This window comes from Filicampus tigris, chromosome 2, assembly GCF_054856515.1.
Source record: "Filicampus tigris isolate MCC_2025a chromosome 2, RoL_Ftig_1.0, whole genome shotgun sequence".
Classification (NCBI taxonomy): domain Eukaryota; kingdom Metazoa; phylum Chordata; class Actinopteri; order Syngnathiformes; family Syngnathidae; genus Filicampus; species Filicampus tigris.
The window spans coordinates 34504421-34792778 of record NC_141218.1 but is presented as its reverse complement, the minus strand read 5'-3'; the positions used below and the strand labels follow the sequence as shown (position 1 = coordinate 34792778).

Below are 288358 nucleotides of genomic sequence, written 5' to 3'. Positions count from 1 at the left end.
CGTGTGAAACTAAGAGACTCCTTTTAAATGATCGACCTCAAAGTGTTTACTGTAATGAATGGATCAAAAGAACTCCGCCTAAGTGATGCACAATTTGTTTCATATATCATTAACCTTTTCACTGGTTTCACAGCAAATGTCACAGTATGGAGATTCTTCATCGTGCAGGAAGTCTTCGCTCGATACATGTGAACACTGGCTGTAACCGAGCTATTGTTTTCAGAAGTTAATCCAAGCTTCTATGAAGTAATTTAAAAACACAAAGAAGATAAACATTTATATCTATAGTGCTCATCTCTGTCTACAAATTACTATATTGCTTCAGTCTATAGTCAGGTGACCTCCAGAAGTGCACCACCGATCGCAAGTTAGGTCATGATTAGAAAATGCCTCGGCTTGGTCTAGCCACATGCGTCCAACCGAAGCTCAGGTCATGCTTGACGCGTGGACACTCCAAGCGGAAATGAGACGTGCGGAATCCCTTTTGCTTTTGCAACAACTCTGTGCAGCTTGATACTGCAGTTAACTGACACTATAGGGGACAGTGAATAGGCGGCCCTGGACATAGTACTAGTAATGAGTTACAGAAACTATAATATCAGAGCTGGGCATCGTCTAACCATCACCGCGTTCCGAACTGCATATTTAATCAACCCACGTGGTCCCAGTCAATCGGAGTCAGCCAAACGGCGTCGAGAACAGAGTTTATCGGTACCACGTCACACGCAGGTGCCGCACTCCTGACACGTGGCCGAGAATAAAAAAAAAAGCAAAAATAAAACAGTGTTGTGTACCTTGTAGTCCGACAGACGCAATGACGTGCCCCATATTGTCTTGATTTCACTGATCACCACTCTGTGCATGTATGTGTCAGTTGTTTTTGTTTGATATTTTTCTTTGTTTGATATTTTTTTTTGTTTGATATGTCTGCTCGTGCCGCGCCTGCGTGTGACGCGAAAATTACGTTCATGACACCGATTGGCTGTCGCCGACGGGGGATGGACCAGGACCACGTGGGTCGATATGCAGGACGGAATGCGGTGGCAGTTAGACGATGTCCAGCTCGGTATAATATAACCATTTTCAAATAACCTGTCTTCCGCTGTCAGGAGTTCTGGAAAATTTCCAGAATGAAGTGGATTCTAAAAGCACAGTGACTTATTTTTTTGCAGTTTATTCGCTTCGTTTTACTTAGGTTTGTTCCTGCTTGTATTTTGTGTCTATGATTTGCATTTTATTTTATGAAACCGTGACAGTGATTATTGTCATGTCATGTCATGTCATCTTCCCAACCGCTTATCCTATATAGGGTCGCGGGGAGTTGCTGGAGCCTATCCCAGCCGTCAATGGGCGAAGGCAGACTACACCCCGAACTGGTCGCCAGCCAGTCGCAGGGCACACATAGACACTGTCACTGAGCGGGAATCGATCCCACGCTGCCCGCACACAACTCAGGCGTGTGTACCACTACACTATCAGCGGACAGTGATTATTGTCACAAACAATAACCTCTCAGCCCTTTTAGTTCTTGTCAATGGTGTAAAGACATTTGAATTGCTTGGAAGAGACTTGACTCGGGCACTTACGTTGCGTGAAGCTCCAAGTGCGACAAGAACTTGTTGTTTGAGTATAGCTAGAAGTAATAGCTTACAATCAAGTAATGTTATGTATTGCCCTACTTGCCAATGGATGTCAACATATTCATTATGGTCCTGAAAGTTGTAACGCGTTTCCAGTCTCAGTAACTGTAATAATATTACAATAAAAATCGGAGTAACAAGTTATATTACGTCGTTACTGCCTAAATGTAATGTATTGCTGTACTGCGTTACTATTGTAACGCATTACCCCCAACACTGATCATTACCATGGTGAAAAGGTTTCACTCAGCGAATTATGTGTGGTCACAAATATTACACTAACATTCTTGTACGCATGGTGCAAAGGCCACTTCACTGTTGATTTCCTGTGACCTAAACATGCTTCATCTGACCAAAACTGCCATAGGGGGTGGGGGTTAAAAATGTGTTTGTTTGCTTTTTAAGGAAGCAGTGATTGGTAATCCAAACCTAGCCACTGGGAGTTCTTGTTTTTCTGTTGTTGTTTTTTTTTTAATCCGTCTCGATTTCACTGTGACTTCTTCTTTTCTGCAGCCAGGAGATGCAATGTTCAGCACTTAGAGGAAGAAGCAAATTGAGATTGCATAACTGCTTAGAAGCTCAGAATAAGGTCTGTTTTATGTTATTTCTTGGCAGTTGTTGGCCCCACATATTCAGGAGAAACTTGTGAACCCAAATCCTTCAGGAAAAAAAGGTTATATTATTTATTTATTTTTGAAAAAGATTTTATGGCATGCTGCCTGTCAACTTGATGTGCTTTGCATTTAAATGTGCAGAGTTCACCTTAAATAAACATTTCACTGGCAGCATGTTGCAACCCAAGAACAAAGCACAATATTATGATGACCTCACTTTTACTACGAAAAATCAAAAGCTGTCGTGCTTGAAATTGATTTGAATTCAATCACTTACAAACAATCCACTCAACATGTTTCAATTTCTAATTTTGTGATACTCATGTTTCATTTAAATGAATGTAATGAAGTGAAATACTAACACTGCAAAAAGAAAAAACACATTCAAGGTAAAACGGAACACTATCGCTAACTACAATGAATACAAAATAAGATCCAATTCATAAAGCTACTGTACATTTTTAAAATATTAATCTTTTACAAAGTTATTGAAGCTCTTGATTGAAACTGGTAGTGCGGGAATCATTTTATCAGTGGCAACCAATTATTATTATTCATTCCGACAGCATTATGATCGCAATTCACGCAAATTCACCGGCGCGGAAATAGACAATCAACAAAATCAACAAATTTTTCCAAAATTCACAATGGCCAGCATGCCCCTATATGTGTGTGTGTGTGTGTGTGGGTGGGGGTGCGTGTGTGCGTGTATATATATACATATATACACGCATATATATATATATATATATATACATATATACACGCATATATATATATAATATATATATATGTATATATATACATATATACACGCATATATGTATATATATATATATATATATATATATATATATATATATATATATATATATATATACACGCATGCATATATCCGCCTCACAGTTCAGAGGTCGTGGGTTCGATCCCGGCCCCGGCCTCCCTGTGTGGAGTTTGCATGTTCTCCCTGTGTCTGCGTGGGTAGGTTAATTGGACACACTAAATTGCCCCTAAGTGTGATTGTGAGTGCGGATGTTTGTTTGTCTCTGTGTGCCCTGTGATTGGCTGGCAACCAATTCAGGGTGTCCCCCGCCTACTGCCCGAAAACTGCTGGGATAGACTCCAACACTCCCCGCGACCCTTATGAGGATAAGCGGTATAGATAATGGATTGATGGATATCTATATACAGTGGGTATGGAAAGTATTTAGACCCCTTTCACTTTTTGTGTCATTGCAGCCAAAATCAAAAAAGTTCATTTTATCTCTCATTATTTTAAATTCAGCACCCCATCTTGATAGAAAAAAAATCAGAAGTGTAGAAATTTTTTCAAATTTAATAAAAAAGAAAAACTGAAAAACTGACCGTCTCGGCGGTGGATTCTCAGTTTTGCTATTCAAAGTGTTTTGAAGAGGGCCAAAATGCACATTTTACCTTGCAAACTGCGATGTGAAACCCAGTTATTTTTATCATATTTCACCTATGGAAAATCACTGTAACATTTATATTTTTGTAAAAGCCAGAGTACCTGGAGAAAATTCACTCAAGCATGTAAAAAAATATCTCAAATGTCCAATAAGTCTTACATGTTATTCTGGATCAGATTCCTTCATGTTGTGTGTATTTGAAATTTTTTGTGTGTGTTCATACTTATGACTGTTTTTGTTGTTGTTTTTAAAGGGCTTTAGGTTATAAATGGTGGAAAATCTCTCTAGCAGCAAAAAGGCTAGGCGAAAGAATTGAGTATGCTACGTTTAAATTAACTGTTTGTGAATATTAACAGTGTCATCTGGAATACAACTTTAGCTCAGTACACAAGAAGATGTTTAAAACATGGATAATCCCACACAACCATGTATGTTTTTGTCTATTGTGTGGTGCACTCCAAATGATTAACACAGCATACCACACACTTAACTATCTGCCCACCAACAATCAAGAGTCTTGTCCCCCAACCACACGTCTCGCGCAATCACGCGTAGCCTCACTTAGTACACGGACTGACATGTGAGAGTCTGACATGTTCCGCAGGGCATCGAGACTGTCTGAAATACACAATCAAAATAGAGATAGAGACTATGGTTGACGTTAGTTTTATCTTGTAAGTCCATTGCAATAACGACTTCTTCAACTTCAACTACAGTATTCACATTGCCATTTCTATTGCAAATGACGTGGAGTTCATGTTATTGTATATAAACACTCAACTCAACAAGTTGTTCCTCCATTTCTGAGGTCAAGGAACAGACTACAGTCAGCCCTTATTTGGATATGCTTCCTTCCTGAATGGGTATCGTTGCTTCCGGTGTGACAATCAACGTTAGGTTAGTCATGACTCGAACATTGGTGTTGACCCCACACAACAGGACTGTCTTTAACAGTGGTGTTACCAGGATGCCAGATGTGGGTGGGCATTAGTCTTATCTGGGGGGGCAAAAACGTGCTACAATGCTCAAGTAGGTCGAAATCCAGCGTAGGGCTACTGCACCTTAATAATAAATCAGGATAATCAATAGAAACATCAGATAGCATGAGCCCTTTGCTGAATTTAGTTGGAAGCGGGGACTTGGACTCAAAATCGGACAGATTTTCTTCATGCTTGCACCAAGCTTTTCAGATAAAGCGTACACTGCAGTAAATGTCTAAGAGACCCAAAAGCAGACAGAAATTTCCTTAGTAGCTTTTCATCTACATCGAGTTTCTTATTCAGAGTAGCATCAGATTTATCATGATGTCAAGTGGGCAAACATTAGCCAAGAAAAGACAAACAAATTGGTCTGCCTACTGCTGCTTTAATGTTTCAGAATAAAAAAACATGGTCAATATAATACCGTCTCTTGCATGACTAGAATGATTTAAAAATAAATGATCCTTTCTAAAGGTAGAATTGTGTTAGCATTCTTGCAGCAGACCTAGGCTCTTGTAATCGGTGGTGAGTCCAAGTTATACAATTGCCCAAAGTCATCTGGAAAGACTTTCTTTCTTCAAGATACAGGAGTGTGTCCTTTCATCCATAAGAACATTGGTGAGGTCAAAGAAGGCCTGACTCACAAGCTGTTCAAGTACAACCCAAGAAATGACATCTTCCAGTCTAAATGTGTACCCCAAATAAGGTGAATAAACGGTTTCACAAGATTACTCATGTTTCTACCTAGCACAAATCCTTTACTCACTGTTTTGAGAGGGCCATGGTACAAACAGAGCCTTGTGCTCAACTGATAGTGTCGTCATGTGGCTGGAGGTGTTTTACAGCTGCTAGACGCCACTCGCTTGACGTTAGGAAGTGTCATGTTCCATGCTGGCTCGCCACCAACTTCCATGTGTTAGGGACAGTTAGCAAGGCCTCAAGCATAGTCTGCACTTTACCACAATGCCAGAGTGCAGTTCAAGGCTTTGGGATTTCATTCATGGGGAACCGTAACTATGAATGACTTTCACATAGTCAAGGCGTTTGATCATTTAATTCAGTTTAAATCCTTATTCATATATCACTGAAAATGATAGCGAGAGGACATAGGACAGAAAAAACAACAGCAATAACAGAGCAAAAATAAATGAAAACAGTTACAGTGCATTCAAAAGACAAATAGTATATATATATATATATATATATATATATAATTAGCGAGACCGTGGCTAATGGGTGGGCTTGGAAAAATCAGGGTGGTCCTGAATATTTCTCTCACCGAGCACAATCCTCCTATTCCGACACATCGTGTATTCAAATGAAATGACAAACTGAATAATATGAAGTTCAGATCCTCCTTAGAAAACCACAATTATGCCCTTCATAATATTCAATACAATAAAAAAACACAATAAAACACAAATTCAAAAATAATTTCATAATAGTTTACAAAACATTTTAAAGTATATTTTTTTCATGACTCTTACTGGGTGGGCAATCTGTCAATCTGGGTGGGCCTGTGCACACCCAGACCCACCCATAGCTCTGCCCTTGCAATAGGAGCTCACAATAAAGGCTGAAATTAGTCAGTCTCATCATATCTTGAGGGAGATGCACTTTAACAATAGTCACACACACAATAAAACCTTGTCAAATCTCAAGACAACATGTAGAGCATGAAGTGCAGTAACAATTTATTACAGTAACAAAGACAATCCAAACAAAGACAGGCTACTACAACTGCTGCAATTCAAATTATTTTCAAATTCAACAGCCACAGCATAAAACAAAAATAAAACAAGAAGTATATCAAAAATAGTCAGGAGATAACAATACTGTAACTATAATCAATTCAGTTGTAAACAAACGTGTCCACCATAGCAGCACTATGCACTTCCAGAAGCAAGGAAAGCACTGATGGAACACTTAAGGTTATGTCCATCACAACTCAAGTCTTTCACTTTTCTCCATAACAGCAACAGCAACCACAAAGTTCACAGAAAGCTTTATCTGACTCATCTTTCACTGGCTTCACCCACGGACAATGAGTTCCCAGATCTTGTTGTAACTGCGTTTCATTTTCTTTGCAGTCTTCTTACTTTCCTTCATTTTCCATTATTTGGTCTTATCTGTGCCAAGGACTCATTTTAATTTGAGTAGTGATTGTTGTAATGGCAGAGTTTGCGGCGTTGAAGGAGCAGTCCAGAACTGTATGGTCTGCTTAAATATAAAGGTTAGTCTGTTTTGGAGGATGTCAAGTTATTGATGGAGATCAGTGGTACTCAATAGCATTCGGCCCACCAGTTGCCTATTGGTAGCTCCCAAACTGTTTGTGCTACTGTGTGAAAACAGGCTAATTGCATTTTTTCAACCTCCGCTGTTGACACAAGATAAAAAATGACGCACATATAGAGAGGTACAGTAAACCGCAGTTGAGCTCTTGATGGATTGAAGTCTTGGGGTCATATAAGCTGGAATGAAAACAGTGACATGGCAGCAACATAGAAAGGTGATCCAGGGAACAATGCCCAGAGTGGCTAATCGACAGCACCGGGAGGATTCCCAATGGGCCAGGTGTCTTTATGTGCTATGAGAGCAGTTATTCCAGCCTGAGCAGTAATTTCCCACAGTCCGCTGGACTATTTTGAAATCAGCATGTATTTGGTCCACATACTGCATAGCAGGCATCAGTAATTGATACCTAGTGGTTCTCACACCTTCATGTTACAATTACACTTACATATTAGCCATTACAATATAATGCACTAACTTTGTTACTACGGTTGCCACCAAAAATAGCAATCATTTAATAGATGACTTGAACACCACTATATTACACTCTGTCTGTGCAAAATAACACACTAAAGAGTTATGATAACACAAGTGTTAATTACTTGCAACAAAGCATGCTGGGAAACGCCTCTTGGATTCTCTACTGGAGCGTTTTGAAGAGCTAATAACTCTTATAGCTAATAAAAATACTCTACCTGTAGAAAAGGCCAGAAAGTGAGAAATATGTCAATCTTTAATCAAATCAAATCAAATCAAATTTGATTTATATAGCACTTTTCACACACAAGATGCAACCCAAAGTGCTGTACATTAAAAACATCAAAATACAGCATCAAAAGAGAACTCGCCTCACCTTCCCTCTCTCCCTCGCAGTATACACATAGACAGACAACCACAAGCACACTTCCACTCACTCACTCACACACACATACACAAACGCACACGCATATAACCTTAAAAAGAGACATGGCAGGGCACAGAGAAACCACATGAGGAAAGAGTACCCAAGGGGAGCTTGTCAGCCACGGGTAGCACCACCACCTCAAAGACCACCGGGCCACGACAAACGGGGCAGCCACACCTCCCAGCGCGGCGGCCCCCCTTGAGGAAACACTGGAGGTAAAACCTACATAAAGCTAAAGGAAAATGACAACGAAGCTAAAAAGACAAAGCAATAAAAGAAGCTAAGAACTATAAAACAATAAGATTGGATAAATATAGTAAGAGACTAAGACCAATTATTTAAAGGCCAAACTAAAAAGGTATGTCTTGAGCTTCCCCTTAAAAATATCAACAGTCTCTGCAGACCTGACGTCCTCTGGCAGGCTATTCCAAAGTTGAGGACCAAAATGGCTGAATGCAGCCTCGCCATGCGTTTTGGTCCTCACCCTAGGAATAATTAAAAGGCCGGTGCAAGAGGACCTCAGGATTCGCAAGGGTTGGTATGGTAAAAGCAAGTCGGATAAATAAGATGGCCCAAGACCATTAAGACATTTATAAAATAATAAAAGTACCTTAAAATCTTAAGATCCTGAAACACACGGGGAGCCGATGCAGCGATTTAAAAACTGGTGAAATGTGCTCCCCGCCCTCTGGTGTAGGTGCATTTAAATGAGTAATTTGTATGCATTTGTGTAAAAATGTACTTGTGAGAGTACGGCACAGTACATCTAGTGAGACACAGTGAGACACAGTTAGACGTCTCAGGATAGCGAGCGCACGCTATTCTGAATTTGTTCGGCAGTGTGCATCAATACCCAGAAGGCAATTTTTTGTTCTGAATTTTTTATGTGACGTTCTTTAATGTAACTGTTGTTGCGTGTCAATCAGTGTGCGTGTGGGTGTGTGCGTGGGTGTATCTCACTCACTATCTCTCTCTCTCTCTGACAGTAGCCAATCAGTACGGTCGAGGTCGGGACGCGTACAAGTCCATCACCGACACAAAACAAAATATAACATGCAATCCATGGTCCAATATTTTATGCTTGGCTGACCTTTTTTTTTTCCTTAATTGTCGATTAAATATAAATTTTAAAAAAACAATAGGCATGAAATCCCTCATTCCTGTTCAAAATGCTAAAATATGGTGAGCTGACTGAAAATGAAATAGTAATTAAAGTATTTAAATAAATAAATAAATAAATACATTTTAAATGTGTTTATCATTGTACAATTTAATTATTTCTGTTCTCATACAATTTTGGATCAAATGCAATGCAAACATATATATATATATATATATATATATATATATATATATATATATATATATATATATATATATATATATATATATATATATATATATATATATATATATATATATATATATATATACAGTCATAATGGCCCTTCGAGGGACACCATCACTACGATGTGGCCCGCGACAAACAATGAGTTTGACACCCCTGGTTTAGACTGATGCACTAATGAGGGTAACAATATACATCTTCATAAAACGTTGTGAAATAAAGGGGGTTGCTCTGAGCAAATAATAAAACAGATGAAGCTCCAGGGCTGAAAATGAGTCTAACTCTAGCCCCGCAGAGAACATAACCGATTGTGGGGAGAGATTCTGAGAAACAAGATATTCCCCATCCATGACCTCATTTAAGAGACTTGATTGATGTATTGGCTTCGAGAATGTTAAGTGGCGAATGGGCTGTCGTGACTCTTATGCCAGCCCAATATCACCAGTTTCTGATGTTCAAAAATGTTCAATCTCCTCTGAAAAAAATCACATACAAGTCACATTTGTTGTTACAGACTTCTAAACGTTAGCGAATCTATGGGACAACATTGCAGTGATAGCATAAACGTTGAGCCAATGCTAGCTCTTAACAACATTTTAGTATACAGGTGTACACAGTGTTTCTTTGATTAACTGATTCTGTGTCTGGATGCTTTTTGTGTATACAGTATGTATGTGTTTGTGTTTCCTATTTTGCCAGTCAACTCTCTTTGTCTACTGTGTGAAATGGACATATATATTTTCCATGTTTGTGTGTTTGAGAGTTGCCACTCGGCACATACACAACACACTTTTACACAGGAAATGACCCATGTTGAACTATCAAACTAAAAGATCGTTGTCTTGCTTTCATCGACTGAAAGAGAGAGGAAGCAGCACCTTTTACTGGCAGAATCTAAATGATAAAAATGTTGACATGTTCAAACTGTTACCCCAGCTGCCTCTTGTTTCCTTTCTGTGCATGTTGAATATGACCAAATAATCAACTGAAATATCATACAAAGTCAGGATATCTCACTGTATCTCACTAGAATTAGTATCAATGAGAATTAACTCATTAATTCATCTCCCAATAGACCTGACGCACGCCGTGTGATGTGTTTGAACCCAATGTTTGTTTGACCAAGAAAATGAGGATAATTGGGAACAAATGAATCACTTGAATGTACCCAACGCGGTATGTACTGCTCGCTACATTCTGGCTTCTGGCTTTCATTATTTTACCCATAGGTACTTATGAAATTAATATGGTGAAGTATTGTTCTAAAACACAATCCAATACAGTATATAAAATGTGTGTATATACAGTATATCAATACACTTTTGTCCCGATCCGATACTGATCCCGATACTCGAGTTGCGATCCGATACTTATTGCGATACCAAAATATTATAAGAATATACATTCAAAAAATTCAAAACTAACTTAAATTAACTTAAATGCCATTTGACATTTCAAGTGTCACAGTTGAAAAATGCATAAACGGTTCCAGTAACTGTTGCTGACACACAGGGATGCAAGATAAAAATATAAATAAAACTCGAATCGCAAAACTCAACTTTAAGGACCTCAAATGTTCCAAAAGTACGTTATAGAACCTGCAAATCATATCATAACATAACATAAGTATTCTGCCCTCCCTGAGCAGACTGATTACATTTTGGCAGATAGCGAACAGTCCCTCAACAAAAGTCCAATGTTGCTGTTTATTACACTCGATGAGAGAGAGAGAGGACGCCACGCCCTCTCAGCCATTGGAGCAGGGAACCTGGGCACGTAACCCACTACTGCCCAGCGCTAGCACCACAAAGTCAATCTCCCTTAGCCGGATCAAAGCATGCTGGGAAATGAGCGGCTTCTCCATTGTTGCAATATACGTTATATACTGTATTTGCGTGGCTTGGCCGTGGGCAGCTACACATGCGATTGGATCTCACTCACTTAAAAGCTGGAAATATGATTTTAGCGTGTGTGAAAGCATGTGTGAATGGGTGACCTCATTTCACTGGGGTGCGTTCTCCGCTGCGTTCAAGTGTGCCCTGGAAAATCGCCAACTCTTCCACTTCCGGACAGACACAACTTACATGCACCCGCTTAGTTCTGACTTGGTTAGGGTAGGACTTAGCAAAGGCTGCCCTTTCGTCACCAATTCTGCTCATCATCTTTTTATGGACAGAGTTTCCTTGGCGCAGCCGATGTGTTGAGGATGTCCGTTTTTGTGGCCTCGGTATTGCATCCCTGCTTTTTGCAAACGATATGATTTTGCTGGCTTCATTAATCAACAATCATCTGTCACTGGAGCGGTTAAGTCGTCAGAAATTAGGGTGACCATATTATTTTCCAAAAAAAAGGACACTCAGCCCGGCCTTGAGATGCTGAAATGATACTCAAGGCTGTCATACACGATAACTTTAATATATTTAAAGTAGGGCTGAACAATATTGGAAAAACATGCAATATGCGATATGGGTGTTGCAATTGCGATATTATTGTGATATTTAATATGTAGATAAAGAAATGACATCTTTATTTTCTAATGAGAGAATTTTTTTTTCGTGTGGGAAAATGTGAATGTATTTAAGTTTTTTAGTGTGAGTAATGCCCCTAGATACTGCTCTCCTATTGGATGGCAATGCACATTTAAAGTTGCATCTGATTGGTCAAAGTTAGATTAAAGTGGAAATCAACCCAGACATATTTTTTTCAAGAATATGTTCCCAGCAGGCTCACTCGATGAAACACGGCATTCTGAATAATATTGCATTTGTGGAATATGAGTTAAGCAGCAAAATCCACCTGTTTTTAGACATCTCAGGGGGTGGCCATTTTGCCACTTCTGATTGACTGAAAATGACATCACAACTGCTCAGGGCTCAGGTAACGACCAATCACAAAGAAAATAGGTCAGTTGTGATTGGCCGTTACCTGAGCCCTGAGCAGATGTGATGTCATTTTCAGTTGACAGAAGTGACAAAATGCCCGCCCCCAGTGATGGCTAGAAAAGGTGGATTAACTCTTATTCCACAAACGCAATATTTATCAGAATGCCTTGTTTCAACAAGTGGTCTTGCATAGAATATATTTTTGAAAAAAATATGTTTGGGTTGACTTCCCTTTATAGCATACAATTCCATATGAATTAATTGCACGTCTTTTGCATTCTGCACTGCATGTGCAGCCCTCATTTAAGTTATGCCTCTCTGTATGGGTAGAAAATGAAAACAAAATGAAAATGAAAAAAAAAACATAGTAGCTCCCTGTTGAATTCCTACTTAAACATGACATTGTTTTAAAAATACTTCTTCTGTAGAAAATCCAAATTATAAACATTCGTTACTATCATTTCATTGTAATAATGTAAATAAAACAGAAGTCTCACAATGATATTGATTTAACAAATAAAAGATAAAAAATGTCACTTCAGTCTTTTATAGTTTTGTTCCTCCTAAATGTTTTCTTCTTCATCCTGTGTTCCCGGTTCTAACGATTAAGGAACTCAGTCAACTTTGCAGATTCTCTCCTCATACAGTTTTTTTTTTTTCTGTGACTTCATATAAGCTTTGAGATGTCCGACCAGCACCTTTATTAGTCACTGAAACGTGCCGTGCCGCTGCCTTCTGTTCCGGGTTCTAAACACGGACCTGTTACCCAAAATCAAAGAGGTTCGAGGGCTTTCTCAAGGGTATTACGACGAAGATACAGGCTAGCTACTGCCCATAAATAGCCATGAAAGAAATGTCGTGGGAGAGCTTCTTTTAAAAGTACACTAATTTCCAGTAAAAAGAAAGCACTGTTCAAAAGAAAAATGCCAAGAGTGATTGCAAAGGTTGAGCCACAGGTTCTAAGTTTAATGTGGTGACTGACTTTGGATGGTATTTTGTCCAAGTGTGTACAAAAGAAAGTCTCAGATGTAAAAACTTTCAAATGTGTATTTAGTGTACATTCTGTTCTTCTCTCTTTAAATTCAAGTACAGTTTTTCATTCTGTTCAACTTTGCTTCTTTGCCATCATTGGTACTCCTTTGTGGTGTTAATAAGGATCATAAAAATAAAATGTAAAAAAACTAAATAGAACAGAAATGCCAAAGAAAAACATTCTTGTTTAGATCTTGCGAGACGATGCTAGATGGATGCTCAATGTGATGACTGGGCTTTTGTATGACTAATATGATCTTAAAAAGTTTTTGAGGATGTACAGTATGATGTAATGATTTGGTGCAAAAGTTGGAACTTGTTTTAGATTTCACTATTAAATTGAAATAGAGTCAAAAATTATGTGTTCAAATATACTGTATACCTATAGGCCCACTTGTTAATGGATGTTTAACCAAATACTAGTTAAATGTTCTTTAACAAGTTTCATCTGACTAAGCACTTCATCAATCAACAAGCTTGGGGTATAAATCTAGTTGGCTATTTCACCACACTTCTTGGCAAAATTGGTAGCTTGTTTTAATTGGTTAGCTTCCCGGCACGGAGCAGCTTTTCAGCATAATCCTCTCATGATTCAATAGGGTTGAGATCATAGCTTTGGGAAGGCCAATCCAAAATCTTAATGTTGCTTTATTCATCCATCCATTATCCAAACCTGCTTTATCCTTAGGAGGGTCGCTGTCTTCGGGCAGCAGGTGGTGTCCACCCTAAACTGGTTACCAGCCAACCGCAGTTATCCATTCCAAAACCTCTTTTTGTACTGTATGCGGTTGCGATCTTTGTCCTGTTGGCACATCCAGTTATGTCCAAATTTCTGCCATCTAGACATAAATGTGAGGTGAATCTGAAGAATTTGGAGGCAGCAAAACAGCACCAGAGCATGATGCCATCAAAACCATGCTTGACAGTTGCTACAGTGTTCTTCCAGACTTTGGTAAAGTGGTGAAACATCTAAATAACTTTAACTCTTAATTAATGAGTTCAATTGTTTTAACCTGGCCTGGTTTGGGTAATCGGTATATTCTGGCGAATTCCCACTGGGCCAGACTGCCCATTGCTTCCTTCCGGCCCATGGATCCATTTTGATATCAGTAAATAAATCAGTAATAATAATTGACATTCACATTGTGGTACAAATTAATTATACACAAGCTAGGCATTGGCCATTATATATAGCACTGATTGCCTACCTTTGGAAAAAAGTGCATTTGTTTTTATGCGGCGAATGAACGAATGGGCGGATTTTCTGTGCTTCGTAGGGATGGGCGGATCGATCCAAATATCGATATTATCGATATTAAGCAAGTACTTGGATCGGATCGACACTATTGTCTTGGGATTGATACTTCGCTCCTCCACCAATTTCCTCAAAGCGCCGCTTTTCTGCGCAAATAGCGCACACTCCTCTCTAGCCCAGCGCCTCCTGCTACTCTCTGAGTCTCTCCCTGAGTGACTCAGGCACACTTTTCCCCTCCTCCCTGGCAGAGAAGACTTTTTTTTTACAACAACAGAAAATTACAGTGCCAAGTGTGATTTGTGTACTGTGGTAACACCACAAATTTACACAAACATATGAAAAAAAATCACCCTACAGAGAGCAACGAGCTGCTAGCGAAGTTGAGGGAGGAGGAGGAGGGGGGAGATCCCCAAGCCAGAACGCCCCCGCGGACACAGAGACAACGTACTCTGGCAGAGGCTTTTCTGCCATAAAAATCAACAATAGTTGTTGTAGTAGAAGTATTTTATTTTTTTTATAGTGTTAAAGGTTTTTACATTGTATTGTTTACTCTATTTGCACTTTCTGACTTTATTTTCAAAATATTGTGCAATGTAAGGTATTATAGTTGTCAACTTGACATTGTTATATTTGTATTTTCGTTACATTGCTGCTTTTTTTGGTTTGACTCTCTTGACTTTTGTTCTGAAACAGTTGTAGTGTAAGTATTTTTCTTTTCTACTGCTGATGGTTTTTACATTGTATTATTTACACTATTTGAACTACTGACTTTATTTTCAAAACATTTTGCAATGAGATGTATTTTAGTTGTCATGTTGACATTGTTATTTGTATTTTCGTTACATTGCTGCTTTTTTTGGTTTGACTCTTGACTTTTGTTCTGAAACAGATGTTGTAGAGGTATTTTATTTTTTCATACTGTTAAAGTTTGCATTGTAGTTATTTAATAAAAAATAAATACATTGGTGTGAATGCAGCATAAGGGTGTCACCAAGTCCCAATAATCTAATACCAAAAGTATCAAAAAATGTAATACTCAACGTCGAATAATAATACTGTAACTATATATCACACTCTGTGTGTACAAGACTAACACGTTAAAGAGGCATAACACAGTCACAAGTGTAACTTGTGACGGCAACAAAGCATGATGAGAAAGCTTCCTTGTTGGTGTCTTCAAGTTAGCGTCAGTCGGCTAAGGAGTGCACCAGAAGTGGTGTGAACAGGATTCAAAATTAGAGCAATAACAGCAAGTACCGTGTTAGCTGCCTTAATCTTGCTGTTTTAACAGCATTTTAGTGTAAAATGTCTTATGTATACTTGCCTGTTGATCCACTTTTATCCTTTTGCTCATTTTAACTATATATATTCTCATACTCGTGGCACGGTGGGCGACTGGTTAGCACGTCTGCCTCACATTGCAGAGGTCCTGGATTTGAATCCGGCCCCTGCCTTCCTGTGTGGAGTTTGCATGTTGTCCCCGTGCCTGCGTGGGTTTTCTCCGGGTACTCCGGTTTCCTCTCACATTGCAAAAACATGCATGGTTGGTTAATTGAACATTCTAAATTGCACCTAGGTGTGATTGTGAGTGTGAATGTTTGTTTATCTCTGTGTGCCCTGCGATTGGCTGGCAACCAGTTCAGGGTGTCCCCTGCTTACTGCCCATTGACAGCTGGGATAGGCTCCGGCACTCCTGCGACCCTTGTGAGGATAAGCAGTATATATAATGGATGGATGGATGGATATTCTCATACTTGTTCAAAGAAACACTGATCGCTGCCTAATTGGTAAACTCGAGTATGGTATGAATTACATATTCTACAGGCAACTCATGTAAACACCCATCCATCCATTATCGATACCGCTTATCCTCACAAGGGTCGCGGGGCGTGCTGGAGCCTATCCCAGCTGTCTTGGGGCAGTAGGGGGGGAAACCCTGAATTGGTTGCCAGCCAATCACAGGGCACACAGAGACAAACATCCGCACTCACAATCACACTAAGGGGCAATTTAGATTGTCCAATCAACTTACCATGCATGCTTTGGGAATATGGGAGGAAACCGGAGTACCCGGAGAAAACCCACGCTGGCACGGGGAGAACATGCAAACTCTACACCTAGCAGGCCGGAGTCGGGATCGAACCCACGACCTCTGAACTGTGAGGCAGACGTGCCAACCCGTCGACCACCGTGACGTCATTCATGTAAACACATTTGTCAAAACATGCTCTTATTTAGGATATGCTTATTTAATATTTTGTCCATGTAAGCGTGGCTAGTGATTGTTGGAACATGTTGTTGTAGTACTTTCTTTAATACTTAAATAAAATAAATAAATAAAATAAAATACTTTAATAAGTACTTTCTTTAATACCATGTTCAATAAAGGACACAAAAGAAATGGAAAGTCCATGATTCCATGCATATTTTTGGAAAAAATAAATAATAAGCGGACATAAAATCCATCTTGCTTTGTGTATTCTAACTTCCATTATTCAGTGCCAATAGTACTTTAACAGATTCTGACAGTTGAGGAGAAAAATTATGTGTTAACTTCAAAAAGCAACCAAAACTAATGCTGATACTCCAAATGGTTCAAGTACAGCTTCAAATGTATTTTGGGTGAAACTTTTTAGGCATTCAGGTAAAAATGACTGGTGGAATTATAAAAGTTTTGGATGCATATACCACCACACAGTCTTTTCAGTAAAGTTCCGAAGCCCCACACGCCCGCTCTGTCTTTCAGCACAGCATCCTGCCCTGACATTAACATTCTATCATAGTGCCTTAATCATCTGCAGGAAATTCCCTTCTAGGAAAATGGGAAATTGTTGCTGTGATTCTAATCTGCGTTGATGTATGAAACCGTCACCGGTTTGAAGACCACACGCTTCAAAAGCAAGTCTTTGCTGTGTGTGCTGTTGAAGCTACATTTCCAATTCAAGAAGGTGCTCTTGCTTTATTTGATCCGAATGGCAGACAGGGGTGTGAATCACTGGCTGCACTGAGTCATTGAAAAGACAAATGACAAGAGAGACATAATTCTAATGGCTGGCTGCTGATAAGACGGCACAGACGCTCTACTAAGTGGTTATATCAGTTTGGCTATACATTGTACTACTTTTTTTCTTATACATGACGCTCTTGCCTTCACAGCCAAGGTTTGCAGTGGTGATGCACACAGCAATAGATTTAAACGTATTCAGAAAACACATTCCTATGCTTGACTTACAACCACTAATATTATTGTGCATTGTTGATGCATGCACACTTATACTACTTATTCTTGAAGACATCCAATTAGTGGTCAGACTTTGTCATTATTCTGTCGCAGCGATACCTTTAATTTCAAAAGGGCCAAAGTTTTACAATTTGGAGTTCGGCCCAATGTAAAACTGTTGACGTTCAAACCATCATCAACGTGACATCTTAACACGCATGCCATCAGTGCACTATTACATAACAGTCTGTTTTTTCTAGAGGAAAGTAACCCATCAGTCATGTTAATCACAGGCACAGGAAATACATCAGAGCAGGAAGTAAAACAAGCATATACATAGAAAGAGAAGTGAAACAGCTAATGATACCGCAACAGGTCTGAAAGATTGTAGCACTGACACGATCAGGTTGGCTAAAATAACTGAGGAAAAAAACTTGGCTGAACTATGCTATTATATTTTTTAAGGATCTTCTCCAAGCTATGGACTCTGACACCTTATCAAAACTATTATTACTCGATCTTGGCGTTGTTTTTGACACCGTCCATCATAACATTCTATTAGAAACATGTTTGTATTTCAGGCTCAGCACTTTCTTGGTTAAGTTCTTACCTCTCAGAGTCCGCCCGGTGTAATTCATGGCAATGGGACTTTGGAGTTTTGTAATGTTCCATCTGGAGTCCCACAGGGATCGGTACTTGGCCCTCTATTGCTTAGCATCTACAAGCTTCCGCTAAGTGATATTATATGTAAATATAACATTAGCTTTCACTGTTATGCCGATGATACCCAATTATATATGCCATTAGAAATAACAAAGCCATGCAATTGCTGTAATCTAGAGGCATGCCTTGCTGAGATTAAACAATGGGTGTCTAAAACCGAGATGTTGATCATTGGCCCTGCTCGTTATCGGCACCTATTTAAGGACACCACTCTGAGTCTTAATAAAGGTAATATTACCCAAAGGAATTCCGCAAAAAAATTCAATGTCATATTTGACTCAACTCTCTCTTTTCAAATGTACATTAAGAATATTACTAGAACTATGTTTATTTCACCTAAGACCCATCCCATTCTATTTGCTAGTGATGCAGAAATCATAATTCATGCGCTTGTTAAGTCTCGCCTAGATTATTGTAAGGTATTGCTCTCTGGTCTTCCAATGCCTACTATTAAAAGTCTGCAGTAAATACAAAATGCCGCAGCTAGAGCCCTGATAAGGACGAGAAAGTTAGATCATACTACCCTGATACTAGCCAATTTGCATTTGCCCCGGGTACATTTCTATCCTGAACTCTTCATTCACTACACGCTGGTCTTTTTGTAGCAGGTTCTAGATCAGTCGTGGGCAATTCCAGTCCTCGAGGGGCGGTGTCCTGCCTGTTTTCCATCTCTCCCTGCTGCAACACACCTGATTCAAATAATCATATACTCAGCAAGGTCTGCAGAAGCTGGATAACGATCCCGATCATTGAAATCAGGCGGGTTGCAGAAGGGTGACATATAAAACATGCAGGCCCCTCGAGGACCAGAATTGCCCACCCCTGTTCTAGAGCATTTTCTATTCGGGCTCCAGTGCTCTGGAATGCCATACCCACAGAAATTACAGCTGCTACCTCAGTAGAAATATTTAAAATACGACTTAAGACATATTTGTGTACTCTTGCATTTAGTTGAACTGCATTTTGGCCTGAATAACTGCCTCTTCTTCTCTTTCTCCTGCCCCCTCCTCAGGGGCTTGGTGACAATGACCCAATTTGATGTCGCTGTATGGATTCTGCTCCAATTGACCTGGACAAGATTTTAGGTGGACCAACTCCTTGGTGGCGCTGCTATAGAGATTTCCTCATTGACCAACCGGGCTGAGTTTTGAGGAGGACCCACTTCTCTGAAGGCATCTTCCTGCAGCGCTTCATCTTATTAAAGACAAGACTCTTACATCATTCTATCTAACATTGTATTGCACCATTTTGTGCTAAATGTTGTCCTCTCGGCATCCATTGCGGAATGACTTTAGTATGTTGGAACAGAAGTTCAATGGAATTGCTGGGTTTTAAAAACGTTTCATTCTTTTTAATTCTTTGATGACTGAGGAAGTTATGTGTCAAGCGTGGGGTCCTTTTTATTGGTCATGCACATTATGTTAGGTTCTGGTATGACCAGTGAAAAGGGATTCCAAAAACGTAGACACAAATAAGGGAAACAACAAAGATTTATTACAGAAAAAGAGACTGACAAAGTACAGCAAAAGTCGCTGGCAACCAAGTCCCAGAATAAAACGAAACTAACAGAAAACGCTTGCAAACGGCAAGGGGAAGAAGTAAATAAAAAACGCTTGCAGTAAAACGCAAGGATACAAAATACAACAAACTAGAAAACAAAGTGACGTGAAGAGATACTACACGCGTGATGAAAAAACTATGACGAGAGAACTATGATTATGTGGCTACGAGCTATCAAAACACTTGGTACCAACACAGTGGAAAAAAAACTGTTAGCATTTGTAAAAGACATGCTGTAACTATGTAGTGGTTTGCAGGTGGCTTAGAACAAGTACATTTGAAAAGTATGTTTTTTCTCAATGTGAAGAATGTGCAACAGAAATAATACATCACTGACAGTGACAGTGTCTGGCTTTACTTATTGTTTGTGTTTGCTATGCACAAAAATGCATTGAATTCACCACCTCCATATAGCTGCATTAAGGCACGCTCATTTTTGTTCCTCGTTATTCTGATTCTATATTGATATCATGAATCAATCCACAATATGCCAGAAAAGGCAGAGAAAAACATGTCACCATCGAAGTAGCAATGTTGATGATAAATGTTCATAGAAAGCATTCACGCGAGCTGTTGCTTTTGTGATTCTGTGAGTTGCCCACTGCTCATGATGATTATACGTACAATGCATCTGACAAGGCATTACCTCTCATTTCAAAGAAATAATGGGATTTCCAGCAGTCTGTGGCCAATTTCATACTTCGTTGATGTAAGATATAAAGGCAACAGGGACACTTTTATTACAATGACAAGAAAAAGACACAGTATATTAAATTTTCCGATGATAAAATAATGAAAGGAAAAAAAAAATCATAGTGATGACCCATTTCATAATTTTTATGTTATTTAGGAATATCTAATGTTATTGTTGTATACCCCTGCAAATAATGATCCATCACAAGTTCTGTTGTCGAGGTTAAGTATAGTTTTCATCAACAAAGACACAGAGGCTCATTTTACATCACCGTTTTCAAGTCACGATGGTGTAATATAGTGTAGGGGAGACTGCGGGCAGTCTTAGCACTTGCAATTGCTCAAATCAGGAACAGGTGAGGATTCACCTGACTCACCTTGCTCATGTTTAATTTAGTCATGAGCCCACATGCGAAAAAGTAGTGTTACAAAGCAGACCCAGAAAAAAATTGTGTGTGGGGGGGGGGGGAACATAATTTTGAACAACGAAAGTTTGGGAATTTATTTTACTCAAAATATTTTTGTGATTACATGCTGCAATGCGTTCCCTCACGCAAAATGTGGCGCCCCACAGAGGATGAGGCCCCAGTGTGTGTTCTGCGCAGGGTAAGATGTGGCCATGAGTATGTATTAACATTTATAAATACAAAAATTACCACAAGTGAAATTTGACTTGAATGTGTCAATACAGATTTGATTTCTATTGGAAATAAAATTAGCCTTCCAATCCAACCACATTAGAGGAACTTGAGTTTGCGCCTTCACAAGTAACTGATCACCCAGTTTCAGCTGTGCCAACCAACCAAGCTTGTGCTCCAAACCTCTGCCCCAGCTAGCAAACAATCTTCTGCTCTAACTATCGACCGAACGTCTGCTACAGCAATGAATCTTCACTGAAGAAACACTGGCTTGGATGAACTTAAGCCCAACAGTTGCTCAACCCTTACCAAAAGCCAGAAAACAGAAACTACCTTTAACAAGAAGGAAGAGGGAAAAAACAGCAAGAACTGACATACTGTCAAACTGACACTGGAAGTAGAGCAGAAGATGGGCTGTCACTTGTATACCTTCGGTACTCAAAGCACTTCACAATGTAGCTACCCCATTCACTTACTGATGACATCAACATGGTCACAATGGATGGCAATTGAACCCACAACCTCTGGGTTGGGAGACGACCACACTCTACCACAGAACCATGCTGCCCCGAGATGAATTCTGAGAAAGTGAAACGGAAAATAAGATTGCGAAACAGAACCCCGCCTACTGCCCGAAGACAGCTGGGATAGGCTCCAGCACCCCCGTGACCCTCGTGAAGGTAAAGCGGTATAGATAATGAATGGATGGATAGTGTATTTTGAGTCATATCCTCTGCAGAACCACAAAAATTCAGTTGAAATGTTGAATTGAAAGGACGCATCTCCATTTTTCTGCCAGGGCAAGTCTTGTTTATCATGTTTGTGAATTTAGTAGACCACGCTCCGCGTTGCTAGATGTTCCGACTCGGCATTTCTATTATACTCCCGGCACGCCTGGCAATTTGGTGAGAAAACTGACATTTTAGACTACCTAAAAGCAGATCTAACTCGTGGCGCAGGTGGTGTAATTACATTTTAATGGATTTGATGCAGGTGCAGGCAGACATATTTGTCACTCCGCGGATGTGTGGTGTATGTTCTCATCTTTCATTTATAAATATGACAACAGCATGGGGCAATCCTTCTGAGGTTTTGGTGGGGTTCCCATAAGGACGCACGGTCGTAGGTGCAAGGCGGTCTCCAATTGTCAACATTACGTGTGGTCGACTACATCATCCATGAGGAGAGATCTTGCAGTTTACCTTTATAAATACACTTTGCGTGCACCAATGTGATGCACGAGCCCCAGCGAGAGTATTTCTGCAATGTCAAGCACTGTGCGCGCTTAGACTGCCCTGATTGTAATGCAAATGAAGGGATCCGCTACGTCCTCGAGGGCACTTGTCCTGCAGGTTTTCCGTTTTCCATCTCTCCCTGCTGTAAGACACCTGTTAAAATGATCAGGATCGTTATCAGGCTTCTCAAGAGCTTGCTGATGAGCTGGTCATTTTATCAGGTGTGTTACAGCAGGGAGAGATAGAAATCCTGCGGGACAGGTGCCCTCGAGGACCGGAGTTGGTGACATCTGGCCTAGATAGACCAAAACGACGTTGACAGACGCTTACTCCTGTGGCGTCCGGCCGGCTGTCGGCACGTCACGCTGGAGGAATACACTGCAAAGACAGTCAGCGACGCAGACCATTAAAGTACCTTCTGCGCATGCGTGAGATGTAATACCCTTCCATACCATCCGCGGCAGTAGTCACTATTTTTCATTGTTAGAAAAATCCAACCGGAAAACTGTTGGCCGGGGGCGGATTATAAAAATGTAAACAATGCACTCAGCTATATTCTTCGCTCATGAACTCCCATGCAAAGTAATCCCTCACGTTCTTGACATATTGTATTGTGAAATACTTAAATTGTCAACCCTCGCTCTTATACTTGTAAGAAGATTAAGGCAGCAAAGGCGTGCTCACTGTTTATTCGCATATGGGTCTCATCACTTGTCTTACAAGTAGACTACGCGCTGTATCTCCTGTTGAAAAATCTCCTGTGAAGTAACTGCAGTAACTGGTAACTAGTGGTGCGTTTGAAGTGTTTGGAGGCAATTTTTGTCGTTTGCCCATTTCGCAGAGTTGGTTGACATGACCTTTTGGCCGCCTCACGACCACGTCACATGGATTAGTGGGCCGGACTGAAATTCACCACAGCCCTTGCTTAGTCCGCCCTTTTTTTAAAACTTGTCTCCCCCCATCCTCCGTCCCAAAAATGGGCGTCCGTCTGGGATGGAGGGATGGACCGTTCCGCCCCCAGGAAGGACTGCCCAGCTCTGCTAAAAAAGTATTTGGACAGTTTATGTCTTTGCCATAGTAATTACAACATCTCCTTAATACTGCACTATAATGGACATCTTTACAGTCAATAAGTGCCTGAAGTCTGGAGCCCAATTGACAATACCAAATTTAGTTTTCTGGTGTTCCCCTGGAGATGCTTTTCAAGGCATTTGCTGTAGCCATCTTCACTTCTCCAGAAACAGCACTCAAAATAGCAATTTATTGGGACCAAGAATAATAACATGGTAAGAAATTAAGCAATTCCATTGGAGTCTTTGCACGGTGTGCTCGGGACCTAAATGCATTCTAATTTCTTAAGGTGTCTGGCTTGAAAAAACAATAAAAATAGTAATAATTTGGGCTTTATTCATCATCATGACTGTCTTATATTTGCATGTGTGCTTCCATCATGTTCGCTCTGACATTCTGTACCTGCATGAGTGATTATTGCTTGATAAGCTAAACAACGTCAGTGAACAGTCTCTCCAGAAGTATTATTGACTGACTCATAAAGATCTTATCTCCAGTGGCTGCTTAACCTTCTCACACTCTCTCACAGGAAAATAAAAAAATATCCTCTTCAGTATCTGATTTCCAGCTCATAGCTTCAGTGTACCAAAACAATTTTAGGACTGTAGCTATTTATACAAGGCACTTGACAATGTGTTGGTGACAAACAAAAGTGGTCCCCTGGTGGGCAATGAACAGGAAAGATCTGTATTTTAACTCAGTCACCGTGGCTGAGGTTCAAAGGTTGGCCAAGAACAGACGGGGAATTGTTTCCTTAACTGGTAAAGTCGAGCCAGCCTTGTTTACTCGTAAATCACCGCTGGGGGGGCTGCGAGGCAGTGACATTCCCACTTGTTTCAGCCATGCAGATTTGCTTGGCAATAGCGAGTCATAATAAACAATATCCAATCTTGTGGCAAGTGGAGGGAGACGCTCTAACTTTATTATCTAGAGGATCAAAGCAAAGTCTCTTGCAACAAGAATTTTGCCTCCTGTACTGATACACTGCAGTACATTGGGTGTAGCATGTATTACACTTTCAATTTTGATTAACAAGGTTATAAAATTATAATTGTGTAAACAAAAAGCTCGGTTTATTTTCTTTCCCCAAGGGTTCTTTCTTCTTTATATGGTCATCTGCTCAGGGTAGAGCTACCCTGCTAACACCAACCCGTATTATTGTTCACATAATGTTGAATAATCTTGACAACTCCAAATTTGGTCTGCAGATGCTGATATTTGCTGGGCCTATCTCTCTGTTTGCACACTAGAGAAAAGGAAGCTCTTCTTTTATTTATATTCCTATTTACTATCACCATCAGTTTGGCTGCCTATACTCATTAGGAATTTAAATGAAAATTCTAATAACTTTAAGACCCAAGAGCATAAACACTATTTCGTACTGGGGACATTTCTGGAACGATTTGAGTTAAGAGAATGTATTCAACTATATGATGATTTGGGATAAATCAATGAATCAACAGGGGTATTTTTTCTGTTTGGAATTTGAAGTTAATTCGGACTAAATTCGGCCTCAAATTCCCAGGATGAAGGACACATTTCCGTCAACCAACTTTGAGAGATCGCTACAGTGGGTGAATTACAGCATTCACCTTTCAACCTTCTCAAGTCCGATAAGTCAAACATGAGTGCAGATCAATAAAGGCCGCAGCGAATCCCATGAGACCAATCATTTGTCGGCCATAGCAAAGAAATAGGACAGCACATGTTCCTGTGCCCTGCTTTATGAACATTTCTTTCTGTAAAGTCATGTACTTTCGCAAAAAAATATTAGTTGGTGACTCACAATTCCGAGAACAGAGAGGAAAAATAAACAGAGTGCTAGATGACAAAGTGCCGTCAAACCCGTTCTTTTCACAGCAGTGCCACGCTGCCAGGAAGTGAAAGGATTCGAAAATGAAGGAAGGTCGCACGTGTGTGACCGAAACCCAAATTTTACCCAAGGCCTACATAAAGTAAAATTGGGTTTAATGTCTTTTCTTGCGATGGGACTTTCAAGCCTTAATTTGATTCATTGTTTGCAGAAATGTCTGTCTGTCTTTTTAAACACATAACGTAATCACACATACGTAGAACTTATTAGACATCTGTTTGCAGACGCACAAAATACAAACATTGGTCTGTTCAGTCACACATACCGGTACATACAGTATAATGTAAGTATCCTTGTCTGTCCTGTTACAGTTGTGCTCTTAAGTTTACACACCCTGGCAGAATTTGTGAAATATTGGAATTATTTTTTGGACGACTGATCATGCGGAACATGTTTCTTTTATTTAGGAAGAGTGATCAACTATTTGTTGTGCTTTACATACGATCAAACACTTAAAAGAAAATGATATAATATTGTTTTTAAAAACAAAAGATAGAAAGGTAGATAGAGGCGATATTCTAACAGCTCCTTTGACATTGGCGTAGAATAATTGTATTTCGTCGGTCACCATCATGTTTCCTGTGAGCACCAGGTAGCCCACAAGGACCACATGAGTAGCCCGTGGGGCTGAACTAGGAATAACACTGAGATTTTCTAGGAAGAAGTGATCATATGAAAGTATGAACACTGGCAGAGATTTATGAAGACAGTGTTGCCATTGATGTTTCCAGTGGTCGGAAGTCATTTCCATGACCAGTGTTTTCTCATATATTAGATTAATCAATTATGGTGGTCGAGTGGTTAGCACGTCCGCCTCACAGTTCAGAGGTCATGGGTTCGATCCCAGCTCCGGCCTCCCTGTGTGAATTTTGCATGTTCTCCCCGTGCCTGCGTGGGTTTTCTCCGGGTACTCCGGTTTCCTCCCACATTCCAAAAACATGCATGGTAAGTTCATTGGACACTTTAAATTGCCCCTTTGTGTGATTGTGAGTGCGGATGTATGTCTGCACATAACTCAGGCGTGTGCACCACTACACCATCAGTGCTGAAGAAGCAAAAGCGCTGACTTTTAAAAAGGTCGGTGACCCCTGGTGTCCATGTAGTGTGAAGTTGTACTGTATATGACAGAGACGAAAAAGGAGTCTCTCACATCCAATCTTGCCATAATGTCGGACCAAACCTTTTCCTTTGAACAGCACATAAAGCCCATCACTAAATCTACTTCCTTTCACCTCCGGAACATTGCCTGCCCCCATCTATCCTGCTGACCATCATCAACTGTTGAAAGCCTCTTTATCACCGCCTACCTGGACTACTGCAAACAGTCTCTTCTATGGGTTACCATCAATAAACGCCAGCATATCCCAAACTCTGCTGCCCACCGGCTAGGCGACTACCCGATCCGAGACCACATCAATCCTGCCCTCCATAAAATCTACTGGCTCCCCATCCCACAGAATAAACCTCAAACTCTTCCTCAAGACCTACAGTACACAGCCCTCCGTCATCTGGCCCTCCCCTACCTGACTGAACGCCTCCGCCGCCACAACACCACCCGCACCAGCCGTTCTGCTGACGCCAACCTCCTGTCTCCCCCTATCCGGACCAAATAGAAAATCTGGGGAGACAGGGCCTTTTACGTTGCCGCCCCTACACTCATGGAATGCACTTCCACAAGTCATCTGAGACGCCCCCTCACACACCACCTTCAAAAAAAAAAATTGCTGAGAACCCACCTTTTTAACACCGCTTTCACTCCCTTATAATTACCTCCCCTTATCCCCTCATGTATGCTTTCCTATCCCTTGTCAATCATTTATTTATTTTACTTTCTGGAAAGAAGGTTTGAGTATCATGTAAATACCATCGATTCTTATGATAATTATTATTATTATTATTTTTACTAACAGTATAAGGTCACAGGGATGCTCAAATTGTACTGTTTGGATGGCAGCATGCATTACGTGAATCGCATTGTTTGAATGTGAACAAACAGCTGCAGTTCCCTAACAGCTGTTATTTTGTCTGTTGGCGAGTGACACACATACAGAAGGAGTGAAAACTCCTGTTCCGTTTAGTTCTCTCTCTTGCTTCATTGACATTATTTTATTTTATCCCACTCCGTATCTCCTCCAGGATGCATTCCTCGCCGAGGGCTTGCCGACGTTAAGGCAAAGTTCCTTGTGGTTGCAGCACCGTATAAATGGCGGGCGGTTGGTGGCGGTGGGGTGGGGGTTTGTTAGCACCAATGTTCTTTTCCCCAAAAATATCAAGGCTGAAACGGTGTAATAGTGCAAACGGTTTAGCATGACGCAAAAATAATAAAGAGTGAAAAGTACAAAGAGAAAGTTAACAGAGCTGTTGTGATGGGCTCCCGATTCACAGAAGCACACAACAACACAATGCAACTAAACAATATTTTCTGCCCACAAAATTCACAACTAAACCTCTGCAAATAGTGCAGAACAGTTTCGCATCATGCAAAACAAACAGTAAATAGTAAAAAGGGTGGAAAAGTACAAGAAAAGCACCATTTTACTTAGCTAAGCGGCTGTAACAGCTTGCCAACTCACAGATGCCCCTTTATGTTCCCTCCCCCTTCCAGTCCAACTGGGATGTAGCTGTGTTGACATAATAATCATCTTATTCAAATTTATGTTAACTGGGAGTCAGCACACACCTGCTACCATTTAAAGAGCCTCTGATCAAGCTCAAATACATTTCAGGTGTTCTAGAAGGCTTTTCCTCACATTTGTTTTGCTTCCTGGAAGAAGCCTGTAGGTTTTGTGCTCACACTGACTGTTATTTCAAACTGATCGTAGCTCCTTGCACCTTGTCGAAGGCACGAGTTGCTGAAGAAAAACAAACAAACAAAAAACAGTGCCAAAGCATAAAATTGGCGCCAAAAAGTTCGACCTTTGTATCTTTGGACCATAAGACATTTTCACACATGCCTGGGAGATTTGTTTAGGTCCAACTGAAGCTGTATCTGAAATCTGATCAAATTGTAGTAATTAATTTTTGTATTTCTAATTATAACACTCTGAAGCCTGAAAATAACTATCTGCTATTCTTTGTGACTTGTAGTGAGCCATGTCTGAAATTATTGATTTGTGGTGTGTGTTTTCCTCTCTTTTATCTTCTTGGATATCTTCCAGACCATCTTCATGAGAAAACATGTCGCAATGACAACACACATGCCAAACTCTTTACTCAGATGCAACCAGAGTGCACACATTAAGCTCACAAGATTAGCACCGTGTGGCAGTTGAGCGATTCCCGCTCTATTTGAACAGAAGTTCTCATGTGAAGCCAAGCGTTTTACATTTCATTCCCTAACCATATGGTCCAGTGTGTAGGAACCAGCGACAAGACTACTGCTTGTGTTTTGTGTCCAACTGATTTTGCAGTTTGCAACTGTATTTCAACGAATACAATCATATTGATTTCCAGTCAAGAACCAATATATAATGTATTGTTTACAAAAATTAAGTTGGGGGTTATCTGCACCCAATTACTGTGGAAAAAATTGTAAATCAACCGATTTTGCATGAACAATATCTTTTTTCAACAAGGCCACTGTGTCCTCATAGCATTGCAAAGTGAATTTTGGGTCATTGGTAACTTGCCATACAGCAATTTTCATGGATCAGGACAACAGTCCCTCAGGAGCCTTGAAAATCAAATCAGTTCATTGTTTATGGTCTGGTTTAATCCCAAGACGAATGTTTTTGTCCTGACTAATTACATAAGAAACAGATTGGCGCAAAGATTGAATGGGCTGTGACTGATAGTCATTGGTAAATATTGGTAAATATTTTTGTGTGTTGGAGAATGCATGCACATGCTTTCAGCTCTTTTTTTTGCCTAAAATGATGACCTCTTTTGGAGGCAAAATAATGACCAATATTTGTCATTAATTGGAATAATGACAAATATTTGCAATACGTAGTTCCTTTGATTTATTTTAACCGGCTGGAAGTCCCCTGCTGATTTCAGCTCACCTTATTTTCATTTGATGGTCTTATGGTCACAAAATGCAAAATCAATAATATGCGTCAACGTGAGAACGAAAAGCGGGAGAGAGTTTTGGGGCCCTTGCATTTCCTTTCATTTCCCTGAAGAAATAACTGCTCCAGGTATTGTTCTTCAGGCATTACAGGAAAAATCTATATGGGGAGGTGGAAGGTAAAGGCTGGGTCATCAAAGCGACACCAACAACTACACAGGGACATGAAAACATTTTAACACATTCACTGCCAATTCACTCATTCTTTTCACAGTCCAGCCATTCAATCACAGGAATTTATTTATATTTTTTTCTGTTATTTTTTTTCAAACGTTAGGGTAAAAGAGGGTCTGGAAATGTCTGGCAGTGGATGAGTTTTAATAAAGAAATTGTACAGTGCAATGTAGAAGATGATAGAATGATGTTCAAATGAAACAATCTGTGTCCACCCACAGACAGACGCTGTCATCTTTTTTGCAAAAGTGATGTGATTCAGCCTGAAAATGACAGGATTTAGGAGTGTAAATGTATCACAGACGGAGGAAGCCAGTCATGATTAATCAAACATGCAGATCCTTTTGCAAAACACCAGGACGCACAACAAGCGGGACCTGCATTCGCTGGATTTTGTAAAGCCGGGGTGTCAAAGTCAAATGGACGGAGGGCCAAATAAAAACCTTTGCTACAAGCCGAGGGCTGGACTGATAGAGGGTTCATAGAATTTTTTTTAAATGGCCAGATTGGATCGGGTCTTTCGCGCCTGCTGAATATGTCACGCTTTATATTTCTGTAATATATTTCTTTGCGTCTATGTTTGTCACCCCACTGGCTGTTGTGTTTTTATGTTCGGAGTTACTAAACAAAAAATAAAATAAAGTACATTACTGCTACTTTTGCGAGGCAGCCCGTACGTCACTCCCGCTAATGACCCGAGAAGAAGCCGCTGCCCATCTTGTGAAATAAGATCAGCGAAACGTTTGCGTTTCTCCTGCCAAACTGGAAACAATTTTCTTGTTGACTCGGGCTGCGAGATTGTATGAACTGTGCATAATCTGAAGTAAAACGGAGAGGATCATATGATTGGTATAATGTCTCCAGCTGACTCTATTTTAGAGTGGCAAGTTATGGATGTGGGTGCGAACACAGGCCCGTATTCCACTTGACACGTCAATTTATTGTGGTCTGCAACAACACAGAATAATAAAAGAATAACCTAGCAACATCATCCATTGCGCAACCATTAGTTAACAATAGGCCTAAACGTTACAATTCACCGTAGTAAGCAATTAAACAGCCAAACAATACATACAATACACATTCACACGTTTCATCACTAGAATAGTAAGCATACTAGCCGAAATAACAAACTAGTGTTCAACGTGACATCACTCACGAGAACATATCTATGCTATTATGCACAGCAGTTACCGGACACAAATTTAAATGATTAAACTCACCTTTTAACATTTACACACAACAACAAACGTGGTTAAACACGGGCAATCTGCAATTACTGAGTTTGCTGGCACGAACAAACTACGAGTCGAAGGAGGAAAACGAAGAAAAAAAGTCACTCACTTAGCGCTCGAGGAGCGTTAAATGCCTGCTCACAGTGTGGGACATCTCAGTACTACATCGAAACTCAATGAATTTATCAAATGCCATCTGTCATGTCATGTCATCTTCCAAACCGCTTATCCTATATAGGGTCGCGGGGAGTTGCTGGAGCCTATCCCAGCCGTCAATGGGCGAAGGCAGACTACACCCCGAACTGGTCGCCAGCCAGTCGCAGGGCACACATAGACACTGTCACTGAGCGGGAATCGATCCCACGCTGCCCGCACACAACTCGGGCGTGTGTACCACTACACTATCAGCGGACTTTATCAAATGCCAACAATTACTAATAGTAAAACAACGTGAGCTTTCTAACATGAAGTATTTCTTAATAAAGCGTCTTTTACCCCGAATGACCTTTCACCTCAATCCGATTCTGAAAGCCACGAAACAGTGATGTCTTCATTCAGCACGTAGACAACCGAAGGACGATCCTTGCAAAAGTAGTGGTAATGTTCGTTATTTTATTTTATATTTAGCAAACACAACAGCCAGGGGCTGGCAAACATAGATGGAATGAAATATATTACAGAAATAGTGTAACGAATTGGGTTATCTGTGTTGTGGTCGAATTTGTGTTTTGCCTTGTTGTGTTTCCGAGGTTAGTGAATGCATCGCGCAGCTCGCTGGATGGGAGGGAATGGAAGCGAGAGGAGAGCCGTTGCACTTTTTGGACTGAACGGTTGTCGTATTGTATTGGCTGCGGCCCACAATAGCCGGTTGGACTAATAAAAACGTGATAATGAAACTACGTCTGTGTTCTTGGAAGACGCTACGATATATTTTAAAGCGTGACGTCATCGGCATTCGCGAAGGACCCAATCACATCTGCTACCCACACCGGCTTGCTGCGGTCTGCGGGTCGGATCTAATAATAAAGCAATATCATCTCGGGGGCCGTAGAAAACCTTCTCGCGGGCCGGATGTGGCCCGCGGGCCTTGACTTTGATATTTGTGTTGTAAAGGGAGCAAGAGAGAGTGTGTCAGGCCAGAAATGCTTGTGGAGAGTTCATACATCCACGTTCAATATGCACAAAAAAAAACCATTGTCTTTTGAGCAGTTACGACGCATTAGTACTTGATATCAAACTGTGTATGATAATCTACAACCATAACAATTGCAAATGGCTATAAGAGGTCAGTGATTAATAATTGATACTTTAATGGAGGGTACATTTAATGTACAGCACAAACCATTTCCTTATTCTATGTATATTTTGATTTAATATAGTCATTACCTTTCGATGTTAAGTGTGTAAATTATCTATCTATCTATCTATCTATCTATCTATCTATCTATCTATCTATCTATCTATCTATCTATCTATCTATGATTGGCTGATTAAAGGTGTCAGAGCGACTCTACGTGACTTGCCACATAAATGGGAAGAACAAGGTGGACTTGATTGGATCTCCTTCTGCGTCACGGGTCATATGGACCTCTCTAAGAGCTCATTGTGTGGCGCGGGGTGAAGAACAGCGCCTGTGGCACCAGCACATGGACCCCCATGAAGCATCATTGATTTCGAGTGAAGGACAAAATGTTGTTCACAGTCAAGAATATAAAAGGCTTCTTTGTTAATTAATCTTATGTAAATGCTGTGACTTAACCTCCTGAAAGTTCAGTGAGTATAAAATATGTTTTCCTCCAAATTAAATGTATGAAGGTGTTGCAGCAGGACATTTTTGGAGTGAGCACTGAAGCTCAGGCAGGCATTTGGAATAGTATGTGCCGCATTCAGTTACTCTAAGAACAACAATAGCATCCCTCTAAGTTCCCATTTGCAGACTTTTCAGCATGGCTGATGTATTCTGATCATCAAACTCTGAGGTGGATCGTTTGCTTACTTCCGAAACTAATTCTAGTTTCTAATCCTAAAATCCACACTTGAAAGCCAGTGCTTAATCAAGTGTATGCACAAAAGTTATAGATATGAAGACCTGCATCAAGAGCAAACTGCAAATATATAAACCCTTTTTTATGCCTTTGTAAATTGATAGTTAGTTACTTTTATTCTATGTTATTGCATATGCGTTTTTTTTTTATTATCTAACTTTTTTAACATTGAACAACTCCTGTATGTTGTTGTTTGTAAAAAAAATACTTTATTATTATTATTGTTATTATTATTATTATTATTATTATTATTATTATTATTATTATTATTATTATTATTATTATTATTATTATTATTATTATTATTATCATTATCTTCTAACTATAGCTGGTAGGCTGTGTTCTGTGTTATGCTGTCACAAGGTTCATGGCTGTTAAGACACTGAAATTAGTATCAATAGTGTGCATTTACAGCTTTTTAGAGTGTATTAGCTATAACTATTTCTTGGTTAAATTTGTGCGCAAATGTTTTTAATAGGTGGGTCACTGATGGTAGTGCAGTTTTGAGAAAATATTAAGCTTAGATTTCACATCTTCCATGTTTGGTTTTCCTTTGAAACAAAGAAGCATAGAAGAAAAGTGGCAGCAATGTGCGTCTGCGTGCTCTTGTGCGCCCCCTTCAGTGTGGCAGAGTACGGTCTGTCTCTCTCACACTATTTTTAGCTGCGGTTTTGTGTGGTCAGCCAGCTAAATATGTGACGCGCATATATTAAATACATTAGCCTGACATGGAGCCCATATTAACGGTGTCTGGAAACATTGTAATGAAGACGTGAAGACAGATGGAAAAAATTTAAGCGTTTCAGAAATGTGCACTTCCTTCCTTTGAGTGCACTAAAGGGCAGGGTCTGTGCCCATAAATTATTGAGTGGTGGTGCAGAGCCCTCAAATTGAACAAACAGCTGTCTTTATTGTATTTGTGTGTAAGGGCATTTCTTGTCTGAATGTGCAGTAGCACCTCAACGCAATGACTAAATGTGTTTTGCATGGAACATTGGCAGCGGTAATACTTAAATGAGGTCGAACTTACCAGTTTGACTGCATGTGTGTGCAATTTCTCCCCCGACTTAGAGCCAAAGTCTCAACTGTTAACACATTCATACTCCAAGCCCTCCAAATTCATTACTGAACACATTTTATGCATTGTGCAACGATGCAACAGAATGCGGTTGTGTATTGTAATTTGCCGGAATAATACAATTTAGTTTTCAGAATTCAAAGTAGTTATGTGTTGGCCGCTTTTGTCTTATGCAGTTACAGCTGCAGGGACAATGTATTCAAACTCTCTGGAGCTCTCAGCTCCCTCTGCTTTGTATGCTTCCTGATTGGCTGAGCCCCGGCCGTGATGTCATCAGCGCATGTTATAAGGGCGCTGACAAATAGCCTGGGAGACACATGAGAAGCAGCGCTGCTAAACTGAGGGGCAGCCTGAGTGAGACACCAGCAGCATAAGAGAAAGTGCGTAGAAAGAAAGACGTGGCGCTCAAGTTTGAACAAAAAGTCATCAACCAGAGACTTTTCTTCCAGTAAGAAGTGAAGGAAGGCAACCACCTGTTGAGGTCTGTACTTTTATTTTCTGGTCAACTTGTTAAATGGGCTTTAAAAACTGGCCTTGCTGAACCTTTGCAGGATCGGATAGAGGGGTTTTTTGGCAACATTTGGGGTGTAATTTAACCAACTGTCAACATGTGGGTGTGCATTTCTCAGTGCTTGCTTTTTTAAAACAGTTTCTCTTGCATGTATGTTTTCTATCTAAGTTATATTGCTCTCAACAGGGCACTGTTGAAATGGTACTTTTAATGGAATTGTGCCGCTTCTCTTCAGATGGGCAGTCCAAGTCCCCCACTGTACCTCAATGTGAGCCCAGAGATGATCAACTCTTCGTCAGACGTGACCAAAAGCGAGGAGGCTTTCAGTGAGGCTACAATGATTGTGCTGGGCATGATCATGTCGTTGCTCATCCTCTGTATTGTTTTCGGCAACATCCTGGTCATAACGGCCATCGGGCGCTTCCAGCGTCTGCAAAACGTCACCAACTGCTTCATCACCTCCCTGGCGTGCGCCGACCTGGTCATGGGTCTCGTCGTGGTCCCCTTTGGTGCCTGTTATATCATCTTCAAAACCTGGCACTTTGGTAGTTTCTGGTGCGAGTTCTGGACGGCGACCGATGTTCTCTGTGTGACCGCAAGCATCGAGACCTTGTGTGTCATCGCCATAGACCGTTACTTGGCCATCACCTCACCCTTCCGCTACCAGACCATGCTGACAAAGTGTAAGGCTCGCATCGTGGTGGTGCTGGTGTGGGTCATCGCCGCCCTGATATCGTTCCTGCCCATACACATGAAGTGGTGGATATCTGATGATAAACAAGCAAAGGAGTGCATCGATGATAGCAACTGCTGTGAGTTCTACACCAACATGGCTTACGCCATCACGTCCTCCATCATCTCCTTCTACATCCCGTTGGTCATCATGGTGTTTGTCTACAGCCGAGTTTTCCAGGAGGCCAAGCGCCAGCTCCGAAAGATTGATCAAAGCGTGGGGCGCTTTCACAACAGCGACAACCTCCAACCGATGGACGCCAACATCGGACGGGGGCAGAAGAAGGTGAAATTTTGTCTGCGGGAACACAAAGCCCTCAAGACGCTGGGCATCATCATGGGGATCTTCACTCTGTGCTGGTTGCCCTTCTTTCTGCTCAATGTGGTGGTTGCCATATGGAAGGTGGAAGACATCGACCTCACTTTTCGGATCCTCAACTGGATAGGCTACGCCAACTCGGCCTTCAACCCGCTCATCTACTGCCGGAGCCCAGAGTTTCGATACGCGTTTAAGGAAATCCTCTGCCTCAAAAGGAACCACAGCTCCAAAGCGGTACCTATGAATGGATACATCTACGATAGACACAGTTGGCAGAGTGAGCCGCAGGGGCGGAGTAAAGGCAACTCAGAAGAAAGCGATGCCAACGAGGGCTGTTTGGAGCAAGGAGCATGTGTTGACAGCGTTGAGGACAGAGCGGTGGACTCCAACGGGAACTGCAGCAAAGACCTCGCGATTGTAAAGGCTGTACTTTAAACTATGAGACTTTTGCCCAAAGGGCAACTTGAATGTTTACACTACTGTCATACACCCATTGACTTTGGCGGGTAAAGCCAGTCAAGCAGCACGGTGGAGGCACCGGAGACTGCTTTAAGGAAAAAACATATTTATCATGTTACAGAAATACTGTTGACAGATTTCACTCATTCATTCTGTTGATATTACATCTACCTCAGCACATTGGCTTGAATGTGCGCTTCGAACATTTGTACTAAAAAACGGAGGCGTTTCTGTCGATAAGGATGTATTGTAGATTCATCAGACTAGATTTTGGCTTTCATCATCGGTGGTGCTTATTTGTGAAACATTCCAAAACCATTCCAGCTTAATTTTGCCTTCATTGGCTTTCCTGTATTTCATGCCAGGCGATCGATGAACAACAGATATGGGATCAAGCTGCTTCAGCTGTTTTGAGAGGCCCCCGCTAAGCCTGATCTCCCTTTTACAGCCTGCTCCTTGGGAGGTTGTGTAGCAGATAGCGCCACTGATAAATAACAGTTATCTCCGTCTCGCCGGTACAAGCTGAGCAACGCCTGTGGCCATTCTCTGTTGGCTTTGTGATAAAAAGCTGCACATTTGTCGAGCAATCAGCAATTGCATTTTCAGCACTAACGTTTCCTAATACGCATACTGTTTTAAATGCTCTCGGTGGCACATGCTGAGCAAGCAATTAATTACCTTCAGTGCACTGGTTCATTTGAATGTAACGCCCACAAGTGTTTTGTTAAATGTTTTGTTTGAATGCGAGTACTGTGTTTACAACATGAACATTCGCACGCGCGTGGCTTTTTCGTGTGCCTGTGTGTGTGTGTGCGTGCGTGCGTGCGTGCGGGTGTGTCTGTGTGTCCGTGTGTATGCACATACCCCGCAGAGGGCGGGAATAGCCAAGACTTAGCAAGAGGCCAAGATGTGTTTTGTAGTAATCATCTTAATGACAAGTGACAAGCAGCGCACGTTTGTCACTTGAGGGACATTTTCCAGACTTCATCTCTAGTGCCATGAAAAAATCCAGAAGAGTCTTGGCACAGAGTTCTTCCCTTGGTGTGTCTGTCTCCAGGAAGTGCCGCAATCCAGCTGAGCCCAGCCCAATAAACAAAAGTAAATCCATTATCGCCACTGTCAAGCTACAGGATCTGATCTCCTCCCTTAGAACAACACGGCTGCACCAATTCCCTCTTTTGAATGCTGCCATCAAGCAAAGGACCAATTTGAAAATGAGTCTTACGAGGACAACTTTATAGGAAATACAGCTGACATTCTCAGCCCAAATTGCTTTGAGGGAGCGAGCTCTCTTGAGTCAGGTTGGGATAACTTGCTTTGATTGCAGCGACAGTTTGCTAAATGTCGCAACAGATGGCTGGAGGAGGGAACTCTGTCGGTGTTAGTAACCTTTGTTTTTGTGGATGTAGCCTTGCCCGTGGGTCCCCATGAACTTTGTATCTCCATGCACTGTAGTGCTCGGTTCAATTTAGCAGAGCAAATTGACGCAAGTACGCGGTCATCATACGTCAATGTGTGTGAAGTGAAAAAACAAAACAAGTTTTTACAGTGTTTTTCTTCTTCATGGATTTATTATAAAGTCAATTCAAGGGTTTAATGTCATAACACGTGCTCCCTAGATGTTTTTTCACTGAACTTTATCAAAAGTAAAATAAATAAATAAATAAATAAATAAAAAAAACAAGACAGGAATTAAATGTTCCCGACTACATTTATTTACACGCACCGTGAACAAAAACTTTGACTGTGGATTTCACTCTCACTTTTCAACTCTCGTTTTTCTGGGGGTTGGATTTTTAAAGGACTGCGTTTGGCATGGTGTATGTCTTTGTGCTGAGGTGCTGTTGCTATTTGTTTTCAGTGATCTGTTTAGTCCCATTAATGGTGGCTTTGAACTACACTCAGTCGTATAGCCACACTGCTCCCTCCTGGCAGTGCTCTTTCCTTGCACCTCGACTTTAACTCCTAAGTGGTGACTTTTCATGTGCACACAACACTTTTGATATATGCAGTTTGAATGATAGGAAAAGCAATCATGGCAACATTCCAACTCTGGATGGAAAAAAGTCAAATAAGAGAGTTAATTGTAGTTGGTTAAGCATCCTTATTACTGTGTGCAAGTGCAATGGCATGCAAAGGCAGAGGTTCAGTTTTATAGCCATTGGACTTCAATTAAAAGAAAAACATTGGAATATGTATGACGATAACTTTACAGTAGCACTGAAAAAAAAAATTGCAGGATTTTATGATTGGAAAAAAGAACACCAAGACTCACTCAATAGTTAGTCTGTTCACGTTACCTGAATATTACTGTGATTTTACACATGTCATTTTGCAAAATGATTGTCTGGTGAAGTGCTGTGGCTCATTGATGTGTCAATTATTAATATTAAATATGCTTCAGCCACTGTGTGAAAAGTGGCCGCTCTTGCCTCTCAATGTTTACTAGATGTTTTTCAACTCCTTCACGCACAAGTTTGTTGTGGGTATACGTCTGTTGCATCATGTGATGTCCTGTGATATTTATGAAAAGCTGCAGCTGTTGTGTTGAACTAAATTATTTATGTGGCATGTATTGTCCCCATTTTGTGATCAATAAATTGCCCAACGATAACAGGTCTACTTTTCTTGTGGTGTCCTTACATGCAAATTCATAGTATTATTATTATTATGCAAGGAAGTACAATTGAACAGAAGGACCCTTGAACATACAAAAAACTGGGTGAGGTTATGTTGTTTCTTTTTATTTCCCCCATTAAAAATGCCTCTGTTTTGATAAAAGAAGGGGGGGAAAAGTTATCTCATCATATTCATATACACTTACCAATCACAATATTAGATAAATCTGCACAATGTAATGAGGTCCAGTGACAGAACCATCTGTCTTTGCAAAGATGCTCAGATTGGACACAGACACTGTCAGTGGGGATTTATGGAACAAAGTATATTATTGTGGTTGTAATTTGCAGTGGTGCATACTTTTTCCTAATATTTCCTCTGTTCGAGGTTAAAATGTATAGTATGTATGACAGTGCTGGACAATGTCGGGTTCAGGGACTATGCAAACACAGTTCCTAAAATCTCACATTTTAAAGCTTGAAGGTCTCGTAAAACTGAAGTCTCTGTTAATATTAAATAAATCAAGTAACAACCAACTAGTAATAGTAATATTCAACAGTTGTTTGCTATGAGGTTGGGTAAATAATGAAGTGAACATTTAATTTTAACGTTCATTGTGTTTCGTACGACCCTCTAAAGCCAAGGCATCACTCGAAGTGGAGTTAATTTATGGAATGCTTTAGATTATGACTTAATAAGTGCTGCTAATATATACGCTTACTAAAAAACTATATGAGATACATATTTTTAATACATACTACAATAACAATAATAATAATAATAATGATGATGATGATAATAATAATGATAATAATAATGACAATAATAATAATAGTGATAATAATAATAATAATAATAATAGTGAGGCTAGGGTTTCCGCTCCTGGTCAAAATGTCTAAGCAATTTGTGTTATAGTTTGTGAGATTGAGCAGATGACATCTGTACTGCAGGGATGAATCTTATTTTTATTTGTATTTCTACTGCATGTGATATTTTTGTTTTTCATGTTAATATGCGGTTCTCGATGGAGAAAGTTTGGACACTACTGATATACTGTATTATGTGGGGTGGGGTAGGTATTTACAAGCTTCTGATTCCGCCCACTCCTTATGTACTGAATATTGTATGTAAATGCATTATCTGGCATGCACTGTGCTCGACTAAACTAGACGAAACTAAACGGAACTAAACTAAACAGTATAGTTTGGCACCACAACACACTACATCCTGAATTTAAAAAAAACTTTTAATTGAACCATTGACTTGGCCAGTGTCTGAGGCTGATTCTCTTTACCATAATTCGTTTTTAAAAGCTGACTTTATATCATGAGGTTTCATTCAGCTGTGCAGGAAGTGTCCAAAAAGTAACGCTATAATACACCTTACATTTTTATTTACCTGGATACTTGTGTCACGGTCACTGAGTATTTATTTGCATTTTGTGAGGCTTGAAATACAGAATGTTAATCCATCCATTTTTCTATGTAGGGTCACGAGTGAGCTGGAGCCTAGCCCGGCTGACTTTGGATGAGAGGCTGGAATGATGGCCGGCCAATTTAAAGCACATTTACGCTGAGGGACAAATGACAATCTTGAATGAACCTCACATTCTTGTTTTAGGGATGTGGGATGAAGCCTGAGTAACCCGAGAAAACCAACGCAAGCACGGGCAGAACTCACAAACTTCGCACATGGGTCTGAGCCCAGGTTTGAAAGCGCAGCCTCAGAACTGTGAGGCAGATGTGCTGACCACTGTCTCACAGAGCTGCAATACATAAACTACTGTAAATCATACCGACATGCTTAACAAAGTGAAGTTAAAACACACATGATTTCTATGTAACTAAGCTATATTTGATTGTACCCTTTATTTATTTTTCTTATGCTGTCATAGTGGCACTCTAAGTGACCTCCTGAGTTCAGAAAATTATTCATATAAGAATAATATATAATAATTGATCTTTACGCTGAACTTATATGAATGTGTTCAATACCTGCAAATGGAAGATTACTTTTGTTGATAACCGGCATTGTTGGGTGACACCCAAAAAAAAAAAGCCCATTATCTGCAACTGACGCTCCCTCATATGTCACTGAGAAGAATCCCTTGCTACGACAGGACACAAACTGCACACTGTTAAATGCTTTGTGTCGTTATCCTTTATCTTAAACGCTTGCGCTCACCCAAGTCACTGCACACAACTGACGGGGAGAGATGAACGACTCAGTGTCATGAAACCATCACTCCTCATTCAGTTATTTACAAAGCCGTGGAATGTGTTTTGCTTTTTATTGTCATTAGCATGACATCTGGAGTATTTATCTGTGGTATTAGGCCGCCAATAGGGTGAGCCTTTGCCTTTTGGATAAGGACAATTGGGTTAGGGGTCCAGCTTCCTGTGACCCTGCATAGGACCAGCAATTGAATGATTGATAAAAGAATGAATGGATGTCATCAATTGATTGATGTTACTACATTTTATTAATTGCTTCCTGCACCTACAGTCTTTTGCCTGAACATTATCAAACACATAATGGTTGTTGCTTTGACATTAAAAGCACAGTAGCATCAATCTTAAGAGAGTCACATCCTGAAGATCAAATTCAATGTTCTCATGTTCTGAACATGTGATATGAGGCCATACTAGATAGAAGTAGTTTGCTTTGATCCACAATATCTATTTTCCCGATTATGCTCGTGATTTACAGCAATTAGGGTAGGAGCGTGTGAAAAGTTTGTCTTCAAAAGATTGAAATGTCCCGTGACATTTTGGCGACTTGAGCAAACAAGGCACCACCATGTCTGCAGTCCCGTCGCTCCCATGGGCTTCCTTCGCCTACAAGCGTGCACACACAGTGGCATGTAAAATCTCACTCTAAAGTCTTGGTCCCGTTGTGAAAAACTAGCTTCACCTGACCTGAGGTTATAAAAGCAGGAAGGACTCCACGGATGAGATGATTCTGCCAAAAAAATGCCATAAAACATAACTGAGCGGTTTATACAGCTTGCTAGTGTAATGTTTGCTGCTACATATTTGAATAAAACACATCAAACTAATACATATATGCACTGTCAATCAGAGCTGGGCATTTTGCCGGTCCGTCTATCCGCCTATGACGGACGCCCATTTTGTAGGCAATAAACGAAAGACAGGAACCTTAAAAAAATAAACGGACTAAGCCTATTCGGAAGCCCATTTTTTTCATCTATGTAATCGTCTAATCGTCTATTTTCACGGTGAGGCTTCAATGGCCGCGGTGAGGTTTCTGTTTTCCCGTTGGCTGCGGCCGAGGCTTCCGGGTCCTAAAAGGAAGATTCGGGGGTGATCACTCCATTTTGTTGTGTATTGTGTCTCTGTTTAGTTGTTCCCCCTTGTAGTGTTGTGTGGTGTGTCCCTTTTGTGTTCATATGGCCAGACTTTTGTTAGAGCCTTTTTATTTTAATCCCAGCCAACTCTCACATCTATGCTAGACCCCTCCCACTTGCCATCTTGAGGAGGGGTCGTAACATAATTGGGGGATCATCCGGGATTAAAAAATATGAGCGGTGCATCTGACAGCAGCAGCCCGTTGCTCTCGGCCTCTAACCATTGATGCAGACTTCATTATCTCTTTAATGTTGGTGTTATAGGTACTTGTTTTGTATTAGCCAATTCAAGGTGTATCCTTAGTTTGCGTGTCAGGTTTTGCGGCCTTTTACTTTTGACCCATTTTTGTGGCTTTATTTTGCAATACAGCGTAAACAGTGACACATCTAAATACCTTTGTGTCTCTGGACGATTTTTGTTATAAAAAACATTGTACATTTACTCATCATTCCGTTTCGTATGCAACCCTTGGGGACCGAGAGTGATTCCCTTCACTTATGCTACGCACCTAACCCTAGGCGGGTGCGTAACATAATTTAGTCAGTCCTTGTTTTTGTGTTTAGTACCGCTGACTTCTGTTATAGCACCTTTTTCATTTACCCCTTCCAACTCTCACACCTATGTTAGATCCCTCCTCCTTGCCATCATGAAGAGGGGTCGTAACAGCTTGTCTGTGCCACTTGAAGATTTAGGATTAAAACTTGTGCAAAACCAACTGATTTCCCTTCTTGAAATTGGAAATGATCACAAATAAAGGAATAAATGCACAACAAAATGAAATGCATAGCATGCTTGAGTAAAGATAATGCTGCATTGCACTTTATGTGAACATGATACATGCATCCATACAATCCAGCCATCCATTTTCTATACTGCTTTTCCACATGATGGCCTAGGTGAATGCAATCCATACTCCAAAATGTTTTGATTTTAAGAATACGAGTAACAACATAAATATTACAATACTACAAGTATTTTGGGTGGCTGCATGTGCTTGTTAGTGCATTTTCCTCTTTGTAGAATTGAAAGATGACCAAATGAGGGTGGAAGAAGGGCTCTTTTCTTCCAACAAGAAGCATTCATTGTTATTGCAGTACTTCAAAGTACAGTGATGGCAGCCTACTCTGAGAAATCCAACCGAAAGTGACTGAAACTCTAGGATGTTTTTCACTCACTGTGCTAAAATGGGGCTTGACTGATACATAGGGGTCAGAGAAAATAATGTATGAATGTATTTTAAAAAAATATAATAAAATTCTGCTGCAATTGGCTGGCAACCAGTTCGGGGTGTACCCCGCCTACTGCCCGAAGACAGCTGGGATAGACTCCAGCACGCCCGCGACCCTTGTGAGGATAAGTGGATTGTATAATGGACGGATGGGTCAAATTCTGGAGCGCTTGCAGTTATTTCTAAATTCTTAAACTCTAACAGTGATTCTTGTATTTGCTTTTGCAAGAGAACTACGTTGTTTTACCAAAAATGTGAAAGTTTATTTATCTATTTATTTATTGACTTATTTATTTATTTATTTTAATGTGTGAAGAGTTTTGCAAAAATGGCCAATAGTTACAAAAAATGTGCTTAAGGCACTAGAAAAACCGTAACTGGGGCCCTTGTCCCTGTATGGTGCGGATCAAGAAAGAAGAGGGTTCGAGGATAGACGTGATTGGTTGGATGTTTAGAGCTGGGTTTCAGCTGCTTAGGAGTGGAAATGGTTTTCATGTTTTTGAAAAATATTGTGTCAGATTCACACCAAGCGAGACATTAGTAAACAATGCACACAATGAGGAGAGAAGACACTCGACAACAATATTGTCTTTTTACTTGCAAGGAGAGCGCAGGGAAGTGTACGATTACAGTTCCTAAACCCTCTGCCCGGCTACCGCGCCTCCTCTCTTTTTATTTTCTTTGCAGTCCCTGATAACAATGGTGTTCCAGCTCTAAATTGTCCCTGGGTGTGATTGCGAGTGTGAATTGTCGATCGTCTATATGTGCCCTGCGATTGACTGGCAACCAGTCCAGGCTGCAGCACACCTGCGACCTTCATGAGGATAAGCGGGTTCGGGTAGTGGATGGATGGATGTTTGTGTATTGCTTTTCTTGTTTTATTTACAAAACAGAATATTTGATCTTTGAGAGCAATTATATAAAATATAATACAAATTCAGTTATATTTTGTCGCGATGACCATGTCCATGATTTTGTTTAGGTTTGTATTTGGTTTTGTTTCATGTTATGTCTTGCTTTCTTGTCTTACTCGCTGGGGTTTTTGTTTCCCCCTGTGCTCGTCAACCCGGTCCCTTGTACCTTCCAATCAGCTCCCACAACCATTTGTGTCTTGTCCAGGTGTTGTTCCTCGTTGTCTCGTCAGTTGGTATTTCGTTTTCTTGATCCCTTTCGGTCCTTGTCGGTTCATTGTACTTGTCTCGCTATGTTACCTCTTGTGGTGAGTCTGTTGCCATTTTTGGTTTGACACTATGTGTCTTTCTTATTGGACTTCTGTTAATTTAATATTTCTGATTCCACATGTCTCGTTAGGAATTTCTTTGTTTTGTTTTGGTGAAAATAAATACCTTATTGTTTTTGAGTAAATTCTGCCTTATTTCCCTGCTTCCCTGCGTTGGGTCCTCAACCCTGCCATATCATGACATATTTGTATGGAAAGTGATATTTGAATATTTTTTGTTTTGTTTTGTTTTGTTTTGTTCAGTGGCACAAATAAAGGCTGCTGTTCCACAGAACTGGAATTTTGTGTCCGTTAAAGAGGAAATTAACCCAAACATATTTTTTTCAAGAATATGTTCTATGCAGGCCCACTAGTTGAAACACAGCATTCTGATTAATATTGCTTTTGTGGAATAAGACTTAAGCAGCAAAATCCACCCTTTTTTTAGCCATCTCAGGGGGCGGCCGTTTTGACACTTCTGTAGACTGAAAATGACATCACAAATGCTCAGGTAACGCCCAATCATGGCTCAGCTTCAGAAAACAGGTCAGCCGTATATATATATATATATATATATATATATATATATATATATATATATATATATATATATATATATATATATATATATATATATATATATATATATATATATATATATATATATATATATATGGATGGATGGATGGATGGATGGATGGATGGATGGATGGATGGATAGATAGATAGATAGATAGATAGATAGATAGATAGATAGATAGATAGATAGATAGATAGATAGATAGATAGATAGATAGATAGATAGATAGATAATACAATTTAAAATTAAAACATAATGATCATTAAAGACAACTGCAAATCCACACCAAAAAAATACACTTAATTTTGGACAACTTTCCTTTCAAAGATGGTATTAGAGGAAAGAAGCTAAGAAGCTGGCACTCACAAACATGGATGCATTTGCTTCAAATGTAACCTTGTCCTTTCTCCTAAATGGTTCCATTATCTGAGCAAAATAACAAGCAGACATAATTGGCTTCCAAGCAATCAATGTTTCTCTATTTAACTCCAAGCTGTGTCAGGGATATTGTATTCTTAATGATAAGTAATTGCATTTGTTATGGTCTCACTTTTGTCACTTTCAAAGCCTTATGCAATGCTGCAGTCGTTTGTCCCTTATATCAAGCTTGATGATAGCTGAAAGTTACACCTTTCTTTGTTGTGAAGTGCAGAAAACTTTTAATTTGCTTTTATTGCGGCGGCACAGTGGTCGACTGGTTAGCACATCCGCCTCACAGTTCAGAGGTCGTGGGTTCGATCTTGGCCCCTGCCTCCCTGTGTGGAGTTTGCATGTTCTCCCCGTGCCTGCGTGGGTTTTCTCCAGGTACTCCGGTTTCCTCCCACATTCCAGAAAACATGCATGGTGAGTTGATTGGACTCTCTAAATTGCCCCTAGGTGTGATTGTGAGTGCGGATGTTTGTCTCTGTGTGCCCTGCGATTGGCTGGCAACCAATTCAGGGTGTCCCCCGCCTACTGCCCGAAGACAGCTGGGATAGGCTCCAGCACGCCCCGCGACCCTTGTGAGGATTAGCGGTATCGATAATGGATGGATGTTTTTATTGCCTTTCCTGAAGCTCATGGTCACTTCCTTCCAGTACCACTGTGTGTGAATACATTTGATAAGCAGCAGCCGTCGTGTCGTAAGCTGCAGAGGTGTTGAAATGTTCACACTGCATAAGTCACGTGTCCCTTTTTAGTACAATTTAAGACTGCTCCACACGGAAGATTGACTGAGCCAGTTGGACTGCTTTGAGGTGTCCTGCAGACATTGTTACTGGAAACTACTGGAATAATCCAAAACAAACAATTATGAGACACACCTCTTAATCAATCAGGGGTTGGGCTAGGTTTACCTAAGTCTTAATAAACCCATTCCAACATTTTCAAAAAAACATCCAACTTTGTGGGAAGGGTTTGGGGATGACCTTTTTCTGTTTCAGTGCACAACGCATGTCTGAATCGGTTTGGTGGGGAAGAACTTGAGGGCCCTGATCTCAAACACGTGGGATGTCTCTGACAATGGTGTGTTTTTGACCTCACAAATGTTTTCTTCACATTTAAATTCTTTCCCAGAACAAGCACCTCTTGTATTATGTTATATATCGAGAAGGTGAATTTTCTGGCAACTAGTGTTCAAGCAACCCCTGTGCTTGCTCCACAATGGTGTGTGTGACCTTATTTGTGTTTCAGGAAGAAATATGACTTACTTTTCCCTGTCCATTATTATTATTGATTCAGTTAATCATTTTAGTTTGGTTTTATTTGATAGACATCTAATTGTAGTACGAGATCTCGTCCCATCCCTAATATATATATTAGTGCTGTCAAATTTATCGCGTTATTGGGCGGTAATTACATTTTGTAATTGATCGCCTCAAAAGGCAGCTTTAAATGTGAATAAATTGGTTGGCTTCAGCGACTGAGGATGAGTAGAGAAGAGGGCTGTCTTGTTTTGTGTTATTAAAGTCAGTTTAAAGGAGGAACACGACATGCTGATACCACCTACAGCATAGCACAGCATAACATATGAGCCAATCCCATTCCTGTGCACTTCAGTGACCACTTGAAAAACATAAACTCTAAGAATATTGCAAGGGCCACATATAAATGTGTACATTATGCAAACACACGCACACCCACACACACATTGTTTGCAGACATTTGAAATATTTCTGTCACTGTTTTGAGGCGTAATTTGTTTTTTTTAGTGAATAAAATTACTACTAGTCTACTACAGAATTTTTTAAAAATAATTTAAATTTTAAAATTTCAATTTTCATACCATGAGGATTTGTTGTTATAATAAAAAAATACATTAAATATTAACAGTATGTTGAATGTATATATCCGTCTTGTGTCTTTTGTCTTTCCATTCCAACAACAATTTACAGAAAAATATGGCATATTTTGGTGCTAGTTCGAATTGTGATTAATTACGATCAATTATTTTTTAAGCTGTGATTAACTCAATTAAAAAGATTGTAATCATTTGACAGCCTTTTATATATATATATATATATATATATATATATATATACCCTTGTGAGGAGAAGCGGTACAGATAATGGATGGATGGATGGATATATATATATTAGGGGTGTGGGGTGTAATGTACGCTAAATCTCATTTCAGTTCGATTCCTTGGAAACTTCGATTCGGTATATTTTCGGTACAAAAAAAAAACAGATTTTTAAAAAAAAATATGTTCACTTTGAAAAGATGACAAGTAAATGGTACAATTTATTTTATTTTTTTAATAAAAGCGAACCATTCGGGTGGCATTCTAAGAAATTACACCAGAATAAAAAAATACACTAACAATAAAGATCTCTTAATTTTGTCATGTCATCTTCCAAACCGCTTATCCTATACAGGGTCGCGGGGAGTTGCTGGAGCCTATCCCAGCCGTCAATGGGCGAAGGCAGACTACACCCTGAACTGGTCGCCAGCCAGTCGCAGGGCACACATAGACACTGTCACTGAGCGGGAATCGATCCCACGCTGCCCGCACACAACTCAGGCGTGTGTACCACTACACTATCAGTGGACACTCTCTTAATTTTGTAAATTATTATAACATTCAGCAGCAACAGCCTATGACACATCTAAGTATTCAATTTAAAGGCAAGTTGTCATTACAGTACATGTACACTTTTTTGATGAAAAAAAAATGCATACAATAACAGTTACAATTATTGCTAACTGTATTAAAACTCTTTTTATAATGAAATACAGTAACTTTAAAGTCTTCATAAAATTATTTACACTTTTTAGGCATTGAAATCTTTGAATGTTCAATAGCATATTGCAAGGAATTGGGTTATCTGTGTTGTGGTCGGATTTGTGTTTTGCTGAGTTGTGATGTTTCCGAGGTTCATGAACGCATCGTACAGCTAGCGAGAGAAGCAGCGGAGAACGAAGAACAGAGCTGTTGTACTTTGTTTTTGGCTAAGAATACTGCTTGCTTCCTCGTCTAAGAAACATTCGAAGTCGAATATTCGTTATTATGTTAGACGTGTTACCCGCAACATAGCCGCCAATCTCATGTAGCAATGTCGGCACACAACTTTGGGACTTATACACATACCTTTCCCCATCTACGATTTTAACAGGAAAGCTAGAATGTTCCCTAACAGGAGACCGCAGTGTAAGGGGGACCTTCGAGCTCTGGCTTGTTTGCGTATGCCGTTGTAATGCCATTTATCCACGCATTTATGATTCATCATGGCTCCTGGCGTCCTGGTTCCTCTTTAGTGCTGCCGCTCTCCTCCCACGTGCAACAGTCAATAGCGGCCGTGCGTAAGCTCGCGTTAATAAGTGGACCGAACCGAACATGCCATACCGAAATGTATTAATACACCCACGTGTACCGTACAATTATATCAATTTTTTTCATTTTCTTATGAGTCATGTTTCCGTGTTACAGACATCGCATTAAAGTGAAAACTAAAAAGGGTTCCAAAATTGGAGGTAAGTGTTTTTCACAGGACAGCGACAATATGCTGTTTGCTATCACAGAAATATTAGATCGACATTTGTGTGTTGACTCACTGTTTTAGCTGCAATTTAACTTGCCGTATACTTATCCAATTCTGACTTCGGGTCCGAATCTGCACCAGCTCTAAGTCAGGTGACAGGATGCGACGGTGGACAACGCACCTGTAGAGAGCCACATGAAAGGCCCAGCGCGTGTCCAGAGTCGCCACCGTGGCCCGTGCAGGAAGAGGACTAGTACTAGGGTTGGGCACTCTGAGCCGGGAACCGAGTGGAACCGAGACTAGCACTTCGGTTCTCCCGGAATTGTTCAGGTTTTAAAATGTTGGTGCCACATTTCGGTTCCTAATCCGTCTTGTGGAGGAAGCCGCCCAAAACAAACAAAGTACCAATAGTGTGCGCGCGGCACGGAGCAATCGACAGACGCGAGCGAAGTACAACCAATAGGATATGTGTGTGCGTCGCGCCGGCGAGCAGCAAGTGCTGACAACACACAGACAGCAACAAAGACTACAGGTCAATGCTCGCGGAGTGTGATAATTATGGATATTCGACACAGGTCAAAAGTGTGGCTGCACTTAATAAAAAAGAAAAGAAGCTGCTCAGTGCAACATATGAAAAATGTATCTCGTGCAAAGGAGGTTGCACGTCTAGTATGATTAAACATCTCCATTAACATGGGGTAGAATTGTTAGAGTGTTCGGTCTTTGACTCTTTGTGTTGACCTACCGGTGTTCTGAAATTCCTTCATACCCAATCGAGAATGGTCACCATTCTCCGTGCTGAAAGAGTTGGGCTTTTGTTGATGCAGGAATGCCTAATATGGTGCTAAATGCATGAATTGTGTGTGTCATATTGGAAAAGCAAAACGATAAGCATGTCAAGGAGTGTATGTGTGTACTTGAACATACTGCTCTCCTGGTTATTGTAATTCAGCACAGGACGTTCCAAGAGAGGCTGTAACTCAACAGATGAGCGCTTCGTGTAAAATGGAAGCTAGTATATACCATGAGGCTGCGTATTAAATCAATAGGGATGTAGTAGGGAGGTCAGGTATAGCAAGCATAACTGGATTGCTCTCATCATTGAAGGTATCATAATTCTTTTGAGCGTCTGCTGCAGTCCTGACTGTGCGTTTGTAATCCAAGCTGCAGAAAACATCACATACCTTCCTGATTGTATGTTGGTAACTGATTTGCCCTGCAGCAAATGACAAGGCACCAATCGATATCAACTGCTGCATTTACTCTGGATACAAGCATTTTCCTACAGAAGTGTATCCAGATCGTTTAATTTTCATGTTTTTGTTAATGTCTTAATGTGAGCTTCATTACCTATAATGGGATTTAAAGAAATATGTTCTGCCACTGAGAACTGTTTCAGGGTGCCTATCTTGTGTCTTGTTGCGTCACTCACACTCACTAAGATTCTCTGCTAAACTCACCTTAATAGGCAAAGGTTTTTCTTTGGTGTTTTATGTACAGAAGACAACACAGTCAAGAATGATGCCCGTTCAGACAGAAATGCCCAAAACAAGTGAAAATGATGCAACTAGCTATGGAGGTTACCTTGGAAAGAAAGTCTCATCATTGACTGTATGTGGTGTGCTTTGACAGAAAAAGTTGTAATACCATTCATGCAACAGGCTTGACTGGAGCTCGTAGCTTAAAGGAACACTTGGATTGGCTGAACAGTGGCACTTAGGCCTATATGATAGGTCTGTATGTAAAAATTACATCAGTCCGAAAATTCATCCCCCTAAAAGAACCCGGAGTGATTTAAAGGCTTTTTTGTGAAGATTTTTGCAGCAGATTTTCTTGCCCACTTTTGGTGCCTGACCTGTTTTTTATATCCAAGTTGTACACGTCATAGCAGGGAGGAAAGCATTGTAATATTGCTTAAAATCAAATCAACACCATATCCGTTCATTACCTTTAAACAATGTGGTCCCTCCCCCCGGTCATTGCTGTTATGTATCGTCCCCCCAAGTTCAACCCATCATTTCTCTCCGACTTCTCTGATTTTGTCGCACAGCTCTCACCCATCTCACTTTTCAGTCTGCTTCTTGGCAACTTCAACCTCCACATTGACAACACTGCAACAATGCCTCTGAATTCCTGGACCTACTGAACTGCCTCAACTTCACTTAACACGTCAACTTCCCCACCCACACCTATTGCCACACTCTGGACTTGATGTGCTTTACCAGTCTCACCATCCAAAATCTCTCCAGCACTAACCTCAACATTTCCAACCACCTGGCTATCACTATGGACCTCCACCTTGATTTTCCACCCCCTCTCCCCAAGGAAAAAGTGCACCATAATCATTCAGAAACCTCAAATCCATCTCCCCACTTGACTTCTCTATCGCCGTCTTCAACCACCTGTCCACCTCACCTCCTCCACTGTCCCATAGCCCAACTCTCCTTACCAACTACTACAACAGCACTCTCACCTCCTGTCTCAATCAACTCGCCCCCACCAAAACCAAATAGTGTACGTCTCCTTCACTCACTCAGCCTCCTGGTACACCCCGGAACTCCGCCAACTCAAAACCCGCAAACACCAGCTCGAAAGGCTCTATAAAAAAAAAAAATCGTGTTTAACTGTTAACCCCGTTCTTAAAAACCTCCACTGGCTCCCCGTTCCCCAGCGCATTCAATTTAAACTCCTCCTACTCACCAATAAAGCCCTTCACAATCAGGCCCCCTTCGACCTCTTCAACCTTCTCCACCCATGCACTCCTTCCCGCACCCTCTTCTCCTCGAATGCAAACCTGGTCGCCATCCCCATGACCAAGCACAAAACCTGGGGGGACCGAGCCTTCTCTGTTGCCGCCCCCACCCGCTGGAACTTTATACCACAACACATCCGCAACTGTACTGACCTCACATCCTTCAAATATCTCCTCAAAACTCACCTGTTCCACAATGTTTTTAACATGTTTTAATCTGTGTCAATATTTCTTGCTTTGTTTTTCTTTTCTTGACATTTGTGTGCTTTGGAATTTTTGTTTTTGTTTTTTGTTTTAAACTGTAGGCTTCATCCTGTATTTCTTATTTTTGTTGTAGTGTATTTTAGTGCTATTATTATTATTATTATTATTATTATTATTATTATTATTATTATTATACACTGGTCTTTCCTCCCTGCTACTAAGACAAATAACAAGGATGAAACAAGATTACGAATGCATTCTTGTGATCTAAATCGGATTGGTAGCAGATGTAGATTATAACATCCAGAAATTACATCATTACTAAACAACTCTGCCAGGAGTAAAACACACAGATTAAGTTCAATTGTATGAACGTTTGTGTGTGCCTGTGTGTTGAGGTTTGGACTGGGGGAAAAGGCATAATGGTGTTAATAATGTGCTGCTTAAACAAACGATTAAAAGACTGTAATTATCAGTGGGACACTGAACAACTCCAAATGCTCTGTCAAAGGGTCAACTCAATAACAACTTTGTTGCTTATGTGTTTTTTTTTCCTCACACATCTTTTCTGCCAAAATATTTATAATGAATAAAAAAAAACGACATATTTACAGCATTAGTTTAATATATAATGTCCACTGTGGCAAATTAAAACATGTTTGTAAATTGTACTAGTGGAAGAAAAAGGTCCATGACAAGGCCCTGACCTGCAAAGCTGATCTGGCAAAAGCAGTCCGAGGAAGTTGGAGCCAAATTGATGAAAAGTATTGTAGATCACTCATTAAGTCCATGCCTCTGAGACTGCCAGCTGTTAGAAAAGCCAGAGGAAATCCTAGTGGTGTGTTGAAGTGTTCTTTTGTTGTTGTTGTTTTTCACGATTATTACGATCCATTATTTTCCCCTCAGATTTGAGTGAGTCCATATTTTTCCCCCTGCTTGGTCTAAAACAAGTAATTGTTTCTGACTACCACTAGTTTGTCTTGATTTCTTTTAGTGCTTCTTAAAGCCAGAAAGTTGCCATTTGAAATGACTAGTAGAGTGTCATGTCTTTGACCTGTACATTTTTTTTCTACAAATTTAAAGACTTGTTTTTTTTTTGCCAGGGTTTGCACTAAAGTGTGGGGCAGCGAGCGTCCCCGAAATGAACATAAATGGCCTTGCCCAACGCTATTGAAACTAAACCAAATGTTAGATTTTGGGCCACTTGACCTATCTAACATTTACAAATTCACTTTTAAATCACCCAACAGAAATAATCTTATTGAACAACTAAAGCTAATGTCAATAACTGTATAGAATTTCAGATTTTGAAGGTAAAGGTGGCAATGATAAACTGCTTCTAGAATCCATAATCACCCCAAACTAAATAAACTAACCCAATAACGTGTAGATTTGTAAAGAAATTACAAATTTACAAGTTACAGTGCTGAAATATTTACACAATACATTGTTGCATGCTCATTTTTCATCCATCCATGTGTTTTCTATATCGCTTAACTTCATTAGAGTCATGGTGAAGCTGGAGCCAATCCCTGCTGACTTTGGATGAGGGGCGGGGCACATACAGTAATGATCATTTTAAAAATGCCTTTGTGTGTGTGTGGTTATTTTCAAATCTAGTCAAATCCAATGTTGGCTGTAGTTTGCATAGAAAATGTTGATTCTGAAAGGAAACTCAAGGATCTCTAACAAATCAGTTCGATTGTACTCATTTATGTTGAACACTGGCGCATACACGGTGAGTCAACATAATTTCCCTTGATATCAATAAAGTATCTAGCATGTTTATGCAGACATACTATTACTGAACATGCTATGCATCCCACACAATGTATATATCTGGACATTGTTGGGCAGCTTGGCGGACTGTTTCTGTTGTGTTTACAGTTGTAAATTTGATCCCCCACCTTCATTGAGTGTTACTGAATTATAGTTTGTGTGGGCGTATGTTTTTCCCAGTGTCTGTGAGCAAGTCGTTTCAGTATCAGGATCGGCCATCCTACACCTACCTGCTCATCTGTTCTGCTCATTTGTCTTTGGTTTCATGACTAGTAAGAGAGGGAGATTTACACTTCAGCTCTCATCAGTTCATTGCTGCAGCACTGCTCTTGCGGTCGTTGATGCCTTTGGTCTTGAAGGCAGAATGTTTTGGTATTTGAAAAATGTCTTCAAAAGGCATTATTTCTGCTAATAAATACTATTAAATTCTTGTGATAATCATGATGTATTAAAGGCTCCAATAGTGTCGGGCTTAGCCCAAATGTAGTCATCTGTGGAAAAGAAAAGTACATTCGGTATCTTGAAAGAATGGTTTGACCCATAATTCATATGAATTATATGAATGATTGTGAAGAGTGGTTAAATTCCTGATTACATAAGTAGCAGTAGCTCAAAGATTTGGCATGAAAGGATCCTCAACGTTGCAACATGGTGGTTCTATAGATAGAAGATGAATAAATTATAAATCATTAGATTAATAAATATTGGAGAAAAAAACACGAGCGATGGTTAGTTTGAATATATATTTGAATAAATAATACAGTATAGCCAGCCACTAACGATGTGGTGGTTCACTCACCTGATCATGCTTGCTTCATGTCTCATTCATTGATGGTGTGAATATAAAGGGGAAATAGTTTTCTCACTGTACGTGCCCGGCAAACGAGGGTGCCTGGCTGGCTGCCTATCGCCATCATCTGGGAGAGGCTCCAGCGCATCCGTGACCGAACAAAATAAGCAATACAGAAAGAGGAAGGATGGAAATACTGTCCTGCGTCTTGAATAGAGCTGAACAATTTTGAAAAATTGCAATTTTTTTTCCTCTCAATATTGCGATTTAATATGAAATTATTTTGTTCAAGGTCCTCTTTCCATGTATTGTTTAACAAACACAAGAAAAAAAATAATCTGTATTATAATCTACGTAAATGCTTTGGTTTTATACAGTTAGTTAGGCTTACACAATAAAAGGCAGATGAAACATCAATTAATATGAAAGACAGTTTCTATCTACTTTGTACTTCAGTTAGAGATGTTAACTTCTGAAATCTTTGACTTACAGCATTCACAATGACAACTTCACAAGTAATGTGTAAACATAAATCAGTAAGTCCTAAAACAGATTCCAACAATAATGCAAAAAAATGCATTAACATGAGAAGTTATTCATGTTTCAGAAAACAATTATAAGTAAATGTGAAATGCACTTCTTAACCACTGAACTTATCAAGAAACTATATAAATATCCATCCATCCATTAACGATACTGCTTATCCTCACAAGGGTCGCGGGGCGTGCTGGAGCCTATCCCAGCTGTCTTCGGGCAGTAGGCGGGGGACACCCTGAATTGTTTGCCAGCAGAGACAAACAAACATCCGCACTCACAATCACACCTAGGGGCCATTTGGAGAGTCCAATCAACTTCAGGGAGGCTGGAGCCGGGATCGAACCCACAACCTCTGAACTGTGAGGCGGACGTCCTAACCAGTCGACCACCGTGCACTATATAAATAAATTACTAGAATTATACATAAACCTATAAACCAACCGAATGAAATGTTTTGCTTTATAATGTGGTCGACACATTTAAAACGTTAGTTGTGCCAATGTTTTTTTTGTCTGTGTGTGTTAAATCACAGTGATTTGAAATATCGGCAAAATCAATAAGCCCTGAGTCACTAGCCGTGAGAATCGCTATGTAGCACTATGCAGCGTTAGTTTGGAATTCTGTCTAAAGGTAAGGTAGGCATTGATGAGAGGAGGACAATTTCTCATAGAGGAAAAAAAAAGAAGCTGCAGTCTGATGGTGCAGAAAGCTGAAAATCTCCCCTTAATTTAGTCAGTCTGTAAGTCAGTCAGCGTCGCTGCCACCGACAGGCATGGCCAAACTGGCAGCAGTAAATTCTCCAATGAATACAACAGTGTAGGTGTGCCCCGCGATTGGCTGGCGACCAGTTCGGGGTGTAGTCTGCCTTCGCCCATTGACGGCTGGGATAGGCTCCAGCAACTCCCTGCGACCCTATATAGGATAAGCGGTTTGGAAGATGACATGACATGACAACAGTGTAGGCATTTGTTTTTGAAAAAGGCGCAACATCAGTACATTTTCTTTTTAGGAGCTGAATGAGGTAGATGAGTGCAACACTAACTAATCATCTGATCAGTCACAATTATTATGCTATAAAACCACCAACGGTATTTCAGGGTGTCCCCCGCCTACTGCCCGAAGACAGCTGTGATAGGCTCCAGCATGCCCTGCGACCCTTGTGAGGATAAGCGGTATCGATAATGGATGGATATTTTTGGCTCAGTCTGTTAGAGGCTAGAGAGACCAGAGACAGATGAACACAGGTCAGCTGTAACACTTGCAATTGCTCCATAGTGCGCAGCGGCACCTTTTACACAGTTTCACTGTTAGAAATATGTAATATTAGGGATGTAACGATTCACTCAAGCCCCGATTCGATTCGATTTTTAGTTACCGATTTTCGATTTGATTCGATTTTTTTCAACATCTCTACCATGCTTGTCTCTGTGCCCTAGCGTGGTGCTGCAATACCCAATGATGTTTGGCGCAAGCGCATAAATTGATCGACACATTCTAAATGTGGTATGCATCTGGAATGGAAAAAAAAAATTGCAGACATCTTTTAGCACTCTAAATATGTATAGTGTAATGATCTAGGTTTGTTATGTTTTTTGTTAGGTGTTTCTGTATAGGCCTTGTGAGTGCTGGGATGCCAGAGTTCGATTCGCCTCGATTCGAATTCGAATATGTGATTAATTGTTGCACCCCTTTATAATATATCATCGCTGTCATGTGAAAAACACTTATCTCCATTTTTTTTTTTCATTTTCTCATTTTTACATGAATCATGTTTCCGTGTTACAGACGTCACATTCAAGTGAAAATTAAAAAAGTTTCCAAAATTGGAGATAAGTGTTTTTCACAGGACATCGAGATATATAGTTTTGTGTAAATCATGTACTCTGCAGAACCACAGCAATTTTGTTTAAATGTTTTGAACAAAAAGCTTTCAATGTCTTGATCATGGCGTTTATTTCACCCAAGGTATGTTGCATCTGAGCCAGACTGTGTGGGCATATTGTAACATTTCACGGAGATTGAGTCATGAAGTTTCTATTTGTGATGCACAGGAATTTCCCATGCCTTTTATTAGTAGACAGTGTTTGCATAGCAATGAACGTGCTGGGATCAAAAGCGGCCAAAGACGCACCGTCGTAATTGATGTGCATGTGAAGCTGTTAGAAATGAGTTAGCAAGTTTGACGATACGCCAAAAGAATATTGCCAGCCATGATGTCCGCTCACCAGAGGCTGAGCTGCTCTCTATTTACAGATTAGATGTGTGACTCAGCGAGTCAGACACACTCGCTGTCCCTTATCTACTATATTCCGTGTGAACTCTACAAGCCTATGTACTGTACTCAAAAATAATATGAAATGTTTATGTAGCTCTTTTGAACATGTATTCAATTTGGTTCTAAAAGATATAAAGACAATTTATTGTCATTGTACAAAACTGTACAACAGATAAGGTCACAAGTGATAATACAAAAAAAAAATAAGATAAAAATGTACATCACTCACACATCAGCATTATTCAATTTACCACACTGTGGTGTCGAAACTGTTCGAGAAACATGTAAGGCCATGTGCGTTTATGCGTCTGAATCTCTTTCCAGATGGCAAAGCTCAAAAAAGTTGCAGGCAGGGTGGAAAAGGTCTTTGAGGATGTTGAGTGACTTCTGCAGGCAGTGAGAGTTCAGCTTGCCGCTTCACTCTGTCGTGGGAGCTGGAAGTTGGTCATGTTTTGTGTGGTTTTATACTTCTCTGCAGTCTTTATTTCCTCCTATTGAGCTTCTCCCGTCCCACGTCAGGATGTCGTAAGTCAGAGAATCGTCAGTAGTGCAGTGGTAGTAGGACACATTCCGGCGGTGTGATCGATTAATCTTTGTTGTTTTAATTAGATGCGATTGGCTGGCAAACAGACCAGAATGGACCACGTACGGTGTCTGTACAAAGTCAGCCAGGAGAGGCTCCAAGTCAGCCATGCGCCTATTGAAGACAAGATAGAGAAAATGGATATATGGATGTTTTTACTGCTCTGTTCATAAAATGAAAGTAACCATAATCATTACAGTGTAGCTACAAATCAATCACGCCTCTGGGTCCTGTCCAGTTAGGAAGCAATAAAAATTGAGAATCAATGTCACTTGCTGAGTGGGGGACAGAAAACAGATGGAGAGGCAGATAGCAAGACATCGATATAGGAATGGTATTGAATTTCCCTCTTCCATCCTTTTCTGGATGACTCCTGGCTAGTTGCATTTTTTTCAGTACGCTTGCCACTTATAGGTGGCGTCTTTAACCATTTTTTTGTTTTGTTTGTGTGTTTTTCAGGTAGTGAGTGTCACGGTCAGGTGTCAGGAAGTGGCGTGGAGCAGTATTTTTTCAAACTGTGCCGTGGCTCACTGGTGCGCCGCGACATAGTCAGGTGTGCTGTGGGAAATGATCTCATTTGTGTGCCTGTGCGGTCTAGCGCCTGGCAGCATAATCATGTAGTACTCTTCCATACCAGCAGGTAGCAGCAGCAGCAGGTAGCTAATTGTCTTTGTTTAGAGACAAGCTAATTAGCGACGCGTGTTTATACAAACAGGCCCATGTTTCACACTAAGTATCAATATCAAACACTATAAAATACTTTTTTCTTTGTGTTTATTTAATTCCTACTCAAGACGTTATAATATAACGTCATTATTCGATGTTAAAAAAATGCTTATATAAACAATATAATACTTGTGTTGTTAAAATATGCTTTTTTTACAATTTCAGCTAGTGGTGTGCCACGGGATTTTTTCAATGAAATAAATGTGCCTTGACTCAAAAGAGTTTGGAAAAACACTTAAGAGCATCAACGAGAGACAGTAGGAGGATTCAGGTGAGTTTAATGTGCTGTAACCGAAGCGGCATGGTTCTAGCTGACTGGACTAGCGTGGCAGGACTTGACTGGAGTAGCGGAGAAGCAGGGCTCAGCATGAGTGGGGAAGTTAAGCTTGACGTGAACGAAACAACGAGACTTCACTTCACTAATGCACAGACAGACTTAGACAATGACCCGACAAGGCTTGAATAAAAACTGACGAGACAACAAGAAACACCTGGACAAGAAACACGCCGTAGGAGGGAGCTGATTGGCTAACACTGGAGTGGAATGCAGACAGGTGGACACAATAATCACTGACGAGACAGACAGAAAGACTGAAAAAAAAAAAAAACAACAACACAGTCCAAACGTACAGTGAGTTTGGCTCCTGTAGGATGGCACACGCATACACATGCACACACACGCACACGATAGGCATTAGTGTATCGACCAGCAAAATTCAAGCCCGTGGAAGAAATACAGTAGCAGGAGACATGCCGATACACCAGGAGAAGTGTAGGGGGGTGTAGGAGGACAACACACCAGCAGCAGGACCGCGAGTTGCTCCTGTGTGCAAAGAGGAACACGACAATTCTGCTGAAGTCAGGCAGGCCTCTCGAGTTCATGTTTCTGGTTTCCTTGAACTGTCAGCAACAGACTTGTCAAGAGCATTGACAGGATACCAGGAGACAGGCCATTCCACCGGGAGAGGAGGAGAGGGGCTGTAGAAGCATAGAATCTGCGCGACTGCTCCGTGCTCCTTTGTGCGCGGAGGAAAAAACGGAGCAAATTGATCTCCAGCAGGCCACTCATGTTGACCAGGAAAGGCGGAGGGCGGCCATAGCCTGGGAACAACCTAGTAGCGGGACTGCTATTTGCCCATTTATGTGAAGGAGCATAACAACAACCCAATCGGAAGTGAAATTGTAAACGGAAGTGAGAGAAAGAAGCAAACAACATACCAGAGACACTTGCACAATCACCAGCTAGCCTGAAATCCAGGAAAGGTTTCATCGCACTCAAATTGCTGGAAGATAGTCATCGCCAGAGCTGGGCACTTTTTGGACGGTCCGTCCTCCATCCGCGACCTGGATACCCTTCCGTCCTCGTCCTTCGTCCTTATGGATAGTTCCGAGCTTGCGACAAAATGACGTCACAAGCCAAGATGTCGGACAAGTCGGTGAAAACAAACTCTCCGCTCATTGAATTTGGGGTCGTTGTCATTTGATTTGTGAGGCTTATTTTGATTTCAAAATGTGATGAAATGTCATTTGACTACTATAACAATTTGCCTACAGAGGCAAAAGTGTGATTTTTTTTGCCTACGTGGCTATGCGGTAGCTTGAGAAATGAAGAGACACAAATAAAGACGTTGGAGTTGCTCTAAACGTGTCGCTTGAATCCCTGCGACAGTAATAAGGAATGCTCATTTAGTTTCCATCATGTTAAGGTTGGACGATCCAACCGCACAACAACTTCTAGGCATGATTTTCTGCGAGCTTCGTATGCTGTCACAGGCAATACGATGGGTTTTCACTGACTAAGACACAATGCATTGTGGGTATTACCAAAAATGCCAGGATATTTGCAATCGTCCATTGATAAAAAATTATCGTCCTCCGACCCCATCCGTCCTCGTCCTTTTAAAGCGCTTAGTTACGGTAGGTCCATCCACCAACCCCCCGACCCCCGTCACCCCCGCCAAAAACAAAAACAAAAAATCCGTGCTTGACATTCAAGCTCATGAGCTGGCTAATTTCCTCTGCACATCCACTTACCGGCTGGGATTATTATGAGTGGATTGAATTCTTTACTACTGTTTAACTAAGATAGCTTTTGGCTGCCAGCAACCACCGTCTTGATGTGATGATGATGATGATGATGATGATGATGATGATGATGCATAGTTGCGGACCAGATGGGGCCAGGGGACATCACGAGAATATTTAAGATTGCGTAATAACACAATACTATTGGGTTTTGTTGGACGTTTTCATATTTTTATTGCGTTATTTCCCGATAAAAAAGAATTATTGTCAAATAAGGCAATGTAATTTTAGGTCTTTACGTCTTCCATTTCCGGATCATAGCTTTCAGTGGGTTTTTTTTCCTCGTCAGTGAAATGGTCCACCAGAAGGCAGCCTATGCTTGTGAGAACAATACTGCAGGGAGGGAATGCACATGGAAAAAGAGCACTCCAGCGTTGTGCAGGCTTGCTTTTTAAAAGAACCCGACAACACGTCAGCTGATACTTGAACCGGTTACGGACGATTAGAGGGACGGATGAAAACCTACCCCCGTCCTTGCTTAGTCCATCCTTTTTAAAAGAGATCTCGTCCTTGGTCCGACCGTCCACAAAATGGGCTTCCGGACGGACGGACCGTTCCATCCCACCTGCCCACCTCTGGTAATTGCCCTCACAAATGCATAGAATTGTATCGTGGACCCAAATGGATGACGCACAAGCAAACCCAGCTGTCCTGCCATTATGCAAAGCCTTCCTAAATGGATCAGAGATGCCAAGAAAAATGCCACCCAAGCACATTTGTAAGGTTGGTAAGACCACATGTACAGATGGGGATATAATACACAATCACCAAACTAACAGGACAGTGTATGGAAAGAGTCAGAATTCACACATCTAGACAAAAACGGACATTCAAACCATATGCCGATGTACTCACAGGTAAACTAAAGCAAATGTCCTCCTGCAGCCTGGCGGAAGCAGTCTTTCTATCAGGTTTGGATTATCGCGGTGACATGTTCGATGAATATGCCTCTGTCTTGACACTAAAACCGCAGTTGACTGTTTTTCACTCTGCACTTTGTAGATTCATTACTGGCAAGAGCGACTCCACCCATCATTGCACTTTATATCAGAAGGTGGGATGGGCAACTTTATCTGTACAACGAGATATGCACTTGCTCATTTGCATTTACTAGGTCCTAAAAGGCAACATGCCGCCATACATCAACACATTATTAAATTGGTCTCATAACCAGTCAAGATGTGGAAGTGATGTGAAAATGACTGCTCAGCGTTACCCAAAATTGGACTAGTTAAAATGTTTTCTCCGTAGAACTACTCAATCACTAAAATTCAACACAAATGTTACCATGTACCTGCTCAATAACATGCTCCAGAACTATTTTGCTTTTGAATGTAAATGTTTTGAATAACTTTTGCTCTCTTGATTTTTTTGTCTCATGTTCCCTCAACATAATTGAACATTGCAATGACCCAGACCCCAGAGAAGTAAATCCCTCTCTTCTGAAGTGGCAAGGTTATTGCAGCGATATTCTGTCTAATGTGCACACTGTCAAAAACAGAGCCCATGGCTGGATTTCAAATGTGGACGAAAATGTGATTCCACCACAAACTGTACAAGACAGGGCCACGTTTGGAAGAAGACAACCCAGGTCTCCATCTGTTGCCTTATTCGGAGCCTTGCCAGACATTGTAGGCCATCATACACCCGCGTCAGCCAGCCACATTAGGAGTTGCCTTTAGGACATTTGCAAAAGTTGCATTCATTTTGTGTTTCCCTTCGCATGATACTTTATTGTGTTCTCAACTATTACGATCAATAAAGATTTACGACAACATTATTTCATTTATCAAAGTGTTGGACGTACGATTTTAGCATCCCTTTATTTTCTGAGGAGTGTGCATCATTTCATACTGACTGTTGTTTTTAATTGTTTCTTTTCATTCTCCCGAAACGGCTCCCATGGTGGTTCACCCATCCGTCATTTGCAAACTGCTTATCCAGTGCAGGCCTGCATGGAGTTGGATCCTCTCCCAGGTGACCACTCACTATCAGTCAAACTTGTTTGGGTCTATGAAGTTAAGCTAAAAAGTAGGAACTTGAGTAGTGCATGAGAAATCCCCGACACTCAGACGTCTGCAGCTCTGCCAAAACGTCTGCTTTCCATCTATTTTCCAAAACGTGCACACGGTTATGCTTAAACGCAGTTCCATCCAAGTCTTATTACCATACAAACAAATGTGTAAGCACGAGCTAAGGCCTTCTACTACAAAACTGGGATCCCACACTGTCCCTCTGCACAGAGAAAAACGATTTTGCAGCATGGAAATGTTTTGCTAACCTTTTTAACACCTGTTTGATGGATGAGATATTCATCCATCCATCCATCCATGATCTATACCGCTTATCCTCACGAGGGTTGCAGGGGTGCCGGAGCCCATCCCAGCTGTCTTCGGGCAGAAGGCGGGGGACACCCTGAACTGGTTGCCAGCCAATCGCAGGGCACACAGAGACAAACAAACATTCGCATTCACAATCACACCTAGGGAGTGACAATTTAGAGTGATCAATTAATCATCAATTAATTGCTTAATTAATCATCAATTAATTGGTCAATTATCTCTACCGCTTATCCTCACAAGGGTCCCGGGAGGTATTCACTGAATATCCAATAATTATTGATATCGTTTTTATAATCAAAACATTTGTTGAAGGGACAATGTGTAGAATGTTTGGATTTTTCAATGCTCATTCATAAAAATAAAAAGATTCATTTCAATAATAGGCAAAAAAAAAAAAAAAGTTCTATTACATCAATGTACATTTCTTTAATATAGTCGTAGGTAAAGTCATCTTTAATTGGATTACATAGGGCGGACTGTCTACAGGAGGCTGCCATGTCTCGCCGCCATCTTTGTCTTACAGATACCCGAAGGAGACAAACTTATCGAACGTTGTCCCTCCACATCATGACCACAGCATGTGAAACAAATGTCACTTGAGGAAATACTAGAAGTTGTGTGTGAAGGCATTTTGATTGTACCTCTGCCGAAGAAATTGGTCTCCCTGAGGCACCGTAGTGCGTGTGATTAAAAAAAATGCACGTACTTCGAGCTTAGGTCGTTGCATTCTATTACTGTAGCTTACTACCAGATGGCCTTAAATTCTACACGATGTGTCTTTAAACATTATTGAAAGCATCCTATACTATGATATGGTGTTTGGAAAGCAAGATTTACATTATATTAAATGTATATTTACAATTAACAATTACTGTAGGTGTAACATTCAATATTTGGATTTAAGTATTTAATATACAGCATACATGCTGTTAAATACTATTAGATACTGTTGCAAATTTGCCAAAAAAAAGTGACTCAAAAATTCACCAGCTTTTATAAACACTCGAGCTAAGTGTGACGCTTTTGTTATTTCAGCGTGAGCCAATTTCCAAGCAGCAGCCCGTACCGTGCTGCCAAGTGTGTTTTGTTTTCCTGTGGTTTTCCAAGCCCGCGTTTGCATTCAATGGAAGAATATTTTGGTAACTCTGGGAATACTTTAAAAAAAGGAAGAACAACGCTGTGCTTGTTTTGGCAGAGCTGAATAGAGGTTAAGATTTGTCATGCCTGTGGGGGAGGAAGAAACAGCAGGGCTGTTCAGTATGCAGGTCCTGTATGCAAACTCTTTATCCTGTTCAATTTCAATATGCTAATCATTCACCATTCAACTGTTTTCAGTGGTCTTTAACTGTTTGTAAAGTGCATACCATCATGCATTTTATTTTGCTAAACTTTTGGCTGTACCCTTCCTGACAATTTGACTTGATGCCACAGTTTTTTTCCCCTCCAAGTTGTTCTCACATTATGCAACACAAATATTGTACTGTACTTGCAAGCTGGACAACTGGGCAGGCTCGTTGGACTTCTGTGTCTTTCACCTGTTGCAAATGACTGGAGCAGCTGATGTGGCACTGGCCAGAAAAACATTTTAAATTTGACTGCCACCGTCCGGTTAATCTGGAGAATTACATCTAGCATTGCTTTTCTTTGGACAAGCATGATTCTTCTGGAAGTTATTCCTGTGTCTTCTGTGGGAAGAAACTCAATGGACAATATTTGAAATCGCCTCACACAAGTCACAAGAGCAACAAACTAAGGGAGTATGGGCGTGACACTCACAAAATAAGTGAGATATTGTTGAGATTTTGTTTCCCTCCACTGAAGAGTCACGTTTTTGATTTCTTGCAATTGTTGTCTTTTATTCTGTCCGAAGGATTTTATAATTCCCTATAGGAATAAAGTGAAGTTTCATCGGTGTTTGTAATTTTTTAAGTGTAACCCTAAAAAGCGTTCCCCCAGAACCATGTTAAGAATACATTATAGGTCATTTGGAGTCATTTGCCCGCAATTTGTGTATGTGCATGCTCAGCCACTCCTCGATCAGCGCTCTGTAGCCTAATCACCGGGCCAGTGTGCTAACCTTCTTGTCAAGATAAATACAATTTAGAAAAAATAATGACAACCTATTTTACCTTCTCTTTCTCCAACCAAACAACCACATTATTACTATAGGACTGTCAAATTAGTGCATTAATTGCGATCAATTAATTAAAGTCAGTTAAAGCATTTTTTTTTATCGTATTAATCCAATTTTTAATCTCTAATTTTACTGTTCCTATATGATGATGAGATCCATTTTGATGCGTGGAGCTTGTGCTTGAGTTGTTGGGGTGTAAAAAACAATGGTCAATGTCACACCCCGAAGTGGACACTGATTGGCTGTCATTGTGTTTAGCATAACCTGATAGGATCCTGGTGTAGGTTGGAGGACAAGTTCAGGAGCAGAGAGAAGACGTGAAAATAAAGCATCATGTGAGAGTTGTTGGTCCAATGAATGGTAAATTTTTTAAAAGGCCCTGACGGCACTATTGACATAGGCAGAAAGGTATGCCTTCTTTGTAAGGATTTTGCTTACCAAAAAAAGCAGTTCAAGCCTACCACATAAATGCAAAGTAACCAGCCCTGACTAAAGCCACAGCTATTGATAGCAACAAAGACACTAATGTAAAGAGCCATTGCAAAGCTCTTCGCCAAACTAAACTCAAGAACAGCCAGTGTATGAGCAAGTCTGTGGCCGACGGGCTGACAAATGATCTTGCCAAACGAATAGCGATGAACTGCAGGCTGATCAACATAGTTGAAGACAAGGGATTAATTGAGGTGTTTCAAACAGCGTCCAATGTCCCATCATACAAACCACGTGCAGGACTGCAGATAACTGAAATCAACAAGATGTATGACGGTGAAAAGAAAACCAAACGTGATGTTTTGGTGGTGATTTGGGACAAATGTATTGCTATAACCGCAGATCACTGAACCTCAACTCGCAACCACGGTTATCTGCGGGTGACTGGACACTTTATTTTTACTCGTTATTTTGCACTGATCGTCGTGAAAACAGAAACCAGGGACTCGTCTGATAAATGTGCCAAACAGTTCCTCAAGGTAGCAAATGACTGGGTAATTGAAAAAGATATCCACCATAAATACAGATCCATACATACAATGGGGGGGGGGGGGGGGGCTTTGGGGCTTTTCTCAGCAATTTTTAAGTGTGATTAAAAATAGATTAATTACCAGGGTAGATCAATTACATATGATAATTAAGATCTCATTTTTTAATATCTCGACAGCACTAGTTTTTGGTGAGGAATTGGCATTTTAACATGGCTAAAAGCTCAACAAAGTTGATTTAGCATGATATGGCCCCTTTAAGTTGGAAGTGACAGTTTTCTTGGTGGCTGATTTGAAAAATATCACAAAATGGGCAAAACGATCTCTTTTCCTTAAGATATAGACCTTAAAATCAGTCAAACTCAGTGTTACGAATGTATTGAGATTTTTTTTTTTACTTTACTGAAGGTGCTTAACTCATTCACTGCCAGACATTTTCAGATGCTCTTTTACCCTAATGTTTGAAAAAAATATAAATAAATTCCTGGGATTGAATGGCTGGACTATGAAAAGTAAATTCGTCAATGGCAGTAAATGACTCAAAAAGAAAATACATGTAGAAATCTCATAAATGATTTGGGATATTTTTCCAAAATTATTATTTGTGGCAACAATATAGATATAATGTGCACACAAAATGCTAATCTGTGGCCATGAAATAGATTTAATGAGCACCCAAAATACTAATTTGTGAGTTGAATTCTCTCATGAACAACTTTGACATCTGGATAAGCGAACAGTGTGCACCTTTGCTTGGAAGCTGCAATGACTAGTGACCTTATAGGCAAGTGTCATTTATATTCCGTTTTTGTCAATAGCCCGCAATGCAAAGTTTTGCAGAATTTCTTTCTATTTTGGGAAGAACTTACATCCATTTCCGTTAATGGTCTTTAGCCCTGGAGTCCCCCCCTACATTACCATTTCCTGCGAATTAACTTCTAGATGTGCTTACCCAACTGTCCAGCAAAAAAGTAAAAACCCTGCCAGTTTGCCTTTAGCCGCAGGTGCTTCTCTCGTTTACTTGCTAGTTGAGTAGAAGCAACTGTGGCTAAAGGCAAACTGTGACAGGGTTTTTACTGTCTAGACCTGGATTTGACACCTCTGTGAATAAGGGGTTACAAATCTGCAGAGATGGGCATCACCTATTTCCCGTCTGCATATTTAATCGACCCACGTGATGCGGGTCAGCTAAACGACGTCGAGAATTGACTTAACCTGTACCGCGTCACACGCAGGTGCTGCACTCCTGACACAGGCGAGTAAGGGGAAAAAAAGTGCTGTGTCCCTTGCGGTCCCACAGATGCAATGACATGTACTCCATATTGTTTTTATTTCATCGATCACCACGATGTGTGTCTCTATTGTTTTTGTTTTGATATTTTTTCTTTGTTTGGCGGCGTCTGCTTGTGCGGGGCCTGCTTGTGACGTTAAGATGACCTTCTCAATTTATTTGATTGAAAAAAATCCCACGGCACACCACCAGCTGAAATTGTCAAAAAATAAAAAATAAAGGAAGAAAAAAAGCTTATTTTAAAAATATAAATGTAATATTGTTATATAAGCATTTTTTAACATTGAAGAATGACGTTATATTATAACGTCTTGAATAGGAATTAAATAAACCCAAAGAAAAAAGTATTTTATAACGTTTCATATTGATACTTACTCAGTGTGAAACATGGGCCTGTTTGGATAAACATACGTCACTAATTAGCTTGTCTCTAAACAAAGACAATTAGCTACCTGCTGCTGCTGCTACCTGCTGGTATGGAAGAGTACTACATGATTACGCTTCCAGGCGCTAGGGCGCACAGGCGCACAAATTAAATAATTTCCCACGGTCACACCTGACAATATCTCGCGGCACACTGCACACAGTTTGAAAAACATTGAATTAAATAAACAGGACGGGACGTGGTGGCAGTGAGGCGATGCCCAGCTCTGCAAATCTGTATTGCGTGGCAACAAATAAGGAATGTGTGTACACTTTATATTGTTTCCATAATAATAATAATAATAAAATCATGTGCCCCCCTTTCACTTTGATCGCATGCCCCTCCAAAGGTCTTGTGCCTGGAACCAAGCAATAATTCAAAAAGGTATCCTAGGGAAATAAATACTAAATATTGCGTGAGTGTTCTCACAGTCAATATTAGCCAAAAATAATTTATTGATATTGTCACCTTTTGAAATGTATTCTTAGTCTAATTAACATCTTAGACATATGTGGCAGAGGTATAAAAGACCATAGAAAACCAACCTATATCATAGTGACAATGTTCTGATACGCTAACAATCATAAAAAGGCAGATCATTTAAAGCAAATAAGAAGCCTCATTTCATTCTATAAATAAGTGCCATTTTGTTGGAACATTGCAATCTGTTTACTGGCTCAGCCAAAGGAAAGGAGGAACATAAAGTGCCACAGGGTTTTTGGTGTGGATGCGCATGTGAATCCACTCAGGATGAAATGTTATCCCCACTGCCGCCCCTGTGAGTGGGATCTTCCTGATGAAGATGTGGCCCCATAAGCAGTTCCTTCTCGGGATGGAGACTGATGTTACTTGACAAATCATCGCCATTTATCTGTTTCGGAGAAGTTTGTACAGTGTCCGTGGAGCTGCAGGAGTCTGACATGTGCTCTCTGGCTGTGTCAAAGGACTCCGTCAAAATACTCTCACTGTAAGGCTGACTTGCATTAAGTGCATAGATGTCAACAACCTCTTTGTTCGTGTCAGGAGGAGTACTGTAGTCATCCTCTCTTCTGTTGTCAACTTCATTTAGATTGTCGGCGTCTCTGTGGCGTTGCAGCTGACAAGTTCTTGGGAATGGGTCACTGTCACAGTCTTCACTTGTATCCTTTCCAATTTCCTCGTTCACAGCGGAGTCCTCAGCCCCTGACAGAATTCTCTTCAGGCTATGGGCTTTCTCTCTGTACAGCTGGCATAGCTGAGCGTCAGGCATGTGGTTGCCATGGATCTCCGCTAACTTCATGTACACTATGTACAGAGCCTCGGGGTTTGCTCGATCCTCCAGGGCGGCTGCCAGAGCGAGGTGGAAATAACCCAAGGCATCAACAGAATCCTGGAGAGTTAGTGCAGGGCATTAGAATAGAAGTTATATTTGTTATATTATCTGAATTCAAGAAACAAACAAAAACAACAGAATAGCTTGTGAAGCCCATCTAGGAAGCACAAAGTCCTTCAAAATGGATTATTTTCGGGTAATGCTGTTTTGTTTTGTTTGCAGATGTCCTTAAAGTTTTATAAATGACTGGACAAACAATAATGTAATAAATGTAATTGTACACTAATAAGTCCCTGACACTTGCTAACGGCTGTTATATTGTGAACAATTGAAAATTAAGCTTGCATTGAGTGGAATATTTTTAAAATAAAATCCTTCATGGCAGACCTAAGTGGACACAGAGGTATTCTATTTTGGTGGAGTACAGTCAGCTGGGATTCACTAATATGCAGTTATGTTTTCTAACCTATCCTATGTTATTCGCTGAAAAATTCACACATTTGTGATTTTGTACTCAGGCCAAACCATTGTCCAATAGGAAAGTAGTAAATTTTAGGGTGGGTGTTGATTACTCGCAGATTTTCGGTATTTGTGACAGGGCTTGGTTCCTATCCTCTGCGAATGGCGGGGGAACACCGTACATTCAAATTTGGTTCCAATCAGAAAAACAAAGTCTGAAAGTTTGAATGACACCTGGTAAATGGCACAGATGACTAAGAAATGCCAGCTTCAAATTAAAATGCCAGGCTGACTTTTTTGACAGTTTTTGAGATGTTTGTTTGCATATTTTATCATTTTATGTGTTATGAATACATCTGGTTTGTAGCCGAAGGAAAGGAGACGTGCATCACAAACGGCTTGACTGCACTTCACTTAGAAGAAGAGGAAGTAAAGCTGCAGTACGGCACACAAAACAATTCCGTCCCGATCGCACACTGGAACTCTTTTTCCATGGGGGAAGTATGTCAACAAGCACCACATAAGATCTTTATCTATTTCGAATGTCTGGCATGCACTACCCACAACGTCATGACTATTACATCTAACAGCCTTTTATACTACACGAGAGACGGCTTCTCGCAGGGGGACTTTTTTAAATTTTTTTTGTTTTTTTTTTACCCCCCCCCCCGCTATGTCTGTGTGTCAGCCGAGCAAGACATCCTCAGATATTTTGAAGCAGATGTACGGCCTCCTCTACTCTATAAGATAATGGATCATGGTGACCAGCAGCATTTCTCAATGCAACCGCTAGTTACTATAGAAACCCGGCAGTGCCGTCCGTCCCAGTGCGACGTGCGTAACACTTAAGTAGAACCGTCAAATTGACTGGGACGGCGTAGTTATAGGAATAATGATAATGAATATTGAATGAATCATTTTATAGTGTTTAATACCAAAAAATTGCACCGCGGTAATGAAATATATACAGAATTAGAAAGTCAAGACGCCAGGAGCATCTTATGTCTACATACGCAGTTTGAAAACAGTCAAAATGACTGCTCTCGTACTCCTAGTGTTAACTCACCAAAATCCTATGTATTGAGGAGTTCCATGATGAAGTGTTCAGTGTTTGGATCTGCTCTACTCAAGTACTCAACCTCATCATGCTGAAAACACAACATAATGCCCGATGCAGCCTTTCAGTTGAAGGTAATTAACCTGGCCGTTGAAAAGACAACCGAGGCACTGCACAAGAGTTTGGGTTGAATCAAACGGATTTTCTTTTCTGTTGCGTTTGTGCAGCTTACGTGCATGTTACTTATATTTAATTCGCGGGTGCGACCCAAATGGTAGTGTGATCACCAGACTGAATTTTACGGTACTGTCAATGCTCGTTCATCTCTTAGCATTTTCACAAAGGAACCATTTGTGTGATTATCCCTTTATTACCTTGAGCTTGTGCAGAGTGAGATTTCCCAGCCTGCAGTAGACCCGAGTGTAGTAGCGAGCCTCCATTGGGTGCTGCATGACGGGCGGACAGAGAGACAGGGACTTGAGATAGTAGTTCTCGGCCATCTCATAGTACTGAAGGCTGTAGTAAACTGTCGCCAGTCGGTGGTAGGCCGTCCTCTCATTCATATGCACACCTGCAAAAACAAGAACGGAGCTGCTGCGCTGAAATTGTACACCGACCGTACAGTCAAACTCAGTGGCCTTGCTCATACCTGTTTTGTTAGCTATTTCAACAGATAGTGTAGCGTATTGCAGAGCCTCTTCCTGCTCTCCCTGGTTCATTAAAAGCTCTGTTAGTTTACTCAACAAGCGGAACTCCGAATGGGTGTCTCTGATACTTCGGGAAAATGGTAAACTGCCATCCTGAAACAAAAATGTAACCACCATGTCAGACATATTGGAATCTTAAAAGCCACTTTTAAACCAATTGTGTTTTCTACTTACCCTGTAGAAAGGTACTGAGGCCATCCTGTTCCTGTGTCCTTTAAAATAGACGTCCCCCGCTTCTTCGTAAATGCTCATCGAAAAACGAGGGTCGTTCATTCTCAGGGCTGTCTTCACTGCTGCCTGTCAATCAGTCACACTTGAGGTTCATACAACTGATTTCCATTATTAGAATGAGATATGAGCTACGCTGACCCTGACTATGAGCAACGGCATAGTAGCTTCTTCAAATTAAAAAGAAACCACACGTTTCAACAAATATGTATTTATATGTTGTTCTGTTTGTGCTTGCTGGCTGCGGCTGGAGTATCCAACAGGTTCTAAAGTCACTCCTGTGGGGAAAAAGGCTATTTATAGCAAAACATTCACACCAAGGCACAATTAGAGTGAGGGAATTAAACTAACGTGCATATTTTTGGGGACGTGGGAGGAAGCTGGAGTATGCTGGAAAATCTACGCAAGCATGGGGGAGAACATGCAAACTCCACATAGCAAGGTTGAAGCCACGACTGGAACCTGAACCTCAGAACTGTGAGGTAAAGTTGTTATCAGAGCTGGGAATTTTACGACTAATAGAGCATCTGTGATTCGTCTGCAGCGTGGGTAACCTTCCGTCGTCCGTCATTTGCCTTTTTTTCCGGGGGTAAAAAAAAATAGTACATAGTATAGGCCGGTCCGGTCTAATTTTAAACGGACATCCGTCTGCGATTCCAACTCAACTTTCACTGTACCCTAATGTTTAAAAAAATGTGAAAATAAATATAAATAAGGTCCGGTGGTCAACTGGTTAGCAAGTCCGCCTCACAGTTCAGAGGTCGTGGGTTCGATCCCGGCTCCGGCTTCCCCTGTGTGGAGTTTGCATCAATCAATCAATCACATTTTATTTATATAGCACTTTTCATACATAAAAATGCAACTCAAAGTGCTTTAAAACATTCAAAGCAAAACATAGAATTATCTTCAATCAAAAGAAAAGATAAATTATTTAAAAGTTGTTGAAAGCCAAACTAAAAAGGTGTGTCTTGAGCTTCCTCTTAAAAATATCAACAGTCTCTGCAGACCTGACATCCTCTGGCAGGCTATTCCAAAGGTGAGGACCAAAATGGCTGAATGCAGCCTCGCCATGCATTTTGGTCCTCACCCTTGGAATAAATAAAAGGCCGGCGCCAGAGGACCTCAGGATCCGCGAGGGCTGGTATGATAAAAGCAAATCAGATAAATAAGATGGCCCAAGACCATTAACACATTTATAAACTAATAAAAGTACTTTAAAATCGATCCTGAAACACACAGGGAGCCAATGCAGCAATTTCAAAACTGGCGTAATGTGCTCCCGCCCTCTGGTTCTCGTCAGCACCCGAGCGGCTGAATTCTGCAGTAGTTGCAGTGGTGAAATGCTCTTTTTCGGGAGGCCAGAGAGCAGGGCATTACAGTAATCTAAACGACAGGAAATAAAGGCATGCATCAGCACTTCCGTGTTAGCCTGAGAGAGAAACGGGCGGACTCTGGCGATATTCTTAAGGTGATAAAAACCAATCTTGGTTACATTTTTAATATGAGGAATAAAACTGAGCTCAGAGTCAAAAATGACGCCAAGGTTCTTCACACAGTGTGAGGGATTAAAAATGTGTAGTTTTGGTAAAAGCTTCTCTCTCTGACCTTCGGGACCGATAACTAAGACCTCAGTCTTGTCCTCATTGAGCTGTAGGAAATTATCTGCCATCCATGACTTGATATCTAAAATGCAATTTAAAAGGGTATCAATGGGTCCTGTGTCATCAGGAGACACGGCAATATACAGCTGCGTGTCATCAGCATAGCTGTGAAAGCTGATGCCGTGTCCCCTGATGACATCCCCGAGGGGAAGCATATAAAGATTAAAAAGTAAGGGGCCTAAAATCGAACCTTGAGGAACCCCACATTTAATTTCATGAGTTTTAGAGGAACAAGTATCCATACTTACAAAGAAATATCGGTCTGTGAGATAGGAATAAAACCAGTCAAAAACAGTACCAGAGATGCCCACTAGATTTTTAAGTCTATTTAATAAAATTTGGTGATCTACTGTATCAAAAGCAGCGCTTAGATCCAGTAGCACCAAGACTGTGAGTTTTCTCACGTCTGCAGTGCACCTAATATCATTTAAGATCCTTAAAAGAGCAGTCTCCGTACTGTGGTTCATCCTAAAACCAGATTGATATTTCTCCAAAATATTATTTGTATTTAAAAAATGATTCAACTGGATGAAAACCAGTTTTTCTAAAATCTTACTTAAAAACGGTAAGTTGGATACGGGTCTGTAGTTATTAAAAACGCTCGGGTCAGAACCGCTCTTCTTCAGAAGGGGCTTCACCACCGCCGTTTTAAAGGCAGCTGGGAAGACGCCTGTCTGAAGAGAGCAATTGACTATATTTAAAATTTGTTCTTCAAAAAATCCATAAAATGTCTTAAAAAGAAATGTGGGAATTGGATCCAAAAGGCAGGTTGTTGGGTTTACCTGGGAGAAAACTCGAACAAGTGTCCTTGCATCAACCAGGGCAAAACTTTCCAGTGTTTCCTCATGTAAATATGATTGTCCGGGTTTATTAAAACTTGTGTTTTGACGGGCTAAAAGACTGGATCTTATGTCATCGATTTTACTTCTGAAGTGGTCTGCAAAGTCCTCACAGAGAGCATGTCCTCCCCGTGCCTGCGTGGGTTTTCTCCGGGTACTTCGGTTTCCTCCCACATTCCAAAAACATTCTTGGTAGGTCGATTGGACACTCTAAATTGCCCCTAGGTGTGATTGTGAGTGTGAATGTTTGTTTTTCTCTGTGTGCCCTGCAATTGGCTGGCAACCAATTCGGGGTGTCCCCCGCCTACTGCCCGAAGACAGCTAGGATAGGCTCCTGCACTCCCCGTGACCCTTGTGAGGATAAGCGGTATAGATAATGGATAGATGGATGGGAGGTCCTGGGATTGAATGTCTGGACTGTGAAAAGACACAAATGTGTCCTTGGCAGTGAATTAACTCATTTGATACCTACATCATTTTAAATCGTTTTTTTATAATCTACTAGTACACCCCCAACATCGAGTTAACTTGTTTTTTGCTTTTTTGTGTGCATTTGATGCCCAAGGCTCTGTCGCAATTAATCACAAAGTTCCAGGCTTGGGAAACGTTGTAATGACGTGCAATCGCCAGCAGATGTCACTAGTGTCGTTTACCAGACCCACTGCCAGTATGTAGCGCAATCTTCATACATTTTTTGTTTTTTTTGGCATCAAAATTGCTTTTTTTAAGAATTGTTTTGGGGTTTTTTAATAAAAAAAAGTAAAAAATAAAAAAAAAGTACTGTTTATATATCTGAGGTGTCATAAAAGCTAAAATTTGGGGGTCAAAGTTGAAATTTCTAAGTTCATAGTTGATATATAAGCCTTTTCACAAAACACAATTTCCCACGGTTTTTTTTTCTAGAAACAGGCTATGTTCTACTGCAGATTACTCAAGAATGACAAATGCTAGAAATAAACATTTTTTTCTTATGAAAGAGGAGAGTCTAATCTTTCTTTTGGTACGTTACATGTTTATATAGTAAAAAAACACAATATTCTGTCGGCCTTCAAAGATGGGTCAAAATCCTCGAAAATGGCTGGCACTGATGAGCATAGATACGCTGCGAATGGCTGGCATTGAATGAGTTAAAGTCGTATGTGCGCATTTTTTGAGTGACATAATGTGAAGGCCCCGCCTAATCAGAAATGTTCTGAAACTGTCACTACCCCTAAACTTTTGATCCTAGTGATCATCATGCAGTTGTAATGCATCACTAGCAGCCCTCCTCACCTGCAGATACATGTCAGCCAACTCATCCTCCTGGATGAGATAATAGATCCTTCCCACCTGCAACCAGGTCTCAGATTCTTCTTCTCTCTTCCCCAAATCGATGGAAATCCTCAGGCTTTGCTTGGTGTAATCCAAAGATTTACGAGATGATCTGTCTCACACATTTGAAACTGGTTTGGTCTTTTATCACAACAAAAGTATGCTGTGGAAAGCTGAATGAGAATTAAAACTCACCTTTCAGTATTTAGTGAGAGGTAGAGGCTGCTTAAGATTTCAAGGTACTCTCCTTCAAGTCTCTTATCCTTTAGCTCTCTGGCTACTGACACACAGTGTTCATAATAGACGATGCTTTGACCGTAAAGCAGCAGGTCTGAATACAGCCGACTCAGCACCTTCGCCACCACTAACTGACCTACACAGTGAATACAGCACATTTTTAATGCAACACATGTGACCGTGAAGTGTTGTTACATCGTTTTTCCACCAGAGGATGTACAACGTACAATTAGGGTGACATTGATGTTCATTTAGTCTTCACACTTACTGGGCAAGTTTCTAGCATGCAGTGCAATCAGAAGTCCCATTTCATATGAGGCTCTGATGTTGTGACTCTTCCCCCTGTCTTTGTAGCTCCTCCCCAACCAAAGGAAGGCCTGCACATGCTCCTCATCTGTGGGGCTCTCCCAGAGTTCCAGAAAAAGTTGCAGAGATCTGGAATAACAACAAACGTATGAAAACACTACAACACGATTGCAGCGTACTACTTGGCTGTGAGGCAAGTCTGTTGAAAAAATTACAACTGGCAAAGTGCTGATCTTTCTCTGATATCATTTAAAAATCAACACGAGTTTTATTCTGCACCAGAAATACAATATACATTTCAGTATGTGACAGAATTTTTCTTGATTTGACCAAAAGGTGTGCAATACAGACAAAAACCCATATCGCGATGCAGGAAATTTCATATTCCCTATAATAATATACGCATACCAAACAAGGATGCCCATAACAAAACGTGCACGTTTTCGAATCACAACTAACCTACTTCATTGAACAAAATGGTTACAAGAGAATTTCAGTGGTGTGACACCTTTCAACGCCAAAGGCAATTACAGTTAACTCATTCACAGCCAGACATTTTCAGAACCTCTTTTACCATAACGTTTGAAAAAAAATTGAATAAGTTCCTGGGATTGAATGGACAAGAAAATTTGTCAATGACAGTAAATCAGTTAAATCACCTCCAGGTCATGGCACTTACTTTTCAGCCAAATTGATCACTCGCGCGTATTGTGCATGCAACGAAACTAATAGTTATCAATTAACAGAGCTGGGCATTCCGCATATGTGCCGGACCAGTCCGCCGAGCCGCCTATGACGGACGCCCAATTTGTAGGCGATAAAGTATAAATTAAATAAGATAAATAGGCTCAAACAGGTCAACCGTGATTCGTCGTTACCTGAGCCCTGAGCATTTGTGATGTCATTTACAGTCGACAGAAGTGACAAGATTGCCACCCCATGAGATGGCTAAAAACAGGTGGATTTCTCAATTGATTTTCACAAATGCAATATTAGTCAGAATGACTTGTTTCAACCAGTGGGCTTGCACAGAACATATTCTTGGTAAAAAATATGTTTGGCTTGACTTTACCTTTAAAAATGTTTTCGGGGTTACTTTTTTTCATGTCTCTTATAATTAAATATAGGTTGAATATGATTTGCAAATCATTGTTTTCTATTTCTATTTACATTTTACACAATGCCCCAACTTCAATGGAATCGGTGATGTAGATTGTCCAACTGGTTATCATGTTAATGTCGGGTGCATTTTACCTTTGACCGCATATACCTTTCTGAGTTCTAACAATATGACACTTGCCCTCCATGTACTTAAAGCACTGCGATCACTACACTGTCCCCGTCTCTAAATCATCATGAAGTAGTCTAAAATGGAAAGGTATCTGACCTGACCAAGAAATGTTCCGCCAGTGTAGGCGCCCCTGTATCCAGTGCCAGGCAGCCCAAGTTGGCCAGTGCCAAGGCCTGATTCCTCTGGTTTCCACTTTCCCGAGATATTACCAAGGCCGAGTGGAGTTGCCAGCCTGCCTCTGGTATGCGGCCCTTCTGCCTCAGACACAAAGCCAAGAGATTGTGGATGACGCCTCTTTGAGTGGAGCTATCTGATCCCTGCAGAGTGGTTGAACATGAAAACATAACAGACATTTTTCGAGGAACAAGCAAATGCGGCAACAGAAATGAATCGCGAGTGTTTTTGTACCTCAAGCGATACAAGCAGTGGTTGTAGGACACCCTGAGCCTTCTCAGCCTGGCCTGTTAAAACCAGCAGCCAGCCAAGCAGCACTGAGGCCTCAAAGCCTTCCTCCTCATTGATGAAGCCTCCTGTCTCCACTGCTCGTTGAGCACAGCACACGGCCTTATCAAGGGCACCATACTGCTGGTAAACTGAGGCCAAGCCCAGACACAGGTCCCTCTGCGTCTTTACGTCCCCCTCTTTCTCAGCTATAGCCAGCGCCTGCAGGAGGTAAACCACAATCTGGGCAGGGAGCAGCGAGGTTCCCTCCTTCCAAAATGGGTTCAGGCGAGCCGAGTTCCTAATGAACCTCTCAATCCGCTGGAAGGCGTCATGGAGCGAGTGGTCTTGTCTTGAGTCAAGGCTCAGAGAGGCCAGCACCAGGTAAGGCATGTATTTCCGATGATAGAGCACGCTCAAAAGCCAGTTGAGATCCAGAGGTGCTATAAGCTGCCCGTCGTTAGCTGAGAGAGTTGAGGAGAGGAACTGTAGGCGCTCAACAAAGGGAAGAGCATCATCCGGTTTCCTTAGAAGCAGGAAAAGGCTGGCGATAAGATAGCACACACGGGCTTCCAGATATTTATCCCCCGTTACTATTGACCTCCTCAGAAGCAGTTTCAGCAGCTCAATTTCGTCTGAGGATGTGTAGGTATGTTTGGGCAGACAGAGAAGCAAGGCGCTGGCCTTTTCCAGGGTGAGGGGCAGCTTGTCTGTCATGCGCTGCTTCAGGTAGAGGGCTGTGAGGTTGGTGAGGAGAGCGATCAACAGCGGTGTGTCGCTGAAACTGTCCACATGAACACTCAGAGCTTCCTCGTAGTATACGCGAGCCTGGAGTTAAGAGGGAGAATTTTTATCACATTTTTGGGGGGAATGAAAATGTTCTTAAAGCAATGTTTGCATTATACTGTAGTGATATAAAAGTAGAATAATTAGCTATCATTTAGATGACTTGCTAGAATTACTTTCACTCTAAAATCAGTTGGGTTGAAAATAACCCAATACTGGGTAAAAATGGACCGATCCACCAGTTGGAGGTCATAAACCCTACCCGAAACCAAGTTTCTGGGTTGTTTTTGCAGAAAACAACCCCAAACATGCATAGTTTTGTACAAAACAACCTAAAAAAATTGTACAAAACAATGCAAGAAAGTGGGTCAAATTGACCCAATTCGTGGATCGGTCCATTTTTGACCCAAAATTGTCTAATTTTTAACCCAACTCATTTTATAGTGTTTATTACTGCAATGCATCATACCAAGCAGTGTTTCTATTTTGGTTATGAGAGAACATCATACAGTACATTAAATACAGCCCTGTGCATAGTCGATTTTGGAAAGCTAATGTTAATAGTTATTATGTGCATTAATTTCATAGTATTATCAATCCAGGTTTTTAAAATTGTGTTAAAACGTGTGAATCAGAATGGCATAAATGTCAGGGGGAGAGGGATTTTTTGTTATGGAAAGCAATGCTTGCATCGAAATTGTGTTGTGTACATCGTAATGACAATGAACAACTCTCAGTATGATAAATTGCAGTTCTATGTCACAACATACTACACTAATAAACCCGCCTGATAGTGTCAATTACAATTTTAGATTTGATACATCTCCTGTATTGGACCTCATTAGATTTTGAAGTGGTAATTTTTGAAGGCAATTCTGACATATGATTGAGTAGGTTCTAATGTATGAGTGACAGTATGTACAACACCTTCATTGAAAACACACATGGATTATATGCTTATAATATAAATGACCTGGGATAGCTTGAGCTTCCTGGCACAGAGTCTTCCCAAGAGGAAGCATGCTCGCCTATGTGCCCAATGCATGCCCATCCTCTTTGCACACTCCCTTACACTCTCAAGCTGAGCTAAGAGTTCACTCTCTCCCTTCCCAATGAAGGTCACCCAAAGGAAGGAACACTGGAGGTCATACAAGGGCAGGAAGTCTTCCTAGGAAAAAAATAATCACATGAAAAAAGACTCTCCTGGCAGCTGTTGATCCATAAAAAAAAAAAGATTTATTGGGACCACATCAATTACAATTAGCATCATGCGGCTTTTGTATCTCAAGTCATGTGTTGGCAAATTTGAACTGGGAAAATATCATTGTACAAGTCCAAGCATTATAGATTAGCTGAATAAGACAGAAATGCATTGCCATGAACTGGAAGCTAACTAACAAATACCTTTTAGCATCTAACTTGTGGAACAAATTATAAGTGGCTGGATTGCAAATTTGTTTACCTGGAAGTGGTCATGGTTGAGCAGGATCAACGTCGGGTCACTAACTTCTGACTCGTCTCCCTCCCAAATGTTTTCCTCCAAATAGAGAGGCAGGTCCTCCTGGAATTCGCTGAGTTCTCTGAATGTGTCATCTAAAGTAAAAGACAGGCGCTCTTCCTCCTGGGCCAGAGGATTGTGGGATTGATAAAGTGACACACGAGGTGACGAGTGCGATAGCGATGGGCGGGGGGAGGAATGGTATGGAGGCGTTCCGCCGCTTCTGTCCGACAAGACACTCTGACGTGTGCTTGCGGGGACTTTGCGATCTGAGAAGGAAGATTTTAAGAACACAAAAGAAGGGATAGAACATGGTAGTTTAATCCAAGTGCCACAGAGACAGTCCATCCACTTTCACTACTGATCATTAGGGCCCGACTGATCAATCGGTCATTCAAACATCAGCCAGATTTGGCCAATGTTTGCCGATTGCTTTTACCCTAAACAATTTCAGCGGTTGTACACACGCAACACTGGTTTCATTATTTATTACATAAAAAACATATACCATTAACTTGATATATCCTTAAATAAATATAATAATATAATTCATTATTTAAATAAAGTTGTGATGTCATTTTTAGTCGCAGAAGACAAAATGGCCGCCCCCTGACATGGCTAAAAACGGGTGGATTTGGCTGCTTAACTCTTATTCCACAAACCCAAAATTAAACAGGATGCCGTGTTTCAACTAGTGGGCCTGCTGGGAACATATTCTTGGAAAAAAATATGTTTGGGTATATTTCCACTTTAATAATAATATAATTGTTGATAAGGTAATTCATAACAAAGCAAACCTCGATTTCTATAAGCAATGCTTAGGTGAGCAGTGCAAGGTGTGCTAGGAATTGATCTGGATCTCACAATTTTATACATAACCTAAAGTCATGGTTTGTTAAAAAAAAGAAATACAAATGTAGTATATCATAAATCAAACAAATGTGCTAAACACGACACACATTCAACTACTAGTACAACAAACACACAGCAAGGAGGAATGTCCTTATAACGTGTATTAATTAAATGCATTGTGCCACACGATACATTTGGGAACCAAAAAGGAAAGTCTTTGTTTTTAAACAATATATTTACAGTTTGCCCCAGCTATTCACATGGAAGAGGGACTAGGCCGGCCCGAGGATTCTGCATGTAACTGATGCCCATTGAAATGCATTATGGGATAAAAAATATTCTATGTATCATTTTAAATTTAATCGGGTCCATTAATCGATAATCTGCATTTTTTTTCTGCCCAAAAATCATCATTGGCCCCCAAAAAAATCCCTATCGGTCATGCCCTACTGATTATCCTGTTCAGTGCAACAGCATGCGCTGGAATGCATAGCAAGCAATGAACTGGTCATCTGTCAATCACAGAACCAATGTGAATGGGACCTTATGCAAAAAAGAACACAAAAGTCAGTTATGTAAACCACAATATTACCAATGCGTGCTACATTATTTGTGTGTCAAAAGCACACCAAGGAAACAGGTGTGCTTTAATTACAACAGGTGAGAGGTGGGGTACACCCTGGATTGGTTGCCAGCCAATCGCAAGGCACAATTCGAGAAACACAGACAAACAACCATTCACAACACCTCAAGACAATTAAGGCTTTTTGTAATGTGGTAACGATCCGGAGTATCTGGAGAAAAGCTAGGCAAGCACGGTGAGAAAATGCCAGCGCCACACAAGAAATCCGGATGTGCTACTAATGTGCCTCGCTGCCAATAGCAGCCAAAGAAAAAAACGTGATGACAAACAGAACAGAAAAGAGTACTTTTGCAAAGTACAAAACCATTACATACATTTTATTCCTTGATGCTCAGTACAATATGAAAATAAGACAGCAATGAGGCTGAGTCAACTTGATTATTTTGAAATGTTCAAATGTTAGTAAATACAGTCGATTTGATAAATGAGATTTGGCATAACAAATGTAAATGTGTACTATTAATGCATTTAAAGAAATGTATTCAACTGTAAAAGACAAATGTAACTGCGTACCGCGTTTGGGCCGATTCCTGATGTACATGAAGTCAGACTCATCCAGCCTGTCTGGAAACACACATGAAGATTTGGTGTAAGCCTTTCTGCTCAGAGCAAAGATTGACACCAATCTATATCAATTTAGTGACTACTTTACAAGCCGACATTAATGACGAGTCTTGAGAGCTTTACCCAGCCTGTACACAGAGCTGATGTCAGATGAGAAGAGCCTTTCCATTAGGTTGCTATCACACGGCTCGGCGCTGAACAGGCTCGTCCGAGCCAGCGTGATTCGCTCATCCTCGGTCAAAAAGACCAAATGTCGGTCTCTGTACACAAGAAACAAAGGCAGCATTCCCATTAGAGCTGTGGCCTGGGCGTTCTCATGCTTTCCACCCTGTCAAGCGTGCACTTATGCTACGTACATTCAGATAAGCAGGAAAACATGAGTTAACTAGTTAATGACTAAGCATGAAGCGCGTTAGGATGGAAATGACGCACATCAGCATCACAACATCAGCAAGTCTCAAGCAATACTGTGCAATTGGATTAAATCTATTTACAGGGCCACGGTGTCCAGAGGCTTGACGTGGGCCTTGTTGACAAAGCCAGTACGACCAGTGGAAGAGTGTTTTCCTATGAAGACGCCTAGGCCTCGCACAAGTAGACCTTGAATCTCTACAACGTCCCCTTGACTCAGCTGGAGCTCATCTTGAACCGCCGGACTGTAGTCGACCAAGGCTACACAGGAACCTGTCACTGTCATATTTGATAGGGAGATATAAAATAAAATAAAAGTTGGTATTAACAATTTGGTAAAAATGGGAGTTAGTGTGTTATTGGCTTTTTCCCCCCCTTAAACGTTCACCTCAACATAACGATGCCAAAGCAAAGAAGCAAAAATGAGAGAAGAGACTAATATCTAGAAAGGTTAACTCTAATCTGATTCACTGCCTAGCTAAGACATGAATAGGAATTTGAGTTTTTAAAACGCTCACATTAAGAGCCATTTTACAAACTCTAAAAAATGCTGATGCTGCGTACACAAGCAGCCATGAAGTAGATTTCTCTTTTAGTTAAATGTCGTGTCTTTTAACAGCCCTTACTTTCTCTGGGTTAAAAAAAAAAAAAAAAGACCTTGCTTAGGGTTTGGGTCTGTAACAATAGCCGAGTTTTTTGTGTCCTATGGTGTCACCTGTTTACATGTGACGTCATCTATTTCGATTGTTTACTTGCTCCACCCTGTTAATCAGATCAGCCGTGTGACACGCGAAGTTCGATGTAAACATAAGGAGATGTATCAAGATGGAATTCATTCATCTATCTGGTACAGTATTCGCAATTGTTTTCACAGCTGCACCTTGATTAAAAACAAGTTAGCAGTACCTGACAACAAGTTCTCGCGTCACAGACGAGCTCTGGTAAGACGCTGCCATTTTAAAGTGCGTATACAACGACGTCACGACGCATTTACGTCAAGACAGAGCATGTGCAGACCGGATGCAGCCTGGCCATTCCGACTGAACTGTTTCCATAACGGTTGTTCGGATTGGCAAAAGGAATATACCACCCCTGTGAATCCGAATGAAATTCCATTCGGCCTTTTTATTCCAATTGGGGTGTTTATATGGAGCATTTTCATTCCGATTGGTCATTCGGATCCTTTCTAATCGGAACACACCGGGCTACTGAACCTCAATCTGTTTAGGCGACTACTCGTCATATTTTGTGTGTGCAGGCAGTACACACACACTGGACCTCAGGAATCTTTATGTTCTAGGACCTTCAAGTACCAGGAACTGAAATATTATGAAACATTTCTTTGGAAATAGTAGGGGGAGCAGTGACTTATTTGTAAATTTGCATAGCAATTCAGACAGCCTAGCGGATATGGGCTCATTAGAATATAACGGTGTACCTAAAATTGACATGGTTCTTTTTGTTTGTGTGTGTGCGTGCGTGTTTCTACCAAGCGGATGTTCAAACGGTTCCTTTTCTGTTGACGAGCACCCTGCATAGCCCGGGTAATTCATCAGGAACCACCTGACCAATGAGAACAATGCTTTAACAAAGACATTCCACTTACTTGTGCACATAATCACTACAAGTAAAGATTAAGCAAGTATCTTATCTTGCATTATGAAGTAGCCAAATAAAAAGCAAGTAAGAGAAAATCTCACTGGTAGAAAGGGTAGGGAAGCGGCTGAGTGGCGGTGACTGGCACTAGGCCGTGATGTCCAGTGGTGAGCAGTGTACCCTCCCACATGTCCTCCTGTCCTGTGTCCTTCACCAGGAGAAGATCATTTTTTTGGAAAGACAGCTGATCTTCGTCATCCTCGTCATGTCTTGTGCACAGTGCCTTAGCAAAGAAAGATCCTGCAACAATTTTTATTCAATTTGCACTTTAGACAACTCAAAGATACAATGTGTTTAAATTTTGTTTTGTACTCAAGAGTCTCTTAGAAATTGAGGATAGGTGTTACTTGTTAAAATCAATCTTAGGAAATAGTTTTCTTTTAATGAGATCTGCATTAGTCTGCAGTACAAGAGGTAGGATAGTAATAGCTTTGCCGTGAAAGCAAACTTTTACAATCCTTATCGAGCAAGGAGCTTGCAATGCGGCCCGCTTCAAGAAAATATGAAAGCCAGGTCAGTGGAAATGGGACTGCTCAGCATTACAAAGGATTTATTTGGATGGGAATATGAGAAGGCTTTACTATAGAAGCTATACATTCTGCTACAGTAAATCGTGTATGCAAAGATTTGCTTGGCAGGAAACAACTTTGGTTTTACAATATTAATTAGGGTCAGGCAACTCCAGTGAAGAAATATGACTATAAGAATCAATGTTATTTGTAAATTGATGAAAATTACGAGTGAAGAAGGAAAAAGTTGTTTTTAGGGCAAATTTTCCAATAAGCAACATAATATGAATGGCAAGTATATTTACTGGACTTCATTCATTTACACCAGAGGTGTCCAAACATTTTGCAAAGAGATTTGGTGAGGTGAAAATGTGTGGGGCCCGACCATTCAGCTTCAAGTTGCTTGAATGTTTCACGGCATTTGTTTCTAGTCACTTTGTCGTAGTTTGCATGTTTCTTCTGGTAGTGAAGTGATGCTTGATATTGAATTTCTTGAAAAAGCCACACCCTGACACAGAACACCACTTTGAGATGGGGTAGTCGGAGAGGCAGAGCGCGCTTGGAGCCTAGTTCCGAAAGCACACGAGAGGTCTGCTGCCATCTGGTGATCAAATATAAGTTCGCTTTTTTACATGTGTATTTAGTACTGTGGTCAACACTATAGAGAGGCCACTCATTATTAATTTGATGCCAGAGGCTGCGGGCCCTGCGAAATTTGAACACGGGCCACATTTGGCCCCCGGGTCGGACTTTGGATTTGGCTGATTTACACTGATTGAACCGCATTGTTAATTATTACAAGTTTCAGGTCAATCGAATAAATTTGAAGTCATGAGCATAACATCTTTCAATTACCCAAGTAACCTCAACAATAAACTATGGAGGCGCGTGTGTCGGTGTATGTGCGCGTGCATTTCATACCTTCCTGGAGTAAAAGCTCTAGGTAGAGGGTGGCCAGATGATCCTCCTCGACTTTTACATTAATCTCCAAGTCGCTGAGCAGTTTTGGCTCCAGCCAGAAGGACTGATCACACAGGAAGTTCTCCAAGCACCGTGCTACGTAACCTGCAATTCAGTCAATAAAAACATTCAGTCATTAATACCAATCATAACAGGCACAATGGTAACAACACTAATTTATTGCTGAAAGTAACAATTATATACAAATTACCCTCAAAGAAAACCTACCTAATGCTAGGTAAGTCGAAAACTTCCAGAGTTCCTCTACAGTTTTAAATGTCAGGACAAAGCTGTCCTTCTCTGCATGGACAGAAACCAGACGTGCAGACAGGTCCTGCGCGAACAAAACCCAACGGAACATTTGAGCAATGCATTGCGCAGTGCATTGTATAACAGCACGCATATGATGGCTCACTGTAAAATTCAAAATGCAGAGATTCACATCCATGTTTCGTATCTATTGATGTCTATCATTTTCACCCACCTTAAAAAGCTGGATGACGTCTTTACTGTTGCTCTCCACCACTCGGAGGCGAGTGCGCAGAGCCTCCTGGAGAGCCTGGTCAGGATCCTCACTGGAGCGTCGGCGTCCAGTGAAAAGGAGCGTAACTTCTAGACAGGATAAATTATGTCCAATGAGATTTGAGAAAGATAGGTCAAAGCCAAAAAGCTTTTCTCAATTATTGTTTTCATAAAGCATACCAAATTTAAAAAGAGAATGTTTTTACTGCCTGCAAGCAAGAGGAAAACTTTCAGAAGTTCATTAAAGCTGTTCTCCGGCAGCTCTTATTACAGTAAGATGCTTTGTGAGAACCATCATAGTCCCTTGAGGAATAACAAAGCTATTAGATTGCTGACTAGACTCTCCGTGTGGACATTTAAATCCATTTGAAAAGCAGAAACTACAGGGTGTGATGGACCAGAGATGCTGAGTAGGTAAATGTGTCCTGTCAGGATGCATGACTAAAACCCCTTAATTGGTTAGAACAAAGTACAGGTCTGTCAATCCACTATGGTGTAAAGCAGGGGTACTAAAATACAAATCGTAAAGAGTCACAAACAATATTTTTCACTGGCATGGTAGACTGCTTACTTTGCTGTGCAAAGTGAAGTGGGGCTTTCTCCCACACTACCACTCTGAGAAACCTGATCGTGTCTGATCAGGAAAAGGGCCGTCACACTGCAGGGGCCACGCATAGACAGCCGACGGGTCGGATGCGATCACCTTTTGAGTACTCTTAATGAAAAGTGCAGCATCAGAAAATAATACCTGAGGAGCATTTCTTGCCCAGTGTCACACGACTTCCTTTAAGAAAGGCCTCTTTCCTCTTCCAGTAGTTGTCTGGCTCAGGCTCTACTTCACCTGACTCCACCAGGGGGCCATCCTCATCCTCACCTACACCTGATGGAAGACCACATTTTCTTTGAACACCACACCACATAAGAATGGGTCAAAGTTTGAAATTGCACGGTAACCCAGAATCTAAATTTTTTGAGTTGACCAAAACATTTACAAAAATGCTGTGCTTCCAAATTCCAACAAGAAAGGGCATCAGTTCCAGCAAGACTGTACCCTAATGTACAAATAAACAGACGTGGGCATTCCGTAAAACTGACGGACCGGTCCATCAGTCCGTCACTGACTGACGCCCATTCTGCTGACAATTGACGAATGACGGGACACTTTTTAAAAATGACGGACTAAGCACTGATGAAGTGGATTTTCATCCATCAGAGAGTCAAAGTAACGGACCAGTCTATCAGTCCGTCATTGATTGACGCCCATTCTGCTGACAATTGACGAATGACGGGACACATTTTAAAAATGACGGACTAAGCACTGATGAAGTGGATTTTCATCAGAGCTGGACAGTCCGGGCCAGACGGAAGTGGATTTTAGTCCGGCAGCCAAATTTCATCTTAGCCTACTCAGTGAAAGGCTTCTTTCTACTCCCGCGCCGGCGCGAGAGACAACTGCCACATTGATTCACATGACCGACGCATTGTGCTGTAGGCGACAGGCCTGCGACACATGCCATGCACACAACAGGAATTTTTGCTGCTCTGAATGTCAAATGTTGCGATGACATACAGTTTCCCACAGAGGAGAGGATGCACCACGCAGCTTGTTGCTGCTGCAAAGCAAACTAGTTTGGCAGCGGCGTGGGTGTTGTCACGTATGTGTGTGTGTAAAGAAGCTACTCACCCACGTTCCCCCTTCCAGATCGTTTTCGCAATACAATTAAATGCATCGTCTAGTCATCTCGGTCCCTTTATGGTTGTAGCAGGCATAATATCCATTGTTGTCGCTGTCTTTCTGAAGCGACACCCCCCGACTTGGAACGTAACTGTTTCAAAACAACTTGTCTCCACGAGTATAGTCAAGCTTCGCGCAGCACTCAAGTATGACGCTGGCACATCAAGGTGGAGTTCATGCACTTCTTCTGGCATCTTTCCTACTACAAGCAACACAGCAGGACTTTCTCACTGAAATTAACTAATCCCGCTCTAATTCACCTCTCATTCTCTCTCACTCCGGAAATACGCCGGAGCAAATCTGCTGTGTAATGGTTTGCTGGTATGCTTTTATTTTGAAGGCCGGGAAGTGTGAAGGAGTAACTTGTTGAATGCTTGCAGACTTGTCATCTGTTGGACCCAAATAATTATACAATATGACAAAACCAACCCCAGGGCTCGCAATGGAAGTAAGCACATGCAGCAGGGTAAGTACTAGTGGCACTTTGAAGCGTGTCCACAGCGGATTTGAATAGTAAATTAGCCAGCTAATGGTCTATAAATATAAATTCGCTTCGGCTTGAAAAATGATGGACTGACGAATGACGGACCAGCAAAATTTTGTGAAATGCCCAACTCTGCAAATTAAGGTTCATAAACACCTGCTCAGATGAATGTGTTGTGGAAGAACTCATGAGTCCTGACCTGAACCATATCAAACAACTCTGGGATGAACTTAAACAGAGAACCAAGCCCAAAGAGTTTAGTCAGACTCCTTATGGTTACAAAATGGGCGTCAAATGATTAACTCATTCACTGCCAGCTTTTTCCCCATTTTACCAGCCATTTTAGAGTACTTTGACTACTCAAGACCACCAGACCCACATACTATAATATTGTGTTCAGTGACAATAAAAGCACCGAACCTACCAAAAGAAAAAGTAGACTTGCTTATTTTTAACTAGAAAAAGTTATGTTTATAGCTTTTTCTATACTTTAGTCATCAGTAGTTTACCGCATACACCGGTTTCGGGCAAAAATGCAACAAAACAAGTTTTGGGGGAAAATAAGTAAATCATATACGGTATTTTCCAGACTATAAGCCGCTACTTTTTTCCTAGATTTTTTAACCATGCGACTTCTATAAAGGTGCGACTATACTGTGGATTTTTCTTCTACCGCTAGGGCTGCTCTAACCAGAATTACAAGGCAATTAAGGTGCCCAGCCTTAATTGCCATTAACAGGATGTGACTGCAAGTGGAGGAGTTCAACAGGCAAGGACGCTATGCACTCGGTTAAGAATTAGGTGGTATGCTGAAGTTAACAAACTGGAGTGGCAGCAGGCAGTGAAATGAAGGTAAGTACTTTATTTTCTCTTGGTTCTATTCCGTTTTAATCAGCAAAGCTGCTGCCGTGTTAAAAGGCACTGTTACGAAAGAATTTGCTCATGTACATACATATACAGTACATTTACAGTTCAAAATTGTTCTGTAAATGCAGTAAATATGTAATTTTTCAACATAGAGAGGTGTGGCTTGTATAGAGGTGCGGCTTATGTTTTGTTCAGTATTTTTTTTTTAAAATAAAGTGGATGCGGCTTGTAGTCCGACAAATCCGGTATATCAGTAGCGGAACCAGAGCGGGGGCAAGGGAGCGGTCGCCCCAGGGCCCAAAGCTCACAGGGCCCCTGATAGGTCCGTTTTGTAGGATGCGTTCATGTATAATCGTAAATTTATACAGTATGATCAAATGCGCCGTGTGTGCCCCCTACACCAGTGGCCCCCAACCTTTTTTCCACTTCATACAAGTCGATGTCCGGGGGGGGGGGGGGGGGGTTGCTAGTGGTGCCCAGTAACGTCTTTGTTTTACTCATTTGCTAGCGATATTAGGAATATTAGCGTTACACGACGGAGATGCTAGCTTATGCTGTTGCTTGTGTGTGTTGGTTGCCGCGGCCAGGTCCAAAGTGGCCCGCAGCCCGGTACTGTAGTGACCTTCATAAGGGCCCGTCGAGAATGCTCCGCCCCCTCTGTGTTGATACCAATGCTCCGCCTCAGCGGTATATCAATATCTTTTTGCTTTTGTGACACCTCAAGCTATAAACCAAAAATAAAGCATGAGAAAGGGCTTTTGACGGCAAAATCATAATTTATTTACAGATAACAAAAAACTACACCGTGAGCCACACTGACTCACCGCATGGCTTGAATTGAATGTTAATGGCTTGTTTTACATGGGATTCGTCATTCACCCCATGAACAGCATCAACTTTTCTCATGATTGTGGCACAGGCGGCAAGTCTTCTGTCACATATCATTAAAATCACCTACACCTACCCCGTGTCTCAAAGTCCTGTTCTTGGGTTCACCACACCACTCCTTGACACTGTTCCCTGGTCATGACACATACAGTACATACTCAGAGTGTGAGTTGCCTAAATTTGTCAAATTTTCAATTTTTCTCCCTCATAATCGCGAAAAGCATGAATCATAATTAGGGTTGGGCGTTGATTGAATTTGGACGATTCCTGTTCTTAATTATTCTTAAAAAACAAAAAAGAGGGAGCAAATGAGATACTTTTGGGATGAAATCATAACTTCTGTTCTTTACTTTCATGAACTTTTTACTGTGAGTTATTTTTAACCAGTATATTAATAACAACTTGAATTTTTCACAAGAGCTTTATTTTTTGATAACCTTAAGAAAATACAATAATCCAGCAGGTACGTACTTTAAAGCATGTTATTGACCACCCATTCATGGGTAAACCATAAAAATATGACAAATGACAGCTGCATTTGAGGGGCACGTAAGGAAAATGTAGGCTATATATGAGCAAAGCGGTCTATGTAAACTATATGTGTATATGCCTATACAGTATATGTACATGCTGTGTATGTTATCATCTAAATATTATCTGGGCATTTGCATTTGTACTGTTTGAGTTTCAGTTGAACTTGTTGCCTCAATGTTGGCATGAGACATACTTTTACCGACTGCGACAAAATCACAGTCGGTGTGGTGCCAATTTGAGCGTCGGAGCTGATCGTTAGAGGAAGTGGAGGCAGGATGTGTTTCATCATATTTGATGGGCAATCTCCTTTGATTAATGACACGTTTAACTAATAAGCAGACGACTGTTTTTTTTCCCCAAAGTTCAGTGAATTTCAGGCACGCTTAGCACACAGCCGAGGTGGCTCAGCTGACCCCGCGGAGGCCGACCGCTGCCACGGTGGGGTCCCGGCGAGCACCACAGCTGGGAAGACTCACGGGAGGGGCCCGGCACATGTCTAGAGTCAGCACCGTGGATGCCCGGCAGGACGGAAGAGGAGTGGCCTGCGGGACAGGCCCTGCAGACGCACAAGTCTGCTGACCGGCTTTGGCTGCCCGCCAGACCCCCCGCCGCGCCATGGCTCCAGTGACGGGGAGAGACTGTGCGCTGCAGGCAGACATTTCCTATTGGTCCTTCTTCACCCGTGCTTCTTCTTTGTGGCTATGTAGGAATCTAAATTTGGCAGCGCCATTTTCAAATCTCAACGATTCCGGGAGAACCGGAATGTTACTTCTGGTTCCACTCAATACTCCATTATCGGTGCCCAACGCTATTCATAATGTGACAAGCTGAGATTGACAGCCTAATTTTCATCTTCTACTCAAAAGAGGGGCTGATCTCAAATCCAACATGATGCAATGCCACCATCTACCGGGATCAGTATGTCAATTCAGTGCTTTACAAACTAATTTCACAAAAAAGCTGTGAAGAACTGAATTTTTGTAACTCCGTGTTGTTCCAACACTTTTGACCATCTAGAATATACAGTATGTGCTTTATATATCGTCGCTGTCCTGTGAAAAACACTTATCTCCAATTTTGGAAACTTTTTTAAATGTTCACTTTAATGCGAGGTCTGTAACGCGGAAACATGATTCATGTAAAAATAAGAAAATGGAAAAAAAATTGGAGATAAGTGTTTTTCATATGACAGCGACGATATTCTGATGCTGGTGCAGCCTCTGTTTCCTACACTGCATTTAAGATGTTTGTCTGCTAAAGGAAGGTGTGTCGTGAATGTTATCTAGAGGGCGGTCAAGAGTGCTGTTCAAGAGTTACATCACAAAGGTTACCCTGATCCTGTCATGCATGAGACCCCATCATATCTCACAGGATTTACCACTCCATTAGCTTCCATTAACTCTGAAAGTGTGTTTTGCTTTTTCTTTTAACTTTGTCATGTGCTCACAGAAGCACACGTATGCACAGTGCAGATGATCTGTATGTGACACACCTCCCGTATGGTCACAGTAATCTCCCTGTGCATTTTCATCACCTGTCAGAGTTATGAATGAGTACAAAAGAATTGTTCTACACTTGCAAGATAGGGAAGAAGATCTTAAAAGTGCAAAGCATGACTCACCTTCAGCCATCCTCCCTCTCTACTTATTCATAGACTACACAGCCATCATGAGTCAAAGGGTGAGTAGTTTTATTGTTATTCATTATTACTGTCAGTCAGAGACGCATATTATAGGGGGTCCTAATGAGGTCAAAGCCGCTTCCCGGGGCTTGTTCCATAGAGTAGAAAGAATGTGCACCAACACTTACGCAGTCACGTGTCTCTCGATGTTGATTTGTTTGTTATTTGGAAGATTGTTACACAAGTTTGCTGAAGAAAGATGCAATAAACAATCTGCTGCACCAAACACCCTACCTTCAGTCATGATGTAATTCCCTGAAAAGTGTTCGTGGGTTCCCCCGAGAGTATATGGTGGTTCCCTCCACAAGGCATCCAGCTCAGCAGGAGAGATGTCTGTGAAGAAGAACATATTACACATATCAGTGCTTTTCATACAATCTGTTGCTTCTCAACAGGAGGGTGGTGCGGGCTGGGACAGATGATACAAACAAACAAACAAAACGTTAGTACGGGGCTTTGGGTTTGGCTTGAGAGGATATGACAGCATTGAGAGCACACTTAAGGTGACGTCAGAGAATCCTCCGGACTCACACGGCCAACTTGCACCTGACTCCTGAGTGTGCACTCGTTTCGAGACATACAATGAACAAATTACAGTACCGACTGCAGTTTCCTTCTTTTTCAACATGCTGTGTCAGTGCTAAGGCTTCACAAAGAGACAATAGAGTACACAACTTGGCCACACAATGCAACATGACATGATGTTGGAGAGGACAAGAGCCCATTCTCTTCCATCCTACGACACAAAACAGCACAGCGCTGACAGAACCACTCGGCTCGCACTTGCACGCTCACATGCTTCTACAACACAAAAAAAAACACCATGCCCTTCAATGTTACCTTCTTGGCTTAGTGTGTTACCCATGTTGCACATAGAACTATACTCCACTACTAGTCATGACGGGGGGGGGGGACGAAGTGGGTTGGGACCGACCTGTGAAGGAGGAGAGGCAAATTTTGATGAGGGGTCCACAGCAAGAGGAGTTGAGCAGCGGTCTGCAGCAACAAGACGCCATCTGGCCCAAGAAGCGGCAGCTCCCAGGGATCAATGCCATCCCATCAGTTCCCTCCTGCCTCTGGAACAACAATTCACTCTCTTCCTCTCGGCTGGACAGGCCCGCTTCCCTTTCCTATTTCTGCACTCCCATTCTTATCCTGCTTAGTCTTTCTCTCTCCTCCTTAGTCAGCGTTGAGTGTCCCTTCTTTACAAGCTGCATCTCTTCTTCCGTCTCTAGTCTGGCTGCACTCTGCAGTCCCACCGTCTCTTTCTGTGTCCATCCACCTCCACCCACCAGCCTCTCTCTCCCCTGCCCAGCTGGCGTGTGCGTGCACAAAGCACTCCCTCCAATTCATGAGTGTGATTAGGGGGCGGCGGGGGGCAGACCTCACAGAGATTTCCCCTTATCGTGTGTGCGTGTGTGTGGGGGGGGGCTGTTAAAATATGCTCAGAATGTGCTTCACAATAGACAATGTGTGAGTCGTTTGTGTGAATAGCTGGGATAATTGCTGATCTGCAAAGTAAAGCTATGCTACGAAACGGCAGGCAGCAAGGTCACAGAAAAGGAGGGAGAGAGCAGCTTGGTGGTACAGATAAAGGATCAGTTTATCCACATCCCAAATTTCGCTGCCCTCTGATGAGTAAGACAGGTATGACATCAACACACAAGGGCACAGTCATCCTGCATCCATATATGAAGAGGGAGCATCATTGTTTGGGGCTCAGGATGGTATACAAATAGAGCTGTCGATTGACAGAATAATAGACTTTATGCGGCTACTTATCAATTAACTAATGAGATCTAATTTTGTCCAGCCTGGTTTAAGCAAATGGTCCCACTATTGCCCATACTGAACAGTATTTCCTCATCCGGATATGTCATAAAGTCATCGCTTAACTCTGTTCATGTTGAACAAGTTTATTGGAAGCAATGAAAGCCAAATGTTCCGCAACAGTAGAATGGATAAGTAGTTCCTCATTGGATAATTGATTGTATCAATGAGTGTGTCAGCAGGGGACAGAGCTATGGCCGCTCCTTGTCACTCTCTGGACACACTCACATCAAGGGGAAGATTTAGATACTTGTGACTTTTTTGCCATTTTCACACGTATACAGTATTCTTGATAGCCTGCCACAATTCATTTCGATACAACCGCTTCCTTAAAGCAGAAGTCAACCCAAATATTTTTTAAGAATATATTCCCAGCAGGCCCACTAGCTGAAACACGGCATTCTGATTAATTTTGCATTTGAGATATATAAGTTAAACAGCAAAATGCACTCGTTTTTATCCATCTCCGGGGGCGGCCATTTTGTCTTCTGTTGACTGAAAATGACATCACAACTGCTCACAACAACCAATCACGGCTGACCTGTTTTCTGACTATGAGCCGTGATTGGTCGTTGTGAGCAGTTGTGATGTCATTTTCAGTCGACAGAAGACAAAATGGCCGCTCCGAGAGATGGCTAAAAACGAGTGGATTAACACTTACTCCACAAACGCAATACTTATCAGAATGCCGTGTTTCAACTAGTGGGCCTGCTGGGAACATATTCTTGAAAAAAATATGTTTGGGTTGACTACCGTTTTAAAGAATAAACTTATGATTCATTTGAGCGCAAACTTTAAAAGAATCTGTTTTCATCAAAAGCCTTTCATTCCTAAAGCCAATGTCAAAAAAAAAAAAAAAAATGCCGAGAAGTCATTGTTTAACAAAACATCCAGTCACGGGTGTGATGAAATAACATGCACATATATCAATCTTGCACAACACAATTATAATACAAGCAGTAACAAACCTACGTAAAAAGCCATGCTTAGAATGATGATGACGATTTAAGAGTTTTTTTTTTTGTCATTGTGCTTTTTAGATATGACTTGAATGAATGAGCCATCGATCACGTTATACAAACCTCTGTGACAATTGATCACTCTGACCGACTGTTAGCAAGCGAATCAGTCAGTGCATGAGACATAGGTACACTATGAGATGGCACAAAAAAACAGAGCAACGGCAAAAAATAAAATAAAGACCTTAACTACTACATTACGATCATCAAAACGTTACTTTTCCCAAGAAAAGACTTGATCCTACTTATGTTATGAGAGTGTTGGTTAAGGTTCTGTATAAGTGTGCATTTTATTGAATGAAAACCTGACTGAGGATGGCATGATAAACAATGACGTCTCGGTTACAGAGGGTGTTTACAAGAATGCAAATGTTATCTGCGCACATGTATGGACGGACACCCCTCAGTTAGGTGTTACGTCAACCTGGCCACCCCACTGAAAAATCTCTGCCTATGCCCCTGTGTCACAGTAAAGACAATTAATAACAGTATAAACAGAAATGCTTTGACATGGTAACACAGAGACGGTTATTCAATACATAATACACAATACCTAATGAGTATAAACAGCTTTGAAAATGGATGGACATTACATATTTATACAATTTCTGTTCATTTCATAAAAACAATCAGATAACCTTTTTTGACTGGCTTTCCATATCATTGGGGAATGATAGCAGCGGTTTGCATGTCTGCCTTGCAGTCAAGCCATTTGTGTTCGAATTGCTTTTGGAAAATTTGTGTGGAGTTTGGTCTCCATGGACTTACATGGGTTTTCTCCCAGGTCAAAACTATGCATGTCAGGTTTTGTGAAGACTCCAAATTGCCCATAGTCGTGAATTTGAGTGTTAATGGGTGTTTGTCTAATCTTGTGCCCTGCAACTAACTGGCTACCCGTCAAGGGTGTACCTCACTTTTCATCCGAAATGGCTCCAGTTAACCACAACCCTAATGATAGAGAGTTGCACAGAAAATGGATGGAAGGCTTCACTTAACACCAGTTAATAAATGTCACCATCAGGCTACAAAACATTTTTTTTAAAGACTCATAATCTAGCTTCCTTCTAATCAGATTTAATAACATCACCCCTGTTACTCTCCATTAATGGCCTGGGAAGCATTATTTCATTCACATACACAAATAAAGCCGTTGGCGCCCTTCCATTAAAGATAGAAAAACTCAACAGTGGTCACTGAAATAACTTTAAAATAATTTCTACCAAAACACATTGTTTTTGCGACAAAACTGCTTTTTGGCAAATCACTTCAGCTCTATGCTGACAAATACAATATATAGCATTCAGTATAAATAAAAGAACACCGTGCCTACTATAAAATGACAACAAGGCTCATGTTCTAGGGCTGCTTTACTAAATCTGGCACAGGATATTTTGAATATGTGTAGGGTACAATGAAATCTCAAGGTGTCAAGGAATTCTGGCACACAACGTGCGTCCCAGGATCCACAACACAAGAATGTTGGACTGTTCTTAAGTGGCCTTAAAGTGAACCCAGCCTTAAATTAATTGAGCATTTGTGGAAGGAGCTGAAATGTGTCGTCTGTCGGTGGCCACCCTTCAAAGCTGACACACCTGGACTAGTTTACTCTGGAAGAGTGGGCCAACATACCTATCGACAGGCTGGCAAGTCTCATTGAGAGTTACACAAATTGTATAAATACAGCGATTGCCTCCAAATATTGCACAACTAAACATATATCAGGGGTACAGGCCACTTTCATTAATGTTTTTGAAAATGATCATGTTGGGCTACAAATTCCACTCATTTCAGTGACTGCTGTGACTTTTCCTTCTGGAATGGAAGGGTACCAACAATTTTGTCATGCGTGTCAAGCTGACACTTGACTGTGAATCTTGTTTGCTCAGAGCTGTAGAAGTTATCACTTTTACAGTCTGTTTTCCATTATTTAGGCTACATGAGTACATGTCTTACACCCTCTACAGTACTCTGATCACCGGGACCCGATTGTCTTTCCCTTTTTTGTGCACTGATTGTCAAAGACCGAGACCAGTGCCATCATCTGTTGACTGATGTGTGAACGCTCATGACTGAATTTGTGATTCTTGTGAGTGTGAAGACTGCAAACAGTTTTCAACTGTCAGAATATATCGTGACATTGGATGTTAAATTGCTTGTTCTCAGAGTGCAACCGATTCTGTCTAATCTAATAAAACCTCTGCTCCAGTGACAGCGTCACATGCTCGGTCATTGCTACAAAGCAAAGGCTGGATAGACGATAACAGTCGTTTACAGTACAAAAACCTGGCCAGTATGGCCACAAAACACAAGTAACGATAGGCAAAATCATAATGTGACTTGTCATTGTAATGTAGAAGTCATAATATCTTCTTAAGAGAAAAGCTGTGGATCGAGCCGCAGTTTCATGACAGATGGGACAGCAAACACATTCCTCTCAAAAATGGCAGCACACTCTGAACTATGTCAATAAAGTCTCATGTCACTGAAAACAAGATAAGGCACAGATAAAGCTTGTGTGGCCTTATAAGCATTCACATACTATGAATGAGTTAACTTCTCCTTCACACATTGAAGCCAGAAGTGCAATTGGGGCACTCTGGATGCAACATTCAATCTAATAAGAAACATATGTTATATATGGTTGTGTGAATTAATGGTCCTTGCAAAGTTGAAGGAGTTTTTTTTTTTTTTATCTTGATTTTCAAATTTGGAATACGTGGTTTGGTAATATGAGACGAAGGGTATATAATTTTAGACTTACCCCCTGTTAGCTCACTTGCATGCCTGTGGGTCTAGGACAGAGTTCCCTGCAGGGAGATTCCCACCGTTGCAGAGGCATTTGTACTACCAACAAACAAACGTAGTTGAATTGTTAAACGGAGTTGAATTGTTGCGTCTGTGGTGTTCAGGTTATACAGTATTTGACATTACACTGTTCATTGCAGAAAGACACAAGTAGAACATAAGAGTGCAGTTTTATTAGCGCCCCCAAAAACAATTTCCTGCATAACAATTACGTTTATGGTTAGTACAAGGTTCCGATTTGATAACAGGAACTTTTCTGATATAGAGGAAGAACAAGCCTTTAATGTTCAAAGCGAAGTTGTTTTTTGTTTAGTTTTGTTTTTACCTCTTTTCTGTTCCACTCTTCAAGCCATTTTTCTTCTGCTGACACGTGTGTATAGCTGTCTGTCTGCTTTTCGCCATGCATTTCCCGATTGCCGCGTTCACTTACTAACGTTGTCTCAAACCCGCAGAAAGAGTGAGAGAAAGTCCGAATTGCTAACTCACGCCAGCGTCTAATTGTATTTGCCTTTAAACGCCACAGAGGCTGTCGCACAACGCGTCAACTGACAGAGGACGTTAACTCCTCCCCTCATGTCTCTCCTCTCACTTCCCTTCAAGTATTACCATAAACTCTTCCTCTCCACCGACGTAAGCTGTCACTTCAACCCCACATTATAATGCCATTGCTCATTTGACTGCGGTTGTTTTTAATCGTTTAAAACCATTAGTGCCTCACGACAAGAACAAGGCACGCCTTGTATTTCCTCATTCTAAAACACCAGTCACACCAGTTTGTGGTGAAGATGTTGGCGGATTACAAAAAAAAAGAAAAAAAGAACGCATCCAATCAGGTTAGTTGAATTTTTGTCACCATACCTGAGGTATCCCTGATCTGCATTCCAAAGCTGTAGGGCCTTAATTAACCTGACCCTGCCCTTCAGTTCACGTACGCAGTGCCTGCAACGGTCTGATAATTCCATCCATCAGTTAGTTGTCCACAGCAGGGTCACCAACGTGGTGCCCGCAGGAACCAGGTGGCCCTCAAAGACCACATGAGTTGCCCGCGGCCTGAACTACAACTAGCTCACCAGGAATACCGTAAATGTGACCATTTGAAAATGTGAACACTGGCAGAGATTTATGTTAATAGTGTTGTCTATTAATGTTTGTTTCCAAATTATTGTGAGAAATCATGAACACAATCTTCACATAAATTAATATATCCATTATTAATAATAACATACAATAATAAAATTGATAAAACGAATTTTGAGCAAACCTATTTTAGAAGTGTATATCAAACTGATAGCTCTTCAATCAATCAGTACGCAAGAAGTAGCTCTCAATTTTTAAAGGGTTGGTGACCCCTGGTCTATAGTGTTTATGTTTTATCTTCATTAGGGTCATCGTGGGTGAGCTGGTGTCTACCCCCAGATGACTTTGAGCAAGAGGTTGGGTACACCCGACTGCTCTCTAGGGGATATGGGCAAAAAAAAAAATATCTCGATATTTTTTCAAAAGACACGATAACGATAATTTGACGTTATTCTACAAAAAATATTTAAAATCTGCACTTGTTTCACAGACCAATTGTGGACCGACAGCGTTTGTGAACAACATCTCTTTTAAATTGCTAAATACAGCTTCTGCAAAACATAATGATATTCTACGACAATATTTAACAATAAAGAGAAACAAAAATATTTATAGACTTACATTGGTTTTTGGGAATAATTATGTCATTTAACTGTCTCTGCCATTATTCCATAATGATGTGACATTTTGAGCTGCAGTAAGTACTGGTGTACCGCTGCCAACTACTCGAGGAATCAGAATGAGAAAAGGGTGTTAACTACAGCAATCAGAATGAGAAAAAATGTATTTGATATGTGACGTATGACGAAATGTTACCCAGCGAAAGAGAAAAAAAGACGTCATGACAACACCCATTCTGATAGATTGGCCACCGTATTCAGAATAAAGTTGAGTAACAAAATTGCAATTTACCAAAAAGTGCATTTTTCCACTCATTCATCGCCGTGACATTTAGACTTGTGACTTTATTCATGTTTGGGATTATCCTGGCGTCACATTAATAAACCGTCGTAGTTTGTGCAACAGGAATACAGGCTAGTTATGAATGATGCGGACTAAAAGCGCGTAAACTGAATGTTAACCGATCATCCAGGATGTCACGTTTGACTTGCTCGCTAAAGTACTGAGTGTGTGTGTGCGTGCGTTTATATTTGTTGGTTCAACTCTGCGACTGTTTTCTGAGTGTGTGTGTTTAAACTTTTGTTTAGCATGCTTGCGCGGTCGGCAAGTTTTCCTCATAATCCATATGGCTCGTGGTGCAACGGAATTGCTCTTCACGGTGACCGTTTTGGCACATCTAACATTGTTATTCCCACCGATGTCAGTATTGCCAAGTGTCAACCCCAAACCATTTACAGACTACGGACGACGTGGACTCGCACCTCGCTATGAATCCCCGCTTGGCACTCCATATTTGAAACAGCTCAGCTGCAGTGTGGAAAGAGTTACGTGACTGGGTCCTGCCTGCTGATTTGGTGAATGATTATCACTTCCTCCTCCTCTGCTGTCAATGCACCCTGACTTTAAGTATTTCCTTATACTTTGCAGCCGTCGACTGACTCGAGTCTTTTAGAGGCAGTATTACTACTCGATAATGTAATAAATTACACATCGTGAAAGCAAGATTAACAATGATATCGATAACGATATATATCGCCCACCTCTACTGCTCGCCCACTAATCACAGGGCACATAGGGACACACAACAGCATTACTCACATTCACAACTATGGAAAATTTAGAGTCTTCAATCAATCACTCAAATGTTATTTATAAAACACTTTTCATATGTCACTCAAGAGTGCTTCACATAATCAAAATCATATTCCGCCCCCCAAACACACATTCACACACCAACTGTCCAGAAGGGCAAAAACACACATCGCAGACGCGAAAATATACACAAGATAAAAGTTAAAAAGAGCAATGATCTAAGCCAGGTCCTGAGGCTTCAGTGAACCTAACATTCATGTGGGAGGAAGTTTCTTTTATACCCAAAGAAAACCCAAGCAAGCACAAGGAGAACACATGAACACCACAAAGGAAAGCAGAGTTTCAAACCCTCAACCACAGTGCTGTGAGGCAGATGTGCTAACCACTACGCCACCATGCTACTTGTGCCTTGACTGTATTTAACCTCATAACATTATCCCAAGCATACCACAAATTGCAATGTGTGACTTATTTTGTTAATGAACGTACGTTCATGTGAGGAGAGATTATTGGATGTTCTTGCCTGCATCATGAAAATGTTAACTCTGGAACTGATTTTATATTCCAAGTCCCAAGAGCACAATGACGAAGTTACCCTGAACAGATCAGCCCTGCGCTGCACATGTGATCATGCAATTGGCTATGCACCACTGCAGGACACAGACCATTTATTTTGCTCTCTTTGCAAATGTGTGTGTGTTTGTGTGTGTGAAGGACAAAGGTCAATGATGGTAAGGATTATTGTAAAGAATTCAGCAGACTGCTGATCCGTCATACCGGGAAGGGACACACAGAGGTTGATTGACAAACAAAAAAACACTGCCTGGAAACGCTGCACGAATTAGTAGGCAGTGAAAGTGTGAAAAAAAAACAAAAAAACCTTGGCCCAAAATCGTATTCATACATCAGATGGACAAAAGTATACAAATGCCTTAGCACCAACAAGAGGTGAGAATGGAAGACAATATATATTTGGTTAATTCTCCATAGCTTCCACTCTTCTGGACAGAGTGTCAGTGGGAATATTTGTGTCCAATCATCCAGAAAAACATCATCCAACAATCAAACAACAATCTCTCTATTTTTTTTCCGAAATTATTCTCACAAAGTTGGAAACATGGAAGCACAGAATTTTACAAATGAATAGGTACAAAATTTATTAATAACATAATATTAATAACATCATGTATAATATTTATGTAATTCCATCCGTCCATTTTCCAAACCTCTTGTGCTCATGGGGTCATGGTTGTGCTTGGAGCCTGTCCCAGCTGTCTTCAGTCGGTAGGCGGGATGCACCCCTAACTGGTCGCCAGCCAATAGCAGATTTATGTAATTCATATAGGAAAACTGGGTAACACCAGAGGTATCAGGAATTGCAAAACACCTTTGTTCATGTAGCTCATTCTATCTGCAAAGATTTGATTGAAAAAAAATGGACATTTCCCACTAAGAACGAAACAGGTGAACAAAACACATCTATACTTTCAAGTACTATGAAGATGTAAACATGAAATTTAATCTTAATTAATGGCTAATTAATGTTATCTGTTTTAAACAATATGAAACAGAAAACTCAAGTGGAAACCAAGTTATGAGGCAAAACATTCATCAAATAGCATCACGTTAGAGTTTGTTTGGTTTTTGTTTGGTTTGCCTACCTTGGGGAAGCTTCGTTCCGTCTTGCAAGCGAGGAGGAAAATGATGCTGAAGAAAATTGTCTTGACTCTAACCATTGAACCTCACTCATTAGATAAGGGTGTGGTTTCATTTTCATCAAGACACCCCACCATTTTAACAACGTATCAGCGTTACACAGGATATTTTATTACTGAGTGGTGTTATTGCAACACTGACATTCATTTTTTAACACTGTCCCCAAACTTTTAGCACTGGCCGATTTGCAGTGCACTGTCTCGCTGTATTAACCTGACCTGCCCTGCTGCCCTCATTGCACGGGAAGGCCAGCTTCCTGTTTTTCTCGTCAGTTCGTTCGTAAGATGTATGCAGAGCACATAACTGATACAGAGCATAGTCAGCACATGTGAGTCGGGACCAGAGGGCATGGATCCAGATGGGCAATTGACACATGCAGTACTTCACTAGAATTAATAACCATTAATTTACAAATACTTGTACGAGTAACAGAGTAAATGTCTATTTGTAGCACCAAATTTGAGGTTTTGATCTGAAACATAGAGTAAATTTCCATGGAGATATTGTCTTGAAGTGGAAGTCAACCCAACGATTTTCTTTCCAAAAATATGTTCTATGCAGGCCCACTAAACAAAACATGGCATTCTGATTAATATTGTGTTTGTGGAATATGAGTTAAACAGTAAAATCCACCCGTTTTTAGCCATCTCAGGGGGCGGCCATTTTGTCACTTCTGTCGACTGACGATGACATCACAGTTACTCAGGGCTTGGGTAACAACCAAACATGGCTCAGCTTCAAAAAGCAGGTGAGCCGTGATTGGTGAATGGTGTATTTATCGCCCAACCATACATTTGGGTGTCCAGTGATGTTTGACAGGGGATGGGGGGGCAATCTGGATGTCCCTGAAGCTGATCGAGTTTCACTCTTTAAATAATTTGATTTGTATATCACAATGAATCCACAAAAGTTTTACTAACCCTGACAAAACCCGAAATTTGCTACGGTTCGCAAGCATTCGCCCCTCAGTGACATATGGGCTTTATAGACACATTTTCAGCAAGAAAATGGCAAAAGAATTGACAAAAGAATTACTTAGATCAGGGGTGTCCAACCTTTTTGCTAAGAGGGCCAGCTTTTTTGATGTGAAAATCTGTGGGGGCCGACCATTCAGTTTCACGTTGCTTATAATATTCACAGCATTTGTTACCAGTCATCTTGTTGTAGTTTGCATGTTTTGTCTGGTAGTGACGCTTGATATTGAATTCCTTGAAAACAGCCACAGTCTCTGAAAGAACTCGGCAGACACAGTTTTCATTGAAAAAATATGACAATTGCCACTTGTCCTGGAAGCAACGGCCCTCTCGGTCAACAATCTTTTTCTTCTATACACTCTCTATTTTAAAAACGGTCTGGAAAGGGCCACACAAAAGGTCATGCAGCAAGGTGTTCACTCTGACACCTGATACGGTTCACTCTGACACCTGATACGATTTTGACAGAGGTGTTTTCGGAGAGGCGCCATACAAAAGCACCCGGCGTGGGCAGCCACAAGTCTGCTGCCATCTAGTGGTTTAATATGAAACAGCCTTTTCTTTTTTCTTCTTTTATACATGTGTATTTTATGTTTTATCATTTCTAATTGACCATTTCAGTAACATTTTAATTATAATGGGTGATTCATACAGTTGTTAACGTTTTGTTTTTCATATAATATTTAGGATTCCCTAAAAAAATGCATTTGAATAAAGAGCAACAAACTGAACTGAAATCTATACTGAAGGTCAGCTCAGGAAGCAGACGCATGGTTGTGATCATATTTTAACATGTGTCAAGAAGATATTTTTGCATCCCAAATAAATGAGGATTGCATTTCATTGGAGCACGATCTCATTATGGTATTCATGTGTGTGGTTCAATCAGCAGTTTTCAGGTACTTGCATGGTCTGTGTGGTCCTGTCAAGTGGCCTCCAACATCCCAACATATCATTGTGCTTGATTTTCATCTTCGGGGTCATTTGAAGGCCATGGTGCATCAGTCGAAGATATAAAGCAAAGAACATCTCAGGGAGTCTGATGCCATTACAAGCAAAGCTCCAGCTGTGCTAATGCTTATTCTTTAGCAGTGGAGGACGCACACTATATGATTGCAAAACGATGGTAGCCATGTAGCGTGTATTCGATAAATAAAAATGGTTTTCCATTTAAAAATGTTTTATTTAAATTTATGAAAAATTATTAGACACCCTGTACATCTATATAAAGCACAACGCAACAATAGAGCAACATTTGAGGCTGCAGAGTAAATGTCTATTTGTAGCACCAGAACAACCTAACCATTACACTCATTTTCAAGTGGAACCCTTTACAAAAAACGGGCCGGGCACGCAGGAGTGTTTCAAACAACCAATAGGCCGCAGAGAACAACAGCAAACAGGAATGACAATGGAGATGAGTGAGGCGCCAGCCGCGCCACTCACATACCATTGACCCATTGTCCAGCTTCCTTTGCGCTTCACAAGCAGGGCTTCCTCTGGATACAGTGGTCGGATACCCACACACACGCACATACGTCCCTTATCTCCGACCTATCCCAGCTGACTTCAGGCCTAAGGTGGGGTACACCCTGGACTGATCGCTCGCCAACAACCATTCAATTTTACATTCACACCAATTCAATCTTCCGTAAGCATAATATGTCTGGTTTTGGAATGTGGGGCGGATACAGTCTGCAAAGAAACCCCATGCAAGCATGGGAAGACCACATATGAAGGCCATAGACGAGATTCAGACACCTCAAAACTGTGTGGCAGACAGCACGCAGTATACCACCGTGTTGTACATTTATTTAACACAAGATTTGCACATTATGAATAGATTTACATTGATTTTTTTTTCTTCTTTAAATGATGCTATTTTTAGCTGTGGTGCAAACAAACTAGTTCACAAGACCTTCCATCTACAGACAAAAGGAAGTACACAGACCAGCGAGGTAATTACTGAAACAATCATAAACTGTCAAGAATACCTCAGCATTAACCTAGGCTCTTGCGTTAACTCATGAGTAAACAATCCAATAACGACAGTAATTTGCTTACGGGGATTCTCCAGCAGAGGGCGGTGTAATAGCAGTTTTGGCAACCCTGGCACAAGCTGCTCTTTAACAAAAGACGTTCAAGGATTTATGTTGTTCCCGTTCTAACACATATAGCAATGCTTTACATTAAGCCAAACTACAAATATTTACCTCATCCTGCACAGTATTATACAGAGATTTTATGGGGTGGAAGAACGGCGTAGAGGCACCAGCGGCTTCTTAAGTCAGAACTGACGTCGTCACTCCCTCGGTGCGTCAACGTCAAGTAATGAGCTATATTGGCACAGGAAAACTTTCACAATAAAAAGGTGCCAATACATTGGTACCTGGACAATCAGTGGGAACCATCGGTAAACCATATAATCATAATGTTAGATAAAAATGCAATATAACAGCATAATAGCAATTCGAATCAATATAATAATATAATAACGTGGCAAAAACATTCACATTTTAAATTAAATACAAACGCATAATTTTGTGCAGAATTCCACAGATGTGTTTTCCAAGTCAAAGTTGGCTTCAAAAGGTTTTGCTCTGACCAACCAGAGGACAGAAAAATACTGAAATAAATCATTGCGGGCCAGATTTCTGGCTTTGTGAGGGCGAATTTGCAATTAGATTGGTTTAATTTACTTCGGCCAGCCCCTGATTCTGTAGGCCCTTGGGCAGATTAGGTTGACATGGCCGAAAATAATGGTAGATAGATAAGATAATTAGTCTAAATAAATAAAATAAATAAATAAATAAATAAAATCAAGTCATGACAAATGCTACAGAATGAAGAAAATAGACTTCGGGGATTAAAAGAATATCCATCCATCCATTATCTGTACCGCTTATCCTCAAAAGGGTCGCGGGGCGTGCTGGAGCCTATCCCAGCTGTCTTTGGGCAGTAGGCGGGGGACACCCTGAATTGGTTGCCAGCCAATCGCAGGGCACACAAAGACAAACATCCACACTCACAATCACACCTAGGGGCCATTTAGAGAGTCCAATCAACTCACCATGCATGTTTTTGGACTGTGGGAGGAAACCGGTGCACCCGGAGAAAACCCACGCAGGCACGGGCAGAACATGCAAACTCCACACAGGGAGGCCGGGGCCGGGATCAAACCCACGACCTCTGAACTGTGAGGCGGACGTGCTAACCAGTCGACCACCGTGCCGCCTTAAAAGAATATAATTTAATGGAATTAATGTTGAATTCAATTTGTTAAAGGTCTGCATCTAATAGTATTTAGGCCAGCAGAGAAGGCCTTGCTTGCCCTGTTGGCTCATCACTCCTATTAATAAACTCTACCAATTATTATTATTAGATTATATTTTAAATTAACATGAGATTTAGAAGTCCCAAAACCAATTTTCCTGTTCTCGACCTTAGTGCACCGGAGCTCTTGTATTCAAAATCCAGTGCTGAATTCAGGAATACTTGCTTGAGTGCTAGTTTTTCCCTCCACTTAAGAAATGAGTGGACATTATTGATCTGGAGGGCCAACCTAGCGTGTTTTAAAGCAGAGAAAATGGTGGTGATAGTGAAATGACATGACCTGACATGAATGTGGATGGGACAGTTCTAATAGTGTTCAAGAGAGAGCTTCAAACAGTCCTGAGAAATCTCCGTTCCGACCACATTTGCACTGGTTACTGCAGCGCAGAGCAGACACATGCACCTGTTGCTTTTTGAAGGATCATCGGGGATTCAGTAAGAGTCCAAGTCATGTATGTATGTGCATTTTTGTGGGACAGTGTGGATGGTATGCACGGGGAAGTATGAAACAGTCTGAGAACTGTCTGTGCTCGCACCACATTTGCACAGGCTCTTGTAGAAACATGCACCTGTTGGTCTTTGAAAGGTCATGGGGGAATCTCCAAACAGTGAGAGTAAGACAGCATAAGAATAATCATGCATACTAAACATAAGGAACGTAAGTTATACAGAGGTCAGCGATAAAAAATATTATGATGATATTCTTGGACTGGGTTAAAACTGACCCATATGTGTGCACCAAAAATAAACAATGTGTAAGTAATTTGAATTATTATTGTATGAGCTAAGACTTAACCGAGCGCATTTCTATGCGTTATTCAAATTTATATTTGGAAGTCATTTGGAACTTATTTGGAAGTCAAACAATTTATTTTATTTTGAAATAATTAACCGGAAACGGCAAGCTGTGACTGTGGTACGCTTGTGACAGGCGCGCGCGCGCTGTCAGCAGCACAGTGAGTACACGGCTTCAGAGCCGGCAGAGAAAAAGAATGTGAACAAGGTGGCTTTGTGTTTTGACTATTGTCCGTTTCTACGCCGAAAAAAAAACACACGCAGAGAAAATAGGAATATGCTTGTTTTTTCGTATTTTATTCTATTTTTGTAAGCCTTCTTTTTCCCGTTTTCTCAAAGATGGACTGAAAGCGACATTGCGAAGAATGAGTGAGTGAGGACGGAGCATCATTTACCTTCACCGGAAATTCATTCTTGGTGACAGCATTTGGAAACACTACTCTGAGTGTATGGGAGTATTTTTCAACGAAACGACCTTGTTTTGGTGAATAACACCTTGGACATCATGAGCTCTAATGGTAAGTCCGTCAATTCGTATACAGGTGAGAGCAGTGGGGGGAGCTACTGTAGATCAACTGTGGCCCATGTGATCGTTGTAGTTCCACCTGAACAGTCGTGTGTGAGGCAATAAAATAATCATATCTTTAATTTGCTTAAAATGATCCTTGATTTCACTACGTTGTATTGAAGTGCCAATTTGTCTGACTGATTGTGTTGAAAAGTGTTCCCAGTATTTTGGCCCATGTGGCTATTACGATAAAATTGGATGAATCATATGGCACGGTCAGTCACAAGTTCAGATTTTTATTTTTATTTTTTTGGTGATGGTGATGGGAGGACCGGGGGGTGGTGTCTGCCTCCAGTTGTCTCATTTCTTTTCTTCCTCATTCTAGTTACTATTCACACCCATAACATTGACTCATACTATAACTCCTCACAGCCTGTCATATACTCATGCAGCGTAAATGGATACTTGTTGAGTTGTATATTTAAAAGGAGCACTTTCACAGATATTCAACCCCCCACAGACTTTCAGCTGTTTCCCCCACTTTTAGTTCACCTGTCACTTTGCCATTATGCGACTATTGGAGGAGCAGGAAGCGCTTTCCGTTTTCTGTGCAGTCTGCTGCTGGTCTCGTGGACTTCATGTGATTGTGATTCGGAGCATGACGAAGATGCCCGGAGCCCCCTGTTGTACTTATCTTAGACTAACCCCGGGGCTGCCGTGATGTTAAGCTGACCTCGTATCAGCTGACTGTGACCCTGATCCCCTGTCAGCTGAATCAGGGCTTTTCTCCCGCAGGGCTGGCAACTCAGTGGATGTTGTTGTTCATTTGTACAAGTTGTCCCTTGTTAATTCACGAGGAAGACATCTTAGATTTGTCAGGGGAAACTTAAAAACATCTCAGCTGCAGAAGTTCGAAAATGCCAAGTGTGGTCCCTTCCAGTCCTGCTTCCACCTCCCATCATGTCAAATCAGTAGAAGCTAGTATTACTGCATCAATCATACTGTACACTAGTCTGTCATTGTAAAAACCTCTGTCATTCATCCAGTGCGCCTAACTCTCATGGCGGCGTGTCTTGCCTGCCTGCAAGCTCCCTTGTAATGTGTGCTTCAAATACCACTGTTTACTTGCATGTCGATCTAGTTCGAGTCACAAACGACAAAACGTTCATGCTACATCTTGGGGTACAACAATGAGTTTTCCAGGTTGTCCCCGACAGGTTTTACATCTTGGAAACCTGGAAAAACTGCAAACTGTTGTTCCAAATTGGATTTATGGGGTACATTACTTTGGACTGACTGCAGACTATTGCTCAATCTGCATTTGTGAATTTTAAAATAAAAGCCCTTGTTGGGGTAAGCCTCCAGCTTACCATGCTGAAAATGCTTCAAATTGAAACACTTTAGGCATGGGATGAGATTTGGCAAAATTTGACCAGATGAACTCTGAGGAAAATTAGCAATCGATTTAGAAATTAATTAATACTTCTGGAATTTCTGGGATGTAAAAATCTCTATCTGAATGTTCTCAACCCCTCCTTTCAAAGGCACTGTTGAGCACAATAATGCTAATAATGCTTTGTTGTTGCCAAGTGGAGACCTATGTGGATGAAGTGCAACTTCCCACAACTGGTGTCATGTCGCATTCAACAAACGCAAATGTCAAGGCTAGGTTTACACTGCAGGCAAATGCGACACAGATCGGATTGCTTTGCCCATATGCGACCTGTATCAGTTTTTTTTATGACAGTCTGAACGGCTCAAATCTGATTATTTCAAATTCGACCTGGGTTGCTTTCATATGTGGTCCTAAATCGGATAAGTATCCGATTTTTTTTCAATGCGGCCGCGGTCTGAACGGCCAGGTCGCATATATCAGACATTGCCGTCATCCGGAGCCCAAAACGCTCTCCGCGGAGGCAGAGGGAAAGTGCAGGCAACAGGGCGATTGAATTTGCAAAGTTATTTTGAGTAACACTATTAACTTTATAAGTGACTTTTTACTTTAATCCCACTTGAAACATAAAGCATAAAGTGAACATTTATGGTGATAGTAGCCACGGTTCAGATAGATACATCAGATAGATAGATACTATTTATTTCTACCTCCTACTAATCGCTTCACTGTATAAATGGCCCGACACGTTTGACCGCATTTACTTCCGCAAACACAACGTCGGGAGTGACGTCGTCCCTTCTTCTGCGCATGCGGGCCACTTTCGGGCACATATGTTCACGCACGAAAGAGAACGAGGTCACACTTATAATGCAATATGACACAATATTTCACCAAAAAAAATTTGATTTAAAAAAAAAAATCTGAATTGAGAATGAAGACCCGCGGTGTGAATCCTGTCATACTAGAGTAGCTTCTGTTTGCAGGAGCAGAACAGAGGATGTGAAGGAAAAACGCAAGTGACCATAAAGAAAGTAAAAATCATTTTTACTCATGGAGGTGGCACGTCATACACTGCACTGTTCATATATCGACACATCCCCAATCATAAGTACATCCACAGCAATACCGCGTCAACAACTTAATTTAGTAATCCAGTATGTGTTTCTTATAAGCAGCAAACACTGTTAGCCAATACTAATCTTTGCATCCAACAAAACTCAATGCAGATTTTGCAATATTTGTAGGTTTGTCTGTGTAGTGTTTCAGACAGTGTAGTCCATTAGCCAGACTTGAGCATTTAGCTTGAAATTGGCTCTGGATCTTCAGCCAAGTCTAGCTGATCATGTCATTGGTGAAAAAATAAACTTGGTGTTGGAGGGGTCTTTTTGTAAATTAGTCTCAATGCTAAGTAACAGTAGGGCAGAAGTGCTTCTCGACACAGAAAAATGTTCAGAGCTCGGCAGATAAAAATGATTTATTTTCTCTTCACACTTGATGGGTGGGCAGGCACTCCAGAAACCAAAATATTTGTATAAGAATCAATAATATGTTCTATGTGGCCCCACTAGACTAAAAATGGTATTCTTAATATTGCATTTGTGGAGTATGAGTTAAGCAGCAAAATCCACCCTGTTTTGTCCATCCCAGAGGGTGGCCATTTTGCCCCTTGCTGTCAACTGAAAAGGACATCACAGTTGCTCAGGAAATGACCAATCACCCTCTTCACCTAAATAATCACCCATCTGTACTCTCAGTCATAATTCAAGTAGTAGTTTTAGTAAGAGTATAGCAGTGTGGTTGAGTGTATGTGTGTGTCTGTGTGTTTGTGGAAGTGAGGAAGGGGATATAGTAGGGCAGTGGTCCCCAAACCTTTTTCTGCCACGGACTGATTCGACTGATATTTTGTAGACTGGCAACCGTCTCTTACATTTCTGCTGTGGTGATAACATACGGTTGAGTAACTTATGCTCCGCTACATTACGTTTTTAAAAATGTATTTATTTAAAAAAAAACATATCTCTGTGACCTTGTACCGGGTCCGCACACCAGTACCGGGCCGCGGACCGGTGCTTGCGGGCCAATGTAGTAGGGGGCCTGTGCCCAGTAGAGTTTTACGCCTAGCAACGCTACTGAGTACGCTTATCGATTACTTAATTGATATTCATTTATATTCCTCTCGCTAACGTCTGTGTCTCAAAGATGGTGATGAAATAAAAGTTTTGAGTTTCACTCTGAAAAGACACTGTATGTGGGGCACGGCAGTCCCTCCCCGTCACCAAAGTTCCTGAACCCATAGAAATAAATTTCCCACATTCTAAACACACAATGATCTTCTTAAGGTTTAACATGGAGGGGGCTCGTGACATGGGAAGCAGTGCATGTAGTCTGGATGTGAAAGGCTGAAGAATGAGCACACACACTGTAAACCAACGTCAATAACACGGCAACGTGGGGTTTATTGCTGGCTGAACGCTCGAGGTGTGTCAGCGCTGTCACAGCAGGCAGATGGTGGTGGCACATGCTTACCGAACATGCATCTGTTAGCATGAATGCATCTAAGTTGAGCGAAGGACAGATCCTCTCCTTCAGTCAGTCAACATGTGTTCCCCTGTTCCCGTCGGCTCTCTTCTGGCTCGTACATGAATGGGCCTGTTAAGCCAAAGCGAGTGCATTTTCCGCTGCGTTGGGCGTGATGGACCAGAGGCCATCCTCGTGCACACAAGTATTACACACAGCGCTGCCTGTCTGTCTTCATCTATTGATATATATATATATATATATATATATATATATATATATATATACACACATATATATATACACATATATACTGCGATTGGTAGGCAATCTCTTCAGGGTGTAGGCAACAACCAATCATGGCACAGCTTTAGAAAACAGGTGAGCTGTAATTGGTCGTTACCTGAGCTCTGAGCAACTGTAATGTAATTTTCAGTTGACAGAAAGTGACAAAATGGCCGCCACCTGAGATGGTTAAAAATGGTTGGATGTTGCTGCTTAACTCAACATATTATTGCAAAGACTTTTTGGGGGTTGACTTTCCCTTTAAATAAAGAAATCCATGTTGTATCATCATAATTTTAGATTTAAGTAAATAAATATAGCCATTACTCAGTGTAGTTCCTACTCTTAAAAAATGTATTAATACTGCAGGAAGTTTATTCCATGTCATATTTTGTTCGGTTACTGTATAGTTTTGTTAGTTGTAGCCAGTGTTTAACTTTGAATATTAATTAGTACTGAAGGGAATATAAAATGTAACTTTGATGGGGCCCTCTTAATAGAATACTGTGTTCCATAGGTAAGTGAAACAATTGTGTGATGTTTCCCCTTTTCTCCATGACCTTGGCCGCTGGTAAGATTGAGTGATCATTCACATTGTCAGTGGTGGTGTAACCTTTTGCTCTCCTGTGGCACTGTAGCAGCATGTTAGTAGTGATACTGACTGGGCAGTCATCGCTTTGATGAATGCTCACCTCCAAGGTCTTGGCTCAGTTCAAGGATGGGTGGTGTGAGGCTGGAGAGCAAAGATCTGATCATTTGCCACTGTAGACCATGGCCTTATTGTGAACAATTCACTATTACAAAGACTACTTATTCTCAAAGATACCTGCTTTGTTGAATGAACCCAAGTGAGCAGTGTGTGCTCCAAATGAGATTGGATTCACGGCGTTGGCAAAAGCGTTGGCATATTTTGTTGAAGATTGATCATGTGACTGTCTGAATACCTTCTTTTAGCATCAAGTTTGAATTGAAACTGAATAAAGATGTGGAACAGGAGAGACAGCAAATGTTAGTCAGGATGCTTTAATCATTAGACGGATTAAAGGAACGGCAAGAGGTGTGGTAACCTTTGTGTAACCAAAATCCCAAACTGGTTTTGTGACATTTTGCAAAAGGTTTTAACTACACGACACCAGCGTCCTATCCTTTCTAACAGGGCTCCATCCAGTCTACTTTACTCAAATATTATCAATGAATATGCCCCAATGATCACCTTCTGTTTAGCGTAAAATATCAGATTCGCAAAATGTCTTGAACCAGCACATTGCATGATAATAATGTATCTCTATATACAGTGTTATGCCTGGGTTTAGCAGTTTACATGCATATATTAACATTAAATGCACGTCTGCCACAAATTCATGCCACAAGGTTGTCACATTGCTTTTCTTTAGTGATTGTTATCTCTTTATTCCTCATCACCAACAATATCCCAGCATCCCTTGCAGCCGTGCTCCAAGCATACTCTTTGCCATGGCTGTCAGGTCAGAGGCAGAAATAGTAGCAGACTCTTGGTCTCTGGGGATGCTGTCTGCCTCACTGACCCTGGCCCTGTTCTTATCACCTGTCAACTCGAGGCGGGATTCTCCTCGGGCACTTGCCAATGATTTAGTCTGGGATTACACCTGTTGCTTGGCGGCTATCGTTAGAAGAATGACTCACCACATCTTCATGGGAAAGGATGGAGGGCTTGAATGGGCTGAATGAGAATGAATCCACTTACATAATTGGATAGAATGTCGTAATTCTTAAGTTCCTGAGCTGATTGTGTATGCGGTTTCTCTGTTTCGGTACAGCACATTGTCTTTCATACAATACAATAGAGCTGTGCGATATGATGATGTGCGTACAGTGAATCGCAAAGACGATAGAAATGTTTCTATCATGTCACTTTTCTACTATCATGTCTAACGTCACCTGAAGCAAACTGCAAGTAAAGGCCTAGATAGACCAATCCGATGTTGGCCAACTGTGACAGACGCTTTACCCCATGTGGCGTCCGGCTGGCTACGCTGAAAACATACACCGCAACGACAGACAGCGACGCTGACCATTAAAGTACCTTTTGCGCATGTGTGAGATGTAATACCCTTCCATACCATCGGCAGCGGTAGTCACTATTTCTCATGGTTAGAAAAATCCAATTGGAAAGCTATTGACCGGGGGCGGATTATAAAAACGTAAACAAGCATTCAGCTATATCATTCGCTCCCGATGAACTCCCACGCGAAGTAAACCCTCACGTTCTTGACACAGTATCGTGAAATACTTAATTTGTCAACACTTGCTCTTGTACTTGTAAGAAGATTAAGGTAGCAAAGGCTTGCTTCGCTGTTTATCCGCGTTTGTCATTTCCCGTTTGCGCGCCGAGCGCTGATTTGCTAGCCAACAGCCAATCAGAGTGACCAAATGTCACGACTCACTACGCCGATTCAACATGCTGAAACGCCCACCAGATGCTTCCTGACGGGTTACGACGCTACGATGGTGGTTACTACACCAATCAGACGCCACCACGCTCCTCGACCTCTGACGTTGGATTGGTGTATATAGGCCTTAATACAAACAGCAGAGGAAGCTTGATTTGGTGCGTAAAAAAGTTTCACTTACCGTTCACATGCTTCACAACTGCCACCAGGTGGCAGACTGAACAACAATATAGGGAAGTGAATCATAACACATAGTCATCATACATTACAAACGTACGGTTACAAACGTACAGTGCAAAATTAAATCTAACAGTCAATGAAAATTAATAAATAACGATGTGTGTGAAATGAATACTACTACTTTGGGAAAGAATAAACTAACAACAACAAATTATTATTTGCACAGAAAATAAAAAAGAAAGCCCCTCACTGCATGCTGGGTACGCATAGCAGTTTGCATTTTGAGCGTCGACATCACAAAGAATAACAAAACTGAGAGTCACCGATTTTTACGTTTTTCCGATATATGAACGGCAGAGAACGTCCTAAAATGCTTCTCTGGGCTATTTAAATTACCTACATGCGGGTACTGCGTGATACTGACTCCACAGCAGCTAGCTAGCATTGAGCTTCAGCTGGCTTGCTAGTGGGCCTAATTAGGTCACGCAGTTGCTCATTTAAGTCAGTAATCATAGCCTCCATGGAATCGAATAACCTACACTTCTTACAAGTATTCTCGCGAAAGGATTACAAGGAGTAATTAACAGAGGGAAGGACGGAGAAGCCGTGCTAATTGCTAAGCTAGCTAATGTTATCGTGATTCATTCAAGACCGGAATTAAGTGCTTGGGTGATTGAGTACAGTTTTGACGAAGTCTCGCTGGAACCGCATTCAGGCGGGGCGTATCCATCTTTGAAAAATAAAATAGAAGGCAATTTAATAAGTGTCTGGAGAGAAAATTACACAAAAATAATGCTACACTCAGCTAAACAGGAAAGGATTTGTTAGGGCGTCCGGGTTATGGTTACGTTGGCCAGGTAGAGTGGCCTAGAAGATTAAAAGTATATTAATATTGAAGATCAGAAAATGGGTGTATATAGTACATTCAATACATATAATATTACAAATGTTATTTGTTTCCACAATTCTACAGTTTTTGATTTTGACTTTTGAGATCTGTACAATATTTTCTTAAAGTTACCTGATAGTAGAGCTCATCTTTTTATTTTTATTTTTTCATTTTTAATCAATTTCTGTCAGATATTTTAATGCTATTTATTTGGGTTGATATCTACATTTGTGTAAAAGTGTGTAGGCTACTTTGCTTCTGTTTACATTTGATAGTAAAGTGCCAGCACTGCTGGATGCAGGGTTTCCCCCAGAAAACTAGCTAAGCCTGGTGTCGAGAAGCCAACCGGCTTCATAATGGAGACTGGATTTCATTTTAGTTAGTGTACTGTATTTATTTCTCGATAAAAAAAAAAAATTGGATTGATATATTTACCCAGAAACTATCATAATAAACAATAACATTTTTATGTGTTGTTTTTTAAATGCCACTGTTATACTGATGAAGAAGGAAAGAAAAGAAAAGCCTAGCAGCCTGCCAGGCCTATTAAGCACTGGGGGAAACCCTGCTGGATTCATTTCTCATTTGATACAGGTCATTTAATGTCATTTCAAAATAAAGTGAGAAACTTTACGCAGTCATAGTGTGTCGTATAATTTTCTATAATCGTGGTATATCATTATCATGATAATACGTATCATATCATGGTAATTATCAACGATACGTAAAATGGCCTACATCGTAGAATCATATCATAGAAGATGTTTTCTAGATTGCCCAGCACTACTATAAAAGTCAAGCAACCATTTCTTTCATTTAATTAACTAAGCTAAATCAGGCACATTAGGATAAATCTTTCCAACTGAACCAGCCCACCAATGACGGCTTCAATTTTTTGGTCGAAACTTTTCCTGGGTGTTGAGATATTCCAGACTTGACAGTTTGTATTGGCACCATTTCAGAAGGTCAATATTTTGAATAAATCTGTGTGAATCAAGTAGGATTTGAGTTTTGTTCCAAATAACGCCCTTTCTCACCTGATGGTATCACTGTTGTTCCTTCTGGTTTACAGCACTCTCCCTCTCTCTCTCGCTCTCTCTCCCTCTCTTCCTTCCTTACACATATAAACACATTTACAAGGAAGCGTCATTATTCATTCTAGTGGCTAAGTACTTATCTGATGGAGTAGTGGGTTCCGTTGGTGCAACCAGCATTGTGAGGGGAACAATGAATTAACAGTGACTTGAGTGTGGGAGACAGAGAGTAGGACGTAATCAAGCTTGCATATTTCCAATGCCCACTCTCCAGATATGAACAGGGAGGCAAATATCTACAGTCATACATACATTCTGCCTCCGTTCCATGAGTATAGAGATGCAAGTCATATAAATGCACATAGCATCATTCAGCTCACAGCACTCAGGATGTGAGGCATGCAAGGCTCTTAGACATTTTAAGTACTGCGAGTCCTTTGAGAATCCTCCACTGAAATGGAATCAGTAGCTCGAACACGTTAGCCCATGTGCTGCCACCACTGAAGCAGCAAAGTCCTTCAGTCAGCTATTTAGGTGACGAGCAAGGCCAGCTGGTTACCCTGCCATTATACCTCTCCACCAATGTAGGACCACTCGGATGCTCCTTGAGGAAGATGAAGAGCTAAATGAGCAAGCATGACTGCAGCTGTTGATTCACGTGCTTTTTTAGGATGTCTGGGTGTCTTGTGAATACAATTGGAGTCTTTTAATATCAGAGATGGGAAATGTAGGTCCAGAAAGTAAAAACCCTGCCACAATTTGGCTTTTACCAGAGGTGCTTCTACTCAACCAGCAGTTAAAGAGCTCAGTTGATTAGAAGCACCCGTGCGTGTTGTGCACACACATATATATATATATATATATATATATATATATATATATACACTGTATATACTGACGGAAGCGCCTTTTGTTGCCGATTGCCGAATGACGGGACACCTTTTAAAATAGACTGAGTGACGAATGACGGAAGTGGGTTTTCATCCGTCATCACTAACCACGTCCGTCAGTGACGGTCCAACACTCCGTCACAGACGGTCCAATAGTCCGTCACTGACAGACTCTTAATCCGTCACTAGTGGACGCCCGTTTTCTGACGTGTTTGTGGGGACCGACCGTCAGAGCTCTGATCGACTTAAATGACGGACTGACTGACGGATTGACGGACTGACGATTAAAATTCAATTTGTCACGAAAAAAGATGGCCTGACGAATGACGGACGGGTACACTGGCCACTGGCGGACCAGCAAAATATTGTAAAATACCCACCTCTGCTGTTCCTTGTACTTTAAGTCAATGTACCATTGAAATGCCTTTGAAAGGTTCCCGCTTACAGAATTAGTTTTTTTCAGGTTTTAAAATCAATATTTTTCCATGAAATTATCAAAATAAATAGATAGACAATACAGTGGATGCTGTGGACCAGACCAGGCCCGACTGTGAATAGAGAAAATCTGTATATTCAATAATCGGGGTTAAAACGCTAATAAGAACCTCAAATATGCGGGGGTCCACCAATGTAATCTGTTACAGAGGCCAGCTATTGCTATATTATATCTAACAACTATTTATTTGAACTTGATCATTACCTTTAAAACTATAATTTTGGTCTAGTAAAAAAAAACAACAACAAAAAAAACACACAAGACTTAATCAGCTGTAATGTTTAGACACTGTGTCCTCTATCTGTCCACCACAGCGTATCACCAAGGCTCAATTGGAGGTGGGCCAAGTGTTGGGCCAATTCGGTGTCAACGGTGTCGGGAAGTGTGCAAAGGAGAGGTGGTTCGAGTTCAAGAGACCCACTTTCATGTCAAGTGCTTCACCTGCACAGGTAAGACTTGATCCATATCAACTACGAGTTATGAATTGTGCATCAATTGTTGCAGTGCCTACTTTAAGGCAGAGACCATAAACAAGCACTGAGTCACATCCTTACTATTTCTGCAAACAACCTGCATTGACTGCTTAGAATAGTGGATCTTCTTGCTAATCCATCTTTGTCCCCATGCTGAGTGCTACTATTAGCCCACAGTGAGGATTGGAGCGGATCAGAGTTGCCTTGCAGGGGACTTAGACTCCTGCTAAGGTACTGTAGCTTGTAATAGTCCAGTCATCTCATGAGGGACTTCCCCTGTTGTACACTGCTGTCTAATGACATTGTTTGCCAGCTTTTTCCGTGCTACCTGTGAGGAAAATCCCTACAATAGAGATTTTGCAGTGGCATGCACGTCAGGGAGACTCTTAAATTGCATTTAAAGGATATGTTTAATAATCGCTATTGTAGGTTATCTATGTCCTGTGTGGAGAAAGTCCACATTATCGCTTAGTACCACAGGTCATGATCAGTGGAATAACATGTAAGTATTTCAATACCGTTCATTTGTCCTGTGCACTTCACAAATCAAACATAAATGCAAAAAGAGTTGCAAAAAGCCATGGCGAGTTTATAAATTGATGCACTATCCAAACCTGCTAACATATTCTGGATGAGATAGTTGTATATACAGTGGGTATAAAAAAGTCTACACACCAATGTTCAAGTGCCAGTGTTTTCTGATATAAGAAAATAACATCAAGGTAAATCATTCAAAACTTTTTCTACCATTAATGTGGTGTATAACCTTGAAAGCTTTATTGACATTTTGAAAATCTTTTCGAGAGGGGAAGTAGAAATGCCAAATGTGATCATATGGTTGCAGAAGTAAGCACACCCTCTTAATAACTGGGACGTGACCGTGTTCAGAATTAACCACTCAATTCCAAATTCATGTTAAACAGGAGTCAGAAACCTGCCACAATTAGTGCATCTTACTATCTCGATCCCACTTTGCTTTCCAGCAGAAGCCTCAACGTTTTGTGCATACAGTTAATGCTATTTGAAACTTTTCAGAATTCCCTCCACATTGTCTAAAACCCCAGTTCCAGCAAAAAAAAAAAAAAAATCTGAAGCAGAATGCTGCTACCACCATGCTTCATTGTAGATACCTGTACTTTTGGTGAGGAGGAGTGCTGTGATCGTACCAATCATAAATGTTGAAACTGTTCATAAACGGCAAACTTTTTGATAAATGCTTGTTATTGTGAGGTAGATTGACTTGAATTAAGAATGTCAAAATTCTTACTCTGTAAATTCTATATTTGGATCCGATTTACAGCTACACTAGTGGGTTCTTTGAAATTAAACATTTCTGGTGCCAGCTTGAGGCAGACAAACCTTGATTGCACTAATCCTAGTAATTACAATTGTTCACATAAAACTCTAGAACATTACCATTCCTCTTGTTTTTTGTGGATGCTGCATTTTTTTGCTACGCTGCTCACTATTGATGTATGATAGAAAGTAGAAAATGCAGGATGTGGATTGCCTGTTCAATGACAAGGTAACAGAATGTCTTATCTGCAGAAGGGCTCAGGATCGCTTTCAAACATGACATTGATTTATGGCACACTTACAAAAATTGGTGCACCTCTGGAAAAGGACTTATGAGAGTCTAGTTTGTGTGCAGGAGCAAATTAGAAATCAAAGAACCAAGAAACGTTATTTGTCATGGTGCTGCGCAGCCTGAAGACAGTATGCTTGGTTAGGAATAGTGCTGCCTCAAAACCAAGAGTCCCTTTTGCAAATAATTTGACGTAAATCAGTTAGAATACGGGAATTGCAGAGTAAAGATACCTTTAGCAAGTATGTCACAATCCTTAAATTTAAAAGGAAACCATGATCCATAATATCTTTAAGCATAAGGTGTAAGCATACATAAAAATGAAAGAATTAAAATGAGTGACTACAAAAAATACACCTTTCAATTCAATACAAAGATGATTTGTTGAGTTTTCAGGAACAAGATTAAATGACTCACCCCACAGTAGTTTTTTTTGTACTTCCAACACATAAACTGCTAATGTTAAACATATTCAGCATAAAAAATATGCATCTGCCATATACAATATTAGTACACAGTCATCATCGTATGTTGTACGTGTATGTTAAATATTGTAAAAGTAGAAACCAGGAAGTAGGCTTCCCAAACCAGTATGGGAAGAAGTCAGATAGTAACCTGTTATCAATTCATTGCCTTTAGCCACATGATTTTGATCTGTGTGCATCAATTAGAATGAATTATTAATCAAGTGCAAAGAAAATATATTCTCATCTAAGAAGGGCTTTGCTTCCTGCTTGCTTAGTGTGTAGACGCCAGCTGCTCAGCTCCTGCTTTGCTTGCATCCTTTTTGCTGATAACTGCTTTGTTTTTTCTTTCTCTGGACCTCTCCTGCATACTTTTTGTATTGGTGTGGCATATTGGTATATTACGTTTTCTTTTTTAATACAGCTGGCAGGGGCCATTTATTTCAACATTTGTCGTTGCATCCTCAAGATAACGTCAGCATGGTTTGCTACTTAGCACAAGACTGCTAGTAGCAACAAGGCTTGAAACAAGATGCCTTCCGTCTCCACAGAAGCCTACCACAAACCTCAGAAGATGGCAGTGCTGGAGGCAAAACTGCCTTGCCTCGAAGTGTTTGTGGAGGTGAATGGGAAATCAGGCAACGAGACTACGCTACCAGTGTCTCCCAACAGTGTACACGAGCATGCTAACAGACAGCTAGCTCCACCAGCCCTCCCTGGAATATCTTATTGGAGCAAAGCCAAACGTGAAGAGTTTTCGCCCAACATCCAGACCTGACCGCGAACACATTGTTCTCATGCAAGAAGTCGCATCAACACCAAGAAATCAGTCTTGGACTTTGGCACCGGCAAGTTTTTCTTGGGGGAAGAAATTTGGGGAGAGGAAACCCTCTTATGGACAACCAAAACAAAACACGTGATTGAACTGAAAAACAGTTTTGCCCTACTGTAATCTGACCAGCAAGCTTCACAGCACCAATGAAAAATATGAAAGCCAACCCTCTCACCATGTGAGATCAGCTACTGGGCCACAAACACTGATAATAGGCAACAAAGCCTTATTTAGCGTCAAACAGCTATGCAGCAGAAAGCAAACAAAGGTTCTGCGTTTTGCTAATGACATGGTTTCTGATATTTCTGAAAAGGTCAAGATGATCGCTGCAAAGCATTCGACTGTCAGATCGGTTATAATTCACACAGGAGCATTTGATGTGTTGAAAAAACAGGCAATACTGAAGCAAGACTTTGTTGACCTACAAAAAATGTGACCTCTGAACGCAGAGGTATTTTTAAGATGGACTTTTCCTACTGTCCGGCAAGGGGATGAGCGCTTCAGCCGGATAATGTCACTGTCAAGATGGCTGAGAAGCATCTGTGCTTTTCATTCTGCAAATTATATTGAATTTTTTTTCCATTTTTTGGGAATGCCATCATCTTTTCCAACACAATGTCATGTATCTTAATAAGCAGGGGCTTAAATAACTAATTGCCAGCATTGTCCAAAGTGTGCATCACAGGGCACCACGTTCCCAAAAGAATGTCCATGTTTATCCGCAACAACAAATAAGACACGGTTCTGGCTTGATTCCGAAGCACACATTGAAACTCAATCGCCCACCCCCTTCCCTCCAGAACAGAGGTTTTTTCCTTGTGGGCCCAAACTTCTGGGTCACATCCACCTCTGGATTCAGCCCAAACTTTGGAGCCATCTTCACATTGCCAAACACCACCACCGGACTCAGCCCTGGACTGTACATCGCCCCCAAACGACGACTCATCCCTGACTGCACAAAACCCATTGTCTATGAACGACTCCCTCCCAGATTTCACCGACAAGATGAACAAGCTTGTCGATAATGGACTATAATAACTGTCACCACTTCCATCCCCCATGTTCACACCTCTTACTCTTGATCACCAAACGCCCGTCCCCACCCCAAGACTCACCAAACAGTTACCTACCAAACGGCTGACTCCACCAAGACTTAGCAAATAGCCACCTACCTGCTGATCCCTCTCGTGAAAAACTTTAACTCCAGTCCGGTCTGATGTTTTGGGTCCACACTGCATATCCGCTACGAATAATGCTTATCCCCAGAATAAGTCAGAACCCAATGAAACTAGTGAAGCTTGTGGTATATATTTGAAGAAATGCTGTCAGTAATTTGTACCGACTATGACTACCTCGTCATAACTGGAGACTTTAACAATCATGCTGACAACAATTTGTTTGAAAATACCAGAGCTGGGCAGCGACTCTCCGTCCCCGGTTTCCGTCCTGCATATTCAATCGACCCACGTGGTCCCGGCCCATCCTTCGCCGGCTACAGCCAGTCGGTGTCGATTCCATGATCTTTACGTCACACGCCGGTGCCGCACAAGCACACACACCGCCAAACAAAGAAAAAATATCAAACAAAAACAACCGACAAACACACACGCACAGCATTGTCATCGGTGAAATAAAAAGAATATGGTACACATGTCATTGCATGGGACCGCAAGGTACACCACACCCTTTTATTTTTTTATTGTTTCCGTACTCGATCGTGTGTCAGGAGTGCGGCACCTGCATGTGACGTGGTATCAGTAAAGTCCGTTCTCGACACCGGTTGGCTGACCCCGACCGACTGGGACCACGTGGGTCGATTGAATATGCAGGACGGAAACCGGGGACTGGAGGGTCGCTGCCCAGCACTGAAAAATACGAAAGAACTTTATACTATACCTGATACCTTTGGTATCTCACAAAATGTAAAAGGTCCAAGACATACTCAAGGTCACGTTCTTGATCTCATTATCCCTGCAGGTATTGACATCTCATCTATTGATGTTAAAGATCTGGCTATTTCAGATCATTTCTGTGTGTTCTTTAAACTACAAATATCCCAAAAGTTCAGTCAACCATTGTATCTACAAAAAAAAGATATACTGTATAAACGAGGACGCAAGCGATATATTTATGAAATTTATGACTGCCTCATCATCTGTGAATGCAGACTGTTGGATGAACTTCTGGATGAATTTACATGGAATATCCCAAATATCCTGGATGCTGTTTCTCCTATTAAAACTAAGACCATTTCATGGCGACCTAAAATACCTTGGAGAGGAACTACAAGGGTAATGACTTTGAAATAAAAGTGGAGGAAAGTGCAGCGTAAGTGGAGAAAAACTAAACTCCAAGTTCATTTTGACCTGTACAGACATTGTCTTTGTAATTTTAACAAATAGTTTGTAGAAGCTAGACAACAAAGGACTTAAAGAATACACGCACTCTATTTTCCGTGGTCAACAAACTAACAAATCCCCCAAATCAAATAGCGTCAGAACTCCTCTCAATAGATAAATGCAATGAATTTGCCTGCTTCTCAAGTGAAAAAGTAAAATCCATCACATCAAACATCACAAACCAGCAAAATTCCAAAAATGATGCAGCACTTAATATCACCCAGGAATAATTTGATTACCATGACAGAATTTGATACAGTGGATCAAAAAACTATCACGGATTTGGTTCAGCTGTTGACTTTTTCAAAACTATTGTGAAATCTGTTCTAACTGAATTACAGTGAATAATCAACTGCTCACTTCAGTCAGGCAAGTTTCCTAAACCCCTGAAAGTAGCTGCCGTCAAGCCCCTTCTAAAAAAGAGAATGCTGTATGACTCCATGTTAGTACTGTATATTATAGACCCATCTCAAACCTTCCCTTCCTATCAAAGATTGGTGCGAATGTGTTTTTTAATCAACTCAGCAAATTCTTGAACTCAAACAGACTTTTTGATAAATTCCAATCAGGTTTCCGACCTCACCCCAATACAGAAACAGCTCCTATCAAAGTACTAAATAACATAAGATGGAACACTGACGCAGGGAAGGTGTCGGTGCTAGTCTTATTCGATCTCAGTGCAGAATTTGATACAATTGATTGTAACATACTGTTGAACAGGTTGGAAACTTGGGTGGGATTAAATGGAACAGTCCTAAAATGGTTTTGGTCTTGCTTAGAGGAAAGGAGTTACTTTGTGACCATTGGAAGTTTTGAATCACATCGAATGGCCATGACATGTGGGGTCCCTCAAGGGTCAGTCCTTGACCACTTCTGTTCAGTCTGTATATGCTACCTTTGGGTCAAATGCTTCAGAACACCAATGTTGGCTATCACAGTTATGCAGATGATCTATCAATGCCCCCAAATGACAGAAGTTCAATCAGCGTATTGTGGATGAACCAAAACCCAACCAAACAAAACAGAGGTAATTGTTTTCGACAGTAAAGAAACAAGGATTGCTGTTAGAAAACACCTGGAGTCACTGTCCTTAAAAACCAAAGACCAAGTCCGAAGTCTTGGGGTGCAGGTCTGACTCAGACCTGACTTTCAGTAATCATATCAAATCATTCACTAAAACAGCCTTTTACTAGCTGAGAAATATATCCATACTGAAGCATTCCATGCTCCAATCAGACGAGGAAAAACTCATCCATGCTTTTATTTCCAGTAGGCTTGATTATTGGAACGGTCTTCTTACTGGTTTCCCTCAAAAGAGCATCAAACAGCTGAAGCTCATTCAGAAAGCTGCAGCTCGGGTTCTGACCACAACAAAGAGATCCGAACATATTACTCCAGTCCTAAAGGCTTTACACTGGCTCCCAATTAACTGTAGAATTGATTTTGCTACTGGTCTATAAATCACTGAATGGTTTGGGTCTTGAATACATTAATGAAATGCTGATTGAATATAAACCCTATAGGGTTCTGAGATCTGCAGACTTGGGTGTAGCTCAGAGTTCAAAGTAAAACTAGTGAAGCTGCAGTAAGCTATTACGCTGCACACACATGGAATAAGCTGTCAACAGAAGTGAAGTCAACCCCTGAGTGTAAATGCTTTTAAATCCAAGTGAAAAATGTAGCGTTTTTTCTCATACCCTTGATTAAGGTCCCCTAAACAATTTTAAATCATTTTTGCTTTGATGTATTTTAGAAACCCTCTTTTATTTCTTTACTGCTTCTATTCTTTTTTCAAGTTTTCTGCTAATGTGTTTAAATCAAGGCGGCACGGTGATCGACTGGTTAGCACGTCCGCCTCACAGTTCAGAGGTCGTGGGTTCGATCCCGGGTCCGGCCTCCCTGTGTGGAGTTTGCATGTTCTCCCCGTGCCTGCGTGGGTTTTCTCCGGGCACTCCGGTTTCCTCCCACATTCCAAAAACATGCATGGTAAGTTGATTGGATACTCTAAATTGGCCCTAGGTGTGATTGTGAGTGCGGAAGTTTGTCTCTGTGTGCCCTGCGATTGGCTGGCAACCAGTTCAGAGTTTCCCCCGCCTACTGCCCAAAGACAGCTGGGATAGGCTCCAGCACGCCCCGCGACCCTTGTGAGGAGAAGCGGTACAGATAATGGATGGATGGATGTTTAAATCAACGACATTCTAGCAATATTTGTAAGCTACTTTTGTTTTCTCTACTTTGCTTTTGAATGCTGTTAACTGTTGTGTTTGTAAATGCTTGTAGGTGTTGTGTCTTTGATTGTGTGAAGCACATCGAGTTGCATTGTGTATGCAATGTGCTATGTAAATAAAATTGCCTTGCCTTGCCTTGATTTATTAAAATAATGACATTTGGTCCCCACCCACAATGGTGGATGATGAGAAACCGATCAACCAAATGTTTAAGTTGCGTAATAATAAAACAGGTTTTCATTGGTTGTTCAGATGTGTCATGTCGAGAGAGCGTGCAGATTCACACATTCATCACAATAGAAAGTTAATATTTGCCTCAAATGCGCATACTTTGGAAAGTCAGGCAGCGTCAGTATCAGTGTCAGATGTTTTGGTTGTTGGCCTGTCATTATCAAATATGTTTTAGAATTGATTAGTATATCGATTATTCCATTGATTAATAAAATAATTTGATGAAATTGTATTTTGCATTAACGTGTATTAAAAACCTTTTTTTCCTGATTACTGACACTTTTATACTTTCACAGGTTGACGTGGACGAGTAGTAATGTGCATTTGCATTTGGGATGCGATCGGTCGCCGTTTTAGACAATAGAACTGACAAAGCGAGCAATATTACCACGCTTGCCTCCCTCCTGTGACGTAGACCGCTGGGACCGAAAAATAACAAACCGAGCTCCAAAAGGGGGCGGGCCAGTTTGTCGTAACTCTAATCACAAAAAAGCCCTTAAATCACTACAGAGCCTTTTTTAGTACTGATGTTATTTTTACATGCAAAGCTATTATATAAGTGCCAATGTTAAGGTCATAAGTGTCCCTTTAAATAATGGCTCGATACCATCAATCCATTATTTAAAATAGTTTATATAATATTACAATAATTTGATAATTGATTAGTGATCGAGTAATCAATTAATTTTGACACCACTAGTGCTATGAGAGATGATGTTGGGCACCATCACTTTTCAGAATTTCTGAATTGCTTTTTGCCCCCCCTCGCATAATGTTTTTCACACCATCTGTTCATCCATTTGTTTCTGTCTGTCTTTGGGTTTGTGCTCATAAATTTGTTAGGGGTGTAGCAAAAATAGATGTGCACTACAGAGAGCATATTGTTCAAATCATCTAACACCTTGTGTAGTTTGTGTATTATAACAAAATGATGTCATTCTACAATAGATGAAAACACTGAGGGCTACTCATAGGAGACTTATAACACATGTCTTACATGTACCTGTCTCTCTCTCACACACACTCACACAAGCATACGCACACACTGGTATCGCTTGTTGTGCATGAATCCACACGTGCATTTGTGCATGCATTTGAGCGCACACATGCACTATCACTGTGGTTGTTAAGGGTTGCTGTGGCAACGGTCTGATGGGGCACCCGTGCCCTGGTTGGTGGATATTCTCAGCATCTCTATGGTGCTATTAACCAATGACAGGGCACTATTCGTGCCCCAGAGGAAAAAAAGGGGTGGTGAACACAGGAAGACAGCAGAGAAAAGAGGGGGTGGGGGTAGGGTTGTTTGTGTCGCCAAAACATTACGTCATAACTTTGGTTTAATATCAAGTAGGTTTATATTGTATTTGTCCCACTCCTCTGCCATGCCCTACTCCTATTTGCTGTAAGAGCAAACCTTCATGGATGGACGTCAAACAGCCCTCTCATGTTTCAGAGAGCTCTCCCCATCCTAGTGAGGTAATGGGGCATTACTGTGTGGCCAGACAATTCCACATCCCGGACTATAATGTGCTCTCCTATGCGGGCCTCTGCTCAGCCAGCAGTTTTTCACAGATTTTATTGTTCCGTGTCTGACTCCCCCTCACGCACACAAATGTGCTGTGTGTTCTTTTGAACTTTCTAAACTCATGCTTGTTGCTGGTACTGTCTGTTTTGTTTCGTTCTCTATGTATTTCTATAGCTGATTGTCTGAAGATGCTTCATTTAAGGTTCCATTTTGCTTCTGTGCAGTAGCTCACCTGCTTAGCCACCACTCCACCTCTTATCCTCTCCCTCTGTTTTTTTTCTTATGGTTTCACTCTAACATTCCTGCTGACTGCCACTCAAGCATGAAACCAATTTCTCATCATGGGACAGGATGACATTGCCACACTGGGTGTGTGGAGGCCAATGACAAATGCCATTTCACCAGGAGGGTGACAATCCTCTGTCAATAGATAATTGCCTTCTCGGTGTTTATGAACTTTGGAAATGGGTGTGTTGAAACATTTGATTTTGTTCTTTGGATTTTTTGTCCTCAGAGAATCATTGAGTATTACTGGATCATTGACCTTGACCAATAGTGTCCGCCTCTGTTACACTGCTGTCACTGTAAAACTATGACAAATATTTCCAGTTTTCCTTGTCCTCCTTCCCACTTTCTAGATAATCCAGTCTGATTTATGCTCAAAAGGGCTGCCTGTGCCCTTTTGTATAATAGTGACCATAGTGTCTAGACTCTAGGCAGTAATTAGACAACTGTGTTTTAAAAAAAATATTTTGCCTTTATGCAATTGTGATGTGATTGAAGTTTTGATAGTGATTAATATTTAACACCAATCCTCCATTTTAAATGACTCAAGCATCTGTAGATAAACACATACTTGTAAAACATCCATTCATCCATTTTCTATTCTGTTTGTCCTTCCTAGAGCCACGGGTGGGCTAGATCCTATCCCAGCTGACTTTGGGTGGAGTAAACAGAGCTGCCAGTTGTTACGGATTGTCCTTATTTTGTGAGGCAAATCACTGAACGCTCACTCGTTATGCCCGCAATACTGAGCGTTACGAATATTTGCAAAAATCCTCGGTCACATAATTGCACAAACAGGTTGAAAATGAGCAACTACAGTTCATAGATGTATGTTTGACAATACGCCAATTGCAGAGACGGCGTCGTTCTTTCAGTGAAAGCTGGCAGAAGAGTTCAGCATTAGCCGAAAGCTAACGACTTGAGGCTATCCCTGATAGATGAAGTGGAAGTCAATCCAAACGTATTTTTTTCCAGAATTTGTTCTATGCACGCCCACTAGTCTAAACGCGGCATTCTGATTAATATTGCGTTTGTAGAATATGAGAAATCAACCTGTTTTTACGTTTGTGGAATATAAGTTAAGCAGCAAAATGCACCCACTTTTAGCCATCTCAGCGGGCCGCCATTTTGTCACTTCTGTCAACTGAAGATGACTCATGGCTCAGCTTCAGAAAACAGGAGAGCCGTGATTGGTCGTTATCTGAGCCCTGAGCAACTTTGATGTCATCTTCATTGGACACAAGTGGCAAAATGGCCACCCTCTGAGATGGCTAAAAGTGGGTGCATTTTGCTGCTTAACTTATATTCCACAAACGTAATAGTAATCAGAATGCCGTATTTCAACTAGTGGCCCGCATAGAACATATTCATATATATATTAGTGCGGTCAATCGATTAAAAAAAAAAAATATATATATATATATATATATATATATATATATATATATATATATATATATATATATATATATATATATATATATATATATATATATATATATTTCATGCATATGGTAAAATTTGAAAGTGTATTCAGTGGGATTATGATTCAATTTGATATGGTATGGCTCAGTTCGAGAGGGTATGATGCCATTTTTGTTGTCATTTTACATACATTTGAATGAACATGGCAGTACTGTAAATGTGCCATTTCCTTTTAAGATTCCTCCAATAAAATACGATACTACCTCCTTTCAAGCATTTCATCGCGTTCACGTTTTTTGCTACACTTGTTCAAGTAGGCAGTAATCTTTCCTTTCATGGAACCTGACAACTAAATAGAACATTGAAGTACAATAAACATGACTGAAATTGTGTTTGGTTAGTCTGGTGCATTTCTCTTCAGGAGTACGCTGTACATGGAGCATATAAACATAATTATGACCATACAATCAGAATTTGAACAACATTTTCAAATGACATTCATATAAAATGCATTTCTAAACTTTTAATTGGTCTGACATATTTTCAAGGCTCTTAGAAATATTTAAAACAAGTTCATGTTTTTTTTTAGTTTTGTTGTTCTCTGTTGTTGTTAGCTTTTAGCTCCAGTGTTTCCTCATGGGGGGCCCTCCCCGTTGGGGGGGGGGGGTGGCTGCCCTTCCCGCAGGGGCCGTCATCGCAGGGGCTCCTTGGGTCCGGGTGGCCGGGGGCCTCTACACTTTGTGTGGGGTCCACCTGGGCTGATCCGGGCCAAGGGTCTCTGTGATGGCGGCACTCCCTGTGGCCCGTGGGCTGTCATTCCTCTCAGCGTGAACGAGCCCCCCTTGGGTACCCTTTCCTCATATGGTTCCTCTGTGCCTTGTCATGTTTGGCTTTCAACAACTTTTAAATAATTTATCTTTTCTTTTGATTGAAGATAATTCTATGTTTTGCTTTGAATGTTTTAAAGCACTTTGCGTTGCATTTTTATGTATGAAAAGTGCTATATAAATAAAATGTGATTGATTGATTGATTGATTGATGTCTTTTTTGACAAAGTTTATCAGGTTGTGTGCCTTGTGTGTATATGTGGGGTGTGTGTGTGTGTGTGTGTGTGTGTGTGTGTGTGTAGGTGCGAGTGCTAATGCACTGGCGGATATATATCTTTGGGTTTGTTGGGGGGGAAGGCGGGAGCGGGTCTTCCTTTTTATGTTGTGTTTTGGACATTTTTACTGGACAGCACTTTGAGTTGCATTCTTTTTGTCTGAAAAGTGCTGTATAAATACATTTGATTTGATTTTTGATTTGATCATGTAACAGTGGTCCAGCCATACTTGTTCTAACCAGCTCTCCACAACTAAAACTGAAAACTGGTCTGCTTCATGCTAAACAACAGTCACACAGAGAAATACATTACTACCATTTTAGTTATATTGACAGTGTTTTGTGGTTAAACAAAGAGGAAGTTACCGACTGGCAACATTGAGCCACGTTTGTCAACCATCGCTGGGCATGGGTGGCCAGTTCGGTAGCCAGTGAGGTGGCCGGAGAGTGGCCAGCATTGGCCACCACGTAGCTCTGCCTATGCACAAGAGAATACGAAATATAACAATGTATAATACAAAGGGGGCTAACGCTTGCCATATATCAAAATTTAAAAGCAGTGTACATTTTTACTACCCCCAGGAGCTACAATGATAGGTGGATAACAACAGCATTCTCCCCTCCTTGTTCAGGGTGCCAGTTCACAACATTGCTCTTGTAGTCACAGATTCAACTTCTGCTTGTTAGCACAACCGCCAACAGCGCAACCAGTTCCCAAGCCGTGCAAGACATTTTTCAATGCAATGGGGGCTTATGATCGCTTAAAAAAGGCGATGGAAAAAACTTTTAAATAAACCGCTTCGTGAAACAAAATCCACTCTAACAAATAGCAAAATTGTTACCGGAAGTGTTCTACAGGAAGTCGTGCACATAATTATTTCTCCATGAGAGCCCTCAGGAATAAGGTCTATAGGTGGCTGATCTGGAAGTAAGGTAAAACATGCACATAAGTGGACTACAATGGCTTGAAATACAATGTATGAATAAATATGAAGCCCAGAATTAGCATGTCAAAGACAGGGAACTCCTTGACTTGTACTGTAGGTGTGTATTTTCACAATATAATCTTATTGCAAAAGTTACACTGAGGCCACTGGTCGTTTATTTGAACATACCTAAGCCACATTTTGGCTTGTTGTGCATGTAACGAAACTGGGGGTCAATCGTAAGAGTGTAGATAGCTTATAGCGAGCCGGAGCAATGCCTATCGTAAGAGTGTAGATAGCTAATAGCGAGCCGGAGCAATGCCTGCATTGCTCCTGCTCGCCTCTAGTGGCACCACGTCAATTTTTTAGGTTATTTAGACCAGTGCTTTTCAAACAAAGCTGCAGCTCACCAGTGTGCCGCGAGATATTGTCAGATGTGCTGTGGGAAATGATCTAATTTGTGTGCCTGTGCGGTCTAGTGCCTGGCACGTAATCATGTAGTTACTACATTGTAGTACTCTTCCATACCAGCAGGTGGCAGCAGCAGGTAGCCAATTGTCTTTGTTTCGAGACAGGCGATTTAGTGACGCATGCTTATCCAAAGAGGCCCATGTTTCACACTGAGTCTTTGTGTTTATTTAATTCCTATTCTTCAATGTTAAAAAATGCTTATATAAACAATATGACTTATATTGTTGAAAAGAGCTTTTTTTGTCACAATTTCTGCCTGTGGTGTGCCGCTGGATTTTTACAATGACAGAAATGTGCCTTGACTCAAAAAAGTTTGAAAAACACTGATTTAACATACAAAAAATATTACGATATAGCCTAAATAAATGAAGAGAAAAAAATGTATACATCAAAAATAAGTGGGAGGTAAGGGAAAAATGGGACGTCTAATAGATGAGCACGTAAAGGTGGCGGGCTTTATCAAATGAAAAAGTTTGCTAGCGTTCACTACAAACTTTGTATGCATCAAATTCAGGGCCTAGTGAGCTGCAAAAGTGGTCACTTACGGTTGATCAGCGGAGTCTCACGTGAGGAGCAGGTGGAAGGACCTTCACTCATTTGCGGATGTAAAAAAAGGAAAAGGAAAAAGAAAAAGGAGGAAGCTGGAAGCAAGACCAAAAGCTTGGTTGGGTTCTCGTGGGCCTCGGACCAGTGCGGTCTCTGACATTCGTCAAGACCACCCGGGGGTGATTCTGCTAGCCTTCAAGCCAAGGGTCAATCAAAGCCGGCATGTTGCTTGAGCTTTTGCTCCTAAGAGCCGTATTTTGGCTCATCTGCGACATGGATAACCCAAATCATCAGCTTTTGCGAGTTGCCGCTGGAGGTTTCCAGGCAGACTTGGCGCGCGTGCGAGAGCAATAAAAAAATCCAGCCAAAAGATCGAAAGAGAGAGAGAGCTGAGAGAACGAGAGGGTTTTTGGGAGCGAAAGTCGAGTGGTTGGGAGCGAGAGTTTTGCCAAGAGTCAGAGAGAACCTTTTCTTGTGGAAGAAGTCGTTGGAGAGAGCCAAGAGAGTTATTGGGAGAGAGTGCACGAGTGGACAAAAGGCAAGACCTTTTTATACACTCCAGCAAGTAGTAGAGGTGCAAAGTGTCCGCCCCTCAGCTCGAGTTTCAGGTGAGACTCAATTTGTGACATTAAAGTTAGATTTGAGTCTATTGAATTGTCCTGTTTAAAACCTTTGTGCATTTCCCAATTTGTATCTTGCATCAATTTTCATGTATTAGTTAGAAACATCTAATTTTGAATGTGTCCAACGTTTAGGTGACAAAGATATGAGTTTAAACCTATATCTACACTGTTATGTCATAAACCTGACCAGGAAAATGATTATTACCATAGAGAAGCAGATTAATCAATTCAAAGTTAGCCGGATAAGCACAGTATACAATACACACACATACGTTCGAATATATTTCATTTCAAGGTAATTTTTATTGACCGAAATGCATAGAAAGTTTAAAGCTGCAGCTCCCATGTTGACCTCTTGGGCTCAGTCTTTGTCCAGCACTGCCAAGTTGAGTGGGGTTCGGCCCCCTGCTGGGTCAATGAGGACCCTCCCGACTCACGTTGTGGGAGGCTCCGGCGTGTCTTGTACAAGAAAAGTTGGAATCCACAACCCATTGTCTGTAGAAGTTCTTTAGGCAACAAAGAGTGTCTCCTTATCAGGAGTTTTCCTCTTTCTGAGTTTTAGCATGTCTTTGTCAAATCAAATTGCCGTTGTCCCCTGGTGTCAGCTGTGAGACTGGAGCAGACTTTATGGCAGTCCTGGCTGTCTCTTGTAACCAGGGCATTGATACATGGTCCACATGCGGCATATTCGTTACATGCGTATGCCACGCGCACGTGTGCGCACTTCTTTGTTGGTTAGCGGCTTCTTCTTCGGGTGGGCAGCCGGCAGATGAGAACCGATGACTGGGCTATGCTCAAAAAATGCCTTGCCCATGCTCAACATCTCCTCTTATGTGATTGTAATTGTTAGTAAATTAGTAAATTAGTAAATTAACATAGTCACACATGCATGTAAGTCATCTGGTGTCCAAAGTACTGACAGACTAAGCCCCTCCCATCCAAAAGGGAAGCGCGGGCCAGGGTGCCTACCCCGTGAGGACAGGGTTAAGAGGGCAACAGCCTGCAACCGGTGGGCCAGTAACCCACACCCAGCTGGAAAAGGGGACGGGCGGGTGCGCCTGAGAGGGGAGATGAAGACAGGGGCCGAAGGAATGCGCTTGATGCAACTGTGACCAGACTCAATCTCTGGTACCGCATTGCAACCGGTGGGCCAGTAACCCACACCCAGCTGGAAAAGGGGACGGGCGGGTGCGCCTGAGAGGGGAGATGAAGACAGGGGCCGAAGGAATGCGCTTGATGCAACTGTGACCAGACTCAATCTCTGGTACCGCATTGAGTCCGTGAAGAGTGCTGGCGCCTACCGAAATCCACCACCATTTCTTTGGATTTCCCCGCATTGATCAGGAGGCGGTTCTGCTGGCACCAGTCCACAAAACCCTGAGTAAGTTCTCTGTACTCCCGATCATCTCCGCCTGTGATGAGGCCGACAATCGCAGAGTCGTCAGAGAACTTCTGCAGGTGACAGGTAGGGGTGTTGTAGTTGAAGTCCGAAGTGTAGAGGGTGAACAGGAAGGGAGCCAAGACAGTTCCCTGTGGGGCCCCCGTGCTGCAGAGGAGCACGTCAGACACACAGTCCTGTGTCCTCACATACTGTGGCCGGTTTGTGAGGTAGTCCTGGATCCATGTGGTGAGGTGGTGCGCCACCCCCGCCCGCTCCAGCTTGTCTCCCAGTAGGGTGGGCTGGATGGTGTTGAAAGCACTGGAGAAATCAAAGAACATGATCCTCACAGTGCTCCCCGCCTTCTCCAGGTGGGAGAGTGAAGTGTGGAGGAGGTAGATGATGGCATCATCCACACTGATGCCAGGCTGGTATGCGAACTGGAGTGGGTCCATTGAGGAGCTCACCAGGGGGCGCAGGTGGACAAGGACCAGTCTCTCCAGGGTCTTCATCAGGTGAGACGTCAGCGCCACCGGTCTGAAGCTGTTGAGCTCCTTCGGGTGGGGGGTCTTTGGCACCGGGACCAGGCAGGATGTTTTCCATAGCTGGGGGACCCTGCCCAGCTTCAGGCTCAGGTTGAACATGTGCTGGACAATTCCACACAGCTGGTCTGCGCAGGATTTGAGGAGCTGGGGGCTGATGCCATCTGGACCCGCTGCCTTCCTCGCCTTCATCTTCTTCAGCTGGTTCCTCACCTGAGATGTTGTGAAGGCCAAGGCTGGACAGGAAGGAGTGGTGGCTATCTGGTGTAGCTGGGAGCTGGAGACTGTGGAGAAAAGAGGGGAGGGGGTGACACGCCCAGCAGGAGGAGTAGGTGGAGACTGCAGCAGGAGAGACTGAGTGGAGGCAGGCATCTGATCGAACCTATTGAAAAAGAGATTTAGCTCATTTGCCCACTGCAGGTCCCCCCCAGTCCGGGTCTTGGGTTGTCCGTGGCCTGAGATGGTCTTCAGGCCCCTCCAGACTCCCCTGGCGTTATTCTGCAGCAGCTGCTCCTCCATCCTCTTCTTGTAGGACCTTTTCCCCTCTCTGATCCTCCTCCTCAGCTGGCGCTGCACAGTCCTCCGCTCCTCTATGTTGCCTGACGCAAAAGCCCTCCTCTTCTCCTTCAGGAGAGCTTTTATGTCTGGTGTGATCCAGGGTTTGTTGTTGGAGAAACACCTTACTGTCCTGGTGGGTATGGTGTTCTCCATGCAGAAATTTATATAGTCTGTAACAGTGTCCGTTAGACTACTAATGTCTTCCCCGTGAGCATCGCTGAATACTTCCCACACAGTTGTGCTGAAGCAGTCCTTTAAGGCCTCCTCGGCCTCTCCAGACCATCTCTGAACCGTGCGGGTCACAGCTGGCTGCCTGCGGACCAGAGGTTTGTACACAGACTGGAGAGCCACCAGGTTGTGATCAGCTTTGCCCAGCGGGGGGAGGGGCAGTGATGTGTATGCCTCCTTGGTGTTGGCATAGAAAAGGTCCAGTGTTTTATTGTCTCTGGTGTGGCAGGTGACATACTGTGTGAATGAAGGCAGAGAGGAGGAAGGGGAGGCATGATTGAAGTCACCAGAGATGAGTACCAGGGCATTTGGGTGCTGTGTTTGTAGCCTGCTCACTGCTGCAGTCAAGACATCACAGGCTGTGTCGCTGCTGGCAGCTGGTGGGACGTAGACGGTCACCGCGATCACGTGACTAAACTCTCGCGGGATGTAGAATGGCCTCATGCCAACAGCTAGCAGCTCAATATCCCTGCTGCAAAGCTGCTCCTTAATCGTGATGTGCCCAGGATTACACCATCTATCGTTCACAAACACAGCCAGCCCTCCTCCTTTCCTCTTTCCACTCTCCAGCGTCCTGTCCGCGCGTATGATTTGGAAGCCGTCCAATTCTACGACCGCGTTCGGTGTTAGCGTTGTTAGCCACGACTCCGTGAATAGCATCAGGCTAGCCTCCAGCACTCTTCACCTGCACCAGTGAACATCCGGGGAACAGATGTTGAGAGAGTCTCAACTTACAAGTACCTGGGTGTTCATCTGAACAATAAACTGGACTGGTGCGACAACACAGACGCCCTCTATAGGAAGAGTCAGAGCAGACTCTTCCTACTCAGGAGACTGAGGTCTTTTGGGGTTCAGGGGACACTCCTCAGGAACTTTTATGACTCGGTGGTTGCATCGGTCATCTTCCAGGGAGTGGTCACCTGGGCAGGCGGCGTCTCGGCCCGGGACAAGAAGCGGCTGGACAAACTGGTCAAGAGGGCCGGCTCTGTCCTGGGCTGCTCCCTGGCCTCTGTGGACTCGGTGGGGGACAGGAGGATGTTGGCCAAGCTGTCATCAATGCTGGGCAACCCGGACCACCCCCTCCAGGGCACCCTAACAGCACTCCACAGCACCTTCAGTGACAGACTGTTACACCCTCGCTGTGCAAAGGAGAGATTCCGCCGTTCCTTCTTGCCTGCTGCTGTCAGACTCTTTAACAAGAACATTGTGTAGTCTCTACAAACTGGCGGTCATTAGTGCAATTGTGCAGTCCTGCACCTGAGCTCGTATCGTGCAATACCCAATATTCCCCACTACTGTAATACAGTGCAATACTCAACATTCCCCACTACTGTTAGTCTAGTTTTATTTTTATCCAATGCTGTTCCTTACATTTCACTACAGCACTGCAGCACTGTCACTTAGAGTATTTTTTCCTCTGTACTATGTACAGGCCGAAATGAGTGTTCCTCATATTTTTTATGTAGATGTAGGTTGGTGTGTATACACATGTGTATATACACATGTTACTGCGTATATCTACATAGGTTTGATTCTAAATGTTTGCCGTCAATGTTATACATTAATGGCCACATTATGCCGCCGCCCCTGTGTGACCTATATCTTTGCTACTGTAACAATGAAAATTTCCCCACTGTGGGATCAATAAAGGCATTCTTATTCTTATTCTTATTCCAGGCTAACTGGCTTTTATCATACCAGCCCTTGCTTTTATCATACCAGCCCTCGCGGATCCTGAGGTCCTCTGGCGCCGGCCTCTTATTTATTCCAAGGGTGAGGACCAAAATGCATGGCGAGGCTGCATTCAGCCGTTTTGGTCCTCACCTTTGGAATAGCCTGCCAGAGGATGTCAGGTCTGCAGAGACTGTTGATATTTTTAAGAGGAAGCTCAAGACACACCTTTTTAGTTTGGCTTTCAACAACTTTTTAATAATTTATCTTTTCTTTTGATTGAAGATAATTCTATGTTTTGCTTTGAATGTTTTAAAGCACTTTGAGTTGCATTTTTATGTATGAAAAGTGCTATATAAATAAAATGTGATTGATTGATTGATTGACCAGTCTGGCGACTGAAGCCATGCATCAGCTCAAACCAGGAAGCAGTTTTTCAGTCTTTTAGCACCTCTCAGTTTAGCAACAGGGTTACTAGATGACATGGTGTTGAATTACAGACTGCCTAAACTCACACTTTGTGGCCCACCTGCAGTTTTATCATTTGCAATTTATACTCTAGGTTGCACTACTAAATACTTTAATTTAGACTAGGTTGCAACAGAGACTGAGTGCCTTTATTTAACAAAGGTACCTACATGTAAACGAATGCAAAAGCATGATCTATTTACAGCACAGCCAATGAACAATGTGAATCTAAACAAATGTTTACAAAATGTCAGTCTTTTCCACATCTTTTTATTTTTTGTTTTTAATTCATGGAAAACTAGTAACCACAGTCAGGTTTGATAAATACTAGGGTTCTACTGCTTTTCTTAATTGCATCATTTTAGTAGTTCTTCAGTTCAACACGTTTCAGTCCGTGCAAGCTCCCTTAAAACACCATTAATGCCATCCTTCATCCTCTGCATTCATAACATCTTCTCTCATCATGTCTCTGTACCGTTGTCTGATGTCAAATGCAGCATATACAAGACTTAGCTGACAAAGAGAGGTTATGAAGAAAAAAGAACGAGAAACACAGTTAAAAGTGGGGGGTTCCATGGTAGGGTCGCTTCCTGTAGCTATAGCAACCACTGGTACGCTAGTCCAATCACCACGCCAAAGCCTGGTTGCTAGGGAGAGAAGCGAGTGTGCAGGAGGCAATGGGACTTCTCCCCAACAGCTCTCCAGGATGCACGATACATGACGGGGATTCATTCTCTGCTTCTCCATGTCCAATGTCTCAGTGTTGAAAGGTTTTCACAAAATGGTACAGTGTCTTTAAAGGTGTGTCTATGTTTGTGTTAATTTGCCAGTGTGTGTGCCATGATAAGGTTAAGCAAAAAAAACATCCTGCTCCGTCAGACAATAAAAACAGCTTTGCTCTCCGTATGCATACATAAATTAAGGTTACGCTTTCCTTGCAATTTCATTTTTAATCTTTTCCCGGTCTCCATTCATCCTAATTCACTGTTTGATGAATCGCTCATCAGCAGCCCTCAGAGGTGCTCAGCAGCCTGACTGGTTTGAAGAGACTCCAATGGGCACTCATCTGTCTTCAGCCAAAAACCACTGCCAAGTGCCAAAAGATAGAAGTCATTCATGCACAGAATTACTTCGCTCTTGAATTTTGATTTCGGCCTCCACCCGTTGTCTTTGTTTACATATTCTTTCTCCTTGTCCATCCTTTTCAGTTATAGTTTTTTACATCACGTGCGGTGTATTTCTATGAGAGATGGATATTGTCCCAGGTTTGTTCTAATGCAGTTAGAAGCCACACACTGATGCCATTATTATTTTAAAAAAAATCCCTTTTAATGGTAAGAGTTGGTGTTGAAATATCTTATGATTGGAAAGCAAGCATTTCTTTACGGTGGAGTATGCCAAACCTAAGCAGATGCTATACACTGAAGCCTCAAAAATTAAACAGGTATTGCCATTTGGCCACTTTAAAAAAACAAATCTAAAATTGTGCAAAAACGTGGAGTGTAATCAGCCATTTCTAATGTCTTGGAAAACTTCAACTCAGTGAGCCTCTGAGAGACTCACACCATGGGTGTATACAGTGTAGTCTTTTTTTTTTTTTAGCATCTTTTTATGCTCCACAAAGTAAGACTGCCCCGATTTTAAATGGAATGAGGGGAGCCACTCGACTGTCTGGTAGTCGGCTGTGTAAAAAGCCAAACTTTATCACATTTGACATAGGGATAGCGTTATGTGAAACTTATTACGTTAATACGTGATCCTTATCACATTTTCACGTAATTAGCTTTTTTCTTTTCTGGTGTGGCAGCAATTTACTTCTAAACAGGCAATGATGACATCTTTTGGATCAACTGCAACAGAATGTATAAATTCCAAGTGTCTGTATGATTTCGCAGGTGAGAACTGTTTTAATTTTGGCAGGCACCTGCTCTCTTTTTGAGTGATGTTGAATTTATTCAGATCTTATTCAATAATCACCTGGGTTCATGCATACTCAAAGCTCATCACTGTCATTGTCACCAGGTTAATTTTACAAATATTTTTATTATCTTAAAACATCTGCATTTTAATGTATGCTTACCTCAAACAACTCAATATTTGCTGTAGAAGTGAATCAGACCAACAACTTTTTCCAGTTTATGCAATAGCAGTAAGGGACAGAAATTTAAAAAGCATGCATTCAAGGATGTGGTTTCCAATCTACTTCAAAAGGCATCTGCTGTTGTTTGCAATAAATTCTTTCACTACCTCCGGTGGCCATCAACAAAATTCACTATTAGAGACAATTGGCCAGCCATTAAATATAGTCATTATACCTGGTAAATTGAGCATGTCAGCATCTAGCTGAATGCCTTTACTTAGATGCAGCCTGACATAATAGCTGACGTGGCTTCAGCTTTCATCTAACGTCTGACTGTTTTCTCGACCACCTGGGATTTGGTATGACTTTAGAATAGTCTCTGTTAACTCGTTAAGTTATTTACTCCAAGGGGATGTTAGAGCAGCCCACAACATCATGCTTGTAGCTCAATTGTGGAGGAATCCTTCCCCTGCTTAAAGGGTTTAATCTTAGTTTGACACGACAACCGCTCCATTCAGGAAGTCCAAACATGGGCCTAGTTTACGAGCCCCTTAAATGAGGCTCTTTCACGAGTTTCAGAGGTCAGGCATCTAGAAAGTTTCCAGTTTTATTAATGTTACGTACTGGTGTACACCAGAATGAATTGGATTCTATAAAAGCAAACTCAGATAGGAATTGAACAAAAAAATATATTTTTACAAAACGCAAAACTGACAAGTACAACTCAGGACGCTGGTTCCAAATGAACCAGAAAAATAAGTAACCAAAAGCGCTTGCAAAAGGCAAGGAAATAACGTAAACGGAAATAGCTTGTTGCCAATGAACAAGGACACCCGAAATGCGTATGATACAAACCGAGAAAATCACTAAGGTCACAAATCTATTTACATGAACAAAGGTAATGCAAAGCGGAAGCAAACGGACATGACCAAGGAGCGTCTAGAAAATGTGTTAACTTGTAGAAAGTCATGAGCAAGGCTAATTATCTGACGTTGTGTTGTCTACCTGGCGGTCCTTAAATAGTCCAGTGATTGCGATAGCGAACAGCTGTGCTGCTTACTGTTCCCGCTGGAGCAACAGGGAACAACAAAAACAAAACCATGACAATAAAATGACGTTTTCAAGTTTTTTATGAGTAGCGTGGACAATGTAAAACCATATTTATACAAATTGTATTGTGGCTTAATTAATGAATTAAAGTGTGCTAACAAACTCGGGTTCAAATCTCTCTTCAATTATATGTTCTACAGTGGTACCTCTACTTACGAACGTCTCTTCATACGAAATTTTCAAGTTACGAAACGCCTCAACAGGAAAATATTGTCTCTTGTTACGAAATCAATTTCAGGATACAAAAGGTAAAAATACAGTATGGGCTGCTACTCGCAGCTCCGGAGTTTCCTCAACGCAACATACTCATAGCTGCTCTGCCATTGGCTATTACCTAGCATCTTTCTGACATCCCATTGGCTGAGAGGGACCTCTACCGTATGTGTCTATGTGTGTAGATAGACAGGTAGATAGATATATATGTGATAGATATGTCTATGCAGCGTCCTCGTCATTCGCCCCTCAGGCCATGAGGTGTTCCGATAGTTTTACGTGAATTAGAAACGAGTAAAGGAAAAAAAGGAGAAAATCTTTTTTTTGTCCATACAAACAAAGCAAGAGATAATAGAAAAGTATGAAAGGGGGATGCGTTTGGTTGATCTCGCCAAAGAATATGACCGTAATGTATCGACAGTCGCCACATTATTCAATCAGTTGTTTACAAAACGCCAGGCAAAAAACACTTCTGAGAGAGAACATGAACCAAAGAGGGCAAAAAGTGATGAGGACAGCAATTAAATTAATTATAAATAGTCTCTTTCAAAGTTGTTTGGGAAATGTGCGGCAAACACAATAGCAGGCATTGAGGAGAAATCAATGAACATCAACTTGTCCAAAATACTTTCAAGTCCAACTATTGCTCTTTTTCTCAAGATCTTCCAGGTGGCTGACAAAAAGGAAATATCCTGTAGAAAATGTATGTCTACAACTGCAAATTCATTAACAAATGTAAGTTGTAGCTCATTTTGACCTTCACTGGTTTCTTTGTAGGAACAAAATAATTCAATATGGCCGTATTTGACCTGCATACCATCAAAAAATAACACTGTAAATAACACTGTGTCTTCTGACTTCGACATATTGCTCGGAAGTGTAAACAACTTTCCCTATTTGAGCTCTGTTATATTCCTTCACAATATTAGTATGAAAGCACTGGCCAAGAAATTGTTGCAGAAGAGATGTATCTTAATTTTCCCGTGATCTATTGAATGGTGCCCATATCACGACCACACAAATGACAGCCTTAACTTACTTTTTTTTGTTTTGTGTGATGAAGAGGAAGAGATTCTATAGTCTTGCAGGCTTTTTCCTGTCTCAGATTGAGGCAGAGGCGGTACCATCCTGACCATGCGCCATGACGTGCATGTATTCTCTGAATTCAATTTACTTGCTTTCTTTTACAAGGGAACATATTTTAAGTTAAGGGTTCCAATAAGAATGACTATTATCAAGTTAAAGCATTCATTTATTAACACTAGGGCCACAATTTTTAAAGTGTTACTGCAAAGAGCCAAATTATACATATGGGCACACATAAAATAGATATGAGCTCACAAGATATGCTATTTTACTGTGTATTTGTGCTAGTCTTGCTGTATTGTTGTTGTTGTTGTTGTTTTTGTGGGGTTGTCATTCCATTCAACAAAATTTGTGTTAAAGTGTCCTGTGTTGAACTTCATATTTTTGCTATGATCTGATTTTTTTCCCTCCCATTTTGAAAGTGAACTTGGTAGGCAACTCTACTCAACGTTTTTTTTTCCCCTCGATCTCATTTGCGTCAAAGTGCATGCGTGAGATGCGCATAGCTACCTCGCTTGCCGAACGTAATATGTTCAATCGCCGCGTTCGGACAAGCCCTTCATCAGACATGCAACAGCGTGCCCATATTTGGAAGTACTGCTGTAGTGGCCGACCAGGAAGTAAAAAGTGAGACTTTTCCTACTGATTTACAAAATGTATCTTTCATTGTTACAGAAGAAAACCCAGTCTTTGCTCATATAAAAAATAAAGGAAAATCAAGAGGAGACAAGATATATGTTCAGTGTTAATCAGGTAAATAAATGCACTTTATGTATCCTGGCTTCCTCCATTGTCCTCCTGCCGTCACTTGTAAATAAGTCAGCCAAAATAGCAGTAAATTGCTAGCCAGCCCATCTCCTTTTGGAAACGCTTTCTGAAGTCACGACTGCACCTGCGTAAAGTAGAATAATAAAATAATAAAAGTTTCAAGCCGAGGGGATTTGCCATCGCCGACGGCGGCGTCGTAGCAGACGCCCAGCAACGTTCTATTGGTGTTGCTCCTCACCACATACACATAAATGGGGGTTAACAAACGTGCGCTGCTAGTTTAGAGCGAAAAGAGCCGCTTGAAACTCGACAAAGAGCCACATGCGGGTTGGCCAGACCTGGTATAGCGCCTCCATAGTGGCAAACGCTGCCACTGCAGTTAAAATACGTTGCTGCCGCAGAGGGAAATCAATCGCACTGTGTTGAGCAAAATCAATCGTTCTGGCTGGAGGCGGGCACACAATTAGCTGGAGGCGGCCACCTCTCAATTTTGAATGTAGGAAAAACCCTGGTCTTAACAGCATCCAACATTTGGCCACGTATAGTCTGTGTCGAATGTATACGATGAAGTACCCATTTTTGTCTTCAACATGAAAGCAAGAGTGTGTCCACAGAGGCCTCCTGGTCACCCTAAAACGTTTTGAAGCAGAAACATAAAAGCTGAGACACAAGGAAAGAGAGGGGAGGTGTCTGGACTATTTTAGGTTTGTAGCCGGGGCTGACTTGAGATGGGAATTTTAATTGCGTCTGTTGGCAGGAGATAAATACCCAATCACCCAGACCCCCTGTTGGTGTCTAATCAGTGTAGTTCTAATGACCACAGCTGCCGACACCAGCCTATGTATTAACCTCCAATCACTCGGCCCATGATCTCTCACCAAATCCTTGGTTTGCCAAAAATGAGAAACATGAAGTTAAAAGATCCATCTTTACTTCCCCGCATTAGCAATCCACTCAGGGATTGATCGGAAAGTGAGCCGAATGCATTCAATTAAGTCTTTGATGTACTTAAAGCGTTGCTCAATTCATTTTGGAAGCCAATTTTGGCTGAATCTGATTATGATTGGTAATGTACAATAATTTCTATTTCTCTCTTCAAAACGTCTTATTGTGTATGCATTAATTGGGAGGCCAGAAAATCATTCAAAAGCCTGGAGGCATTCACAGGACAGTGAAACAGACCAGAGAGGTTTCATATTTGTTTTCGTTTGTTTTTTATTAGACTGCTGATTTTATGGGTGTATGTTGCTGCCATGTGCTACTGGTTGTGCAGCTTTAACCATAGCCTTTCTTCCTTGAGCCAACCTAAGCCTTGTCTCTGCAGGGCCAGGGACTTCAAGCCCAACTCCACCCACACTTCTGGCAGCAAAAACGGGGAAGGATTTAGAAGGTTTTCTTTTGGGCAAAGAGTGAATTTAGACTATCTGAAATCAAACTTTTTGAAAGTTCTTGAAGAATAGTGCTTTTATGTGTATATGTATTCATTTGAACATGCAGTTGTCTTTCCAGTTTGGATGCTGCTATTCGACATATTTGAAAACGCTACTGAATTGTACGTAACTGTATTCCATTAAAAATGACTTTCTTTGTTTGTCTTTAAACATCTATAGTACCAGAAATGTTACTCTCTTTTTTTTCACAGCCATTGCTGGCATTTTTAAAAGTTGAAGCAGCCTAGACAAGGATGTACTGTACTACATACTGTATCTGAAAGTCGTATGGCAGCCTGTTATGAACAGATTATTTACAAACCGAAAATTATCTCTTCATGTTCTTTTCAGCTTTTATTTATGAAGGTATTTTACCTTCATAAGCATGCCATGTCATCAACAAAGTATCACATTGATATTCATTGTGTATACATGTTGTATGTTCATAGATATTTACAGTCACAGTTCAATAGAAAATGTCGCCAATTATCTTCAACATGCATGCATTAGTCAAACTTGTGTTCAGCAAAATATAGCTCTACTACCATTCATTTTCTCAAAACACGATTGTCATTATCAAAAATTGTTGACAATTAGATTATTAAAAGCAAAGCAGGGCTGCAACTAACAATGCTTTTGATAATCCTTTATGTGTCATTATTTTGTCCCTTAATCAATGAATTGGATTGAAAAGAATATTTTCATTTCCATCACTTTATTAAAAAACAGGACATTAATACAAATGCACAGATGTGAATTTGTGTATTTGGTCCGTAACATCTGCCAGAAAATCAACAAACAATGTTGATTATTGTTTTCCACAGTAAAAGCAGATGTTGAAAGTGGTTGCATGTCTTATTTTGAAAAAACACAAACACAGTCAGCCTGCTCTAATGGAGGACTACATAAATCTGGCTACAGAAATGTTTACTGTTGAGAGGCTGAAATTCCAAGGATTAGTACAATTTGTATTTTAGCAAGCTCTCATAAAAATTAATTGATTATAAAAAAAATTCATTAGCGATTAGTTGATTAGTGGTTTCATTGATTAATTGGTTCACTTATAAAACGGAGTCACAGCAATAATTTCTCATGTTAGTTTTTGAGTCTTCATTTGTTCTCAAAACAAAGCTTTGTTTGCGATTGTCCAGCTCCTTCAAGTTTAGTCATATCGCTCAGGGTTTTATATTCGTAGATAGCGCAAATGCGTTGAAGCGTAAAAGCTGGCGCATCCTGATTTAGAGCCTCTTTTAGTGTGTTTGTTTGGGAATTTGTCACACGGCTCTGCAGCCATGCAGGATGTACTGCCGTACGGAGGGCATTTCCTTTGGCATGCCCCCGGTGCACCTAACAATTTGGTGGCTGAAATTAGACGAAACTTTACGCTTGCTGGGACCACGTATGAGTATCGGTGCAAAGAGTGTGATGCAATTTTGCTGAATTTGATCGGGGTGCGGGCAGACAGATTGTGAGCTCCGTGGTGGATGTATTATACAGGGTGTCCCCAAAAAGTTGACATCATTTTAAAAGCATTTATCTTGAAATCATGACAATTTTTTGGGACACCCTGTGTTGGACCAGCACAGAGCAGGTCTAAGTTGGGGCGCTGGTAGTGTAACAGGATTTTGCTGAATTTGATCAAGTTTCTGGCAGACAGATTCAGCGCTCCCGCTGATATGTATGGTCAATGTCATCGTACTTCATTCATACATATGACAACAGCGCGAATTAAACCCTCTGGATCATCATAGGAATCAATTCATTGAACATATCATAACTATCATCATCAAATCTCTTCTGGTTAAATTGCCAAACTTGGTAATGAGAGTCCCCCAAAAATGAAGAACCTTGACATAGTATTCCAACTATGACAAGAGCATTCTTGACCAAACACTTGATTTTTAAGGAAAATGTGAGGTGTTTTTTAAAGGGAATCACATCTAATTTTAGCATTTCCATCCAATAATCAATCCGTAGCTGTCCCCAAATGCGCCACCAGCACGATAAGCACAACACAATTTAGGTGGGGACATGTCTCTAGGGCAACCATGGAAGGCTACAGTTTCCTATGGTAACCAAGGACGGGGAACCTCCTTTGTCATGCCTGAGCCAATCGTTCATACTGGCGTAAACATTGTGATTAAGCGGAGACGATCGGACCTTCCGCTCCAGTTTGAGGCAGATGCAGTGAGCCAGCTGTGAGTTGGTCAGGCGTCCCGTATGCTAATGAACTGCATTATGCAAAGTGTGAAGATTCTATCATTTGACAGTCTGGATAACAGACTGGAAAGCAGAAGGGGGAGAAATGTCTTGAAAGCATTTTAAGACACATTCATTTTTTTCCCTGCTTCCCTTTTCCATGACTGCATCAGATAGCCTGTGATTAAGATTTCGGTAGGAGTCCTAGTTAGAGGGAATCCAAATGTGGTGGGGACATTTTGAAGGCAGTGGTTCTGAAAATGTGGTTGACACACATTTTTGTGTGCTGCTTTCCCGTTTTTCCACTTTCTACCCTTTCACTGCACTTTTCCAGTCACCTCCCCTCGATGCCAATGACCTGTCATGATGATAAAAATCCATCATCGCATCTCACCATACACACTGTCACATTTCATCACCCTAACTCTGCATAAGCACTCTGCCAGCGCATCAGAGATGGATTTATGTGTTTCCAACCTTCTGCAGCTGCTCAGATGGTTTTGTTCCTATAAGTGAGGGCATATTGATCTTTTATTACACCATTAAGTCGTAATACTCCTCTCATAAACAGCTTGAGATTAAATGAGCCCCTTTGAGGGCTTTACGGTTATCTGTGTGCGTGTGTTTTTGTGAAAGTTCAAGGCTCTATTTTTGTGCTCAGCGCAAGTCTAGCTTAACGCGCAGCCTAACTGTGCAAATGGGTGGAGTTTTCTTTCTTTTGGTACTTTGGTTGAGGAGAGCAGTAAGAAGTTTTTTGCCATTGTGGGAGTGAACACAGCTGACTTGCTTCACGGCCAATGGGGGCAGCTCTTCTCATTCCCTTAAAAATCAGTGCGCTCAAAGCGCACATTCTTTTTGGAATATTTTATTTTCGATTGCCAACTTTTCCTAGAGTCTTTGACATTGTGGAAAAAGAAATAGACTCGCTGGAGTCCATGCAGAATATCGAAGTGTGCAAAGTATGTTTATAAGGAACTGCAAGCAAACTTCCAAAGGTATGTAAAGTTGGCCAGAGCACTTCACCGTTGTGACGTGCGCACTTTGAGACCACCTTCCACACCGATCATTCGTGTCCGTGTGTGACCTTCCACACGACCGCGATCTTGTTTTCAAAAAAATATATAATGAAGATGATACTAACGATGCGTTGAATGAATTGATTTCTACGATGACTCAGAAGCGCTGCACGCTGTTGTCATGAATGAAATACGAATGAAATACGATGACACTGACCACACGTATCAGCAAAGCGCAGTATCTGTCTGCCTGTACCTGGATCAAATTCCCCAAAATGGTGGTACACCACCTGCGCCACAACTTCGACCTGCTCTGAGCTGCTCCAAAGTCTAGTCTACTTTCAGTCACCAAATTGTCAGGCGCATCAGAGGGATGTAAAAGAAAACGCCCTCAATCCGCCGGAACAACAAGCATGGCGCAGCACGGTCTGCCATATTCCCAAATATGGTAAACTAGACTTGCCCAGGCACAGAAATCAAGATTATGATGATGATTCTGATAATGTATATATTTCTTAAAGCACCCTGACCACGACACAACATGTGTGTGTTTGGGGTGGCGGGGAGAGGGGGCGGGGTTGTCACACACGGACACCCAATTAATTGGGGGTGGAAGGCGGTTTCCAATCGCCCACTTTACAGTGGCCAACTTTACATCATTCGCAAGTGGAGATCTTGCGGTTCCTTCTAACGCACGTGCCGATGTCAGGCATGGACTCGAGCGAGCGAGTCCGTTGGGCCTCCACCATGTCGACTGCACCTCTCACCTGCACTGAATTTAAAGAGAATGAGAGGAGCTGCTTCGCTTGGCTGGGAATCAAATCGGCTGTGTTCACTCCCACAACGGCGCAAATGTCAATTTCTAACAACAATTTCCTGTATATGAAAATACCAAAAGAAAGAATAGTCCACTTATGCGCACAGTTAGACTGCACTTTGCGCTAGACTTGCTCTGGGCATGGAAATAGGGATCTAAATGTTCTGATACTATCACTTCCCCTCATGGCTTATTTTCAGGACGTACTTTAGTAGCCACCCATGTTCCAATTATGCTTCCTTACCTGACATGAGGTTCATAGAGTCACAGTGGTTGGTGTTCTATGGGCTGCCTTGGGAGAGATGCAGTTTGTCTCTCATCTTACTAACAAGAATAGTCTTCTTCAGAACTGTGCTCCAGTTCACAAGACGCATCTCTATGTTCGTAACACTCACAATCTGAAAGACTAATAGTTGGATAGTCGATACAGCCTTTTTATTATGTTTGGTATTACTGCTTTGTAATAAATATGTGGTGTCATAAGAGGGGCAGCCTTTTCATATGACAGTCTGGATTTCAAGTACATCACATGTGATCTTCATCAGTGCCACGTGGAACAGTTTTTTTTCCCCAGTAGGCCGGCACAACATCTATCAACTCCTTTTGTTGGTTAACCACAAAAACTGGAAGAAACCAGACACCAGTCACCATGCTGACCACTCTTCTCCAAAAAAGGCCTTTTCACTCTCCTGTTAACCCCAATGGAATTCATTGACAGCTCTATGGCAAAATGCTGAAGGGATTGCTGAAAGTCTGTTTGGGGTACACGAGTTAGTGACAACGCCCACTTGGCACACAAGCATACACATACACACAAGCAAAGCAATCTTCATCATGTCAATTTTTGGGGGATGAGAAATGCTTGTGGTCTGTTGTTTTGTCAGCTTCTTCACATGCTGTAGCTGTGCACACTGACTTTTCCACTATATTCTCGCAAGAGCAAATTTGGTCACAGGAGAATGTTTCTCATAGGCAATTTTCAAGACAAGCACACTCATTAAACAGTAAACAGATCAAAAGAGGGATTCAATTCACAAAGGATCTTGTTTGCCACAACGGCAAAGAAAATGCTATAGGAATGGGCAAAAACAAGATTTCACTGAAAATGTTTGCTCTATTATCAACTAAATGTTATTCTTTTATTATTGAATGTTCTAAATTTGTGGGGGTGTTGCCCTTTAGGAGGATGAGTGGGAAAGAGCTTTATTTGAAAGAGTTGAGCCAACAGTTTTCAAAGTGCATGGGACTTCACAGGGAAATGCAACAGCTTTAAAAAATCATTTTCTGCTATGAAAAAAAAACCCAAAAAACTGTATTGATTGAGAAAGGAGATCTGAGGATGGGAGAAAAGTCCATAAAAATATAAATTAGGTTTGGGCAGATTTTCAAAGGATTTGCACACAATTTTGAGATCGCAATACAAACAACATCTATGTATGGGGTGCCTGAAGCTATTCTTCAGGTGTTTAAACTCACTGTCATATGGTCAAAAGTGTTGATAATTAATGTTAAAATTAAGTTGCCGTAGCATTGGAAAGTTGTGCACTTTTGGTTTTCAAAGTGTATTGAGAAACCTTTTAATCTACATTATGACAAGATATTTTCACTCATCTTTCCACAGTATGTAACTGTGATCTGGCGAGGTCAGGCTTCTTCCAGAAGAAGGGCGAGTACATCTGCACAGCAGACTACCAGCGACTGTATGGCACCCGGTGTGACCGTTGCGACAGCTTCATCACAGGCGAGGTGGTCTCAGCTCTGGGACGGACTTACCACCCCAAGTGCTTTGTTTGCAGCATCTGCAGGTACACACGCCCGCCATCACGCACAAGACCACGGTTGCGAACGTACAGTAAATTGACAAAAGCCCGTCTTAGACCGAGTGACGTCCATGAGTGGCGGTAATATATTTCAAGCGAGATCCGCTATGTAGTTTCAAATGTGCACGAGTGCAGTCAGTGAATAGGGTTAACAGCATTGACAACAATCTCTGAAATATCCACACTCTCTCTTTATTGTAATATAGCTGTAGGGGACAGGAAAATATGCTTTTTCCTTGAAAACCATGTCAAGTTGCGAAAAATGATAATATGTGGTACCTGAAAGCATTGTTTCCTAATAATCACATCAGGAGTTGCCCATTGCAACAAGTTAGTTTGTGTGCGAGGTGTGCAACTGTGAATTGCCGACAAAATTTTGTTCTCGGTTATCTAGTTTATTCGTGTCCAGCCGCGTTACTCGCTGTGCAGAAAGGATAGAATTCTTGTCGTCAACTGTTGCTATGTTATGAAAGTCGAGTTAATGTTGATTAATCGATGATGTCACCATTAGTTTTCAGCACTGTGCAGCGGCGTCAAACCTTTTTTGTGCCATGGACCGGTTTCACTTAAAGTCATGACAAACAAATGAAAAAATAATAATACAACTCACTATTATGCTGAATGTAGATGTGGTGCAAACCCCAATTTCAGTGAAGTTGGGACTGTGATTGTTGTGTGTCTAGTCGGTGTTGTAGTTTGCCATTGTTACTATTGTTATTTTTCAAGTCTACACTACACTAATATGATAAAAGTAGAGTTGAAATCTACTAGTCACTGATTATGTCATTGATATATTTCCAGGCCAATACTATTTTTCTGAAAAATCACAGGAGGTGAAAATGCTTTGCAACAGTATATCATATTTTTACCATATAAAGACCAGGAATTACCACCAGAGATGTGGAATTTGATTTACAAATGACTTCATAGCGGAATTACAAACTATTAGGGCTGCACAATATATCGAAAAAATCATCGATATCGTGATATTGGCCCATACAATATGCATATTGCAATGGAATGCAATTTGACCAGTCAGACGCAAACTTAAATGTGCATTGCCATCCAATAGTTGAACATTATCTAAGGTAATTACAATTAAATAGCAAAGAATAAATTAAGCTTGCTTATTTTGCTGCATGAAAATAAAAAGCTATTCTTTCATTAGATAATAAAAAAATTAATTTCTTCAATATCACAATAAAATCGATATCGCTACAGTCAACAACCATATCGCATATCGCATGTTTTTCCAATATCGTGCATCTTCTTTAGTTCTTTAATAGGCTGCTGGCTTGAATTGTATAGCTGGCCCGTCGAAGTAAAAACCCCAACACCAATGAAGTTTGGACATTGTGTAAAGCAGAAATAAAACAGAATCCAAAGATTAATAAGTCCTCTGTAGATTGGAAGATGAGATACCAGAAACTCATGATTAGCAGTTAGTTGACTTTAAGTTTTGAACGTTGTTGCAGACTAGTCGATGAGTCGACCCACGGGTTCAACCCCTTGTGTGTAATGAAATTGTCGTAATGAAAACAATGTAGTCTAAATTTGAATGCTCCCGAGGTCATACAGTTTGGAATTCAACAACAAATACTACCACTAAAGTTGTACAAAACTTGGATTTTGAACTGGTGTTGTGAACTGCAGAGATGATGGACTGCATGTGACCAAAGGAATAAGATTGAGTTAAATTTTTCCTTGACATGGCAACATTGGATGAAATGATGCTGCGGGTCAATTTTGTGTTTAAGATGAAGACCTTTCTTTTCCCAGGTGCATTTAACAAAAAAGCAGCAACAATGATTTCCTGTAGGCTACACCACATATCCATAAGAGTTTTAGAAAAAGTAGGCCAGCTCTATCATCTTTCTGAACAAACCAGAGTTACAATTGTTTCCATCTTTCTACTTCAACATTTGATATTCCTTCATTTCCCTCCACTCACATTCTTGTAACTGAAGGGACACCAAGTGTTCAGAGGCCGTCAGTGGAGCAGTCATGTAAGTGTGTTTGGATCACAGTGGAAGAGACGGCAAGAATCCAGAGGGCAGGTCTCATCTTCCCTGCTGTCTGCTCTTTGTAACATTGCTCGCAGTCCTTTTGTTGACCTCTTCTTTTCTTGGCATTCTCCACCTTTTAGTAGAGCGATGAATATACTGTAGCTGCAGTTTCTTTTTGAGGCTAATTGTTATTGTGATGTTTTCACTGTCTGTACCCTGAAATTTAAACAATTTACCCGTAAGCTATACTTAGTGTGCTTGAATTAAATTTGTCATCCGGAGTTGGGTCCAATTGTGCAAGTGTGTATTTATTGATTACTTTTCAGCAGAGTCAACTTGCAGTTTGCATCCCTCCAAATGTTATTGTTTTTGCTCAGCTTGGCACTGCTAAAAGTTCATGTGACAAAGATCATCATTAAAGTAATGGGACCTGTTTTTTGTGCTCAGTGCGTGTCTAGCGTGACGATTGGTCTAAATCTGTGCAGAGGTGGGCTAGCCTGGGTTTTGGTATTTTTGCAGGTTGCATGCCACTTGGCGCAGTCCAAAACGGGTGTTTTGTGCCGTTGTGGGCATGAACACAGTTGGCTTTATTTCGCCGCTAATCATAGCGACTCCGCTCATTGTACCGCTTAGTGAAAATTAAACTATTACATTAAAAATAGTACTTTAAAAGTTTTCACTTTCACCTAACAAGTAGGTTTCTTCAGATTTGAGTAGCTGGAGAAAACGCGAGCACGATGAGGGAGAAGGCAGACATGCTAGCTACTGTTCAGAATTATTTTAGTGATAATTTATCAATGTGACAACTAGGGCTGGACAATAATTCAATATCAATATGTATTGCGGTTGACACGTGAACAATATCAATAGAAAATGCCTTCGATAAAACATTCGATAGAAAAAAACACAAACTTCAAACACAAAGAAGTTAAACCAATGAAGAAGAAGCAGCTAAACCAACAAAGAAGTAGTATTTAAACCAACGAAGAAGAAGCAGCTAAACCAATGAAGAAGTAGTATTTAAATCAACAAAGAAGCAGCTAACCCAACGACGCATACGTATGGGCCGTGCGCCATACTCGCGTCAAGCGATTGAGCGGCGTAACTTCGTTCAAATTAATGACCAGTTGACTCAGTACAACTCTTACAATGAAATTATATTATGCATGATAACCCGATTAGACACCTCCGGATGGAGACGTGGTGTACAAGTAAAAGAGTTCCCTGACTTTGACATGCTAGCGCCAGTTAGCCATATCCGACCCTCGGCACCACACTCAAGTTAAAATCAAGCAAGTAAAATATGAATGGACTATGGCAATAATGAGTCCGCTAAAAAGATAGTAGTGCTAAGACGGTGGCCCAACGATAATGTATGCACTGCAAGAGAGTATTAGTTCACTTACATTGAATGAACATTGAATGAAGGCTAATGCATGTGTATCAACAATACTGCTTTGTGGTATGCAAATAAGCATTTACAATGTACTGGTGGAGTAGAAACTGCACATTATGCTACATAACGATGTACATAAAAACGGTTAACTGTTATTATTTTTTATAATTTTTAAAACTAAATCAATAATTATCAATATTGACTGATATGAAATAATTCGATTATGACAGTTTTTCAGACATATCGCCCGGCACTACTAAACACATTTATTTATTTAACCTTTATATTCACCAGTTCATTTCACTCTTTCATAGTTACATTGACCTCTTAATAAAGGGTAAGTATTGTTAAAAATAAAATAACCTAAATTCATTTTTCTCTGGGTCATTATTTTTAATAGTTAAAAAAAAGTCGGTATATATCATATCGGCCAATATGAAACACTTATACCATGATAAACTTTTCAGTTATATCGCCCAGCCCTAGTGACAACTGTTTAACACAATACCATTTTGACATTTTGTCCCACCCTAATCCCCCTTCATTATTGTTCCCAACCCCGATCCTGCCCTCCTAGTCTATCCCTTCATTATTATGGTTATCATCGTTCTTCCCTTTATCATCATCCACATCACATCGCCCTTCTCTGTCTTTCTACCAATGCCTGCCTTTGTGATTGTCATCATTGCCTCAGCTCTAATGAAATCAGAAAGCAGGTTTCTGTGCTAATGTTTTCATGGGGAGTGATCAAAGGGCATCCGCAATTATAACCAGAAATAGCTTCACTTCAGTGGCTAGTTCAAACATGCATTAAACATGCTAACATCGTAAAATGTTAAAGCATTGCTGACAAAGCAACTCACTGCTAAGGCCAAGGTCGAATGTCACATCTGCATTCAATTCATTCTTAAATTGCATCCCTGTAGTCTCAGACACATACAGTATACAACCTAAATCTACTAATATATCTATCTTTACTTCTCTGTTTTTAGCCGCTTGGTTTCTCAGGTGAATTACAAGGGAAAAACGGTGCAAGAGCTAGGAAGTAACTGAATGGAAAATTAATTTACAAAGTGTCGATATGCTCTATTACTTTCCATTTACGTTGCTCCTTTGTTGAATAATTAGCGCTCTGAAATACTATAGCTCTGTTTGACTTCCTTCATTCTGTTTTATGTATGAATCCAATTCACGGTTTAATAATTGAAATGGGCAAATGAACAAACACAAAAGCCTGCATGTTCCCACCTTATTTGGAACATGTTGCAGGTATGAAATTCAGAATGAATGGATAATTGCGAAAAGGAAAAAAACACATAAACACATCACTTTGATCATTAAATATCCTGTCTTTGTAGTGTATTCAAGTGGATGTAGTTTGAAAGGATTTGCAAATCCGCATATTCAGTTTTTATTTACGTTTTTTTTTTACACAATTTCCCAACTTCATGGGAGTTTGGGTTTGTAGTTGGCAAGGTAAGTTGGGGACAAGTACACCTAACAGCAACGAGGGCTGGCAGACACAGTTTTACTTTATACATACTCAATGGGTTTACATGGAGCCATGTGTTCCGATTCAAAAGGATCCGAATGACCAATGGGAATGAAAATGCTCCATATAAACACCCCAATTGGAATAAAAAGGCCAAATCCGAATGGAATTGCATTCGGATTCACAGGGATGGTATATTCCTTTTGCCACTCTGAATGAGCGTCATGTAAACAGTTCAATCGGAATGGCCGGGCCGCGTCCGGTCTTGACATAAATGCGTAGTGGCAGCGTCTTACCAGAGCTCGTCTGTGACGCAAGAACTTGTTTTAAAGTACTGGTAACTTGTTTCTATCAAGATGCTGCTTTAATAAAAGTGCTAAAACAATCACGAATACGGCGCCAAATAGATGAATGAACTCCATCTTGATAGATGACGTAATGTTTACATCGATCTCCGCGTGTAAACAGCTGATCTGATTAACATGGTGGAGCAAGTAAACAGACAATCGGAATGGATCATGTCCCATGTAAACAGGTGGCCAGAGAGCTTGATTCGAAATGATTTCATTCTGAATGGTAAAAAAGTCTCCATGTAAACCTGACTAATAATGTTATGCTGCATTCACGGCAACTCCGTTGGGAGCGTTTCTGGTGGCGCGTTTCAATTGGAGACAATGTAGATAGCGCGGGCGGGCGTGGTTGCGTGCGGGGTAGTGCGGATGATGCGTTTGGAGCAGTGGAACGGAGTGAAGCACCAAAAATCCACCCATTCGTCGTGTATAAAACAAATGAACTAATTGGCATTTCGCCTCGCGGCAGTCAATCAACATCGTGCATACTACGTTACAAACAGCGTCCTGTTCACTCGGCAGCTTTTTTTTTTTTTTTACAGTTCTTGAACTTTACCAAGACAGCAATATTGTTAGCATTAGCATAGTGTCGGCCACTTGATTGCGATGTTGAAAAATGCTGTCGTCATCTACTACCAAGCGAAGCCCCTCCCCTCTTTCCGTGCGAGAATGAGCGGCTGCGGCATTCAGGTTTCATATTTCCCGGGGTGACACCGAATAATGCGAAGCGGAACGCTCATCCGCGATTGGTGTGAACGTAGCATTACTGAACCAAGGTAGAGGGAGCAAATCTGCCTCAGGGTCTATCACAAACACAATTGTGTGCTGTTCCTCTGCTGGAGACTCCTTCTGGGTCTTGACGCCATTTCTAGGCAGGCAGAGTAAAGGGATTATTGCTGTCTGTCATTTTAAAAGTCTTCGCAAAGCCTTTTAGCTCCCCATTCATTTTTACATTCTCCCCAGTCATGGGAAAATCAATGAGTCAATCAATCAGTCCCTTAGAAATTAAAGGGAACTGGCATATTTCATGTTTATGTCAGATTCACACTTGTCCAAAGTATGTTCATGGTGGATTTATGGTTTGTTTCAGAAACTCTCTCTCTCTCTCTCTCTCTCTCTCTCTCTCTGTATATATATATATATATATATATATATATATATATATATATATATATATATATATATATATATATATATATATATATGTATATATGTATATATATATATATATATATATATATATATATATATATATATATATATATATATATATATGTATATAACCACGTTGGAACTTCTCACCATGGACTCGTTAATCACATTACAGGAATCAACTTCCTATTACCCTTTATGCCTTTATGTTTTACTTGGAATGGATTTTTATTTGAATTATACTCAATTAGTGTTCATTAGCAGGTGGAAAGTCACTCACTTGTTTTTGCGAGCAATCTTTGGCTATTTCTGGGTATATTCTTCAATCCAGCAGTCGAGCCAGAATCATGTACTTGGTTCTAATTGTGTCCCGTTTTCACCTCCACAGTAAACCCTTTCCCATCGGAGACAGAGTGACATTCAGTGGAAAGGACTGCGTGTGCCAGCAGTGCTCTCGCTCACTGGCAAAGCCAAATGAACCTATCAAAATCCACGGGCCCAGCCGTAAGTCCAGCATCTGTCTTGCTTTCTCCCTTCTGTTTAGAGCCGCTCGACGCAGACTCTAATTTGATGTGTCCATTTGCCCACTTAGCACATTTAGCTAATCAAGTGTCTGTCAGATCAATGTGCCCAGTGAGAATGATGCAGCTTAACACACTCATCATTCATTTGTCACTGCCAACTCTAAACATCCAGAGTAGCTCGATGTTTATTACTGCCATGGAAGCATGATGATATCGTCTGACTTTTTGAAAATGTTGAAGTGCTAAATTTTGTGTGAGCATCACGGTTCTTGGCCAAAATTTCTGAGCATGCACATCCTCCTCCATCTTTTATCGAATGCAAACAAATTGGAAATAATAAATAAAAAATGGTGCGGCATGTTTACCATGTCTGCCTCACAGTTGATAGGTCCGGGTTCTCATCTCGGGCTCAGCAGTTGGGGCGCACGTGGGTTTCTTTTTGTACTCCAGCATTCTCCCACTTTCCAAAATCATGCATGGCTACTTGAAGACTCTAAATAATCCATAAATCTGTGTGCTTTTGTTTGCATTGTATTTAGTTGTCTTACATGTTGTCTTGTTTTCTTGTGGTTAGGGGTGGGAGATATGGGCAAAAAAAAAAAAAAAAATCGCGATATTTTGTCAAAAAAACTCTTAACGATAAATTGCCGATATTCTACAAAAACTATTCTACAAAAAAAATTATGTATAGACTTACATTGATTTTTGGGAATAATTATATCATTTAAATGTCTCTGCCATTATTCCATAATAATGTGACATTTTGAGCTGCAGTAGGTACTGGTGTACCGCTGCCAACTGCTAGAGGAATCAGAATGAGAACAAGGTGTTAACTACAGCAATCAGAATGAGAAAAAATGTATTTGATATGTGATGTGTGACAAAGTGTCACCCAGCGAGAGAAAAAAAAGACGTCGTCATGACAACACCCATTCTCATACATTGGCCAACGTATTCAGAATAAAGTTGAATAACAAAACTGCAATTTACCGAAAAGTGCATTTTCCCCACTCATTCATCGCTGTGATATGTAGACTTGTGACTTTATTCATGTTTGGGATTATCCTGGCGTCACACTAATAAACCATTGTAGTTTGTGCAACATGTCTCGGGAGTACAGGCTAGTTATGAATCATGCGGACTACAAGCGTGTAAACTGAATGTTAACCGATCATCCAGGATGTCACGTTTGACTTGCTCGCTAAAGTACTGTGTGTGTGTGTGTGTGCGTGCGTCTATATTTGTTGGTTCAACTCGGCGACTGTTTTTTGAGTGTGTGTGTGTGTGTTTAAGATTTTGTTTAGCGGGCTTGCGCGGTCGCCAAGTTTTCCTCGTAATCATATGTCTCGTGGTGCAACAGAATTGCTCTTCACGGTGACCGTTTTGGCACATCTAACAATGTTATTCCCACCGATGTCAGTCTTGTCAAGTGTCAACCCCAAACCATTTACAGACTACGGACGCCGTGGACTCGCGCCTCGCTATTATTCCCTGCTTGACACTCCTCCATGAAATGAGAAGGAAAGGAAACAGCTCGGCTGCAGTGCGGACAGAGTCACGTGACCGGGTCCTGCCCGCTGATTTGGCGAATGATTATCACTTCCTCCTCCTCTGCCGTCACCGCACACTGATTTTTCAGCATTTCTTCATACTTTGCGGCCGTCGGCTGACTCGCTTTTCGAGGCAGTATCAATACTCGATAATGTGAAATTACACATCGTGAAAGCAAGATTGACGATGATATCGATAACGATATATATCGCCCAACTCTACTTGTGGTGTATGTCTTATTCGCTGGGGTTTTTGTTTCCACCTGTGCTCGTCAAGGTGGTCCCTTGTGTCTTCCAGTCAGCTCACTCAGCTACTTGTGTCTTGTCCAGGTGTTCCACGTTGTCTCGCCAGTTGGCGTGTATATTTAGTTCTGTTTAGTGCTCTAGCGTTGTGTTGTTTTGTTTCTCTGTTACTTGGATCTCATTGTGTGAAGGCGAAGGCTGATTACAGTCATCTTGTGGTACATACCAGCTGTTGAGTAGAAAACGGAGGAGTCTATTTGAGGTGTGGGAGCTGGAGGTATAGGAATTTATTGTCTATTATTTGTACCTACTCATGGTGTCGCATTTATCATATGCTACTTATTTTAGAGAAGTGGCTCAGAAATGTGGTGTCCGTATCTCGACTTGGGCAAGTACACATTCTGTACACACAACTAGTATCACGAATGAGCCGATGAGCTGAAAATATTGGTAGTGTGCTAGTATAGCCTACCCCGTTGATGGTAAAATGCTGGAAAAGGAAAACTATGACAACAAAACAAAGCACTAGTGATTTATAGGGAATCATTTGTTTGGTGCATAAAACACTGGCTACTGATCATTGACTGTGGCGTAACAAAAGATGGTGGATGGTGGTACCCAGATTGCTCCATTCATGAGTACGAAATCCAAATGGCTCCCCAGATGCGTGTTCATCACTCTGTCAGAGTGTGTGATGGTGCTCAGAGGGCAACCTTGAAATATAATCCTCAGTGTTTTTATGCAGCCTGTTCCGCTGCAGTTCTGTAACATGATTGTGATTTGTAAGACTGCAAATGCACGCTTAGAGCGTACAAGAGGTAGTATGACTATCTTTGTTTATTATATAACCGTGCTTGGATTATTGTCCAATGTCCAGTCAGGGGATGAAATGCAACTTTCCATCGCATATTTTTTTAATCTCAAGTTACGCGTGGTTGTGGAATTTAAACATTATAAATTGCATTTTAACATGCTGACACAATTGTTCATGATGCCTTACAACTTTAATAAAAGCGTTTTGGAATAACAACAGAAATTCTCAGCCATCATCACAAAAAGCAAATGTATTATAAAGTCGGAAAGTGGTTGTGAAGCTTTCCGGATGAGAAATAAAGTTTTGGCTTTATTGATCCATCCCGATCACCACTGAATGACAGTTCCAATATATTTGCCAGCAGCAAACTCACTGGAAGTGCAGCAGTTTTTCACAGTAAACTGACGTTTGTGCTGCCTGACAGTTTGCAGAGTGAAGTGATCTCTTTGTTAGTGTACATACTTGTCCCAGGGGTAGAACATGTCTAAGAAAATGCCCTGAAGCCAAGTCCTTTTCTTCATGGAAACAAAGTGACTTTTCTTTAATAGTGTTGAGCGATATTCAGGAGCCATGCATCATGTGTACCCTCATTATGTAAATTGTCCTGGTTCTGATACTCTCAATAACAAGATAGAGTATGCCTTTATACAAGGTGTTGTTGACAGTCGGTGAGTGAAACACTTAATTGTTGGTGGGGATAATGGAGGGGTTTTGGCTTGTTTTCTTCTCTTTAAATCATGTTGAACAGTTTTACAGTTGTGAGAAGAAGATGCTGAGCTCAGCATTATACCACATTTGCGCAGTTATTGATTAGGTGGGCTACAGCAGATTGGTAGAAGACTTTACAAGGAGGGTAAGTGGGGTATGAACACAGTCACCGATTTTTAACGTCTTAAGCGAGGGATACTCATACTTATTTTCAAATTCTTTATGATTTATGAAATGTGAAAGACCCCACACAAAATTGGCATGTGTGTGCTGACTGCTCCTATTGTGGTGTCCATGCAAAGACCAATATCTACACCAAAAATGGCAAGTGTCCTCCAGTTGATACTGACACAATACATTTGCACCCATAAGGTTAAGCAAATATGTTCATTTAATTAATTATGACTAAACTGGTTCCGGTATCCCGTGCAACACTATATAAATAAACTTCACAATCACAATCACAGGTTCTTTAGCTCGGCTGCATTTTAGACACACATAAGGATTTGCAGCCGTACAGATTAAACAGGTTTAACATTTATGATTGTCGACCCCGGCCGTTTTTCTACGGAGGAAAAAATCGCTTAACCCACAACACACCACAGAATAATCAGTTGGGGTAATGCTTTTAGAGAGAGCCAATAATCAGGTCTTTTCTGGCTTTGATCAAAAGGGGACTCAAATTCGGCCTTATCAGTATGTGTGTTATAAGGAAATAAATTACACTTTGGCTGGATACCTCTGATTGCTTGTGCTTTTGTCTCCTATTCTTTCCTCTATTTCTTATTTTCATCTTTTGTGTTCTGCTGCTCAATCGCCCCCTCCGCCCACCCCCTTCTCCTCCTCTGTTTTTTTCTTGCTCTTTTTGTCCAGACTGTGCCGGATGTAGAGCGGAGATCAAGCAAGGTCAGTCTCTCTTGGCACTGGAGAAGCAGTGGCACGTCAGCTGCTTCAGATGTCAAACATGCAACATGGTCCTCACCGGAGAATACATCAGCAAGTGAGCATGAAAAGACAAACAAAAACTATATGTGGAGTGTCTCAAATTTGAATCCCCCTAAGGTCATTAAAGTCTCCAAGAATCTTTTAATTAACTCTGAGCAAGTGATTTGCTATTTCTTTAACTTTTTATGGTTTGTAACTCATTACAAAAAAGTGCCGTAGTTGTGAATTACATCATGGATTCATTAGCTTAAAAGGGAAGTTACCTCAAACATTTTTTCCAGAATATGTTCGATGCAGGGTGGTCGACTGGTTAGCACGTCCGCCTCACAGTGTAGAGGTTGTGGGTTCGAATCTGGCCTCGGCCTTCGTGTGTGGAGTTTGCATGTTCTCCCCGTGCCTGCGTTGGTTTTCTCCGGGTACTCCGGTTTCCTCCCACATTCCAAAACCATGCATGGTAAGTTGATTGGACTGTCTAAATTGCCCCTAGGTGTGATTGTGAGTGCAGATGTTTGTTTGTCTCTGTGTGCCCTGCGATTGGCTGGCAACCAATTCAGGGTGTCCCCCGCCTACTGCCCGAAGTCTGCTGGGATAGGCTCCACACGCCCGTGACCCTTGTGAGGATAAGCGGTATAGATAATGGATGGATGGATGGATGTTCTATGCAGACCCACTAGTCTAAACACGACATTCTGATTAATATTGAGTTTGTGGAATATGAGAAATGCACCCGTTTTCAGCTCGCTCCGGGGGTGGCCATTTTGTCACTTGTGTTGACTGAAGATGACATTGAAGTTGCTCAGGGCTCACACAACGACACTCACGACTCACCTGTTTTCTGAAGCTGAGACAAAATGGCCGCCCCTGAGATGGCTAAAAGTCGGCGCATTTTGCTGCTTAACTTGAATTCCACAAACACAGTATTAATCAGAATGCCGCATTTCAACTCGTGGGCCTGCGTTGAACATATTCTGGAAAAAAATATGTTTGGGTTGACTTCCTCTTTAACAAACCAAGTTAGAGTACAGCATTTTGTTGTGATCACATTTTACAATGGTTAACTGTTTTATTAATGTGGTTTAAGCCTGTCACATAACTGTGAAAAGAAAAATGTTTGAAACACATCTAATGCATAAGATTTTCATTAGAAGTGGGATTGTGAGTGACTATAAATTATTTATACACGTGAATGCCAGTAAAAAATAGTTCCTATAACATTGTATATTAAAACTTTAGGAAAGGTTTTTTAAGGGAACAGATGACTCCTGCTTTCACAATTACCCGAAAAAAAAAAAGTCAAAACTACTAATTGAACATATCAGAGGTTCAAGAATGAATCTTAGTTCTTTGAGACATGAAACCAATTTGCACATCACAGTTGATGTGTACTCTGTTGCAGGGATGGAGTGCCATACTGCGAGGCGGACTACCATGCCCAGTACGGGGTGAAATGTGAGGGCTGCAACAGATACATAAGTGGAAGGGTTCTGGAGGTGAGATTCAAGAGCACTTTCAGCAGTGACACAATGCTAACTGAGATTTAGCTCGGTTGATGTGTGCTATAATTGAGAAAAACTCAAATGGGAGACGACTGTGCTAACTGAACATAATCAGCCTTATCACAATTGAGCAGTCACATTCCACCCTCGGCTCTGTTTAAGCCCCGCTGTGCTTGGGGAGGGTGCGACTTACGATTGGAGAGTGATAAACACTTTGACATGCTCAACCAAACCAAAACAACTTCATCCGCTTTAGTTGAACACACACTCTATTAATTAGGTTGCTCTCAGGTTTCGGTCAACCATAGTCTTATGGTTGACCGAAACCCGTGATTGAGTTGCAAATGGTTTGTACTGTATAACCGTTCCAAATTTGCATTGCAAAGAAAAGTCTGCAACAAATGTTTTCAGTCTCCTTGATCACGATCAATATTTAGTCATTTTAATTGAATTCCATGTGGTATTCCTTTTGGTTGGACTTTTTGCAACATGCAAAAAGTGGATCGTGGTTAGCTTGTCTGCCTCACATTTCTAAGGTTCAAATTTGGAATCTCGGCCGTCTGTGCAGAGTTTGCATTTTCTCTCCGTGCTTGTGTGGGTTTTTCTCTGGAGACTTCAAAAACATGCATCTCAGGTTAAGTGAAGACTCTAAATTGTCCATCGATGTGAATATGAGTGTGAATGCTGCCACTCACTACAAAAAAATGGCTTACAAATGGTGTACCCTGCCACTCGCCCAAAGTCAGCTGGGATAGGCTCCAATCACCCGCAACCATAATGAGAACAAGTGCTATAGAAAATGGATGGATGGATTGAAGTTGCAATGATTTTTGGTGTATATATTTGTATTTTTTTGGAACTGGTTGTTTCCATTTATTTATTTTATCATGATAAAACTGAAAAGCATAATCATTTAGGTCACTGTAATTGTGATATGAAATTTTGGTAGTGAGTCAACTCTAATTACTATTTTAGTCCTGTCTTCTTTCGCAGAACACATACACCCTATTCCTGTAGGCTCTCATGGAGAATCGATTATGTGCGCGGCTTCCTGCAGACACCGGAAGTAGCAGGGAGCCATTTGTTACCGCGGCTTTTGTTTCGCAGAGCTGTTTTTTTTCCTTCTCTAAACTTTTTTACGTCATCCTCCTACCCTGCTACATTAGCAGGAAGTGAATTGAAATGTTTTCTCTTTTAAGTTGCAACAACTGGCGTTCTCACATTGTTTAACTCTGTAACTGTGATGGAAAGTATACTCGCACAACCAGTTAGCATGCCAACAAAACGCCGGGTCTGGTTCAAACCAGAAGTCGCACACATAATTCACGCAAAGAATAATGGGATGTTGGAATAAGGTGGTTAATGTAGGGGTAAAATGTCAGGCCAGAATGTTAATATGTTCTTTTTTTATGAACCAAGTAAAAAGCAACACATTGATAACATTTTCATATGATTTTGTGAAAACACAGGTAGGAAATTAAAAAATACAAAAATAGGACACTTTTTATCTTCCATTCTGTACTTCAATGGATTCATTTTTACATGTATACATGTAAAATCAATGGATATGAAAAGACAGACCTTTTGATGCTAAATCTAACTAATAACTGTCGTTTGTGTGGTTGTGTTGTTTAAAAAATATTTAGAGATAAAATTAGTGTGTGCTCTGGAAAGAAACATTGACTCCACAAATTGTATCAGCGTGTATTCTTATGAATATTCAAATATTTGTATTTTTTTTTTGTATTACATACACTATGCTTAATGTACAACCAAACTGTTTCTGTTTTCCCTTCAGCGCTTAAATACTGCAGATAACCATGTATTATTTTTATTATTATTATTATTATTATTATTAGTAGTAGTAGTAGTAGTAGTAGTAGTAATAGTAGTAGTAGTAGTAGTAGTAGTAGTATTAAGAAGAAGAATAGTATTATTATGGCATAAGTTCTGTTCTGTTATATTATCCTAGCCTGAAGAAAACATGTTGAATGATGAAAAGTAAGGATTTCAGAATTAATGACCTTTGGTGGAGAATTGCATAGAAAATAGACAGAATGGTAAAAAATAAATAAATAAAAATGAGCTGGGCATTTTACTAAGATGTCGTGGTGCGTTTATCCCTTTAGCCTTCCGCCTACAGCCGGGATACCCTTCCGCTGTCCGTTTATCTGCCATTTTGTCCGGCCGAAAAAAATAATGCCCGCCTATGGGCCGGTCCGCCTATGATTTTGAACGGGCTTCCGTTAGCGTTTCCGACAACGAACTACGACCAACTACCGCAAAATTTTGATCCGTCTATCTGTCTAATCACCCCCCCAAAAACACTCATCATATTCGCACCATTATGCGGTTATTTTGTGTATTTTGTGTATTTACCCAAAGAGCTTTACAAAAATAGGCGAAAATAGACTATTACAAACACGGGAAAAAATGGGCTCCCGACTATGCTTAGTCGGACTGTTTTTTTAAGTTTCCAGTCAATCATTTATCGCCTTCAAAATAGGCGTCCGTCCTAGACGGACGGGTCCGTCACATAGGCGGTATGACATCACAACTGCTCAGGGCTCTGAAAAAAGATAAATACTAAACTGAAGACACGAGCAAATGTGTTTAAAAAGTTCAATGGAAAATTATGAGAGTAGTTGGATTCGAACTAATGAAAGAGATTAGCAGAGATTTAAATACTTTTGGATGGTTTTATGACATGGGGATGTAACACACATGCTCGGTGTCTTGTTGTCCCTGAGCTCCTTTGCTCATCAGAACGCTTGGTGTAAAGTGCTTTGTTCCTCTCTGAGTTATTTATAGACACAGAGAAATGTCAGTCTTTATCTGTAAGTCTCCCACTCTCACCCTCTCTCTCTCGCTTTCCTGTTTATAGCTGCGTCTCACTCAAGGAACGCTCCTGTGCAGGCATATTGTTTTCACCAGTCAGAGTTCGATGCTCCAACGATGGGCTTGTTATGTAGAATGCATTTAACTTAATGAGAAATATATTGACGCACGCAGCTGATGTAGCTTACCGGAAGTCATCAGTGACACGCATCCATTTGCTCTACTGTTCTTCCTGCTCAGAGTCGTAGGAAGTTGCAGAATATCCTGTCTGACTTAAGGCGAAAGGCAGTCGACACCCTCAACTGGTTGCCGGCCATTCATAGGGGCACACAGAGAGACAGACAAGACAACCATTCGCACTCACATTCACACTGCCAATCAGTGGGAAGTACAAACTGAAGCACACACTGCCTGCATGGATGTTAAAATTGAAGTCCCAGTTTCAACCAAAAACATGTCTAGTCCAAATGCATAGACTTTAGAAAAGAAAACAACGTTTCAGCTTAAGCCCTATTTCAGCGTAACTGATGGAATGAAGTTTGAATCTACATCCATATATTTTAAAAAGCAAACTATTCAAATACAGATAGATAACACTGTCCTTTGTTGTGATATCAATTGAGTTAGATTTTTTGTTTTCTGACAATTAGTGATATGTAACCTTTGCTCAGTTGCTGTCTGTTTGGAGTGCATGTTGATGTTGGCGCTTGTTGGCTTGCTCTCCAGTACCACAAAGCCAAACGTTGTTCCTCAAATGGATTGTCATCCTCCACGCCGCTTTATCGTCATTAGGACAGTCGGAATTTCAGTTCAATATTAAGAAGAGCCTCTTAAGACCTCAAACGATGCAGCCCTTCTTACAGAGTGTTCCAGCTGTTGTTACAAATAATGTACCACATGACCACGGTCACTAAGCTCTCTGTTCTTGGAAATCATGAGACAGAAATGCATCCCCCTTGGCTTTCCCTTCAGAGTAACCTGACACAGGATAGGAGAATGGGAAATATGCTGATGCATCTTCAATACAATCCATACTTTACAATTAAATGGCTCAAATATAGTTCTTGAATATAGTACAGTTATCATAGATACACAATTTCCTGCAAGTCATTTAGAATGTGTTTAGATACAAGAAAAGTGGTGTCTGTTTCTAAAGTCGATGATGGTGTTAACAGCATGCAATATACCTGCTCGGTCTCAGTGAATTAAAATGAAACAGCTCTGGTCTCTTTGGCACACACCATACATGTCGGCAAAGGGTCTATAAATAGCAATTCCCTGATGGCGTGTCAGAAAGGTAGAGTTGATGGTTTGTGGGCACGCCTTAGATTTCGTGAAAGGCACGAGACTGGATAAAATGGGGTGGTGTTTGCATAGATGTGTTGCACGCTTGTGTCTTCTTTCCTTACCTATGACACACATAAAGAGTAGATACATACAGTGCATTGTCCACACTCACGTCTGCACATCTTCATATTGACCGACCCACAGGGGTATCTAATTTTGGCAGGGAGGAGAACAGCAGTTGCCTTGCATGTGATTCCAACAAATACAGGCGATCTTATGATGATGCCTCAATGAACTATGAGGCCAATGTGATCATGTGTTAAACATGATAAATATAAAAAAATATATAATGATGACTGCACACTTAACATTCACTAGTGATAAGGGCTGCCCTTTATTTACATATATATCATTTTATTTATATATTTAATTACAGTGTTTTTCTCTTGAAAGTGCCTCATCTCCCGCTGGCTGTATGTCCGTCTGCAACGCACATGCGCAGTGGTGGTAATGCGGGTCATACGTGATGTAAAACAGAAGCATTGTGGGCGTCATGGGTAACCTGTGTTAGCGTTAGCAACAGAGTTCGAAGGTCCGGCTGCATTTCACCAAAAATACTATGGTGCAAACCTCTCTTTTATTTCATCACGGCGCTGATAAACGAGCATCTAAAAAGGAAGCATGTTACGACTGATGCCAATTTATTTTCTGATATTGGGACAGTCGTGTCTGGAAGCTAGCTGTAGTTGACCCACGCAGGCTATTGTGTGCGACTGATGGAATACCAATGTGATGTCCTGTTGTTGCACGCTAATATATTGTAGCGTCTACTATGGGTTATGGCGCTATTAGTCAGCGAACTCACGCTTATTAAAAATCAAAACACAGTTTTTGTGTGCCGCGCGATTGACATCAAACAGCAAGGGCACATGTGCTACCTCACAGTCACTCGCACATTTTGAATTTGTAGATCATATTATGCATAATAGAGAAGCAAAACAGAACGTTTCGGATAAAGGTTAATCAAAATCAAAATTTAGAACCAATACAAGGATTTATTTTAATTTACTTTAGCACAGTGCATTTCCATAATTTTCCTCAGATGAATTCACTACCTCCTACATTGATAAAGGATTGGTGGCCAAGAAGAATGAAATATGTTTATTGTTCACAAGCATTTCTTTTTGTATTCATAGATCGTTTCACAATATGAGTGCAACTCAGCGTAGTGTATAGTTTTTGGTTCCATTTTAAAATGCACTTAACATTTACAGCTAAAAATATTCAAGCCACAGTATCGCCTTCAATTTCAACTACACCATCATTTATACACGTCAGGAATTCTGGTACAAGCTGCAAAATCTTATTAATTGTCTTTATTATTCATTTGTACATACCGGAAAGATTTGAAGCTGTAAATTAGCGATGGTGATAAAAGATCAGCTGCTTGCTGGTGCGATTATGCCGCGGTTTACATACAATCCGATTAGTCGACTCATCGTGACTACTGTTGGTGATTAGTCGACTAACAAAATAATCGTTTGTGCCAGGCCTTCTTGTGACACTCTGGCCCCCCATAAAGATTTGAAGGTATTTTCACTCGTGGAGGTAACACTCCATCCCAAGTTGTTGCAATACACTTTTTCACTTATGTAGCAGATCTGTGTATGTGGCTCATGCATCAGACACATATACTCCCACACTATATATGCAACTTGCCAATCACAAAAATAGAAAGATCATTGTCATTGTTGTAACAAAATAAACTTGAAACTCACTTAATGAATAAGAAGACAAGATGAACATTGTTGGATTGCCAATCAAGTATTGAGTATGTGCCACTCTTCCAAAGCTAACATTTGTAGCACTGGTAGCTAGGGCAAATCTATTCTAACTTTGGTGGTTTGCTTAACTTTTGCCTTTAAGTGACTGTATAGTTTGGTGGCAGGCTGGAAGATGGCAGACACATTGTCAGAAATAGACAGATAACAAAAGCTTTACTGTACTTGGTTGTTGCCCTCCAGAGACCCAACGATTTGTGTGCAAGCAATCAAGAAGTCAATTTTCCATAGCACGTCCCGTTCAAGGTGGGGTTTGCAGTTAAATCTGTTGAGAATGTTTGTTCTTCTCTTCTCATTCAGGCCGGGGGGAAGCACTACCATCCAACCTGTGCCCGCTGTGCTCGCTGTAACATGATGTTCAAAGAGGGAGAGGAAATGTATCTGACAGGTGAGCTGTGACGCACGAGAACACACACAACTCCGGCTTGTGTAAACAAACACATTAATATGTAAAATCTCGGCTCTCAATCTGATCTCTGTCCTTCACTCGTCTTCAGGGTGTGAGGTGTGGCACCCATTATGCAAGCAGGCAGCAAGAGCAGAGAGGAGGCTCAGAGTGAGATGGATATTAAAGTTTCTAATTGTTGAGTTAAAATTGACTAAGTCGGTTCCTCAATACTATGTACATTTTTGGGTTTGTTGATACCTCACAGCACCGACGCTTGTCAGAGACCTCCATCTCTCCGCCAGGCTCCTCCATTGGCTCTCCCAATAGGGTTATATGTGTAAGTAGCCGTTTGTCTTTGCATCTTTTAGTGCCAATTACTTCCTCCAGCACAGAGATAACCCTTAAATTAGAACATGCACAAAAGGACTAAAAGACTATCTGTGAATTGATTGCCAGGCACAAACCTGAGGGCTGCTCACTCCCATGGCCTGTTCACTTTCTGTGCTCGCTCATTCATGTCACAAATTGCAGTCCTTGTTGTCGTACTGAACAAAAATCACAACAAGAAACTAACTTTCCATGGGTCTGTTTCACAAAGCAGGTTTCATGAAAACCCAGAGTCCGCTAAACCTGAAATGAGGGAAACTCTGACTTTTCCGTTTCAAGAAGCGAGTTAACTCAAACCAGAGAAAGAAGGGTAACACTAGCCGGTTTCGGAGAGATGGGCAACTTAAGCTCCCTGTCAGTTACCGCAGTAACAGGCTTTCTGATCCTAACCTGGTCTGGACCAGGTTTATCTCAATGAACCTCGAGTTTCTCTCTGTCTCCGCCCTATTTCAGAGCCACACACTCCTGTTCATTTGCTCATTCCTTCAATTCGCCCAGACGGGTTTTGTCGTAGTGTAGTTCTGCCGTCTGTCATAAAAATAATAAAAAAATGGGAGTCGGTATATGAGAAGTCCAGTAGGCACAGTATCACTGAAAAACATTTCTGTTGAATTTACTCAATTTTATTTCGCCACGTGGTGGCACAAAATATAATCAATCAACTGTACATCCACTAAATAAATGTTTCTGTGTCCAGATGATTTTATTTTCTGCCACCACTTGACAAAATAAAAGTCAGTAAACTCAACACCATTTTTTCAGTGTAAGTGGAGACAAACGTGACATGTCCTTTTTGATAATGAGCCCGCACGTGGATGAAGTTGCAGCATTACTACAAAAAATGCTTTGCATCATTTACTCAAATTTATTTCGCCAAGTGGTTGCATGAAATAAAATCATCTGGATCTAGATAGATTTTTTTAGCAGACTATACATCTTTAAAGAAGTATCTGCATACAGATGATTTTATATTGTGTAACCACTTGACAAAATAAAATTTTGTAAATCCAACCATAATTTTCTTTCAGTGTACGCAGAGAATGTAATATTCGTCAGGAGATCAGACTGAGCAGTGATGTTTTAGCATTTCCAGAAAATTATCTTTTTGAGCGCTACCATTTCACGTGACAGTCCATCATCTACATACACTGAAATAAGTTTCTGTTGAATATTTACTCAATTTTATTTCTTCAACGTGGTTGCACGAAATATAATCGTCTGAATCCAGATACATCTTTTAAATAGACTATATATCTACTGAATAAATGTATCTGGCTCCAGATAATTTTACTTTGTGCAACCACCTGACGAAATATAATTGAGTAAATTCAATCCGTTTTTTTCAGTGTATACCCGAGATTATGCCGAGGTCTTACCTGTTTGAACAATGTTTTTATATTTCATGAGCTGTTAATTGCGCTTCTCCCCCGAAAAATTGCACTGAAATCAAATACATTTATAGGCAGAAGCAAGCAGTTTTCCTTAGTTATATTATTGTGATCGCAAAGGACTTGAAACTTCCGCATATATTGACCCGAGCAGCAATGTTCCCACACCCCTCCCTCGTTGACACGGTGACTCAGCGAATCGGGGCTCCATTAATGCACACACTTAACTCCAGGTGAAGGCACTCCGAGTTGAGTAAACATTTAAAATCAGATGTTCTGTAGCCGGAAACTCAGAGTTTCCTATCTCAGAGTAAATCAACTCAGACTTCAGGATTAGACTCAGAGTTTGGTGAACCTGCTTTGTGAAATAGAGCCCTGCATGCATGTGCCTTGTTATCCTTCCTTCAATGTTTTGTATCCATAAATGTTTATGGTTGCAATATTCATCAGTGTCAAAAGCAGTGCCTCTGCATCTTCTCTGCACAGTATCCACTCAGATCACCATTTTTGGATGAGCTCTTGATGCTTGTCAACTAGTAAAAACAAGTAGGGTACTGTACTATTGTGTACACTGAGGTACGAGTGCCTGGTCTGCCAACCAACTTGTGAATATTGTATTGTTGCCATAAACCTCTGGAATAGATGTCATTCTTACTTCATTTTAACATTTGGGAATGCAAAACGTTTTGAATGTGCTGTGCCTTTGTTCTGCTTGCTACGGTATTATAGACCACGGCCTCCACTTCTCGACATTTCAACATTTGCGCCGTTTTCTTGTTGCCCTTAGTCTTCTCTCAACTTCTTAATAACTCTTTGTCCTTTGCACATTTGGGCATACAGAAATCTGTCCAAACTAAGTCGATTTTGTTACACGGTAGTGTCTTTTTGCTGTAGCACAAGGTTGACACCGAGTACCAGTGACAAATTCTTGTCTTGTACATACTTGGCCTATAAAGATGATTCTGACTCTGACCATCAGCCACTCTTGTTCTCCTCTGTTGCTGTTATTTCGAGGGGTTTCTTCATATTCCTGCAACTAGTATATGGCACTATTGTTTTGAAGAGGAAACTCGATTCAAACTAGAATTGAGCCAAGCTAGTACTGTGCAGTGGAAAGGGAGCATTTGTGTCTTTGTTCTTAATTGTGCAAAGGTATGCACATATTGTACCTCCGTCAAGGTAGAACATTCCTACTGTAGGCGATAAACGGGAAACTTAAAACAATAGTCGGACTAAGTATAGTCGAAAGCCCATTTTTTCCCCGTCTATGTGATCGTCTATTTTCGCGGTGAGGCTTCAATGACCGCGGCGAGATTTCTGTAACAATAGTCTCCTTTAAATGCGGTGAGGCGCGAAGTCCTTAAAGGAACATAAAAGGTACTAAAAGAAGGTTTTAGTCTGGCCATGGCGAGGTTTCTGTACCAATGGTATTATTAGATTGAGTTGTTGTTGCTTGGAGGACAGATTTGAGTCAGTGAACAGGTGAGAGGAAGTGACATTTTCCTTATGTTAAGAGACTAAGATGAACAGACTAAATGCGCCTCCTTTTAATGCGGCGAGGCTTCCGAAGTCCTTAAGGGTACATAAAGCTCCAAAAAGGTCCTGGAAGGTGCTAAAAGGAAACTCATTGAATCCAGCTGCTGTGAGGAGCAAGCTACATGTGCCGCAAGTGAGTCAGTCTTTCGTTTCAAATATCTCCCCGGGTGGGAGGTGCGCCAGTGTTAGTCGAAGTTGGTAGTCAGAAACGCTAATGGAAGCCCGTTTAAAAGGGTTAGGCCTAGAGGCGATTACTCTTTTTTCCGATCGAACAAAAGGGCGGATAGACGGACGGTGGTAGATGTACCGTAGGCGGTAGGCGAAAAACGGACCGCAAATTTTTAGTAAAATGCCCAACTCTGGTCATTAAGGTTAATGTGTTATTTACTGAAAGTTGAAAGTAATGAAAACAATGTCTGCATTTAATCCTTCACTTCATTTGAATCAGCATCCTTCCTTTCTCCATGCACCATTATTCTACAAAGATTTGTTGAAAAGGAGGATTTTGTTTTTGTACAAAACTGCTGACCAAAAAAATTTAACAGGCTATCAATCATTGAAAGTAGGGAGTCAATAATTATATATAAGTTAAAGGGACACTGGGATGAGCTTAACATTGGCACTTACAATAGGTGTACATTATATAATAATGTCAAAATGAAATCAGTACTAAAGTGCCACCCCCAAAAGACTCTGTAGTGATTTAAGGTCCTTTTTTTGTGATTACATTTACGACATATTGCCCGCCCCCTTTTGGGGCGCGGCTTATGTTATGTTTTCGGTCTCAGTGGTCTACGTCACGGGAGGAAGGCAAGCGTGGTAATATTGCTTGTTTTGACAGTTCTGTTGTCTAAAACAGCGACCAATCGCTACCAAAATGCAAATGCTCATTACTACTCTTGTCCACTTCAACCTGTGAAAGTATAAAAGTGTTTTGCGCAATAGTTTGGATTTATTGACATAAAACGTGATCTCATCATGATCACCTCCACAAAATCAAAAACACCGTGGCGATTGCTCCTCCACTTTCACAAGCTGAAGCGGACAAGAGCATGAATGCGCACACGAACCCTGACTGCTTATATTTTGGACATTTAGCGCCGCTAAACTTGTGTCAACTCTCGGGAGGGAGATGGCGGCTTGTAGCAGCAGCAGGCAGATTGGAGCTTTACGCCCCCCTCTTGCCTCCCCGGCTAAAGCTAGGATAATGGGATGGCTAATAGCAACAACTCGCTTCAGGTCGTTAAAACAAAAGGTGTTAGCACAACAACATTAGCTCCTTACTCTGCGTCCACCCTGCGTCGATCTTCATGTCGCTAGGTTGCCATCCAAGCAGTCGTGTGCATTGTCCGACACCGCTTGATACTGCCAGAGAGTGAGGTAAGCCCTCATTGAACAAGCGTCAATGTTCACCGAACAAAAAGCTCCAGCGAGGCTGACTGGACAGCCAAGTGTGGCCGCATTGGAACGTACCATTTCGGCTGTTTACGTTCCAAATTGGATGGCGTGTTGTAGGTCGAAAAACTGGGGCCATTCCTCATCCAAATAAATGTACACGTCTCCTCATTCCCACTTAAGTCTCTGTAAATATCCTGACTGGTGTTTAATGCCTTGCCCGTCCTAACCGTGATCAGCAAAGAAGCAGTGTGCGCTCGTCCCAGCATAAAGCTATGTTGCTCTGCTCACTTCCACATTTCCTCATTCTCATATAAATCAGCCACGGAGAGGTTAATCCTTTTGATATGTTGAAGTGGGCATTAGTAGGGATGTCCACATAAATGTTGGTGCCAATTGTTTGCCGTTTTTGGACCTTATAAGTAATGAAAGTACAATAATTTCCAATTGAGAGTTTAGAATCGGTTCCTCCCGTGACTTTGACCGAACATGGATAGAACGGTAGGGGGCGCGGCCATTGTCCTCATTATCAAGGGGCGTTATTCATGGAGTTACTTATTTCCTAATTTCTCCCAAAGTTACTGATAAAATAAAAAATGACAACTCTTTTCATTTTCACGATCAAAAAATATATAAAATGAACTTGTTAGTGAAAATATGACCCCACCATCAATTTAATTCATTTGTGATAGAAATTCTTGAACAAATTTGGACCTGCAAATCAACAAATGCACTGATCAGCCACAACATTATGGTCACTTGCACTCCTATTATAATGTTGTCCAACACAGGATCTATATCAAATATTACATACAACTCAGTTCTATACAGCAAATTACAACCACAATATTAAACACATTCGGTAAGGTGAATATTATCGTCTTTGCCTAGGCAAAATAGTTGACAATGTTTTTTTTTTCTTTTTTCATTTCTTTTTTTGCAAATCTTTATATTGTGGTCACAATGTGGTGGCTTATCACACATGAGTGCTTCATAGTAGGGATGCTCCAATCGGTCGGGCACCGATTTTCATGAAAAATGACGTGATCAGAATATTCGATCAAAGCCATTTATTGCCAATCAAAACATCCGATCACCCGCAGCTCATGCTTGGCTGCCGCGAGACGAAATGACGAAAAAAAGTTTATTTGTTTAACAAGCGACGACATCCCTCCGTCCAGAAGCATCACTCGCCGCCCTCCACGCAACCGCGCCTGCCCGCGCGAGCTACATTGATTCCATTGAAATGCGCCGCCAGAAAGGCTCCCTAACTCAGCCGCGCCTCCGCTGCGAGCAGAGGGGAGGGACGCAACACAAGGCTGCGAAGCACGAGCTGCGGGTGATCGGATGGTTTGAACGGCAATAAAAGGCTTCGATCGAATATCCCGCCCACCGCAGTTGGTGTGAACATAGCATTGTCTGCTGTGCGTGTGGCGTTTGCGTCTTGTAATACTGTATATGGCATGAAAAGGTACCTCGCGCGGGGAGCATGGCCAAAGGTTTCAACACAACCAATTTAAACCGACATTTGAAGAACAAGCAATTGGGAGACCAAGGTTGAGTTTACGGCTCACTGCATTGAATAAACGGCTCACTGCATTGAATAAAGTCAAGGCAGACACAGCGCAGTATAAGTGGCTTTATTGCCACAGGGAGATTAAAAGATTAACAGTGATTTTTTTCTCGTTTACAAATGCACAAGATAGTTTGTCTATGCACAAGACAAAATTCCTGAGTCGTTTCAATTTAGGAACTCATTGAATAGTTTATTCAAGTGAAACCTGCATTTGACTATTTTTTTCTACTTTGATTATATTCTGAACCATGCAATGTTTAGGTGGCATGTTATTTATTTGACTTTTTGCATAGTTAAGTCTTTTGAGACTGCTGATTATTTTTGATCTGTTAAAAACTGTGTTACTAAAAGCTGATAAATTTAAGTTTTTCAGTTATCTTTGTGACTGAGTAATTGCATTGTGCCAGCAACGGTTTTGTAGTTCTTCATGCTTTTGAAAATATATATAGCTTTTTGTCAAAATTACGTCAATAATATCGCTGTTTTTTTTTTTTCAGATAGTATTGCATAATAGCAGTCACCATAAATAAATGGAAAAATATACAGATATTCCATGTGATCGGAATCGGTATCGGCCGATCTCACTCATGCATGATCGGTATCTGTATCTGTGTCATAAAACCTGATCGGAACATCCCTACTTCATAGTATGTAGAACTCAATAAAGTTGCCTAAGTCAGCAGTGATGACTGTCATTCCGCCTCCCAGAATTCCATTTCTATACTGGATGTGTCATGGCGGGCTGCTGAGTGATGCTGTGTGTTGTCAGTGTGAGCATGTGGTTTCTGCATGCAAGTGGGAGTCACCGCTCTCTGCTCGGCCATGCTTGCCTCACGTCTCTTAATCAATGACCTTTGTGGTTGAGGTGATGGATGAGGGACAAATGCAGTATAAGCATACTTGCCTTCCATGTTGTTTCCCCTCCCCCTCCCACTCTCTTGCTGTCTTTCCTCCTGAAGGTCGACAACTGTCAGACACTTCAGACGCTTGCGCACACACGGTTATGCAGGTGCTTGCACAGGCATTCATGTGTCTGCTTGGAGTCCTCCATTGCTGCATGTTCTGTTTGCCATCACTTGTGGTGTTCCCATACAACTGTTTCTGGGTGTCGTTCATGTGGTTGCTGTTGTGTCTGTGTTGGTGGTTGTATGTGCGTTTGTCCTCTCTCCAGGCCAGATTGGCGAATGAGTTCCTAGATTATAAGGACCTAGCTGCCCTCCCAAAGATCAAGGCCATATATGAAGTCCGGCAGCCAGATCTCATATGCTCCTCATACCAGCCCTACCAGAGATACACCTCTGATGACAGGCTAGACATGACTTACAGCTATGGGGAGGTACAACTGCTACACACTCCAGGCCAAATGTGGCGCTGGTCTGTAATTCAAGGAGACGTTTTCAGTTTTTTAGTAAAAATGCATGTGAGTTGCGTATCTCTTTGCACACTGCATTTTGATTAGGGTTACACGAAGTATGCTACATAAAATCAATCAATCAAACAAACAATTGCAACTTGCAGTGTGGCCACTTTAAGATGTATTTAAATGGAATTCACTGTCCTGTTTATCCAGTGTCTCCAAATTGAATTTGTATTATTTCAAATGAATACAAATCCTTACTTGTAGTAGCTCTTCATAAAGTTATCAAGTTCACACTGTTTGAAACTATTTCTCAGCTTGTCTACAAAATTGTGATTATGGAAGCCTGCCAAGGGGCAGCACAGCTGTAAATACATCATCTGTATTTATTACTGTGATTAATTGCTAGATGTGTATTTTTGAATAACATGTTTGCCTACTTTGATTCTGCAGTCACTTGGGACACTTTCTCCCTATTCTCAGGTAGGCATTCCCCTTCACGCTGTTACAGCAAAAGCACTTCAGATCACTTGAAACCACTGCTGTGTTTTCATTTTGTAATCTTGTTATTTCCTCCTCTCACGTGTCAAGGACTATGCCTGCCTGGACATGAAGCAGAGGCGATGCTCCAGTCCAGGTTACATTGACTCCCCGACCTACAGTCGGCAAGGCATGTCACCCCTTACGCCTCGCTCTCCACAGCACTTTGGTTACCCTGGTGAGCCTTTCAAAATCAATAGTCAAGTCAATGTGAACGCAGATGGTTTTAAACAAACAAAAATATGTAAATATTATTGGCAGCATAATTTCTCAGTGAACCAGAATAAGAGCCTTATTGGCTCTGACGTGGCAATAATGTCATTGCGACTTCCACTATATTCTGCTCAGAGCCTTGAGGGGCCATACTTTGATGGTGGTTCTTGTAATAGGATGTTATATACAAAATCAGGCCATGGTTCAGTCCTCAATTCTGTTTTTTATTTGAATATTTTCGGGGAATTTAAGTATAGTTTTAAGGAGACCTAAACCTTGATGACACTCTCTTTACAAGTGTAAACAGAGGATCACTGCTGTAATATTTAAAGGTAAAAAAGCAACACAAATGTACTCACATCACATATAATATGAATTAATTGTAATAATTTTTCAAAGTAAACTTTGGATTTTTACAAGCTGCTTTTTTCAACTGTTTAAACTGCTAATCGGTACTTTATTGATCATTTGGTGTGTGACCCTCTTATTCAAATTTCTTTGCTGTGATTGGCTGTAGGATCTGAGAGTGGCAGGAGCTCGCCATACTATGGCCAAGAGGGAGGGTCCAGCACACCGACCCTCATCCAGCCCCCAAAACATTTTCATGTACCAGGTAGGACTCCTCACCACCAATCCGCTAATCCCTCCGGGGAGCAACATCAGGTTCCTCGGGAGTGACAGGATGTGAACAATACTGTATGTAACAAAGTCGTGTTCTTATACAAAACATAATCCCTTTTATCCTATCCTTCCTCCATACGGCATACTTGACCTTATTTTATCTTCCTTCACAACCGCTCTTCTTCTCCTCATCCCATTGTTGCAAAAGCAACTCACAACCTCTAGCCTTTCCTCTTTTATGGCACTGCGTTTCAATTTTCCATCTCCTCTTTCTCTCCTCAGCCACAGGGGAGCCCAACATCTACAGGAAGCCTCCCATCTATAAGAGAACGGGTACAGTGCAGTTAGCCCCGCCTTAGCCTGCCTGTCCTCCTGTCAGTGTAGTCATGCTGTGCTTTGACAACGATGTCATTACTGATCTATTGATGTCTTTCAACAGCCCCTTAGGACCAACTATGGATTAGTATTGACATTCCGATTATTTTTACTTCAACGACTACGATCAAAAAACAAAGCACTTGACTTGCTTCATTTATTAGTGGCAAGATACTTAAGTTTTTGCCACAGGCCACAGAGGAAGTCAAATCTGCTCAGTCATCATCCTTAAATGTGTGGGAAACACACGCCACATGTTTAGAACATGCATACAACAAAGTGTACTATAACCGAAAAGGATTTAAGCGGCATAGAGATTATTAGGATTCTACCGAGAATGTTGACGACTATTCGACACAAATCCACAGGAAGCTGCTGTATCCCAATACTTTGTCCCCTAACACGAGCTCCTATGTTTACATTTTCACAAGTTAACCTTAAACGTGTTCTCTATCCACAATTATATATATTATACATAAGCACAGTCTTTTAGCAAGTGGCATTGGTTTTAGTTCTGTGTTTTTTGTGCATGTTAGCTTTTGTGGTCACTTCGTGAATTTCCTCAACCTGTGTACCAGCACCTCTATCCATGAAAATGATGCTAATTACATCACATGCTGTAATCTGTCCTTGCACATAGCAGAATTTTCGATCAATGAAAGGAAATGTGAAAAAGTGATGTGAGACCAAATCCCCAAGAGTTGCCATTGCTGTGGATTACAGGCTGTTATGTAATTTATGTTATTTAACAAAACATGTTTATTTTATTTCATATTGATCGGTTTTCTGCGGGCTTGAGCCACATGTAGCCTACAGAAATATCTTTTGGCTTTATTCACTATGGGGCATATTCTCCCATTGGCGCGCAAGTCAATTCCGTACGCGCGTTTCTGACGCACTTTCAAGACATGACTATTCTCCCGTCTAAGATTCTTCCACACCCACAATACGTAAAATGGAAATATGTGCGCAACCACCGAAGACGAGTGATTCAGTGAATTCTGAGGGTGGCCCTAATTTCCGGATCGTGGCGTTTTCATCAGACATGAGAATTGCATCGAGATCCATTTTTAAAAGTATGGCACACTTTGATTGTGAATTTAACTTGCATCATGGATCCGGAAATCTTCGCTACTGAGGTGTGCGCGGCTCATCTACAGGCTACTTTGAAGGAGTGTGTGTTTTTGCATTCACTTTTGAATAAATCTAATACAAGCAGTTTAATCAGAATAACTTGCTCATAATGGAATGCTTAGGAGGCGTTGCACATTGAGAGTTGATCAGGTTGCCAAGCAACGCACTGTGTGCGTGGCGCATCGAATACACTCCCAAAAAGTGGATAACTTACAGCCCATTACAGTATAATGATGACTGTTTTGATTGTGACTGGCGCTTCAACTGTAAGTCCTATCGCCATCGGCATGCGGAAATGCTCCTCGGAGCTGAAGAAAATAGTCCACTGGCGTTGATCCTTTTTCACCATTTAATATGATATCATGTCAACGTCCGGCAGTCATTGTAATGTAATAGGGACACATACTGTATACAGCCACCGGGGAATCAGTGTGCGTAGCTGAGTCGGCTGGTGACAACCATCACTCAAAAACGTGCAAAATGATGTTGAGGATGAAGAGGCGCTAGGCCTTAGTACAGCTGAGGTGGGCATTTTACGAATGTTTGCCGACATCCGTCAGCAGCCTGTGTACCCGTCTGTCAATCCGTCTATTTTTCAAGCCGAATCAAACTCTAATCGATTGTCGGTCAGTCCGTCATGTTATTTTAAACGCATTTCCGTCAGTAAACATCAAAGGTCCGCCAGTCTGTCATTCGTCAATCTGGGGGCGGGGGAAAAAGCTCCAATGGCTGAAAAGTCGATCCATCTATCCATCCATTATCTGAACCGATTTGATTAAAATGGTAAATGGAGTGCATGGATCTACATCAGGGGTGTCAAACTCATTTTTGTGGCGGGCCACATCATAGTTTTGGTGTCCCTCGGAGGGCCGTTACGACTGCAAACCTGTCCATATAAATGTATGATTGCCTTGTAGTAACGCATATATACAGCAAATTGATCGCTAACTGGTTTGGAAATCAAAAGCCAGTAAAAAGTTTGTTCAACTATTTTTCAATTTATTTTAAAGGAGGGAGTGGTAAGAAATGCTTGCAATATCTCATAGGCAGTGTAAAAAATGAAGACAATTTGAAAGAAACATGTCAACACACGATTTGCCTTCGCGGGCTACTTAAAATGATGTCGCGGGCCGTATCTGGCCCCCAGGCCTTGAGTTTGACACCTGTGATCATACTATGTTGGCTTGCTAAAGCTTTCCACTTAATTGCCAATCTATTGAACTGTAAGTGGTAGCCTGCTACCGCTTTATTTCTCAAAGGTTTTACTTTAAAGTTTTGCTTACCTAAACCACATTGTTGCCAAAGGTACAATTCTGGTGGATTAAAATGCTTCCCAGTCCTTGTGCGAACCAATATAAAGTTGCCATGACAATAAATTAATGTTGTTTGTTACTTCACCGTCGTATTTTTCTTCTTTTTCTTCTTCTTCTTGTGCTGCTTCTTCTTCTTCTTCTTCTTCTTCTATATTTTAGTGCTTGGCAAACAACTTTTGGTGCATTAATAGCCACCTTCTGAAATGAAGTGTGGAGGGACTGCAAAATACCGTTTCACAACCTCCTAACCCCACTCTTTCCAAAAATAAAAATAGAAAGGTCAAACTTAACTCACAAGAACCTCTCTGTGAATCGGTCTCTGTATTCATAGCTACTTTATTACACCTCTTAGCTCATTACTTTGTTGTCCTACAGCCTGACTAACTAATGATTCTCTCTTTGGTGCATACCGCCACCTACTGTACATGTAGTGTCAATACACTACTCAAGTAAGTCTACCGGCTGGCGTCATAAACACTCGCGAGACAGGTGGGTCGCGTTTCCGTCTCTTGTCAGAAAAACGGACGTTCGTCAATGATGGACTGTGAGGTCCGTTGGGACTTGACCAGGTTACACTGATGGACAAAAATCCACTTCTTCCTGTGCTTAGTCCGTCTTTTTTTGTGTGTAAATTTCCCATCTATCGTCTCACGTCAGCAACACGGGCGTCCGTCAACGATGGACTGACGGACCGGTCCGTCGGTATAACGGAATGTCCAATTTCCGAAGGCAAAAGACGTCTACGGGAGAATGCGCACATGTAATGAAGATGCGTAAGTGACACACTTAAGTCGATGAGAGAATCTGCACAGCCGAAAAAGTCAGCAGCAGCAGCACGTCTTTTCTGACTTGAGCGCACGGGAGAATATGGCCCTATATGCGTGGTAAAGTGTCACAGCTCCCACAGGGGTGCTCCAGTAACATTTCCCTTTTCTTTTCACCTCTTCTTTCTTGCATCCAATCCCCTTTTTTCACTCCCCTCCACATCCTGCTCCATTTAACCCGGTGACCTTGCCACTGTAAGTAACCGCCCTCGTACTTGCTGTTTGACTCAGTCAGTCCATTGATGATATTCACGTCTGTGCCTCTCGTCTTGTTTTGGGAGTGTGCCATGTCAACACTGTTCAGCCAACGCAACTTTGCTGTGAACATACTTGTGTACTTGTGTACGTGGTGTCAGGCAAGTGGAAAGTGTGTGTCCCGAAGATGACAATGTCCGTCACTGGTGTCATGCATTGTGTGGATTGGAATTCGATGCATCGTGGATCAGGGCCGGCATGGTTACTGGCTAACAGAGCGAGAAACGATCCATCTGACATTACGCTGCATGTCCACCCCATTGAGTTCCATTGACTGTGCATTTGTGCAGAGTGGCATCAATGTGATTGCTTCACACTGATGAAATGGCTGCCTGCCTCAGGCTGGGCCATTACAGGTTAAAATAGCTTATTTTCTTGCTCTGGGCTCAAATATGGATCTTCTCGAATGTTGGCTGTGAAGGAGAAATGAACTCTTGCTGAACATATTTGCGATATTCAATAACTGTTTTCCTTCCAAGTAAACTCAGAGTATCTTAGGGTCCTGTGGGAAGGTATTTTCTGAAATACACACTTTACACTGAAAGCTTAAGATCCCCAAATTCAATTCCCATTCCATTATTTACATGTACGTTTCAAGTGTCACATTGGCAGGTGTCCAATTTACATTTGAAAGAAACCTGTTTCGGATGGAAGCGTATCTGGTCCTGTGACTTTACAGTTTATCAGAATTCTGCCATTTGGAAGGAAAAACATTCATTTTGCAACCATGTTACCTAAATGTAGCCCCAGAGCCCAATGCAGCACTTTTCTAAGAACTGTTTGTGCAACCCTGAGCTAAAGCAAAGCCATTGCTTGTTTTATGTTGACCAGAACGTGGAAACCTAAGGAGTGTCGTAAGGGCAGACCTTGATATGTGTTACAACCGGGAATTAGACCAAAATCTTGACTCTCGTGTCTAAAAAGGGATCGACGCAGGTTTTGGATGAGAGGCGATGCCTCCCTAGGTTGGGTCCTTATAAGTTGGCCGTCTAAAGTAGGACACAGCTCATTTATTTTGCATATTTCACTGCTGTCCCCCGTCTTCAGGAGCCCGTCCGTCCACAGGTGCTGGCAATTCACTCCTCAGGCAGGAGTGAAAGTCAGAACAGATAAGGCCACGAAATGCTTTTGTTACTAATATAGAAGCCATTTTTTGCAAGCCATACGCACATACATCTCAGCTATTGTGAAGCTGAAAGGGAATTTTCCGGTATGAATCAGAGGATAATTAATTTTGTCGAAATCCTGTTCATCTCAGGGAAAAAAAAAAACAAAACACTGTGACACATCTCTTTTCATGCTGTTTTTATGGCTGCACTGCCAACTGCTCCATTTCTCAGCAGGTATTTGAATATTTAAAGCAGCAAAAGCAGACAAGTAAGCACAATGCAGGTGACTAATTTGGGCTGGGCAAACTCACTAATTCCGAGTGACAGCTATTTAAACATTTGACAGACCAGAATGTCGCGTTTCATTGGTCTATGATCAGTTTGTTGTGTTTTCTTTTTGCCGACTTTAGCTTCGTCTCCTAAATGTTTCCCTTTTTCACAGTCAATCATTTGAACGCAGCAACCAAAAGTAGGACCAGTGAGGATATCCTGAGATCCTCCCGACTCTCCACCTACTCTCCTGAACCATACAGCCAGTCTGAGTGTGACTGCTACCCATACGGCAGCTCCCCCAGGAGTACGCAAGACTCGTTTACTGCCTACACCGGGCCCACGTCATCAGAGTATACCGGAGTTCAATGTCTTTTCTCTTCATTGCCGATCAGCCTATCGTGTGCCAAGGAGACGGTTCTCAACAGGGGGGGATGAAGAGAGTTGGAGTCACGGTCTTCAAAGAGTAAGCGCTTCATTATTCGCTCCCCCTCACTTCAACATAGTGTCAGAAACGGCATCAATAATGCATATCTTAGGGTACGGTACATAAACCATCCTCCTTGTTTTTTTTCCTCTCAAATGACTTGTGCTCTGCACATGAAATTCCTCCTTCTCAGATTGGGAGTGGCATCGGGAGGATGATCCTAAAGGAGGAGATGAAAGCCAGATCTGGTTCCTATGACAACGACCCCTGGGGCAGTGCAAGGAATTCTCGTAGCGGGAGCAAGGAAACCCTCAACACGACAGGCTACGGCTCCACGGCTTACAACAACACTATCAATGGATGTAAGCAAGCACCCTCTTCCCTTAGATCGCGACAAGTTCCACAATGTACCAGTAAGCGTACGTCTCGTAGCGGCCTCGGAGTGATGGCAGTGGGGTTGTAAATGCAGATCAGGAGCGGCTTTGTGGTTACTGTGGGCTTGGAGGAGGCTTATGGAGATGGAAACGGTTTGCCGCTTTCAACCTCACGGTCGGCCTTTGACAGCAGGCGGACCGACTTCTTCGTCATCGTTCGGGCTTTAGGTGACCATAGTAATCTCTCATTGACACGCGAGGCTCAGCCAGGTGTTCGGGAGTGCCAGATGTGCCGAAGCTCCCGCGGCGTCGTTGTGGATTCAACACGTTGAGGCTAGAGCTGGGACGAGAGAAAAGCTTTTGGCGTCCTGTCGTCATTTGACCTCTTTTAGGCAAGTGATTTTACGACATGATGCTGCTTTTGGTTACTCAAAACACGCACTTTTGACGATGGAGGAGGAGGTACGAATAGCGGTGCCTGAAAGAGAAGTTGCGTCTTGATCAAAACAGACAAGAAGTCCGGCGCGGAGCAGAAAGCGGCCGTCTGCAAACAATGCCACAAGACGGTTAACAAACCTCTTCTACCACAAGAGAATAACACAAAAATGGAGATCTTCAACATGTGAGACAAAAAAAGATATCAGGCTACATATATCAGAAACTTGCGACCTGCTTTGAAAAATGATTTTCATCCATCTAGATTGATATCTACATTTGAGCCAAAATACAGTACCGGTAATAGGCTCCGGTGCCTCTTCTCTTGCTAATTGCAATAGCAGCACTTCTGGATGCAGTTCTCATCTGAAGCACGTCTGTTTAATGTCATTTGAAAATCAAGTGAGAAAAGATCAGCAGTCGTAGTATGTTCTATCATTTTTTAATAGAATAACTGAAAATATCGAACTGGTGATATCAACGGTCATGGAAGACTTTTCCCATATCGCCCAGCACTAGTTGAGGCTGTTATTTTAGCCTCTGACATTCACACTGTAGCTTGTCTTCATCCGCTGCCCTTTTTTCAAGTGCTTCTTTCCACTCGCATGCACCATCGCTTTCGTCATCCCGTCCCTCTTTGCTGCTTGGCATGCTACTTGCCTCTTACTTGTCGTCGTCCACCTCCTACTTCTTCCAGATGCGCTCCTCGACATGCTGTTCTTCATGGTTCCGTATAAGCATGCATCCATCCATGTGTGTATGAAACTCACTCGCTCTCCCGCACACAGCTGGTGTCCCATATCCTGCTTTATTTATGAGCAGTAAGATCTCTCATTAAAGGCCTTTCTCAAATGGGAGGGGACACAACTGAACAGCACTCTGTTGGTTCTCGCTGGAAGGCAACAAAGACATGAAACCATATTGAGCCATGATTCAAATGTCTGTGTTTGATTGCACTCCTTACGGGGCCTCTTTCTTCATATTGGACCTGTGATTTTGTGTACCGGTAATCCTTACACGTATTTAAAAAAAATCAGGCCACCAACTATCGTGTCAAGAAGCTTTTGAATTTTTCATTGCCATGTAAATACAATTTCCTTTTTATTTGTGCAGTTTTAATGGTCTTCTGATTGTTTTGTCTTTCCCAGCTCCCCGATCGCAATACAGCACTGATAGTGGTGAGTGGATAATTGTGATTAGTAACATGAACACACGACACTATGCAGGTTTTACGTTCATTTTAATAGTGAATTTTTCAAAGTGTAAAGTCGTTGTCATGTAGAAATGCTGAGATTTTTTAGATCACACAAATACAGTACGGCACGACTGCCCTCACCATCAAATGTTTGTTAGTCGTGATCGCCATCTTGTGGCAGTAGTTTGTCACTGATGTTATATTTCCACACATCTGTCCTGTGCACATTTGATGTGTCAAACGTGGCAAAATGACATTGCACTACACTAACACGTGAACATTTGCATGTTTTTATTGTAGATTTTGTGTGCAAGTCTGCCTCACTTCCAGGTTACGGACGCAATGGCATACAACGGGTAAGACGCCAGTCAATCCGAAAAAAAAAAAAAAAGCATTTTCCTGAGAATATTTGCTCCTTGTACTTGTAGGTAGTACAGAGCCTTGAAAAAGTGTCTCACATTTTGTGACTTTCCAATGACAAAGGCGAGTGTCTTTTGCTGTCTACACTTGCTAAACCGTCTCTTTTTGACTTGACTTTGACTCACCCCGCAGCCTCAGAGTGCCGACTGCTACCAGTACCAGTACGACAGTAGCAATGAAGTCAACTGGGGAAGCAGAGGTACATGGAAACCTTATTTAAAGAATGTTCATGTTGTTTGAGTAAGTGATTCAAGCCTCTAATCATTGCGCAAACTTAACTATCTTTCGTTTGAATTACAGCGGAATACAAGGTGAGGGTTTTCTACATGTTGGATTAGATTTAGATGTTTTGATTAATCCAAGTGTTGACGAAGGTAAAAGAGCCCATTTCTGATTTCCGTGCAGATTTACCCCTATGAAGCGCTCATTGTCACCACCAGAGGGAGGAACAGGCTTCCCAAAGATGTCGAGCGCGCCAGACTGGAGGTAAATACAACTTCTACTAGTGTGAAAGGAACTCGATTAATAATTAATAGCAGAGGCAAGAAACACACAAGAAAAGCTCAGATGTGCGGCAAGTACACTGAAAAGAATTTGGAGCTCAATCTACTTCCATAATGTTAGGCAGGTAACTGCGTCAAATTATCAAGTAGTTCCAAAAAAGCATATTTTTTGTTCAGACAACTTGAGGTTTTAGATTTTAAGTTTTAAGGAGTTTTTATTTTCACTGGCCAATCTTTTAGTCTTTGAGTTTGGTTATAACCAATTTGAGTTTTAAAATACACTTTTATGCTTACTTTTTTTTTTTTAATTATCTTTACAACGCATTTTGACTTGCGTCTATTTTCTATTTACATTTGATTGGCTAAATGGTATTTCATGAACAGAAAATTAGCTACAAATCAAAGCAAGAGAAATACACAACACCACTGCTTTTCAAGTTTATTAATAAAAATATTGACAGCAACTGAAGGGTAACATCATCAATACGTGTGGTTCTACACTGTGACACGGGGCTCAGCATTTTCACTCCCCTGAGAACATTGTGTCATGATGGTTTCACATAAAGAGAAATGGGTAGAACCCCCTTGGCTGAATTACTACCTGGACTAAAATAGTTCCTAATTAGGTGGACCGAGAAAAAAACTACTTTATAACACGGTGCACATGAAGACAGAATGAGCCAAGAAACACACTAATCCCATCATGCAACGGCGCGATGACCTGTGGCCCCTCCCACTTCGCAGTTGATTAATTCAACATATTTTTTAGGTAGTATTGCTGTATTTAACATGACTCCTTGAGATTACGTAAGTAGCTCTTGTTAAGGAGACACTTCACAATTTCTTGTTTTTAACAAAGGAAAAAATAATTCTATAGTGGAATAATTGTGTAAGACTCCAAAATAACGTTTTTATTGTTGACATTACAACCTAACACTGCGTAACCATTACAAATGCGCAAGATGTCATTGGACAGTGATGGATCATGTAGAAGGAGCAAGCGTGCAAGTCGATCGCCTGGCATAAAGTCAAGCGTAAACATTGCAGCTCTCTGACTACATTCTGGTCTCTTTTTTTTCTTACTGTACAATCAGCAATTGTGGACTGAGCAGCCAGCACAGATTCAATTGTTGCATTTCACTGTATCACTCAACTCTTGCTTGTTCGGATCCAAAGGTGCATGGAGAAATTTTACATGAGAAAATGAAACAGGCATTTGTTGAAGGGATTTCCTCCTCTTTCTCCCAGCGTCACCTGTCCCCAGAGGAGTTTGTCCAAGTGTTCGGCATGACCATCGAGGATTTCGACAGGTTGGCTTTGTGGAAGAGGAATGAGCTAAAGAAACAGGCCCGACTCTTTTAATAGCATGCGTGTGGACGTCCGTTCAATACTGCCGTACATCGAGAGAGAAACTGATGAACCGTGGAGACTTCTGCACCGTTTCACTGCCATGGCTGAGAACCTGTTCAAGATCTCATCAAGCAACCAACCAAATTGTGCGCACACCAGCACAGACTGGTGTGATTCAGAGACATGTCTTCACAGAAACTGTGCTCGTGTGGTGTGGTCACGTGCTGGAGTGATCTGAAAGCAATACAGACTGCAAAGTGTAGAGGCCATCTTGTGCTTTTATTTATTGTGAAGGACGGAGGAAGGCACCAAAAAAAAAAAAAAAGTAAAAAAAAAAAAACAGCTGCCCAAGTTTGACACCATGAGAAGAATTTTGGCTTTGCCTTATTTGTTATGCTTTTTACATATATTCTATGAGTGTGCAGCACCAGCAATCTGAATAAGTAGAATGTAGTTGAAGTATAACATTTTTGTCACTTTATTAGTGCGGAGGATACATGATGATAACGGATGAGAGCTCGAATGTTTGCTTTGTTTTTGTAGATATTGTTTGTTTTTTTTGCATTATCATCACTTCTCCCCCCTGATTTTGCACTCTTACTCAAAATACTGTGTTTTTCGTTATGCTGACTAATAATAAGAAACAATGAGCAATGGTAAGTACTTCTAAACTTATTTGACTTCCAGTAAATACAAAAAAAACAAAGTGTGCAAATACAGATTCGCAGCACACCGATGTACTGGTTCCATTTATTTGTGGCAATGCATTAACTGTGTCGTAACATTTTAGAATGTGCAATACACTTCACTGATGACAGAAGACAAGCCACCGACACAATGTTATCTTTCTGTTTGTTTTCTAATTCATTGGAATAGAGTGTTGCAGACAGTGGTTGTCCAAACATAATCTAAAATGATGATCCAATAATTTTGTAGCTATACAGGGGTTAGGATAAATAATAAAAACCTGCTTTGCAAAGAATTTCCCATGTTGCTGAAAATCCAGGGTTGTTGACTTTTTTCCTTTGAAAACTGTTATTTTGCATTTTGTCACTAAAATTCAACTCTTTCGTTGTGTACAGTGTATTTTGACATAAATACAAAGGCTCAAACTCAGTAACAGTATTACAGCTGTGTTTTTTAATCCGGCCGACCAATTCTCAACTATTTTCTGTATAAATTTAGCATTTTGGTATGGAATTAAATAATTGGTTAATTGATTGTGATTAATTGCAATTTTCGGGGTTAGGGATTTGGTGATCTGGCCTGTCTGTCCATTTTAAAAATCAGATGTGACGTTTGAAAGGGGACATTAAAAGGTACTGTATGTAGTGTTGACCAGTGGTAAATTGAGGTAGCCTACTTTAAACATGCAAAATCCAATGTTTTTTGTTAAATACATCTTTTAGCCAATGTTCAGACTACATATTATCCATAAGTAGTTCAAACACTAAAAATCTAAATGTTTTAATAATTGATTAACAGGTCACAGCTAAATTATTAAAAAATAATACAATATAAAAATGAAGCTGAATTATTTTATTAGAAAAAATCTTTATGTACACATTAGAGAAACTGTTAACTCATCTACAAATGGCCTGGCCTGTCTGTCCAATTTAGAGTAATTTTTTTATTTACATCTTTTGATTGATTATCCTGTGGTCAGGGGGTATCTGAATTTCTACCCAATCTTTGATTAAAGCCTTTAATATGAGGCGAGAAACTTGGCAGGTGCTAGGACCGAGAGGAACCGAAAGCTGCCTTTTCCTTTGCCTGCTCCCGCAGACAGCGGTCGGAATGGAGCGTCTTTTAACTTGATTCCACACAAGATTGGAGCTCGTCCGCTATGTCGCTGTGAAAGTGCATGAACTCTTTACACGGACGGCATCATTACTTGCGAGATGACTTCAACCGGCACCAAATGTGAGTTCAAACGGATGTTTTGAGTCAACTTGTCAATTTGTGAAGTGGGCGTGTGTTGCTTCGCGCAACAACAGAAGTTTGATGCAGCTCTTGGTTGACTCGTGGAGTCAAGTGAAATATGCTGATATTGATATGAGATCTCCACCGCCAGTGATTTTTCTACAGGAAAAAAAAACTATGAGGTGCTTAATGTTGAAACAGCCAACAATGTGTAACCGTCTCATGTGTGTTTTGTGGGAGGAGCGCAATTGCCCCCTGCACTGCAAAACATTGTTACTGGACTCAGAGCGGCCCACCTACCCCTTCTAAATTATGTGGGCTTTGGCCTGAGCAGAGGTGCATCATTCTTTGCAATTTCACGTGACGCAGAGCCTCACCCGCTGGATGTTATCATTTGGGGGCCCAAGATAAACCCAATCATGGGGCCCTCCACATTCTTGGACTGCAAAGATTTCTAACCTGATTTTTCCTTATCAACTAAAAAGTGTAAATCTGGGAAAATTAACTAATTTCCTGAGCTAAATATACAGTAGTCTCTAAAATCCATCTTGAGGATTACCCAACAATTAAATGATCATCTATATATCATTTAGTTCACCACTCTGACTGAGTAGTGCTATGCATAGTGCCACGGCACTGGCAGGAGTAGCATCTAGGTACTCAAAACAAAAGTTTAAACTTTTGGTAAGTTTGATTAAAAATAGTTTTCCCCCCTTTTCCTTTTTTTTTCCTCCACTGGCGTAATTTAAGATTTATTTTGCTTGCCACCCAACAGGTTATTTTGCGACCCTATAAATGAATTAAGTCGATACGTGCAAAATAAATGGGATAGTCCATTTTATGAAAGGGGATTGCAAAACAACCAAAACTATCAAGAAATTGCTGCAATTTGAAGAAAACTGTATTCATGTGTTTCTGTGAGACATTTTGGGGCTCCTGGAAATGTTGGGACCTCAGGCAATTGCCTGTGTTTGCCCAATGGTAACTCGACCTATGGAATTACCTTGGTTTGGTTTAGTTACCGTTTAACATTTTAACATGACATACATTTTCAGGTGTTGATCTTGTTTTGATAAATCTAAAATAAAGTACAAGTACTCACCATTTGAAGATTGCTGTCAGACATGTAAAAGGAAAGTACTCGGAAGAAAGGTGTTTCCAGAAGGATTGTCACCTAGTAGCATTTTAAAGATATTGAATGTAGCTGTTAGCAGGGAGTGTAAAGCGGGAAAGAATTTTAACATCTTGACCGATTTTGAAAATGTAAGCGACACCACACACGACAATGAAAAAATGGCGAGTGTGCGGTTATTGCTTAAATTGTGCATTGTCGATATTTGAGATGACCAACACAGAATACCGGTCACAACAATGTAGATGTGGACAATTATGGCTTACCTGTGAGAGGCAGCATTAAATACAATAAATTCAATAGGAGGTATATATCCTGGATGAATGTTGTTATTGTAGCTGGGCTTTCTCCAGCTTAGAATAACATTCACTGACAATACAGTTGAAATCCCCCAACACCTTGAAACCATCAGCAGCGTCTATATGAAAGTTTGAATAAAATGTAACTCAGAGTGGACCCTTGAATGCCTGTGAAGTTCAAAATTCGAAAGTAGGCAAGTCGAGTCTAACTGCATGACGCCACAGGAGACATCAAATCCCGTAAAACTTTTGCAGGCAGAATTATCCATTATTAAATTTCAATTACAAACACAAATCTAGAGCTGGGTGATATGATGATATGTATCGTAACGAACGACGATAAAAATGTGTCTATTGTGTCATTATTCCGCTATCGTGCCTATTGTCATTTGTCATCTACAGCAAATTGCATGTTGTAACATTGTTGGAAAAGCTTGATTTGATGCACAAATGCTTTCACTGCGCAGTCTTATGCCACTCAGCTGCCACAAGGTGGCAGACTGAACAACAATGACAATAACAGACATCAAAAATTAAACTTCACATAGTCATCCCACATTACAGACATATGGTGCACAATTCAATGTAATGCTACGTTTACACCAAACGCAGATGAAGCGTTCCGCTCTGCTTCATTCGCTTGCGTTTGACTGCGGGAAATTTGAAACCAGAATGCTGCAGCTGCTTATTCGTACACAGCAGAGAGGGGAGGGGCTTCACTTGGTAGTTGACGACGACAGCATTTTTAAACATCGCAATCAAGAGGCCAACACACTATGCTAATGCTAACAATATTGCTGTCTTGGGTAAAGTTCAAGAACTGTAAAAAAAAAAAAAAAAAAAGCCGCCGAGTGAATAGGACGCTGTGTGGCTGTCTGTGACGTAGTATGCCCGATGCTGATTGGCTGCTGCGAGGAGAAATGGCAAAAAAGTTCATTTGTTTTATACGCGACGAATGGGCGAACTCATCACAGCCTCTGTCAACACGCCTCCTATGGTGGCGAATAAACAACATTTCTTACAATCATCGTCCACTCAAAGGGATTACGAAGAGTAAGTATTAGAGGGAAGGACGGAGAAGCCATGCTACTTGGTAAGCTAACATAATATTATCGATCGTTAAAGACCGAATTAAATGCTTGGTTGATAAAGTATACTTCACAGAGGTCTCTCTTGAACCAAGTTAAAGTGGAAAAAATACGTTCTATGCAGGCCCACTAGCCTAAATACTGCACTTTGATTAATATTGCGTTTGTGGAATATGAGGAATCCACCTGTTTTCAAGCTAGCTCAGGGGACGGCCATTTTGTCACTTCTGTCGACAGAAGATGATGTCGCAGTTGCTCAGGGCTCAGATAACGACCAATCATGGCTCAGTTTCTGGAAACAGGTGAGCCGTTGTTACCTGAGCCCTGAGCAACTTCGACGTCATCTTCAGTCGACAAAAGTGACAAACGTCCGCCCTCTGAGATGGCTAAAAGTGGTTGCATTTTGCTGCTTAACTCATATTCCACAAACGCAATATTAATAAGAATGCTGTGTTTCAACTAGTGGTCCTGCTGGGAACATATTCTTGAAAAAAATACGTTTGGGTTGATTTCCCTCTTTAAAAGTGTGTGGTTTGGCAAATGACCTGGATGCATTGTACTTTATTTTGCACATCAGGAAGTGATCCAAAAAGGTCAAACTGAAGGAAAAAGTTGACATTTATGAAGCACAGGATGACTTTCTATTGTTGAAGTTAAGGCTCCTGTTTCCTTGTCCTCTGCCACAAAATCAGACACTGAACAATCAGCGCGTTGAATTTTCCGACAAACACAAGCACTTTGTTTTGTGAAAATGGAGTCCACTCTCTATAGAACAAAATATGTAGTAGCATTGCTTGAATGCATGCATAATGCATAATGGGCTCACAAACGTGCAGCATGGTGACGACAGCAGGGTGCATAACATACAGTGTGTACAGCTTTGTGTCCCCAGAAACGACCTGTCAATCATTTTCAGCAAAATGCTCATTTGCATTTTGCTGAAAATGGGAGTGGGTAGTTATTGTGTTTACAGGCGCAGTATATTACATTCATGCAGAATTATCCCAGAGTCTATTTGGTTCACAATTTCTTCCATATGCTCCCATGCAGCTTGACAATGGTCTCGATTCATCATGGCTGCTGAGCTCCAAAACACATCTCACCACCGCAGCGTTTCTCTATAGGGACAGCCGCTCCTCTTTCTCACCCACCTGATGCTCCACTTCTCAAAGTGCATCCATACGACTGCAGGAACCAAAACTTGATGACAAAGGCACGCCAGATGTCTTTGATTCAAGGATATTTTACAATGTTAAATTTGTCCATACCTGTATGTCTACTTTAGAAATCGCCGCACCGTCCGTCACATAGCAAACTTTGATCCATAAAGAAATGTATGTAAAGACTCTGTAAAGTACATTTAGTGATTTGTTTCTAAACACATTTTAAATGTTTGAAGATAATTGCTGGAAACATGTGCAAGATTGACAACTATGTGGCAGTACCATTTCACCATTTCAGTTTTCCCGACGTTTTGGGCTAAAACGGTGCAGAGTGATGCACTTTATAGTGCGCTATGAGTCTCTCCTCCCCTAGTATACTGTACAAGAATTTGAGCTCTTTCATTCAAAGAGCAAGGAGAAGAAAAAAAAAGTCCGGCATGGCAGTCAGCTTTGGTCTGGCGTGGCAGCTTTATATCTCCTAATTGTCGAGCTGTGGAAAAGCCCAGTGATGACCCGGTGGGATATATTCCAGTCACCGGAGGCTTTTTGCCTCGTACAATATTTTTGTGGCTCAAACGTGTTGTTATCTGTCAGCATAAAAAAGATGCTAGACAAAGTAGCATCCATTACTCCAGGTTGTAACAGTGGTATTTGACGTACATACGACAGTTGAGTGAGGTATGGTTTCAGCATATTTAGTAGTCTCGTTTGAGTGGCGGTGGAAAGGCTTGATTTCTTTTTTTTTTCTTTACAGTTGTGAAGCCTCATTTTACATAGTATACAGCAGTAGTCCCAAACCTTTTTTTCTGCCACGGACCAGTTCATACAAGTCTATAAAGCTTTGCGGCCCTGTAAATATTCGCCATCCAGGTAGGAAGAAACTTTCCAAATACGTCTGTTTATTTTACCCATTTGCTAGCTTGTACATTTAATATTAGCGTTATGCGACGGAGACAACTTGACATGCGTTAAGAATTAGTCCTTGATGGATGTCACGGAGAGAATCCGGTCACTTTTCAAAATAAAATATTTTTCAGCCTCGGATAATAAATAAACCTGTGCTGTATGTTTTTTTTTTTCTTTCATCTGTGCAGCCCGCCGTGGCTCGCGGGCCGGTGGTTGGGAACCCCTGGTATAGCGTACTTTTTTATAAAAATTATGCAATTTGGTAGTGTTGTTAAGAACAGTTCTCACTCTTTATCCTCAGAAGACATGCATTTTCACTTTACAGGGACTTTATGGCTACCGCTAAGCAGAGGTGGCAAAAGTAATCACACTGTATATAATTAGAAGTGTAAAAAGTACAGATACTCACACGCACCAAAAATAAACAGTGAGACTTCAAAATGGTAGTGTCGACATTATATTTTATCATTTGAAAAATATTTTCAACGATTGTGAAATGTACCTAAGTACAAAGTCTTTTTTTTTTTAATAGAAAATGTAAAAAACTGACCTGCTGAACCTGTTCAACTGAGTAGCCTTTAGCCGAGCTGGATAGCATCATGAGAAAATGTAATGATTTTTTTTTTTCTCAAAAATGACTTGGGACTTAAGAAGTTGACACAATACAATATCCATTTTGAGAAGTAGTAATTAATAATCATGTTATTAATTTACATAGTGTTTATAATGAGAAGAAAACAATCTAATTACATGTTGCATGTTGTCCTTTAAAAGCTATCTGGTGTTGGCTCAACTTTAATGCTATCAAAACGATGTAGAAAGGATGTACTCAAATGTTTGCTAACATGAACAGAGTAAAAGCAAATGCTAAATAAATCTAATGATAACTAAAAAAAATGCACCTTGTATTTTTTCAGATCGGACGGAAACTAAGACATGAATAGTTTCGTAATAAAACTAAACATTGTGCAAAAAAGAAGTAGGAGTAAAAAAAATAAATAAAAAAATTGTGTTTAGTTATGTCCTTTCAGTAACAGTCTGCTGAGTGCAAGTGTCCATAAAATGTGGTCCTTTAAGCAGTATTGCAGGTTTACCAGGCTGGAGTCTTGCTGTGAGTCTTTATGGCTTTGCAAGTAATAAAACTATCCGTTGCCATCGTGTGTAGTGTGCAAGGTGTTCAAATTATGTTGAATTCTTCAAGGTTGAATGGCCCAAAAGTGGTTAAATTTGGAGTTCAACCAAAACTTTCTGGAAAAATATGCCTCAAAAGTAGCTGAAACCATCATCATGCATAATGTCAGCAAATCGTGTGAGACTTCAGCACTGCATTACTGCTAAGGATTGACTTTTTGTTACATGTTTTTTTTGTAGTTCCACGGTAGCACTGATGGCAAAGCGAAAAGGTGTGTTGCTAATCATAGAACCACAAATGGGACTCACCGCAACAACGGAAGGGGCTGCCCAATTATTCACATATTCATTTTACCAAACAGATGCCATGTTGAACATACAATTACTGGAATTAGATAAACGGTTTGGAAAACGGATGATGCATGGTACATAAACAAAGCAACCACAAAGTACAACATTATTGGCCTGATTATTGAATAACTGATTATCCTCTGCTGTGCGGTACATCAAGAGTGTCTTTTTTTTTCCTCCCGATCTACTAAGAAAACACTCAGGGTCCGACAATCAAATGACGGTAAATGTGTGGTCAATACTGAATTCGGCCAAGGATTGGGCTCAAGAAACAGTACGCTAGCCAATTTCAAAAGTTGTCACTTATACCGGATACAAATAGAGGAGCAACTGGTGACACAACAGGTCTCCCGTGTCGTTCACCACAACAACAAAAAAATTACAAGGAAAACAGTTTGCAACTGCAATGTAGATACAAAATGAGCTAACAGCTTCTAATTTATCTTTGCTACTAATTACATTACTACTACTTTTTTCTTTGTTTTAATTTCTGACAGTCTGGAAGCCCTTTTTCTTAAATGTGTAAAGGGCTGGGCAGTATAGCTTTACCTTTTTCCCTAACATCGACAGAGTGCTCTGACATGCCGCAGGAAGTTTAATATGGAGGACCAAAACTGCCTAAATCAAAAATACAATACAATACAATACAATACAATACAACACTGCCAAAATCCAAAATAAATAAATAAAAGTGAAAATACAAAAATATAATTGGAAAAAACTAACACAAAAAATATACAACACAAAAAGTAAAAAATAAATACAAAAATAAAAAAGATTTAAAAATAAAAAATAAAATAATAAATGTGGAAATAAATATAAAAATAAATACATAAATAATTAAATATCTATTTATATTATATTTTATTTTCACTATCCATTATCGATACCGCTAATCCTCACAAGGGTTGCGGGGCGTGCTGGAGCCTATCCCAGCTGTCTTCGGGCAGTAGGCGGGGGACACCCTGAACTGGTTGCCAGCCAATCGCAGGGCACACAGAGACAAACAAACATCCACGCTCACAATCACACTTAGGGGCAATTTAGAGAGTCCAATCAACTTACCATGCATGTTTTTGGAACGGGGGAGGAAACCGGAGTACCACACAGGTACGGGGAGAAGTTTCGTAACTTGAAAATTTCGTATGAAGAGACGTTCGTAAGTAGAGGTACCACTGTATATATATATGTATATTTACATACACACACGACAGCTTTGTCATTTCTGAGATCAAGTCATATGTAGATAAAGTTCTCCCTTTTCCGATGTGTCCCTGTGGGATTCTCCAGTGTGTGTGTTAGCCTTACCATGTACAACATCAGTTATACTGTGACAATATAGTGACTCCACTTGCATCTTTCTCAGTGAATACTTTAGTGTGAGGCAGACATAGCGTTGTGGTGATCTCATAGGACTATGCAGTGAATAACACGGAGTGCACTGTAGGGTCTTTGTGTGGCAGCAGGCTGAGTCAAGCCCTCAGTGTCATCTCAGACATGAATTAATCACATAGAAAGAGATGAAAAATGAGAATTTGAGAGTAGCTTTTAAAGAAGCATCCCTTCCTAGTCAGTGACCTTTGACCTCCAACCATCCCTTGACAAGCCAATGCCCATTTGTCTATTTTCAATATCACTGTCATGGGCCGGTGCATCAAAAAAGCATTTGGAAAAATCTGGAAAATCCCCAGTGAGTTCATTTCGAGCGCAGTTGAAGGTCATGTATGTTAGCTATTAACAGTATAGATTTGACAGGATTTGGAGGAAGTAATGGATAACAGGGGACATTAACAGTCGAAGCGTTTTTTGTGGAGTTAGGGGAGGGAACACTGTCACATAGTAAACAATGGGAAACATTGTTTCTCTCTGTTAAAGAATCACAAGCTCTAACATAATGATTATTTCCTGTCTTCATCAGTCATTATTCAGGTGGAACGTATCAACTCAAGTCTTGGGACTGTTCCAATGTATTAATTCTAATTCCTCATCTTACCAAGACTCAAAGCATGAAGGCGTTGTAGTGCTGTACTTTTAGTGTCTTGCCGTTCACCTGTCAGAATGATCTAACATTTAACTTTAGGTAGCCATATCCCAAACTCTGTGAATGAGCAAGCATTCTCTCGTCTAAACTATCCCATATCTGAAGCCCTGATTATATCACTGCTGAGAAAGCCACTCACCACTGTCCCTGCTGCCGCATGTGCTCACTAAATGAGAACATCAAAGTTTTAGCGCTGCTTTCAGAGGGCACTTATTGCTTGAACAGGTGCATGCAGAAACCGTTCTTCATCGTCAAGGAAACTCGGGATGCATCTATGCCACCTTTTTTTCGACCGACTACAAGTGCTGACACATTATAACGCCATTAAGTTTCACTCAAATAAGGAACTGCTAATAGATTACTTGCGTGTGACGTCACTTCCGCTTTGCCTAATTTTTTTTAGTGCGTTAGGAAATTTGAATTGATCTCCATAGTTAATGCTTTAATTTTGACAGCCCTAATATATATATATATATATATATATATATATATATATATATATATATATATATATATATAAAATCAAAATTTTCAAAAACTATATTTCGACAACAGTTGAACGATACACCAAAGATGTACAACTAACATGGTATTGGCTTTGCAAAGTGTACAAATTATTTTGGATCTCTCCAATAAGCCGTCAAGCAACTTTTTAAAATAAAACTACGTAAAAGTCCGTCTTTGCGACAGTGACTCTCTTATAAGTTTGGCTGCAAGTGAGCAGAGGTTAGCTGCTACACGAAGTAAATAAAACTGAGTTAACTGAGTAAATTTTTTTTTAATGAAATGTGAATTAATCTCCATAGTTAATGCTTTAATTTTGACAGCCCTAATATATATATATATATATATATATATATATATATATATATATATATATATATATATATATATATATATATATATATATACACTGTGTGTGTATATATGTGTTTGCATGGGTTTTCTGTGTAGTCAAGAACGCCTCGAGATATTTGCATCCAATGCCAACTGAAACCACTTCCTTCCAAACCAATAATTCTTAAGAGAGGTAAGAACTATAATACCAGAGTGGTGTGCTGTGGAATTATAAATGCCAGAGTCTCATTTGACATCTTGAGGTGAAACAGTCAGCTGAGGCTCCCTTGTCAATCATTCCAGATTAAAATTCGAAATGGAGCAGCTCACAATATTCGCTTGTTTCTACTCTAATCAGTGTGAGATCATTGCTCTATTTTTATGATAACCCGAAGCATCTTCCTGAGTATAATAAAAACAGTGGGAAGAACATGCTTTCCCCATTCCCTCATTAATTTGTACATCCTTCCGACTTCTCCAAACATGTTCCACATGTTGACATCACAAGCTGCTTACCTCCTGCTTGTTCGGCAATCTGTTGAAGGGTTGTAAGAGTTACAGCCTACTTTCTATATGCTTATTTAAAATGCACCCACATACAGGAATATGTCTTGGGAGATACTGCAGTTTACTCAGGGATGGGAATTTTGTGCCCAAAAAACAAACAAACAAACAAAAGAGGCTTTGCACGACTGGCTCATTGCATTGTTTGGTGACTTTGTTGAATTGCAGCAGTTGAAGCAAGAGCACTCAGTCCTATCTTGCAAAGGATCGAGGGTCACTAGGGACAGTACGGTAAAAGTGGATGCACGTCAGCTGACCGGAAGGGGAAACAGAAGGCCGGAGGTGATATGTGATGTCATCAACAGAGGGAGGAAGACCATCTCAATAGGGAACACAGGGGCCCTTCACATACCAGCTAGTGGGTCCGATTGCATATTGTTGGCAGCATTAAGAGTTAAATTGAATGAAGTATTTTAGATAAGCAGATGATTGTAAGTGACAGAAGTGACAAAATGGCCATCCCCTGCGCTAGCTAAAAACGGGTGGATTTCTCATATTGCACAAATGCCATATTAATCAGAATGCCTGTGTTTGACTAGTGGGCCTGCATAGAACACATTGTGGAAAAAAAATTGTTTGGGTTGACTTACTCTTTAAATTGTACAGGACAAATGACTTTTTATATGAGGTATACACATTTATAAATTAATCTATTTTTTCCACATTTTGCACATCCAAACAATGACATCTACAAACATTTACATCCAAAGCAAACCCAACCCACTAAATTGTTCTTCTTGTGAAAAGTAAGAACTATAATTACAGAGTGGCAATACTCTACTGTGGAATGTAAATGCCAGCGGTTCATTGGACGTCTTAATTGGGAGATGGGACGCAAGTGTCAATCAGTTATGATTAAAATTGTCAATGGTAATGCATATCTTCCAAGCAGCAAATCTTACATACTAAAAAGCTGTCATATGTGATCTATTTGACTAACTTATTATGATTTTTCAAGCCGTCACTCTTTTCACTACTGAGTTAAGTGGAAGTGAACCAAACCAGACATAAAGAGGTCATTTTCAACCGTACTGTATATACGGTAAATGTTAGTTAGGTATCTCCCATTTCCAAGAAAGTCCTTTTTCATGCACCTGCACTTTTCTTCTACGCTTATTCAGCCGTCCAAACTTATGATACAGCCATGAATATTTCCTGAGACTTGGGAAAGTTACTCAAATCCATGAAAAAGATAAAGCATTTTTTAAATTTGGAAATGCCGTACACCAGCGGATGCAGTGTGTGGTTGGCCAGTTGGTATGTTTGCACCACTCTGGCTACACTTTTTTCATTATTTTGTCTGAAATAAATGGAATAAAAGTAACTTCATTAGAATACTGTGCATGTTTGGAGGTCTGTCAATAAAAAAAACTATTGGGTAAAGTGCTAACTCAATGGGAGAATACGCACACGGCCAGATTGGACATACTGTATTTTAGGGTTGCTTCACCAGTGCAGTCCATGTCTGAAATGAAGGTGCGTACATGACAGACTTAAGTCGATAGGAGAATCTGCGCAGCCAGTAAGTTGCGTGACTTTTCCTTCTTTTGCACATGGGAGAATATGGCCCTAAATGCACTGACCTTTAGTTCGCAAGATTGTAACCTGGCTTGATTCTGGGGCTATTTGCACCACACGTTTGCAACTCACAAGTAGCAAATATAAGATAGATATATTGTTTTGGCTTTTTGTGTTCATTAAAACACATTTTCCAGTCTAACTCAGACCAGAAGAGAGACATTTCTCCCATGATTCAAAATATCAACCTTAATATTCAGGGCTCTACTCTAACTTTTGCACTAACTTTTTCACCTCCTCACAGCGCACAGGATTTGGTCATTTTTTTGGTGCAGTACAGCATGACCGTGTTTGCTTCTCTGTAGTCATCTCAGGTAGCATACTGTAGTTTAGAATGATGTAAAGATTGACACGATATACTTGCAAAATATGTTTGCCGTAATAAGAACTTCATTTGCAACAAGCAGTGGATGACAAAACATGTCAGTTAATTTATATAACTTTAAAAGAAGACAAAAAATGGAAAAAACTTAAAAGCGGGTAAAAAGCAGTTAAATAATAGTTGAAAGCTAAACAACTTTAAATTCATCTTACTTGAATTTGTTCAATAAAATCCTATAAGGATACTAATTAGAATGCTGAGAGAGTTCTGAGAGAGTTGGTAGCTGGCTAGGACTAGGGCTCTCACCATCGAATATTTTTAGAATCGATTATTCCATCACTTAATCGAATAATCGGGTAAAATTTGATTTAGCATGAAAGTGTATTATAAAAGCATTTTCCCCATTTACTGTTTACTAGCCAATTATTGTTTTGTATTTGGTATTGTTTCGTGCTAAAAACACAAAAAAAACCAATTACACAATATCACACGAGAGGGATTGTTCTTAAAGCTGATTCAGTTACTTGTTTGGGCTTTGTTCTCCAAAGTAAAAGCAGATGTTTGCAAATGTTTCGTTTTGGTTAAAGTGTGTAGAACGTTTTGATTTTTCATTCATTTTGAAAACCCGCTATTCATTTCAGTAATATGCAAAAAATATGTTCTATCACATCAATGTACATGTTTTTATATAATCGTAGGTGAAGTCATCCCTAATTATATTACTACAGGGGGCTGCAATGTCTTGCTGCCATCTTTGTGCTACGGATACCCGAAGGAGACAAACTTAGCAAACGTAGTTCTCCACATCATGTGCAATAAATGCAATGCACTTACTTTTTCACTTGGGGAATACTAGAAGTCGTTTGTGATACCATTTTAAATGCACCTCTGCTGAAGAAAATTGGTGAAAGACTTGAAACGTGTGGTCTCTCTGTGGCACCGCAGTGCGTGTGCTTCAAAATGCACACACTTCAAGTTTAGGTCGTTGCAATCTATTAGTTTACCACTAGATGGCGCTAAATTGTACACATTTTGCCTTTATCAAAGTAGCAAAGATGTATATCTGTTAATCTTTTCAGCGGTTTACATTTTCAAATAAATGTTTCAATGTGAGGAAATCACAATGTCCCATCGCTGGTGAGCTATTTTTAGAACAGGCCTCTGGGTGACTCATGTGGTCCGTGGGGGCGACCGGTGGGCGACCTCTGACCTACAGTGTCGTGTCTAACAGTCATTATTTTGGTAGGACGGTATCACACCATATGGTGGCGCCTCTTTATGTCAATAGGTCGCTTCTCCTTCCTTGACCTTTTTCACGACACTTTTTGTCATGGGCTCGGTCGGGTGTACTCAGACTGTTGTGCTCTCAATGTGTGGTAAAGCTGAGTAGTGAGTTTTTTGTTTGTTTTTTTTGCTTCCTAATAAATAACCAGAGCTGGTCACTTGACCCTTTTTTGCCAGTCCGTCCTCTGTCCGCGACCTGGGTAGCCTTCCGGCCTCGTCCCTCCGTCCTTATTCATAAAAATTACTGCCCCCGACCCCATCCATCCTCGTCCTTTTAAAGTGCTTCCATCGGTCCATTTCCAGGTCGTTTAAATGTATACACTGGTAGAGATTGTTCCGGTCTAAAGATGTCCCACACAAGGACATACTTCGCAAGCAAAGGGATAAGGTTCTAAATGTGAACAGTTAGTTAACAACAATATCCTGGATTACACACACGAGGCAGGCTGGTCGTGTTTCTGTCAGTGAGGTGAAATGTCTGACTGCTGTAGCATTATCCATGGTATTACATGTGTTGAACCACTAGAGGGCAGAATGTGCACATCAAAAGTGTTGTGCAGGCAATTAATGAAGGTAGCTACATAGAAGAGAACATGCAGCGAGCGCTGTATCTCCTGTTGAAAAATCTTTGCGCAGTTGGGAACCTTTGACGTGTTCTGAGGCATTTTTTGTCGTTGGCCATTTCGCCGAGTTGGTTGAGATGAACTTTCGCTGGCTCCTGACCACGTCACACGCATGAGGGCCGATTAGTGGGCCGGACTAAAATCCACCTCCGCCCTTGCTTAGTCTGACCCTATTTTAAAACTTGTCGCCCCCCCCCCCCCCCCCCCCGTCCTCCGTCACAAAAATGGGCATCCGTCCAGGACGGAGGGACGGACCATTCCGTCAGCCAGGATGGACTGCCCATCTCTGTAAATAACCACCACATTACATGTGGACGAGAGATTGAAAGTGATTTTAAAAAAAAATATTTAAAAAGACATTTAGGGTTTAAGGCTGCAGAATGTACTGTATCACCAATCTGTGAATGCCCAGACATGTCGTCTAGCCACGAGATGAGAGCCGTCACTCTCGGGAAATGCCTGGAATCTGAAGAGTAGAGTGGGAGTGGACTGGTGGCACATGCCGGTTGAGACAAAGCGTTGTTGGCACAGCTCACGGTGCAATTTGAAATACCCCAAGAACATCTGGCCATCCGGCCCGCCCCACCGTTGTTGGCATGTGGGCCACACACACCTTAAGGATGCAGCGCGTATAGGATGAGTGTTTTGGAAATTGACCTTCTCAAGCTTGCGATGTTAGTTCAACAATCCTCACATGATATTCAGGCTAACGTGTAAACTTATCTTCTGCTGCGACTCACATGATGTGTGACCACATTTCATTCAAGTAAGCTAGGCTTGTTGTTCACATCCTGCAGACCCCAGCAAGCACCAAAGTCTTGGACCTGCAGCGCTCTTTCATGTCCGATCAGGTTGGAGCATGTTTGTTTATCCAACATGTCCAAAGACAATAAGGAAAGAGGGGGACTTCCAAGAAAAGCCCTGCCGTTTTCATTAGATGCCGCTCTCCCAGGGAGACTCCTCTGGACTGCCAAACCTCTATTCTGTATTGTGGGCTCGACTCCTGGGTTGCACGTTGAACATGACAACTGGCGTGCCCAGTTAGGCTTGAAGGTAAAGTGTGTTTTATGGCCTCGTTTGCTTTTGCTGTCCCTCCTGGGATCATCATAGTGAGTCCACAACTTTGCTCAGGGCTTCAGAGGTCACATTTAGTCACCGCGAGGAGTGCTTTTGAAATAGCATAACCAAGCTTAACAGGGCGTGTCTGGTATTTGTCACAGTCAGAACAATTAAGAGGCGCTTTGGAGTAAATCTTGAAAACAGGTGAAAACTTTATACTGTATGATACCTTTCCTTGAGAAATTCCCCTCTCTCTCAAGTTGTTGTTTTTTTTCCCCCCTGATTTTGTTCTTTGTGAGATCTTTGTGTGCCTGAGCTGGCTGCTTCGCTCTCCCTGTCTGCCAAAACAAGACCAAAGGTCAGTCAAGGTCCTCTGAGGCTGAAACTGTTGCTACACTCCAGAAACAATGGGTGAAAAGGACAACAGTATTAGAACAGTATTAGAGCAAGCAGAGTAAGAATATGACACCACATTGCCAGGACCAACTTTAGTTTTATTTCATCAATAAAGTCTTCCACTCTTCTGGACATTCTACAAGATTTGGGCGTGTGCTGTAGGATTCTTTTGTCCATTCAAATGGATTCCAGAACAACGTTTTGCTGGCTCGAAATCACTGGGGGCTCATCCCAAAGGTGTGTTTGTGGAGTTGAGGTCAGGGCTCTGTAGTCCAAGCATGCCTTTATGGGCTACAGTAGAAAAAGGCTTTCCTATTTCCTATTGCATTTGTGCTCATTTCCCTCCAACGGCCGTAGGCAGATGAAGGTGAGTTGGTCTTCCAGTTCCCATTCAATACAATACAATACAATTTTATTTCTATAGCGCATTTCATAACAGATAGAGCACTTTACATACAAACAACAAAATAGCTATAATACAACAAAATGGAATCAATAAATGAACATACAACTCTATATACAATAGACACCGGAAAAGAGCCGAACATTTCAGGTTGGATCAAAAGCCAGAGAACAGAAATCTATCTTCAACTGCGTTTTAGAGGGAGGTCATTCCAGAGGGAAGGACCAACAGCCGTAAAAGCTCGATCCCCTCTCTGAGGCTCCGCTTCGTCCTCGGCACCTTGGGCAGCGCCTGGTCCGCGGACCTGAGACTGCGGGAAGCTGCGTAGGAGTGGAGGAGCTCGGAGAGGTACGCAGAGGCCAGGCCATTTAAAGACTTATAGACAAATAGGAGAATCTTAAATTGAACCCTAAAATGCACAGGGAGCCACTGAAGGGAGGCCAGAGTTGGTGTTGATTAGCTCGCGTTTGACCGCGGGAAATTTGAAACCTGAAATGCTGCAGCCGTTCATTCGCTCACAGTGGAGAGGAGAGGGGCTTCGCTTGGTAGTAGACTACGACAGCATTTTTCAACATCATAATCAAATGGCTGACACACTATGCTAATGCTAACAATATTGCTGTCTTGGTAAAGTTCAAGAACTGTAAAAAAAAAAAAAAGCCGCCGAGTGAACAGGACGTCATTTGGCAGTATGCCCGATGCTGATAGGCTGCTGCAGTATCCCCGATGCTGATTGGCTGCTACGAGGCGGAGTGAAAAGTTGACTTGTTTAATACGCGACGAATGGGGCGAATGGACGGATTTTCGGTGCTTCGCTCCGCGTCCCACCGCTCCAAACGCATCATTCGCACCGCCCGGCGCGCAAACGCGCGAACTACATTGACTCCAATACAAATGCGCCGCCAGAAACGCATCATCCGCGTTTGGCATAAGTGCCGGTGGGAAAGGAGGGCCTTTACCTTAGCCAGCTGTCTAAGGTGAAAGAAGCGCGACTTTACAACAGCGCTGATTTGCTGGTCCAATTTAAGATCACTGTCCACTTTAGAACCCAAGTTTAAGAGTGTTGGCTTTAGATATGAAGCCAGGGGGCCAAGAACAATAGGGTGGGATGGAGACGAGCCGCTGGGACCGAACACCATAACTTCTGTTCTTCTCCCATAAAACGCAGTGTCAAATTTTTGTTCGTGCTGAAATAACTGATGTTTTTACATTAAGAAATGTGAGTGAAGAAAATGAACGCCGTCAACAGCCCTCTTCCAAAACAAGATGATTTATTTTGTTGTCGTTGTAAGGTTGTTGAATTCCCTGAATGCATCATTATCCAGTTGAGTGAGTAATGTGTCCATGAGGCCTTGGATCTTAAATTGACATGCAGTATTCCACAAGTGGGAGGCAAAAGCGGTACAAAGGGTAACTTGTTAACCTTTTGCTTCGCAAGTGGGGCAAAATATTCAAAGCAGCACTCAGAATGATGAACTTTGACCTCTTTCACACCAACAACTGCACTTTATTATTCTTGTATTTATTTCTTATACACTCTATTGGATCTCATTTGATCGCGGGAGGTGCTCGTACCGGTAATGTTGTTGTTGGCTAACACTCATGATAGTTCTTGACTTGTGCAGAAAATTGCATAATTGGCAAAATCTTAGGGTAGTAGTATGGTTCTGTAAAAGGGCTTGTTGAGGTAATATATTGCTTAGTGCGGAGGGTTTATGACTCTGTCATGTTAGTGCCGATGTGAGTGAAGGCGTGTTTCATCATGTCAGAGCCTGAGGGCAAGACGTAACTTTGAAAAGTTCCAACTTGCCTCCCCCTCAACTGACTCCACTCCTTTTCTTTGCCTCACTTTTATGCATAAAAACACCTCCATTAAAATCAACACTTGGAACACAATTGTGACGCCCTAGTAGAACGTAGCTCAGTTCTTCTGTCAGGTTCTGCCTAGCTACTAAACTTTCAATTAATAATACAGGCTAAGGGAACATTGCAAATAATAATAAAAAAACAATTCAAAAATAACAGGTGGGGTGTGTTATTGGGAGTGAGAAACTATCCCAGGTGCTGCCCAATCCTTTAGGATTACACCAGACAGGGCTCTAATAAAGACACGCACACACAGCAGCAGCTCCCCTGCCCCCCAAAAGAAAAGAGAAGTGGGCAGATGGAGGGAGGGAGGGAGGGAGTGTGGAGATAACAGATCAGAGGGAGGAAGGGAGAGGAGGGACTGTGATTTCAGCAGCAGGCAGGCTGGAGCTCACCTCCACCAGCGAGCGCAACAACGCAGCCAGGCCTTGCTTGACTCTGGAATAATTCTCACACTATCAGCTTGTTGTATGAATGAACCTCTCTGCAAACTGGGACCATGGTCGGACTCTCAGCCACTGCTGTAGAGGGTAAGCTTTGCCCAATGCTCGATATTCTGTGTTTCAGCCTTAAGAAGGGCTCGGAGCTTGGAGAGCTTCACATTCAAAACTACTAAGCAGCTTCTAAGGTGCAAGCAACACTGTGGGATTGTGTTTCTTGTTGTAGTGCTAAATGTTCTAGCAATACAATTCAGTTGGATTTGCTATTGTATGACACTCTTATTCTTTTTTTTCTACCAAACGGTCTGTTGTTGAGATATTGGTAGTTGTCTTATTTATGCGAATGCATATGTTGGTACTCATTAAAGAAAGTTAAATCCACCATGGTCGCTGAAATAACGTAATACTGGTGACGCTGGAAGTTGCCAAACCGCAGTGACAACCTCAACATCTTTTGGGAGGAATGTCATTTGGTCAGAAATGGCACCATTTTGGCCAGTCGCATAAGGTCTATGTTTACAGATGCAGAAATAGGGCATAAAACCCAAGAAAAAAACCCTACTATTGTAACAACTGGGAAATTGGAGGAAGCTTGGTTGTGCTCTGGGGCTGCTTTGATTGCATCCGGCTCAATGTATCCTTAATTTAATCTGGCCAGGATGATATGAAATCCTAAAACAACATTCTGTAGTGAAACGAGCTAAGGTTGGTCTCAGCCACACGTCATAGCTTCTTCAACAGGAGAAAGAAACCGTTGAATGACTTCCCAAAAGGTTTTATATGTGCTGTTAGATGCCACAAGATGGCAGCAACAGAATAATTGTCTTAATGAGTGTCTGTCTTATCTCATTTACACGTTCTTGACACAAAGATGCCCCCAGATGGCGCCAAAGCAATACTGTTATTGCTTTAGCCTAATAATCACAAAAGCCAATAGGCAAGTGATTTAGTCAATAACAGATGATAGGTTGCCGAAAAATTGGCAAATATCCGAATCTTTCTGCGAATAATGTGGATATGTTCCCCCCCCCCCCAAAAAAAATCATCAAATTGGCCAATGCTGAATTGTGAATACACAGGGGTTCACCCGACGATGAGGTCCATCACATGGAGCGTAGTACGTTGTCAGCTTGGGTTACAAGCGAACCCAGCAAATACCGTATGGGGCATTTAAACAACTGCCGGATGCTCATTTGTTGTGTAGACTTATTCACCGCATCATAAACCCATGCCACTGCTATCCTTCTCTGTTGCTGTGTATTACCTCTGGTAGCAGCAGTATTAGCATGAACACGTCACATTAGGTAATCTTACGATCACAAACTTGTTTATTTTGTGGCGATTTTAGGTAATCGACCAAAACAAAGTAGCACATAATTGTGAAGTGGAACCAAAATGACATACAGTATTTTATTGAGCACCTTGTACTCTGATACTCTTAAATACAATCCAGTGCCATCTATTGCCTTCAGAAGTCACCTAAGTAGTAGAGTTGTGTGTAATTTACTCCTAGTATCAATACAACAGCACTCACCAGACAAATCAGGGATCAAGTCGTTTAAAGCATGGTTACTTTAGGAAAAAAAAACTTTCAACATCTCATGGAGCAATGCCCAATTCATCATCCAACATGGGAAAAATATTTCACAACTGCAAATGGATGAAGCTAAATACAGGACAATCCTGGAAGAAAACCTGTTTGAGGCTTCAAAAGATTTGAGATTGGGTAGGAGATGTATCTAACGGAAAGACAATAAACTTCAACATAAAGCCAGAGCTACATCGGAATGGTTGAGATCAAAGAATCTTCATTTGGTACAATGGCCCTGTCAAAGTCCAGACCTAAATCCCATTGACAATCTGTGGCAAGACTTGACAATTGCTGTTCAAAGATTCTCTCCATCCAATCTGGCCAGGCTTTATCTTTTTTTGCAAAGAAGAATGGGCAAAAAGTTCAGCATCTAGAGGTGCAAAGATGGTATAAACATACACCAAAAGACAGAGAAAGGTGGCGCTGCAGAGTATTGTCGCACGGGGCAGAACACAAACGCACACCACATTTTTTCAGAGTTGTGTTTTCCTCAGTTTTAGAAAACTATGTGTCATTTCTGTCCCACTTCACAATCATGTGCTTTTTTGTGTTGGTCGATCATATATGTAAAATCTCCTTTGAAAATTACTGAAGGTAGTGATCGTAAGGTGGCAAAATGTGATAAAGTTAAGGCTATGACTACTTTGTTAAGGGACTATAACTGGTGCAGTCAATTTTCTTGCCTCCAGTAGTGACAAAAGGTGTGCTTTGCTCTTTCCATTCCTATTTTATACCTGAAGCAACAATTCTCTATTAAACCATAAACAGACGTGTGTCTGGATCCATCCTTTAGCTTCCCTAACGGCAGTGTCGCCAAATGTGTTTAGGGTCCAAACGCTTTACTGCCCACTGCCAAACTGTACCGGTTGGTGTAATGTGAGCTTTAGTCATGCTGCAATATTGTGAAAGCGACTGACTGCATGTCGCCTTAGCTCAGCTAATTGGGAAACTCGGGAGAGTCTCCGTGGAGCCAAATTCCTCTGTAATTAGCTGGAATATGTGCAACAATATTGTGAAACGGAGTGGCTGCTGAATGCCTGAGCTGCAACTGAGGACAAAAGTCATTTATGTGTGGGTGTGTGTGTGTGTGTGTGTGTGTGTGTGTGGGCGAGGGTGTTGGTGGTGTACATGAGTGCAAAATCCTATTGGAGAGAAAAACAAGTCAGCTGAGGTCAGATAATTTTTCATATCAGGGCTTGTTGGTTATGTTAGCACAGGTGCTTTGTTTGCTGACAGGATTCAATTCCCAAATCAGCACCCACCCCCTCCTCCGCTTCTCCTCCCCCTCATCCTTGCAGAGGTGCTTTAGACAAAAAGTCTACGCTTGCATCTTTATTCAGGGGCTGCACTTTGCAGAGTCTTGCACGACTAACAAGGTGAGGAATGTGTGTGGTGTTTACCAGCAATTGTCATACAAGTGGGAGGAAGTCAATGTTTGACGGAGGCCAAAGCTGTTGAATAGCTTCAAGCATTCCTGCTGGGACAGCAAAGGAAGCATGATTGTATTTATGTATTTATTTATTTTACATTTTGGCTCACATTACCATGCTTCGAATTTTAGGTATAAAATATCCTGTAAAGATGTGAAGTGTCAACAATTTCTGGGGGGTAAAAGATGACGCTTTGCCTGCCTTTCATTAAAACAAACTTACTCTGGTTTCCCACAGGTTCTTTGAAAGGAAAATACACAACATCCCTGAACAGTTGCAAATTGGAATTAACATGTAATATTTTCTCTCTTTCTCTCTCTCTCTGTCTCTCTCTCTCTCTCTCTTTATATATATACACTGTATATATATATATATATATACTGTGTGTGTATATATATATATATATATATATATATATATATATATATATACTTTATATATACTTTATATATTTGTGTATATATTTATTTATTTTTATTAGCCGTAGTGATTATAGAGGCATGGCTTTTGCTTCCATGGTATTCTTGTGTGCCTCACGTGGCAAGTAGAACATTCAAATTCTCATTTTGGCTCGGGTGGCATACCTCAGCAAGGGTCTACTCAGATAATCAGCTTTTCAGAGCTCAAGTCTTGGTATTTTGGTGTTGGAGTTTTGTGTCAAGGCACCACCTTGATTAGTTTACTAGATTTGATTTAGTGCTGACTCTGATCTCAACGTGCGGTGAATGAATCACGTTTTTTTTCCAAGGTTAGGGGAAGCACAGTTTCGATGCAGAGCGACAATCTAAACAGCTGGAACCTTTGGCAGAGAAACTGCTTTCATTAGGCCAAGTGATCCGACTCATGAGCCTCCCAATCCCCCTTGCACACTGAATCACGTCATAATGAGCAGGGTCAAAGTGGCTGATCCGTAAATGAAACACCTCTTCATGCCAACTTTACAGGGAGTGCAAGTGTGGTTTTAGCACAATAGAAGGAAATGCTTTTTAAAGGGGCAGTAAAACACACACTACTAGCATGTAGCTGCAGTTCTATTTGCATTTAGACTGGAGCGTTGATGGTCGGTCCATTGTTCAGCGCATAGGAAGGCCTACCTCAGGAAAGTATGTCTCCTGCTTAGGGGTGGAAATTTCTTGGTCTCCCGCACCATTGGTGTCAAAACGTAATTAATACGCTCCTCAAACTTGCACATACTGTACATACACTGAACTTATTTATTGTCCCACCTTCATAAATACACACTGAAGAGTCGGTGGGAGTGTGTGTGTGTGTGTGTGTGTGTGTGTGTGTGTATTTAGTGGAACAGGCCTTATTGCCATATGGCTGCATTCCCAACAGACTTTTCTGGCTGAGCGACTGTCCGATGGCTGACCCCAACAAGATGCACGGTTCAGCAGGTCCAATGTGTCTGTGAAAATTAAGCAGGTAGAAGGGAGGTAGGGCTGATGCTAGGCGGTAGGGGGCTTGATTTATGGAGATGTTGGGCCAGTAGCAGTGACTCAACCAATTGTCAAGATGTGATGATAAAATTGCACACTTTAGCAGTTAGCACACCACTTTGTTGAAGGAAAACATTCAGCAGCACCTGAAAAGGGCCATGGGGTGGTGCTGGGGGTGCGTGGCGGCTTTGCCTTTGCTAGCACTTGCTTGTGTCTAGCATCAACTCAGATAACACAGGAATTCAAACAAAATGGCTGTTGTAACAGGTTGAGCTGTGGCAATAATGGGGCATTTCCACCAGATGCTATCAGCTTTACCGTACTGCTGCTACTTTGCTTTTTCACAGTTGATTGGCTTGTAGTGCAGCAACTATCTACTCCCACTGGCCGCAACATTAGGTACAGCTGTAGAATTGTTTTAAAGGAGCCATGTCATGCTAATTAAAGATTTTAGGCATTTATATGCTGATATATTAAATTTAGCACAATGGCACAATCTAATTTCTTATGAAATGTGAGTTATTTTGATGGCTATTTTTCTAACTCAGACTGGTTCACTAAAACCCCGCCTCTTCCCGTGTGGCTGCTGCACCATTTCATGACATCGTCCTATAGCTGATTGCTGTGCGGTGGCACCACCCACGAAGAACACTTGTTATCAATAGGCAGATTAGTTCAGTTTTTCCATTCGTCCCAAACAGCCCCTCATCACACACCACTCTGAGCTCATTGTCATTCATTTGGCCGCCCCTCCAAGTCAACGGCTCGTCGTCTTCGCCCAGCGGCTGCACGAAGCCCGAGGCGGGAGCCACAGCCGTCGAAAGCGACGACGCTCCGCTCCAGCGGCTGGAGACCTCTCATTCAAGTGAATGGGACCCAGTGTGTGAAAGGAGCCACTTGTCCCCAACTCCGGTGGAAAAATTCAAGAGTTTAAGTCTGATGACTGAGTCTGAAGAGTCTGGTGGCTGCTCTGACAAAGTGGTCGTGTGTTTAGTCTGCAGGGGCGGTACGGGGGTGGCTTCTCACTTTGTTACGTACAAAAGTGAGGAGTCAGTCGTTTTCTAGGATTGGGAGGGGCTGGTGCTTAATGTGCAGGAATGCTCTGAAATGGGTGCAGGAATAGAGGTTTACCTTCCTTGCAACCAGATCATGTGATCCTAAATATAAAGCAAAATCTACAATGGAATGGTTCAAAATCAAAACATTCATGTATCCAGCTGTTAGGAGGAAAAGGGGAGGAAATCAAAAGAAGGAGGGAGGTGTAATAAATAAAGAAGGAGGGAAAGAAAGTGGATGGCAGGATGAAAAGATGGAAAGAAAGGATTGGAGAGGAAGGGAGGAACAGTCAAAACCGATTGATAATCAGAAGCCAGTTCACTTGTCTGAAGAAATCTGAGGTTCATGATATTTTTTGTAAAATGATATTTCATTAAATATAAAGATTTCCTTAATGTACTTGTAATTGTTTGCATGGAAACAAAGGGGAAAAACATTATTAGTCGGTCATTTTGGTACGATTTCACTGTTCCGGCACTCTTGACATGCAGTATGTGGCCCCTGAACTATAATCAGTTTGACAACCCAGCTTCACACGATCAGAATTGTGGAACCAATCAGATCAGATAAGTGAGTTCCAAAAAAAAAAAGAGAGAACCAATCACCGATCTGGCCACAAGACGGACCAATCCATTTAAACTTGTGTATTTAGTGTAACTGTCGATCCCCGCCATTGGCAGGGGACTTGGACTGGGACCAAAATTCATGTATAATTGACACCCCATTGAAATGCATTGGGAAAAAATAATAACAATCGAACCCTAAATATTCTCCCCAAAACACCGATAAATGTTCAACACGCTGAAAATGGGAGGGAAATATGACCCCCCACCCCAAAAAAAAAAGGTTTCAAAATATTGGGATTTTTTGTTATGTGACTGTATATGCTGAGAAGCCTTGGATTATTAACGATGGCAGCACAGAACGTCCCTGAAGTAAGCGAGATTAGGTTTTCTGTAATCCAATCAGTCATCGATCGGTCGGCACATTATGACATTACAACAGACCACAGATTTGACATAAAATGCAAAATATCTGCCAATCCAATCCAGCCGATCAGATTTGTGTCAAGTTTCGTTTTATCAGTTCAGCCTCAGCAGAGGTCTCTGAGAACTAGTTAGTCTAGTCATGATTATGGGCTGGGCTGCACTGCACTGCATCACGCTGTCACATTTTGGTGACCTTATTTACACTTATTAGAGCTACTGAGAGTGCACCGGTATAGCTCATGATATGTCTACTTCGGGTTTTGAGTATGGTAGCAGCTACATCAGATGGGACTTGATCAAAGGCGGAAACTTCACCTGTATCATTCCCACGCAACACTATGTGCAAACAACATCTGTATCGTTTTTATTAGACTTTATTCACTGGTCTGAAAGATTTATGTGTTGTGTTGTCACTATGACAACCAACCACACTGAACTACAATGGAATTTGAGGGATTCAAAATAATGTCTTTGTTTTCTTAAAGCAGGGAGTAGAACACCTCACACCAACTTATGATGTGAGCATTCCTGATCAACTTCCAGGGCTTTAGGTGCGCATGCCTTAACATCTCCCAACTTTGAGATCAAGATCAAGTCTACAAATTAAAAGCTTGGCTGCGGCGTCATAAATGTGCTCTCTAATCTCTAATTCCTGTCACGATCTCGTATCCCGGCATACTGTCGAAGCGTTTAATTTTGCCTCGTCAGTGTTTGATTGAAATTTGACTTTGCCATTGTGTGAGCCAGCCATGTTTCCAAGATGCTGCCTAATCATGATGTGCCTTGCTTTTGGTTTCTGCTTGTTTTTCTCTCTCCAGTTCGGCTTTTCTCATTTTTAATGAGGAGTTGCACACATCTGTGCTGTCACTCTCTTCTTGTATTGTTTAGTCTGGCTCTTATCAGAGGAGGAGCGTGATGTTCACGGACTGTGAAGGTTAAAGGTTTAGAAAAGCAAAATATACCGCAAAGTAAAAAGAAGCAGCCTACACGCATGTACCGGTAATGCTTGTTTAGACATCCGAGGCCGACCTTTGCTCTCTGCTGATACAACACCAACTCTGACATTTCATCTGGATGTAGCAATGGAGCAGTTGGTGAGTGAGCTGAGTGCACTTCTGAAGTTGCTGGATCAGGAGACCCTGAGCTCCTCCACGCAGGAGAAGAAGACCTCGGTTTGGAACCTCCTGCAGCAGATACAGCCATCAGGTTGACAAAAACATAGCCATGCTTTGCTGAGCCGCGAGTGTTTCATTTTGCCTCTTTTCTTCCGGTTTCAGGAGCAGACTACATCTATGTGAACTCGGCAGTGTACAGGAACGGCACCAGCTTTGTGGAGTCCCTCTTTGAGAAGTTTGGTGCGTTTCAATTCAGTTCTTTTACACTACATTAGGCCTACTTTTGTCTTTAAACACGAGCTGGTTTCATTTCCAGACTGTGAGCTTGGAGACCTAAAGGACGGAACGGATGATTTGAAGCCTGAAAAAGACGAACAAAAAGAGACTTTGAATCAGGTCAGTGGCCTAATTTCTTGTACGGCCAAATGTGGGTTCCAAAGTGGAACTGGCTGACTTTTCTACATGTAGGGTGTGATATGTGATTCTCCACATTATTTAAAATCCATGCTAGTCTTTCCAGCCTTTCTTTTCCAAAACTATGTGAGCAAAGATTACGATGCGTAAATGATTGAAGAGACCTTAGGGAATAAAAGACGACGTATTCCATGTCGCGGGGTTTCCCGCATGCTCATCGCACTGTAAATTAAGATTTAGGGCTCCACCCAAGGAATTATTTAGCCTCAGTATCTCTTTGATGAAATAGCCCCTTTGGCTGGGAACAAACACATCGCTCCTAGTTATTGAGGACATTTGAGACATACCGGCTCGTTCTATCTCACCTTTCAGGACTGTGGAGACTCCTCAGCGGTGCATTCAGCCGACTCTCCTCCTCCTCTGCCCACAACACCTCCTCCTGAGGACTATTATGAGGAGGCAGTGCCACTCAGTCCGGGCAAGATGCCCGAATACATCATCACAAGAGGTAAACATCTTCCTTCCTTGACTCAACTTGTTGTCCCCGTTGACTTCTTATCAGTCAGCTGTCAAACATTGTAAAAAAAAATTCAAGCGTCTCTTGTGACTTGAACTGCTTCATTTTAGGTGTTCATTTCTAACTATAAAAAAGAAAAAAAATAGGCCTACCATAGTCCATTCGTGTTAACCAACAGCTTGAGGTTTCAAGAAATATGTTTCAGCAGACGTTGAATTAAAAAAAAAACATTCAAGTCAAGTATTTGCTTCATATATGTACTGTATTTTTTGCAGTTCGACCTAGCCCTCCTAACTCCATAGAGGATGGATATGAAGATGCAGAAAACAACTACCCAACCACTCGCATCACTTCCCATCGTAAAAACTCCTGTATGTTGATAATGCCGGCATCGAAATGCAATTCAAGGAAAAAATTGTTGACGTAACCTGCCTTTCTGCGTCAGATAATGATTCTGACGCTCTGAGTAGCTCGTATGAGTCATACGAGGAAGACGAGGAAGAGAGGAGCCCCGGTGTGCGACTCACTCATCAGTGGCCCTCAGATGAGAGCTCCATGCCCCCGACCAGGGACTGTCGCATCTGTGCCTTCCTTCTACGCAAGAAACGCTTTGGCCAGTGGGCCAAACAGCTCACCGTTATACGAGACAATCGTTTACAGGTGAGGAAATGCCGGAAAAAGAAGGCACACTAGCTGACTACCAGTTATAATTTTCAATGTTGTACAACTACACTGTAAGCTTTATTGACACGTCTCCAAGTTTGCGGCACAGACCGTTATCATGAAAACAGGAATATTGTTAAATTGATACCTCGCTACCACTTGTGTTGGATCTCGTTAGACCTAATGATTTGGTTGGTGAGTTTCCAATATATTTACATGATCATTTTTACGATTATCTGTCACGTGTGATTGTGCAGGGTTACAAGAGTTCCAAGGATACGTGCCCCTACGTGGACCTGCTGCTGCCCCAATGCACTGTGGTCTACGCCCCAAAGGACAGCAAACGGAAGCACCACGAACTCCGCTTCACCTTACCCAACGGAGACGCTCTGGTGCTGGCTGTGCAGAGCCAAGAGCAAGCCGAGAGATGGCTCAGGGTAACTGCAACATGAGTGAAAATGTTGACTCTGATTTGATAATCCAGCAGCAATGTCCTTGACAAGGTCATCAAGCAAAGTCATTTTGGTTTTGATTTGATGATGATTATTGTGGTTAGTATTGCATCACACTAATCACGAAATATTTGAAGAAGCTTTTAATATGAAGCAGTCCAGTAAAAGACCGCTGCAACTTTTAATTGGCAGATATTATCTTTGAATTGCATTCGAGTGGTGTGCCTAATGCTTTGCCAGTGAGAGTGTGACTACCCCAATATTGGCGAAATACGGCCATCAATCATATTGAAAGCCTCTGGAATAACGGGCAGAGATTGTTTGACTTGAATAAAGTATCCCTACAGGTTGTCAGAGAGGTGAAGGGCCAATGCACTGGGCCGGAGGTATCCGCCTCACCCGTCATTCTGAGGAAAACCGAACTTGACAAGGTGAGTCAAAAGGTGATAGGACTTTTATGTGGCCTCTGACATTTGTGCCCACAAATTAGAATTCCTTTTGACAGTTACGGTGAGAAAACGTCAGCAGCAAGCAGCAATTGGTGATGTCACCATCAATTCCCCAATAAATTGTCTGTCAAAACACAGTAAACATCACTGCCTGTGTTTGATTGACAGAACAAAGGCAAGATGTGTTACCTAAGACATCAATAATAGGGCTGGAGGTGAGTCAGTGTTGGACTGAGTACCACCCTTCAAAGTTTACGGATACCACCATAAATTAAAGCCAAGGAAGTGAGAGAATGAAAGCAGAAAACCGGAAAATAGCTGTGTTTATATTCTTATGTCATGTGTTTATGGTAGGCACTTCACGCGTGTGAAACAAAGAATGAAAGTGAGGCATTCCAGAGACAGATATGTAGAGACGGGTATTGGCCTTGTTGGTTGAGCCCGTGAACAACACACTAACCTCAAATTGCTCCTTCAGGCTCTAGCAACACCCTCGCTTCTAAAACAAATTTGGGTTATCCAGTTGAAAAGTGTCTCAGTAAATAAATGCCTTTGTTTGTGTGCACGTGTGCTCTTCCTCAGAGGTTATCTACGGAGAGGAACAATTCAGATTCAGACAGTGTTGGCGTTTCAACGGGGGAGCATCTCAGAGAAAATGGTGAGGATAAGACATGATGGAGCGCCTTTTTTTTACTGAATGACATACCTGTCAACCCCGGGCTGTGCTGAATCTTACAAAAGTTGTAATTTGCCCGTACATTTCTGTATATAGTCTTACACAGTATCTATTTTTAATCTTACACAGTATTTATCGCTCAGTGGAAGACGAGGGGGAAACGGAACGGATGTTTCTATATAGAATCTTACACAGTGTTTATCGCTCAACGGGGGGAGTCGGGGGAGGGGGCTTTGCTCGTGAAAGTCGGCCGAAGTTTGCAGTCCGAATCGCTAACGGATGCTCCGGATTAGAGCCGAAATAGGCAAGACGAGATGGGTCTAACAAAAAACGAGTTTTTAATTGTTTTTTTCCCGTACAAAAATTGTACAAGTTGACAGGTATGGAATGAGTTTGTCTGATGCAGCAGACTGTGGAAATTGCTTCTCGCCGATAGGTCGATGATAAGAAGGATACGCTGCCTGTCCAAAAAGTCAATGCTGGAATTTTGCTAAATCTCTTGTAAGAGTCAGCTATGTCTCCATGGTGTAAAGCTCCTCATTTCTCTTAAACAATCATTTGGGAGGCATTCTCGCATCGTCTTTGTGGGGGTGTAGGCTCAGAAAGCTGAATTTTAGTGTCGCCATGACCATGAACAGGATATGCCATCTAGAAAATGGATGGAATCGACTTTTTGCTTGATTTTATTACTCTGTCAAACAATGAAACTAACTGCTGATAAGTTGAAACTTGGTCCAAACATTTTCGTCCGAATGTGATTTTTTTTGCTTTTTGCTGACTTCCTTCCTTCCATAAGGTCATGCCACTGGGGAAGAAAAAAAAAGGAATCTATCCCCATTGGGAATGCTTCAGTGGGAAGTACTTTTACTTAATGGCCCAATTTTCCTTGAGCAAAACAAAGTTTTTGGCCAGTAGTGAAAATAGTTCCGAATGGAAATCAACGTCACACTGCATACACTCGCGTGAATGAAACACACCACCGTGAATGTCAGCCTAAAGGCCTTGTTTGACCTTGGAATGACCTTGTTTGACCTTGGAATGATTGGCATATCGAATAAACATCTCCCTCATCAGTTGTATTTTTCAAAGTTTCCAATGAAGTCCAATTTTTAAATGTCAAATCTATTTTCAAACGCATCTACGCTTCTTGGATTTTCAATGCAGGTAAAGTGAAGCGTGGAGCCTTTGCCGCAGGTCGAAAGATCACACGCATCATCAGCTTCTCCAAGAAGAAGACTTCTCGAACAGCCTACAACGACCCGCGACAAGGTCAGCGGCCGCCTCCCTGTTTGTCTTGAGGTTACGTCAAAGTTCATGCCATTATTTCTGCATGTTCAGGTTATCTGTCGGTGCTGGTCAACCAAGAGTGGCAGGAGCACTGGTGCTGTGTGTGCAGAGGCTTCCTGCACTTCTACCATGACAGAGGCGACCATCAGACGTCCTTGCCCTCCCTCGCACTGCATGGCTGTGAATTGGTGCCAGGCCTGGGACCCAAGCATCCCATTGCCTTCAGAATCTTACGAGCGAGCACCACTGTGGCTGCTCTCGAGGTGACAAGTGTTTGTTTGACTGCTGCTTGCTTTACGCTCGCTTCACCTTATGGAGCCTACATCAAGTGCTTTAAGTTTAAAAGAAGTGATTGTCCGTGTGATTTGGAATGTCCTGCTTATTTCCAGGCAGCCAACTCTGAGGACCTGGGCAGATGGCTCGGGGTTCTCTTGGCAGAAACTGGCTCGACAACAGACCCAGAGTCTCTCCATTATGACTGCGTGGACGTGGAGACCATCGCGAACATCCGCAACGCTGCTCGCCATTCCTTCCTGTGAGTGAGACACTTTTAGGGTGAAGAACGGGTGCTGCTAACAATTTGGACCTCATGACACCATGTCTCCGCCACTCTCTGATACTTGTGTAGGTGGGTCACGTCGTCCGGAGCTAACACAGACTGCAGAACTTATGACGAGGTCCCAAATGAGGATGTGCAGGTTGGACTTGCATGCACTCAGACGAGCACACATTTCCGTTTCAATCAGTAGCATAAATACAGTTATATAATGCATATACTGTATGCAGGTGCCTCAAAATAAATTTGAGTATCATGAAAATGATTATTCATTTTAGTAGTTTTATTCAAAAGGCCAATAATTATGTATATTCACTGCACACTGTGAAATAGTCCACGGTTAAGGTATTGCTGATTTCGGCGCAGCTTGTGTGGAGCACATTTGCCTCGCAGTTCTGAAGTTAAGCATTTGAATCGGGGGTTGCCGCCTTACTGTGCGACGTTTGCATGTTGCTTACGTGCCTGTTTACATGTGTGTATGGGAGTGAGGAAGAACAGCCGTCATACCGGTGACAAGAAGGCAAGAGGTCACGGTACTTTAACAGCCTGTAAACCTCTCACGTCATTTAAACACACACTTCTCACCGCCTACAAGCACACGTGTACACACCTCCGTTGTGAGAAGTCAGTCAATTTAAAAGTGGGTTCGCTACGTGGCTGAGTATTTGAACTTTTCGTTTGCACCCCTCCCCACCTTGTGTTCTTACACTGCAGTCTATGGAGAGCTGCCGACAGCAGTGTGAGAATCAAGGGAAGCGGCGCTCCAGTTTGTCCAGCAGTGATTCCGACAAAACCAAACCTCTCAACTCCCTTAAACGAACAGGTTCAAGTAAGTGTTTGTGGTCGGATTTCCAAATGAACTAACAATGTGTGCTATGCGTGCTTCTGGCTAGTTTAGGAGGCCTGTACGCAACCCAGTTTTCAACAGACAATTTTGAAATATGTGGTTCTGCCTGTTCGTGGGACTGTACACGCAAATACTTGAAAATGTTAATGTGGATGTTTTTGCTAACAACACGATTAGCGTCTCCATTTAACACTGAAAACGGTGAGTGACGTATCTGCACCCAAAATGACACACTAACATAGTTGGTTTGTTTTATTGGCTGAAGATTTTTTCATTTTGTGCATTTATTGCGCCGCTACTGGTATCTACTCGCCGTAGATTTAGGATGAGATCACTTAAGAAGCAGTTTGTGCTCGTGTGTAGAGCTTCTTTACAGACTTACAGTATATTGCCAGCTATGGGCTTGGGAAAGCATTTTTGCAAGTCGGTGTGAACGGGGATCCATTTGGCAAGTGTAACTTCTAAACGTAAAACTTGGCAAAAGCAATTTTTACTAGGTTGTCACGGAAACGTAACCTAAATTTGTCCCCCTTGATACTTCAAAGAAGGAGTGAGCACGCTTGGACGCTGACAGCTTCGGGATGTAACATGAGATTTATGAGACACATTAGATTCGCTGTCTCGCCTCATGACCTTTACTTCTGCACCGCTGTGTGTGTCACATTACGTCATCGTCATATCATTGAGGCTGAATGGGACATATATTTGGAGAGTTTTTTTTTTCCTGAATTAGCCATTGATTAGCGAGAAAGGATAAATAAATGCTCTGTTCGACCTCTCCTCAGACTCTAACCAGTATGCAAGGTATGGGAAAACACGAGCGGAGGAAGATGCCAAGCGCTACGTGAAAGAAAAAGAAGATCTGGAAAAAGAGAGGGATGCGATTCGGAATGCGCTCTCGAACCTCCGGCAGGAGAAGCGAGAGCTGAAGGAACAGCTGCAAACAGCTTCCGGTAAGAAAGAAAGATCAAAAGAAAAAGGGAAAAAAAATCTCTCTCTTTTGGTCATCAGATCCCTTCAGCTCCTCAGCTTTGCTTGAACTTATATCTTGAAATCCTGCAAAAGCTTGCATGTCGAATGGGTCTGCTCTGTCTGACCCAGCTGTCTGACCTCCATAAACCCAGATTCTTTTAGCCTGAGTGGGAACAGAATTTGTCTGCAGTGATAAATAAAACATCAACAACATGACATCCCTCACTGGTTTATTAAATTCCTCAAGTATAATGTGCAGTCCGGTATTCTGATTGTTTCAAATCAAAGTTGGAACATCCTTTTGTGGGCGATTCATTATTAGTGTCTTGAAGCAATTCAGTCAACATAGACTTTAGTCTACTACTTGGATGCAACCAGCAGTTAATGATAATGAGGTATAAAAGGGTAGTGAGCAGCAATTTGTGGAGCTAACGGTTAGCATTTCTGCCTCAATTCAGAGTTCCAGGGTAGCAATACTGCAGTTTTGAATTTTCTTCCTGTGCCTGCGTGGGTTTTCTCATTTTATTCTGAGTTCCTCCCACATGGCCAAAACATTCACGTTCGGTTAATTGAAGACTAGCGACCAATCCAGGGGGTACCCTGCCTCTCGCCCAAAGTTCAGTTCAGCTCACCTTCAACCCTAATGAGGACGAGCAATATTGAAAATGGACAACGGTTTAGGGTTTGATTAAAGGATACAATTGTAGCAATTGAGCAACTTAAAACATTAAATGTGTATTGTTATTTTAACACTCAAGTGTATGTGTGTGTGGACAGAGAAGCGATGTCTCCTCTTGAGCCAGCGCGTGTCCCAGCTAGAAGAGGCTTGTCGGGCTAAGGAAGCGGCACGAGTGGACCTGGAACTGAGACTGTCCCAGGTCAAAGAGAACCTCAAGAAAAGCCTGGCAGGCGGAGCCATGGGTGCACCCGTGGAAACTGTCCCTCCTGTCAAGGTATTTAGAATGGAGGATCGTTTATCTTTAAACCTTCACATACAATTACACAATTCTTTTTATAGGGCTCCAGAAAGAAGACGCAGAATATCTACAGTGACAGCTTACCAGTAAACTGCGCCTCGGAGATGCGCAAGAGACCTCCCTCTGTGTATGCTTCATCTTCAGGAACTGTCATGCAGAAAGCAAAGGTATCTTTCACACTCTTTTCCTGTATGCTCGCCTACCTAAAGTGAGCAAATGATGCAACGATTACAGCCAGTACAAGAGCTTGATTGATTTTTTTTTTTTTTTTAATCAGTCAAATAATGCTATTGTCAACTGGAAGGTATTATTTCAACATTATACCCGACGTTTGGATTCAGCATTTTTATTATTTCTCTGTAAATGAATAATTTGTCGATGTCATGAGTGATGTGAGTGCATCTATGTTTTCCTTTTCTTCTGCTATGTGATATTTTCTCTTTTCTTTTTTTGACTTCTCTCTCTTGCAGGAATGGGAATCAAAGAAAAGAACATAAAGGCAGCATCTCCAGAAGTACTTAGCTTGAATGGAACTGAGAACAGGATGTACAGTTCGAACCTGCCATCCTGCTGAGGAGAACTTCTCACCAGCATTCAGAAGCACAGAAATCCAATCGATGTTGTAATACATAACAATAGCCACTAGGTGGAGGTACATCTTCTGTAATGCTCTTGTACAGTACTTTAGCGTCTGGAAGGACTTGGGTTCTGAAATCCAAAGACTGTCATTCAAATTTTCGGCCTTAAATAACGCAGAACTCAACTTAGTCGGCACAATTGAGATATGTTGGTTATTGGAATGTTGCAAAGCGTAATGCAGTGTTAATGCATAGAAATGTCAGATTACATTGGATCAGTCATGTGCTTATGGTTTTGGATGAGAAAAGACAGCCTTATAAATGTGATGTGTTGTGATAAGATGTTTGGAAGTAGATAAAGTCACAATGTGCCTTCCAAGTATTGTTACGTTTTTTTTTTTTTTTTCTTTTTATGACTCCTGTTTTCTGTCTTGAGCTTTGTGTAGAGTTCATGTCTGTGTTTTCATAAGGCTCCTCATAGCATGGTTCTGCCATCTTTAAAAGGACATGCTTTGCTAGATGTTTACATTCTAAACACATCCTACATCAATGTAGACTCCTCCTAAGGGCACAGATGCTCATTCCCATTGATAGGGGAGTCAAGACGTGATGAAAAAAATGTAACCCAATCCTGTCAAACTGTGGAAATTCTACCCTGATCATTTACCTGCAAAACCTGTGATTGACTTTTGCACTTTAAAATTCTCTGACCTGGGTGTCTACAGACCTTTAAAGTCATTAAATGGATTCATGCTATTTATAGCCATGCCATGTATTTTTATAACATTGCAATGTTGATCCCATTTAAAAAGATACCCGATTATTAAATGCAATTTTCCTTTAAGCAGTGTCACTTTTCCAACGTTATTTTTCAGATTCCCGCCTGCTTTTGCCATTTAATGTAGCAAGTATGAAAGACGTTTGAAGGATGGTTATGTTAACACTAACGATTATTTGCCTCGCATTTGCTCGTCCTGAAATTAGAATAACCTCAATTACCCAAAACAAAACAGCACACCAGCTTGTCCTGCATCACTGTTTTATTATTCTAATGTTACATGCTGTTAAAGTGATGACAGAACATGGTCTTGTGCAAACAATGTATTAAAAACAACAAAGAAAAGGCAGTCAGATGGAGCGCATTTAAGTGTGATGCAGCTGAAACAGACATGTCTTTTTTACCGCTAGTTGACACATTCTTGTTTGATTTGTCAGTCAGTGGACAAATTGCGGGCTTGGTAGAATCATGTGATAATCATGTGTGATGTGATGTACGCAGATGTGCTTTCTAGTACCGGCAGCTGCTTTTTATTCATTGTTAGCCTCATCGTCTGATTGAAAGTTGTTGTTTTTTTTACATATCACTTCTCAACCGAAAGCATGTATGATGACTTCAGATCCAAGCGACTGCCCCGACGCCTCCATCGGGACTGCAGAGCAGCTGCGGGGTGGTGAAATGAACTCAGCAGCAGCTTGCGAGCAGCTCTCAGAGAAAGAGATAATAAAGCCAGTAGAGAATATTGACGAAAAGGAATGCCATGGGGAAAACGGTGCGGGCATGGCGATCGATGTTGTGTGGATTTTCCACAACGAAGATGGACACTGCCCTCCTTGAAGCATCCTTCACTGACGACAGGCTGCAGCCTTGACCTGGTTTTTCCTTCTTGGGTTCACTGGTGGCCTTTGCGTCCCCGTCGCCTGACTGTTCTGTAGGTTCCTCAGCGGGGGGGCTCACGTTCACAGAATTCTTCGGCTGGGTGGAGCTGACGTTGGGGATGGAGCCGTTTCCGCTGCACTCGTTGAACTCTCTCGCAAGATCCTAGAGGGGAAAAAAAAGACAGTTGCTCTCACTATATGAACATCACACCAATCTATTTTTGCGGAGGTCTGAGCGTTTGGCCCACCCTGTGTAAGTCCTCAATGGTCTGGTGTTGCATGGTATAGAAGTGAGCACATGCGTACTCCAAGAGAGCCCCAAAGATGAAGGTAAAGCAAATGCCCAGGTAGACGTCGATGGCCTTAATGAAACAGTTGGCATTCGGTAGGGAGGTGCGAGCGCCCATCATCAGAGTAGTCATTGTCAGGACTGTCGTAACACCTATGAGCAGATCACAGTTTCATGCCAGTGTAACACTTTTGCACCTCAACCTCTCAGCTCCATCTATCCAGTTTCTCTCAACCTTGTCCTCCTTAGCCTCACGGGGGAGCTGGAACTTTGACCGTGAGATGGATTGGTCGCCAGGCAATCGCAGCCCTCCCGGTTATTATTACCTTTTGGATTAATCAGATTGCAGTCAGTTTTCTCCTGATTCAATTACCTTTTGGCCATATGATTGAACTGCTATCTGGGTCCTCTTAACGATTGATTCTCTTGTCTCCTATAAAGTGTTATCCTATATTGCAATGTATTCTCGTGTTAATTTAGTTAGGCAAGCAGTGACAGTTTTAGTGCACAGTCCTGTCTAAATGTATTTTTTAATGTATGTTACACTGTGGCAGTACAGTGGACTATAGTGATTAGAACATCTGCCTGACAGTTGTTATAGAACACTTAATCCAATTGATGGTAGGAAAAAAAAATCATTTTTATTTGTTTATGTTTGGAATTTCTCAATTGTTTCCAAACTAATTTCTCTGAAAATCAGTCTCACGCTATCTTAACCCAAAGTGCATTACAGAACCAAATCTGCTGAATCTATGATATCACGTGTTGATTTTATTCTATTTCCAGTTTTATTTTCTCCACGTTATAACATGGGATATTTGCAAACAAAGAGGTCACGCAGATGGAAGGTTAAAAATCTTTTATTTAACCGAATCATATGTAAATGGGTTGGTTCCCCCCACAATGCTGAACGCAGCTTGCAACGCAGCTTGCAACGCATCGCAGACTCAGTCACTCTTGTTGTCCCAGGAGTTCAATTCGCTGATGAATTTCATCCGTCAGCAGTGCACATACAGTAAGTCTGTGGTAGTGCAGCCTTTTGGAAAGCCATTTGTCAAGTGTTTGGGAGACGCAGGGAATGTCGCGCCATGGTCAGAAATGCCATGTTTTCCGTGGCTAGCCGTGAGCACCTGTTGTCAGTTTCCAGCGATGTTGGGACAGTGGTGCACTGTGACGTATTCCGTCAGAGTGTCGGGGGGAGAAGTAGTGGCTTATAGACCGGAAAATACAGTATATGTTTTTGTAGCCTATAGTATTCATAGTGCAGCTCTGCATAGTGGATAGTTGTTGGTTCCATTTTAAAATGCACTTCAAACATTTACAGCTACAAATGTTAAGGCCAAAGTCCTGCCTTAAATTTAAGTTGCACCATCATTTATAAACTTGTCAGGAATGCTGGTACAAGCTGCAATGTTGAATGTACTGTCATCCACAATTTATCTTATTTTGAATTTCACTTTAATTTTGGTTTGTAACTACCTCAAAGAATTCAGACTAGGTAGCAATGCTTATATAAGAGCAGCTGCTTGCCAGTATGATATGCTGGGATTTACATATAATTCAATTAGTACACTAATTACAACTACTATCAGTTACTAGTTGAGTACCAAAATAATCGTTTGTGGCAGCCCTAGTTGAGAATTGTTATTGTATAGCATACACAGACTGTGTTAGTGCTCAACATTAAGCCATTTTATTCATGTGGCATGCATAAAACATGCCAGGAAATGCAGAAAATGGAACCTTAATTACAAAGGTGTGTGCATATTTGTGAATGTGTGTGCGTGTGTATTTGTTTGTGTGTGTGTGTGTGTGGGTGGGGGGGGGTTAGAACCTCCACCCTCCCAGCTGAACCCCATGCCACGGCCTCACCATCTCAGGTAAAGCTGTCTAGAACCGCCAGTGCTCTCTTTTCACTCAAAAACTCATGAACTCATTCCATCTTGGAGTGCACGTTATGGCACTGGTCTAACGTTTTTACATACTTTTACACAGCTCAAGATGGCATCTGTTACACATGCAGATTATTGAATTCAGCTCACAAGTGACCGGTTTAACAGTAACAGTCGTCTCTTTAGCATGTCCCCCCCCCCCCCCTCCCCTGCGCCGCACTCTCTAGGCATCGGATTTGCGCTAAATCCAACTGTTACACTAATGTAATTATTAATGATTTAATCATTTAATGATTAAACGCAGGTTTATTGGAATTGCCTGAAGAGTGATGCACAAGGGTGCCATAATAGAAAACCAACTGTTGTTGAGTTACCATCTTGGATGCGACATTTGTGTAGCAATAGCGATAACACAAAATCCCCCACATCAAAATCACAATGTAAACAATAGAGGGTTATATCGTATTGTAGACATTTTTATATTGTACTACGATATTAACGCCGTGTTATAAAAGTTCGGATCCAAAATTTTTTTGTGTGTGTGTGTGTGTGATAGATAAGTATGCAAGCAAACAATTCCTAGCAATCAAATAACTGGGAACCGGTTCCGAAAAATAACCGGTTTTCAATTCCCATCCGCATACGTGACTGTGATCAATCTGTTACTAACCGATGCAGGTCCTTGCAGGTACGGAGGACTGGCTGATCCAGAATGAGACCCAGGAGAGAACCACCAAGAGAGTAGAGGGAACATACGTTTCCAAGATGAAGAACAACACGTTTCTGCGCAGTGCAAAATGCAGCACCAGCTTGGGGTATTGTCCTGTGAACAAAGAGCCACGCACAGGTGAACCCTTTTCAAATCAATCGGGATTCCCACGTGTACTGTATGTAGCAGACCTACCAGTCTCGTACACAGCCTCTGACACAGATGTGTAGTAGCTCTCCACGCTATACTGAGCCAGCCGCAGTGTGTCCAGACCCCTCACTGAATCATTCCCTCTGGTCCAGTAAAACACAACATCCTGCAGGTTGTAGCCCCCTGAATACACACATAACACGACACTCTTGTCTTTATTTGAGAGTTTGTGCACTCTTAGCCAAACGCAGCCTTTGTAGTCAGTGTCATACTTACTACAATGACGATTAGAATGATGATGATGATGATGATGATATTGAGGATGATGGTGATGGTAGTGGCCATCTAGACAGTGGGAGAGTGTGATCTATGTGAGTGAGTTGGAGTTCAGTTACTCACAGCTTTCTAGCTGCAGGGTGCACACCTGTCTGTCCATGGGGTATTTGGTCAGGTCCATGTTGCAGGCGATGGTAGCTGTGATGCTGTCGAGACAACATTTGACGATTTGTGTCCATGTTTTTGGTTTTCCAAGTAAGCTGCGTGTCTGCATGTGTGTGCGAACAAGTTTGGGGAAAAATACAAGACGGTAACACCAAGTTACCACCGCAATTATTGGTTGTCTTTTGATTGTTTTCTATGTAGGCCTAAACGTCTTCTGCATTCAACAACACCTCTAATTATGATTTCACTACTTTGTTAGCGTTGATTAGTGACAGACTACAGTGCGTTCAAATACATACAGCACAAATTCTGGCTACGCCTCGGCTGTAGGAATGGAACGCCATCGTAGACGGTGGACCTGTATCTAGGTTTTCATTCTAAAAAGCAGATCGGTTGCAGTGATCTGCACATCAAGATTAAGTAATTAACTTGGGCTGTTTTTCAAACAATAAAACTAATTGTGCAGTCAAAATAATTCTTTACTACATGGATGGGCAAACGGCGGCCCGTGGGTGCCATGTGGCCTGTGCCAACACTCTGAGTTTTTTTTTTCTTTTTTTTGCAGGGGGTGTTGTTGTTTTTTAACCAACCTCGATTTTTCATGGGAAATGCATATTGAAGATTTATCAGTATTTTTGGAAGAATTTTCTGCTTTTAAAAATTTCAAAATTGTTTTTCCCAAGGCATTTCAGTGGCCATCAATTATAGGTGGATTTCTTTTTGTGGCCGGCCTGGTCTTTATACCTCGCAAATAGCGGGGCTCCACTGTATCGTTTTAAGTTGTGATATCAACAGTCACCACTAGATGGCTGACATCGCTTGGTCACACTACACATACCTGGTCTTATACTGCCATATAAGAATTCTTTGCCGATTTGGAACGATCAGATTTTGAAATGATGATGTCGATTCACAAAACAACAGAGGCGTTATGATGGTCATGCACTTTACTATTTTAGAGGTATTGCAAACAATTGAAGTTGTGTGCATTCTACATCGGGGTTGTTATTGTTTTGCTGCGTTTTTCAAATTTTCGCCACCTATCAAATGATTCAAGAAGAAGCTTAAGCTGTCTGCTGACTTCAAAAGTGAATACCAAAAATAATTGTGACAGCGAAACAGCATGCTTCCCTTATGTACCCATGCAGGTAAAAACAGATAGTAGTTTGAATTCACCAGTTGTGCTCACTGTTAGGGTGGACCAAATGTTTGACATCACAAAGTCATCAGTTTATGAAACTGTTTAGAATTTTGTTTAGAATGATGCTTGAAATTAGCTTTGTTTGCACATGTTTAACTCATGATGTAAAGAGTATACAAAGTCACATCTCTCATTCTTGACCATTTCTATTGCAATGTGCACCTGACGAAGGGATGGGAAGTTTGAGTTTTGTTGCGAAACCGTTACTTGAAGTGTGAGTATTAGCAGGGGTGTGGTAATGGAGGGGTGGGGGTTAATTATTTTAAGGGCCCATGACTGCCAGGGCTTCTTGCCACTTTGAAGTGTTGTCAACTTAGACTTTGTCTCTCTCTAGAGAGACAACTCCAGTCCTCGAGGGCCGCCTCCTGCATGTTTTGGATGTTTCCCTCCTCCAACACACCTGATTCAAATGATCAGCTCTTTAGAAGCCTGTTAACCTCCAGTTGCCCACCCCTGCTCAAGAGACTGGTGACAATCCAGGGTGATGACTCTAAGTCCTAGTAGACCAATGGTTTAGCTACTGTAGCAGGTCGCTGCAGCTTCATGACGGGCTGCGATTCTAATAAAACCTCACACCTCAGATCTTTTCCTGAGCACTTCAACATGATTTTGCTTGCCCACTCACTCTGCGTATCCCTTCGTAAATGTTGTACAATAGCTCCTTTTGTGCATCTGGCCTAGGTGTTGTGTGTGCAGCCAAGTGGAGGGATGTACCGAAGCGCATAGAGAACCGTCCCGTTGCTGAAGATGCGTATGAGACGGTTTTCCACCGTCACATCATGCAGGAAGGAGCGCTTCGAGTCAGGTATAAAGGTGTCGGGGATCCAAAGAAGAGACACCAGGCGTCCATCCACACTGACACTCTCGTTCCCTGGGAACACCAGTCTGGAATCACGCCACCGCTGGCGCAGGAAGATAGTTGCTGTGTAGTCCTGGAAAGTGACACCTCGGGGTATTAAATCAGCAACTCTTTTTTATTGCCTTAGTCTCACAGAGGTTGTCTCACTCAAAAATAACAGCAGGAGTATTGTACCATATTGATTTCAGAGATGGCATCGATGCTTGCAATGTCAAGACTCATCCCGATTTCCACAGGACCCTCTGTCAGAGAGACAAGAAGCTTTGGCAACCAACGCATGGATAATACTAACTGATCAAGCTCGGCTGTACCATTGAAATTGGGTCTTAGGTAACGGTTGTATCCTTTCATCAGCTTCTGAATGGTTGGCAGGAGCTGGGAGTCGTTCCATTCCCCCCAGTGGTGGCCAGGGAACATGCAAGCACTGTGGACCACAGAAAGAAATGTAAAATCAATTTCAGCACTCTGCGTGACACAAATTGTGGAGCCGGGGGTTTGTCTCACCCGAGCGTGAAGGTCAGGCACATGATCAGTGACATAGGCAGCTGGACAATCATTTTGGATCAGCAACTGAGCAACGAAAAAATGTGACGAGATGCTCATTTGTCAGTAAATCTTATACTATATACTGTATTTACAATAGGGTAAAATATCCCCTCATTTGGAATTTGATGCCTGTTCCAAAAAAGCCGTACCTTTCCTTTTACCACTCACTAATCGTTTGGGAAGTGACGACACTTTGAAGAGAAACTTTGAAGATGGGATTTTTCCCATTCTTTCTTGATGTACAACTTCAATTGCTCTACAGTACGGGGTCTCCATTATCATATTTTACATTTCAAAATGTGCCGCACGATTTCAATGGGATACAGGTCTGGACTGCTCACAGGCTAGTCTCATATTCACACTTTTTTATTTGACTTGACTTTACTCTATGCGTGCTTTGTGTCAGTTCATTTCAAATGAGCTCGAGCCCAGAAAAGCCAGCAGCATTTCTGGGTGTTTTTGATCTATGGCTTTCACTTTGCATGGTGGAGTTTAAACTTGCATTTATAGATGTAGCAATGAAATCTATTAACCGACAGTGTTTTTCTGTGGTGTTCTTGAGCCACGGGGTAATGTCCTTTACACAATGTTGTTGGTTTTTAATGCAGTGCCACCTGAGTGATGGAAGGTCACAGACATTCAATGTTGTTTTTCAATAGTATTCCTACATTCCTTGCAAGTGTACATTGAGAAAGCATTTTTTAAAACTGTTGGACTATGTACTGACGCAGTTGTTCACAAAGAGGTAAACCCATCCTTGCTTGTGAACAATTGAGCCTTTTGGGGATGCTCCTTTCATACCCAAGCTTGACACTCATTTGTTTTCAATTTACCTGTTGGCATGTGCAATGTTCTAAACAGGTGTTTAATGAGCATTCCTCAACTTGGAAGTGGTTGCAATCATCAAATTCAAAAGGAGAAAACATTTACCGGGCAGCACGGTGGTCGACTGTTTAGCACACACACATATATATATATATATATATATATATATATATATATATATATATATATATATATATATATATATTCAGAAAGGTATTTTGTTAAAATTCTGTTGTGGTTATATTTTGTATGTAAATTGTGTCAGATAAATGAATGAGAAACAGTTGGTGGACCGCTGAGATTGTCCTGTGCGGCTCTCGCGCTGCGTGTGTCGTGCTGTTATAAAATGCATACCGGAACATATTATTTTGTATTTATAATTTTTCTAAAATGCTGCAATATTGTTTTGTGAGTATATATATTTATGTATATTGTGCTTAAGTATGTATTCTTTTTTTATTTGGTTTGGTACGGCGCATTTCCTGAGTGAAGAAGAAAGGAGAGAGGCTGTTCACATCTGAATAAAGACGCAACAAAACACTGTCCTGCCGTGTCAGTTGTCTTTAGCAAGAAAGACGCCAGAGGAAATACACAAAGTCAAACCTATATTGTAACCTGCCATACCACGGCCTCCGAAGATAAGGAAAAAAAACTTTTAAGGGTTACACTACCAACAACGTACGTCACGGCTATCACCGGGGCAGGGGAACTCAGCTGTGCATGTGTCAGCCCATGGAGTAAGATCGCTGTCAAAAAGGCATATGCGTGATTAACGATTCGTATCCGTAATAGTAATAATCTGTGAGTACAAATTAAAATTGTGAGGGTTTGACGTCTTTTCTTGAGAGTACGAATCAAAATTGTGAGTGTTTGAATTTTTTTCTTGTGAGTACGAATAAAAACTGTGAAGTCCCATTGTTTTGTGAATACGACTCTCGCTTCTACGACTACGAATATTCACTACGCACGAATTGCCATCTGAGGATACGAATCACTGTGTGCTTTGTGAGAGGACGAATCTGCACAACATGCAGATTAGGATGACGTCACGCAGAACACAGGCAGGTCTCAAGGTGAGCTAATCGATCCCCGATTCCTCTCCCCGCGCATGCGTATATACGAAAACAAAGATGGTGAACACGAGCGGATCGGACGGCGCTTCCAGCGGCTCAGGAGATGCATCTTCACAGCAGGTAAAGTCAGCAACGTGTATATCCTATTTATTAATAAGTATTTCATGAAGTCGTTCTGTCTCAAATAATAGCTTTGAATTTAGGCTTACGACGATAGATTGCAATCTAATGATGCGTTTCACTGTTAGCATTAGTACTTGGCTAATGTAGCTCTGTGTTCAACGTATCTGTCACCATACTGTAGTTTAGTCACTTGTACCCACAATTCAGCACTTTAACAAAAATGTATGTATTGTATGGATGCTGTTAATAGCTCTTGCTAAATTGGTTGCTCCATTTTTAATAATTTAAGTAGTCTCACAGAACTCCAAAAAACAAGGACATTATAGTTTATTAATGTAAAAGAAAAAAAATTAAGCAAAATGTCCCATAATTTGTTTCTACTTTGTAGACATGTCACTGAGTCCAATTGTCTTTGAGCTATCTTTAATAGAAATGTAGTGACATGAAACCGCAGTGAGGTTTTATAAATATTTTATAAAATTGTATATTGTAACAACCGAGTTGTGTGCGGGCAGCGTGGGATCGATTCCCGCTCAGTGACAGTGTCTATGTGTGCCCTGTGACTGGCTGGCGACCAGTCCGGGGTGTAGTCTGCCTTCGCCCGTTGACGGCTGGGATAGGCTCCAGCAACTCCCCGCGACCCTGTATAGGATAAGCGGTTTGGAAAATGACATGACATGACATATTGTAACAAATTATTGTCATTGATGTTTTTGTAGTAGTACAAACGTGTAGGTGGGGGTACTTATATATATATTCGTTGGTTGTATATGAACAAGGAGAGCAAATCATTATATATCAGTACACATTAACCAAGTATTTAATGGATTTTGAGTTACACTCCCCAAAAATCCCAGTTTACAATGCTGTACTGCGAAAATCTTATTGACTGTCAGGATATCTATTTTGAAGGGGACCTGCCGTGTTCTGCGTGACGTCATCCTAATTTGCATGTTGTGCAGATTCGCGCTCTCACAAAAGTGATTCGTATCCTCAGCTGGCAATTCGTGCGTAGTGAAGATTCGTAGTCGTAGAAGCGAGAGTTGTATTCACAAAACAATGGCACTTCACAGTTTTTATTCGTACTCACACGAAAAGAAGGTCAAACACTCACAATTTTGATTCGTACTCACCAGAAAAAAATTCAAACCCTCACAATTTTGATTCTTACAAGAAAAAAATTCAAACCCTCACAATTTTGATTCGTAATTTCATACTCTCAAGACAAGACGTCAAACCCTCACAATTTGAATTTGTACTCACAAACGGATACGAATCGTTAATCATGCATATGCCTTTTTGACAGCGATCTTACTCCATATCAGCCGAGCAATTCATACTCATTGTCAATATTTTGAAGCAAATATAACACCTCCTCCACTCTAAAGCTTTTTTTAAAAATATACATGTATAGATCATGGTGACCAGCAGCCTTTATCAATGCAGCCACTGGTTGCTATGGAAACCTTAATCACACAATCAAAAATTTGACTGTGTCAAAAGGGGGTTGGATTAACGCCGATAATAACGCGCTAAACTGACACCCTTTATATATATATATATATATATATATATATATATATATATATATATATATATATATATATATATATATATATATATATATATATATATATATCGCATGAAATCTTGCATGGATGTCATCCTTCAAGGTATAACTTGTTTTAATGTTTGTATGTTTTCATTACACTGATTAACTTAACACTAGTATGTCAGTCGAGGAAGTTAATAAATGCATTCGATTTTTTCAATTTTAAAGTGGTGTTTTGCATCAATTTAATCATTTGATGGGACAAAGCCGCACTTTTGTCCATGTAAAATGCGGGGACATTTTATTGATCTACACTTTCTTGCGTCATGACTAATAAATGTGATTTATTGACAAATCCTGTATGTATAATTACATGTAATTAGCACATGAAGCGGGTGAAGAGGAATGAATATTAAATGATTGTTTCGTTTTCCTGTACGCAAGTTTCAAGTGACACCTGCTGATCTATGGGGCCATTGCCTCATGGTTTATTCACAAAGCTAGTCCTATAACTAATACTGTAGCTAACTCATCAAGGATGCTCCGTTGTGTTGTGAGTTATTCCCTTGTACCCATGTCCGCTACGAATCTCCTTGTGACTAATAGACTTCATTCCCTCCCTTAATAACAACTGCAAAATTTGACCGTTTCTTTTCCCAGCAATTCCCAAATACCGGTACATGGTCTTGTTGCATTCATGATACTGATGGCAAAGCTTTTATATCTATGTATTATTCACGCAGTGGTGCCATTCTAAATGATGTTTATTGATTTCCCTTGCTAATGGGTGTTATGAGAGTTAAGACATATTAGGTGTAATTTGTAATCCTTGCGATGCTTTTTACTTCCTACTCAAATGTATTAAACACCCCTGTGCATGCATGTCCACTTTACATATATATATATATATATATATATATATATATATATATATATGTGTGTGTGTGTGCTAAACAGTCGACCACAAAATTTTTTTTTTTTTTTACATTCAAGTAAGAGTTTAGTCATTTTGATGCTAATTTGTCTTTTCTTTTTCTTACCTGTTTCCGTGCAGCACCAAAGATCTTCTGGATATCTTTGTCCAGCTGTTCTTCTTTGCCCACCTTGCTTTGTTTCCTATTTCAGTTTTTGGCTTTACTCTGGCCAGCAAAAGAGATTAGTCTCTTTAATCTCTTAGTTATGGTTGTATCCAAGCGTCAATCCAGCAATGAAGCACTCATTTGGTCCTGGTGCGCTGGTAATGTTGCTTGTTTGACCGTACGTGCATTTCCTTGCATCTCTGCACAGCTGCCGTCACCTCCCAACAGAGCTGTTGTTTAGCCCCCTCCTTTCTTCTTTCCCCTCCCTCTTTTGCACCGCACCGCTTTCACTCTCTCACCTCCAATCTCAAATGAGCATGAAGGGGGTAAAGTACAGATGCATGTCCTTTAACCCCTTTGAATGACTTTGACTCTCGCCCACCTCACACCCTCTCTCTACTTAACATCAGTACAACCTTCTGCTGCTCTGCACCCTGACGACCACCTCCTCCTGGACTTCTGATCTCATCCCCTCAAGCACGTCTCAACTCAAAAGCTGCTGCCTTGCATATAATGATTAATCTAATAATAACAACTTCTAGTAAGCAGGCACAGAATAGATTTCTGGTATTGGAAGGAAATGAGTCAAAAGACGTTATCAGTCCTCCTACCAACTGCTCACAGTCAACCGCAGACATTTTTTGGGGGGTCGGTGTACTGTCATCGTCGTATGTTTGCGCCTCTCGACGAACTCCTTGTTCTCCTGAGTGATTGATGCCACTGACCTCAAAGATCCCATCGAGCCAGCATGTGTAAGAATGTTTTCACACTAGACAGTGTTGTTTAATGCTGTATTGTTTCCACAGCCTTCATCCCTCTAGTCAGTATTTTTTTTTTTCCAAATATGATGCTCGTGGTTAATTTAGTGAATTCATAACATGCTGTCTCAAGTCTCAAGCTTTTGGTTTTCTCTCTTGCTCTGCTATTTTTCATCTCTCCCCGCTGCAACACACCTGATTGAAATGATCAGCTCATCAGCAAGCTTTTCCGAAGCCTCATAACGATACAGATCATTTGAAACAGGTGTGTCGCAGCAGGGAGAGATGGAAAACGTGCAGGATAGGTGCCCTTGAGGACCGGACTTGGTGACCCCTGGTAAACGGTATTTGGGGACCACCTGGGGGAGGGCATGTAAATGTTTGTGAGTACCGGTAATTATGGTCTGAACAGGGATGTCAGCTAGGTAAATAAGTCATTGTGTGTGTGTGTGTTTGTGTGTGGGTGTGTGTGTGTGTGTGTGTGCGTGTGTGTGCGTGTGTGTATGTGCCTGCAGGTATATTTCAATTGATTTTAGTTTTTCACCTTGGCATCTTTGTGAGAGTGTTTCATCACCCCATATATCACTTAGCTTATATCTTCCTCATCTTATGATTTGTGCCTTCCCTTTTTCGACCTGGTTTCCTCATTTGGTTGTATATTCCTTAGTACCATAATTTCATCATTTTAGTGCTATATTTACATGAAATAGGCCCCTATTCTAATTAGCGAGGCAGTCAAAAATCCAGCATCCAGGCGCAATTAAAGCGATCCCAAGGTCAACGGACTTGAGAAGATAATCAAGTGCATTCAGACTTTAACTTGCTTATAATGGGAGAAGGTGGCATTGTAGAATAGTGGTTAGGACTGCCTAACAGTCATGACCTCCCAGTTTGCCTCACTAGTGAAATATCTGTGTGTGACATGTACATGCACTCCCTGTGCTGGTGTGGGTATTCTCTGGCTCTTCTGTTTTCCTCACACATCCCAAATGCTCCATAGCTTAATTGAAGACTCCATAGGTGTGAAGGTGTGTGTGAGTAGTTGTTTGTCTATATGTGCCCTGCAACTGACTGGCAACCTGCAGTGCTGGATGTTTTCTCCCTCTCAGTCAGTCAGGATAGATTCCAGTCACCCACGATCGTAATGAGGAGAAGCGGTCTAGACAATTGATGGCAGGATGGATGATACACTTAATGCATTTAACAGTCAGTTCTGATACAGTCTACTCAACCATCAGGTAAATGGTGATGAAAGTGGACGCTGAGGGCACTATTTTCGTAGGCAGGCGCCCGTGTGCTCGGCCTAAAAATGGGCACATCTATATTTTGGTGCCGGCGCAAACCTAGTCTACCGTGTTTCCGGTCGTGTTGTGGCTGTCTGGGCGTTCAGGCGCACCGAACTGCCTGGCCCCGAAACACTAGATAATTTGGTCACAGAAAGTAGAATGCGCTCGACATAAATACGGGCGCATCTTCATTTTCGTTCCGTCTAGTTTAGCGTATTCATGTATTTGGTAGCCCACGCTGCGCGTCACTAGGTGTCCCGGGGACTGAGGGTGTTTTCTACTGCGTATTTACAAATATTGTTACTAAAAGTAGGTTCGATTTTAGACTTGGTAAAACATCTACACCTAACTTGTCGCGCAAGTGGTGTAACGCAATTTTGGTGTATTTGATCGAGGCGCAGGCACACAGATTCGGCGCTCCGCGAATGCGTGTGGTGGATGTCACCAAATTTCAGTCATGAATATGACAACAGTGTGGGGCAATCCCTCTGAATCATTGTAGAAATTAATTAATTGAATGAATAATAGTCATTATATACTATAGCACCCCATCACAATTGGGAGTGGGGAGGTCACACATGGACACACGGTCGTGGTTTGGTGGAAGGCCAGCTCCAATTGCCCACGTCACATACAAAGCCGACTGCATCATCCGCAAGGGGAGATTTTGCAGTTTACCCGCCAGTGTCATGCACGGACTCCAGCGAGTCTATTTCTGTTCCCGCAATGTCAAGATCGGCGTACTCGAGGGTACTGTGCTGCAACTGCCCCGATTTTAATGCTAATGAGGGATGCCGCTACGATTGGCCGGGAAAACTCTACTATCAACATACAACGGCGCAAACGCCCTAATTCTGTGCAAATCTAGCAAAATACCAAAAGAAAAAAAACTGTGCACAGTTAGACTGCGCTTTGCCCTCAGGCCCTATTTTCGTTCCCAACATAACTCTAGTGCAAAGCGCAGTCTCAACTATGTGCACGGGTGGAATTATCTTTCTTTTGGTATTTTCACAGATGCGTGCAGTTATAAACAACCATTTGCGCCGTTGTGGGTGTGAACAAAGCCGACTTGCTTCACTTGCTCTACTTGAAGTGGTTCATCTCATTCCCTTTAAATTCAGCGGGGGAGAGGCGCATGGCTGGAGTGCATTCAGGAGATTGACGCACAAAGCAAGTTTATAAGGAACTGCAAGATGTCCTCTTGCAGATGAGGCAAAGTTGGCCAGGGTGATCACTGATCACTACTGTGAAGTGGTCACATGGCGACGACCCCGATCATTTATGTCCGTGTGACACACCCACTCATAGCTGTGCCACAGACAGGGAGGTGATAATAGAGCAGATAAAACCTGATAATAATAATGAGTTAATTGAACTGATTTCTACAATTATTCAGGGTTCAACATACACTGTTGTCATATTTATAGATGAAATCCACCACACATGTGCTTGATGCACCGAATGTCTGCCTGCACCCTGTTCAGATTCACCAAAATTGTGTTAGACTTAGGCCTGTTTTCAGCAGGTGTAAAAATTAGTCAACGTCATGCATGTAAATTAAATGTCAGAGCACCCAGCATGGCGCAGCACAGTCTGCCAAATGCCCAAACATGCTAAAGGAGGCTTGAAATGGCACATAAATCAGGATGCGTCAGTTTTTATGCCCGAGTGCATGTGCGCTGCCTACGAGAATAGAGCCCTGAATGAGTGTCTGTAGTGTATCTCCATGTACTGTGTACAGTATATTACAATGTATAAAAACAAGAGCACTCAAAGCGCACCCATTTACACCGTGCAAATCGATGACAACTGCTACAATCTAGGATCTGAACAGATAAAGGAAGGGAAGCAGAGAATGTCGTCAAATAATGCAAAGTATTTCCGCAGATAATTGACACAGATGGCATATTGTAAAAGTATTTTGGGGAAGTTTACCTTTTTGTGAGACTCCGAACACTGAAGTCAGAACAATAAATAATAATAGGTGTACCAATCCGTATTGACAGAATCCAGTATAATCGAATAGTGAACTACGCTTAACAGCATTTATTAATATAGTAATCAGTAGCGGATATGGAAGTGTATTGCCTGTAGTTTCTTATATATAATACTATTTCTTCTTATAGAATTAGCGGAAAATTGGAAAGTATTGTAATATCTTGTTGATGAAATGGAGATAAAAGGGGTGGGCTTACACTCCCGAATCCTGACTGTTTAAGTGCACACACAAATGGACTGGCTGCTCATCGAATTGAAGATGTTATGGCGAAAACAAATGGATAGAGTGGCGAAATGAAGGAACGGATGAAGTTTATGGCAAAGAAGGTGCACTAAACAAGATACAGCGGAACAAAACACAAAAGGTATGACTGACTGGCATACGGAAGAACACCAAAAAACTGAAACCAAGACGCAGACACTGCCACCCCAAGACCTGACTACACAACTCACAGCCAGCAACTGAGTCAATTTGAACTAATTGCTAAGCTGGTAGCACACCTGAATTCAATAATTAAATTGGTCACTCTCCCCTGCTCTGATTGGATGGCTGAATTGGAGATGAAGGCCACCAATCAGGAAGGAGCAGAGGAGAGCAGCCGCACACAAACGATTTAACGGCCATGAAACATCGTGGGCCGGAACAGGTCATTTTCCATTCAACCAATCACTTTGAATCTCTTCTTCTCACTCCATTTCCCTCTCTCTTTCTCTTGGAGTGTGCATGTGTGTCTCTAGGATGTATAAGCGATGATGACGTCACCATATTTCACATAACATTGCCCTCATCTTTGCATTAGCACCAGTGAATGGATACGTTCCTGCCCACGCACTGGCCCGCTGATTTGCCGTCATGTGACAAATGAAAATGTCATAGGCGTGCACGTTAAAGGGACAGGGATGAATCTCTCTTAAATGACTGTTACGGCTACCGTGTCTAGAAGTAACATGTACAGTATGAATTAATGTGGCAGAGCCTTGTTCTTTCCCCTGAACAATCTTTGCGTAGTCAGTTGTTTATGCCTTCCATGGAACAAACGCAAAGATGAAACTGTAATATAGTATTTACATCAGTATCCAAGTACGTATATGATCTTTTAGCTTTTTTTAGCTTTAGTTTATCTTTAACCTGTTGTAGTCCCCATTGAGTGCAGAGAGTTAAGGTGGAGATGTGTTAAAGATTTGAAAACAAATAAAATAACCTTATAAAGAACTCTAAAATGAGCCAGTAAGAAGACGCCAGAAAGTGCATTACAGTAATCCATCTGAGATATGACGGCATGGATTACTGTTTCAAAATGCTGTTGAGAAAGGAGAGCTTTTACCTTAGCCAGCTGCCTAAAATACAAAATAAAAAACTGGATTCAACAACAGCAGCAATTTGCCGGTCCAATTGAAAATCACTGTCCAGTTTAAGACCCAAGTTTGAAACTGTTGCCTTTAGATAAGGCACCAGGAGGTCCAAGTCAGCAGGATGGGATGTACAAACAAGGTTTGACCATTTTTTTCCAGTGATGGAAAACACATGGAAAATGAGGGAAAAAAAGTAAAATGTCCTGGAAAAGCTAGAGCTGTCTTGGGAAATTACTTTTACTCCCTCTGCTTCTCTCTGCCTTGTGGGTGTGCGCAAACTGGTTAAACAAACATCTATGTCTGTTTTCTACTGCCTACAATGGGCAACACTGAGTTGTAGTGCTTCTTTATCTCTGCTTCTAGCCGGCACAGCACCCTACGTGACATTACCAGCCAATCAAATTGTATGTTACCTTAGAACAGTTGTCTTGCCCAGTGTTTCTATATTTGTTACTAGATTTAACAATATTTCAGACCTAAGTAAGGTTTTATTTCTTCCAAAGAAGCTCCAAAACTGGCGACTTTCATTTTAAAAGTGTTGCTGTAGCGCTGTATATATCGAGTGTGAGGTTTTTTCTCCCTCTTTCTGTTTCCTCTGTGCGTGGACAAAAGCTCTGGTTTCAGTACAGCCGCAGCGATCATGATAATAGCTTTGATATAGCGACGGGTAACCGCTAGTCTTACTGGGCTAGGTTTCATTCAGTATGTCATACTTGCTGCATTGTCCGACTGAAGAAACAGGAAATATGTGAATGAGAAAAACTTTGCCATGGGTGCGAGCAAATAATGCAAACATTTTGTTACGTCCCTTTGCCATTTTCACTCCAATTAGGCATCCACAAGTTTCTAGCAAGCTTCTGGTTGAATCTTTGATCACTCCTCTTGACATAATTGGTGCAGTTCAGTTAAATTTGTTGGCTTTCTAACATGGATTTAATTGTCTCTTGAGCATTGTCCACAAGTTCTCAATGGGGTTCCAGTCAGGACTTTGGGAAGGCCATTCTAAAGCCTCAATTATAGCCTGTGTTTTGGGGGTATTTCGTCTGACCACAAAACTTTCCTCCAGAAGGTCTTCGGTATGGCATGTTTGGTTTCGTTCCACTTGCGTTTGGTTCGGTCCACTTATTAGAGCAAGCTTACGCAATGGGCGCTATTGACTGTTGCACGTGGGAGGAGGGTGGCGGCACTAACGAGGAGCCAGGACGCCAGGAGCCATGATAAATCATAAATGCATGGATGAATGGCATTATAATAGAATATGCAAACAAGCCAGAGCTCGAAGGTCCCCCGTACACTGGTGTCTCCTGTTTGGGAACATTCTAGCTTTCCTGTTAAAATCGCCGATGGGGTAAGGTACGTGTATGAGTCCCAAAGTTGTGTGCCGACATTGCTACATGAGATTGGCGGCTATGTTGCGGGTAACACGTCTAACATAATAATGAATATCCGACTTTGAATGTTTCTTAGACGAGGAAGCAAGCAGTATTTTTAGCCAAAAACAAAGTACAACAGCTCTGTTCTTCGTTCTCCGCTGCTTCTCTCGCTAGCCGTATATATAGATGGATAGATAGATAGATAGATAGATAGATAGATATATCACCTGATTTTATGATCCGCTCATCACCAAGCTTTGCACAAGCTTGATAACGATTGTGATCATTTGTATCAAGTCTGTTCAGGTAGGTAGGGATGGAAAACAGGCTGGATAGGGGCTCTTGAGAACCGGCATCGAGCACCCCTGCCCTAGAGGGAATTGTAGTCTTCAGGAAACATCCTTGGCCACAGCTGTCGCTCAACTACCCTGTGTCAACCGTTGACATTGTCACGTTCCTGGGAATTAGAGTCTCTCAGGACCTTAAGTGGGAAGCCAAATCAACTCCATCCGCAAAAAGGCCCGAAAAGGACGACACATCTGTGCCTCGGGGCCACGTCAATGCAGTGTACAGACAAGGAAATAGGGTGCCTGGGATTCTAGTCACCATGAGGCAAAGGGAGGGCACACAAAATGGAACCAATCAGTCTTAGAGATGCGGATAATCGAGTGACTTTGCTGAGGTCAGTCTTGCCCAGCAAAGAATTCCAAATATTACATGTGGAAAAGTTGGTAATTTTGTTAGAGTTTGCAGATCTGCTGTATCAGTGAATGAAGTGGACCTGCCAGAAGTGCAAGTGTCAACAGAAAGGCTCGGGGAGACGTATGGGAACTTTCACTCTTACCACACCAAATTCTCTAATTTATAACACTGACATGCTAGTTTACACTGGATTTGGTGCTTCGATAATACCAAAGTAAATTTACATGGAGCACGTCAAGAAGAGCTGTCAACTACTGTCAAAGCTACGTGGTTCTAAGATGTATGGACCTGAACAGAGCCTACCATCATCTTGAACAACACAAAGACTGTAGAGGGTTGACTGCTTTCATCTGACATGAGGGCTTGTACCAGGACCGTAGATTGCCATATGGACTGAGTTCTGCTCCTGCTGCATTGCTGCATAATGAAATAAATTCTTAGCGGTCTACCAGGCGTGTAATGCTATTTGGACAACGTCATTGTCTATAGATCGTCACAGGACATGCACCCATCACACCAGCCTGTTATACTCCGCATTCAGGATTTGAAAGTAAATATTGAAAAATGCCTGTTCTGGCAGACTACACTTGACTTTCTGTGCATCTGTTCTTCGTCTGACTGGTTGGAGCCTAATGACTCCCGTGCCACGGTAATACTAGATGCCCCCGCACCTGCCGATGGCGATGCAGCTTCTTTACATTTGTCCCTGGGCTTGGGTGTGTGGTATAGCAAATTTATGCCCAACTATGCCAGTGTGGGGGAGCCAATGAGGGCCTAGATGTGAAGAAACACTGAATTCAACTGGAGTGATGCCTCTCAAGAGAGTTCTGAACAGGTAAAAGACATGATTGCTAACGTAGCAGCACTGACGCTGTTCGACCCGAGCATGGTGGATTTGACCAATGATTCTGATTATGGACTTAGAACTGTCCTGACACAAATAAATTATGCTGGCGAGGAAGAAACTGTTGCTTTTGCTTCTCACAGCCAAAGTGATGCTGAAAAGAAATACTCGATTGTAGGAAAGGAGGCCCTGGCATGGGTTTGGGCTGCTGAAAAGTGGAGGGTGTGGCTATAGGAAAGGACGTTCATGCAGCACACAGATCACTAAGCGCTGACTCCACTCTTGACAACAAAAGGGAAAAAACGGCTGGCCTTTGCGTAGACGGGTGGTATGCCCATCCCATGGAGTTTGATTATGACGTCCATTTAAGGCCTTGCTCGCAGAACGACGTTGCAGATTGCTGACCCAGGCTGCTCCTCCCCGATACTAGCATAGACCACACAGAGAAGGTGGAGACAATTGCACCAATAATGACGGCAGCTGAGGCAATCTCTATGGAACACTTCAAACCCGGGGGGTGTGGGTGCGTGTGTGTAGAGGGTGGGACTCAATTTAAGAAAATAATTCATCAGAGGCTTTGTAATTAATTAACCTTCATTAATCACATTTTAATTACATAACATTAGTCGTCCTCAAACACAAATTGTTTTTATTATTTAACTGTATTTTAGTGGATGACTGACGCAATGACATCGATGAGACTATTTTTAACTCTGAAAAAAATGTCACTAAAAAAAATCCGTCTCCAGAACTGAACAGACCAAAAGTTAAATGCCGTTTTAGGACATTTTTTTTCCACGTCTCTTTTTGTAGCACATTTTCTAACCCTTCCTCGTCTGCCTCTAGTTGTGGTCTACTATTCAGAGCAATCTATTTTACGAGTGAATTTGTGTGTTTGTCTGACGTTTATATACCAGTTTTGATCCTGAAGCAAGTCAGTGCTTTGATCGAGTTTGGCATGCTTCAAACTTGGAATGGAACGGTTCGCGGTAACAGTTATGGCGGTTTCTGTGCTCCCTAATGTAATTTACTGTATGTGCAGATCTTACTGGCCACAGATCTGAATAGAAGTTGAGATACTGGTTATGTTAGTCTGGGAAATGTTCCTATCAAAAGCGATGCATGAATATTAGAAATAACTTGCTAATTTCTAAAACAACTTTCACATGGTTTACTTTTTTGGCTAACATTACAGGATGTGCTATTAAAACAGAACAATTGCCCTCTGCCCTCCTGGACTGCTGCATCCCACTTTCTCCATTACTCTGCCTCCTGGGAAACACCTACACTTTGACCCTGGATCCATCAAATATTCAATAATTATTTTCATTGCAATATTTTTTTTATTGCAAAATAACGCAATTAAAAGTGAAAACGTGCAACAAAACCCTGTTGTATTGTGTTATTATGCAATGTTAAATATTCTCGTGATGTCAGCTGGCTTGCTCCGGTCAACGTCATCCTCATCATCATTATCATCTTCATCATCACATCACGATGGTGGTGGCTGCCAGCTAAAAAGCTTTCTTAGTGAAACAGTTGTAAACAATTCATTCCACTCATGATACTCCGAAGGGGATGTGCATTGGAAATTAGCCAGCTAATGAGCTTGAAATAATGTCATGCACAGACTTTTTTGGGGGGGGGTGGCGGTGGCGAGGAGGCGGACCGACGGAAGTTAAGGACGGAAGCGCTTTCAAAGGACGAGGATTGACTTGGTTGGAGGACGATCATTTTTATGAAAAAGGACGGAGGGACGAGGATGGAAGGGTACCCAGGTCACGGACGGAGGACGGCCCGGCAAAAAAGGGTTAAATTCCCAGCTCTGCAAATAATGAACTCATCTTGGTGGCCCTATCACCAATAAAACCATGCTCATAAACTGGAAAACAATAGACAAAATCAACCTTCAACAATGGACAAATCTTTCCACGTTTCCATAGAGCAGACATCAACCCTCACAAACACAGATCTCCCCATTAACAGGAACTCACTACTACATTTCTGAGAACACTAACCATAAACATTTTTGTCCTCTCCTTTGTCTGTGTGCTCCCACTTTTTATTTATTTATTTTTTTAGATTTTTTATTTTCTCTCTGTTAACCATCCTCCATATGTACATATACACATTCACTTATATGTACAAATGCACTGAAACAAGCATTCACTGCATCAGTTTGTTAATTTGTTATCTTTATATACAAAAAATAGAACGATTGAAAAGAGAGAGAGAAAAAGTAATCATACCTATAAAAGCATATATATATTTATATATATATATATATATATATATATATATATATATATATATATATATATATATATTCCCAGCTGTATTGTTTGCATCCATGTGCAAGCATCCTTGTCATTTTGGTATTTGACACTCTCCAGTGGGGGCAACCACTGAGGGTTGCACACTTTGCTCAAGGAAGCACATCCTATCTACTTATTCTTCACATTTATGGTACCGAATCGTTGAAGCGCTTTGGTGAAACTCCATTTTGCACAATTTGCACAAAACTACGCATTTATCAAAGCTTCCATCAGATAACTGAAATGAAAATTGCCTCCTATTAATCCTAGCAATGACATTTTATCTGATTCCTGTAGTAGTCGCTAGCTGCATGGTTAGTTAAGCACTGAGGTATGCATCAGTGTAATTGGTGTTCAGAGAAATCGCGCACTGACAAAGGTTCTGGGTTGGTTAAAATATGCTAATTTTTTAATGCATTGTTCTTTGGTTCTTTCCCTGTAAAATACAACTGTTGACCGATACACCAAAGAAGTACAACTAATATGGTATTTGAATTTAGCTTTGCAAAGTGTGCAAATTATTTTGGATTTCTCCAATGAGCCATCGAGCAACTTTTTCAAGTAAAACTACTTAAAAGCCCATCTTTGTGACAGTGACTCCCCCCTAAGTTTGGATGCAAAGTGAGCAGAGGGAAGCTGCCACAGGAAGTAAATAAAACTGAGTTAACTGAGTACATTTTTTTTAATGCGTTATAAAATTTAAATTCATCTTCATAGTTTATATATATATATATATATATATATATATATATATATATATATATATATATATATATGTGTAGAGTTATATATCTTTTGAACTGTTCTTTTTGATGAACTGATTGTAATGATTCAGTTCATTTAAAAGAACTGTCAAGCCCATCACTATGGCATCTGTGATAGGATAAATGGATTGTACATAGTTGAAATGTTCTGTGTAACTCAAATTGTATGTAAAAAGCAAAGGGGACATTCATAACTCCAGATTCCACTGTATATATACTGTATATTATAGCGCCCCAAGCCACTGGGGAGGAGGTAAAAGGTTGCGGATTATGGTCCAAATGTTACAATACATGGATTTACTCTGTTTGTTTGCAGAGCTGTCATGTCAACGCATCCGCTCTTTGAATTATTGTGTGTAATATGTTAATGTTTTTAACCCTACAACAGCTGACATCTACTTTGAGAGTTTTCCTCTTGCCTCTCTGCAAAGTATTAAGGAGTCGACACACCACCACCTGTTCACATGGGTCTTGTGTGTGTTCAGATAATGGTGGAGACCATTATCTCCTGTTATTAGAACAGTCAGGAAAGCCTCCCGTTGGACTTAAATGTCTACAATTCAAGTAAAAAGAAAAGTTTACTTTTGATGACTGGAATTGCATTTTGCCCTTCCCCGAGCTTAGGTGTGGAAGTGCTTCTTTGACTTTGAGACAACCACTCAGGATTCAAAAGTTCGGCGGCAATTGGATGTGACACTCCACCAGTAATCCCGTCAGTATTGTTATTGGGATAGTTCCATGAGCAATGGTACAGGTTGAAATACTATAAGTGTGTTTGCCACAAGTGTCTGGCTGTTGGGACCAGTTAGCAGCAGGTTGATGCGGCGCGGAAGTAGAAAGATAAATTCTACTCGAGGGAGAGCTACCTGGAACAGCTTGCACTTTCCTTTTCATTTTGTTGCCAAAAACCATTTACAGTATCTTGCCTCAACTTTGGTTCCTCTTTCCACTAGTTGTATCTGTTTATAATGAGGGGATTAGACACTCCATTTGTTACATTGCAGTGTAAGGCAGACTTCTTTCAAAAGTTGAAGCATTAGCTATAACTAACTGTGAGCTTCAGTTAATGAGAATGTTAATAAGCCTCACCCCTGACTGCTGACAAATGTCATAATCGTCCATTAAATGTGCTCATTTACTGCCTTATTAAAAAACACAGCATGCATAAAGAAGCAAGTCCCCCACCCCACCTTTTTTTTCCATTCATGTTAATGGTCCACAGGTTCACATTCAACTCACATCTGATGGAGGAGTTTCAGCAATCGCATCTAATCAAAGCCAGGCAGTGTTCATCCAAGATTCTCGCTGCTCCAGTCTGCTTTTATCAAGCTGCTGAAGAGTGAATCCATCAACTGGCCCGGTGGCTCCTGCGGTATTCATGCACAGTGTCATTTAAGTCGTTTAATCAGCCATAACCGTGACAACTAAGAGGGGAAAAAGGACATGTCACTGGCACAGGTTTATTATCCATGCATCTGCTTTACCTTCTCTTTGACCTTCATCAGCTTTTGTTGTCTCTTTTTGTAACCCTCACATTTTCTAAAATCAGTTTTCTGACCCACCCATTGTTTCACCATCTCTTCTCAACGCGCCTCTAGGCAGGAAAAGTCGTGTCCCTTTTGCCTCTCTGCTTGAAATTCAGATGAGCTAAGTGTCAGGAGTGGTTATTGTCCAGAGAAGCTCATTCATTCCATAGGATGGAAGCAACGACAACAGGGAATATGTTAGCATGTCACACTCGGGAAGGGCTCCTGCTACTAGGGAGGAAAATAATGGCCACTCTTGCCATAAATGACATTTCGATTGGATTAGAGAATTCTATCTGTCATTGCGGGAGAGGATACATGTGACAAGAAAGCTGTGAGGCTGTCGTTGTATAAAGCGTTTGTTTATTTGAAGTTTAGTTTCGCAGTACTAGGAGAATGACTTTGAGAAGGGTGAATTGTGAAAGAAGAACCCAAGATGCATTGGGAATTTCTTTTTAACAAACATTGTCACATGCATTGTGTACAGTATATTTAGGAGACATTTTCAAACCCATGCAGGGAGCCTAAGGGCCACACGGAAGGGAAAAAAACGAATTACAAGCAAAATGATGTACATTTGCAAGGATAAAATCTCAATATTTTGCGGGAAGGGGGGAGTGGTTCTTGCAACAGAACTCTTATGGGATTCTTTTTTTTCTGTGTGCCACTAATACTTTCCCTCCTTGCTTCCATCAGTTAAAAAATTTCATCTGAAATTCTGTTGAGTCGGGTATGATTTGTTGCAAGACAATACAATAAAAAACACAATGGAATATTTCCTTCCTATCGACTACTATGAGATACTCATGATGAAATTACGGTTTAAAATTGACAAAACACATGTTGTTAACTTGCATTGAAATATATTTTGTGTGCTGATTAAATATGACTTCATCAGCCATAACTGGAAACTACAATGTAATCTAGTTTTTATTTCATTTCTTGTTTGGATTTAATGTTAAAAAGGCAAAGGTGAACTGTCCACTGGGAGCAATATGGCCCTCTCTGTTGAATGTGTCTGCATGAGGGGACCAGTCAAAAGAGATCTGCTGGACTGATGATAAGTGTCGAAGAATTTTTCCTGCAGCAAATTCCGGACTAGGCGCAGAGGCTCCTCCACCCACACATAAGCACATTTACATATACTATATTTCCTGCTTTTGCTCAGTACCTAGAGCACCAATTTGTGTGCACCAGTTAATGTACACAGCAATTGATGAAAAGCCCAGAGGGAAGTTGAAGCTTTAGACGACTGTGCCTACCAGTCTGGCCGGCAAACATTAGTGTGACACTGCAATCAAAGTAATTCAGGCACACAGTTTCTTCTTTGATGTATAGGGAGTTTCAGCTAAATGGTCAATTATTGGATAACAAATGACGCAAATCATGTTACTGTCAAGCCTCTCGAACTTGTATAGCCGGATTATGTTGTAAATCATGATAAGTGGATGAACACCTCAGCAAATTAACATTCCTTTGCTTACTCCCACATATGTGCGCATGATGCAAATTTCCTGTGTAACGCTTAGCTCATCTCCATGTGCACGTGGTCTTTCTTTTCAGGAATCAACTCTCGTTTTGCTCACTAGCAGCCAAGCAATATATCGTTTGATCAGATTGTTGCCGATACGCTGCAGGGGTCACCAACCTTTTGGAATCCGAGAGCTGCTGCATGGGCACTTATTAATGCAAAGGGCTACCAGTTTGATCAAACCTCTGAAATAAGGCGTTTGCTCAAATTACCCCAAATTTTATGTTTTAATCAACAATTCTATCTTAGACAGCTGGCTAAGGTGATGCCCTTACTTTCTCAACAGCACTTATAAACAGTAATCCATGCCTTTATTACATCTCAGCTAGATTGCTGTAACGCACGTTATTTTGGAGTCGGCCATTCCTCCCTCAAGCGTCGCCAGTTGGTCCAAAATGCTGCTCGCCTCCTAACTGGAGCTCGGAAGATGAAGCACCAATTCTGGCCTCCCTTCACTGGCTCCCAGTGCATTTTAGGGTTCATTTTAAGATACTTCTATTTGTCTTCCATTTTTTGAATGGCCTCGTCCCAGCATACCTCTCCAAGCTTCTCCACCCCTACGCACCTTCCCGGAGCCTCAGATCTGCGGACCAGGCTCTACTGCAGGTGCAGAGGACTAAGCGGAGCCTCAAAGGGGATCCAGCCTTTTCTGTTGCCGGTCCTTGCCGCTGGAATGACCTTCCATTAAATGGTTGTCCATTTTTCAAACTCATTTGAAGACACATTTTTATTCTTTGGCTTTTGACCTGACTTGAGACTGACACTTTTCTGCTGTTTTTGTGGCATCTGTTTTAGTCTCATTAATTTGTGTTTTAATTTATTGCTTTCACTGTCTTTGTTAGAGGTCCCTGATAGTGTAGCAGTACACACGCCTGAGTTGTGTGCGGGCAGCGTGGGATCGATTCCCGCTCAGTGACAGTGTCTATGTGTGCCCTGCGACTGGCTGGCGACCAGTTCGGGGTGTAGTCTGCCTTCGCCCATTGACGGCTGGGATAGGCTCCAGCAACTCCCCGTGACCCTGTATTGGATAAGCGGTTTGGAAGATGACATGACATGACATGACTGTCTTTGTTGTTGTATTATTGCTATCTTGTTATTGTAAAGTGCTTTGTTACAGCCGCAACTGTTATGAAATGAGCAATATATATAAAAGTTATATTGTATTGTATTATTGTATAATGAATACAATTACGCAAGTCATATGTTATCGTCAAGCCTATTCATGTAAAGACCCTGCTCATAATAATGATTTCTCAATATAACCTACTCCTACTCCTCCTGCTGGGCGTGTCACCCCCTCCCCTCTTTTCTCCACAGTCTCCAGCTCCCAGCTTCACCAGATAGCCACCACTCCTTCCTGTCCAGCCTTGGCCTTCACAACATCTCAGGTGAGGAACCAGCTGAAGAAGATGAAGGCGAGGAAGGCAGCGGGTCCAGATGGCATCAGCCCCCAGCTCCTCAAATCCTGCGCAGACCAGCTGTGTGGAATTGTCCAGCACATGTTCAACCTGAGCCTGAAGCTGGGCAGGGTCCCCCAGCTATGGAAAACATCCTGCCTGGTCCCGGTGCCAAAGACCCCCCCACCCGAAGGAGCTCAACAGCTTCAGACCGGTGGCGCTGACGTCTCACCTGATGAAGACCCTGGAGACACTGGTCCTTGTCCACCTGCGCCCCCTGGTGAGCTCCTCAATGGACCCACTCCAGTTCGCATACCAGCCTGGCATCAGTGTGGATGATGCCATCATCTACCTCCTCCACACTTCACTCTCCCACCTGGAGAAGGCGGGGAGCACTGTGAGGATCATGTTCTTTGATTTCTCCAGTGCTTTCAACACCATCCAGCCCACCCTACTGGGAGACAAGCTGGAGCGGGCGGGGGTGGCGCACCACCTCACCACATGGATCCAGGACTACCTCACGAACCGGCCACAGTATGTGAGGACACAGGACTGTGTGTCTGACGTGCTCCTCTGCAGCACGGGGGCCCCACAGGGAACTGTCTTGGCTCCCTTCCTGTTCACCCTCTACACCTCGGACTTCAACTACAACACCCCTACCTGTCACCTGCAGAAGTTCTCTGACGACTCTGCGATTGTCGGCCTCATCACAGGCGGAGATGATCGGGAGTACAGAGAACTTACTCAGGGTTTTGTGGACTGGTGCCAGCAGAACCGCCTCCTGATCAATGCGGGGAAATCCAAAGAAATGGTGGTGGATTTCGGTAGGCGCCAGCACTCTTCACCTGCACCAGTGAACATCCGGGGAACAGATGTTGAGAGAGTCTCAACTTACAAGTACCTGGGTGTTCATCTGAACAATAAACTGGACTGGTGCGACAACACAGACGCCCTCTATAGGAAGAGTCAGAGCAGACTCTTCCTACTCAGGAGACTGAGGTCTTTTGGGGTTCAGGGGACACTCCTCAGGAACTTTTATGACTCGGTGGTTGCATCGGTCATCTTCCAGGGAGTGGTCACCTGGGCAGGCGGCGTCTCGGCCCGGGACAAGAAGCGGCTGGACAAACTGGTCAGGAGGGCCGGCTCTGTCCTGGGCTGCTCCCTGGACTCTGTGGACTCGGCGGGGGACAGGAGGATGTTGGCCAAGCTGTCATCAATGCTGGGCAACCCGGACCACCCCCTCCAGGGCACCCTAACAGCACTCCACAGCACCTTCAGTGACAGACTGTTACACCCTCGCTGTACAAAGGAGAGATTCCGCCGTTCCTTCTTGCCTGCTGCTGTCAGACTCTTTAACAAGAACATTGTGTAGTCTCTACAAACTGGCGGACATTAGTGCAATTGTGCAGTCCTGCACCTGAGCTCATAGCGTGCAATACCCAATATTCCCCACTACTGTAATACCGTGCAATACTCAACATTCCCCACTACTGTTCGTCTAGTTTTATTTTTATCCAATGCTGTTCCTTACATTTCACTACAGCACTGCAGCACTGTCACTTAGAGTATTTTTTCCTCTGTACTATGTACAGGCCGAAATGAGTGTTCCTCATATTTTTTATGTAGATGTAGGTTGGTGTGTATACACATGTGTATATACACATGTTACTGCGTATATCTACATAGGTTTGATCCTAAATGTTTGCCGTCAATGTTATACATTAATGGCCACATTATGCCGCCGCCCCTGTGTGACCTATATCTTTGCTACTGTAACAACGAAAATTTCCCCACTGTGGGATCAATAAAGGCATTCTTATCTTATCTTATCTTAAAAAATGCTGGGTATTGTTTCCTGACCTCACTGCCTAGCTGTGTATTATTTTGAGATATTGGGTTACTTTTTTTCAAGGCTGGGTTATTTATTTTGACCCAGCAAATTGGGTTGAAGACTGGATTTGGGCAGGCTGAAGAGCTGAAGCTGCTCGTCATCTTGGACATGTTTTGTGTGCTGAAGCTGAAGTTGAAGTATCATACATTATTCATACCATTTCTTTCTGATATGACGTCATTCTAATTTTAATTATGATACTAGTTGTACTAACATGAAAACAACGTGGGAATTAATGAGAAAAAGACAGTGTCCTTGTAGTGGGTTGGATGGCTCAGAGTATAACATCACTGTCACAACCATTACACATGGGGATTGGGGTTCAAGTCCTGGGCAAAGTAAATGGCACAAACGGCTCCAGAATTTTTTTCTCTCCTGGAGCTAAAGGGACCAACCGATACATACGGAGGCGGAAGAAATAATTTATAAGTATAGTGTATTTTAGAAAAGCAAATAAAATGCTGAAGGGACTTAATTGGGACTAAACAGGTTTTTGACAGGGCTATAGCCCCTCCTAGACACATTGGTGAATGGTAACATCGAGTTGGGTCCAGTGGTCAGCAAACTTTTTGAAGCTGAGAGCTATTTCTTGGATGCTGATTAACGCTAAGGGCTACCATGCACTACTAAAATAACGCATTTCTTCAAATTACCTTGAAAAATGTTATTAATAATAATTAATGATTTTCATTTACGTGAAGACACTGGTCATGTTATTGATTCCTCCAAATAATTAGGAAACACTGAAATATCAGTATGCAACATGTTATTTCTATACATCTTGTCACATTTTCAATTGATCCATTCTACACCATTCCCAGGAAACCACAATGTCCCTCACTGGTGAGCTATCTTTAGAATAGGCTTGCAGGCTACTCCGTGTGGTCCTTTGGGGTTACCTGGTGCCCGTGGGCACCGCATTGGTGACCCCGGTTTTATACAGTCCAATGATTCCTAGTCAGTGCCGGTGCCTTGTCTGGATAAAAATGGTTGGGTTGTGTGAGGAAGTCTGGTGTAAAAAACTGTGCCATTCACACATATCATGTGAGTGACTCACTGTGGTGATTGACCCCTGACTGGGGAAATTTGATTCTTCTTAGAAAATATTGGGAACAAAATTAGTATTATTTTTTAACCATAGGTATACTCATAACCCGGTAACCCATTTCTTGATAGCCTTAACTCATCAGTATGAGTAATTTCTACCCCTTGTTACATCAAAATCTTAACCCAGTGTGTTGGTTTAAATCCAAAACCCAATTTGCTCGGTATAAATAACCCAGAATTGGTTCATTAAGCTATTTCACCTAATTTGGGTTACTTTTACAAATGTTCATTTTTGTAAGAGTGTATCTACAACAATGAATTAAATTCATTAAATAGATCAATTAAATGGGTATAGGAAACACTTACAATAAATATGGATATGCTTAATTTTTTATTGATCCCTGCAAATATTGACATTTCAAATTATCACTTCGACAACAACCTAAGGAATTCACACTATTTTTAGAGCAGGCTCGTTGGTGACTCATGTGGCCCTTAGGGGGAATGCCTGCAGGTGACCCCTGATATACATAAGGTAGAGGCACTTAGCAAACAGGTCAGAATTAGTCGGTTGTTTCAGTTTAACAGTGAGTTACTGTACTTTAGTATTTTAATTGGGAGTTTAGTTCTTGGGAGGGAGATGCCTGGATTATTGTACTGTTACCACTGTGATTCTGTCTATCCATTTTCACTACTTTAGCCTGTCCGAGAGGACTTAGAGGCAAAAAGTGTGTTATCCTGTAGTGAGACTGATCACCTGTCCATCACTGGACTGGCACGTGGATAGCTGTCAACACTCATATACAATTACAAGCAAGTTGTTAAAAACACTTAGGTGAGCAGTTGTACTCTAAATAGTAAATACACAAAAGACATCATGGTTCGCTGTACATATGAGGTATGTACATCTTCTAACATTTGTCAAAGTCAAAGTTGCTGGTTTCATGAGTCAATCATGGTCTCCTTTCAGAGCCCCAGGGTATTTTATTGCTTCTCCTAATTTGGGCTGAGCTGATAGAGGGTGAATTCTAGTACAATAAAAATTATTGCATTAGAATTCACCAGTTTACCACCATTGTAATTTGGTGGTATGTAACTTCTTAACTTCAGTATTCTCATATCTGAACACTGAGTGGTCCTGTTTCTGATTAGGTGTAAACAGAATGACACATGTAGGTACATTTTGAGGCAATAGGGGCCGCTGTTTCATCAAATCATGCAACCATCCATCCATTTTCCATTTTTAAATGCATCCATTTTTTTAAAATAATGTTGTCGTTCACCCGAATAGAGAATCTCTTATTTGCATTATTTAATGGGCGCAATGAAATTGTTTTGTTGTCTCAGTCTAAATGTTACCATGAATGCCTTATTTCTGGACTTATTTTACATAACTCAACTGAAGCGTGGCATTATGATTAATAGTGCATTTGTGCAATATGGGTTAAGCAGCAAAATCCGACACATTCTGTTCACAAGCTCCAACAGCCTACACATGTATAGTATGTATGCTATGCACTTCATCTATAGGGAGTATAAATGAAATGAGTACAACAGTACAAAGTACACCAATTGGTGATAATCATTCAGATATCCTTCTAGACCTGGAAGAGCATGACCATGCAAGACGTAGCGACCTTTACATTGTGGATATAACATCTGTCTCTCCAAGAAGTAATACATTCACAATAAATACATGTCCTGTTTACAGTTAGTCTTCCTAGCTTCAATACATTACATTTGTGTGTATAAATGGGTTTGCTAAAAATGAAAAGGTCAAAATACTACAATACTGTACTAAGTAAATAACACTTGATGTGGTTTAAGTATGTTGAAAATATAATCTGTTGAATTTGAACACATTCCACGCTGTATTTAAATAAAATATAATTCATACATTTAATGATTGGACTATTTGTTATGATAAAATAAAAATCTAAAATAACTTTATAATGATTGTGGAGTATTCAGGCTATAAGTAACATTTAATGGCATTATTCATGAATAAGAGCACAGGCTTTACAGATTGATTAGTCAAGATCAGCCGTGTGTAAAAGCCCCAATTCGCGCCATCCTACACCCCCGTGAAATTAATTTACCATCGACTTGCGCTTTGACCTGCAGAGATTTGTGAAGTAATGAAAAAGCTGATGAGACTCCTTTGTAATGATATAGTGCTGTGCAATCTACTTGCTGCTTACATTAAATTTAATGTAAAAATAATAATTATCTTGGGTCATGTCAAGTGAGGGGGAAAAAGACAAATGTGCCAGTGCATATGCCCTGGCGCACCACGTCAGTATTTGCCTGCTACCTTAGTGAAAAAGTACAATCCAATCACAAAATGATGCAGCAGTTAAAATCACCCTGGAATAATTCAATTACCATGACAGATTTTGATACAGTGGATAAAAAAGTATAACTGCTTCGGTTCAGCAGTTGTAACTATCAACTAAACTATCAACTAGCTGTCAGAGGTTTTTTTGATTTTGTATGGGGTTTTTGGTGGGGGGGGGCAGGGGCGGTCGGGGCGGCAGTCTGACGGAATATAAGGACGGAAGCACTTTAAAAGGACGAGGATGGACACGCACGGTCAGGGGGCGATTATTTTTATGAATAAGGACGTAGGGATTAGGAGGGAAGGGTACCCAGGTCGTGGACGGAGGACGGTCAGGCAAAAATGGGTAAAGTGCCCATCTCTGGTCATTCGTCAAAAGCCTGGGCACCCGTCGTCATCGTCAGTTTGTCATTTTTTGGGGCTGAACGAAACTGTAATAATTAGTCTGTCAGTCCGTCATGTTATTAACTGCGTTTCTGTCAGTAAAAGTCACTGGTCCGCCAGTCTATTAATCCATAGGAAAAAAAAGGTCCAAAAGATGGAAAATCCATCCACCCATTCATTATCTAAACCGATTTGATTAAAATGGTAAATGGGGTGAACATCATATGATTTCTGCTCAAACAGCTTTACACACACATACATTTCACATAGCCTACACTTATTTGCCAATCTATTGAACTGTTACATGGGAGCCTGCTGACACTTTAACTCTTAAAAGTTGTTTTTAGGTTTTGCTTCGCATTATTGCCAAAGGTACAATCTAGGTGGCTTAAAATGCTTCCTAGTACTTTTGCAAACCGAAGTAATGTTGCCATGACAATAAATGAATGTTTTTTCTCCTATGTCATCATTGTCTTCTTGTTCTTCTTCTTCTTCCTCTGTCTTGTAGCGGTTGGCAAACAACTTTTGGTGCATTACTGCCACCTTTGGAAATGGAGTGTGGGGCTGCAAAATACAATTTCATATCCTCCTAACCCTGCTCTTTCCAAAAATAGAATTTCTCTGTAAAACTGTTTCTGTATTCAAAGATACTTTATTACCTCTTAGCTCATTAATTAGTTGTTGCCTTCCCAACCTGACTAACTCATAATTCTTTCTTTGGTGCATACCACCACCTACTGTACATAAATAGTCAATGCAGTCTATTCAAGTTAGCCTGTCGTCATAACAAACACATGCGAGACAGGCCGGGCAGGTTTCCGTCCCTCATCAGCAAAACGGGTGTCAGTCAGTGATAGACTGTGAGGTTTGTTGGTACATGACCCATTTAGTGACAATTACCGGAGGTGGGCATCATCTATCCGTCACTACGTTCCGTCGGCAACAGCCAATCGGCATTGAGAAAATAATTTTCACGTCACACCCAGTCTCGCACAAGCAGACAAGCCACTAATAAAGAAAAAATTACAAATAGAAAGAACAGACACACACACACGCACAGCGTGGTGAAATAAAAACAATATGGGGCACATGTCATTGCGTCTGTGGGACCGAAAGGTATACAACACTGTTTTTTTTTTTCTTTACGTGGCCGTTCTTTCTTTAGGAGTGCGGCGCCTGTGTGTCACGTGGTACCGTTAAGTCTGTCCTCTACGCTGTTTGGCTGACTTGGACCGACTGGGCGAGCCTTAAATATAGACAGAACTAATAGACAGTCTAAAGCATAGACGAATGCCCACCTCTGGAAATCGAACTGCCTTGCCTTGCCTAAAATACATTTTAGTCACCAGAAATGATTTTTAAATGTATTCATGTCTGCAGCTTACAATAGATTTTTTTTGCATTTATAGGTGTCTCTAAGTTTGCCTCTGACTGACCAATCATATGGAAAACTGCTGATATTATTGTGGGCCTGAGACCAGCACACAAAGGCCAAACTCTGGTTGGACAAAAATAATCTCAGATCCACATATGCCTACTGAAAGCAGTCCTGCAAAGAGATACATTAAGAAATAAAGGAACAGACTCTTGGGAATAAATTACAGTAAATGCCCCTCCATCGCGGATTCCAGGTTTGCTGTCCTGCTATTTTGCGTTGTTGTTGGGTCTTTTTTGTACAGTTAAAGCGGAAGTCAACTCAAACATATTTAAAAAAAAAAAATGTTCCCAGCAGGCCCACTAGTTGAAACACGGCATTCTGATTAATTTTGAGTTTGTGGAATATAAATTAAGCAGCAATATGCACTCATTTTTCACTCAATCCTTTGGGGCGGCCATTTTAGTCTTCTGTCGACTGAAAATGACATCACAACTGCTCACAACGACCAATCACGGCTGATCCGTTCTCTCTGAATCTGAGCCATGATTGGTTGTTGTGAGCAGTTGTGATGTCATTTTCAGTCGACAGAAGACAAAATGGCTGCCCCCGGAGATGGCTAAAAAGGAGTGGATTAACATTTATTCCACAAACGCAATATTTATCAGAATGCCCTGTTTCAACTAGTGGGCAAGCATAGAAAATATTCTTGAAAAAAATAGGTTTGCATTGACTTCCACTTTAATAACTCTTTGTGGTAATCTAACTCTTGTCTGCTCTGTGTGTTATTCTATTTTTGACCATTATAATTTAGCACACAATTTACTCTGAGATTATGTAAATTTGAGAGAAGAAGAAAAAAAGACAACAAAGAAGCAGTGCGGGCTCGCCCATTCGGCGAGATAGGCAGATAATAAGGGCAAAGTCGACTCTAGTGGGCAGCAAAAATCAGCTAAAAATTCACCTTCCATATATTTATATTCAAACGTATTAATTTTGATAACCCTTCATTTCGGGCGGCCTGGTGGGCGACTGGTTAGCACGTCCGCCTCACAGTTCAGAGGTCATGGGTTCGATCCCGGCTCCGGCCTCCCTGTGTGGAGTTTGCATGTTCTCCCCGTGCCTGCGTGGGTTTTCTTCCCACATTCCAAAAACATGCATGGTAAGTTGATTGGACTCTCCAAATTGCCCATAGGTGTGATTGTGAGTGCGAATGTTTGTCTGTGTGTGCCCTGCAATTGGCTGGCAACCAATTCAGGGTGTCCCCCGCCTAATGCCCTAAAGACAGCTGGGATAGGCTCCAGCACTCCCGCGACCCTTGCGACCCTTGTGAGGAGAAGCGGTATGGATAATGGATAACTCTTCATTTCAAGTCAAAAGAAAAGAAGAGTAAATTGAGAAAGACTTTAGAGATTAAGGGCCAAATTCACAAAGGATTGCATAGCTTTTGTGTGATCCTAATCAGTAAAAATTGTGCAAAGAGCTCATCTAGACTAGAGCATCTAATTCACAAAGCACGTGTTGACAATGAAATGCTAGGTTATGTCTCGGTGCGCTGGGGGTATTTGCATGGATGAGGTAATATGCATATATTTTGGGGAAATATTGCCCACCCCTACTCAAATGAGTCTCATTGATAAACTTCTAATTCACTAACACCGGTGCTCATAGTTTGAAGTTTGAGTGAAGCAAATAACGTCAAGAGAAAGCTGGCGTAAACTTGGTGGTCCTCAGCCTGATCATGGCAGCAGTAGCACGGAGAACACTTCAGCGTGCCATGCAGAGCCACCCCTCCCTACAAGAAGATCACACATTCTGCGTAGGGCCCCATCTGCTGTGGGGGGCCCTATTCTGTGTGATGGGACGTATCGTGACACTCAGTATCAGACCAATGATGTGGAATGTTTCGAAATGTACAATACAATACAAAAGAATGCAATACAATCACCCAACCCCCACCCCAATGACAAAATAATTTAGTATGATTTCGGGCCATGAAAGACTGTCATTTGGCTGTATATTTTTTGCTCGTCATGTGTGAACGCTGCGATATGCTGTTGACATGTTGTCCAAATTTCGGTCCGCAAGCACTTTTGCACTTTTTGAAGTGCAACTGATGGTACTATCAATGCCCGCTGTTCATTTTTTTGTGAATACCATAAATGCCATAAATACTATAAAAACATGACTAGGGAGTATTTCACTAGGGTATTTCTATATGGCAGATTCCATTCTGGAACATAGACTCCCGTATTGGAGGGAGAACTATTGGAATACACCTTCATGGAACAAATGTTATAATTTTGGTTGTTCATGTAGGTCAGTGCTTCTAATGGTGCTTAGACCGGAAGAGAAGGCCTTGCTGTCCATGACAGCTCACCACTGCACTGCAAGATTCAGCACGAACAGCTTTTCTGCCTGATTACAACATAATTGGGTGCCAGTAGTTCCGTAACGATCTAAATGGTGGGCCTGCACACTCTGTTAAATTCTTTCGATTACCAATAGAAAGGCTGATGTGCCGCAGCGCAATTTTGTGCCATTACCTCACTGATGCATACATCACCATGTACATCTTTTTTTCCAAAGCAGCTCAAGTTGACTAGCTTTTTGCTGTAAAAATAATTAAATGTTCGTGCCAGCGACGTGTCACAGCTCCTAGTCATAGGCATAAAGGAGCTTCTCCTCTGAACCAGCAAAGATATTGTTCTTGTCTAGAACCAGATTTCCGAGCCCCTAGTGAGTGATTTTGCAGAAAACAAAATACAAAGAAGAAGATCAACAGCAATAACTGGCGCTAATTTTGGCCCGAGGTCTGAACCTGTACTGGCACCACTTTAGCGTGAAAGGTTTTATAGCGCCAGTCAACAGTTGACACTTAAACCTACAGCCAATTTGGAGTCTTTAATGACACCAAGCATACTCTGCTCTCCAAAAGTATTAGAAAAGTGAGGCCAATTGCTTTATTTTGGATGTGTAGGTCTTGATAATATCAATCAAAAATAAAAATGTCAGTGTTTTTTTTCCCCAGGTGTTTACATCTGCATCTGATTAAAAATTGCAGGTGAGCAAATTTGGATTGGATAGCTTTCGGATAATTCCAGCATGGCCTAGACTCTTTCATTATAGCTCTCAAAATGCTGCTGATGTTTTCTTTGCTTTGCCTATTGGATGTCTGTTACTTATTAGACCAGCAGTTTCTTTCTTCTTCTTCTTCTTTCTAAATGGTTTATGGCCAATGATTATGCAATGACACAATACTGTAAAGGTTCTGTCTTCTCTCGGTTTCACAAATGCTTGTATTTCACCCATAGGCTGCTGTCTGGGTTTTATGTTGGTTACACCTCAAACTAGTACAAAAATAGTCTTGACAGGCAAAATCCATATCTGAAACTAAGTGTAGATGTTTAGCGCTATTTATTGTTTGAATAATCACTGTCATAGGACACACATTGCCAATGTTACACACCTGTCATTTCAATACTTTGAAAATGAAGGTCAAAAATGTTGATTTCTTGTCTGACATTCATATCTAGTTTTCAAAATCAAATGTTGTCGCTCTACAGAAAAAAAAAGAGGATTCTCCAGTAATGTTGAGTTTGTACGGGTACATGCTTTTAGACTACGGGAGGAAGCCGGAGCTTTTGGAGATAACCTACGCAAGCCTAATTTCTAGGAGTGATCCCCACTGAGGTGTGGCAAAACATGAGACGACCCCGTTGCCCCTCATTAATCGCTGTCTATGCGCCTGTGTGTGTTCTCTTTACACTATAGTGTGGTCCACTCACAAGCTCCCAAAAATATAGAAGTTCATTTAAAAATCATTATTATTATTTCTTGAAATATATTTCCAGGTGCATGTCAATCACAACTCTAGAGGAAACATGAACTTCAACATCACACATGTGCGGATGTGATGTTGATGCTCCCTCTAAATTTGTGACAGACATGAACCACAAACTATACTCCAATTGCAAATGAAAATAAAGGATATTGCTTGCAATATACTGGACTGATAATCTTCAGCTCAGAGATTCCCAATTCTGGTGTAGTTCCCTCTCCCTCCCTCCGTGCAAAGCCCTCTTCATATCACCATGTTTACTGCCTGTTGACATGGAAAATATTTTAGGGTGAAATAGCAATGATTCATATATACACAGCCTCTCTCTGTGCTCCTGTTTGTCTTTAAACTTAACTTTTCCACAAATCGTGTATATAAGCCATGTTTAGGAGGGAGAGAACACTCACAACCTTACTCTACAAGATCTGATGGGGATGGATGAATACTAAGAGGACGCCGCATTTTTGTAACACTGTCTGGAAAAGTTTCAGAATTTGCCTCAACTGGAATATATTTTGGGACTAAGTTGTTTGGTCATGGTTTATGGAACCGTCCCATTTTGTAGACCTTATCCCGAATGATACTGCCAGGAACAGTTTCTCTGATCTTTTTTTTTTTTTTTTTTTAATTAAAATATGGTTTGGGTCAACTTTATGCATTCAAATCAAAGCTATCGTTGAGGACATTTCCATTTTCCGTTGACCTTTAAAGGACACAAGACTTGGACTAAGGGCAAGGTATTTGGTGCTTTCATCACCTGCGTACGTGTGTCTGGAGTGTGTGTGGGTGTTTACACATAACAGTAAGCTGGTAAATCCTGGGCCCACTCCTGGAGCACTGAGCATGACCACATTTCTCCAGGCTTGACGTTCGTCCCTGCCGTTTACTAAACAGCCTTGATAGGGCATGGCTGTTTTAGTAAAAACAGGAGGTGCATGCGTGTCTGTTTTGGGTTCATTTGGTACCAGTACATTTAGCATTTCAATTCAGATAGTATTGAAGTGAAGAAATAACTTCCATCACGTTCATTTCAACGGACTCACGGCCTGTCTGGGCTTACAATCTCCACCAAAAAGTGATTTCAATGCCGCTAGTATGCAAACATGTCCTTTCTTCTTGCTCTGCAGCTCTTAGATGATCGCTCTTCTCTTAGTTTACAATATAAACATCTTGCACCACACACGCGCGCGCACGCACACGCACACAAACAACACTTGTGTGGGCGAATTCCGTTACTTCGACAGGTGTGTGTGAGACTGCCACGAGCCAGGCAGCAGGTGGGGTAGAGGATTTATTAGATGTTAATCGCATTACTGTATTGAGCAATAATTCCACAGCCTAAGGCAAGGAAGGTGCGTGTGATGGATGCTGCCTGGGATATCCCTTAGTCATAATTTTCCTGACAAATATGCCAAAGAATCAATGGGAATGCATATCTATAGTAATTGTAATGTATGTTTACGATTTGGGGACGATATAGACATTATTTAGTAAAGGGAATTTCCTCAGTTTGGAATGAGTTCAAGGGCCCTATTTTCATAGACAGGCACACGTGCACTTGACGCAAAAACTGGCACATCTTTATTTCCTTGCTGGGGCAAGTCTAGTTTACCGTGTTTGGGAATTTGGCAGACCGCCCTGCACCTCACGGGCTGTTCAGGCCAGGGCGTTGCCAGAACATTTTCAGTGGGGTGGCCAGGGTGACACAACACCTCAGTGAGGGGTGGCCGTGCATGCATGTATCATTCTTTATCATATCATCCACAGCGTTTTATGTAATAAAATTCACACCTATCCGGAACAATGCCCATCACACTCATAATCAATCGGGAACAAGTCGAAGTAAAAAGCAACATTCTTGCTGAGCTTAATTAATTACTTGTTAATATAATTTGCTTTGGAGTGGCTTTGCTTTTGAATTTCTCATAGTCTACTTCTATCTCATGCACTGATTTGCTAGCTAACAGCCAATCAAAGTGATCAATTGTCACGACAGCCGTCACCATTTTGCTTCCTTCAATCAATGGCTCATTTGACAAATCACAATTAAAAAGCTCAATAACACAAAAATCTCTTACTTCTTCACATTTCTTAATGTTGCTTTTTATTATGAATAGGGATGGCTCAACATCAGTTTTTCTTATCCGATGCCGTTTGCAATCCGACAGCCTCGAGGATCGTCTGAAACCGATCCTAAACTGATCCAATTCTTTTTGCTACTCTAAAAGTTGTTCATAATATGTGGATGTAATTTGCTTGATACTGGCATATAAAAACACCACATTCACTGTACAACAACTATTCTGGTCCCCTAAAGAGTCAAGTCGAGTCAAATTTATTTATATAGCCCTTAATCACAGGAAAGTCTCAAAGGGCTTCACATATGCACCAGAGCATATACACGACATCCCCTGATCTTAACCCCCAGGAGGGCAAGGAAAAACTCAAAAAACCCCATCCGGGGAAAAGTGAGAAACCTTGAGAAGGGACCACAGATGGGGGAATCCCCCTTCCAGGATGATCAGGCTGCAATGGATGCCGAGTGGGCAACATTGAACACACATTATAGTACTATACAGTGTTTATTAAAGTGATGTGAAAGTTAATCAAATGAAGTGCTACAGGAAGATGACATCGGTGAAGTCAGCAGGGCCCCAATGGTCAATGTAGAAATGTGGTCAGCCTCCGATCTTAAAGGAAAAAGGAAAACACATAGAAGCCATGTGCACTGTATTTTACGGACCATTAGGCGCACAGTATGATGAGGCGCAATATCACTGGCCTACTTTGTATCAACAAAGGCTTCTCAAAAATTACTGGACACCCTCCTGTAAGATTTGTCTGCTTTTTGCGAACATCAAACCGTTCATGCCACTCACAGAATCCTGCACGGTCCCCTCACGCACACTCTATTCAGTGTTCGAGTGGCTCCCATCAAGTCGCAGGCTGCGACATCCACGTTGCAGAACACAGCGGAGGAGGGCCACAGAAGGGCTGGAATATTTTAACTACAACACTTTATGTACTGTATGTTTTTATGTTTGCTGGTGTTCTGTTGATTTTTTTTTTTTAATGATGCTCCTCCTTATGCCTTTTGAATTGGCCTTTAGGGACAAATAAAGTGTTTTGAATTGAATTACCTGACTCTCAATGGACGGGTCTTTCTTCAAACATTTTCACTGCACCTCATTATAAGGCACGTTATGTTTGGAAGCATGAATGTTAAATAGTTTATCCTAATTGTACTGTATGTTTAATTGTAAGTTTATTGCGATTATACGGAAGAGGATTAGGGCCAGTGGGGGGAAAAAAATAAGGTTGGTAAGATTCTTACCTTTGTCTGACTTTAAAGTGACAATTCTTTTTCATTAAAACATTCTGCTTTATAAATTTCAAATTGAATAATTAAAAGGCAAAAGAAGCGTATCAGACGCTGATATGATGGGGCGTATTGTGGTTTGTTCGATTGGTGTTGCCGTAGTGTGACGTCATCGGCCACCGAACGTTTCCGGCGTCGAGGCAGACAAATTTGCATTTTGATTGCTAACAGCCAATCAGAATGAACACTGTTTTACATACTGCAATTGATGGCACAACATTAATTGAAACCATATATAAAAAGCACAATGACTCTTTTCTGTTGGCAAGTTATTCACTGCTTTTCATTTATGTTTGTTCCTGCTTGTATTTTGAGTATATGCTTTCCATTTTATTTTATGAAACCATGACAGTGGTGTCACAAACAATACTTTCTCAGCCATGAACAATACCGATCATCGTGTAAAAACAAACAAAACACTTGGAAGGCAGAAGGTATGGGAAATTTTGCAACATTACACTCCTTGCGAGTCGAGAAACACTGATTGAATTAGCTTAGTAAATAGCAGAGGTGGGCATCCATCTATGCTTTAGTCTGACTATGACTTCCCGTCCATATTTCAGGTCAGGTCAGTCCAAGTCAGCCAAACGGCGTCGAGAATGGACTTTACCGATACCACGTCACACGCAGGTGCCCCACTCCTGACACGCAGCCAAACAATGAAAAAATAAAACGGTGTTGTATACCTTTCAGTCCCACAGATGCAATGTCATGTGCCCCATTTTGTTTTTATATCACTTATCACCACGCTTTGCGTGTGTGTCTGTTGTTTTAATTTGAAATTATGTTCTTGACGCCAATTGGCTGTCGCTGACGAGGGACGAACTGGGTCCACGTGGGTCGGAAATACCACACAGAAGTTATAGAGGGATAGACAATGCTCTGGTAAATAGCGTACTTCTTAAGTGGGCTCATTAATTGCTCTATGGTTATTCAATTTGAAATTGTAATGTGTTATGAGACTCAGTAACTGAAATAATATTATCCATCCATCCATCCATCCATCCATTATCTATACCGCTTATCCTCACAAGGGTCGCGGGGCGTGCTGGAGCCTATCCCAGCTGTCTTTGGGCAGTAGGCGGGGGACACCCTGAACTGGTTGCCAGCCAATCGCAGGGCACACAGAGACAAACATCCGCACTCACAATCACACCTAGGGGCAATTTAGAGAGTCCAATCAACTTACCATGCATGTTTTTGTAATGTGGGAGGAAACCGGAGTACCCGGAGAAAACCCACGCAGGCACGGGGAGAACATGCAAACTCCACACAGGGAGGCTGGAGCCAGGATCGAACCCGCGACCTCTGAACTGTGAGGCGGACGTGCTAACCAGTCGACCACCGTGCCGCCTGAAATAATATTACACAAATTTAAAGGGTAACTCGTTATATTACTTTACTTTACTGCCTAAATGTAATATGTTACTGTACAGTGTTACTTTTGTAATGCGTTACCCCCACACTGGTAATAGTGTATATATGTAAATAAATTTTTAACCCAAAAATATTTTACATTTTGTACTTATATACATGTTCTTTGGACATAAATGTAAGCTTATGCTTCAATATTTTTCCCATATTTTTGCTTGAGACTTAATTGCTTCAAACATAAGCTGAGGGGTTAGCAACATGGCCTGAAATTCATATCATGGCAGCAATTGAATCTTTTGGTCCTAACAGTAATGGTGAGTGTAAAAATCATAATGGGCGTATTTGTGATTGGGGTTTTTAAATGTGAAATGGTAAATGTTATTAAAAAGGGTCAGAAAGTATCATATTTATTCTTCTCTCTGCTTCTTGTCATTCAAATTTTCCATTTTCATCCAAACATGTCTGCTTTTTCTCATATGTAGTGACATCTAACCATAGTCCCTCAATAAAGGCCGTATCTCACTGAGCAGCGAAGGTTTGCAAGTGTGTGCGCATGTAATAAAGGTTGTTTTTTCATCAGGATTCGTTTAAGGTGGCAAACGGTCGCAATGACGCTCGCCAACAATTTTAATGGTCTTAAACTGTTTTTCTTGCAGCAATGAACTACTGGAAATGTTCACCCATTGTCCTGAAGTCGAAATAAAGTTTTTTTGTACTTCACTTCAAAAAAAGAAAAGTGGAAAAAAACAGACAGGTTGAATAAACTATTCAACTTTAGGGATTCTAACATTTGGCCACACTTCTGGGAGGCTACATTTACATGCAGTCAGAGAGTGTTGATTATAGATGAAGAGGAACAATTTGCATATGAATTTAGCTCAGTCGCAATCCTCCCACCCCATGAGTGTGAGTGAGGCACGACATTTTGCATGATTAAAACTAAATTCATATTTTTGAATTATTTTAATGAAACCTCATATCTTACTCTGAAATCACTACATAATGCAAATTGTATAATGCTGATCTTTTCACCTTGCGACCAAACACAATCTACGTTGTCATTTATGCGATAAATGCTGGTTATCCAGATCTTCCTCTCTTCCTCTCTCTCTGTCTTCTCTTCATTGTTGGTTGTTTCTTTTTCATTCTGTGTTTGGTGTAAATGGATGTCATGCTGCCTGTGTTTCAGTGTAAATAAAGGCCCCAGGCTGAAATTTACCAATGGGTGGTTTACTGTATATTTATATGTTCAGGACTGCCGAACAAAGGTACACAGTACAAGAGTATACCCTGCATACAATTTGAACACAGTAAATGAATAAATCACAAGTACATATGAATTGTATGCTGTATCATGATCCTGATCAAATGGAACCGATGTCATTTATGGTCATTTTAATGTTTACGAATGGCACTAATAGAATCTAATGATAATAAAACCTCTCTGAATCAGCGTGTGTTTTAAATCTGTTTCTTGCACTTTCCATGTTGAAGCAAAAGACTACAACATATTGTTGATAATCAACATGACCCATATTGACATCAGTCAAACTGTGTAGCTAGCAGACAGTTCCCACTTCAGCATCATTGACTCTTGTGGCAGTTAAATCAAGCTGCGTCCAGTCAGCAGTACATACAGATGCACTGTGACTGTTTTAGTTGTTTCGTCAGGGGAGGAGAGATAGCATGGGAATGAGGATTTTTATCATTTCAGTGAATCTGTTAAACAATTTATCACACAAAGATCAGGTTTCAGCGATCTGCTGCTTCTACTCCACTGGTCATCTAGCAGAAGATTTTTCTGTCACTTTGTACTGAATAAGTCTTCTACTCTGGTTCTTGTTCTTTTTAGCAATGCGTTTATTTCTCAACATTGAAGAAAAAACTGTTGATTTGATTTAAATAAGTAGCAAATGCAGCTGTCAAAAGTATTTTATTCATATCAAAAAGACAAGAATACATTAACAGGTGTAATAACAACCAAATTATGAAAAGGATTAAGATTAAAAGACACATAGACATATTTACAAAGAACATATGTAAGACACTGGAAGATCATCAGATCAGATTGAGGAGACAACAAAACAATAATGGTTCACATGAGTATAACATGAAGACAAAGGTGTAATTTAACCGCTCATCTAAACTGCTGTCTGGACGTTGTGTTTGTGTGATACCATCAAGGAATCACTGACAGTAGAGTGGAACAGACTGATGTCAGCAGATCAGATCTCAGATCAGTTAAGAATGAGTCAGCTCTGATAGAGACCATCTTTGGTAGGGATAATAGCTGACTCTGGATTTGGTAGTTTGAGACAGTTTCAGCTCTTTGCTGCTGACTAAGATGTTTCTGTGGGAATCTTAGGTGTTTTATTCTCTTGTCACACGCTTTTGTGACCTCAACTGTCTCTGTCAGCGCAAACATGCTTAGGATGTGTGTGCGTGTAGGTGTGGGGGTGTGTGTGCGTGGGGGTGAGTGTGTGTGTTAGCCTCTTAATGTGACAACTAACTCTACTCCAAAACAAAACTAAATTTTGTGAAAGGTCTTGCATATAGCATCAGTTCAATCAATGTTAAATTAAACTTCAGTGCCCTCGCGTTGATAGATGATTCCTGTTGAACCCAGTGGGGGATAGAAGTGTCCATTGGATGCACTGTACTGGCTGAGGATGGGGCTCGTGTACCCTAGGGAAGAGTGGGTGGGTGAAGAGGAGAGCATAGTGGGAGCTTGCACCTGTGGAAGCCACTCTCGGCCAGCAGAGTTTGGTGAGTAGCTATTAAAACTTGCAGCCGGTGGAAGCCTATGTGGCCCATCTATAGGGAGGTTGACCTGCAGGGGTCTGCTCAATGCATCACCGCCCACATCATTGGCCGATCCACCGGACACTCCAGACATCTCCGACAGGAAGCTGCTCAGACAAGGTGTAGCACTGGATGATGACGGCGAGGGAATCCGGTCCGGCGTCTGGGAGATGTTTAGGGAAGAATTGGCGGAGTGTTTGGGGCTGCCCCTCTCACTTTCACCCGACTCGGGGGCTCCTGAACTACCATCGACCCCAGAGAGGGAGTCAGACTTCCTCTTCCTTTTGCGGCGGAAGTTTCCATTGTCGAACATCTTTTCACAGTTTGGATCTAGTGTCCAGTAGTTGCCCTTGCCTGTTAAGTGAGATTTTGCAAAAATGTAAACAATACAGGATGTTCAATTGAAAAAAAAAATGTTGGAGAGAGAAGTAAATGAAAGCAGTTCTGAAAATATTACCTGGATCGTCCTCATCTCTTGGTACTTTTTTGAAGCAGTCATTTAGTGATAGGTTGTGTCTGATGGAATTCTGCCATCCTGCTTTACTCTTGTTGTAGAAAGGGAAGTTGTCGGCGACATACTGATATATCTGACTCAGGGTCAGCCGCCGGTCGGGTGCTCCGTGGATAGCCATGGCGATGAGAGCCGAGTAAGAATAAGGCGGCCTGACTAGCTTCATCAAGTCCTCTTGTGAGGGGAGGGAGAACCAGCTCAACTCCCCTCCCGGGCCGCCTGCTCCAGCTGAGCCCAGGTAGGGCCTCTGCATGCCATAGTGCTGCGGGACGAAGGGAGGTCCCGGGTTCCCGGGTGGACCGTTGGTAGTCAGGTATGATGGTGTGTTGAGTCCAGAGCCGTTGAACCAAAGGTAGGGGTTTGGGGACGTGGTGCTGAAGTCACCCAGCTCATAGGAGGTTGGTGTGGTGCGCTGAGGACTTGGCAGGGATGGCGGGGGGTAGTAACAGTCACTATACATGCTGAGTTCAGGGGGCTCCTGGCCAAGGCTCGGGAACTGAGGGCCGCAACGTGGAGGAGACTGTTCCTGGGCCTCAAATGCGGACATGTCGAAGCAATATTTCTTCTTACCTTGAAGAGTGCCTCTTTAACCTTGAGTTGTCTGGACTTCTGTATCAAAATCTTTCTCCGTGTTCTTTCTGTTCAAGCTGTTGAAGGTAGTGAGCTGATCCAAATGGTGTTATCTGTTCTCTTTGCTTGTCAGCTTTGCCCTTGCTTTATGTTAAATTGTCACCTGTCATACCTGCTATATCTGTTTCCCTGGAAACGCCCCCACTCTCATTTGATTGGTTCGCTCTCTAGTTGAGTAACCATTTTTTTCCCCCATGGGATTGTACAGTTGCTTCAGGCGTTTTGTTCAACCATGCTTAAGTCTTTTCTTAAAATTTAAGCAGTGACATTATGATTCATTTCAGTCATTCGCATTTTATTGCGCAAATTCATCTAAAAATAAAATGACTTTAACTTTTTAGAAAGATTAATAAATGTCCTGTCAACATGGAGGTTTTGATATCAAGGTGAATGGAACATTCCATGTGTATTTTTTATGTTCATTATTTTCACTTATCGTCAATATGGTACTATCTATTGTGACTGTACATCTCTGCCATATAGTTTTTAGTCTACAAAGACAATGTTATTTTGTTTTAACCGACACAATTAGGAATGATAATTGAACTTAATATTTGTCTGATTGTAATTAGCAATTAAAGTGCGCTAGATAGAAAAAAGCTTCATATTTTCCATTTTCTATGCATAGCTGGTGGAAAAAAATCATTTCAATTTCAAGATTAAAATATTCAAAATATAGTTTGTGTAATTTCGGTTCATTGTTGCAAGTAGTAAGACATGGTGAGGATGTTTTTTAATACACATCATACAAGGCAGTTGTTGACAAATATAACGAATTAGTATATTGTAATTTACATTTTCTAAAAACCGTTAGAATTGTTATTATTGTTACTTAAATTAACAACTTTGAGTGATTTTATTGAGAACGTGCATTAAAGTGTCGTTCGTGTATTTATTTATTTATTTATTTTTTTGAGCACGTACAGCTCAAGAAAGTTGATTGCGCCCACTGTCCACCATAGTCATAGCCGTCAACTGCCCGCGCTCGACTGCCTGACCTTAAAGCCTCGACAAACGTAAGTAATTGGACATTTTATTCGACATTATTGTATTTCACTATACAATATATATATTACGAGCCTGTTACCTTGGGGCAGATTCGCGTTTTTTCGCAATAAATGGTTAAAAAGGCGAGGATATCGATTAAGCTAATTGACCTAGCATCGTACATGTATGTATTACATGAATGCGTTGTAATCCAAAATGGAAGCAAATTGTGGACATGCCGGTTTGTTCAGCAGATGGCCGACTCTACGTTGCCTCCTGGGGAGCAAACGGGTGTCGAAAACTCGTTGGAACTCGACGGGTATTTGGAAAGAATGATAGAAGAAATGCAAAACATATCTGGTAGGAGACGTTTGGACTTTTACAGAGTTATGATCAAGTGTGGGACATATTGTCAGAAATCGGCCAAAGTAAGGTACAATTGAACTGAGGTTCTGTCCGCCTGTAGCGCAGCTGACGTGGATGGCGTACGACATGGCGGCTGTGCGGACCAACCCCCAAATGTGGGCTTCAATGCTGCTTCTCGAAGAGGCTCATCAAAAATATAAGTGGTCGACTGCAGGAAACCGCTCAAACTGACGCGCCACGCACTCAGATGTGAACAATTTCAATGCATAATAGCAGCTCTGTATTGTTCATTCTTCCAAGTAGTTGAAATGTTTACATTCTAATCTGCACATTAGTACTGCTTGCATTTCATTGAAATACGTTTGGTATTGTCACTTAAATATGCTCCAAAATTCAAATAAAAACACATGTTCAGATTAAGAATGTGGTCTGTCTTTGATTTATTGGAGCTAATAATTATAATAGGTTTGATACAATTTCAGATTGAGTTAGATGCCATATTCGGAGGTTAATTCCCCGTTTTCTTTAGTTTTTTTATTTGATTGTTGTTTTTTTCCCCCCCAGATGAATAACACAGAGACAAGCACTGAACAGTGCTCCTCAACCACCTGCATTGATATGGAACATATCCTAAGAGGGTTGGAGTCACTGTCTAATTGCATGGATCAACTGGCACGTATGTCTTTCTTTATAATGTCAGTAAGCATCAATTATGTCATTAGGATGAGGATGACATTGATGATCAATTGTCAACTATGCAAATCTCCAGATGTAACAGTTTGCCCTCGATCTACAATGCAATAGCCACACGTGGATTACAAGAGTCCAACTGCTATGCAAGTTAGCCTTGCTTAGAGGTGTCAGCGGCTCCGTGTTGCATTGTTATACATGACAGCTGTCAGATAACCCGCTGGTGAGTTAGATAGAAGTAACTGTAGGTTTACTCAAATGGCTTATAAAGAAGGATGTTGTGACTTGTTCTCTGCCGGAGGGGACAGTTACAGTAATAAAAAGCGCACCATAAGTAAAAATGTCTTTTCTTCTTATAGCTCAAATCAAAGAAGATTTGTTTAATCCCAAATGCATTGAAGAAGTTTATTTTTCAAACCATTTTAATAAATCTGTGACATGATCAAGTAAAAAAAAACAAAAAAAAACGGACAAACAGGTAATTAAATTAAAGGGATCCTGTGCTCCCTGCTACTGTTTATATGTACTCTATCCAGCGACATTAGCTCGCTCTATGTATCTATCCATCCATCTATCTATCCATCTATCTATCTATCTATCTATCTATCTATCTATCTATCTATCTATCTATCTATCTATCTATCTATCTATCTATCTATCTATCTGTCTATCTATCCATCTATCTATCCATCCATCTATCTATCCCATATCAGATCTGTATCAATTATGTAGTCATTACTAAGATGAGAATTTAATCGACACTGAGAGCTATTGATGTAACAATATGGTCATTGTCATTGTTGTTTTTTATTTTAGAACTGCACTGAAGCTTATCAAGATAAATGTATATGTTTATATGTATATGTACACAGTAATCCTTCGTTTATCGCAGTGAATGGGGACCAGAACCTCCCGCGTATGTGAAAACCCGCGAAGTAGAGGTTGACTTATTATTGTTATTATTATTATTATTATTATTATTATTATTATTATTATTTTAATTTTATATTATATCCGTTTCGAACCACCCGACATGGTTGTCTCCCTTCTAAATACTTGTTATACAACAAATTTAACTTCAAAATGCAAAATGAAGAATAAATACCAAGCTGCGGGCTGTGAGAAGAATGTGAGCTTCAACCGCGGCAGGGGATGATTACGATGGAACGTAACAACTACGTTAAAGTTTTCATTTGACGAATAATGCACTTTTAAACGCTTGTCGTCATCGTTGTTGTGCAAAGCGAAAGTGGCGCTGCTTTTGCTGCCTTTGTTGCAGCTTCTTTGTTGCCTCCTTTCAAAACAAAGAAGTACGCTCGCGGGAAGTAAGCGTGGCTTAACTTTCTCTTTCCACAATAATATCAACAAGGTCCTTTGGATAAAATGCAACGCGGGATTCTAGTCAAGGTAAGCTATTTTAAGAAAACCTTAAGACAAAACTAACAAACACTTCAACATTTTATTTGCAGATGTTCCGTCATCCTTGTGTTGAGCACATCGTGCTTGCCGGGTGGCTGAGCGCGCTCCGCTCACAGCTTATGAACACATCTGCACACTATCCTTTTTTCCGTCTTGACTGTGACTAACTGATCGGCACATTTGAACAACGTTGTGAGTTTACGAACATAACGTTTGCTTCGTCGTCATTGTCGTGCTGTGAGCATGTCGTGCTTGCCGGGTGGCTGAGCGCGCTCTGCTCACAACTTGTGAACACCTATCGTGGGAGGTTCTGGCCCCCATTAACCGCGACACATTTTACTGTATAAAATGTATGGTAATGCTTTATGAGCAAAAGCAACAACCAGTCTGTGTCCATCGAAATTGATCACTGTTGCGCATATAATGGCTGATTTATTTTATTTTTCTTATCTCAGTAGATGTTGCATGTGTACTTTACAGTATAAGACCAGTGAGTAAATTAAATGGCATGAATCAATCCGTTTCATTGTGTGCATACATCTTTAAACGTGTGCAACGCTGAAGTTGTTTACTGCTAAGATTGATTATCTTTAGAAACCCAGACAGTTTTTTTCCCTCTTTTTGTTCCACCTGCAGTACAAACCCAGCTCAGGCAATGTGATCTGATTGTTTGTGTCGGAGACCCTGACAAGCTGGGACACCTGAAAATGCAGGAGGCGCCTCAGCAGGCGCCGCAAGCTTCTCATGGAAAACATGAAAAAGAGCAGAGGTCGCCTTCTAACAACTCAATAAGCTCTACTAACCAATGTAAGTGCAAAAGTAGGTACAGTCTTGTTTTTCCGAATATTATTCAAGACTTTAAAAAAATATACAGGTATTTGCATAGCAATGAACTTTGTAGAAATGTTTTTATTCATGTTCTCTGGGGTAGTCGCCATATATGGACATATTTGCCTACAGAAACACACATGCATGGTGTTGGTGTATGACACAATCCTGCAGGATGCTGCAGATCTGAGTGGCTTCAGTGTACTGCGCCTGTGTGTGCATGTTTGTATGTGTGCGATGGGTAATCACCTCCTTTACCCTGGGGAATCTTAACAACACTAAAGCACTCATAAAAAGCTGACTTGGACCTAATGATGCAGTGCTACACTCGTCTACGAGCTTCAAACATTGCCTGTGGCGTGCACACTTATCAGTTTGCATCGAGTGAACGGCCACAACGTTTTTCTCCTCTCAATCTCTCAATCATGGTTTCATGTTTGACTCTCTTGTGTCGTGTTTTTTTGGCAGGAGCGCAGGGAGTTGAGTTGCCTTGGTTACTAATCTGAAAGCTATAAACCGGGCAAGGCATCTTGAAGACATGAGTAACCAAATTGCAAAAGGCATCATGGTGTGGGATCGCGTAACACACACACAGGCGCACAAAACTATATATATATATATATATATACATATATATAGTGTGTACCACTACACTATCAGTGACAGAGGTACCACGGTATTATATATATATTCTTGAAAAAAAATGTTTGGGTTGACTTCCCCTCCAATTGAAAAAACAAGCATTGGATTGAACTCACACAAACAGTCTCTCAGCCCTTTCAAACACACACGCCTACACGCGCGCGCACGGACGCACCCATACGCACCCTCGCATGCACACACACACACAATCATTTACATTAGTGTTGTTCTGACAGATATGTTCATTTCGTCTTGAGAGCGACTTGCTGCTCAAGCGCCGCTTGGATTCAGAACTATACGAGAGCAGTCATTTTTATGCACGTCACATGGTGCAACGCTGAGATTGTCCCGTATGGCTTTCGATCGCCCTGCATGGTTCCTGCTGTTATAAAATACAGCTGCTTTGGAGTAAACGGCATATTATTTTGTATTTATTATTTTTCTAAAATGCCCCAATATTGTTTTGTGAGTATATATTTATATTGTGCTTAGGTAAGTATATATTTATCTTGTGCTTAAGTATTTATTCCTTTTTTATATGGTTTGGTACGGCGCCGAAAAAGGAACGAGAGAGAGAGGTGAATTAGAGCGGGGCTGTTCACGTCTCAATACGAAGACGGAACAAATTATCAATGCAGTCGCTGGTTGCTATGGAAACCGTAATCACGCGATCAAAAATTGATGGCGTCAAAAGGGGATTGGATTAACGCTGTTCCTCACGCCTCTGCCTTGGCCTCTCTAAACAAGCTGAGCACCAAGAGAGAATTGCCCCCCCCCCCGGCTCACACGCAAACATAGTGTCGAAGCTACCACGAAAAACAACGGCACTGTTTGGCAGTATTTTGACGCAGCAGATGACAACAAGATCGACTGTAGGCTTTGTAAGCATAAACTCGCTTACAACCACTCTCTCGGAGCGATAACAAACCACATCCAAAGTAGATCTCCATGTGAACCTGCAGGTAGATGGCGGCGGGGCCAGTCATACGAGCATGAGAGCGTTTGTTCCAGCCAGACTGGCGCAGTCATGCTCACCGAACAGCAAAGGTTACCCAACTAATTCGACAACATTTTTAAATCTCAGAAATGTGAATAAATTGGTGTGCCTCAGCGACTGAGGATGAGTAGAGGAGAAGGCTGTCTTGTTTTGTGAAGTCAGTTTAAAGGAGGAACACAGGACATGCTGATACCACCTACAACAGGGGTGTCAAACTCATTTTTGCCATCGTAGTTCTGATTTCACTCGGAGGGCCGTTACGACCCATGTGAATATATGATCGCCTTATACACAACTAATTGATGGATCACTAGTTTGGAAATCAGAAGCCAGAAAATGGTTTGTTCTAATATTTTTCACTGTGTTTTAAAGGAAGGATTGGTAACAAATGTTTGAAATATCAAATATGTTGTGTTAACGGTGAAGATAATTAAAAAAAAAAACATGTCCAGTCAACACATGATTTGTCTTCGCGGGCCACATGATGTTGCCTACCGGATCTGGCCCCCAGGCCTTGAGTTTGACACCTGTGACCTACATCATAGCAACAGCATAACCCATTATATGAGCCAACCATATTCATGTGCACTTGAGGGACCACTCGGAAAACATAAACTCTAAGAATATTACAAGGGCCACATAGACTGTAAATGTGTACATTAATCACCCCCCCCACACAAACACACACACTTTGTTTGCACACATTTGAAATATTTCTGTCACTGTTCTGAGGCCCTTTTGCATTTTTGTTTTTGTAGTGAATAAAAATACTGTACTACAGAAAGAATGTTAATAATTTTAATTTAAACATTTTAATTTTCATCTCATGATGACGGGCGTGGTCAACTGGTTAGCACGTCCGCCTCACAGTTCAGAGGTTGTGGGTTTGATCCCGGCTCCGGCCTCCCTGTGTGGAGTTTGCATGTTCTCCCGTTCCTGCGTGGGTTTTCTCCGGGCACTGCGGTTTCCTCCCACATTCCAAAAACATGCATGGTAAGTTGATTGGACACTCTAAATTGCCAGTCGGTGTGATTGTGAGTGCGGATGTTTGTTTGTCTCTGTGTGCCTTGCGATTGGCTGGCAACCAATTCAGGGTGTCCCCCGCCTTCTGGCCGAAGACAGCTGGGATAGGCTCCAGCACGCCTGCGACCCTTGTGAGTATAAGCGGTATAGATAATGGATGGATCTCATCACGATTTGTTGTTATCATAAAAAAAAAAAAAATCATTACATATGAACAGTATGTTGAATGAATATATCCATATTTTTTTCCATATATATATATATGTATATATATATATATGTATATATATATATTAGTATGTATATATAGATATTAGTATGTATGTATAGATATTAATGCTGTCAAACGATTCAGAATTTTTAACTAATTAATCGCAACATTTTCCATAATTAATTGTATTTTTTAACTACAATTTTTTACAAAGCTTGGAACTGATTTACTGCAGTAAAATCTTGGAATTAATATAGAAAAGTCTTTTAAAGAATATTTGGATTCAAATACTGTTCTAACAGCTTTCTTTGACCCTTGAATACAATTCCTTTCCAGCTTTTGATCCGACGTGAGACTGACAGTTTTCTCCTGTTTTCCGGTGTATATTGTACATAGTATTTTGTGTTTTAATTTATTGCGTTCACTTGTTATATTATTGCTGTTTTGTTGTCGTAATGTAAAATGCTTTGTTACAGCTGTAGCTGTTATGAAATGTGCTATAAAAATAAAGTTGTATTGTATTGTATAAAACACAACAGTTGAACAATACATCAAGGACGTACAACTAATATGGGATTTGAATTTGGCTTGTCAAAGTGCAAATTATTTTTGATTCCTCCACAATGTCGAGCAACTTTTCAAAATAAAACTACGTAAAAGTCCGTCTTTTCGACAGTGACTCTCTCAGTTTAATATATATATATATATATATATATATATATATATATATATATATATATATATATATATATATATATATATATATATATATATATATATATATATATATATATATATATATATATATATATATATGGCTCTGTGTTTTCCTACAGATGGAGACTAAGGATGATGTGCATGTGTGCGTTTCTTCATACCAGCTAGGAGGCCAGCCTTGAAGCTACCATAAAACAAGACACCATAAAGGACTACATCAACTTGACAATATGGCAAGCCAGGTACTTGAGTTAAAGACATTTCTGTTGTGGTTTTCATTTGATAACACCACCATCTGCTGTTCATTATCTGAAAGACATGGCTATACCTTTTCAAAATTATTTGAATTGTGACTGTGATCTGTGCTTATTTTAAGCAAATGTCCCTATATTTGTTAAGAAGGAGGATCCCATGTTCATTTTTGTGCTTTGCCATATACTATGCATTTGAATGGAATGTTTCATTTCAAACAAAACCACATGTAGATAACAACAAAGCAGTTCGATTCCTTAAATGTTTGTATGAATTGATTCAAATGAGCAATGTGGCAACGCCGAAAAAATCTCAATAATTAATCAAAAATAATAACTTATTTCGGTGTAGGGAAATTAAGGTCAGTATTAAGACAATTTCAAATGAGGTACATTGGCACAAGATTAAGAAAATATAACCTTTTTTTAAAAGAATATGCCATCATCAGATCTGTTGTTTTTTTCTGGTGGTAATTGATAGTTTTGACTGATTGCTAGTGAGATAATTGGGGTGTTGGAAAAACATGCGACATGGATGTTGACTATAAGTGGTATCGATATTGTGATATTTGTACCTAAACAAATGACATTTTTATTATCTAATGAAAGAAGTAAAAAAAAAATTAATGCGGCAAATAAGCAATGTGTTCTTAGCTAATTAATTGTAATTCCCCTTGATAATGTCCTACTATTGGGAGCGATGCCCATTTAAGTTTGCATCTGATTGGTCAAATCCATATATAAGTATACAATTCCATAAGAAAAGATTGCAATATCTTTGCGATATTCAGATTGCATAGGCCATTATTGTAAATAATAAATTTAAATAAGCTGCAAGGGATGAACCCTGCTTTAAAATTGGAACTGATCACTTTGGGGGAAATGTGATCTCTTACAGACAGACAGAGTCAAAAGCTTGATTAAAAAAATGTCTGTTGCCAAGTTTTGTAGCGACATCTTTTGGTCATAGTTGGTCATGTCCACTTTTTTCTTTTAAATCACTACATCATCTGCTGTAGCTTTTTCTCAGAGTGATGGTTTGAATCAAGTTCAAATTTGTGAAGCATATTATATGTGTTGGGTGTGTAGCAATGAAGTTAATGAAGTCAACCTTTTACTCACCTGTCGTATGTGTTTTGTTGATTTTGCATGATTACAATGAATTGATAAACTGTACTAGAGAAGTATTCAATGGTTTAAATTGATGTTCCACATGCACACATGAAAATAACAATTGTGCTCATTCCCCACCCTAATGTCCTCATCACAGACCTTTTGTTTGGCGGTTTTGACCTATTAAATGTTGCCGTATAGAGTGGTTAGTGTTGTTGTCATAGAAACCGGATCTTATCATTTTATTCTAAATCAAAGCATTGTCTAAATCCAATCTTGTATCCCGGCACAGCGAGTCTTGTCTTTGTATCTCGCACGTGGGTGATAGAGGAGGGCAGCGAGGAGGGAGAATGATCAATCACGGTGTGATCCACCCCCAAGACCCTCAGGCCTGTCTGGGTCAATACATGAGTCCTCCTGGGGGGTCTTTGCGAGGGTCCTCCCTCCCCTCCACTGTTGTACTCTACTGTTCTGCGTTTGAGGCGTACCCCTGGTGAAAGGCAGGATCTTGCCACTGTGGGGTCAACATGGAACGCGGTATAGTAATACAGCAAATCGTCGCTGCAATTTGGAAATACGTATTGTGAAAAAGTGCATTCAAACAATGACACAAATTTGCCCTTTTGAAAAGGGTGTGAAGTCTGACCTTATTAGACAAACTTTAGTAAGTTACAGTGGTTGATTATGTGGTCATTCTGAGCAGACCTCAGCTCAGATTCCCTTTTGGCATCAATATGGAAGTAATCATGTATCGCCTGGAGTGGAGAGAAGAGATAAGGGCTGGGTCGGAGGGGACCTCCAGTGGGGCAAAGCCTTCATTAGTGCACAGCAGGACAGCATGGGAAATATGGGGCATCCCCAGGAGCAAACAGGCAAATGGGAAGGATTAGGGGCTAAAAAGTTTCTTGTTTTTAGAGTCAACATCTATTTGGATTTTTTTTTTTACTTTTGTTGTTATTTACTCTATCACCTGAAATTGAAGCGCACCTTTTCAGTCTTATTAATTGTGAAGCTGTGTATAATGTTGTTTTTGCTACTTTCTTGGCCCTAACGTATAATAAAAATGTTAAAAAGACTCCTACCCCCTCTCAAGGATTGACACCCCCCGAAGGAGGCAATAGCTGTGCCATCTTTCATTTAACTGAGACAGTGGCAGATTTATGACAAGTCCAGCTGAGTGGAAGATTTTTACTTTGGAGACAGGGAGTCAAAGAGGAAAGAAGGAGGTAAGTCAGTGAGTGTGGGAGAAGTCTTACAGAACTTCGATGCGAGGGAAATAATTGAAACCGAAACAATTCAGTTTTCATTGAGGAACTGTGTGTGTTTTGCACACACGTCACTTGGAGGGAAAAAAAAATCAGCGTGCCTGTCAAATAACCCCTCTCATTTTGAACTTTGATGTATTGTGTTCCCTATTAGCATGCTCTGAATGTGGGATGTGACGAAAAGACTGACTGCGGCATCCTCCCATATTATCAGGACAAATGCCCGTCTTCTAGCGGTGGAAAGACTAATTTGTCTTTCAAAGACTGAGAATCAATTCAATACGCGTTGTCATCAAAGTACTGCTGGATCAACACCTTGATGGAGGTGTCATCAGCACCATGTTATCCCTGTAATCCTCACTTTAGTGTATTCACGCCATTCTAATTCAAATGCCCACAACTTACTTCCCTTGCAGCTTGTTATAAAATGCCAAGTCGGGTGATATTTTTGAGTTTGGCACGGGGAAAAAGCAACACAGTGCTTTATCAGTTTAACAATTTATTCAAAGACTGAGACAACACAGTCGGTTGTTTATTTCAATGACACAAGTTGATATAAATAAAGAAAAAACATGAAAAGATGATAAAAAGTGCACACATGATGACAATTGAGATCTTGTCCCTCATTTAGAAGCTTGTCATGCATTATTTGGGTCCACGCTGTCTGCGTCTGTGTCCTTCAGTCGCTTCTCTCCTGGCGCAGATGTGTTTCACCACGACTTGCGAACAGTCGTCACAGTTCACCTTGCAGCACCAGTGGAACTTACAGTTGCAACTGGTCACCAACTCTGCACGCCTCTCCTGCACCCTCAGGCCGCACTCGTGGCACAACCTCCGGCAGCTTCTCCTCTCCCACTGAGTCAGACCCTCCCCGTGCTGCACACACTCCCGGCCCTCCGTGCCGTACAGCCCGAGTGTGATGTTCCTCTTGCAGTAATCTGGGGAGTCCTCCAGGTAGATGAGTTCAGTCTGGGGGGCGTTGCCAAAGGCGTCGATGATGACCCCGCGGCTCTCGGCACTGTTACCTGCCCTTTTGCGCTTTTTGTCGATGTCCAGTTTTTGGGCTTGACTGTGCTTGACCTTTAAATAATCACCAATTTCTCTAAAGTCGGACAACTGTGACCAACACGTTTGGACGCTGCAGCTCTCAGACATGCCGTGACATCTGCAGATGCGTTTCATGGTCGCCTTCACGGCCTGTTGGAACACAAGCCTAAGATTAGTTCCTGACAACATTTTCAATGGAATTATCTGCTTAACAGCATCCATTTTCCCCTTAATTCCCTGCAATCAACCCACTAAGTTCATACCCATTTTCATGGGTCATGTCATGTCATGTCATCTTCCAAACCGCTTATCCTATACAGGGTCGCGGGGAGTTGCTGGAGCCTATCCCAGCCGTCAATGGGCGAAGGCAGACTACACCCCGAACTGGTCGCCAGCCAGTCGCAGGGCACACATTTTCATGGGTTTTCTCCTTAAGTCTTTATATGTGTGTGCGTGTACGTATGTATGTAATCTGTCTCAGTCAAGCGTCCATCATGTGTGAGGATGCTTACAAGGCGTCCAGCTTCATTGTTGTGCAGGTTGACAGCAGCTCTGGAGTCCTGACCAGTCTCTTGCGCGTCCACATACTGTTTGGAAATTCTCTCCCCGAAATCCACGTTATCACTGCAGCCGCCCCACAGCCACCCTTGTCCACCTAGACACACAAGGCACAAGTCAAGTATGAGAAACTTGCCATTTCTTTGTAACCAGCGGGGTGCAGTTAATTATGAATGTGATGGGCAAAAATGTAATACTGTATAGGATTTTTGAATGTGCTGTTACCAATTTTGCCATTCCTTGAGACGTCACAGCCACAGTTGTCAAGGTCTCCCATACTGCAGTTCCTGGTCAGAATGTACATGACTCCTGCGGCACTGATGGCGTGGACAAATGAGGTCTCCCTGGTGGCTGAGGATGACCCGAGATGCATCATAATTATCTATTCAAACGCTTTATTTTTTTCAAGCGTTGGAAAATGCACTCATACAACATGAAACTATTGTGCAGTTGAACGCCCAAGTAGGCAGAATGTGTGCGTGTTTTTTTTTTTTTTTCTTTGCTGCAAATGCGGGACTCCACATTTCTAATCACGCGTATTTCGGTAGGTGACCTACCCCGTCTCAGTCCCTTGAGCTGGACAGCGCTATCCGGACAGTTCCACCTGTCCCACGAAAACTGGTGTTTGCACTCCTCGATGCCACTCTGCGTGCCAACCTGTACGCTTTTGGCGTACGTAAGATAAGCCTAAGAGAGCCGAAGGCGTATGTGTTCATTATTTCTGCTAAATTACAAAGTATCCACTCAGCATGCGTTTACCTTGGATCCCGTCATCAAAAAGTTACCAGCAATCCTGAGAAGAAAATAATAACATTATCGTCCCGCGCTAAGAGTACGAAAGCTTGTGATTGACTTACCAAGCGTGTCCTGGACAAATTCTGCATAAAAACGACAGAAGAAACCACAGCAAGGATGCCATTTTGACCGATTGTCGACCAGCAAAACTTATTGAGTCCCCGTTCTGCAACTTAAGTAAGGAACAAACGGAGCCCTTGAGGCTTATCCCCCCAAGCGGCCGAAAGCTGATTGGATAACAGATTTAGGAAACGCCTATATGCGCACTTCAAAGGTTGCTATTAGAGGTGATAGTACATTTTCCTTCCAAACCTGCATGACACCAATATACAAGGGAGACTAGCTTAATTGTGACAAACCAGACGTATTCATTTCATATTATAAATATATTTTTATGAAGTCAGTTTAATATACAGTTTGGAGAGAAATTTGACCAGGTGTTTCGCATGAAACATTTGTTCTTGTACAGTGATTGGCATTTAAAATGCAGTGTATTACTTTACTATTGTATGAAGTGCAATTAGACAGCATTCGGATTATTAGGTCATATACTGCATCCGTGCAACACCAAACTGTCAATCAGGATCCTCGCGGACGGTGTTTCCGTTTTGCTTTGGTGTGTGTTTTTCTGGCACTTTCCTTGCGCGCACAATAATATTTAGTAACGACCTGCGTGCATTTGTCGCATTTCACCGTGCAGCACCAATGGAATTTGCAATTACAGCTGCTGACAACTTCAGTCTGCTTCTCCGCCACTCGGAGGCCGCATTCGGAGCACAACCTGCGACAGCTTTTTCTTTGCCACCGCGGCATGCTTTTGTCCCCCTTCAGGCACTCCCGTCCCTCGGTGCCCTCGTGACCGAGGCTCTGGTTCCTGACGCAGTAGTTCGGGGACTCCTCGAAGAAAATGAGCTCCGTCCGCGGGATGGTGCGGAAAGCGTGCGTAATGGCGCCTCTGGTGTCTGCGCTGTTGCCAGCCCTCATCGGCCTCTTGTCCACTTCCAACTTCTTGGCTTGGGAATGCTTCATTTTCAGGTAAGTGCCCACCTCTCGGAAGTCGGCCAGCTGCATCCAACATGTTTGGATGCTGCAGCTTCCAGACACCCCGTGGCATTTGCAGGCTCTTCGCATTGTGGCTTTAATTGCCTAAAAGAGACAGAAAGATAATCCTCCCAAATCGAAACCATAAATAGAATATTTTTTGCCCCCGGGCCGTCTTTATTAATCTGAATGAATATTTGAGTCCTTTACTAGTCTCCCAGCCTCGTTGTTATGCAGGTTGACCGCAGCACGAAAGTCATGACCATCTTCTAGTGCATCCACAAACTGTTGGGAGATCTTCTCTCCAAACGCCACATTATCACTACAGCCTCCCCAAATCCACCCTCTGCCTCCTGAAGGTTAAAAAAAAAAAGCAATAAATATATATTTAAACAAAACAAAAAAAACATGGTATTACACCGTAAAGACAAAAACGTGTATACTTAATAATTGCATGTGAGGCTGATAGAGCGTACCTGTCTGTCCTATTCTGGAGTCATCACAACCGCACTTGTCAAAGTCTCCCATGCTGCAGTTCTTGGTGAGAGTGTGCATCACTCCTGCGGCACTGATGGCGTGGACAAAGGATGTCTCTCTTGTTGCTACGAGAAGTCAGAGAGTCAACACCAAAATTCAACTTTGCAATTCCCTTATGTGTGGTTACCCCGTGCGTAATGTGTGCGTAAAATACAACAGAGTCCCGTGCAATGAGTACGTAAAATGCAGTTGAATTTCACCTGGGAATGGCGCACGGTGGGAATATTTTGCGCACCGTGTGTGTGACAGTATGTGTGACTGTTTGTCAGTGTGTGCAATTTAGATGATTTCAATGAGTTAAGAGCGAGGTGGCACCCGGCTGTGCCGGTTTAATCTGTTTGGCGACATGCTCGGTGCTGTTTTCATCTCCATTGCTTGTTTCACTTGCTGAAAATTAAGAATCATTTCTTACCGTGTCGGTGACCGTTATGCGTGGATAATTGAAGCGTACTCTGTGGACAGTTCCATCTGTCCCAAGAAAATTGGTGTTTGCACTCTTGTATTCCACTCTGCGCGCCCACTTGCACACTACCAGCGTAGGTTAGAAAAGCCTTAACGGGGAGAGACAGAATGCAATTTGTTGTTGTGCGCAGCCAAATGCGAGATCATTAATATTAATTATCTCATGAAATAAAGTCGCTCGTGGAGTTTGCATACATCCATGCAAGGTGTGTCTACCTTTGGTCCAGTCATGAGGAAATTATTCACCGTCCTATGAAAGGAAAAGAGTCCGAGAGAAATAGAAATGAGTCCAAATCGAAATGCAAGCAAACGTGAGATTGAAAGTTAGTCCATGCAAAAGTCTAAATGACAGACCAAGTGGATGCAGACTGCAAAATCCAACTCGTGTAGAGAACCATCACAGTAAGCGGCGTCCGGGCTCCCATGGTTTGAGTGCAAAATCCTGTTTATTCGAGTCCCAGATGAGAGTAGCATAAAGAGAAGTCAAGAGGTCTACTAAAGGTGGACCCCAAGCTCCACGCTGATTTTATTTATATGGTGGTGGGCCCTTTGATTGACACGTTTGTCGAACAAGTAACGCTCCACTGTGAAAAAGACGACAGTGATGGTCCCGGCCTGCAGACAAATAGGAGCCGTCCGCGCAGAAGTGCACTTCAAAGAGACAACGCAGACACTTCAACAGCCCCTCATTAATTCACCTGCATCGATCTTTCCCACCAAGTGACAACATTGTGTCATTCCTTTACAATCCCGCATTAAAATTCGATATCCTCGAACAGACCCCTCGTAAATTAACTGAGGTACAGACTGTGTATAAAGTATTACTATTTGAAATGACGAATGATATTTCGCGCCCACAAGTAGCCTACATGGTGTATTTTTTTTTCTTTTCTTTTCTTCATGTTTGGGAAGTGGCACCAGTGTCCCACAGGGCACACGGTGACGACAAAGCCATAAAGTCTTGCAGGAGCTGAGCCCATATAGTCATGTAAATACTTCTTCACACATCGCCGACATTGGCATCGTGGTGATAATAGGATAATAGATGTTTCCTTCAGAAACAACCTGGTGTGAAAACAGTCTGGAATTTACAAGGGCATAAATCCATGAGAGCCTTAATGCGTCAAACATGCACGGTGGAGTTGGAATCAATACGATTCATTCAGGCATCAAAATAAATATTAGGGCTTATGAATCAGTATCTGATTGTTTTCGTGATTGAGCCTATATTTACTTTAGTCAGTCATCAACATTCATCACGTCAATTTCTTTGCGTTATTCGACCCAGTGATTAACATTAGATTTAAACAAAAATGTCCTCTCCTTGTTCAAATCCTCCAATAAACCACTCAAAATTCCCTACAACAACAATGCACTCATCGTGTAGAACAATGGACGGACGATTGGGCGAGAACATCAACACAATAGAAAAGTTAAGTAGGTGAGGATA

The 288358-nt window shown here is 41.3% G+C and overlaps 9 protein-coding genes across 16 annotated transcripts; 4 read left to right on the top strand and 5 right to left on the bottom strand.

Annotated features, from left to right (window-relative positions):
* Positions 1-34321: 34321 nt before the first annotated feature.
* adrb2a (adrenoceptor beta 2, surface a) lies at positions 34322-38623 on the top strand. Of its 2 annotated transcripts, none has more exons than XM_086024497.1 (2): positions 34322-34469; positions 34735-38623. In XM_086024497.1, exon 2 carries the CDS (start codon positions 34735-34737, stop codon positions 35983-35985), a length of 1251 nt encoding a protein of 416 aa, XP_085880623.1. In that variant the 5' UTR covers positions 34322-34469; the 3' UTR covers positions 35986-38623. The 2 variants fall into 2 exon arrangements, with proteins under 2 accessions (XP_085880623.1, XP_085880624.1); XM_086024498.1 differs by having other exon boundaries at positions 34456-34469; positions 34686-38623.
* Positions 38624-68318: 29695 nt separating this feature from the next.
* Positions 68319-98696, bottom strand: sh3tc2 (SH3 domain and tetratricopeptide repeats 2). 3 transcript variants are annotated; one of them, XM_086023842.1, is made up of 22 exons: positions 98300-98696; positions 97931-98013; positions 92555-92653; positions 86880-87011; positions 86094-86221; positions 85838-85943; positions 85571-85714; positions 84185-84380; positions 83974-84047; positions 82568-82763; positions 82197-82333; positions 82023-82073; positions 79979-80283; positions 79490-79684; positions 77698-78558; positions 77386-77606; positions 75961-76127; positions 75651-75828; positions 75417-75567; positions 71591-71713; positions 71084-71509; positions 68319-69250 (listed from the first exon to the last, which is right to left on the bottom strand). In XM_086023842.1, exons 3-22 carry the CDS (start codon positions 92562-92564, stop codon positions 68627-68629), a joined length of 4425 nt encoding a protein of 1474 aa, XP_085879968.1. In that variant the 5' UTR covers positions 92565-92653; positions 97931-98013; positions 98300-98696; the 3' UTR covers positions 68319-68626. The 3 variants fall into 3 exon arrangements, with proteins under 3 accessions (XP_085879968.1, XP_085879967.1, XP_085879966.1); XM_086023841.1 differs by lacking the exons at positions 97931-98013; positions 98300-98696 and adding an exon at positions 93255-93732 and having other exon boundaries at positions 71084-71280; positions 71359-71509; XM_086023840.1 differs by lacking the exons at positions 97931-98013; positions 98300-98696 and adding an exon at positions 93255-93784.
* Positions 98697-107735: 9039 nt separating this feature from the next.
* ablim3 (actin binding LIM protein family, member 3) lies at positions 107736-189847 on the top strand. Of its 3 annotated transcripts, XM_086023844.1 has the most exons (24): positions 107736-107790; positions 107922-108100; positions 118521-118655; positions 150506-150689; positions 157489-157604; positions 161813-161939; positions 163281-163374; positions 169647-169734; positions 169844-169902; positions 170000-170071; positions 177188-177352; positions 177827-177856; positions 177965-178091; positions 178644-178739; positions 179030-179080; positions 184200-184334; positions 184423-184493; positions 184648-184816; positions 186412-186441; positions 186759-186814; positions 187011-187077; positions 187179-187189; positions 187284-187364; positions 188630-189847. In XM_086023844.1, exons 2-24 carry the CDS (start codon positions 108088-108090, stop codon positions 188741-188743), a joined length of 2091 nt encoding a protein of 696 aa, XP_085879970.1. In that variant the 5' UTR covers positions 107736-107790; positions 107922-108087; the 3' UTR covers positions 188744-189847. The 3 variants fall into 3 exon arrangements, with proteins under 3 accessions (XP_085879970.1, XP_085879971.1, XP_085879969.1); XM_086023845.1 differs by having other exon boundaries at positions 107741-108100; positions 184218-184334; XM_086023843.1 differs by having other exon boundaries at positions 107741-108100.
* Positions 189848-190483: 636 nt separating this feature from the next.
* Positions 190484-224989, top strand: afap1l1a (actin filament associated protein 1-like 1a). Of its 2 annotated transcripts, none has more exons than XM_086023796.1 (19): positions 190484-190654; positions 215723-215848; positions 215920-215997; positions 216074-216153; positions 216544-216679; positions 216964-217059; positions 217134-217348; positions 217609-217788; positions 218151-218234; positions 218835-218910; positions 220093-220197; positions 220267-220478; positions 220605-220750; positions 220844-220913; positions 221486-221600; positions 222404-222571; positions 223368-223543; positions 223609-223734; positions 224038-224989. In XM_086023796.1, the coding sequence occupies exons 1-19, from the start codon at positions 190633-190635 to the stop codon at positions 224062-224064; spliced, it is 2238 nt and encodes a 745-aa protein (XP_085879922.1). In that variant the 5' UTR covers positions 190484-190632; the 3' UTR covers positions 224065-224989. The 2 variants fall into 2 exon arrangements, with proteins under 2 accessions (XP_085879922.1, XP_085879921.1); XM_086023795.1 differs by lacking the exon at positions 190484-190654 and adding an exon at positions 208054-208227.
* Positions 224990-225167: 178 nt separating this feature from the next.
* Positions 225168-241060, bottom strand: gabrp (gamma-aminobutyric acid type A receptor subunit pi). Its single transcript, XM_086017864.1, has 11 exons — positions 240959-241060; positions 236502-236600; positions 231847-231912; positions 231654-231766; positions 231517-231584; positions 231198-231415; positions 229241-229323; positions 228887-229024; positions 228653-228805; positions 226050-226243; positions 225168-225964 (listed from the first exon to the last, which is right to left on the bottom strand). The coding sequence occupies exons 3-11, from the start codon at positions 231897-231899 to the stop codon at positions 225632-225634; spliced, it is 1353 nt and encodes a 450-aa protein (XP_085873990.1). The 5' UTR covers positions 231900-231912; positions 236502-236600; positions 240959-241060; the 3' UTR covers positions 225168-225631.
* A 28872-nt stretch (positions 241061-269932) lies between these two features.
* On the bottom strand, positions 269933-272504 carry foxi3b (forkhead box I3b). Its single transcript, XM_086023950.1, has 2 exons — positions 271276-272504; positions 269933-271172 (listed from the first exon to the last, which is right to left on the bottom strand). Exons 1-2 carry the CDS (start codon positions 271874-271876, stop codon positions 270595-270597), a joined length of 1179 nt encoding a protein of 392 aa, XP_085880076.1. The 5' UTR covers positions 271877-272504; the 3' UTR covers positions 269933-270594.
* A 352-nt stretch (positions 272505-272856) lies between these two features.
* On the top strand, positions 272857-273740 carry syce3 (synaptonemal complex central element protein 3). Of its 2 annotated transcripts, none has more exons than XM_086023953.1 (3): positions 272857-272975; positions 273201-273306; positions 273413-273736. In XM_086023953.1, the coding sequence occupies exons 2-3, from the start codon at positions 273201-273203 to the stop codon at positions 273541-273543; spliced, it is 237 nt and encodes a 78-aa protein (XP_085880079.1). In that variant the 5' UTR covers positions 272857-272975; the 3' UTR covers positions 273544-273736. The 2 variants fall into 2 exon arrangements, with proteins under 2 accessions (XP_085880079.1, XP_085880080.1); XM_086023954.1 differs by having other exon boundaries at positions 272870-272975; positions 273198-273306; positions 273413-273740.
* Positions 273741-283113: 9373 nt separating this feature from the next.
* On the bottom strand, positions 283114-285022 carry LOC147152111 (protein Wnt-8a-like). The gene is made up of 6 exons (XM_086023952.1): positions 284931-285022; positions 284833-284866; positions 284631-284760; positions 284299-284424; positions 284028-284170; positions 283114-283665 (listed from the first exon to the last, which is right to left on the bottom strand). The coding sequence occupies exons 1-6, from the start codon at positions 284990-284992 to the stop codon at positions 283114-283116; spliced, it is 1047 nt and encodes a 348-aa protein (XP_085880078.1). The 5' UTR covers positions 284993-285022.
* Positions 285023-285447: 425 nt separating this feature from the next.
* On the bottom strand, positions 285448-287333 carry LOC147152110 (protein Wnt-8a-like). The gene is made up of 6 exons (XM_086053736.1): positions 287263-287333; positions 287125-287158; positions 286859-286997; positions 286386-286511; positions 286120-286262; positions 285448-286014 (listed from the first exon to the last, which is right to left on the bottom strand). Exons 1-6 carry the CDS (start codon positions 287331-287333, stop codon positions 285448-285450), a joined length of 1080 nt encoding a protein of 359 aa, XP_085909862.1.
* Positions 287334-288358: the final 1025 nt, after the last annotated feature.

Coding starts and splice junctions, on each gene's coding strand:
- adrb2a (XM_086024497.1), top strand. CDS start 34,735: ATGGGCAGTCCAAGTCCCCCACTGTACCTCAATGTGAGCCCAGAGATG.
- sh3tc2 (XM_086023840.1), bottom strand. CDS start 93,375: ATGGCATTGATCCCTGGGAGCTGCCGCTTCTTGGGCCAGATGGCGTCT. Junction 92,654..93,254: donor TTGCCTCTCCTCCTTCACAG/GTCGGTCCCAAC, acceptor TCTTCTTCACAG/ACATCTCTCCTGCTGAGCTG. Junction 69,251..71,083: donor TCACTCTGCACAAGCTCAAG/GTAATAAAGGGA, acceptor CTAACTCTCCAG/GATTCTGTTGATGCCTTGGG.
- ablim3 (XM_086023844.1), top strand. Junction 169,735..169,843: donor AGAGGAAATGTATCTGACAG/GTGAGCTGTGAC, acceptor ACTCGTCTTCAG/GGTGTGAGGTGTGGCACCCA. Junction 184,494..184,647: donor GGAGTCACGGTCTTCAAAGA/GTAAGCGCTTCA, acceptor CCTCCTTCTCAG/ATTGGGAGTGGCATCGGGAG.
- afap1l1a (XM_086023795.1), top strand. CDS start 208,197: ATGGTCGGACTCTCAGCCACTGCTGTAGAGG. Junction 217,060..217,133: donor TTCCCATCGTAAAAACTCCT/GTATGTTGATAA, acceptor TTTCTGCGTCAG/ATAATGATTCTGACGCTCTG. Junction 220,198..220,266: donor CTACAACGACCCGCGACAAG/GTCAGCGGCCGC, acceptor CTGCATGTTCAG/GTTATCTGTCGGTGCTGGTC.
- gabrp (XM_086017864.1), bottom strand. CDS start 231,899: ATGATTGTCCAGCTGCCTATGTCACTGATCATGTGCCTGACCTTCACG. Junction 231,767..231,846: donor TGCCTGACCTTCACGCTCGG/GTGAGACAAACC, acceptor TGTGGTCCACAG/TGCTTGCATGTTCCCTGGCC. Junction 231,585..231,653: donor CCTAAGACCCAATTTCAATG/GTACAGCCGAGC, acceptor TCTCTCTGACAG/AGGGTCCTGTGGAAATCGGG.
- foxi3b (XM_086023950.1), bottom strand. CDS start 271,876: ATGTCCGCATTTGAGGCCCAGGAACAGTCTCCTCCACGTTGCGGCCCT. Junction 271,173..271,275: donor AAGAGATGAGGACGATCCAG/GTAATATTTTCA, acceptor CTCACTTAACAG/GCAAGGGCAACTACTGGACA.
- syce3 (XM_086023954.1), top strand. CDS start 273,201: ATGGCCGACTCTACGTTGCCTCCTGGGGAGCAAACGGGTGTCGAAAAC. Junction 273,307..273,412: donor AGAAATGCAAAACATATCTG/GTAGGAGACGTT, acceptor GTCCGCCTGTAG/CGCAGCTGACGTGGATGGCG.
- LOC147152111 (XM_086023952.1), bottom strand. CDS start 284,992: ATGGCATCCTTGCTGTGGTTTCTTCTGTCGTTTTTATGCAGAATTTGT. Junction 284,867..284,930: donor ATTTGTCCAGGACACGCTTG/GTAAGTCAATCA, acceptor TTTTCTTCTCAG/GATTGCTGGTAACTTTTTGA. Junction 283,666..284,027: donor ACAATGAAGCTGGACGCCTT/GTAAGCATCCTC, acceptor GTGTTCCAACAG/GCCGTGAAGGCGACCATGAA.
- LOC147152110 (XM_086053736.1), bottom strand. CDS start 287,333: ATGGGAGCCCGGACGCCGCTTACTGTGATGGTTCTCTACACGAGTTGG. Junction 286,512..286,858: donor GCATAACGGTCACCGACACG/GTAAGAAATGAT, acceptor GACTTCTCGTAG/CAACAAGAGAGACATCCTTT. Junction 286,015..286,119: donor ACAACGAGGCTGGGAGACTA/GTAAAGGACTCA, acceptor TGTCTCTTTTAG/GCAATTAAAGCCACAATGCG.